A 223,503-nucleotide genomic window follows, 5' to 3' on the forward strand; every position below is an offset into this window, starting at 1 on the left:
TTTATTTGTAGCTTATTCAGTCTATTCAGTGGGTGTGTGTAGCTGCAGTGTGTGTGTGTGTGTGTGTGGCTGCAGTGTGTGTAGGTGTGTGTGGAGACAGAGGGGGTGGCAGTGTGTGGATATAGATAGCTGCAGTGTAAGTGTAAGTGTATATAGGAGATGCTTTAATGTATTTACCATTTTAATTTAATAAAAATCTATAACACTATACAAAAGTGTCTATTAATTATTAAATAAGCCTACATTTAGCCTATAATAGTAATAATCCCCTCAGAACAGGGCATTACTGGCCAATAATGCCCTGGCTGGGTTAAAGTCCCTCGGCTTCGCCTCGGCCTTCAACTCTTCCAGCCAGGGCATTATTGGCCAGCAATGCCCTGTTTTTCAGGGATTATTACTGAAGTGTCCAATCTACTGTATTAGCAATTTGAAACTGCCCAAATCAGGACAGGAGTTGGAAAAGGTATCTTCATAATTCTGATTCATTTCTACTTTACCAAAGTAAACAAGAGACATATAGAGCCATCAATCACTGCTATTTGAAAATCTGCAATTACACATTAAATAAAAGCAGGGGATCGTGGGAAAAGTAAATTGTTTTTGACATATGGACTCATCTTTAATAATGCCAAAATTATCCACCAACTTGAACCATAGGTAAATACTAAAAAAAACTATTTATATTGTTAGCGTAGAATTGGTTGCTATGCATCAACCAAAAATGTATTGAACGGAGCACAGAAGTTCTATTATATAGGTTAACAAAAAGGTAATTTATATTTACTAACACTAGTTATAAATGACAAAAAAAATCTGTTTTAATTAAAATTGCATTAGTCAGCGATTCAACATGATGCAATCTTGCAAACTGTGCGTCATATGTATGAAGTCACGTTACAGCCTAGACACACAGCATGCAGATTTTATGAAAGTTTGTACTACTTTTCAGCACTAAAACTGACAAAAATGTAAAATCTAAATTTTAGAACATAGAACCTATCAGGTTTAAATTAGTAACACAATAATCTCTCTCCAGTTATTTAATCTTTTATGGGAGTAAAGCACTGATACACAGATATGCGAGAGATGTAACACAAGTGAAATTAATTTCAGAACAACATCCAGTGGCATAACTACCCCACGGGATGCCCGGGCACGTCCCAGCTCAGGGGGATCAAAGGGAGTTGGAACCGTCCCTTCGGATTTGAGATGATCCTCCTCAAGTAGTTACAGAGCCCCGCGATCTTCCCCACAGCAATTAAACGGATTACTGGGGGAAGAGAGCTACATCGACGTCATGGTGACACCACGTCACGGGATGCAGCGACGTCACATGGCCATGTTGCAACGACATTGAGGGCCGGCAGGCAAGTTAACTGCCTGGGAGCCCCTTACACTGAAGTTACGCCACTGAGAATGCCCTGCATATTGTAGAATATAACAGAGATTCATTAAGTAAGTATTTATAACACTTGCTGATAAACATCTTTGGATTGAGATTGGAAGCACAAGGGGGGGGGGGATCTGACTTGCGGTTCCTGTTACCTTCTTTAATTCACCCCTCCAAGAGGGTGGGGGACCCATGAGTTGCAGATGCCGTGTATCGCATTGCGATCCCACGTTACCTGCAACTATAGTCAATGGCACTTAAAGCGGGATTTCAGTGCAAAACCCTGCATCAGCATTTACTGAATCCTGGAGTAAAAGGTCTGGAAAGGAGCGAAATGAGGAACAGACGTTATTTGTTAAATAATTGTAACACTTTCTGCAAACGGAAGCAGGCAAATTTATGAATTTAAAAAAATCTGACAAGTTTTTTGATATGCCCACGCAAAGAGCTTTTATAGTAAAGTAGCACATGGCCGGGTATCAAAAATTTTGTAGGAGATAGTGTACTTTTTGAATTTCAACAATATTCCCAGAATATATTTGCGGTGAGCATTCCATTTATGTATTACATGACCGGTAAGCAAAATTGGTGTAAGAGACACAGTGTGATGGACACTAGTGAATAATTTAGAAGGACATCCTCACAATTCTTCCATTTTTTACACTTTCTTCTGGCATCAATGTGGTTTTCATGCACCAAATTTCTTTCTGTCTAACCATTATTTTTTTAATAAAATGTTTTACCAGGAAGTAATACATTGAGAGTTACCTCTCGTTTTCAAGCATGATCTGGGCACAGAGTTATGAAGACAATATATGGTTGCATTTAATAAACAGTGGTAATACATTCAATTTACATTTCATGGACAGTTAGAGATAATATACTGTAGGATTATGGGTCTATGTAACAGTTACAGACAAGGTTACATTGTGTTAGAAGTAGGATAGGCCTGCAATGTGTTAGAAGAGAACCTGTCTCAAGGAGCTTACAATCTATAAGGAATGGCAAATGGAAACATAGGGTACAGGGGATGAGAAGGTGTGTGAGTTTCAGATTGTAATAGAGCAACTGTAACATTAACAAACATTAGCGTATGGCAGCAATCCCTTCATCCTTCTGTACATACATCTATGAATCTCTTTGTTTGTCCATCCATAGCAATGGATATCTTGCACGCAATTATGCTACAATGAAAATTCACAAGTAACAAGGCAGAAAAACTAAAGTGGAAAAGCTACCATTTATTTTTCAATCAAAATACTTACTTTCAGTATGCTGGGCATAATCATTGTTAGGGAGCCAGTTTCCTTTTACTGTAAAAGGACTTTTTCTGTTGCATGTTGACCCAGTTCCCAATTGCCCATTACCACCAAGACCAAAAGAAAACATTCGCCCAGTTGAAGGGACAAAGGCTAATGTGTGCTGCCTGGAACAAAAATAAAACGTTAATTCACACACCATCAGCAAATAGAATGGTCTGGATTCAAATACTACAAGAGTAGTGCAGACACAACGAACTGCCAACTCCTACTTTACTGGAGAGAGAAAGAGCCTTTCAATAGAACTTCCAACAATGTAAGCCAACCTGTCAAATGTCAGTATTAATAATTTGCACGCTCTATCACTTTATTTTTGTAATACTTTTTTCCTTATCCTACAGCAGTAACCTTTCTTATTAAAAACAGTTACACAACTATATCACTTGCGCTTATGTTGATCCAATGTATCTGTTTGTCTCCTGCTACACTGCTTGGATTGTAAGCGCTTTAGGGCACGGACTCGCGTTGTTTCCATTTATGTCAGTAGACTTACCTTTGCATTATATTGCATTATATTGTCAATGTGTATCTCATTTTGCACAGCGCTGAGTACAGGAGTACATGTTCAGTGCTATACTTAGATTGTAAACTCTTCAGGGAAGGGACTCCTTTTCCTAAATGCTACTTTTATGTCTGAAGCACTTCTTCTCATTATGTGTTATTTATAGTATTTATATGATTATGTCACATGTATTAGTGCTGTGAAGCGCTATGTACATTAATAGCGCTATATAAATAAAGACATACATACATACAATAAAGAAAAGACACTAAAAAGAATACAAATCTACTGAATTTCACTGTAGTATGGAGTACAAGAACGTGGGACTACAGAAACAATATAAATCGAAGCTGCACACTGTAAATGTGTACCGCTAAGGGGTAACTAAAATGTAGAAAACAGACACTTCACCAAACTGCTTTTGGTAAAATCGCTGACCATTCAACACTTGTTGATTGGTGCAGTGCCCATTTTTTTATTTCACAGTGAAGCAGGTAAAGAAGGGTGGGTAGTCGTGTTCCTTTCTTCCATGTAGTAATAAAGAAGGGATAGGGAGTAGGTCGATAATAACTACTTGTTGGTCCAACAAAAGGTATGTTGCAAGCTTTCCAACCTCTCAGGGTCCTTCATCGGGTTACCTGAGGGAGGAACCCGAGAGGTTTGAAAGCTTGCAACATATCAACTACTTGTTGGTCCTAAAAGGTATCATACGACCTCTCCCTTCCTTGTTACTACAGTGAAGCAGGTGATCATTAAGAAGGCAAAGGACAGGCAACTAGTAAAAAGAAAAAGGAAACACAAATTTAACGCTGAAACAGGGACTGCTACTTCAATCCAGACTAAAGAGTCATTTGAAGTTGTAATCGGAGGCCACATAGGTCTTTTCTTTTCTGTGATAAGATCTAGATAATAGTTGTAGAAAATGCAATGTACAATATTAACTATGTTTAATTTCCCTGTTGATCCAATAAAACATATTACGAAAACTTAAAGTAATCCATTTTTTCTTGGATAAAAATGGGCACTCATTTACACTATGCTCTAGTACAGGGGTGTACAAATTGGGGGGGCACAGGCGGTTGCAGAGGTCCCGCGCTCTTCCCCAAGCCATTTAAATTAAATGGATTTTTTTTTATATATGTACAATAGAAAACAGACATTATATAATGTTTTTCAAGATATCAAAATAAAGTTTCATTTGCCTATAGGTAAAATTTTTCCAGATGTGTCATTCACCCTACTGTAAATACATCTAATATGATTTTTGATACTTAAAATGGTACTCTCAATAACTTTATTTAATCTATAATGTTTCATCTGAAAAGGTGCAATTCCTCTTGTCTGACACAAAGTATAGAATTGTGTCAGCAATGTAACAATTTAATTTGCTTTCTTAACCAAATGCATCCATTCTTTGTCTGCTTTGGAAATTAGGATAGGTTTTCTTTTCAACGGGACTCTAAATGGGACATGGTTGTCAATCACGTTGATTCTTAGACTGCCCTCCTCTTGTCATTTAACCAATAGAGGGAATGGCAAAGAATGGGCCTTGCCTGTGCAAAGCTATTGTATAACTATGTAACATTAAACAAAATAGAGGCGATAGAGGGAATTAAATCCTGTCCATGTTTCAGCTTTCCATGTTTACAGACTAACTATAATAATTATAAATACTTCTAATGCATTTGTAACCATGTATTTCTCACCATAACTCTGTGCCCAGGACACAATCACACTTAAAAAGCCACTGCTTTAGCTTGATGTTGGTCCTTGGAGGGATTGCACTTTTAACACTTGGGTGCCTTAAGCCTTCTAGGATCGCAAACACATGACCGCTTGTGTAGTAATCACATGGTTGTGACCCAACTCCTGATGAAGTGGTCAGAGAGTAGAATCCACTCCATGCTGTCACCACTCCCCTAGAAACTAGCACACAAAAAAGTGACATTCTCAGATTGTAAGAGGGGTCATTAGGGTTCCAGCCCTTGCAATGTCCTGAGAATGTCATGAGGACACCAAAGTTAGATTAGTATGATACAGAAGCAGTGCAGGTATGGCCAAAGGAAATGTTTTTAAAGTGATGAGAAGAAAAACAGCTGAGCATCAGTTATTTGCTGTGTCCTGGTAAACCTGATATGTAGACATATTGTACAACATGTACTATACTGGTCTTGAAAACAGCTGTCAAGAGAAGTGTAGCGGTGTAAATAGGACCCAAGAATGTACCTGAGGCATACTGGAGAGTCCACAGATGCAATCGACCTCTGCATTTTAATTTTTAACTGTACTGTTTTTGTATTTCATATACTGCATTTGAAACTTGTATTTGGTGTATCTTTATTTTTCTGGTTTTATGTATTAAAGCATTAAATATATAAAATATGTTATGATTCTAATTTCATACCACAAGATCTGCGAGTTAAAGAATAATGTTTTCATATTGTGGCTGCCATCAGCATATCACACAACTCCTCACTATGAGGGCAGGTAACAGTGTAAGCCAGGTGCACACCGTTCTTAGCAGACAGGCTATTTTGTTTTGAATGTCTGGTATTCAAGTACTTACCTCCCACAAGCTATCTGTGCGACAAAACTTCCCATAAGTTCAAAGACTTTCCTTGGGTTGACTTCATTACTGGTCGAGTTGTGACCCAGCTGTCCATACCCTCCAGCTCCAAATGTAAACACACCGCCCTCCTAAACAAACAGCTGCATGGTTACACGGATATTTAATTTGGTAATTTCAAAAAGGTTCTTCTTCATAAAATCATATATATACACACACACACACACGTCTTATGTATGTAGCCAGACTCACCGTCTCCGGAGTCATGGGGAAGTGAGAGCTGTGAGCAGAAATGGGGGGCCATTCTTTCATATGCCCTCACCCCCACAGCATTAATCTTCGCTGCCGGGGAATGCACGGTCAGGTTCCCGCAGCGTTCCCTGGCAGCGTGAGATATAAGTCTGGCTACATCTGTACATACAAGAGGGTCTAAAAATGCCCGACAAACATTATATGCAAATATTATTCATGCTAACTTAGTAAAAGCTATGATATTATTCTAGAAAATGTTTTAGTCGATAAAGGAAGGAACAATGTTCCATTTTATTACCTAAAAGCATTTTTGTGGGGAATCTTAAAAATGGCTGCCATTAAGATGGTCTAGAAACGAAGTCCTGATGATAACCGCTTTGTAGTAGTTTCCGTATACCTTCCCCTTTTAAGCATATGCTGTATGAAACAACTGACAACAATGGTAGAAGAGTGTTTGAGGTACAATTCAGTGTAGCCAGACAGAAAACACAATTTTGTAATTGATTTTCCCAAAAAGATCTAACCATGGTAATACCAAAAACGTAGCGGCTTGTATTTTAGGGGGAAGTTATATTTCTAAGTAGCCTCTGAATGGGGGAGTGTTTGTCAATCAAGTGTTTTCATTACCCTTAACTAAGGGGTTCTCCAACTCCAATCCTCAAGACCCCCTAACAGTTCAGCACAGGTGGCTCAATCAGTGGCTCAGTCAAAGGGCCTGCTTCAACACATGTGGCTCAATCAGGGGCTCAGTCAGAGACAGAGCCCCTGATTGAGCCACCTGTGCATGAAGCAGGGATATCCTGAAAACCTAACCTGTTGGGGGATCTTGAGGACTGGAGTTGAGAACCCAATGCCTTCGCTGATCCTGCCCTTAATCAGAGAGGCAATAACCCTGTTGAACACACAGTGACAGACAAAAAAGTAGCAGCCAGAAGAAATAAAAAATCTCTCCTCCCAAGTCTCAGCTCATCATACTTATACTAACTTTAAAAAGAAATTTTAAAATACTTGTAGGTGTCAGCTTTAAGTAAAATGCATCAATGACCAGAATGCAAGCCCTTAAACGTCAGTGTTCGTTCACTTTGGTCTTAGGAAGATTTTCCCTTTTAAATGGCAACGTACTTTAACTTTGTTGCATCTCCAAGACCTAAATAGGACTGCATCTTTATCATTATATTGTATATTTTAAAGAGTGGTAAATCACCAAGCATAAAAATCCATTTTTATTTTTTTTTACAAAAATAAATACCTTTGTTTGTGCAGCAGTGTGATCTTCTCCACAAGATATATAAATAATTTTCTGAGACCGTAATGACTTCAGAAGGGTAGGTACATATCGGTCTGTAGGAGAGAGAAAGAGAGAGTGTCGTCTATGTGGGAGATTCACAAAGCTCCGATATAGCTTTTTGCGCATTCCAGTTAATGGCAGTTAACGCGGGATTGTGGTGCAATAACCCGTAACGGAGATTAGTGAATCGCAGCATGTGTACGAAGCAGCGGTCCACCCGAAACATAAGTCATAACATAATCTAATAGTTCATGTTGTACTGATCCCTTTCTAACTTTTCCTTATTTCAGAATGTTTTGCGGAGTTTTCAGAGGTATATTATTGTATTGGCATCAGCTGTTTCCATGACAACCTCTGTTGTCTTAATGCAGCGGCCATTTTAACGTCCCAGGGAGGCACATTTTTAGCAACCGATATCTCCAGAATTCCATTACAGAGTTTACAAAAGGGCGGAATTTCTAAAAAACGCAGAAAAAAAAGACTTTGCAGTAATAAATAGGAGACATTCATTTTTATTGGCGACTAGAGGGGATTACAGCTTTAATGTAAGGAAAAATTTGCTTCTGACACCCTGAACGATTTTCTGTTGGCAGCAGCATTTAACATATGTACTGTAAGAAACGTATTAATCACTTTTCTTATATTTGACAATTGCTGTTAGCCAGGGAAGCTATGCCAACTCAGACTTGGCTAAGATTTTATATATATATATATATATATATATATTATTTATTTTTTTTCCCCAGGTCCTATGAAATGTGTTTGCCTATTATTTACATTATCATAATGACTTCACCATCAAGGAGCAAAATAAAAATATATATTTGCGTGCACATTGTAGCATCGACACACTTAACACAAAATATTAGTGCTGGAAGACACCTTGCACTTCAATGGGCCGTATGTACCATGCCGGAAAGTGTCATATGAAGTAGCACTGCTTGGTAAATATAGACCTACATTTGATATTTTTTAATTTTAACTCATTCTTATATTTTCCTTTAACCTATTAATAAAAAAAATGCTGCTGCCATTGTATGTATGTCTGTCTTTATTTATATAGCGCCATTAATGCACATAGCGCTTCACAGCAGTAATACACATGACACTCCTCCTATAAATAGCAAAAACAAATAACAGATCATGGGAATAGGTGCTTCAGACAAAAAAGTAACATTTAGGAAAAGGAGTCCCTGCTCCAAAGAGCTTACAATCGAAATGGTAAGTAGGCAGAACGTACAGAGACAGTAGGAGGGCATTCTGGTAAGTGTGTCTGCAAGGGGACAAGATTTATGTATGAGGTTTATAGTATCAGCCACGGAGCTACCCATATGCTTCGTTAAGCAGGTGTGTTTTAAGGTGGGTCTTAAAAGGTGGATAGAGAGGGTGCTAGTCTGATATTGAGGGGGAAGTACATTCCAGATGTGTGAGGCAGTCAGTGAAAAAGGTTTAAGGTGGGAGATGGCTTTAGATACAAAGGGGGTAGAGAGAAGACATCTTTGAGCGGAACTCAAGAGTCGGGATGGTGCATAGTGAGAAATTAGGGCTGAGATGTAAGGAGGGGCGGAAGAGTGCAAAGCTTCAAAAGTGAGGAGGAGAATTGAGTTTGTGATGCGGGATTTGATAGGAAGCCAGGAGAGTGATTTCAGCAGGGGAGACGCTGAGACAGATTTAGGAAAGAGTAGAGTGATTCTGGCAGCAGCGTTTAGGATTGATTGTAGGGGAGACAGGTGAGAGGCAGGAAGGCCGGACAGCAGGAAGTTACAGTAATCGAGACGGGAGAGAATGAGGGCCAGTGTCAAACTTTTAGCAGTTGAGCAACAGAGGAAAGGGCATTAAATCACAATCAAAATGGAAGTGTAGTTTATGGACCAAGAAGGAAGCCCAGACATGAATTATTATAAACACTAAAAGCTTTCTTACCAGTTTCATCATTTAGGCCAAGCTGACCAAATTTGTTACGCCCCCAACCAAAAACAGCCCCGGAAAGTGTTAGCGCGAAACTATGAGCTCCTCCAGCAGCAATTTGGGAGAAGGGTATCCCTGATAGAGATTTGATTTGTCTTGGTGCGCTCTCTTTCTTAAGTTCGTAGCCCAATCCAAGCTGACCATATCTGTTTTGTCCCCATGCGTAAACGTCACTTGCTTAAAAAAAAAAAAAACAACAAATTAGATTATTTATGTATACAAAAATACCTAAGCATTTTAGCACACAAAACATGCACACAGCACTAGTTAGTTAATATTCAACATATTCATCTTACACAGCACTGGGCCACTAGCCTGAGGCTCTAACGAAGTTTTAAAAGTATGTTAAAAAAGGCACAGCCCCGTCTGCATATCTTTTTTTTTTTTTTTTTAAAGATTTCCCCATTGTGTAGTTTGTCTTCACCTCTACTTTTTTCCTATGCACTTCTTTAGCCAAGGCTTTGCTGTAAAAGCTGTGTAAAACTGCTGGCATGGGCCTAAAGTGATACATTGGATAAGCAAAAAGTGACACGCCAAGTGCTCATTTACAGAAGCTCTGGCTGTAGTGGAAGTGTTGTATGCTGTGATTATGTGGGAAAGCTGGAGGTTTGTGGACCTGTCAGACAAGTGAATGTGTTCATAAGTGCTATTTAACATCACTGAACATCAAAAAGAGTCTTATATTAAAGACTTGGGATAAGACAATTGTTTGGATAAGTCTGAACGAGAAAAAAAAAACAGCTCTGTGAGAATAAACAGAAGAGATTACTGTGTGAATACTCTACTGCAGCCTGTTAGAATGCTTCAATAAAACATGAAATAAATAGTTAGAAAAAAAAAATAGGGCTGGTCACACTGTTTTGTTTTTGTTAAACAAAAATAGGTTTAATGCAGAGCTGTACCGCGTTAATTTCAGCTCTGGTTGTCCCCTGCTTCCCGAGATACTTGCCTCGTTGGTGTTGTCGGAAGGGGCCCTGGCTGGGCGACTAATAGGCCGGTTTAAAAGTCCCGCATTCTGCAAGTCTATAGGAAGCCATAATGTCAGCCTTTGGGACTTCCTATTGGCCCACGGGACATTTAAACTGCGCAGCACCAACGGGAGGTAATTATCTCAGTAAGAAGGGGGTCCCAATAGCTGAAATAAATGCGGTTCAGCTACGGAGACCTCCTGGTTCAAACCTATTAACAAATGTTAAAAGAAAACACACAAAGTGTCACCCCGAGTGCACCTTTAAATGCTTTAACATCATTTGCAAGATAGGTCATATTTCGCCAAACTGCAACATTGGAAGATTTTCTCATGTAGGTCAAAGCAGTTTAACTATACAATTATTTGCACTTAACTAAACACACAATGTTGCAATCATTTCAAAGTTTCAGTCCACCAATCAGTGCTGTAAACATAGGCTTCGAACAAACATCATTTTTTCCATTTTTATGGTGCCGTCAGAAATGGAGTATCATCAATGTTTATAGGTTTTCTTTTTAGTCGCTTTTCTTTTTTCTTCAGATGTAAGTTGCAGCAAACCAATCAGTGATCACTCCTCGTTTCAAATCGATTAAGGAGTGTGCAGTGTTTAATCACTTGTTTCCTATTAGCTAGGATATACAGGCATACCCCGGTTTAAGGACACTCACTTTAAGTACACTCGCGAGTAAGGACATATCTCTCAGTAGGCAAACGGCAGCTCACGCATGCGCCTGTCAGCACGTCCTGAACAGCAATACCGGCTCCCTACCTGTACCGAAGCTGTGCGCAAGCGGGGAGACTATAGAGCCTGCTACAAATGTCTTATTTATATCAGTTATACACGTATATGACGATTGCAGTACAGTACATGCATCAACAAGTGGGAAAAGGGTAGTGCTTCACTTTAAGTACATTTTCGCTTTACATACATGCTCCGGTCCCATTGTGTACGTTAATGCGAGGTATGCCTGTAGTGCATTTCATTGTTGATTAGTTGTGTGTATTCCATGTCCTTTTTCGATTTGTATTCTCCTTGAAGAATGAATTTATGATGTAGAAGTTTTCACATTCTGAAAATTATACCAATCTGTATCCACCTTCATTCTTGGTACCGTAACCAGACCTACCAACTGATGTCTTGTCTTTCTGCTGGGCACCAATGTTTGCATTGAAATCTCCCATAACGATCTTGGTGACAATGTCCTTTGTTGTTAAATTAGTTGATTTCTTGGTAGAAGTCTTCCACTTCATTGTCTGTGTGACTTGATGGGGCATACACTTGGATTATTTGAAGCCTGTATCTCATTGTCAACTTAATGGTGATTCTGGCTGTTCCTCCATCTCTTGTTAATGATTAAGGCTACGGACCCAGTGTTGACTGCAGCACGTGCGCCTGGCGGCGCATGCACAGGTGGAAGCCGCGTTGTTTGGTCTAGGGGGAGCCATGATGTCAGCACAGCACACTCCTATTGGTCCACACGATCTGCCCTGCTATGGCTGCCTGCACACCATGTGATTGCATAGCGGCAAGACAAAATTCTTATCTTCCCTACCAATGGACGCCTCATCGCGCTTTGCGCACCCAGACGCACACACGGCCACTGCGACCTGCCCCGTAGATGGCTATGCTGTGGGGCGCGCACGCCGTGGCGTGTGCCGCAGTGGCCACTGGGGACCTGGCCTGAGCCTACTCCACTGATTCTTCCCTTTTCTGTAGATCTGTAATAGAATAGGTGTCTGCTCTTGTGCTCAATGAGGCCTTAATGTTTCTTCTCATTTCACGAAAGCCAACAATATCCCATTTAATCTTTTCAAATTCATCTTCCAGTTCTTGCATTGCTGCTACACTGGAGAATGTGTATGTTTGTATGTCTCTAAGAATGTCTGCACATTCAGAGACAGCAAGTGAGGCTGTACATCCTCCCCCTTTGTGATATGCTAAGTGGCCTGTAACTCACCCAGGGACAGCACATCCTGTGTGATGAGACTACAATGGCTGTGTCACATCTTAAGGGTCACATATGTGTCCGTGGAGTTCAAATTGGAGTTGAATTGGAGGTGAAGAATACGAGAATTGGACTAAACACTTCAGACAGGGATTTCCTTTCCTATTGTCTAGACTTTTCTGCACTGTATTATTATAATCTTTGTAAAGCACTGATTATACATACATACATCCCCAGCAAGGAGGAGACAGATGAGGAGTATACAAGTGTGTGTGCGCGCACGCATGCACATGCGCACACACACACACACTGTCCACAACACTCCAGAAATAGTAAACAAATAAAAAGTCTTATTTAACCAATCTGCATGCAAAAAGCATAAAAAGGTCTGGGCGACGTTTTGTGACTAGACGACCATTTGTCATCTTTAAAATAGCTTTGTATAGAGAGGAGGAGGACTTACGGCTCCTGTACAACTTGCGACAACAGTTTCAAGCACGTTCTGGTTACGGAGGCCGAGAAGGGAATAAAAATAAAGAACTTTCTCTATATTATTGTAACAATGGCAGAGGATATTAAGAATTTTAATCAATCTGGTACTTCAAGGGTTAACGTTGGTTAGAAATGATGTTAAAAATACAATAATTATTTTTATGACAGGTCAAGACCCTTCCTGTGTCTGTGCTGATTTACAAATAGAGCTTAATTGGGGGGCTATCACTGGTGGCCCACTAAACGTGAAATATGTATAGTTTAGATGCTGTAGACGACAGCCAGATCATGGGCTGCCAGCCTACAAGACAAGCGTAACATTCTTGAAATATCCCTTTTGCATCACAGAGAAGGGTGACAAACAGGTCACCACTTAGTTGGAGGGCTACATTAAATATAAGAAATGATGGGCCTGACATCAAATCATAAGAGTAACAAATAGATATCCGTCACCGTTGCGATTAGACAAATTAAATCATACAACACACTTCATGAGTAAGAGGTGCAAAAGACAGATAACTGTTTGTCCTGCGAAAATAGACTTTACACTGTCAAATAGATGCAGCCGTGTATGTGGAGAACACGGATGCCACCGTGAAGATGGTGTCTAAGTATTCGGGAAATTAAGTTACAGGTGTGTTTCTATATTCAGACTTTTAAACATCGCAAAACAGGAGTTTTTTCTTTCAAGTCATAAAACTGTACACCCAGGGACTGCTTGATGACGGGTGGGCTTATGTGGTTCTCAATGAAGGGGAGTTAGAAAATAATGCCCCATTTTTTATTGATGAGTTAGAATTCAACAGAGGTGTGTTTTGGGATCAGAACACATGAATCCTCTTCTACGCGAGTGACCTCTCTGGGAAAGGACCTATGACATATGGTAACATACTGTATAGGGATTTCGGTTTATGTTTTATCCTTTTATTTTAAGAAACTGGTCTGCATTTATTGGAACTATGATGTTGTAATGATCTTTTTCTGTAACTTAAGCACTGTATTTTTATATATATTAAAACAAAAAAACTATAAAAAGTAATGCTTTGGGCTCTGAATTAACGGTTTGCACGCTTTGTAGAAAGTAAATTTTGAGACATTTTGCTTCAACAGATTGTGTGTGTTAAGTGCATATTTTTTTTTTAATAAACAGGGACCTTGGACTCTGCAAATTTCATATTTCTTCGGTGGTGGCAGCAGCGGATAGATATTATTGCAATCGAGTAATGGGTAAATATTAACTCACTGAAAGTACCTTGCGGAGGAGAAAGGGGAGTTGGCTAGAGTAGCCGTGTGTATTTACCCTGATTGCATATCTACGTAAGTCACGTGCTCACAAGTGTGCTATTCATGGCAGATGGTATATTGGGACGGATTGAGGGAAGATATTGTTCATTTGAGGGACCTTTGCGGAAGGTGAAAACTGGGTCAACTAGATAGCTGTGTATTAGCCCATGTCCCATATGCAGGTCACATGCTCACAGGTTTGCTGTAGGTGACAATTATATTTATAGAAGACAACACTAGAATATATATTTTTTTAGGTCTTCTCTTAAATTAAATAAATCAAAATTTAATTATAGAAAAATTAATCTGGCACAATATATTTTTAATTGAACCGTGGTAACATACTAGAGAACTCCAGTGCACCACAGAATGCAAAACCACTGCTTTAAAATAGTAAAGCAATATATCATTACCTTTAGAGAGTGCAAGTGAATGATGATGACCACAGGCAACTTGCACAATCTGTATTTCAGATAGACTCTTTATGTTCCTAGGGAGACAAATAAATGCAAATTCATTAAAGTTTAGTTCACACAAGTAATCCAAACTTACCAATACTACATGGGACCAATGTGTAATAATTGAAGAATAAATATAAAAAATGGCCTTTAAAAGGCCACTTTATTCACTTTTTGTAAGGAATCTGGTTTCTCAGCGCGACCAGTGCTCACCCCCCGTCGGTACTCAGGCGTCCAAGCGCCAGGAGCGCAATTCCCACATACCTCCGTTGTCTGCCACTGACACTCAGGCTCCTCGCCATCACAGGATTGCACCAACAGAAGAGGTGCCTGTTGAACCGCAGCCTCTACGTGTCTCCGGCTCCGCGCTCTATGCTTACACGTGCGTCAGTCACCGAATCCACGCACACATGCACGCCAGCCCCAGACGTTATGCGCATGCATTCCCAGCTTACAGAGCACACGCCTAACAGAGCACTTTTAACCACTACTCCTGCAGTGAGGCGTCGCCCCCAAGCTTCACACCGTTCCATGCAAATCAATGACTACACTCAGCTGGGCTGTAACACCTCCCTCCTATCAGGGAGGACTCCTTGCAGTCCTCCAGGCCTGCCCCCTCTTCCCATTGGCCTGCCCAGCCTTATTATGCCTGTGCTTCCCATCACTCGTTGCTCAACATAGTTCTGTATGGAAGCATTTGAATACTCTCTCAGTGACTCCTCAGGTATTGACGCGGATTGGACGACTACCCCCTCTGGCTCTCGACTTCGGCTCTACTTGGACTTCGTGATTTCTGGCATCCCTGACACACGGCTTATACCTTCGACATTCCGCAACTCTCCAATCCCTGACCTTGGCAACGGCAATAACTACTCCTCCTCTACTACCGGTACCGGCAAGTATTGTCTTGCTTACTATACCTGGCCTGGCAACACTAACACCACACTCCGGACGCGCTCCCTTTGCTGCGGGTGCGTATATCCCTACGTCCCACCTCAGCACAGGAGACGGGTCTGGTCTGCGGGCAGCATCGGCGTAACATTATGTCGAGCCCACAAAACGCAGACCAGACTGAATTAAGTATGATTTCCACGAATCTGCTTCAGCAGAATCAAGTCATGGCCGATCAAATTGTGGCACTTACACAAAAACTAGCCGCGCTGTCGGTTCAGGTACCCGACGCCTCTGCGCCCACAACCGCCGCTCAGGTTGCCGGGGTAGCTACCACATACTCCTCCGATATGAAGATTCCTAACCCCAAACCTTACGCAGGTGAATCTCAAGATTTTTGGGGTTTCATTAATCAATGTGAGGTACAGTTTGAAATGGCCCCCCACCAGTTTTCTACAGGCCGAAAGAAGGTGGCCTACATTTATAATCTGTTGACGGGTAGCGCACTGGCTTGGGCCTCCCCCATCTGGGAGCTGCGAGATGACCTTACCCAGAATGACTCAGCCTTCAAGACGGAATTCCGTCAGGTGTTTGATTCCCCCGCACGTCGGGAGGTGGCGTCTTCTCTTTTACAGATTACTCAAGGGTGAAGACTGGTGATTGAATACGCCATAGAGTTCCGGACCATTGCAGCAGAGACTAATTCTCTCCCCGAAATTAAGGCTATGGACGAGTACATCCAGGAGAACCTGAAAAAAGGTTATATTCGCCCGTCTACTTCACCAGCTGGAGCAGGATTCTTCGTAAAGAAGAAAGATGGAACTTTAAGACCTTGTATTGATTATAGAGGGCTTAACCGCATCACCGTAAAGAATCAATACCCACTCCCTCTTATCACTGAACTTTTTGATAGGTTGCAAGGTGCCAAAATCTTCTCCAAGATGGACCTCAGGGGAGCTTATAATCTCGTACGCATACGTCAAGGAGACGAATGGAAAACGGCCTTCAACACGCGTAGTGGCCACTACGAATACCTTGTGATGCCCTTCGGACTGTGTAATGCTCCGGCCGTTTTTCAAGATTTCATTAACGATGTCTTCCGCAAAGTACTCAACGACTTCGTCATAGTCTATCTGGATGATATCCTGATTTTTTCGAAGAATTTACAGGACCACATCTTTCATACATCTTACGTGCTCTCTCGCCTTCGTGAACATCGATTATATGCCAAGATGGAGAAATGTACCTTCCATCAGACATCGACCCAGTTTCTAGGCTACATTATTTCCAGCGATGGTTTCATGATGAATCCAGACAAATTAAAAGCCGTTACTAACTGGCCTAGGCCCGACTCTCTCAAATCCGTCCAGCGCTTCCTGGGATTTGCGAACTACTACCGCAAGTTTATCCGTAATTTCTCCAGAATTGTTGCACTTATCACAGCCCTTACGAAGAAGGGGGCCGATCCGTCGGTTTGGTCACCAGAGGCCATTACCGCCTTCAACACTCTTAAGGAGGCTTTTGTGTCCGCACCGGTTCTCCACCATCCCAACACTGATCTCCCTTTCGTGTTGGAGGTGGACGCCTCTGATTCTGGCGCTGGTGCCATTCTATCCCAGAGACCTTCACCCCAAGAACAATTGCATCCCTGCGCATTCTTTTCGAAGAAATTTACCTCAGTGGAGAGGAACTACGACGTGGGGAACAGAGAGTTACTGGCCGTTAAAATGGCACTTCAAAAATGGAGGCATCTCCTGGAAGGGTCGAGGGAACCGTTCACCATCCTTACCGACCATAAGAATTTATTATATATAGAGAACGCTCGCCGCCTGGGTCCACGGCAAGCCCGCTGGTCTTTGTTCTTTTCCAGATTTAATTTCCAACTGTCGTATATTCCTTGGACTAAAAATGTCAAAGCCGATGCTCTCTCAAGACAACATTCTTCCGAAGAGAGACCAGAAGATTCCATGGAGACCATTTTATCTCACGAGAAGATTTTTGCCGCATCTTCCTTCAGAAGCTTTGACAAGATAGTCAAGTCACAAAGGTCCATTCCAAAGAACCTGAAGGTCCCCAGGGTCAAGCTCTTTGTGAGACCTAATTTCATACCCGAGGTTCTGGATTGGGGACATGTCTCGAGAGCAGCTGGTCATCCTGGCTATAAAAAGACTTTGGACCTTATACGTCGCAACTTTTGGTGGCCCAAGATGTCCAAAGACATTTTCGAATATACGCACGCTTGTCCGGTCCGTGCGCAAAACAAGACAATTCATCAAAAGGCCTGACGGTGGTCTTCTTCCTCTGCCAATCCCAGAACGTCCATGGTCACACATATCAATGGATTTTATTGTGGAGTTGCCCAGGTCCAAAGGGATGAATACGATTTTAGTGGTGGTGGATCGTTTTTCAAAGATGGCTCACTTTATCCCGCTCAAAGGACTTCCCACCTCACCCGCCCTTGCTGATATCTTCACTGATCACATCTTTCGCATTCCTGGTATTCCTTCGTCCATCGTGTCTGACAGAGGGTCACAGTTCGTATCCAGATTTTGGAGAACTTTTACCAAAAGACTAGGGATCTCTTCTTCCTTTTCCTCAGCGTACCATCCTCAGTCCAACGGTAAAACAGAAAGGGTCAATCAGTCCCTGGAAAAATACCTGAGGTGTTTCATTTCTAATTCTCAGGATGATTGGGCACAACTTTTGCCATGGGCCGAATATGCTTTTAACTCCGCTACCAACGAGTCCACCCGAGAGTCACCATTTTTCATCAATTACGGTTTTCATCCCCCATGTCTTCCCGTCTCCAACATTCCTTGTGGAGTTCCGGCCGTAGACGACCGCGTCTCATCTCTGCAATTAGCATGGTCCAAGATTCAGTCTGCTCTCCTTACCGCCTCTCAACGGGCCAAACATCAGGCGTATCGCCACCGCCATCCTGCAACCAGGTACAAGCCAGGGGATGTGGTATGGCTGACCTCAAGAAACATCTATTTGAAGGTACCTTCCCCAAAATTGGCGCCGAGGTTCCTGGGCCCTTTTCCTATAATTGAACGGATTAATCCGGTAGCATTCCGGCTTCAACTTCCCGACAGCATGAAAATACCATACGTGTTTCACACATCTCTACTCAAGCCATTCGTATCCAGTCATTTCTTCCCCAACCATAACTGTAGGCCCATTACCCAGAATAGGGAAGAATATGAGGTCCAGTCCCTACTGGATTCTCGCATATCCAGGGGTCAACTGCAGTTCCTCGTGCACTGGAAGGGTTTCGGCCCAGAAGGTCTTGGGTTCCACTTCGTGATATCCACGCTCCGGTTCTTCTGAAGACTTTCAGGAAGAAGTTTCCGAACAAACCATTAAGGACCGTCCTGAGGCTGTTCCTGAAGGGGGGGTACTGTAAGGAATCTGGTGTCTCAGCGCCGTCAGCGCGACCAGTGCTCACCCCCCGTCGGTACTCAGGCGTCCAAGCGCCTGCAGCGCAATTCCCACATACCTCTGTTGTCTGCCACTGACACTCAGGCTCCTCGCCATCACAGGATTGCACCAACCGAAGAGGTGCCTGTTGAACCGCAGCCTCTACGTGTGTCTCCGGCTCCGCGCTCTATGCGTACACGTGCGTCAGTCACCGAATCCACGCACGCCAGCCCCAGACGTTATGCGCATGCATTCCCAGCTTACAGAGCACACGCCTAACAGAGCACTTTTAACCACTGCTCCTGCAGTGAGGCGTCGCCCCCAAGCTTCACACAGTTCCATGCAAATCAATGACTACACACAGCTGGGCTGTAACACCTCCCTCCTATCAGGGAGGACTCCTTGCAGTCCTCCAGGCCTGCCCCCTCTTCCCATTGGCCTGCCCAGCCTTATTATGTCTGTGCTTCCCATCACTCGTCGCTCGACATAGTTCTGTATGGAAGCATTTGAATACTCTCTCAGTGACTCCTCCAGGTATTGACGCGGATTGGACGACTACCCCCTCTGGCTCTCGACTTCGGCTCTACTTGGACTTCGTGATTTCTGGCATCCCTGACACACGGCTTATACCTTCGACCTTCCGCAACTCTCCAATCCCTGACCTTGGCAACGGCAATAACTACTCCTCCTCTACTACCGGTACCGGCAAGTATTGTCTTCCTTAGGCCGAGTCCATAGAAGGACAGGCCGTGCTGAGGCGTGCGGACGCTCAGCCCCTGCATCCTCAATGAGGATGCCTTGAGAGGGGGCTCGCGCGAGCGTCCGCAGGCGTGCTCAGGCTTTGGAGTTTTCAGCCGAGCGCCAAGCTGTTTTTCAGTGCGCTGTCGGCTGAAAACCTCCAATGAGAGCGGGGCTGCGTCAACGTCACGGCGCCGTGACGTTGGCGCCGTGACGTCGACGTCACTGCGTCGCGGCCGATTGGCCCAGCGACGTCACTGCCCCGCCTCCCTCAGTCTCCCCCCACCTCCGATCGCGGACGCTGGCTCGCCAGTATGTGCATGGAATCGCACAGCTTCTGCAGGCGAGCCTCAGCGTCAGCGCGGTGCAGCACGGCTCCCTCCCTCTATGGCCCGGGCCTTACTCCTGGCCTGGCAACACTAACACCACACTCCGGACGCGCTCCCTTTGCTGCGGGTGCGTGTATCCCTATGTCCCACCTCAGCACAGGGGACGGGTCTGGTCTGCGGGCAGCACCGGTGTAACCCTTTTATTACATTTATATAAATTTACTTTTATATAAATCCCAAGTCTACATACTTAAACAACATTTTGTTAAGAACATATCAATGTAACTGGCTTTCATTAAAGGGCAATGCCTTCTAGGACTAACATTTACTAATGGCACATATCTGGGGGATGAATGCCATTCTACCAAAATGTGACACCTATAAGTATTTTATAGACTTGGGAGGGATTTGATTTCCTTTAACTTGAGGGTTCTCAACTCCAGTCCTCAAGACTCTCCAGCAGGTCAGGTTTTCAGGATATCCCTGCTTCAACACAGATGGCTCAATCAGAGGCACCTGAAGCTGGGATATCCTTAAAACCGGACCTGTTGGGGTGACTTGAGCACTGGAGTTGAGAATCCCTGCTTTAGCTACTCCCTTGTGTGTGATATTTCTCATGCAAATGTATGATGAGGACATGCTGGGTCCAAGGGTAAACCAAAACACATGCGACTGACAAACACTTCCCATTCAGAGGCCCATAAATAATGCAATGTGTAATTCATTTAAAGAGAATTCAAAAAAGCTAAATATTTGCCTTTAACATGGTTATATAAGCTGAGGGAAGCCAAATAAATTGTTCAGTGGGTTTCAAAGGTTTTTTTTTTTGGCTGGCTATGTGGGGCTGCAACTTTAACAAATGTAAGTATAAATTCAAGCTTGATGCTTTGGAAGTTTCCCATCAACCAGAACAAGTGTTTAATCTCCCCAAAACCCACCCTGTCAAAGTGCTTATAAAGATAATGGAAGAGGGGAGCTTGTGTAAGCTCCTGTTGAACACAGTGACATACAACAAAAACACACACACGTAGGAGGTATCTGTACCGTGTTAGCCAAGCTTAATAAATCAAAAACGTTTGGTCGATACCGTTCTGTGGCTAATGAAATGCTTTTATTTATGCGAACTTTCAAGATACACTGATCTCTTCTTCGGGTGATGTTACAATGGATTAAGCAAAAAAATAAATAAATAAAAAGCTTACTTTGAAACAGGGCAGCTTGGAATGTTATCTGTGGGTGAAGAATTCCCCTCCCTCCTGTGCTGTATGCGATTTATGACTTTAGACAGGGTTTCGCAAACTGGGTGGCACAAGATTCTTCTGGGGGGGCGCGGGCGGTTGCAGAGGCCCCGCACTCTTCCCCATGGCATTTAAATTCAATTCCGGGGGATCGCATGAGGCCCCTGCAACTTCACTTACCGGGATTCAGAGGCTTGGTGTGACGCGTCGCCATGGCGACACAGTAAGGGGGCGCGAGCAACTCAAATAGTTTGCGCACCCATGACTTAAGGTGTTAGATGGTCCCTGAATGCTTGTGATGTAGAGTATGCATGTATGTATGTGTGTATGCCACGGTGTTCAACAGGAGCTTACACACACACACTTATGTATAGGTGAGACGGGACAGGAGAAAGAACAAGAAAATGAATCTGCATTGCCACAGCATCACACGCGGAACAAGAGACAGTCCTGTCTGTGAACATTTTTCGGACTGGCCATAAGATGAACAAAATATTAGCGACCAAATGTCCGATTCCGTTGTTTAAAATGTGTTTTACATGTGATCTCACTTTTCTAAAGGCCATGTTAAAAAATGCAGCTGAATGTAGCAGACAAACATTTGTTATACAACTTAGCAATGTAACTGGCTTCCCTAGAAAGATTCAATCACCATTGAAATAATTGTTTTGTTCATTTGTATCTTGCGGAACATTTGTGTGTTGCATTTCCAGAAACACTAATTTCAGGCATAATACAGTAACTACAGTATGTTTACTTGGTGACCAATGATGGCACCATAATTACTTTGCAAACAAAGTACAGGGCAATAATAAACTCATCTGGGGGTTTGAAAACAATCTTATCAACAAAAGACATTAGATAACAAGTGTAAAAACTCTGCAAATAACTTGTTTACCATGAAAATGTTGCAAGTTATTTTTTTTTAAATACTTATACTAGTCAAAAAATGTTTTTTCTTCTTAAGACATCAATTAGGTACATTTAACCTATTACACGTCACTTCCCTTAGTGTTGTCAGTATGATAGGAAGAGGTAAAAATTGATGTAGAGGTAGAGAGACGTGTACTAATAATGTCTGAGAGGGCATCTAGATCAGAACTTTGAACTCTTTTCTTTGCAGTGTTGCTTTACAAGAACATTTAAAGGGGCAATCACTCAGAACCAAGCTGTACTAATAGCAGCAAAAAACTTTAAGGTTCCGCGCTTGAGCTGTCTTGAATCTTTCTTTAATATCCCAATCCTTTTGCAGCTCAAGAGTGATGGAGCACCTCCCCAAACGCATCTCCAGAGGGAGATCCCAAAGAAACAAAAACAAAAAACACACCAAGCGCACCAAGGATTAATAACATACTCTTAGATCATCAGATAAATAAAACCATCTAAACTGATAACTGTGTACACAATTTAATAGATCATAAAATAAATATTAAAATTCTACAAGAAACCACACATACAAGTGCAACACCCATGCTGCACTGTGGACACAAAGAATACACATACAACTAACCCATGAGTCACACACCCATGACTGCAGCAGTGTGAATAACAATAATATAGATCCTAGCTGACGAAGTACGGTGTTACGAAACGCGCTGAGGTCACGTGGGGTTACCTGAAGTGCTTGCTGAGTGGCTGGGGTGGCCTGTTCCAGAGGGCCCAGGCAGAAGTTCCATCACCGCAGCTGATGGGTCTGAATGTTTTGCGCCAGTTAGCGGTTCCTGCTTGTGCTCTCTGGGTCAGTTCCACCTCCCCCCCTAAGTGTTAGGTCTCTGTGTTCCGTGGGCACTCGAGCATTGCATAGTTCATGCTGGAGATTATTGTGGTTAGCCCGACGGCACCTGGGATCTATCTTATTGTTATTGTTATTCACATTGCTGCAGTCATGGGTGTGTGACTCATTGGTTGGTTATATGTGTATTCTTTGTGTCCACAGTGCAGCGTGGGTGTTGCACTTGTATGTATGTGTGGTTTCTTGTAGAATTTTAATATTTATTTTATTATCTATTAAATTGTGTACACAGTTATCAGTTTAGATGCTTTTATTTATCTGATCATCTAAGAGTGTGTTATTAATCCTTGGTGTGCTTGGTGTGTTTTTTGTTTTTGTACTAATAGCAGTTACAGGTTTAAACCCATTGAGTGCTGGACAGCAGGCGGTACCAAAAGGCCATGTCCCCTCCGACAAGTCACAATCATGTGACCACTCCTGAGCCATCACAATGTCAGTACAGTGATGATGGATCTGGAGGGTTCTCCTCTTCTGCTCAGCATGATCGCGATCGCCAAAGAAAACCAGCAAAAAAGGCCTCCAGGGCACCTGAGAGGTACATCGTACGTCAACAGGGCAAGTAACGTAATGCTAAGTTACAATAATGTTGGAAAGCTTCAGAGAAGTGTGCAAAAGTGAATATACATTGCAGCAAATCTCATTACCGTGGTACTCTGGTATATTCGTCTACTCCAGGAAGACCGAGTTGTCCATCTGTAGCAAGACCCCAAGAAAACACTTGACCTTTGTCATTTAGTGCCAATGTGTGGGCTTCTCCACAAGAAACAGAAATGATGTTCTGAGCATCCAGAGCTCCGACTTGTTCTATAGAAATACAAGCAAAATCATAACACTGGATTGCTAGTTATGTATTACATAGCCAAATTAATACATATTGCATAAAGACAAGTCTGAAAAATAATAAGAGAACAAGAGTTGTTCTTAAAGTATATACCGCCAATCAATTAGTGCAAAGTGAACAATGTGAGAGAAGCAAAGCACTGGCTCCAGGGGGCAGTCTGTTCTCTGGAGTCCCCTGGCAGCGCAAACCATTACTGCTAGCTACATTTGTATTCGGCCAGGTTTTTTTGGCACTTTCAACTACAAACTTCATCAGTTTATTACTATTGTTTGGAAAAGTATCTCCATGCATCTCGAGCCAGCTGAAGTGATTTTTCAGCTCTAATTGAAATTCTCTGTTACTTTTGAGTTCCTTGATGTTAATTATTTTTGATCATACATACATAAATTGTTAATATTTTAAAGTCACAACTTCTATCCATGTTTAATAATCATAAATGTTCACCTATTTTGTTTTCCGCATAAGTTTATTATTGTTTTCTTCACGCCTAAAGTGCTGCAATTAGAGGTAGAAACACCATTAGATTGTAAGCCCTTTGAAGCAGGGCTAACTTTTACCTGTGTGTTTACAATCATATCTAAAGCTCTTATCCCTGGTTGTATACAGATGTAATAATGTAGCAGACTTTATTGCTCCTACTGATAACGCAACCTATCCAGAGTTTGCATAGGAGTACCCGGTATCACACAAATCATGCCAGAATGCACCAGAGGGAGCACTTACGACTGTTACATCTGTATCTAGCTCCCTTCATTTTTCAATCATCCGTATGCTCCCATTGTAAATTACTCCATACACAGGTGGTACTATATAAACACAAATAATATTACTCTCATAACAATGCTGTCACTTCATTCTTACCCGTCACCAATGCAGTGAGTTTCAGATTAGCAGAAGAAAGAAAGAAAGAAAGAAAGAAAGAAAGGCAAGAAAGAAAAAGAAAGAAAGGCAAGAAAAGGAAAAGAAAAAAAGAAAGAAGCCAAAAAAAAGGTGGTGACCCGGCTATCAAAATAACCAATAAGGAACTCTGAGATTCAGGAGTAACAGAATGAACTCAAGGGAAATAAAGTCATAAAAAGCTCTTTTCGAACTGCAAAAAAAAAAAAAAAAACACTTGTGTATTGTTTTATAAAAAGTGTACAGTAAAAATAAATAAATAATAATAAAAAAAAAATAAAAACACATCTTACCTGGCTTTTTTCTGCCTTTATCATGTCCAAGTTGCCCTAGATCATTACATCCACAGGTATAAACAGTCCCATCATCCAAGACAAAAACAGTATGTCTACATCCACAGCCTACATCACGGAAATTTTTATATTGGAAAAAGTCACATCTTCTGGGCTCTATTACAATTTCTTCATCAATCCCTCCTAATCCCAGCTGTCCAAAAGATGCGTTTCCCCAGCACAACATGATTGCAGGGTTCCAGATTTTATAGATGTTCCAGGTTTATGGATTAATGAGGTCCTTTCAATGAGCCAAACTTTTTACTGTTAAAGAAAAACATAATAGCTAAACATCAAACAAGGGTTATTAATACAATTGTATACAATATCATCAAATTTGGAATTATACAGGTTTTAATAGATATAATTAGTTATAGTGGCACTCCACTGAGACTGGAATACTGCCCAGCAGAATTAACTGAAAAGGGTGAGGAATAACGCAAAATAGCTGCGGGACTTGTTGAAAAAGTGAAAAATATTTCTTACAAAGGGTCACATTTCGGCTCTCTTCTTTCGGAAGAAACCGTGGTGAAATATACGTCGGGGTGACCGACTAGACCCCCTCCTCCTCTCCTCAGGATGGACTTTACCTCCGGGTCTGAAGGGCCTGCCAACATGGGATCAGTTGAATGACTGTCCGGGATTTTCGTTGAGTATACTATATCTGCTTTACTCTGTTATTTATTGGAAAATGGACGTATTTGTTTCTGCCTGATGTGTCTTAATACCTATGTGGCTATCGGTGCAGTGCTATTACTTACTAGCACTTCTGGGCTTTGCTTTTTGCTCTGTTGTATTCTGCCTTGCAGTCTTTGTTCTACCCACATGTACTGACAGTCTCGCACGAGCCTGTTTGTGACCGGCCAGTCTACACTAGACGGATATATATGACTTTTATCCCTTTTGGTTTTTCAATTCCTGACAACCAATGTACACCCTTTTACATAGAGCTTGCACACACTTCTAGGGATATATTTCTGGGCGTTTATATTTTTGATTGCATTTAGGAGTTATAGGATTTTGTGAGGGGTCCTGTGTTTTTTAATATTATAATAAATGTATTTATACTGTACTTTGTGGTAACCAGATTGCTTGTTTGGCAATATATATTATTTATATATGTGAAGGGATATAAGGGCACACACTCAGGGTACCTATAAATTACTGACACAAATATGATAAAGGCTGCAGAGGGTAGTCAAAATGTTTGGCCGATAAAATATATATATTTTTTGCATATTTTGTGTCCATCTATATCTATATATACACACATATACATATATATATATACACAAACACACACACACACACACACACACACACACACAATAGGATGTCTGTTAACATCTCAAGTTTTTCCCTGCTCACTGAGTTTTTAAACTATGCCATATTATTCCTGAACAAATTAGCCCAACACCTAAATTAATATGTTGCTAAGCCCCTCTCACTTAGTGTCATTAGTAGACCTCAAAGACCACCACATATTGCTCTTCCCACGGGCCAATAGGAAGCCACAACATCGTTTGCATTTTTCTGTTGGCCAGCCACTTAAAATCGGTAATTATCTCGGTAACCGGGGGGGAGGAGGGACATATTTGAACTGAAGTGTGGCCCGGGCATTTCACTTACCTACCGGCCCTCCTCCCGTGACATCATGGACATTGCTACATCACGCGACAGCACGTTGTCATAGCAACACATCACCGTGTGACGTCACCACCGCAGTGTCGTCGATGGTGGATGATCACTCCGGAAAAGGTAAGTCTTACAGAGGACCCACTCTACCCAGGCAATCGGGTTCCATTGTTGTGGGAAAGAGCGCAGGGTCTCTGTAACCGCAATGCTAGAGCAGCAACGACCCACAGCACGTCCACGGGTGTGCACTGGCCCACCAGGACAAGCCCAAACACCTGATAAACTTACGGTAAGTAATGCTTAATAGCCAAGGCACTGTATACAACAAAAACACAAAAAGCCCCAATACCACATCCAAATGACAAAGTATATACTGTAGTTAAATACTTATCTGTTGTCTTCTCAGAACTATGCAGGCTTATAATGCTTTGGCCAGAGTTTAACTAAATGACCCATACTTATGAGAAGACAAACAGATAGGTATTCAACTATATACTTTGTCATTTGGATGTGACATTGGAGATTCCAGTTTTTTTGTTGTATACAGTACATTTGGTCAAACCCAATAACGCTCCTTCTGACACAAATATATATGATGTGGTGGGTGTTGGGTTCAGAGCTTCTAGTGATTGTGTGTGTTGGTTAATAGCCAAGGTAGCACCAGCCCATGAACCCATCGGCCATTTACCCTGCATCCCGGCAACCCAATCCACCCCTGCCGTGGTGTCCCAGAGTTAAAAAAAAAAAACGGGGTTCAACTCCAAAGAACCCATTTGTTTGAATGGTGTAATAAAAAAAAATTCATTTTAGGCAGGATCGCTGCCTTAATGTGGGTTCCCTGTGTGATAACCTGTATCGTTAAGTTAGTGAATTCCAGCTAATTATGCATAAAGGCGCAAGATGAAAATGACGCTATTTGTGTTTGCTTGTTCCCATGTTCTCTTTCAAAACAAGCGATCAAAGATCATGTTTTAGAACCATCCTTACTCTATCTCCAATATCTCACGGAAACCTGCCTTGGTCAAGCCTTTAAGACATTTGTCAGATTTACTTACAGTTCATATACGGTTTTGAATAAGTTATACACACCCAGGGTAAGACAGGTCTAGACACACATTTCAAGTTTTAAAAAAAAGGTATATTGTGGCACTCCAGTAGGAGTTTATTTACATAAATGCTGATATTTTAGCCCCTTACAAAGAGCTTAATTCTAGATAAATGGCAACATTTTTGGCCCCTTATTTGGACCTTGATTTTAATAATGGTAAGGGCCGGAACTAAACAAGCAGCATTATACACACATTGGGGTGTCTGCGTGCACTTCATTTTTGACTGACAAGTCTTATCATGTCACAGCAGCACACCCGCAGCCAGTACTACGATTATCCCAGTGCCACTCACACAATTCAAGAAGCTGTCATCAGTAAGAGTGGGCACTTCCACTGGTGTTTTTGTTTTAAAAAAACGTTTTGGATTAGGTTCTAAAAAAAATTAAAAAATGTTGTCATTTACCTGTTGCACCCCATTGTCTGTAATGTCTTTACCATGCATTGTAATGTTATAAAGCGCTACGTACACTGTTGGCGCTGTGTAAATAAAATGATACATACCTGGTTACGAAGTGACAGATTCAGGTCATGCCATTAGGCAGAATGGATGGTATAGGTGTGGGCTGCTTCTGGCGCTGTGCACTGACTCCGCTGTGGGGTGTACACTGACAGCCCAGGACGTGTTGCTACTAGTACTGCCAGCGTCGGTACAACCGGGAGGGAAGTTAACCCCTACAGTGCCAGGCAGGGCTGCAACACACTGCCAGGCCCCTCTCGCACAACAGGGGGGTTAATAGGGAGCTGTCCCTGGCACCGGGTCACCAGCTGACAATAAACAAGCACACCGCTGACTTACAGTATGGCTTCCGGTCACCGAGCGGGGCCCCCAGTCCGAGGCTTTTCTGACAGACTCCGGGGCACACAACGGCACCACGTCGGCGCGCTGACGTCTGCTTGCCTCGCGGTAACGGTGTGAGGGGGGCACGTGACGCGGGTAGTGTCAGAGCGAGGAGGAGGAATCTTCCAGGGGTTTCTGGGTTACCGGCTAGGGGAGGATCGGGAAGGGGAGCGCAGTCCCGCCGTGTCCGCCTATAGCGTGAGCTGTACTCATTTTGCTAACTGGGGGCTGAAGTAACGTATATACTATGTGGATATTAAATGTGATTATAAACATGTTATAGGTATGAATATATCTATCATATCTAATATATCTAGCGTGTTATATATTTATTCTTAAACATGTATATATGGGTGTGATATATATATATATATATATATATACACACACACACACACACACACACACACACACACACACCTATATATCACACACACACACACACACACCTATGGCATTATCTAATCTGTTTATAATATATAAATATACGTGTATATTACATATAGATATGTATATGTACGTGTTTCTAAATAATATATAAATATACTTATACATATACATCCATTGCATTATGTATATGTACTGTATGTAAATGTATACATATGGATTTTGTATGTATGTGTGTATATATATATATATATATATATATATATATATTATATATACACACACACACACACACACTATTACGTATACCTCTATGGCATTATGTATATGGTTTTTATATGTACTGTCGCGGCCCCTTTTATTCTCCAACATCTCCGAATTTTTTCGTGGATATTTTCCGAATACCATGCACTTCACCGCGTTCATGCCGCATTCATACCGCATTCACGTTCATGCATTCAATATTACGATCGCGTCACAATACGGAGCATATTCCAGAAAAAAAAAATACTGCATCTGCCCGCGGTATTCAGAGTTGCGCAGATACGGCCGCATTAGGCTTAAGACGGCCTCCACTGTAGCAGGGTTCCCCCTGGGCCCTCTTACCTCCGCTGAGCGGGGGGACCCCGTGGCGTGTCGGGGAGCTGCAGAGGCAGGCGCATCGCCGCAGGCTCCCGGCGGCATCTGCAGCAAGGCATAGCCATCTTCTATGCGGTCGCGCATGCGCAGTATAGCTCCAAAATTCTGGCGGCCATGTTGGGGTTGGCGCGAGAGTTCGCGCAGGTGTAAGCGCGCGAACCAGCAGCCAATGACAAAGGACTGTTTACAGGGACTACAGCCCCCACAATGCCTAGGGGCGATCACATGTTGTGCGAGAGCCAATAGGGCTTTAGTATTTTCCATGCTCACAGGATATAGTTAGGAGACAGGGACCACGCTAGCAGTCGGATCCGGCTGGGACAGAGCAAGGGTAGGTTGTACATGTGCAGGGAGCCAGTAACCCCTGCACTAGGCCAGAGATTCCCCCCCCCCCCTTAGGCCCCAACTCCACTCAGCTTGTGGTTGCTGCAGGGACCTGCCCATAGGATAGGGACACGGTCCTGTAGAACCAGCATAAGTGAGGGTCACAGCCAGGAAGCGTTTACATCCTGGACCTTGGTGGTCAGACTGGATCACCCTCTGCAGTATCCGAAGTCAGAGTCATTCTAAAGGTGGACACTGCACACGGGAGCCATCCACCGTAGAGGCGGAGGCGTTGTGGATCACCCTTCTGGATTAGCGTATCCCAAGTACAGCCTCTGCGTGCCCGGGTGTGAACACACCCGGCATGTACCTCATCACAACACATGCACCAACCATCTACTCAAATTAGTGGACAGCACTGTCTCACACTTGGGCGGGCTTGGGACACAGTGTTGGGGAATAAGGTGTGGGGTCACGGCCCTGCGAGGCCTAGTGTTATAGAGTGACACTGTTGTTATCTTTGTTCTACATATAGTAAACAGTTTTACCCATAACCTTGTGTATTGGTTACTGTATGTGGGTCCTGTGTCAGGGGTTATTCTACACTCTAGAATCCTGCACAGGTGGAGGCGCTACGAGTATCGTTCTTTGATACACCACAGGTTCCTATCAGCGGAGGCTCAGGCCTCCTGTGAGCCTAACAGGTATTGCACCAGACACGGTAATACATGTAGATTCCCACACATGGTCCCTATCTGCGATTGGGGGGGAGGAATATGTGTTACATATATAATATATAAATGTACTTGTATATTACATATGCATCTATGACATGTAAATATGTACATATATGTATTTTATATATGCATTGTGTGTGTGTGTGGACAGATTAAGATCAACCCGGGACCACAAGAAAAGCCTAACAAATTATCAAAAAACACCTACTAAGACTGAAATAAACTGCTCTAAGTACAGACAATTCTAACTCAAATATGGTATTAAATACACAAAAGCTGCAGAAAAAAAACTGACTGACTGCTTAGAAAAGCGATCTACCACAACTAACATGGTGTTCATCCCTTTAGATACTGGCAGTTCGACTATGAAGTCCATGGACAAGTGTGTCCATGGACGGTCCGGGATGGGGAGAGGCCAAAGGAGTCCTGGTGGTTTATTCCGGTGAGTCTTATTCTGAGCACATGTCGGGCACGCAGCAATTAATTGCTTGATGTCCTTTTGCATACCGGGCCACCAAAAGGTCCGCTCCACGAGATCCGTAGTCCTTCTAGTACCTGGATGTCCAGAAAGTTTAGAAGAGTGACCCCATTCAAGAACCTTCCTCCGATGAGGTGGTGGGGTAAACAGTCGTCCATCAGGAACTACGAGATCTTCCGGCATGCGAGATTGCTTTTGTACGATGTCTTTCAAAGCATCATGTGTTGGCAGAAAGAATATATTTGGAGGGAAGAATAGGTTTCTGCTGATCCTCGGTTTTGTCTACCAGGAACTGGCGGGAGAGAGAGTCAGCTTTGGTATTTTTAGAACCCGGAAGAAAAGATGAAAAAATTGAATCGTGAAAAGAAAAGTGACCACCTGGCTTGACGGGCCCCTAAGAGTTGAACACCCTCGATATAGAGCAAATTCTTGTGGTCAGTGAGAATAGTGATGGGGTTCTCCGTACCTTCCAACAGATTTTATTTATTTATTTATTTATAAAATATTTTACCAGGAAGTAATACATTGAGAGTTACCTCTCGTTTTCATGTATGTCCTGGGCACAGAGTAAAACAAATAATACATGGTTACAAGTACAGATACATAAATGAACAGGGTATACATTATATACAAGACATTGCGTGCACAGTTAAGGAAAATATATATTATGAGCGTATGAAACAGTTACAGACCAGATTAAAATGTGAGACAGCCTTAGATTTGAAAGAGCTTAAACTGGTGGTGGATGTGTGAGTCTCTGGTAGGTTGTTCCAGTTTTGGGGTGCACGGTAGGAGAAGGAGGAACGTCCGGATACTTTGTTGAGCCTTGGGACCATGAACAGTCTTTTGGATTCTCCATTCCTCCAGAGTTAATTTGATTGCATGGAGTTCCCGGTTACCAACGTCATAATCTTGTTCAGCTGAGGAAATTTTTTTCGGAAAAAAAAAAAAAAAGCACAGGGATGGAGTCTGGCTTGAGGGTATTTCCTCTGAGAGAGAATAGCACCAGCTCTGACGTATCTACCTCCAAGGTGAATGGTAGCTTGGGGTCCGGATGGATAAGGATGGGTGCAGAAACAAAGGCGGTCTTCAGGAGATCAAAAGCTTGAATAGCCTCCGGTGACCATGAGGTGGGATCCGCACCTTTCTTAGTTAAAGCTGTGATGGGGGCTACTGCTGAGGAGAAATTTTGAATAAACCTTCGGTAATAATTCGCAAACCCCAGGAAGCTCTGTACAGCCTTGAGGGTAGTGGAACGAGGCAAATCCAGGACCGCCTTTACCTTAGCTGGATCCATGGTGAGACCCGTGTTAGAAATGATCCCAGGAAGGCTGTGGAAGTTTGATAGAAGTGAAATTTTTCCAGCTTGGCAAACATGATTTTCCCATAGGCGTAGAAGTACCTGTTTCACATGGATGACATTTTGACATGGATGACTGTGAGGATTTAGAAAAGATTATGCCGTTCAGATAAATGACCACAAATTGAGCAGATCTCTGAAAATCTTGTTAACAAAGTCTTGGAAGACGGCAGGGGTGTTACAGAGACCGAAGGGCATGACGAGATATTCATAGTGGCCGTCACAGGTATTGAAAGCCATTTTCCATTCGTCGCCTTGGCGAATCCTTACCAAATTGTAGGCCCCACGAAGATCCAATTTAATAAAGATGTTGGCTCCTTGGAAGCGATCGAAGAGTTCTGGAATCAATGGTAAGGGATATTGGTTTTTAATAGTGATCTTCTTAAGGCCTCTGTAGTCAATACAGGGTCGTAGTGATCCGTCCTTTTTCTTCACAAAGAAGAAACCTGCACCGGCTGGAGAAGATTTACGGATAAAACCCCTATGTAAATTTTCATGGATATACTCCCTCATGGCTTTAGTCTCGGGGAGAGAAAGTGGCTATGAAGTTCCCCTGGGAGGTACCGAGCCAGGAAGTAAATCAATAGGACAATCGAATGGACGATGTTGGGGTAAGACATCAGATCTGGCTTTATCAAATACGTCGCATAATTCGGCGTAGACCTCAGGCAGTTTTACCTTTACTTCTGTGGGAGTATTGACCCCACAGATACTTTTGGATGACACCGTACAGTTCTTGGAGCAGAGGGGACTCCACAGGACAGGTTCTTTGCCAAACCAATCGATGCATGGATTGTGAAGTTGCAGCCTTGGGAGACCAAGAATCACATCTACCGAAGGGGTGTGGATGGCATCCAACTGGATCTCATCTGTATGATCCTCGCCAGTGAGAAGGTGAAGGAGGATGGTCGGTAGGGAGATAAATGCTGGTTGCAGAGGTCGGCCATCAATAGCTTCCAATCCCACCGGGCAACTCTTGCGAACGAGGGGGGATCTTAGTCCTTTCGGCGAAACCTTGATCGACAAAATTACCTCGCGACCCGGAATCCACAAAGTCCAATGCAGAAACGTGGAAGCCCTCGCCGGTGAGCATAACAGGAAGCAGAATCCTGGTAGGTGGTCTCGCTGTGATAGGGGATAATGAAAGTATTCCCAATGTTATTCCCCTGGACCTCATTGGGAGCTGGCGTTTCCCAACTTGTGAGGGCAATAAAGCACCAGATGACCGGGATTGCCATAGTACAGACAAATGTAAACATACAAAACAATGTTTACAAGCTTTTCGCCTTCGTTCAAAATATCTCTACAAATTGTGTGCAAACATGCAAATTAAAGTAGAAAACCTTTTGTATACCTCTAAACATACACATGGGGCCAAATCTCTTTTGGGGCCGACCCCTCAGCCATTGTGTCCACAAGGCAATGTGCCAAAAAGTCTGGTTGCTCAGGAACTTAGGGGTCCCAAAACGGGGCCACAGATCAGCTCTAATTGACTCCCCCCCCCCCTCCAGGTTAATAAAAAAATGTGCATCCTATAAAAAATGAATGTTTCCCTTTTTGGGTGTCAAGTGAATTGAAGCATATCAACTGTTTATCTGTTTTGAGTAATGATGGCTTCATATGTACTATACAACAAATGGACGAAACAAGAACAACTACATTTGAGGACCGACAAGTAGTCCTCTCACCACAAAAAATTGGATAAAGATTGCATAAATATATTAAATATTTAAAAAACAGATTAATACACTATGCTTGAAAAGCAGAAAGGGAGAGACCAGGTCCTACATTTTTGTTGGGTACCCGGCTACCCGTTTTTTCACTTACCTGGGGGTGGTGGAAACTTACCTGGTGTGGAGGAAGCCCGCGGCGACATCTGAACAGGTAAACAGAGGTGTGGGGTCGGTGGGGCAGCATCATCGTCAGTGTGGAGCCCACACGGGAGCTGCAAGACTCCATACTGCACTGTGAGCTGGGACCATGTGACCGGAGCAGGAGAAGAAGCTTTCCTATTGGACAGCCTGCTTGAGTACAGGTGGCTCAATCTGTGACTCAGTCGTTAATTGAGCCACCTGTGCTGAAGTAGGGATATCCTTAAAACTTGGCTTGTTTGTGGCCCTTGAGGACAGGAGTTGGCCACCCCTGCTCTAAACTGTAAGGCCGTGATTATGCCAAAAACCGCCAGCGGCATCGCGTGGTGCAACGCCATGCAGCTCAAACAAAATGCAGAAATCTTATTAAGGTAAATTTATGTCGAGCGATGTGTGCGCCGCCCGGAACTGCAGGGCAGCAGACTGGAGAGCAGGCATCAGACTTTGTTCTTGGCAGGCAACGGCCGCATCACATGAGCGGTTCAGCCAATGAGGGTGAACCGCTCACGGCCACGCCTCCCAGCAGCTCCTGGTTTAATCACAGCCTTGGCTCTCATGAGCATGGCCCTCATTGCCTTCATTATTTGTTTGCGCTTGTTTGTCTTTATTTGTATAGTATGTCATTCTGGTTTATTTGTATAGTATGTCATTCTGGTTATGTAATATACATAACTCTGTACCCCCACTCTACCACGCTGCAGAATATGTTGGCACTTTACAAATAAACGATAATAATGATGTTAAAAAAATCCCGAAACTTCTTTAATCAACTGTCTCTGTAACGACATTTTTCTTGACGTTCTTAATAAGAGTTTCGTAAACAAACACACATTGTTATATAAGACATTAAACAACAACTCCTCGTATCTCTGGATCAGCTAGCTACCTTGCATTTACTTAATTTTACAAGTGCTACAAGGATTATTTTATTTGATACAACATTTTGTCTATGACGTTTAGAGCTTTTGAAATGTAAACTTATTCAGATAAGAAGCCTCTTATTGGTGTGCTAAACAAATGTTGCCACTGTTTTCATGAAAGAGTTGCAATAATGCGTGTACCTCTTAGACTATGACACACATTTGTTCCTTTTATGTTTGACTTGAATGAAACGGCATTGAAAACGGGAGCGTGAATAAAATTCACTTTTGTCTCCCTCTTTGAGACAGCATTGCTTATCTTACCTGGCCATGCACAATTATTCCTATGTGGGTTGACAATGAGAAGCAGAAAATAAATATAACTTTGACGTGTTCATTTTTGGACACTGTCAGACAACCAATTTAATTTGTGTTCAGACTCCTCAGTGAAAACACTTGCAGGGCTTATGGTCAACCATGTGAGTCGTCTAGATCTTCTACGTGTATACATTGTGAGTAGGATTCAAAGTAAGGTAAATTCTCATTACAGACGCTATGAGGTGTGTTTTGTTATAGTGGTAAGCACACAGCCTTTAAAGTGGATTTACCCAGTTTTAATTTCCGTGTCAGCTCTTCTTATGACTTTGGGCACGTTTCTTTAGCTCTCTGTTCCTTAGGCCAGGGGTGCTCAACTCCAGTCCTCAAGACTCCTCAACAGGTCAGGTTTTAAGGATATCCCAGCTTCAGCACAGTCTTCAACTAAGCCACTGATTGAGCACCTGGTCTAAGGACTAATGTAAAAACCGCTGGTCATCCAGGATGGAAAAATTGGAGCCCTACTTACAAACAGCAGGACATAAACACGCGATGTTATATAGAGTCCTCTTGGCGCAGATGGTTCTTTGCAGAGTTGTTATCCTGCTCCGCCGGGACTCACATACAAAACCTCCCTTCAGGAATTGCCAGGAACAGTGCCGGTGACGGAGGCCCGCTCGTGGGGCTCACAGCTCTACACCATGTGTGGCCGTTCTCCTCACTCCCTCCTCCGGTTTCACAGACTGTCTCTGCGCGCCCGCGCGCGAGTGTGCCCGTGCCCTTAAAGGGACAGTTCGTGCGTGCTGAATGCCAAAAGCTGATAAATGTAAAAAGGCTCCAAACCAAATGTCACATATAAGTCCAGTACCAAACACAAAGTGACTATGTCACCTGCCCTACGCGTTTCGTGGACGTTACTCCACTTCCTCAGGGGCTACAGAAACTGATATTAGGTGACACAATAATATACCCTAACCAATTGAAATTAATTGGCCATTTAAAGCTACATAGCCAGCATGCCATTAATATCAAATCACTACAGTATGTCTCTCACTACTTAACACACATAAAATACAGGCAGTCCTCGGTTATCCGACACAATGCGTTACTCAAAATGGCGTTGTAAAGCGAAACGTTGTAAAGCGAAACACGTTTTCCCATAGGAACACTGTTTAAATGAAAGGTTCCGTTCTTGAAGTCATTTTTAACACTAAAATACACCAAATATTTTATGCAGGCAATAAGATATGCAGCACACACATAAATTATAGTGTATATACTGTATTATATATATAATATAACATAATAAATAATATATTATATAGTATAATATAATATTATATAGTATAATATTATATATATACGCCCTTACGACGCTTTGCAACGTTGTTTATGTGAATGTGTATATATATACACACATACACAACGTTGCAAAGCGTCGTAAGAGCGTTGGATAAGCCATTCTGGCGTTGTAAAAATGAATATAGGTATGCATTGCATAGCGTTGGATAAGCCATTCGTTGTAAAGCGAAGCGTTGTAAAACGAGGACTGCCTGTACATAAAAATAACAATAACAACACATGACCATACATCATAATACTATCTCATTAGGATATCCTAACTTCATATATGTATACCAAAAATACCTGAATATGGCAAAAGGATATTCAAACCTTCTCCAAACTACTAATTGTACAGACTACCAATACCTATAATTGAACAGAACCAGACAGGTGAAGTGCTGCCCAATAAATTACACTTAGTCCTAATTCGTATCACTCTTAGACCACAATGTTTATAAATTGTTTTAACCACTTCACTTACCCAAAAAGGAACCCAGCTCAAAATCAATATTAAGCCCGTTTGGGGAAAGAGTCTTAAGTTCATAAATCCAAACGCCAGAGTAAGGTTCGCATTTTATGAGATATATTCTCCAGCTCCGTCACTGCAGGCAGGAATGATTCAGACCTCTCGCCGCACGCCAGGACATCCGCTGTTGATCTGGGACCTAGAGTGGATTGCACCACCTCAGGGAAAAGTCCTCCGGCAACACCGTGTGTTCATGCTGAGTTTCCCCGGCTGGTCCAAGTGATGACGTATGAGTGCTTAGAATCAACGTCCCTACACGTTTTGTCGTCCCTCACGGCTTCGTCAGGGGTTGATGCTGTATAGGGAACTGATAACCTTAAATAGTCTCTAGTTGCCAAGGTGATTATAGATATCAGTCCCAAACAATGTTTAGAGACATTCACGGCAATATGTGTATATTATATATTATACATCACCAAAACCACTGGTTTAGCAGAATCGATAGAGCACAACCTGGGAAAAAACATGTAGACCAAGGAAACCTCGGGGGCCATGATCCAGGTTCCACAAATTGCTAAACAGTCTTGTGTATACTGTACTACATGGGTTGGTTAACCCATGTGTGGGTTAAAAGTAATGTATAAATAAACGGTCATACTAAAGGCAGATATGACATAATATGGATCTTAGGCCCATATCCACAAAAGAGTGCTCAGCTTTAGCACACCTTTACCCTCATTCATTAGAGTGGGAGTAAAGGCGTGCTGTAGCTTAGCATCATTTGGAGGATCTGGTTCTTGGTATTAAAAATTTACAAATATGCCTGTCATGGATACTGCATACTATGTTGCAAAATGTATCACTGCTACTAGACCCTAAGTGGGCAACCCTGTTGCTGATCGCCACAAGTGGCGAATTGGCCATGAAAGTGTGGCGAATTTGAGTTTGCCAGCTCCCACAGTAAAATAAATTTTCCTGACACCACACAATGTTTATAACTAAGGTTTACTGTACACACATACTAACACAGATCACATACAATAACTGTACCCACAGTATAAACCCAGTGACCCAACACGTGGTGAATCCCCCAAAGTACTGAGGGTGCTATGGCACCAATACCCCTGGTGTCCTGTCCAAGCAATTCCCACCCAAATGCAAGGTAGCGCTACCCCCTGTAGATATAGATACTTCAGTACCCAAGTGCTGCTTGGCGTAGTGAGTTGGAGCGGGCCCCATGTAGCAGGGCCTCCGACACAAATCCCCTCTCTCCTAAAGGGTCCTGATTCTCCTCGCAGTGTGAGCTCCAGCCAGAGGGTCTCACACAATGTCTCTGAATCCTGTGACCTGATCCTAGACTGCAGGTTACCGCATGGCCATCTGGTCACCGTTGCAGGAATAACAATAAGATGAAAAGCCCCTATCTGGGGCCTTCCCTACAACTGTCCTCTACTACTGTATTACTCAGGGCCTAACTGGGGCCTAGGGGCAAGATCTAGGCCTAGACTGCTCCCTGGACACTACCTTCTTTGCCTCGTCCGTACTGCCTCGCGGGCTTTCCGTACGCAGAGGATATCCTGTTTCTCCCTCCTGCTCCAATCCCATTGGCTGGGCAGTCCCATGTGATACAGTCCCTCCCTCTAGGGATTCTAGGACTTGTAGTCCCACGGCTGCATATACGGAGCCATCCTAAGGTGGCCACCGCCTCCTCCACTGCACATGCGCACCTCGCCGACTTGCAAAATGGCCGCCCCCACACTCCCGATCACGCGGGAGCTCAGGGCAATAGATGGGCAGCTCCCCTGCACCGGAAGCAGGGTAGTGGGACTCGGCTACATCAGCATAAAAAAACCAAATGCGAGTAGACAAATCTATCTTGGTGTGTTCACATGTATGAACATAGTTGCTCTGTTGACGTTACATCAGTAAGCAATTTTGTCCATTAAAGAACTGTGCATTTGATTAATGGTAAGATATCAAATAAATCTGAATAGATCTTTGTTTTATATATATATATATATATAACATTTTACATTTGGTTAAAGACTTGCAACATATTTATGTTCATATGTTCTAACATGACACACTCCATACTAATATGAATAAAACGTGCGCCAAATATAAGAACCTGAATCATGATATACAGTGCCAACAACCCCATCATTGTTAGAGATGCATACATTACATAACAAACCCACCGCTGACAGAATTACTGGTAATATTAATGTGGTCATAGTATTCCCACCGAGTGAAAGTTTGGAGATAATACGTTTTCTATTTATTATTCTCCAGCCATAGGAGAGCAGGGTCAATGAAATAGACTTTCGCTAACTTCAAAGAGAATTCAATGGGGGAGGTCCACAGTATTGGACTTGAGGAAATGCCACAAAATACTAATAAACATTATTTAAATCTTCTTGTTCTTGAGACTAACTTGTTACAACCAGGTTCAGCACGCTCAGATTTGCTGGATTGAAACTGAGATGTGAAACATGAGTGCGTGGAAACGAGCCAGGATATGCAAAGGGAGAATTACTCTGAGTATTTAACTCCCTCTTGGATTCCGCAGATTTTGTCCCATCGTATTAGACTTTGCACTTCAGACATTTCCAGACTGAAAATACGTACCATAATCATTTGCCTGCATTCTGAAGTGGGAATCTCCAGGTTGGACAGTACCATCTTTGTGGGACTTTGGAAAGTTACCTTGTTTTGTTGTTTTATGATAATAGAATCTAAAGTGCTAGTTTTCACATTTGGTCATCTGTTCAACTTCTATTATTTCAATGCGGAAAATCCATAATCAACCATCAAGTCCTTGGAACAGTTGTGTCTTGGAAGTCATGTTCTTTGTGGTCAATATAACTGATGTATTCATGTAACACTACATTTCTTGTTGTTGATATATTTTATGTGTGTTGGTGTAGTTTAAAGTTCTTGAAGAAGAAACCTATGAGGTTTGAAGGTACACTATAATTTTACTTATGAGGAAGCTTAATGTTTCATCTCCTAAGAGGTATCAAAACCTACAACTAATATACATGTTGAAGGAACTTTAGCTTAATCCATATGAGTACAAGTTTATAGTACACTGGGGGGGTCTATCTATTAATCCCTGAAAAGTAGCGCACAGGTTTGATTTTTTCTCTCACATGTACGCTTAAAAGGAGTAATCCAAGCCTTTTTTTTATGCCATCTTAATTTTTCCCCCCATAGGATTGAAGCAGGGGGTCTCTGGAGCTGATCTCCATTAATCTTATATCTCGAGACCCCCTGCTTTTCGAGATACGTACCTCAGAAGGGGGTGCAAGTATCTCCTGCAAGTTTAAAGCGTTCGCGTCACGTGGGCCAATAGGAAACCGCACTGGATGAGATCACGGCTTCCTATTGGCCCGAAGGGCACGGGAGCTTTGAAATGCCGTCATTATATGAACCCTGGTAGCGGGTCAACGGCACCCCCTTCGGAGCGTCTATATTTCCGGAAGCAGGGGGTCTCCTTGCTTCAAACCAATGGGGGAAAAAATGGAAAATAAAAATCGGCCAACTTGGATTGTCTCTTTCAAATTCATTGCAATAGGTAACATGTAATAATCTTGTTTGTGCGAGTTCCATGTATGTCTGCGTTCCTCTGTGACAAGATGAGGGATTTACTGAGCAAGTGGGAGGAGCTTAGGGCAGTTACATTTGCACCTTCCCGCATGTATTAGAAAATGTGCATCTTAAATGTGGCGTAAGTTGGAGTGCAGCAGAATGTATTGTCAGAGAAATGCACACAATTCCAACACTGTATAATTACTGATAAAACATATGGAACTTTTCACATTAAAAAAAAAAGAGTTTTGCACTGCTTATAGTACTCATTGTACCAGAAAAAATGGAATACTGAAACAATGTAGTCTCTGAAGCTGAACCACGTCAATTTCAGCTCTGCGAAACCCCTGCCTCCCCAGATACTTTTCTCAGAAAGGGGTGCCAGTAGTTGCCCCAGGGTGGGTGGTTAGACCTCCAGGGGTGGTGGTGGGATGGTTAACCCCTTCATTACCTTAGCAGTTAGCCACTAAGGTAATGAAGCTCTGCTTTTATTTTATTTTTATGTTTAGTACAGACAGTAGTATTGAAGTAGGGGGTCTCCGCAGCTGAACCACATTACTTTCAGGTCCGGTCACGTGACCGGGACATTTAAACTTGCAGGACATACAGAGTCCTGTACCTCGGGAAGCAGGGGGTCCCCAGACCTGAAAGTAATGTGATTCAGACCCCCTGCTTCAATCCAACTGTAAGTACTTCAAATAAAAATGTAATTTTACATTTTAAAGAGCTGTGCAGGAAGTGACACAGAGAGGGGCCGCTCTCTGTGCACAGCTCTTACAGACTGGTAGCGACCTGGTAGGATTAACGCAGTGGGAGTCACATTCAGAAGAAGGGACCCACCACTGTGTTGATCCTTATGGGAAATGACCCCTGCTCTAGGCCGTGATGCGCTTGGCCACAATCGTGGCCGCACTTGGGCCGCGGTCCACCCGCTACAAGTGACACGCAGGGGGAAATTGGATCGCGCTACATCTGTGTGTCAGACGTTTTTGTATAGAATTCATTTTGATAGCTACGAGTTAACCACAGGGAACATAATGGCCGTTCTTGCTTTAGGCAACGTCCCGTTATGAGCCCTGATTTACCAGAGCTTGGTGGATCTAGCACTAAGTGCATTTTTATGTTTGTTAAAGCACCAATGCCAGTCAGTCTTTTATTACCTTGATTTGATAGGGGGACCCAGCAGCTAAACCCTCAGGGACCCCCAGCTCTTGAAGTATTTAAAACAGAAGCCCCCCCTCCAAAAAAAAACTAAGATGAAGTAATCACATAAACAAGTTTGAAGGGGCTTCCTGATGAGAGGATCACTCTTATAGAGAAACCAGTACACATTTGTCCCTTATACTTCTGGGGGAACAAAACAAATGTACTTTGTTTACTTATTGGCTACATTTTACTTAACAGTACTAAACTTAGGCATAGGGTTGCCAGCAGGATGGCCACCACTCCGGGTTTGACCCGCAGACTACGGGTTTCGGGCAATTATCTCCGGGCTACGGGTTTATCTGGTAAATATCTTGGGTGGCAGCAGCATCTCCCGGCTTCCTCTGGGATCTCCCCCCTGCAAATCCTATTAACATGGCTGCGTGATGGCAAATGGTGCCGTGTTGCCATGACAACGCGATGCTCCGTGACGTCAAGACATTACACGGCATCACGTTGCCATGGCAATGTGGCGTCACAGGATACCTCGGCACCATAAGCTGTCTTGTTGTCACGGCAACTTGATGCCCTGTGACATCACGTAGCATCCTGTTGTCATGGCATTGCGGCACCATTTGACATTACGCAGCCATATTGACAGGTTTGCAGGGGAGGATGCTGGGAGATGCCAGACGCCAAAAGTAAGAGAAATAGATATTTAAAAAAATTATCTTTGGGTTAACCCTGGTTGGCTTCTCCAAAAATACTGAACACAATGGTGAAAGGTGTATGCGTTCATGACACACACACACCTCTCATTTCTCACCTCTCACCTCTCTCCCCGCTCCATGCTGTTTCCTCCACTCTTTGCCCCCCCCCCCCCCCCAGGTTCCAGACACCTCCTTCTGATTGGCTGCATTACCCAGCAGCAGCCAATAAGGATGGAGGAAGCTGCCCAGCCCCCTAGCAACAGCCCTGCTCTCTCCCTGCTCGGGGAAATTCTGCGGCCCCAAGCCGGTCAGGTCACTATGTCCAGAGAAGTACAGTAATACTGGACATATTCATGTCCAGTATACCCTCAATTTTTTTACTGGTGTGGTTGGTTCCCCCTTGCTGGCCTTAACTGGGATGCGGCTGGCAACGGAGGCTAGGGCAGTGGCAGGTGGGGGAAGGTGCAGGAGCCTGCAGGCAGTCCAGAGAGACGACCGATTCGCTAGAGGTCCGCAGCGACTCCTTTTGCAGGACGCCGAAATCCTAATGCAGCCGCGCATGCGCAGAAGGATCCCTACAGCCGGTGACCATTTAGGAGCTTACACATGCGCAGTGCATTACAGAATAAGGCTCCGCAAAGGACTACAATACCCAGCAGCACCAGGGGCTGGGAGTCACGTGGCACAGCAAGCCAATAGGGCTCCTAGGAGTTCCCTGCACTAGAGAGATACATTTGGCAAGCTTCAGTGGCCATGCGAGTCAGAGCTGCGACACAGAAGCGTGAGGGTGTGCTCAGGGTGTCAGTGGCCCCTGAGCTAGGCCAGCGACCCCCTTATAGGCCCCAGCTGTGCCCCGACTCCCACTAGATTGTGGTTACTACAGGGACAGTCCCTCTAGATAGGGACTGTCCCTATATTACTGCTTCTCCGTGTACATATGTGTGGTGCAATAGTATCACTCAGCGTATAAGGTGCCTGATCAGTAAAACTGTTTGCCCTATACTGCATGTGTATTATTGTATTGGGTCCTGTGAAGGGGGTTATACTATCCGGATCCTTCACAGATGGAGACTCTGTCACCGGAATCAACCAGGTACACCCCAGGCTCCCAGCAGCGGAGGTTCAGGCCTCCAGTGAGCCTACAGGTAAACGGCACCACATTACACGCAGTAGCTACAACATCTTCCAGAGGGTGGGGGAAGCAGCACTACACTGGGCAGAGTGTCCACATACTAGACAGACCGGTTCAATATTGGACACCTGGCAACCCTGCTTACATATGTGAATAGGGACCTGATGAAGCGAGACGAACTCTCGAAACGCGTAGTCCTGTGTCGGCATTGTGTTCTGTTTGGGATCACTGAAGGCCACCGTATCTCCCGAGGAAGAACTCATTTGCAGCCCCTGCAACCGAACGCGGCAGCAAGGGAGTCCCCACATGAGCCATTACGACGGATGCCGGAAGTGCTGTGTTGTGCATGTAAGTTTTTCAAACTTACTTGTTTCAATAAATTATCTTTTATTCACCAAGAGTTTTCGCCCCTGTTTGGAGTACACCGGAGGGAGTGAACTGCTTTTACCAGGAACCTACACATCAGTTTCGGGCACTATCCCTTGGAGTGGATCTCTACAAAAAGATACCTTGACAAGACTGGCTCACACTTGCCCGTGTGAGTAAGAATTGGCATAGCCATTTTTTCAATATCCAATACCCATTCCCTGTGTTATGCTTGTTCCACATAGTGGATTATATATACGAGTTATTCATCTTATTTTCTCTTCTTTTATGCGCTCACCATCTCGTTAAGAAATCTGTGTTTGTGGAGATCCAGGAAGGATCTTTTAAAGGTTGAGCTGCAGTTCTAAAGGGCCAGTATACCATTTTGTTTTGTTTGTTTGTTTGTTTTTAGGCTCTAACGCACATCTGTATAAATATTCATTTGCATCAGTGGGATTATAAGTGTGACAGGGGAGCGCCGTAGATCTTTTACACATTTACATATGTGAATAGGCCTTAAAATGTGCTGAGGCTGATGAAGGTTTAGCAAATTTGGGGCAATGTCTGTAGGTTCACTTATGACATTTATCATACTGTAGTTTTTTTTTTCATAACTTCTTTATAGCTGGTCTCCATTTTCCCTGAAGACCTGATATCTGTTGAAGATAGGAGACCTGTAACCACAACTGCTGATTCAACATTTCGTTCTTTGTAAATATACCTAAAAAACAAATAAAATAGAAACAAATAAAATGTGGGATCACACATGACAGACAGAGACACATGTTGTCATGACCTCAACATATTGTAATCCGATCTACAGTTTTGTTAACCTTTTCTATCCAGTTCAGATGTTTTTATGATTAGTCAGATTGATGATGCATCCTTTAGCAGTGTAGCACTGCATATCATGTACTAGCACCTGTTACAAAAAAAAATGCAAGCACAAGTTGGCATAAATTAAGACTGCTGAGACGAAGCCTTCATGCTTTATACAGTATGTTTGGGTAGTGGTGGAGAACATTAATGTAATAGCCATGTCCTCTCTCCATTGTGTGTTGCGGACCTTTCTTTCTAGTTCACGTACTTCCCGACCTATAATCCTCTTTGATAGAAGTCTCTTGGCTGGTAGAAGCCCGACAATATTTTGGCCTCCACCTGCTACTTAAGGACATTAATTAAAAAACACTCTGCCCTGACATTTCCACAGGAAAGGAATTTGGAGACTCGATTTTCAAGGATCTATGTAGAAAGGGGGATATAAAAAAAGGTTTAATAACCACTCAATACTGGGTCTTAACACTACTAGATGAATCCCCAGAGCGCAAATACCAAGAGCAATGGGCAAGAAACCTGCAGTTATCTCCCGCGCTGACTGGGAAGACATATGTGCTACCACAAAAGAAAATAGTTATAACATTCTATATAGGTGGTTCCTCACACCCAAAAGATTGAAACAGATATTTCCAGAAACCTCGGACCAGTGTTGGAGAGGTTGCGGTCTGATTGGAGATATCGTCCATATATGGTGGTCTGCCCAGTGATCTAAAAATTCTAGGTCATGATTACAAACCTAATAGAGGAGGTGGTAGGAGTCAAAGGTCCCCTAGACCAGGGGTCTCCAAACCTGTCCTCAAGAGCCGCACACAGGCCAGCTTTTATGGATATCCCTGTTTCAGCACAGGTGGCTCAATCAGTGGCTCAATCAGTGGCCCAGTCAAGCACTGAGGCACTGATTGAGCCACCTGTGCTGAAACAGGGTTATCCATAAAAGCTTCTTATTCTTCTAAACCTGTTGAAAACATAAACCGGCACATAGGTAAAGTAATAACACACATACTAGTGGTGACCAGCTGCTCTGTCTCAGCAGCCTGGAAGAAACCCATTCCCCCGCCAAAAAGGGAAGTAGTACGGAGAATTCTTCCATAAGCACACATCTAAAAAATTCCATAAAATGTGGGATGCTAGAAAGGAGTAGTTGAGAGATGAGGAATCAAACGAGATCTGGGATTAGAAGCCCACCGTGGTGGTTCTCTCCTTATACGCCTGTAAGTTTCGGAATATGAGTATAAAATGATTAGCCTAAAGATAGAGCATTTATAATTATAAGCACTATGCCACGTTATCAAAATGTTTGTAAACATCTGTAAATGGTGGTGCCCACCTGTCATGGGAGAGGGGGTTTGGCCCAGGATTAAAGGGGTTACACCCCATTTGGCCACCTCCTGCTCTCACTTGGGAAGCAAGGGGTTAACTGGACTGGGGTCCAGTAATATGTTTTTACCTTGCTTCAGAATCCAACTGTTTATTCCCCTGTATAAATGTATTGTCTCATCCTAGTGTTTGCACCAACACATACACTAGGGTTGATGCGGGAGGGAAGGGGTTAATGTTAATTCAGTGATTATAGCCCTTTGTTCCCTTTTCCCGCCTTTTCAGGCTCCATTTTGCAGCCTTCCATAGGTCGCCATTGAGACTCCATGCATTCTAATGGCAGAAGTAGCGGTTTTGGACCTGTTTTCCAGCGACGACCAGCAGGTGGCGCCCGAGAGGAGGAGCGGCGGTTTCCCATTGTAAGTCAATGGGGCCATTGACTTCAATGAGGATTCCTCAACGCCGCTCTTCAGGAACAGGTTGGCAGCCATCCAAACCGCAGACCGCAAAAGCGGATACAATGTCTTTGAAAAGAGCTTTATTACTTGGTTCAAGTTCAATGACAATTGGCGTGGGAATCTTAGGTTCTAGGGCACCTGGGAATAAAATTCTTGTTGCCCCTAGCCCCTAGGAACCCCCACACGACCCACACCGGGTCCGGGAATGAGGGACCCCCGTAAAAAGTCGAGCGGAGAAAGAGGGTCGCGCCATTGACTTTAATGGCGGAGCGGATGCCCCATTGAATCCAATGGCGGCGTGCGCCCATGCATTGTCTATGGCGCCGCCGGCCATTGATTCCAATGGGGAAAAACCGCGTGGCGGTAAAATGGCTAAGTGCGAAATGGTAAAAAATGTAAGTCCATATCTCTGGTTCTGGAAGGATCAGAGGGCTGGGATTTGGGTGGCATGTAGCCAAGGTTCCGGCATTAATGCATGGCCATTCCCAGCCCTCTCCGAACAACCAGACGGAGTATGGACGAATGTAAAGATGTGTGGTTTTTCCCATAGACTTCAATGGCGGCGGTTTCCCCATTGAGAGTCTATGGCGGGGAACCCCATTGACTGCAACGGCAGAATTGCTCCATTAAAGCCTATGGCGGCAGTGCCCGTTGTTTTCAATGGGGACCGAGTGAAAAGCAGAGATTCATTTTTAAAGGGAAGAATCCTGTATTTTAAAAATGTTTTAACCTGCATTTATGTATCTCCGGTTCTGAGGGTCGCAAAGAGCGGAAACTTGGCCACTGTGTAGAGTCACTGTTGACATAAAAAACTGGCAGGTTTCGACCCACTGGGCCAAACAGAACGGAACCTATTAATATGTGAAGATATTAAACTATGAATGGTATTTTGGGTCTGATAGGAAAACGCAGAGCCGATCTGCTATGCAAATAGGTCAGGGGGGCAGCCAGATGGTTTAGCATAAGCCCTCTGATCAAAGGTTAACCGCCCTGATTGTTTACACTAGGGCCAAGAACAAAGGGGCTGAGTGGTTTGTAAGTGTCATAGTTCACACTTGCATGGGAGGAAGAATCTACTTCAAACGACTCCACTAGCCAGCTAGGCGCCTTAAGGTTAAAGGTATAGGGCTGGAAATTGTATTTAAACAGGGCTCAGTCTAGGCCCATTGTTTTTTTGTGATTTCCAAGATTGCTGAATGAACTGCTAGTCAAGATTGCTGATTATTTCATCATTCCAAATTTAAGTAAGTGTCTATATTTTGCCTGTTATTTGTATATCTTGTGTGTTCACCTTTTTCAAGGAATAAATTATATTTTATCATATCTAGTCGTGTTCAGTTCAACCCAGGGATTTTGCTGTATATTATATCTTGTCATAAGTTACCGTGACACCCCCCTCCCCCCCATCGTCACCTTTTCCTTCAGTGCCCCCTTTTCCCATGCCCTTTGAAGATTTGAATGAAAAATAAAGTGGTTAAAAAATAAAAGCACGTTACCATTAGCCGCGTTCTCTGACTCTCTCGCCCTCTCACTGCCTTTTCCTCTCACGTTGCCCTCTATTCTATGTGGCGAGAAGTAGAGTGAGGCCCATAATATAGTGGGCACGCTTGCTCCGCCGTGCACGCTTGCGGCACTTATAGTTGGCTGTGGATAGCCAGCCGTTCTATACTAGGGCCGCGCGTGCGCACGGCAGTGAGCATGGAGCCGGCTGATCGGGGGAAGACAGTGAAAAGTATCTATTTGCGCCACTACCGCTGAGACTGTAATGTTTGTATGTGTATGTATGTATGTGTATGTGTATGTGTGTGTATATATATTTATCAAAGTTGCACAATGTTAATAAATATGTCATATTCTCTAGTCTGCTGTTACCATGCTTGGCCACCGGGACTGCTGCCACTCTCAATGTCTTGTTCTAGCCTGCAGTACCTATACTTGTCCACCGGGATTGCTGCTGCTAAACTAAGGAACATTCCAGAACCACCTGATACCTGACACCTCTGCACCTGTGCTCCGCTTCTCAGCCTGCCTATATAAACCTCCCTTTCCTGTTCCTCCTTGCCTGTTTATACTGGTTCCTTAGCTTCTGCAAGGTTCCTGTGTTTACTGCTGTGCTAGCTATTGCTATCCTCCTGTTCCAGTTTCCTCGTTGCCGACCTCTGCTTGTTTCCTGACTTCGCTACCTGCCGCCTGCCTCGGACCCCTGCTTGTTTCCTGACTTCGCTACCTGCCGCCTGCCTCGGACCCCTGCTTGTTTCCTGACTTCGCTCCCTGCTGTTCCTGCCACTGGGATCCACTTCAGCCGAAGTCCAATCCTTGACAAAATAATTTATTCTCACATGTCTTTTTTTAATTTTTAAAATATTATTTAATATACACACACACACACAGCTTCCCCAGTGACACACAAACACACAGACCACTTCAAAGTGACACACACAGTTACCCAGTGACACACACACACAGACACACACTGACAGCTTCCAAGTGACACACACACACAGTGACTGCTTCCCAGTGACAAACACACACAGAGAGACAGCTACCCAGCGACACACACACACAGTACCCTTCCAAGCCTGTCGCTCACAGCAGCACGGACCGTACACACAAAAAGTGTGCATCACGTGCACGAACATTCGCACAGGCGCACGCGCGCCCACTATATTACGAGCCTGAAGCATGCTATGCCATTGCCCCCACTTAACATGTTGATTAGGGGGACAGACTTATTTATCAGGTCTCTGGAGGGGGCTCAGAACTGTTTTTGGAAACACACTGAGGGGTTATTTATCCAAGTCTCCTAGCTGCAAAACTGATACACATGGCCAAACAATTTTTATAATTGAAAACATCATTCCAAAATTATTCTTTAATGATAACTTCACTAAAAAGTTAACCATTAATATTTTACTCAAACAACAATGTTGTTTCCAATGTGTGCAGAACGTTAGCCAATCTTTTTGGATGAAACGGCACTAGATTAAATAAATCAATAAATACACATATTGTTGATTTAGTAATTAGAAAACACACAAAAACACCTTGCTCGCCAAATAGAAAAGATGTTTGTTAATGGTACATAGGGAAGGTAGTAGGCAAAACACAGATAAGTGACCAAAGAGGGTCACTAGAAGTCCCTATAAATTGCACTCATTAAATATAATCTAATATACATAAAGTACCAGTTTAATAACTAGTACCACTATTACCCCTACCCACCAGAAACCCCAATATTTCTTTTTTAGGAAATCCTGGCCCAAACCCAGGGCCAGAAAGACAAGGAGAGGGGCAGGTGGATTATCTAAGGGACCGGGCAGTCTGGGTCTACAAGGAACCCAATGCGAGACCATTCAGGAGGGGTCGGGGTCAGGTCGGGTTCGACGCAGATAATTAACCTCTCAACGAAAATACTTAGTGTGTCCCACCTATCAGTGTTATCTAAAGGTTTAACTTTTTGTCCAACTAATAATATGAATTTATTCGAGACCATCAAGGATCTAAACCTTTTCTCGCGGAAATTATCTCTGCATAAATTTTTCAGGAGGAGGCAGCTCGTCTCGGGGTGGAAAACCTTACGTCTCATGCTAGTATGTATTTGGATTCCTTCCTTCGCCCTTTTGTGGGCACTCTACCATCTTATTTGAAGGATACAAAGGCAGCTCTAGCACGATTGGAGGGAATAACCCTTGAGCCTAATACCCTCTTAGTAGGGATTGATGTGGAGAGCCTCTATACCAGTATTCCTCATGAGTGTGGTACAGGGGCGGTTGCCCATTTTCTTCAAGCAAGGAATATCCATGCAAAGAACCATAAGGACTTTGTTCTGCGGTTACTAAGATTTGTTCTTACAAAAAACTTTTTTTTGTTTGACAAAGTAATATACCATCAGGTCCAGGGCACAGCCATGGGCACCACGTGCGCTCCCACCTACGCCAATTTATATCTAGGCTGGTGGGAGGAAGCCGTGGTGTTCATGGATACTAACGTCAAATACACTGATCATATTGATCTTTGGATTAGATTTATTGATGACGTGCTGATGCTCTGGACAGGCACGAGGAGTTATTACGAAGCTTCATTGATACCCTAAATACCAACTTGTTTAACCTCACACTTACTTTTGAGGTTCAAAAGTCAAAAATCAACTTCCTCGATATTACAATTCATAGGCAAACTGATGGTAAACCTACAGCAGACAGCCACCATCCATCCCACATGATTAACAGCATTGCCACGGGGCAATTCTTGCGTCTGAGACGTAATTGCTCGGAACTCAGTGAGTTTAAAATACAAGCTAAGGATATGATGAATAGATTCATCGAAAGGGGTTACCGAAAGAAAATTTTGAAACGGGCCTTCCATCGAGCCCTGAATACCCCAAGACCATCACTTCTCACTGACAAAATCATAACCGACAAAGCAGACTCAGACACTATACGCTTCATAGGCACATACAGTAGTCAATGGGCTTCATTGAGCCATATTTTTGATAAACATTGGCATTTGTTGCTAGAAGACCATGATTTATCTCAGATATTAAAATCTACACCTACGATGGTATGTCGCCGGGCTAGAAGCATCAAAGACAGGGTGGTCCATAGCCATTACCAGACTCAAACAGCGAGGACATGGCTGGGACCTAAGCCTCGTGGGACCTATACATGTGGTCGCTGTAAAGCATGTGCTTTTATTAAAGTAGAAAAGGAATTTAAGGATTCAGAAGATAAGATCACTTACACAACTAATTCCTTCATAAATTGTCTTACGACTGGGGTGGTGTACCTTATAATATGTAAATGTGGGCTTCAGTACGTAGGCGAGACACATAGAGCCTTTAAAATACTCATACTTGAGCATTTGGGCTCAATTCGTAACCTACAGGATACTCCTGTGGCGAGACACGTTAACAACATGCATAAAGGGGACATAACTACCCTACGGTTTATGGGTATTGCACATGTCCCTTTGGGGCCCACGAAAGGGCAGTTGGGACCGGAAGTTATTGCAATGTGAGGGCAAATGGTTTCATACATTAAATACGTTATCTCCTCATGGACTTAATGAGGGTTTTATGTTTTCATAATTTCTTTGAATTTATTTTTCTGATGATATTTGGGACTAGTGGGATTCTGGTATACAGCTTGACTTTAAAATCTAGAAGAGTTCGTTTTGACTTATTATAGGTGGATCCGAGAGTGTTGTACATTCCTACACCATTATACCCATCCTACTGACCCTTTTGGAATAGCTCATTTATTCATTTTCTATTATTATTTTACTATATTTATATATATATGCTTTTTGTTTTATTCTTTGTATTTTATTTATTATATATTTATATATGTGTGAATCCAAGTGCTACTCACATTAGCTATTCATTGCTATACTCAGGGTTTATTATGCACTTTTTGGCTTGTCTCCATACACTGAGCATTTCTGGCCAGCTTTACCTCATCCATGTTGGTTAGTGTTTTGGTGCTGTTCACTATTGCTACATAATAGCAACATGTTACGCTTTGTATATTCATGTATTGGAGAGTATACTCCTCCCCTTTACAAATTACAGCGCAACCAATGGTCGCTGCGGGACCAATGGGCTTAGCCCTTAGGGTATTTAATCACCACACTCCCACTAGGCATTACACCCCATCTTGCCATTTTACAAACATACCATTAACATTTTTGTATTAAACTATACATTTCAATATACAGCAAGTGGTCATTAACCCCTTGATTGCTAGCGAAGCTATCTAGGGCCTCTTAAGGAGAGTTTAGCTAGACTCTTGGGCACTGAAGAGATTAATGGAGGGTGTGGGGGGTAAACCAATTACCTTATCAATGTTGAGGTCATCCAAAGTCTTCATAGTGAATGCCCCCTGTAACTAATCCAATTTGGTAATCCAATGGGCTCATACCCCTCTTCTTCCACTTCTCTTTCACATGGACATGATGTTGGCTGGCTGGGCAGGGGGGGTGGAATTGAGGATAGGAGGCAGTATTTATTATTATATATTTATACAATATTTTACCAGGAAGTAATACATTGAGAGTTACCTCGTTTTCGAGTATGTCCTGGGCACAGAGTTAAGACAAATAATACATGTTTACAAATACAGTTACAAAAATTAGCAGGGTATATATTATATACAAGACATTGCATGCACAGTTAAAGATAATATATATTATGGGCGTATGAAACAGTTACAGACCAGATTAAAATGTGTGATAGGATAGTGGCCCAGCATAAAAAATTGTTCTCATATATTGAAGAGAAAAAAAAAAGGTTGGCCACCCCTGTGTTAGTCTATCAAGGTTTTCGCTCTATGGGGGTTATGTACTAAGCAGTGATACGTGGGTTTTCTGGGTGCTATGCACAAAGCAGTGATAAGTGCTTTTAAGTGAGATAACTGCCTTTATAGCGTGATACTGTCTGCTGTGAGATTCACAAAGCAGTGATAACAGTGCAGTATCGTGCTATAATGGCTACTTAAAAGCACTTATCACTGCTTTGTGAATCTCATAGCAGACAGTATCGCGCTATAAAGGCATTTATCTCACTTAAAAGACTTATCACTGCTTTGTGAATCTCACAGCAGGCAGTATCACGCTATAATAGCTTTTTATCTCACTTAAAAGCACTTATCACTGCTTAGTGCATGACCCCCTATGTTTTGCCTTTTATGTGTCAGCACGCGATTTGGTGAGTGTCAATTGGAGGAGTTACATGAGGCATAGACTATAATGAGATCTCTCAAACTCTGTGTCTCTATGCTTTACTTTTTTATCATGTACTTCAGTAAAAAAAATCTGGAAATTTTGAAGTGGCGTAAACTTTTCAAGCGAATAATTAGTGTCACATGTAGGAAACACTTTCTTATATTTGATGCAAGCGCAAGAAAATTTGTTTATTTATGAAAATGTTTTACCAGGAAGTAATACATTGAGTCACCTCTCGTTTTCAAGAATATCCTGGGCACAGAGTTATAACAATACATGGTTATATTAAAAGAACAGAGGTTATACAGTCAATTCCCAGACATCTCATGGACAGATAGAACTGCTAAATTGAGTACAGGGGATAAAAGGGTGGTGAGTTTCAGATTGAAATAGAGAAGCTTTAACATCAGCAAACGGCTCACACCCTTTAGCTGCCCTTCGCCTGTGCCAAAGGTAGATGTACACTAAAGGGGTTCAGATTGAATGCAGCTGTGAATGAAGCAATGCATCAAAACAAACTCTTATTTACACCATCTTTACGTTGATGCATTTAGGGTTGCCAGGTGGTTTCTCCAAAAATACTGGAAACAATGGTTAAAGTGTGAAGCACTCAACACTCACACCTCTCCGCTCCATGCGATATGCTCCTCTCCTTGGCCCCACCCCCAGGTCTCCTGACACCTCCTCCTGATTAATTAACCAGCAGCAGCAAATCAGCATGGAGGAAGCTGCCCAGCCCCCTAGCAGCAGCCTTGCTCTCTCCCTGCCCAGGGAAATCCCGTGGCCCCCCCAAGCCGGTCAGCTCACTGTGCATAGAGGTAATACCGAACACATACATGTCCAGTATTACCTCTCATTTTTTACTGGGCAGGGTGTCCAAATACAGGACAGTCCGGTTCAATACTGGACACCTGACAACCCTAGATGCATCACCTCCCATATCTGTTGCAAAGTGGAACTGGAGCTTTCAACCCACATTTTTAAATGCTTACAACTTTTGAATGTTTAATGTCCTCCCAAAGAATAAAAACGGTTAAACATGTTTACTATAAATTTCCAAATACTGTAATTAGATCTTGATCTCACTCACTTGTGCCCCACTCTCCCATCATTCACTCTCCCACTCCCCCTCTCTCTTCCCATATAATGTACTGGTCTTTTTTTAACCTTGGTATAATGGAGTAAGAGCTGAAGGAAGACTGGATAAGATCATTATCACACAAGTAAATGTGCAATCACTTGTGGCCAGCCAAAAAAACAAAATTTTGTATACAAATTTGGACTCTAATTGACTTCATTAAACTAATTTAACCACGCCAAAAACAATTATTTGACTTCTTTTGTTTCTCTGATAATTCCCAATTGCATTTCTTAGGGACCTTTACCCTCACCCACAGACGGCCCTTATCGAGGAACTAATAAATATAATGAGGGTGGGAAGAGAGGGACTCTGTCTTTACAAACCCTTTGTGGATACACAGTGATATCAGACAAAAGGGAGCAACCAGAGGAAATCAAACGGCTCCCAAGGCTAACTTTAAATAATAATTTAGAAATACTTATAGGTGTCAGATTTTAATTAATAAAGAATAAAAAAATGACCCAGATGAGACACCTTTAAACATGTCACTGGGATTCACTTTGGTCCTAGGAGGGATTGCGCCATTAAACATGTCCCTGCCGTTGGTAAGCTGTGGTCCTACAAGGGATTGCCTATCCTTGGCAGGTACATGAATTCTAGCATATGGGGAGGTACAGCCAGCTTTCCAATCTTGGATGCCTTTTTGAACCTTGCACCCTTTTAGTGCCTAGAAGAGAGGTCCATTTTTAAGAAGACATGAGAAATACTGATTGATGTATTTATTTCCAATTTGTATCCCAATTGACACACAACATATACTGTATATATAATGGGAACAGTACAGCATGGGCACCTGTCTCCATTTACATATAGAGCCATATTCACTAAGCAGTCTTCCATCCCGAGGTGCCTTGTGGTTCTGAAAGACATCTTAAAGCCCATCTAAGCCAGGTCTTCCAGCACCGAATGGTGTCTTATAGAAGAAGACTGCTTAATAAATATGGGTGAGAATTTCTCCTCTATCCTTTACATTGCTGGCTTGCATATTTCCTTTGTCTTGATCCACAGCATCCAAAACAGAAATCGAAATCATTAGAGCATACAGTATGTATCAATGCAAAAATAGTGCAATTTTGAGGCTAAATCAATCCTATTGATTTCAATAGGATTATTTTCTGACACATCTGGGGCCGTTTTTTTACCCAGAATTGCACCACTTTTGCCTTAATACTAAAGCCGGTCCCTGCAGTAAGGCAGGGAACTCATAGTATGCGGGTGCCCCTCCCCCTTTCCTTCCTTCATAGGGCTGTGCACAGCCTTCGATCGCTCCCCTCCCAGGCAGCTTAGCAAATAAGCCCTGGGGAGGGGAGGGGACGGGACTTAATAGAAGGCTCAAGAGTAGGGGATTTGAATTGTGCATTGCACGCGTCGGGGGCCATTTTAAACGTCCTTTCAGAAGTTGAAGATGTCCACCCTCCCTGTTTGTTTACAGGAAATGTTTAAGTAACAACTTGGTGCCTGCCAGGCCTGGAGAGCCCAGGAGGTATATGGATACCAGGTATAATGGCGACCTCATTGGGCTGGTGGAACAATTACACTAGTCCTTTTAAGGACAGCAGCAGGAGTCACGAGCTACGGCGATATCGTTGGACTCTGTACTACGATCGGGCTGCCTGGCAGGGGTAAGGAAGAGTTTTGGTATACAAACTCTGGTTTAAAATTAAATAAAACTGCGGCCTTGTTTGTCCTCAAATACTGTGTTTGTCGTTCTTTGGTGTGGGGGAAGTGGGCACAGCTCGCCATGCCCATTTCTATCAAGGCAAACGTTCCGCAATGTTGGGGCATAAATAGCTGAAAAAGAGAACCAGATTTATCAAAGCTTGTAATAGGACGTTTTCAACATAGACCGAGTAGTATTTTCTATTCCGTTTTGCAGTGGTGAGATTTTGATACATTGGGACAGATGCATAAAGGGCCAGTCCAGGATATCGCACCCGCTCTGGCGTTAACTCCCATTCAAGTCAACAAGAGTTAAAGCCGGAATAGGTGCGATAACCCGTGCTGGCATTTGATGCATTTGCCTCATAGCCTCTATGATCCACAACGACTTTTGGAATGGACCACGTGATGATATTCGGGAGATCATCCGCTCAGGGGGATGGGAGCTCCAATGGTTTCCTTCTCCGGCTGCCTGTCTGCCCCCCACAAGCCAGGAGATTTACCTCTCGCCGCTTTCTTCCGTATCCAAAGCCCAGGCAGCCATCTCTCTCATCAGCTGCAGGGCCCACACATGTCATCCCCCAGCTGGGGCACCCAGCCGGCGCTGCAAGTTGGGCCCAACTTCTGTATCTGCCCACAGGGCCCTAGCTTCCCTCTGTTGCGGGACCGGATGCCTCTCCCTACCCCCCACTGTAAAATTCTTAGGGGGGAGGAAATTGAGTGAGAGGAAGAGGGGAATTGAGTGAGAGGGTGTGGGGGGAGTTCAGTGAGAGAGGAGGTGAATTGATTGAGAGAGGAGGAGGAGGGGAATTGAGTGAGAGGGGATGTGGGGGAATTGAGTGAGAGAGGAGGAGGGGAATTGAGTGAGAGAGGGACTGAGGGGAATTGAGTGAGAGAGGTGTTGGCGGGAACTAAGTGAGGGAGAATATGGGGGGGCAGTAGGACAGTGGCCTGCCAACAAATGTGCTCCCATTTATTGGCACGCCTAAGAAAAGGTTATCCACCCATGCACTACGGGATCTATTGATCAAAGTCCCTCTCCTGCAAAATTAGGGCAAACGTGGTGCAACGTTACGTCACCGCGACTCCGTGCAGACGCTGGTTGATGACATCACACCCGATAGCACGAAGGACGACTCGGGTATGTATAAAGAGGCAGTATATGTAGTATCTTGTCACCTTGATAAAGTGCTGTTGCACGAAACACGTAGGTGCGTTCATGTGGTCCTTTTATTGTCTTTTTAGCCTGCAATAAACCGGCTGTGCTCTTCATCATCTGCTGCTATCCACTGGAATCTATTACTGGATGTACTGCACGCCCCTGATGTCTGGAGTGTTCTTAGAAGTACACAGGTAAAGGGCCGCAGTGCCCTGTCATATATATGTGTATATTCCTGTGCAACTTTATTATTTGATTCACTTATATTGGCTGGGTGTTCATTAATGTGTCATATCTGTGGTTGTCAAGTGGACACCACTAGACACATATCCCTCCCTATTGTGAGTTCATTTATTTCTCCTGGACACTCCATTGTCATCTGGATTATTATGCTTAATATATGTGTAGCCCCGGTCTCTTTTCAGCCTCAGAGACCCCCTTGTGCTCATGCCGAGCGGTCGCGGGTGCCGCCGGAGGCAGCGACGGACCCGCCGGCACGCAGAAAAGGTGGGGGCCGGAGCAGAGAGCGCTCCGAGTCCTGGGAGTCTCGGCGGCACACCCAGCTAGCGGGGGCCGCCATTACGGATGCACTGCGCATGCGCAGTGATCGCGCTTGCGCAGATAAGGCTAGGGAGTTGCGGCGGCCATTAGGGAGTCGCGCATGCGCAGTACAAGCGCGCACGCGGCCCCAATGCAACAACAGCCTCCACGGGACTACAGTTCCCATGAGGCATAGGGAGGGATACCCCAGGTGCCCCAGAGTGGCCAATGAGAGGCCAGGATTCCCTAGAGCAGGGAAAGAGATACTTTTCGCGGGCTTGCGAATGGCAGTTGGAGCTGGGAGCAGGAAGGGTGTAGGGAGCAAGTGGCTCCTACACCAGGTCAGGTTATCCCCAGGTCCCAGGTAGGCCCCACTCCCCACTAGGTTAGTGGGTAGATTCTGAGGGAAGGCCCCTACGGTAGGGACCCTGCCCTTAGGTGTGTGTGTAGTCTTGTCAGTGACACAGCTGCAGTGCTGTGTGCGCTGACAAGAAGACACAGTGTTGAGTGCAGTGCAGCTGCAGCAGTTATTAGGTTGAGCTAGTGAGAGGGGATCCGGGAGGTGAAGGAAGAGGTAGTGTGGGTGCAGGGGGTCAGTGACCTGCCTGCATAGGACAGCTTTTCCCCGCAGGCTCCTATGAGAATCCCTGAGTCACAGTAGGTTGCTGTGCTGCAGGGAAGCCCTATAGTGATAGGAACGTCATTCCCTTACTGAGTACCGGTTAGGGAGACAAAGCACAGAGTTGCGGCGGTTACAGTCATCTGGGACCAGAGGGCTGGACACCGTGACATCTGGAAGCCATGTGTTGGATCAACTGATCCTTTTTGATGCTGTTGCCGGTCACCGCCGTGACCGGAAGGTATTATTTACATCAAGTGCACCAACACCGGTCAACAGGCGCTGATCCCGCCTTAGGTATAACTCTTTGGGGGACACTGGTGAAGTGGCCAAAGGACTGAGCCATTACAAATATAGTACCATACATGGACACGGTGTGTGTGGGGCACACGGTGAGGGGACGGAGACGTTATTCCTCATGAGAGTGGCCGAGCCACTAGTGTTATGAGCGTTATAGTATATGTGATATGTGTTATTGCCACGGTTCATTATAAAGAGGTTATTATTGCGTTACAGTAAAAACCAGTTACAATCATATGTGTGTTGTTATGTTTCTTGCCCAGGGGAATCTCACATAACGGGGATCCTGGTTAAGTGGAGGCGCTGCGCTAATAAGTGGTACCCCAGGCTCCCAGCTAGCGGAGGCTCAGATCTCCTGGAGCCACAGGTTGTGTGCAGTACCCGTAGTCTCTTTGGGAGCATCAGAAAAAGGGCTACATATGCTACAGATGGAACTCTTTCTAATTTTGGAGCATCACATTTTACCTCACTTCGCAAACGTGGTGCAAAAATACCGCATTCTATTTTCTATCAAAGAAAAATATTGATAAGGATTAAAGGGATTATTTCTTTAATAAATCAGGTGCATTTTCAGCTGGGAAGCGTTGATAAATGATCCTCTGTAGGTTTGTTTAAACCTTATTAGAAGATCCTCACAGACTAAGTAAACAGCAGCTACAAGTGCTGCACACACTTCAGTTCTTGGCCAGGCATTATGTTTTCTTTTTCCATTGCAGGATGATGAAGGTGCCTATAATTAGCATGGTAAAAAGTAAAAAAGAAACCAGCCCTTACTTTCCAGACAGAGGAACGCACGAGACCAAACGCCATGTAACAGGAGCAAGTGCAGATGCTGAATGTGCACCCAAACACTGCATGGTAAGATACCTTCTTTGTCTTCCTATTCACAGTGGTTTACATTAGAAAAAGGGTATTTTTTATTAAAGTTTACCGGCTGCAAAGCGGAGGGGAAAAAAGCTGCATCAGATTTAATAAGAAACGTCATGTTGCTTTCAATAGGCTTTTGTTTTCTTTAACTACGGCACGGTTTTGGCCCCATTTTTGGTCCAATCTTGCAGACACTTTCTGAAACAGACCCCAAAGTCTCTGGCCGGCAAAACGTGACACGAGTTTGCCATCTGCAACCTTTGGGGCGAAATTCCCTAAACTTAACAGTTTCTTCATCCTTTAAGAATGATTCTTTTTTTAATTGGCAGATTACTGCGGCTGTTTGAATAAGTGATTATTCACATTAAAAAAAAACACTTTGATACATAACTCCCAAAGTGTCCAGGTTGTAAAAACAAGGCAAATCTTAAGCAACAAATACCTTTAAAAGCAATTTTATGTCTGGTGCGATGTTTTATTTGTTATAGTTTCTCCCTGATTTTGCAGTTGAGCAGTTTGCTGTAATCTATCCAGTTCTCCTGGCCACCAAACTCAGGCACAAAGTGGTGCATATACAGTACCAGATTAAAATATGTATGTATTCTGTGATAAAACAGGTCCTTTTTTCTGCAGTTTTGTTTGTAGGAGACTTTGATACTTTGGTAAATAACCCCCAACGACACATAGTGAAGGGGAGATGTACAGTATCAACGTACAGAATGTGCATATAGAATGCGTTGACGTATTACTCAATTTACTACTTGCAATGGTGTCAAATGTAGGAATGTGTTTCCTTTCCTACATTTGACACACATTTGTGGACAGAAAAGTTTACATCTCCCTTATACCTGGCAGATTATTGGTACGCAAATATAATATATATATATATATTTTAAAAAAAGGATGTGTGGCGACAGAGTTTGATATATCTCTCACTCCCCAAACTCATACACGGCTCATAACATGGAGGAAAGACCTTGATACATTGATGCAAGAAAGACACAAGATTGAAATGTTGCAATTTGCACCAATTCTTGCTGCAAATTTGCCTGATACATCACCCCATGCACCCACAGTTCAATATTTCCTGGTTTTTGCCTATTAGTTTTTCAATAAAATTTCTTTGAATAATAGCTAGCAGTATTTCTTTTCACAGTCTGGGAAAGGGTGAATTTCCTGGTAAATGTACTTCATATGACCAACATGTATCAAGTTTAAAGGCTAAAGGCCCTTTTGTGTGAGTTAAATCTTCTTTTTGACATTAGCCTGCAAATGGCTCCATGATCTTAAATGGTTTATTTCCATAAATGGAGTAACACTAAAGCAAAGCACAGTTTCCATTTTTAAATCTATGGTTAAATATTGCTTCCTGCAAAATACAGAAGGGTCTGTGGCAGTGTGTTTCAACAGGAGTTCCTAGAATACCTGGGGTTCCCTGGGCTTCCCTAGAGGGTTCCCTGCAATTTTCAGGTCATTTGAATACTGTACCAAATACAGAAGAATTTACAATGCATTTGATCTCAGAGGCGCTATTAGAGAGGGTTGGGGTTCCTTACAATACATCTGATATCAGACGCGCTACTAGAGAGGGTTGGAGTTCCTTACAATGCATCTGATCTCAGGCGCGCTATTAGAGGGTTGGGGTTCCTTAAAATACATCTTATATCAGACACTATTAGAGAGGTTTGGAGTTCCTAACAATGCATCTGATCCTGGACACACGACTAGAGAGCATTGGGGTTCCACAGAATTTAAGAGAATTGTGGGTTCCTTAACCAAAAAAAGGTCGGAAACCACTGGTCTATGGGCACTCGTGTATATATATTAAAACTGGTGCAAAATCTAAAACTCCAGTAAATTGTTTGTCATTTTTCTATTTCTCAAATTTTTTATACCAAACATTGTGCCCCTTGGCACTAGAAGTTTTTAAACTACATGTATCTCCCCCCCCCCCCCCCCCCCATCCCAACAATATAAATATGGGGCACGTATTTTTGCAGCAGTTTAGTTTGCTTTTCCTTACCAGATATATTTGGTGGTGAACTTCTGGTAAACTTCTCCAATTGTTTATCTCACAGTCAGGATGGCATAGCAAGTCTTTCTAAAATCAGGGAAACCAGGAAAAAATGGGGCAGCACCTTTACAGTATCTCTACTGTTTGTACATGTCCCCTATGTATCAAGGTAAACATAGTGCAATTTACAAGCAAAACATACACTATGCCATGAAAGCAATCAGATATTATACTTTGATTCAGAATTGCTCCACTTTGCCTTGATACACAGACCCCAAGATAACCAGTACTCCAGTTTATATTATTATGTGAAAGGAATTATTCTAGTCTCATGTAAGCTTCTTAGACACAAATTTGTGACATGGTCAGAACACATCCTTTTGATATAGTCAAGAAATGACGGTAACTTGTTAAGTTTAGACACCAATTGTCTTTTTGGTGCTTTCTTTATAAAATATTTGATTTTTAAAAGGGATTATTGTCTTTGTTAATTTATAGTCATTTTTTTTTTAATTACGAGGCTCCTGATTTATTCCATGAATGTTTTTATCCAACGCACAGACATCTTGATAAAGTTCAGTGCTTAAGACCAAAAACTTTTATTTATGGAACTATTTTTTCCCTGCAACGTTTCGATAATAATAATATGTTCTTGTGTAGCGCTGCTAGTTTTTATGTTGCACTTTACAGAGACATTTTGCAGGCACAGGTCCCTGCCCCGTGGAGCTTACAATCTATTTTTTTGGTGCCTGAGGCACAGGGAGATAAAGTGACTTGCCCAAGGTCACAAGAGCCAACACCGGGAATTGAACCAGGTTGTATCTGTTTCAAACTCAGTGCCAGTCAGTGTCTTTACTCACTGAGCCGCTCCTTCTCCACAACGACCCAAAGCGAGACCTCCATCAAACTCATGTTTAACTTCAGAAGTTTAGACTGAAACATGGATGAGAAGAATTAATTTATTCCATCAAAGTGTTGACCCTAAGGCCCGGGCCATAGAGGGGTGGGGAGAGCGGAGGCACGCTAACACGCCTGCTTCAGTCAGCGTGATTGCACGGACTTGCAGGCGAGCCAGCGGGCGCGAAGGGAGCCGGGGGGAGGTGGTTGGAGGCGGGGCAGTGACGTCGTTGGGCCAATCGCCCGTGACGCACTGACATCAATGTCACGGCGCCGACATCACGGCGCGTTGACGCTGCTGTGCTGTGATTGGAGGTTTTCAGCCGACAGCGCGCTGAAAAACAGCTTGGCGCTCAGCTGAAACCTCCAACTCGTCAGCACGCCTGCGGACGCTCGCGTGAGCCCCCTCTCAAGGCATCCTCATTGAGGATGCAGGGGCTCAGCGCGGAGCGTCCGCATGCCTCAGCACGGCCTGTCCGTCTATGGACTCGGCCTAAGGGCAAAGCTTTTATTAAGACTTTAAAGTAGCTGTCTGATTTTTTTTTTTTAAATCCCATCCCTTTTACCAGGATAGGAAGCACTGTGTCTCACAAGTAGAGATTGGTAAACTTTTCGCCAAAATTTTTTATCCGCTGCAAAAATGGCAAATGCAACTTTTCGTGAATTTGTCTGAGTTCGAAAAAAAAGTCACCTCTATCTATTATTGTTTTTCTAAAATAAAAGTTAAATGAACTTTAATTTTTTTTTTATAAAATAACCTGGCAGCAAAAAAAAAAAAAACGACGAAATACAGTAGACTTAAGTGTAATTGCTGCTTTCACATGGTTTTGAATAACAAAAGGTTTCATGAGTTTGCGCAGAAATAGAAACATTTGCAGGCCGAACGTTGACACATTCGCCCATCACTGTCCAGGAGCTGAAACGCGCAATATTCACCTCCAGGGACCCCCTGGAATAAGGGATACTTACCGGTAAAATAATTGTATTGCAGTTTAATCTACCACATTACGTGGGCCAATAGGAAACCGTAATGTTATTCATTGCAGCTTCCTATGGACTCGCCTGGTGCTGGGGATATACACCGCTATTTTGTACCGCTGCTAATTCTTCCGATGGATATCTCAGGAACCAGATATCTCCAGAGCTGAAATGTATGTGGTTCAGCTCTGAGGACCTCTTGCTCCCTATCCCGGTACAAAAAAGGGCATGAGGTAATGCTGTTTTAAAAATGATCTGTACTTTAGAAGGAAACACCAATTACATGTGTAACGGTGTTTCCCCCACCCGGTGGGACATTTCTCCATTACTACAGTGTATGGTACATATACCTGCTGGCAACAGGAGGGCTGAGTCGTCCGCCGATGCTCAAACACTGAGCCAACTGTGCTGAAGCTAATATATCCTGAGAACCTGACCGGTTCAGGGGTCTTGAGGACTAGAGTTGAGCTCCCGTGATTTAGACATAATAGAACAAATCAAGCCATGCAATTATATAACGGGGAGTGCCTGCTGTCTCCCTACCTCCATCTTTTACACTTGTTGCTATTTCTGTCTGACCATTGATATTAATGGGCTGTTTCTCAAAGTCTCCTGACTGTAAAATAGTTGCAGAAAACAACACCAGATTTACTAAAGCAAATTAATGACCTGGCAAACAAATTAATATTGTGTGTTTAAAGCTGCAGTTCAAGCAATATCCTGCAGATGTGTGGTTTTTTTTTTTTTTGGTTTTTAATAAATCAGTTCTGTACTATGAGAAAATACTTGTAGCATTTAAAAAAAAATTAAGACATTTTTCATGTATTCTAATTTAATAGGCCCATTTACAAACTCCCACCCCCTACCCCTTCTGACAGGCTCTGGCTCTTGAGCCCTGCCCTCTCTCTAGCAGTGCACCAATTGTATCTAGTAACTTCCTGGTCACATGATCTTCCACACAGAACCTTGCATTTTGGGTAATGTAGTTCAGCAATAACTGAATTAAATAACCCTGAGCAAAGCGATCGAGTACAGGAGAACGGATCGATCGGCAATTTAGCTAATCACTTGTCAGCGATTGTATTTATACACATATTAAATGAAAAAAATATCAATATATTTTAAAACGGACAGCTTGAACTGCAGCATAGAAAATACGTTTTATTTCTTATTATGGTTTTCCTGAATATTGCCACTGTTTTGCAACTTTAATAACTAACCCCAATTATGTTAAAAACAAATTTTGTGAGTAGTTATTTGAGGTTAATATAATGGCTCCGTCACTATTTTGATATGTAGAATTTGAATGGCTGCCAACTGCCGGTGTGACTTATTATACACTGAAATATTGTATGTATGTATATCTTTATTTATATACAGTAGCGCCATCTATGTACAATGCGGGTCACAGCAGTAATGCACGTGACATCATAATACTGTATAACACATATTGGGAATATGTGCTTGAGACATAAAAGTAACATTAGGAAAGCAATCACTGCCCCGAAGAGCTTACAATCTAAGTCAAACAAAACCTGTGTAGCTATATATCAACTTTATCATTATTTTGTTAACCGGCATTCACAAAATGCACGATTAAGTCTCACTAAGTATGTGAAAACATGTTTACATAAGCAAAGTAGCATATTCCTTAAAATTCAATGCCAAATAATTTCTGTTACTTTTTTAGGGTCAGAATATTTCTTATCGCCCAGAAGCAGAAACGGGGTGAGTTTTTCTTCCATGTGTTAAACACAAGTCCCCCTATCGGACCGCAAGTGTTATTTTCCCAATATCCTAAAACATTGAATATATGATGTATTTATCTCTATTTTGGATGAATTACCTAAAAAGTGAATGCAATATTAGTTCATTATTTATTGGGCAAATTAACATGAACTCCCTTGGAAGCACCAATGCATTCCCGGTGTAGCAAAAGTGTCATGTTACGTTTCCCTTGATACATTAAAACAAGTTAATAAAGGAGCAGTTTTGCTTTAAAAAAAAAAAAAACATCCTTGGTAGCAGCCCAATCTTGATTTCCCTTGCTTTTTCGGTTAAAATACAGACTGTTAATTAAGTAGCAGAATTCACTGGGAACAGAATCCGATAATAACGGCTGTGTCAACATCTTCATGGCATTGCTGTGAAAACATTGTAATAAAACAGTATTCTGATTGGTTGTTTAACCTATATTGAGGTATATTATTAACCCCTTCAGTACCAGAGGATCACATGACCGCTTTTCTGAGCGATAACATGACCGCTTCTGGGTTCTAGCAGTGAAGAGGAAGGGGCGGGGTCTGCCACTGGAATGTACTCTGCAATGACAGAGAACAGCCCCTATACGATAAGCTGTGCGTCATTAGGGCACTCGTGGGGTTAAATTGTGGACAAAATGGGATCAAAAAGAGAATTAGATTTATTAGAGAAAATGAATCCCTTAGAAAACTATTTGGGAATGAGAAATGAGAGGCAGAGATGGGGAAAGGGACATAGGAAGCAAGCAGAACAAAATAAGGTGAGATGCTGTGAGACGCATTGGGAATAGCCTGTTCGCTCAGTAATAAAGTCCGCTGGTGCTGAGAAATGGAAATAGGAGCTACATGGAGTATAGAAATAGTACAAAGGGAAGCCTTTAAAATAGGCAAAAGGGGGGCGGGAGTTGATCTATGCACCAGAGATTTGACAATGACAGACTGTACAAAAACAATACAGGCATACCCCGCTTTAAGGACACTCACTTTAAGTACACTCGCGAGTAAGTACATATCGCCCAATAGGCAAACGGCAGCTCACGCATGCGCCTGTCATCACGTCCTGAACAGCAATACCGGCTCCCTACCTGTACTGAAGCTGTGCGCAAGCAGGGAGACTATAAAGCCTGTTACAAATGCGTTATTTACATCAGTTATGCACGTATATGACGATTGCAGTACAGTACATGCATCGATAAGTGGGAAAAGGTAGTGCTTCACTTTAAGTACATTTTCACTTTACATACATGCTCCGGTCCCATTGCGTATGTTAAAGCGGGGTATGCCTGTATAAGGGAAATGGTACCTAAAAATCGTCAATAAAATAGACAAGAAATCAGTAGGGGTATCTATAAAAAGCCCACTGTGTAGAGCAGGAGTGGCCAACTTCAGTCCTCAAGGCCCACCAACAGGTCGAGTTTTAAGGATATCCCTGCCTCAGCGCAGGTGGCTCTATGACTATATGACTGTTTCCGCTCATTGGATGCACTTTCCTCCATCTTCCCAAAGGGGACAGGAGGTCATGATGGCAGTACTGGAGGCTACTGTTCTGGTCAGCTGTGACATTGCTGATACTGTAAGCCCACCTGTCAGGGATGGGGAGTGAGAGATCCTGGCTGAGATCAGATGATGACCAGTGCCACCCGTACTCGTCCCAACCACCACCAACACCAGTGTCTGGGCCCTACACGCCACCACCTCAATCGGTGAGAGGTGACATGTCTGTATAGCCCCTTCTATGGCAAGCAACTGACAATGTATGATGAAGCTGTTAACCCTATTGGGTGCCACAAATGCAGGGGGTCTGGCACTCATAACGTAATGGCTATGTCCTGCCCACATAGTGCTCATTTTGCGCTCCATGGCTGTTATGAAGGAAAATGGAAGAGGAGGCTTCCTTTTCTTCCATTTCCGAGGGATACTGTGGTCACGTGAGAGCCGTTTGCCAGCGAGGCTGTGGCATTCTGGTGCCACTGCCCCTCCAGCACTCAAGGAGTTAAAATGTAAGCACTGGTGGCAACTATTCCAAGTGTTCTACAATTTACTATCAGCACAAAAAGACAGTGGGTACAAATGGGATGATTCTGGGGGCTATGGAGAAGCACTATTTTTGTATTTACAAAGCCAGGGTGCCTCCACTTTTTTAGTTACTGTGCACATATTTATACACCACTTTTAAAAAAAAAAAGAAAATGGGACATATTTCAGAAAGACTCTCCCTTTGATGTGCCAACTTTAATAAAGGTTTTCATAAAGGTTTTCATGGCACTTATGCACTTTCAATAAAGTGTTGGTTGCATGGAAATCCTTATTGAAGTTGGCACTATCGCAATATTATTGATTAAGCCCCTTTCTCCTCTTTTTAAAACAAGGGCCAAATAGGATTGTCCTGCTGTTAAACAAGTTTAGATTTGTTTTGTTGTTTTAAAACAAAGCACAATACCACTTTGACAGCAGCTGAAAAAATCCTCATGCAGGAAGCAAATTAAATATATCTTTATGGTTCTTTAAAAGGGAAAACAATCCAGGGATAGAAAGCGGTGCACAGCTGAAATAACGGGGCCAGCAACCAATGCTCATGAGTTAAAAATATTTAATAAATGACATAGTAACGGGGAAAACACACTCTAACGCGTTTCAGGCAAACGCCCTTTCTCAAAGAATACAGATGTAGCAAGATTTACTGGTTTTGGTACCGTGACAAAGTGTGAGCTTACAGACGCGTGAACATTTTGTTCGCCGCGGCTCATCTGCAGCTACGATCAGCAGGCGGAATTATTTGTGGGGTTATCTATTTAATTGCAATTCAGTATGTATCCAACAGATGGCACACTGAATGTCTTTGCCTATACCCGCGCCTGACACGCCCACTCCAAGGCTTCCAACAGCCAAGAAGAAGGTCGTTAAATAAATAAAGTTTTTATTTAGTATAGATTACAACTTTTCTTGTTTTTGAAAAAGATGAATGAAAGTGTGCAATGGTTCCTAGATTGTGGGACTTGTACTAGGGACTTATTGTAGGGAAAATTTATAATAGGCTGAAGTACTGTACAATTGTCACCTCTATGCTGACGACACAGAAAATTACTTTTCAAACCCGGACCTTACACCTGAGGTACAGACCAAAGTTTCTGAATGTCTCTCTGCTATATCATCCTGGATGGCCCTCCGCCGACTTAAACTTAACATGGCAAAAACGAAGCTCCTCATACTTCCTCCCAAACCTGGCCCTACTACCGCCTTCCACATTACTGTTGGAAGCAGTATCATAAACCCAGCAGCACACGCACGCTGCCTAGGGGTCACACTCGACTCCTCTCTCACATTCAAAACGTAGCTAAAACCTGTCGTTTTTTCCTCCGCAATATTACAAAGATACGCCATTTCCTTTGTTGCTTGACTGCTAATCCTCTGACACAGGCCCTCATTCTGTCCCGTCTCGACTACTGTAACCTCCTGCTGTCCGACCTTCCTGCCTCTCACCTGTCCCCCCTACAATCTATCCTAAATGCTTCTATCAGAATCACTTTATTCTTTCCTAAATCTGTCTTAGTGTCTCTCCTGCTGAAATCCCTCTCCTGGCTTCCAATCAAATCCTGTATCACACACTCAATTCTCCTCCTCACTTTTAAAGATTTACACTCTTCTGCCCCTCCTTACTGTACATCTCACCTAATTTCTCGCTATGCACCATCCCAACTCTTGCGTTCTGGTCAAGGATGTCTTCTCTCTACCCGTTTTGTGTCTAAAGCCCTCTCCCGCCTTAAACCTCTCTCACCGACTGCCCCACACCTCTGGAATGCCCTTCCCCTCAATATCTGACAAAGCACCATCTCTATCCACCTTTAGGACCCATCTTAAAACACACCTGGTTAACGAAGCATATGAGTAGCTCTGTGGTTGATACTATACACCTCATACATAAACCTTGGCCCCTTGCAGATGCACTTACCAGAACACCTTCCTACTGTCTCTGTACGTTCCTCCTACTTACCAATTAGATTGTAAGCTCTTCAGGCCAGGGACTCCCTTTCCTAAATGCTACTTTTATGTCTGAAAGCACTTCACTTTATGTGTTATTTGTATTGTTTGTTATTTATATGATTACCACGTGTATTACTGCTGTTATGCGCTATGTACATTAATGGCACTATATAAATAAAGATATTCATACAGTACATAAAGTATGATTCTGATATTCAGCAGTGTTTAACCTTGGTTTTCCATGGCACCGAACACAGTGAGTCTTACTACAACTGAATCAACAATTCTTTATACCTGTACAAGTACATGGAGGGATGCTAGTAGTCGGATTCTGATTAACAGACCTCTGCAGTCTCCAAACCTTATGTGCAAGAAAACCTTGTACAATTCATATGTTGGTCCATTAAAAGGTATTACTGCCTACGGAATATCTACCTGTACACAACAGTGTAAAAAACTGTAATTTCATTTCACGTTTTCTCAGTCTGGCAGTTCAGCAGTGATACTGTAACACTTAAAGTTAATTTTGATTGTCAAATCCTTGCTATATTTCACTTTTCAACAAAAAAACCCAGCCATGAATGCCTAAGGGGCTAATTCAAAATGGCCTAAAGTTGCGAACAGCTCGAAACCCCAATTGGCCTCTTTGGCTATATTGAATTACACACCACCCTCTGCCTTATTCATTTAAATGAACATGTAACTTTTGTAATGTTATAACGTTAGACGTACTGTACGTTTGTTTCTTTTTTTGCTATTCGGTTTCTAAACAGTACCATGTAGACCAGGGCTCTTTAACTGGCGGCCGTGGGCCAAATGCGGTCTGTGACGGTTAGGACCACTGACTGCTTTCCAAGGGTCCAGAGTTTTTGAGGGGGGAGGGGGCATGTCCGCTCCCCCCTATCTGTGGACCTGCAAATCCCCCCCTCTCTCTCACACATACTCCCCTCTCTCTCACTCCTATCTCTCTCACTCCTCTTTCATTCTCCTCCTCTGTGTCCCTCTCCCTTCTTTCTCTCACTCTCCCCCCTTTCTCACTTCTTCCATCTGTCTCCTCCCACCAGCCCTACTTCTTGGACCCGACTTCCAGCGGCTCCTGACTTCCAGGGATCGGACAGCGGGGCTGCCCCCCTCTGGTGCACTTATATCCCAGCTTCCCCTGTGCCTCCTCCCCCCTCTCTTGCACTCTGTCCCCTCTCTCGCTCTCTCTTTCTCCCTCTCCTTGTCCGCCCCCTCTCTCTCTCTCCTCTTTCTCTCACTCTCCCCTCTCACATTCCCTCTCTCTCCCTCACCCCCTCTCACTGACTCTCTGCTTTGTTTCTCACTCTCCTCCCCCCTCACTTACCCTCCCCTCTCACTCACCCTCCCCTCTCACTTACCCTCCCCTCTCTCACTCCCCCTCTCTCTCTCACTCTCCCTCCTCTCTATCACTCTCCCCCTTTCACTCTGTCCCTCTTTCTCACTGCCCTGCCCCCTCTGCTCCCCCCCCAGCCCTACCGGAAATGGGGCCTGACTTCCAGCGGGACCTGGCTTCTGGGATCAGACTGCAGGGACTGGCCCCCTCCACTGCAGGGCCCGGGACTGATGTCCCCGCTTTCCTCCCCTGTCAGCGGGCTTGGTTAATGGTCTTCTTGTGGCCTTTAGATTCTCTGGTCCTGCTAATTTCATACTAGTTGCTTATCCCACTGAAACTCACTTATTAGGTGATATAAATATGTATGGTACAGATATTATATAAATGCATGCAACATATTGAAAGATAATAATTTCCAAGTCTTCAAATGTACTGTATCTAACATTTCATTAAGCTTGTGGTATCTCCAACTTCTACATGTTATCTGCCATGTCCCCTTTGGAGAACTAGTTGAAGAGCCCTGGTGTAGTCCTCAAGCCCTCCCAACAGGTCAGGTTTTCCGAATATCCCTGCTTCAGCTCAGGTGGCTCAAGCAGTCCTTGCATCAGCTCAGGTGGCTTAATCACTCCCTATTTCAGCACAGGTGGCTCAATCTTTGACCGAGCCTCTGATTGAGCCACCTGTGCTGAAACTGGGATATCATGAAAACCTGACCTGTCTTGAGGACTGGAGTTGTCCACCCCATGTGTAGATCATACAATCAGTGGTCAAAATGTGATGGTCCTTGATGGGAACGGAGTGCCACTCGTACACACCAGAAAAACTGCTACTTTTTTCTTGACATGCTTACAGGTCCATTTTATTTTTTGAAAGAAAAAGAGATGTATTTTAACAACGCCCTCTTCTTCTCCAGTTGTATGGCATGAATATTATAGAATATATATCTTGACCAAGGTCTGATGTTGGGACCGAAACATGGATATATGTTGCTATATTATACATTTGCTGGTTTACTAAGTCCGGTGGAGGCCGTTTGAGCTTTTTCATCTTTGGCATGAATATTATATAAACATTGATAAAATGAGAGCTTTGTCCGAATGTTTAACTAGTTTAGAACATTTTAAAATCCAGCCCAGTACTATTAGTTCTTGCGATCCCTGTCTAAAAAGATTGGCGATTTGCTGAGCAATTAAAAGCCTTATTTTCATTTTATTTTTTAATTAAGGGGTAATTATTGTAAGAAAATGTCACTTTGTGCGTCCAACTTTTATTGCGGATATTAATAATGCCTCTGATGCCAGCGTTGCATCTATAAAAACAGTAGCCTGGTTTTCTCATGCTCCCAGCATGTCTTAACTGCCTAATTATAGCTGTAGCACTGGATCACCTAATGCCCAGCTTATTGGGAGTAAAGCTAAAAGGAACAGTGTGTAATGCTAAGAACAGAGTAGAAAGGCTGATGTTATTATTATACACACATAAGTACTGGCAAAAGGGGAGAGTAAGTGCGATTAATAGCAATGCTATTATTTTCTTTTTTTTAGTACTCATTCTAAGATTATCTCACGTTATTTAAATGTCTTCCTACTACAACTAAAATGAACATTTAGAGTGGTACAGTATTTAGTGTGAAACGCAGCCATAGCACATACCTGGGATAAGGCCTCATTCTGGGGGTGTTGTCCTTATTTACAATTCTTTAGGCAACTTCACGAGTCTCTGTTCACAATTTTTAATTGCTTTATGCATATTTATGCATCTACTCAGCTTTTGGTCTATAATATTTTAACTTTATTATTTTTTTTAATATCTTTATTTGGTAAAAATATTTTCACTTTTTTAAGCAGCTTTGCAGTTTTTTTTAAAATAATAATAATAGTTTGTTCTTTTATAGTGCTGCTAGTCTTACCAGGTTCCCCTGCTTCAAACTCAGTGCCAGTCAATGTTTTTACTCACTGCGCCGCTCCTTCTCCTTCCTTTTTAACCTATTCACCTCTCCGAGTTGAATCTCGGGCATGTTCAACTACATGAAAAGTTTTTTTTGCGGTTAAGTGAACCTGCCAAAAAACAAATGTAGTGATAATAGCACCGTTCACTTGGCGAGAAAACTCGCCAGAGCATATTGAATATAGAATGAATACTTAATTTTGCGAATACTGGTTATTTACATGATAATGTGCATGATAATTTGCATTTCGGATGAACATGTCAGAATGACTGAACCACCTGTGCTGAAGCAGGGATATCCTTAAAACCTGACCTGTTGATGGCCCTTGAGGACTGGAGTTGCCTACCCCTGAGCTAAACTGTGCTTTATTAACCACAGGGACCACTTGGTCCCCCAGATACTCACCAGTGAATTTACTGGTGTTTCTGCTAGGCATTTAAATGGGCGTCGAATAAGAAGCCACAAACAATGATGATTTGGCATCCATTTTGTTTCCCCTGGAGGGAAATTTAAAACTTGTAACTTCATCTGTGCGTATTTTGGGATCTGAGGGGTACCCGAGCTGAAAATAGCATGGTTCAGCTACCTCAGACAACCTATGGTGTAAACACAACCATAGTGCTCAAAACATACCCCTGATGAAGCGGAAAGTTGTCTGAAAATGCGTAGGGTCAATTGTGCATGTGCAGGTGTGAACCGGATTTGAAAAGCAGGCCGATCACATTGTACTCTGAACCGGCAAGAAGAGAGGAGCCCTGTCCGGGCTACAGTGTATAGGAGATGCGTTGAGTGACGCGGGCCCTCGAAGGAACGTGACCACGCGCTGACATCAGAGCAGATGAATGCGGAAGTGGACACGGGTATCAACACACAGGGGACGCTCTAAAAATCTCCAAGCAGGACTGGCGTTTCGGAGCGTCAAATTGGCAGTTCCTGCCTTCTAAGCAATCTTCTAAACTGGAATGGGCTGGTGACGGCCTAAAGGTTCACACCGCATATTTGTATGTGGGAATCCGTGAGTGAATTTCCAATTGTCTTTTTTATGTCATTTTTGGTAAAGTTCTTTATACGTTATTGTCCTATGGCTATTTTTAATTTCTTTTTCATGTGATGTATGAGGCATTCATGATCATCTAATACCACAGTTCATGTCTAAGAGTGTATAAGTTAAGTTAATAGATATTCTCCTTTATCTCATAACACTCATTCACAGGTATTAGTTATTCGTTGATAAGGTTACATGCAATATCATCCACTGATTACGTTTGGTTATATAATTAAGGCTAAAGAAGGCACTATACTATGGTCTTTGAAGAGCACGTGGAGTAATACTCTCATAGATTGATTGATTCTCTGGAAAAGGTGTTGAAAGAGCACATTTCTATTGAAGCAAGAATTCACATATTTTCTCTATAAAGTAATTTCCTACCTGAATGGGGGCACATCACGGTGTTTTAAAGGACACAGATTGTACACATACTTTATTGAAGCAATATTGTATTGTTTTCTCGTTATGTCCATTGGAGAATAACAGCACCATCAACCAGAGTTCAAGTGGCAAGGAGGACTGACTTTCTTCATACCTCAGACAACCTGCAATCCTGTAACAAAAAAACAGGTTAAAAAAAGAGCGACCGGATTTGTTGCTTTAAATGATTTTTGGCTCAATCGGAGAATATAATTTGCCCGTTTTCTACTTCTTTATTGTGTTTCTAGTGGGTAACGGTAAAACTGCTGCAATACTGGGAAAATTGCAGCAAAAACTGTTTCCTCCCCCCCCCCCCCAAAAAACATGACTGTCACTGAATACAATGCATGTTTTCCTTTGTTAAATTTAGAACAGCTTTTTACACTAGTTTTGCCTTAGTTTTGCATTAGGGAGACTTTGAAAAATGAACCATTAAATGTGTTTATAAAGTGGTTATGACGACACCAGTGAGTTTATTTGAGATGTGCAAATATGTTGCATGTAAAGATAAACCAATGCATTTTTAGTTGTAAAATACATAAAAATACAATTTGCGGGCACTTTTGCTTGTCTCAGACAGGTCTGTAATCCTAGACAAAAAACAAAAGAACAAGGCGCACAACGCACATAGTGTAGTAGAGTTAAAAATGTGACTTTATGGTTAAAAGTAAATATATCTGTGTACATCAAGTAAGAATAAACAAGCAGTTGGTATATTGGTTTACCACACCAGGAGATGACACTGTGCGACGCCCTTGGATGGATCTCGGCATGCAATGGGTCAGGAGACGTCTCATCTGTCCCTTACAGCGTCCTCCGTTTAGGGGTAGTGTGGATATGTCCCTTGTAGAGAAAGCCCCACAGCACACAGCTCACAGGATGGTAAAAGAGCCGCAGGAATCAGCATCTGTGGATCACTGCACCGTTTGCCGCCACTCCTCGTTGTGCGCTCGGCGATGACGTCACGAGTCGCTCCGCAACTTCCGCGATGCTTCTCATGGAACGCACAGCGTGCGTGTCAGTCCAATGGTACTTGGCAGCGGGGAGGGATACTAGGCAGGCGGCTTATGAACAGTGTCCAGAATCACACAAGATGGGGGGAGAAGAGCATAGACACCTCTCTTCCAAAGGAAGTGCTGTGTGCTGTGGGGCTTTCTCTACAAGGGACATATCCACACTACCCCTAAACAGAGGACGCTGTAAGGGACAGATGAGACGTCTCCTGACCCATTGCATGCCGAGATCCATCCAAGGGCGTCGCACAGTGTCATATCCTGGTGTGGTAAACCAATATACCAACTGCTTGTTTATTCTTACTTGATGTACGCAGATATATTTACTTTTAACCATAAAGTCACATTTTTAACTCTACTACACTATGTGCGTTGTGCGCCTTGTTCTTTTGTTTTTTGTCTAGTTCCTGGGGTGTCGAGCCACCCCCAATAAAGGCTGCAGACCCACGATTAGTGCAAGATCCACATTTAAGGTCCACAATATTGTTTGTTTAATCACGGTGCACTGTTCACTTGATATTTGTTGTCCACTAGTTATTAGCTGCGCACTACCACTTTTTTCTTCTGAGGTCTGTAATCCTGCCTTCCCCCATTATCTCTTAGGCCGCGCTCACATTGCCCGCAATGGCCGAGCGCTTCCATGCGCGCCTCCGCCGTGCGCTCCTGCAGCCCAGCGATCTGTGCTCAAGCTGCAGGAGTTGGGTCGCTGCAACGGACGTCAACTGTCTCTGTGTGGGGGGGGGGGGTACAGCGCATCCAGATAACCGGCGGGAGAGAGAAGCACACCGCACGGGATCCGCCTGCTGCCATAACGCACAGCTCGGTACACATTCTGCTGGCGGGGATTAAGAAAGTTATAGGGCAGGAGTGACATGTCCTCCCGCATCCCCTCCTTCCCTCACACTGAGGTGTTCGCCTTGGTGCATGGGGGGGAGGGGGGAGAAGGATTGACAGCTGCCTGACAACAGCCGCAGCGGGGACCGGGGGGGGGGTGGTGCAGCGGGGACCGGGGGGGTGTGCAGCGGGGACGGGGGGGGGGGGTGCAGCGGGACCGGGGGGTTGGGGGAGATTCTGCCCCAGTTCCTATTGTGCACAGACAGTCCCCCGTCTCAATTTCAGCAGCCAATCAATGTAAACGTCTGGACATTGATTGGCTGCTGAAACTGACGTCACGCTGCTGCAGCCAGGAATCACACTTTCAAAAGACTCCCGCGACTGCAGCAGCGTGGACGCCGAGCTTTGCAGCCAATGGTAGTTTTAAGACTGAACACTACCATTGGCCGCCAGTGGTCGGTGACGAACATGTGCACGTGAGCGCGCGCACGTTGTGAAGTGCGCAGTGTGAACGGGGCCTTAGCATACAATGCTTCCACTGCAGCCAGGGATTCTGGGTAATGACATAAAAATGAGCACTCACAGTGAGTCACTGTGTATAAATATTTTAGTACTGCTGAAATAATTTTTTTTAACTTTAAACCGACTAGACAGCTCACAGATTATGCCACTAACCTAGTAGTAAAGAAAATAAATCTGTTTGGAGAATAAACAGGTTCATTTCATTGGGGCATAGTGCTTATGGGGGAATTTCCGAAGCTGCAATAACGATGTGAAAGGTTTGTGCGGCTTAGTGAAAAAGAGCTCTCTCCGGAGCATGTTGAATAAAGCATGAATACCTAATTTTCTGAATACTGTCTATTTGCATGATAATCAGCATTTCGGACGAGCATTCCCGCAAAATGTATGGGTCTGTTTCGGCTGCCTCTTCACCCACTTTTTGTGGCAATGAAATGGCCGAAACACTTTCTTCAGAGTTTATTGAGTAGGGCCCAAATACTCTATGACATGTTTTCTTCTTTATATGCACATTCTGTAGCTAATTCTGCATTAGTTATCACACCCGTTATTAGTTCTGTCGGTTTGGAATGTTATCCTCCTGCAATTGTAGAATAAATGTAAAGCTTTAAACTAATGCGTTTTTACTTCTAAAACTGATGTATATGTAACGGGTATTCCCTGTGAATACAGACGCTACTACTGCTGTGTATACCTGTGTGGCTCTCAGGAGCCTAAGCCTCCGCTCGGGGAGCCTGGGGTACATACATATAACACAATCTCGTGGTGCAACGCCTCCACCTGGGAGGGATCCCAACGGAGTGGGAGGAGGCCCTCACAGGAAACAATTACGGTAAACACACAGTTGTAAAACAGGACAGGCTTTACTGCATATATGCGCATAACTTATACTCTACTGTACATATCATTCAATGTTGCATTTGGGTAAGGTATAACGTATACCCCGCTCCCACCACCATGTATCCCCACACCGTGTCCAATCGCACTATACAAGGCCCTTGGCCACTCTCCACGTAAGTGTCCCCAAGTGATACCCCCACCCTTTAGGCGATTTAGGCGTGCTTCTTGCGTTGCTGTACAGTGTTGGTGCACTTGAAGATATGATACCTGCCCGGGGCTCCCACTCCGGTTTCCGCAGACTACGACAGGGATTCCGCCCGATCCGACGTCGTCCTCCGCACTGCATTAGGTGAATTCCGGCGTGGATAATATCACCTTAGTCTCAGTGTCTTTGGTGGCGTTCTGAGCCCAGAACCCACCTCGCAGGGCTGCACAGCTTCAGCGCTGTGTCCCTGACTATCCAAATAGCTAATGGGGCAGTGTCCCTATCCATGGTCTGTCCCTATAGCACCACAAACTACACAGTGGCTCAGGACCTAACTGGGACCTAGGGGGCTTCTGGCCTAATGCAGTGGGTCACTGACCCCTGCACTCACCTCCTTCCCCTAGCTTGTCCTGGTCCTGACTAAACGTGCTGCTCAAAACTCCGCGAAATGTATCTATTCTCCTCTGCAGGGAGATGCTGTAGCCCTATTGGCTCCCTGGGGTCACGTGGGGCGCTCCTGAAGCTCATGGGAGATGTAGTCCCTGCTGATTGGCTATGCCATTCGCGCGATCACTGCGCATGCGCGAGCACTCTAGGGGCCGCCGCCGCTACCTGCCGCACTGCGCATGCGCGAAGATCGATATGGCAGCGCCCTGCCTTGTCGGGCCGCCGCGGAGTCTCCGGCGCACCGGAGCGCTCCCTGCTCGGCCCCCACCCTCCAGAACCTCCGGCGGGTCTGCCGCTTGGCGCCGGCAGCACTCGCCGTTGCTCCCGGCACGGAGGTAACGAGGGGAGTTCGCCGAGCAGAGGGGGACCCGGCTACATATAGATATTTTAGTAACGATATCGGAGATCGTTCAAAGTTAACTGAGATTGATTTAAATGCCAAGGAACACTGCCCACATTGTAATACCTGTTATCTGAGCTGTGTGAATACCTTAACTTCAAGAAAAAGGGCAGAACCTCCAATGTAAGAAGCCATTCTGCCCGCCTGTCTTTCTTTACTGCCTACCTGGACACTGACCTCTGTACGACTCATGACCTCTTTCTCATAGAAAAGGATACCCCCAAGCTCCGACCTAACAGGACTGCCCCCTGCTGGTGTAGCCGCACTTCCTGACTTCATGGCAAAGTCACACCCCTTTTCAATGAGATGATGTCCCCAGGTGGGTGCCACTGTAACTCACTGATACGGTAGCAGGAAAACCCATGAGGAGTTTATTAAACTCGGATTTGGCAGATTTTTTGCCTAAATTCCCAAACTTGGCAAAACTTGTAGTTTTGTCATACGTTGAAAAATCTATTTTTTTTTACAAAAGCGAGTCGCTGCCACTGACAAAGGGATCGTCCCAGAAACATTGCGCTTCCTTTACTCTGTATAATAAAAAAGAGAAATATGTCCATGAGGCTCCATACATTGTTAAGCCGTGCTTATACCGGCGGTGGCCGGGCGTGCAGTGCGCACGCCGCGGGAACAAATGAATGTAATATAATGCAGCTGCTTATACTCTGTGTGGCGAGAGCGCTGCAGGTCAACCGCGCAAGCTTCTCCCAAACAGATTTTCATGTTTGATTTTGGCTCGCAGCGGCTGCATCACGTGAGCGGTTCAACCAATGAGGGCGAACCGCTCACGGCCACGCCTCCGCCACACCTCCCTGTCTCCTCAATTTGCCGCCTGCCTGCAGTGCAGGTTTCGGGCGTGCGCATCGCCCTAGTGACGTCATGAGGGTGCGTGCACGGTCCGGGTAAAATCGAGGCCTCACACTGAGTCTGTCGCACTATCTTCTATTTTCTATGAAAAAGTATCAACTAAGACACGCATCTACTTTGTTAGCACCAGAACAGGACGCCAAAATCACCAAGACAGCCGAGATCCTCACGTTTACTCCATTTGTTTAACAAAAAGGCATAGGATATACAAATTTTAGATTTTTTTTTTTTAATAAATATTTATAATTGATAATGCTGATTAACTCAAAACTAATAATAAGCACCAAAATAACCCATAGATTGGAAGCTCTACTATGCAGGAACTGTGTCGGTAATAATTCCTAGGTGCTGCGTGCCGTGCACTATACTGTAATTGTGACGCGCTTTGCGTCTCATTGGAAGAAAAGCGCTATATGAAATAAAGTTATTATTATTAATAATAATAATTTCTTCTAGAAAGAACTGAAAGGGAATATGTTACTGTGGACATATGAAATGACTACGGACAATACTATTCATTTATCACCACAAAATGGCAAAGTAATCTAAGAATAAAAAAAAGATGTCTTTGTTACGCTTGTATAGTGAAAACTGAAAGTAACTAAGAAGTGTTTGTATTTGTAGAGGAAATTGTGCAATTAAAGAGACAGAGGTGCAGTGTATATTCCCCATCCAAGAAGTGCTATTACAGGAATGGAATCCATTTGCCTAAAGCTTTCCTGTCCAATGAGGTGAAATGCTTGGTAGGCACATGGCTTAGAGAAGTGCCCAAAATAACACAGGACCTGCTACTGTCAAATGCTGCTGCTTCAGTGCTGACAGGTTGACTCAGCTTCAAACAATCATTTTCCCTAAATGTAAGGATAACTCGTCTCGTCCTCCGAATTGCATCTTGTTTAAAGGATTGTTTAAGTTCATCTTCTGTACTCCTGGACACTTTTCCACACCAGAAGACAGCCACGGCTGGACACTGACTGCAATATCTAGGTAACTATACGAGCTGACCTTAAATACTACTGACTTTTCTTAAAATGACGCGTGCAAAAGGAAATAGAAAGGATTTTGCCATAATGCTCATTTATACGGCTACGGGTACAATTATAGGCTTGTCCTCAGGATTTAACTCCCGCAGAAAAAAATGCTCTTTTTCTGAAGTCAAACCAACACGTTTTGAATGTCTCCCAGGTAGGGTGTTTTGTGAACCGACCCTGATATGCAGCAATGATCTGAGATGACCGTAGGATACTTTACCTGCTGTTTAGAAAAACAATTTAATGTAATTATAAAAAGGAAATAGCCCTTAGGTTTTTATAAAGACTTACTTTGAATTCAGCTTTGTAAAATGACACTGCAAATTATATTTAGCACTATGTGATTAGCACTGTAGATTAGCGTACACAACAGCTGCAGAACTGGTGGCATAGGAAAGGGCAGTGCTGTCTCCCTGACTCTACTCCTTTCCAACTCCACCAGAAAGACACTTGATTAGCAGTAACAGATGTTTGGCCTGAATACTGCAGCACTAAGTAAAACGCAGAGTATCTAAAGGCAAATGCGTAGGAAAGTGATTCAAACGGCTTTGGAGATCCACATATTTGAAAAGTAAAGAGGGGCAATATTTAACCAACCAAAAAAATATGATATTGTTTCGTTTTTGCAGATGAATTGTTTCTTCTAAAAAATATTTTAAGAACTGTAGAGATACTGTAGATGTTTAGTGGAGTTTGCAAACGAGGCGAAATTCACCGAAATAATGTCACAGATTTTTGGGTGAAAATGGCACAGTTTGACCAATTTTTTTTTTTTTTTACCAAGCCTTAAAAGCGATGTGCAAGGTGACATGGCCCTTTATATACTGCTATTTGTTACCATTTTCGTGAAATTCTGGCAAAAAGTGGCACAATTCTGGCGTAATTGGTAAAAAAAAACAAAAAGGTGGTAATCTGGTAAAATTGTTGCATCTAAATGTGTTTTTTTTTTGTGTAAATTTACCAGCAATGTAAATGTGAAAAATAATATAAAAAACACAGTGTAAGAATAACCAGTGAAAATGTTTGAAAATGACATAACGTGAGTAAACATTCCTGTTTAAACGTAAGCAATTCTGATCGTTATAAGAAAAAATATATATATTTTATCTATTTCACCTCAACTTTTTAACCCTCATGTCTATTGTACCTCAGTAACTGCACGTCACATCTATTCCCCTGCCCCTCATATCTATTTGACCTCGGTAACTGCCCCTCATATGTATTTGGCCTCCGTAATTGCCCCTCACAACTAGTTTACCTCAGTAATTGCTCTGATTAATATATTACTACAGTAATTGCCCCTTACCTCTAGATTACCTCAGTAATTGCTCTGATTAATATATTACTACAGTAATTGCCCCTTACCTCTAGATTATCTCAGTAATTGCTGATTCATATTTTACCTCAGTAACTGGCCCCTCATATCTCTTTTATCTCAGTAATTGCCCCCTCTTTACTATTTCACCTCATTAATTGCCCACTAATTACTATTTTACTTCATGGCAGCGACGGGGGTTAATCGCGGCCCTGCGGGTCTATCCCTGGAAGGGGTTAATCACTGCCCTGCAAGTCTCTTGCATGGAAGGGGTTAATCACTGCTCTGCAGGTCTCTGACAGGCAAGGGGTTAATCACGTCCCTCAGCTCCTTGTTGATTGACGCAGCCATCAATAATATAAATATACTGTTGGATTTACTGTATATATATTCCCATGTGGGCTACTACAGTAGGTGTGGGGGAGGAGGGGGTGTATGTATGTTACTGATTTTATATGTACAGAACCCCCCTCCCCCCGAGTGTGCGTGTGAGAGCATGTACAGTGCACAATGTATGGTCTGTGTCTGATTTAAGGGGGGGAGGAAGACAGGGAGGGGGGGGAAGTAGTGGTACATTTCCACTTGGACCTCTGAACATTTATAACATATCCAGATAATTTTATTGACTTGAAAGGTACATGTGTTCTTCAATATTACTACATTACAGCTGTTAAAGTCATTTACTGAAACCTACACTTTTTTAAAGTCCTAGTAGCCGTACTGGTCCTGGGGAATTATAGATGTGTTGTAAACTGTCGCCCAACATGAGAGTTATTCCAAGTATAGATTAAATATATGTGTACAGAGCTATTACACAGGTCTCTCTTTCAATGTGAAACGTAAAGAAAGATGCTTTGGGTGTTCGGAAGCCCTGTACCCTATAGTATTGTATGTCTTTATTAATATAGCGCCATTAATGTACATAGCGCTTCACAGTAGTAATACACATGGTAATCAAATAAATAACAGATAATATAAATATTAGATCATGGGAATAAGTGCTTTAGACATAAAAGTAACATTAAGGAAGAGGAGTCCCTGCCCCGAGGAGCTTATAGTCTAATAGTTTCTTTACACCATAAGATCTGTACACTGTAATTGGATTTATAAAGATCTCTTCGGTTGATCCATTATGCATCACTCACAATGTAGACCCAACATACATTTTAAATGTGTAAATCAAAGCAGATTTTGACGTTTCAGAAAAAGTAGTTAATTTTTGACTTCAACAAAATTCAAAGCAACTAATATAGGCTATTTTACAACGAACTAACCGTAGCCTAATTTCTCCCCAAAAATCACAACATCAAATCATCAAAACTATGAGTAAAATGATGAAGTACAGTCAGTCCTCAGTTATCCAACGGAATCCGTTCTGGAAGTAGCGTTGGATAGTGAAACCGTTGTAACGTGAGTCCCATGTTAATCAGCGGCGGTGAGCGTCGGATAATGCATTCTGGCGTTGAAAATCGTCCCAAATGTTTGTGTTGGATATGCCATTCGTTGTAAAGAGAAACGTTGGATAACGAGGACTACTCGTACACATGTTTTTACATCTCTCTACTAAACTGTTCATAGAATAATTATGCTTTTAGGAGTTTGAGGCTATTTTCAAGACTCAGTATTTGACATCAATTACAATCCGTTGCTAAGCATTAACAATCAAAAACCCTGAAGGAAATGTAACAAAACCTCGGTTGTTTGTGATATCTTTTTAATGTTAAGAACATTCAGAAAATGCTCAATATGAGAGATGTGCGAAACTATCCACCACGCGTGTGCAAAATCATAATCATTTTTTGCACTGAAAATGTGTGTCCTTTTTATAGTCTTAGCAGCATTAAATTTGAGAGAAGTAGCATATTAAACTAACTTAAAATGCGCATTGTCCCGTATTCACTCCCATTTGAATGGGTTCTAGGTTGTGCTAGAGCTTAGCACCTTTTAGTGAATATGGGCCCTTGACTTAATGTTTGGCGAAACACTTACGAATTCTGACAATTCTAATAGAAGTGTTGATATATTTGCTTCTGTATAATATATTTGATATTGTTTCTTGACATAAAATGTATGGATAGAAAGATACATCTAACAGGGGAAGCGATCTTTATATTTCAACGTTTTGTGTTTTTTATGGCTGATTTGATATGCATTTGGAATCTAGTAACTGCGTCATTAATGGAAATTTACATTTGTATGTATGTAGGTGTGCTCTTTTGCATGTCATTTCCCAGAATCCCTGGCTGCGGTGGAAGCACTGTATGCTGGGTGATAATGGTGAAAGGCAGGGTTGCAGACCTGTCTAAGACAAGTGATCTTTTTATTTGCTATATGTATGTGTATATATATATATATAAAAGCATTCTCAGCGCTTTATGAAAGAGACGATACAATACAGGGAATTCTAATGCAATACGTGCAACAAACAAAATCAGACGATAGTAAAGGAAATCCCTGCCCCGGAGAGCTTACAATCTAATTATTGTATAGATTTGATCTATTTTTAATTTCATTGGGATCACTGTGTACTTTGGTGGAGATTTATATTGATCCTAATGTACAGTGTGCAGAAATTACCTTAATACAGGGGGTGTCAACTCCAGTTCTCAAGACCCCCCTCCCCCCAACAGGTCAGATTTTCAGGATATTCCTGCCTGAGCACAGGTGGCTCATTTAGAGGGTCAGTCAAAGACTGAGCCACTGATTGAGCCACCCGGGCTGAAGCAGGCTCTTCGTCGGAGCCACTGATTAAGCCACCTGTGCTGAAGCAGGAATATCCTGAAAACCTGACCTGTTGGGGGGTCTTGAGGACTGGAGTTGAGCACCACTGCCTTAACAGATTTTATAAAGTTGATACGCTGTTGATGATGTATATTGTTTGGATTTCTGCAAATGTACATGTATACATTTTTTGTCCCGTATATCACTATGCCTAAGACAGAGGTCATTACACTCTGCTCATATTACTCGACCTCTCTGCAGCATTTGACACCGTGGACCACCCTCTTCTCCTTCACGTTCTCCATACTCTTGGTATTCGTAACAAAGCTCTATCCTTGATCTCCTCTTACCTCTCCCATCGTACTTTCAGTGTCTCTTCTGCTAACACCTCCTCCTCTATCGATCTCTCTGTGGGGGTACCCCAGGACTCTTTCTTTTCTCTTTTCTCTGTACACACTTTCTCTAGGTGACCTAATCACATCTCTTGGGTTTAAATATCACCTCTATGCTGATGACACACAAATTTACTTTTCAACCCCTGACCTTACACCCGCTGTACAGACCAAAGTTTCTGAATGTCTCTCTTCAATATCATCCTGGATGGCCCTCCGCCGCCTTAAACTTAACATGGCAAAAACAGAGCTCCTCATACTTCCTCCCAAACCTGGCCCTACTACCTCCTTCCACATTACTGTTGGAAGTACCATCATTCACCCAGAGCCCAAGCACGCTGCTTGTGGTCACACTCGACTCTTCTCTCACATTCTCCTCTCACATTCAAAACATTTCTAAAACCTGTCTCTTTTCCCTCAGCAATATTACAAAGATACGCCCTTTCCTCTGTTGCTCGACTGCTACAACTCTGACTCAGGCCCTCATTCTTTCCCGTCTCGATTACTGTAACCTCCTGCTGTCCGGCCTTCCTGCCTCTCACCTGTATCCCCTACAATCTATCCTAAATGCTGCTGCCAGAATCACTCTACTCTTTCCTAAATCTGTCTCAGCGTCTCCCCTGCTCAAATCATTCTCCTGGCTTCTTATCAAATCCCACATCTCGCACTCAATTCTCCTCCTCACTTTTAAAGCTTTACACTCTTCTGCTCTTCCTTACATCTCATCCCTAATTTCTCGTTATGCACCATCCCGACTCTTGCGTTCTGCTCAAGGATGTCTACTCTCTACCCCCTTTGTATCTAAAGCCCTCTCCCGCCTTAAACCTTTCTCACTGACTGCCCCACGCCTCTGGAATGCCCTTCCCCTCAATACTCGATTAGCACCCTCTCAATCTACCTTTAAAACCCACCTTAAGACACACTTGCTTAAAGAAGCATATGAGTAGCACCTTGGATAATACTAGACACATGATACATAAAGCTTGGGCCCCTGCAGACGCACTTACCAGAATTCCCTCCTACTGTCTCTGTACATTCTTCCTACCTACCAATTAGATTGTAAGTTCCTTAGAGCAGGGACTCCTCTTCTGAAATGTTACTTTTATGTCTGAAGCACTTATTCCCATGACCTGTTATTTATATTATTTTTTATTTATATGATTGTCACGTGTATTACTACTGTGAAGCGCTATGTACACTAATGGCCCTATATAAATAAAGATATACATACTTAAGTCCAATATACTTACATCTAAGGGTTTGGCATTTATTTTTTTGTATTTAAATAAATGACATTTGTTTATGTTAAATTCTGTAAGGTGTTTTATTTTTTATTTTTTTTAAGCTCTCTGCCTACTATTGTTAGAGAGTTGCAAGGAGCAGGAGATGTTAGGGACAAGTTATATTACAAAGCACATTGTGAAGTATCAATTGCTGACTCTGACCCCCATCATTTCTCTTTGACCCACTGCAAAAAAACAAAAACAAAATCCCCCATCAACTGATCTGGTTGATCAATCAGTGTCAAGTTTAAGAAACTTGATAACAAGTTTCTTACAGTACATTTGTCCCTGTCGAAATGAGTAAGTCACACTGTTGTCCCTGGACCACCAGTGGTCACTCATGATTTGGTCAGCCCTGCTTTAGCATGCTAGTGAATTAGTCACAGTCACTTCCTGCCAATAAATATCCAGAGTATAAAAAAAAAAACATTATGTATAACAAGAAAATGAAAAAAACGAAAAAAATGAAATCAGCATATGCTCATATGGTATTGATAGGAAATGGTGGGGGCATACCTAGAAATGTCTGTTGTCTGTGAGACCTTGTTCAAAAAATATATGAAAAGTAATGTCTCCTGAACTTAAATGGTCAATGAAGGCAAGTTACATCTGTGTAGAATTTTGCAGACCAACATTTTGACTCAGGTTGGTCTTCTGCAAGACTGCATTTATACGTTGAAAAAGAACCAACATGGGTTAGAAACCTTGTTCTGCACCAGTGGAGCTCAACTCCAGTCAGCACTTCAGCACGTCGCTCAATCAACTGAGCCACTCATTGAGTTACCTGTGCTGAAGCTGGGATATCCTTAAAGCCTGACGTGCATGGGGGGGGGGGAGTCTTGAGGACTGGACTTGAGCACACCTGTTGTAGAGCATGGTTTCTACACATGCAAACATACGCTTGACAGTCTACTCATAAAGTTAACAGTGACCCTGACACAACTTGAATTAAATTACCTACACGTGTACAGATACTTACCAAATAATGTGGAAAGTGTGCCTGTTTCTCTGCGGACAGTTTTTAATTTGAGGGGGGATAGTCAGCTTCTGCCTTTTTGATTTGGGGCACTACCATCTTTTAGTATCGATGTATTTGTTACCACCTGACAAAATATCAAAGTCCCCAGCGGAATAGGCACTGCACAACTGCTTGTAATGACAGGAAGGTGGAAAGATAGTAGTTACTATAGAAATGATTGGTGCCTTATAATTAGATACATTGTAAAACACTCCTGTGTACTCCATCAGTTGCCTTATATCAGCCTAAAATGTCTAATTAAAGCTGCAGTTCAATCAATATCCTGCATGTGTATTATTTTTAATAAATCAGTTCTGTAGTAAGAAAAAATACTTTTAGCATTTTCTGTTTTAAAAAACAACAACTTTGAAAGACCAATTTTCTTGTATTCTATTTTAACAAGCATTTGCTAAGGCACTGCCCCTTCATGTCCTGTCACAAGCCCTGGCACACCCCTTTGTCAGCCCTGCCCTCCCTCTAGCACATGTCAGTGCAGGAGTGCTCATGAATATTCATGAGCTTCCACTGAGTGACAGAAACAGAAGAAAAACATATCCCTTCTCTAAATGATGTCACCAAATGTTGCCAATCAATACATGGAGAACGAATTGACCTGCAGCTATACAGTTCTTTAGGTAATTAGAGATTGCCCACATAAAACTATTGAAGTAAAAAAATTAATTAAAAAAAAACTGCAGCTTTAAATCAGTTGCAAAATGTTTACCCCAACTATTTGCACAGTATGCACTGTGTGCTCATTTGCATGTCATTACCCAGAATCCCTGGCTGCAGTGGAAGAATTGTATGCTAAGACAGGGTCCACAGGGCCGGCTTGATGTAGGCGCCATCACACTGAGCCCCGCACTTTCAGAAGCCCAGCTCTCTTCCCAACAACAGTTAAACTGATTGCCGGGGGAGAGCGTGTGGCCCCTGTAAGTGCCTCTTACCTTTTATCCAGCTTCTCCTCTCAGGCATCTCCTCATGTCTGCGATGTCACGTTGACAATGTACTCATGTGACGCTGGGACGACGCTGAGATGAGGAGCAGGAGAAGATGCTGGAGCAGGTAAGAGGCCCCGCTCTCTGTCCTGGCACAGAGCCCTGCTAAGTATCAAGCCGGCTCTGGTACTCATCTCCAGTCCTCAAGCCACCCCAAGAAGTCAGGTTTTCAGGATAAACCTGCATCAGCACAGGTGGCTCAAACAGTGGCTCAGTCTTGGACTGAGCCACTGATTGAGCCACCTGTGTTGAAGCTGGGATATCCTTAAAACCTGACTTGTTGTGGGGGCTTGAGGACTGGAGTTGAGCACCTCTGTGCTAAGAGATAATGGGGAATGCAGGGTTGCAGAGATGTCTGAGACATGTGAATGTGCTCACAAGTGATATTTATTTTACCCCATACTATTTCAATGTGTTAAATAAGAGAATGGTAAGTTGTCATGTTAACCCATGGAGTAACTTAGAGGAAACAACCGGTCAGCATAACATTTCTGGTGAACAGTGTATGGCATGGCCTCTTAGGGAACAACCTAAGGGAACAGGAGGGTGGTGGAGAAAAAGAGAACATGACCAAAAATCCACAGGGGGTGGTGGAGAAAAAGGGTCCCTTATAGATGGTGCGCAGATGGAACCCTGTTCTTCCTTCATACGACTCCCTGATTTGTCCCCCATACCACCCCTGCCAATATACCCATCCACCTTTATGGGTCATTAGTACCCACAGCGGCTACACTACTAGCACTGTAAGTGGCACATACTGTACGGCTCATAGGTTGTGCACATCTATAAGGCACCCTTTTCTCCATCCCCCCTGTGGATTTTTGGTCATGTAACCCATGGAGTAAACAGAAATAACGGCTTTTGTAATAAACAAAGAACAAATGTAGGGTAGTAGTTATGTCTTTCATGGCTAACCACTCGGGACCCTTCTTCAGTTAGGTTACAATAGAATCTGATTCAGTAAGATATATTTATACCGGGCATAATACATCAATAAACTCGGAATGCGTATGTGAAACTGTGTCAGACAAATGGTTCGTGTGACACAGTAACGCAAGGAGGAAATGCAGAGGAGTTATAATGTTAGCGTGGAGGTGTGAAGTGCCTGGGCATGGCGTGGGAAGTCCCCCAGAAGTGCTCAGTGAGTAAGTTCATAAGATAGCATATTAGTCAAATCTGAAAAAATGAAGGGTTAAATACTTTCATAGAGGATAATGTGACATGAATCCCTTATCCTGGTCTAAGCCTGTATGTAGAGTGCCACATTTTTGCATGAGTGTACATGACCTTGGAGCCTGATGGAGCTCACCCCCTCTCCCCCCTCCCCACCTCCCAATAAATAAACACAGACAAAGGCCTCTGAGGGTACAAAGGCTGCAGCTTTTATTAAAATACATCACGTAAACCTGATAAGTGCCAACCCTGCCAGAGTGTTCAACCACTGGGTGAGGGCCAATGGTACTTAAACCATGGTCCACAACACCCACCAAGCCAGGCACCGCACCGGCCCGGCCTTTAAGCGAGAATGGGCCCCAAAGGTCATGCTTAAATGAGCCCTGCCCTGCCCATTTGCTACTCCCAGCCACCACAGGGCTTATCCAACAGGTAAAAGCCAATGATACTCGAACCATGGCCTGCAACTCCTCTCAAACCGGGCACCGCACTGACCTGGCAACTTAGTAAGAATGGCCCCAGGAAGTCACATTTAAATGAGCCCTGCCCACCCGCAGCCACCTCGGGACTTTACTGAACCATAGAGCACCATCTGGCAGGGTTAAAGCACACTTAACCCCAACAGCCGCAACAACAAAGGCCACAAACACCACACCACAAAACGCCCACTACAAAAAGATAAACTGTCATTAAAGTATTTTCTTTCACAAGCATCAAACAGTGTTACAGCGTAACAGTATGACCTCATGACATCATAACAGAGGGATGGGTGAGCGGGGACATTCCTGGCAGGGCGCAGACTGACTTCAAGCCTCTGCACAGGATCTCTATAGCAGCTCCTCCCCCAACCCCCCTGCATCACAGCCAATGCGGTGAGGGTAGAAGGGGCAGGGGATCACATGGTAACACAGAAGGGGCAAGGTAGAGGGAGCCTAGTCCCTGTGGTCATGGTGCCCAGGCTACTTGACCTTGGAGCTTCTAATGGAGCTCCTCCTCCACACCGTGTGTAACTATCCCCATAATAATACTTATAATAAATAAACACAAGCAAAGGTCTGCAGGTACAAAGGCCACCGCTTTTATTAAAATACATTACAAAGGTTCCACCTAACCATCTTTCATGTTACCCCAACACTTTCCTGTAGCCAACAAGATCCTCTGGCACAGCTGGGTCCCTGATGGGTACCAAATCTGCCCCCAATTCACATTTGTTGGGATATGTGAGGTCTCTGCCCCCCATCAACCACGAGGGGGTATACATGTGATCTCTCCCACCCACGAGGAGATCCCCATCCACATACCCCATCTCAGTGGAGGCCCTAGGGGGATTTCCTCTCTTTGGGGGGGAAGCCAAATGGGGTCTCCCCCTCATCAAGTTAGGTCTCCCCTCCCCCACCCCAGTGGGCCAAGGCCTTCCACTTACTCCGCATCGGTACGCGACCCAGCATCAGCGCTTGCAGGACACCAATGCATCCTTGCACCTCCGCCAGCCGAGGTGCAAAACTGTCTCTGTCGCCATGCCGACAGCAGCAGCAAGCTCTGCACACCTGCTGCTCCGGCACCTCCCCCGCGTGAGGACAGCCTGGCCCACCAGCCCCCACGAGTTGCTGAGCTGCAGAACCTGCTGCAGCCAGACAGCCACGTGGAAGGAGGCCTCAGCATGGAGCTGACAAGCAGCTCCCTGCGGTCACGGTTCCCTGTCACCTACAAGATCAAGGCTACTTTCCCGAGTTTTTCTGTTTCTTTATGTTGCGAAATAACCTTTCAAAATAGTGCCGTGCGTGTTGTTACCAGTGCTGCAAAAATGTAGTTTTTTTCATTTAGGTAAGGTGGCCATATATATCCACCCTCAGGGACTGTCCTGTTTCAGCTACACACAGCCCTGTGTTGGGGAATTTCATGCACCTGATACATTAGATAACATGTTGATCCACAGTAAAAGGAGTAAATGGTATTGATATCTGCAGTTTGTATGTGTGGGCAGGTTTCACAACCTTTATGATGCCAGGAATGTCCCACAGTCTGGGAGATGGCACAGGGAACGTTTCACCATACGTTGTTTCAGGTTGGCTGGTTGATTGTTGTGGAGTACAGGAGGTTCTGGGAATATTTCTCTCAGCCTGTCATCTTTATGGATCTTTGGCTATTTTGCATAGAGCTGGCGATTGTCGGAAGCATACAGGTGGCACCCAATTTGCTTTTTGTTTATAGTCCATGAGATTTTTTTATGGGTATGTGATGGATTTCTGGATTTGGTTGTCTGTAATCCTGGAGTTGGACCCTTGGTTAATGAAGTTCCGTCTTAGTTTTTGTTAACTTGGTTACTCCTACCTCTGGTTTCTGAACAGATGCTCTTGTACCTTTTAGCCTGTTTGTAAATAATTGAATGTTTGATGTGTCTAGTACCATAGGTGATCTGATCTGTAAGTTTGTGGTACAGGGATGTTTGTATTCAATTATCTTTTATGAGGATAATAGTGTCCTGAAAATTGATTTGTGTGGGGGAATGGGTATCAAAAGGCCCAAGGCAGCACGCTGGCAGCGAGGCCTCTCCTATGGAAAAAGTTAAGGGGACTCACCTTGAAGAGCGGCCATGCATTGTCATATGACATTGCAGCGTCATTTGAAATCAGTCACCATGGCAACGTGATGCTACAGGAGACGGACAGCTCCAAAAAAGTTGAGACCCCCCTCCCTCAAAGAAAAAAACACACACACACACCTCTCGGTGAGAAGCAGTCCTGCCGGTCCTGGGGCCCCATGCTCCCTCCTTCAGCTCCCCAACCTCCGGTCAGGGGACTGGAGGATGGAGAGGAGGGAGCATGGTGCCTCCGAAGGTGCAGGGCCTAAGACGACCGCCTTGCCCTAAGGTCGGCCCTGGTTCATCATTGTGTGGGGTATCAAAGGTATCAGTTCTACCTTCTCTTCTTTTCTTAAAATTACAAAGCCCTTTTTCTATTATTTCAATGTGTGTTCATATCAAAGGCATGTTCTTGTTAAGTAAGCAATAGTAGAAAAGAAAAAAAAAATGCGTTGCACATCATATTCCCCCCCCCCCCCCACTCTCCCCTCCCCCGAAGGGACCTCCAAGTTGGTAAAACATTTTTGTTGAGTTCAATATTAGATATAGAGGTTTAACTTGTCTCTGTGTGGTCTACAAATATTTGTGTCAATTACTTGTGTTACTTCCATTGGATTATTTTATTTTCATAAATCAGGAACAGCGAGGAGACAGCACATAGGGGCTTATCCATTTAACTTCGATATCGGCCAAAACAGCGTGCAATTTGATGCGATAAAAATCAGGCATTTTTGCCACATTCATTAAGAATTATCTATGCATAAAATTGGCTTGACATGGCAATACCATTTGGAACCTGATAGGCGGATACCTCCCCTCCCTCATGTAGGGGAAATAGAGCATAGTGGGAGGGGAGATGGCTTCTACCTGAGCAAACTCTTGTTGAACACACAGTGACAATCAGACTAAAGGGGAACTCAAACCTATCCCCGGTCTCAGCTCACCCTGTTCACAAACTAACTTTACAAAGCCTTTACAAATACTTAGGTTGTGGGCTTTTCTAACAGGTTCTCCTTTTCCTATTGTTTTATGTCTGAAGCGTTTATTCCCATTGTGTTATATTATGTCACGTGTATCGTACAGCGCTATGTACCTGGATGGCGCTATATAAATAAAGATATACATTCATGTGTCAGATTTGAGTGCAAAAAGGATCAATCAGCCAGATGTGACCCCACAAATATGTCCCTATAATTAGTACACTTTTGTCCTAGGAGGGATTGCCCTTTTAAGTGGTTGGAGAGGGAGCCTGGACACCATTGTCAATGGCATTGTTTAGAAAGCCTTGAAATGAATTGAAGAGGAGAGAGGCCTTGAAATTTGCAAAGAAAGCAGATGTCCTAAAATTGCCTATAATATAATTAGTAGCCCTCAGCAGTTACCTTATATACTACTAGCATACAGTATGTACCCGGCTTCGCCCGGGGAATGTAATATAGAATACATGTCCCCCGCCCCCCACTTCCCCCCCCCCCTGCTGCCAGCACATCTCACCGCTCCCCCAGCCCTCCACTGCTGGATGTAGTGCGGGGTGAGATTTGTCTGCATCTGTGTGTGTCTGTGTGTGTGTGTGTCTGTGTGTGTCTCCCCCCGCTGCCGGAACATGTCTTTTCCCCTCCCCCCCCCCACCCCCCGCTGGCGGCGCATCTCCCCGTGCCGCTGTGGCATGTCCCCTCGCTGCCGGCACATCTCCCCGCCCCCCTCCCCCCATTGGTACATCTCCCCTCGCTGCCGGCAAATGTTCCCGCCCCCCAGTTGGTACATCTCTCACCGCTGCGGACACATGTTTCCCCCCTGCACCGCTTCTCCCCCCCGCTAGCTGGCACATCTCCCCCCACCTCTCCCGCTGTTAGATCTCCCCAGCTAGCTGGCACATCTTCTCCAGCTAGCTGGCACATCTCCCCCTCCCCCCCGCTGGCACATCTCCCCCGCCATCTCACATCACACACACACTGCCCCGATCCAGGCAAGGACACGCTCCCTCCCTTAGTAGCCACGCCCCCGCCCCTGCTCTAACAGTAGCCGAGCCGAGCCCATAATTTGGGAGGTGAGTCACATTGGAACCTCAAAATAGTTGCGTTGACCTACAAATCCGCCGCAGAATGTACAGTCCAAATTTCGTTGTGTACGTGGTGCCTTTTGTGAGATATCGATGCTTCGAACATACAAACAAATGGAAAACGGAATCCAACTTATATTTATAGTATAGAATATACCATACACCATTTACAGTATAAACTGGCATTTTTTGCAAAAAGTGGCCAAAAATCTTGAGTGAAATGACAAGAATTTACGTGAAAATCCACAAATAAAGTAACGAAGCACATTTGAAGACATTTGCTTATCTCCACTAAGTAGTGGTACCACTTTCTATTTAGTTTCTATAGTGGTTAAATAACAAAAATAACTTCTCTAATGCAGGGGAGCACAATCTTTTTTTCCCTGCGCCCCCCTGCCATCTGTCCCCCTCTCCTCACGCCCCCCCCCCCCCCTGCTTACCTGCTTACCTTGCTTCTGACGTCCTGGCGTCATGACGTCACTTTGCCACGGCAACGCGACATCACATGACCTCGCGGCGTGGCCGTTGCCATGGCGACCCGTGACCAGGAGCGTCTGAAACAAGGTAAGTAGAAGTTTATAGAGGCCCTGCAGCTCCCCCGGCATTAATTTAAATGTATTCGGGAAGCGTGCGGGCCCTCTGTAAACCCCGCGCCCCCCTCAGCGACTCTCACGGGGGCGCGCCCCCCACTTTACGCACCGCTGCTCTAAGGCAGGGGTGTACAAAGTGAGTGTGCAACCCGATGTCGCATTTGACGCTTGAGCCAAGCAGGTGTGGTGGGGAGGGGAGAGCGGACAGAGGGCTGCAGGAAGAAAACTTTGTGCACCCTGCTCTAAGGCAATGTAATAAATAGAGATAGTGTGGAGTCGTTTTCTTTGTTTAAACTCTATGTTGTCCATCCTCAGAGGCCCATCAATGACGCAAAAACATGTTAACTTCAGTTAATCTTGTTATGTGCTAACAGGGATATTCAACGCTCGGTAATGATGTTGAAAACAGTACTTAAGGAACCCTTGTGTTACTATAATGGACCCAAGTGCTAACGATGTGCATCCACAGAGCTCCGTTATAGATAACACAGGGATTTAGTGATTGGTTAGTTAGGTCAGAGCTAAACTTGGCGTTACTCGGATCCAGACACTGAAATAGGTTTGTTACAGGGTCTGAATAAGTGTAAGACCACAGTCAGGTAGGATTTAACTATCACATTGTTATTTACAGGGTTCTTTTCCTCTCCTGACTTCTCTTCTTTAACTTTAATTAAACCCCAATGCAGGGGCAGGATGGGAGTAACGCTGCCTTTGAGTAAGACTGGCGTAACACCAGGTTATGTGAAGCCAACGCAAGGCACTGCTAACTTCACAGGGCGTTAAGCCTGCGCTAATGAGAACGAGGAAGGGACGTTGTTTTTGCATTTATTTAGCTTTGTGGATACCTGTTAATCTCAGGTAAGCTAATGGACGAGACGTATTAAGGTGCTTAGTAGACCAGATTTAATGGGATCTGTGTATATACACCTGTATGAGGTAATGTCTAGTATGTCTCTACTTATATGTAGCACAACTTGCTTTTTTTTTTTTTTTTTTTTCAACTTACATTTTTTATTGGTTGCTCACATAGTTTACAAACATAGTGTCCTCTTATACTTGACAAAATAGTCTACATTTCCGAACCAACGCCGATTTTCCGTGATCCATAACCATGACACAACTTGCTTTTTAGCATGTAACACTCCTTAGCATGTAACATGCTACTAATTAAGCCGTGTTAACCTTTGCTGTGATGAGAGGCCCTTGTAACGTACCATGTATTTCATAGCCACTTTTTCGTTTTGCTGGGCGGTGATCGGGCTGAACGCTCTGAGCGACTAGGTCCAATCAAAACGGAAGTGGAGTCCCTTCCACTCCGCATCCAGGTACCAGTCCGGGTTATGTGATCGCGCCTGACGTGATCACATGACTGGAAGTGCCGGACATCTGTGCCACCAGCCTTCCAGCACTGTAAAGGTTAAAGCACAGCATAATAGACACTGGGTGTATACTCTATAATCTAATTATAGATAATCATAGATAGTGCAAGCAGTTAGTATATTCTAATTGCCAGCTTTGCTAGTGGTTTTTATTTATATGTTGACGTTAGTGAATCATGTGCTAATTTGGGCACAAATAGTGTGAGCAAAGGATTAGCTACTGGCCCCTATTAAAATATGCTGTAAAGATGGTTTCCCCATGCTAGAATAAGGGTTCATTCACCTCCATTCAAATGTATGCAACTAAAATCTCTAGCACTGGAAGACCATTTCACAGTATAATGAACAGCGGTACAGAGCCACGTAGGTTCGTTATTGACTTAACAAGGCGCGAACCTAATGCAGTGTTAAATGCTGTTTTTGGATGGAAAGGGCACTGTGTTATCTATAACGTCTGTTAGTGCTAATGATAGGCACAATATGTGTTTCTCGTAACAACGGGTATCCCCAGAGCTCCATTATAGTTAACGTGGGGATTTAGTGAGGTGCTAGTCAAGTCATACCTAAAAGTGTCGCTAATCCCATCCAGACCTTAAAATATAGTCTGGGAGAGTCTCTCAGGTGTGCTCACTTTTGTGTTCTTTAAATGAGTGTTCTGGGGAGATATATAAGTAGCTTTACAAAAAATAGCACTCACATCTCTCTCGTAGTGTATGCATGTGTAGGGCTGAGTGTAAAGCAAGGTATAGATTCTCTGCTGCACACCAGTATTACATTTGTCAATACATATGGTTACCGGTGCTTCTGGCTCAGGGAATACCTGCCAAGACCATCCAGAATCAGTATATCAGGGGATGATTCAGGGCACTGCGGGTTTTGAATCAGAAGATACATTTATTTGTCAGAGTAACCGACAAAAAAATGTATCTTCTGATTCAAAATCCGTAGCGCCCTGAATCATCCTCTGATAGGGCGAGTATAAAGGCATATACTAAGTAGAGCATAGTGTCAGAGAAGGAGCAGTAGAGGGAGGTGTCTAAAATTTGCTAGCATGCGACTGTGGAACACCTGGAATGTTTATAGACAAAAATCAATATGAAACTGATTATCCTGCAGGCCAGACAGAAAGACTGCACTGAAGCAGCACTTCCCCTACACAACAAATACAGGCCTTATCCTTCCAATTTGACAGTTCAGAGTGAGGATGCAGCTCTAAGCCCGAGTTCAGGGTGCATGCTGAGGCTGTGTGCTCCCGTGCACGCCTCCACCGCATGCTCCTGCAGCCCAGCGATCTGTGTTCAGGCTGCAGGAGTCGGGTTGCGGCGTTTGGGGGGGGTGATGGGGGCGTGGCCAATGTGTCACGCAGCTGGTTCGCTGAACCAGCTCATGTGACGCAACTGCCGCCCCAAAAAATCAATATCTGTTGTAGCGGCAAAATGTAGCAGCGACAATGCTGTACTTTGCCGCCACAAGATTCATTGAAAACCATGTCACTGTTTCGATCGTGCGCGCGCATGTCGTGTAGTAAGCAGAGGAAGATAGAATGGCCTAAAAAGGTCAAGTTGTGCGCCTTGCACTACACCAATGGAGATATGGGGAACCAATAAATTGTGAATGTGTGGTGACGGAACAAAAAACTGCAATAAGAGTGCGGAGGTGGTGCTGGCAGGGATGGGGTTAATGATAAGCAATGTGATGAGTCACAGCCAATTAGGGACCCCTACCATTATGTAACCCAATTTGAAGTGTGGGAGGGATTTGTATGCAGAAGCCCTATCACAGTCTGACATTAATCAACCAATGGGGTAAGAATTAAGTGTATAAAGATCTGAGAGAATCACTCTGTAATTGCCCCCGATGAAGCCACAACGGTGAAACATATGTTGGGCAGGCTAAGCGTCACCACCTAGTGCGCTGGCTATATCGGAGAGGTCTGTTGCCTTTTCTCAGTTAGAGTGTTTCGGAGCCTTCTAAAGGAAGCACAACACTGACTACTCTCCTATTTGTTATGGTTCCGAGTACAAGACACATACTTTGTGATCTTGAAATAGCTGTTTTGCTAAACATAACAGACCTCTAGGTTCATTTACCTTTGAACCTGTTGGTCTGGTACAGGCCATTAAGTGTCCTTGTGGATTGCTGTACATCGGGAAGACTGTTAGGATGCTGAAAGAACGTATGGCCATGCACCGTTCAAACATCAGAAAAGCCCTACTGAGTGATGCCGCTGTGTGTATATATCCGTATACTAGCATTAGCTGGCTCAACAAATATACTATATTATTCTGAGCACACACACTATATTAAGCTATACTCTCCATTTAGGTGTAGTCCTCAAACTATATAGAACTGTATTGGTATAACTACCACTGTTAGTATAATCATATAGCAGTGGGACATTCTAAAATAGTTATTCCTAGCATACACTGTTAGTTTGAACTAGGCATAGTTACCTCCTCCGTTTTTTAATTTATTTTAATCACTTTGGTTCACGTTAGTTTTTTGCTGCAATAAATATATTTTAATCATTTATTAATAAATAGTCATTTTTAATATAGGTATAGGTGTTCTCTTGTGCGGCTATTAGGGAGCTTTCTTTCTTTTCTTTGCTTATCGTGTAGTAAGCACCCTGAACGCGGCCTGAGGCAGGCAGCGTAACTGCTAGAATTGTGACTGTGTTGCTGCTGCCACCAGCGGCTGTGCTGCTGCGGCTGCGCATGCCTTTGAGTGACTGACAGCAACACAAGAGGGACGGCACCTGTCACACGCGTACTAATTAAAGATTTAGCACTGGGTGAAGGAAAGGAGATACGAGGGGGGTATTGGTGAAAGTGAATGTGGTGTGGGGTCTGCCTTTGTGTTAGCACTTTGCAATGTAAACACGTACCTTCTCTCTTTCCCATAAATGTTTTCAGTACCGCTGTAACTTGCCACTGGAGATGTGTAATTGCCACTGAAGAGGGCAAATCACGGGAAATGTGCAGGTTCTTTTCACAAGACAATTCTCAAAAACAGCCAGCTTTGGATTTTGTTTTTGGCATCCTTTAAAATTCAGTGTGCAAGGTCACGTGGCTCCTTATATACTGCTATTTACTGGAATTTACACAACATTCTGCCCAAAAGTGGCCACATTGTGGCGAAATTTGTGAAATTTGCTACATTGACAGACAGACTTTAAAACAATGTAAAATGTTTTCAAATATCACACACAAAAAACAATGTACAAAGCAAGTTGGAAGACATCTGCACATTTCTACTTTTCAAATTGGAAATTGCGGCAGCAGGAGGCAGCTGTTGTATACAATTGTTTGTTCTTTTCATTCGCAGCATGAAAATAAGAGGAGACAAAAGGGAAAAGCATAATGATTTGATTGTGTAAAGATGTGAAGCACAAATTCCATGACACGCAGTAGTAGTAGAAACATGGGAAGCCATGAATTAAAGGTGCAATCCTGCACAGGCAGCCATAAAGCATGCTTTTGTAAACAATGTAAACATCTAATTGGCTCTATTAAAGCTGCAATCCCCCCTGGCTCTTCTCACCCCCCACAAAACCATTGCCCTTCAGCCCAAACAATACCATCTCAATACTATCTCAGGAGCTTGTCAAATGCCACCATCCTAAAACCCTACAAAAAAATTCAGCTTCCACTCAATTTCTAACAATCACACTCCCCCATCAGTATGTGTCTGATTTATACGCTGGAGATCATGAGTCCTACTGCTATTATGGCTACGTGGAGCAGTGTATGCAAAGGTGGCTTTCTCTGTGGTTTGAATTGAAGTAAAAAATACCACTGCTCTCATACTTTATCAGTTGCTCTCATAGCAGAAAACACAGTGGAAATATTGATGCTGACAATACATTACCCTTTTGGTAATCCAGCACAGGTATATAGGAAAAACTGCTCACCTATGAAATTGAATGTCCTAATTTAAAATGGTAGGTGCAAGGGAGGTAAATTACATATAGATTACAGAGTAAACTCAAAAGACTGAGTTTAAAAGTACCCCTCTGTTTGCACTCATTACCTATTACTTGTATATGTTTCTATAGCCATAAAAGACGAATCCCTTAGCTAGAAACTAAAAGCGGAAAACGACGAAAAACAAAAAAGTTTTAATACATATTTAGGTCATACACTCAAAAGTTAAAATACGTGAATATATTCCCTGTGTATAGGTTTACCAGTGATGTTGCACCCGTGAGGGATACTATGTGGCAATAGCCAACTGCGGCCACATAGCTTTTGGTTTCATTGTTACTCTGTAAACACTAGATACTTTTTTCCCTATATTAATAGTGATTGGTTTACATTGTAGTAAAGTCTGGCATTAATCGATGTATTAACCACAGACACCTTACTATCTACTAAGCTAAGGCAACAGCAATTTCACTGTGAACTTCGAGTGGGTATCACATGTATATTTTTACCGCAGGGGAAGATAGGGATATCTTTAGTTAAAATATATATTAATATAGCTATATTGATTGATACATCCCATCACTTCCCCACTGCTCCTCTGAGGGGAATCATATTCACGTATTTTAACTTTTGAGTGTATGACCTAAATATGTAGTAAAAATGTTTTGTTTTTCATCGTTTTCAGCTTTTAGTTTCTAGCTAAGGGATTCATCTTTTATGGCTATAAAAACATATACAAGTAATAGGTAATGAGTGCAAATAGAGGGGTACTTTTAAACTCAGTCTTTTGAGTTTACTCTGTAATCCTTTTGGTAATCCAGTCAGTTTGTTAGGGGCTAGCAATGTCTCTCGTAGGGAGGTCCTATGTGCCCCCCTCATCAGACATGCTCACACGTTACAGAACAAATATTTACCACTATGACCTCAGCCACTCGGCTGCAGCCAATTATATGCTCTCAAGTTTCAGTGAGTGAAGAAGTTACTCTCACTCAAACGGGTCTCTGTATAGACGTAGAGAAATGTGTGTTTAGATGCCCTGCTACATTTTTTTTGGAGTAGAGCTGCGGCATATAGAAGAACAGTTTCTTACATCTTATGCCGCTTCACATATGGAAGATTTTGGGGGGCAAAAAAGAATGGCGCACAGAGGTGCAGACTGTGATATATCTCATTATATTATGTGCATCATATAACTCCTCCCCAACTCCTCCTACGAACTCTCCCCAAGGTGCAAGCTGGGGCAGTGACGCAGAATGTGATACATCTTATTATATTATGTGCACTGTGTAACTCCTCCCCCAACTCCTCCTACGAACTCTCCCCAAGGTGCAAGCTGGCGCAGTGGCGCAGAATGTGAGATACATCTCATTATAATATGTGCGCTGTGTAACTCCTCCTACGAACTCTCCCCAAGGTGCAAGCTGGGGCAGTGACGCAGAATGTGATACATCTCATTATAATCTGTGCGCCGTGTAACTCCCGGCAACTCCTCTACGGACGCTCCCCAAGGTGCAACCTGGGTCAGACTGCGCAAAATTAGAGCTAAATGCTTTGATATATAGATGCAGGGTGAACATGCCCTGGTTTAGCTCCAAAAATACTGTGCTACAAAGACCCTAGAGCATTTCATTTTTTTACGTTTATTTAATAATACTTCTTTTGCTATTATACTATCCTTAAAAGGATAGCCTCTAAGAGCCTTGAAGTGTGCTTAGGTTTTCGTGTGCTTTGGTTTTCGCTTATGTTTTCTTGTTTAGGTTTTGGACACAATTTCAGTGCTTGTTTTTTATTTGTATTTTGGTTCTGGCTTTGCCAAAACTCAATTTGTTTGGTCTAGATTTTGAACTTTTATCAAATTTTGGGGAGACAAAACAAAATAAGCAGAAAAATGCTAAGCTAGCATGATTAAGCATGAAAAATGCTTGAATAAAAGTATAAAATCGTAAAAACAATTAGAACTGAAAAACTTAAAATAATTTAAAAAAAGATATGTTAAGAAACACTTAGGGATGAGCATTTGGACTGAGGTTCTGTTTTTTTGGTTCTAAATAATTTGGGGGTTTTGGTTCTAAAAATGTTAAGGGTTTTGGAATGTAAGGTTCTGGTAGGTTCTCATTTAACAGACCCAGTTTTGCCCATCTTTTCTAGCGTCTGCTTTATACTCCAGCTCTCCTTGGTAATCCCTAACTATGTAGATGCAGAAGTAATTATCTATAGCTTCACATTTTACAGATTGTAGTAATCTTACACCACTTTCTACCACATTCCCTGCAATTGATATACATTTGATGCAGAACATTTCCATTAATCTGCTATGCTAAAGCACACTTTAAAATGATTTGGTAGGAGGTAATATAATATTCTGGCTTGTCATTAATGAAAAGGAAGAGAGAAAACATTTGCATGCTTTTCGTATCTGCACTTACGTTATGCTGCCAAACTAATCAGAGAAATGTGGCTATTTTACCCCTGAAGAATCGTGACATTTTGAGGTGGATTTAAAGTTCACTTATAAGGTTGTCATGTAAACAGCTGACTAACCTTAAATGTTAAATGACTGCACCATTGTACGCCCCTTAGCTGTTTTATACTACAACTAGGGCTGCTGACAGGGGGACGAGGGGACAAGGGGAAAACTGTCTTGGGCCTGGCCGCAGAGGGGGACCCAGCGCTCTGAACCCAGAAGTTTGGTCCCGGTGGAAGTAGGGCTCAACGTCTACTATCAGGCGCCTGTGCGGGTTTCTACCTTGCCACCAGGTAGGGCCCAGACTATCCAAGCCCTCTTCAAGTCAACAGTTAGGGCCCTGGACACCCTCAGTCAATAGTTAGGGTCCTAGGACCACCCCAGGTCAACAGTTAGGTCCCCCATATCCCCCTCCCAGTCAACAGTTAGGAACCCTTGACCGCTCACGGTCAACAGTTAGGGTAGCTGGACTCACTCAACAACCTGTGGCCAATCACCAATTCTACAACTTGTAAAGACATCTTAATAATATGTCTATCTTATTGTGCTCTATATAGAGATTATAGATCATATTTACTATGTAGTCTTCTGCCATAAGACACCTTCCAGTGCTAGAACACAAGTTACAGCCAAATGGCTGTGTATTTGTTAATAAAAGGTGCATCGTTATTCCTGCTGTGCTAGTTTTTTTTCCCCCATTATATCTTATGGATTACAGATTGTGATTAGTTGATGGAAGGGGTTTGGGGTATGCATACTGCAGCTCTTATTCTTAGCTGGCCGATTACTTTGGGGCTTTGCTGAATATACGTCTAGTAGTTTTGTTTTTTGGATTAAAACTGTTGAAAAGTTGAAAGTTAATTTTGCTTTGTTTCATTCTTCTGGTATTATTACATCCCAATGCAGCATTCCTTGCATGTACTTCAGCATAGAAAGATATCAAATTATAGCTCTTGGATTTTTAAAGCACTTTGTACCAATAACAGAAATTAAGAGCAAGGCTATTGTGGCAGGGTGGTTTCCCTGTCTGATATCTATGCAGGGAAAGCATGGGTGTAGCTACTGTGTCCAACCATGAGCTGGTTAATCTCAGCCTGCGAGAGACCATACTGGCTTGGGGTCCCCCCATCCCTCATCCCCCTCCCCCCACTACTATATATATGTATACCAACCAGTATATGTATATTTATATATGTGTATATATGATCAAATCACAATTACATAGTGGGTCATTTTTACTAAGCCATCTTCTTCCATAAGACACCTTCTAGTGCTGGAACAGACCTTACATTCTATTGACTTGAATGAGCTGTAAGAGTGCTGGAAGAGACAGTGCCTAATGGCAGAAAACTGCTGAATAAATATGGACAAAAAGAGAGGGGGTAGAAAACATAATTGGGAAGATGTCTCAATCAACACAAAGAAAAGTGTGTGTCAGGGGCAGTGCTCGATTTTGTGATCTTGGTTGCATCAAATGTAAGAAGCTTGTCAGTGAGGTTTCCCACCTCTGGTTCTCGTAGGGAAGCAGAAAGATGTATGCCAAGCTCACACATAGCGGGTTGTTTGAAGAAAATTATATGGAAAAAAATTGGATTAACCGGGCCAAAGATACCAACCACTACCAGGGCCCTAATGGGTATTTGATAGAACAGGCAGGGGGTGAGCAGGCGTTTTGATGTAGGGGAAGGGAGGTAGGTCTCCAGAACATTTTTTAGGGTAAAGAAACATCTGAAATGAGAGGCTTGGATCTTACTCTTTATATCTTTATATTACTATACCACAATTGTAAAAAAAATTTTTTTATATATATATATATATATATATATATATATATATATATGCAAATATAACTGTTACAGTTATAATACAGTTATATTTGCATATTTGCTTTCCTGTGGAGGGTTTTTGTCACTTTTTTTACTCACCATAACTTAACTCAGTATTATGTTTTATATATATATATATATATATATATATATATATATATATATATATATATATATACATATACACTTTTTTTCATGGGTTTTAAGAAAATTAGAAATGTCTAGTAAAATATATATATGATAAAAAATCACTGGCACTCCAATAGAAATTCAATAATGAATAGGTGCATGTCCCATATAAATAATAAAAGTATACATTACCGCATAGCAGCAAAAAGGGAGACAGCACTCAGGTGAATGAAAATAAAAGTATTAAATACAGCACATAACTCCAACGTTTCGATCCCACAGGGACCTGCACCACCCTGAGGAAGATCCCCCTGTGGGATCGAAACGTTGGAGTTATGTGCTGTATTTAATACTTTTATTTTCATTCACCTGAGTGCTGTCTCCCTTTTTGCTGCTATGCGGTAATGTATACTTTATATATATATATATAGATATATATATATATATATATATATATATATCTATATATATATATATATAAATAAATATATATATATATATATATATATAATGTGCGTGTACTATATATATACTGTAGTACTAAATGTACTATATATATATATATATATATATATATATATATATATATATATACACGTGCAGTATATATGTGTACTACGCATTTCTACTTTTGATAAAAACCCACAAAAGAAAAGAAAAATTTTAATTTCATCGCATTGTTTGAATCCTAGTTATCGGTCTGTTTCGTGTTCACAATACTTTCACAGTAGATTCCTTATACAATATATTGTAAACATAGGATAACATGAATAAGCCATGTAGCTGGAAGAATTTCCCACACTCCTTATCTATGCACATGCTTAAGCCTTGTATTCAAAGAATATCACATTTTTGTTGTTAAAATTGATTATTCATGTTGGTTGACAATTTAGTAGGCGGATTGTATTATCAGATCATTATATTTGTCCTCTATACATAATATTTATACAGCAATATATGTAATATTATGGGCCATATGTACTAAGCAGTCTTGGGCCATAATGACCATAATGGCCATTGTTCCATTCACTGTAGGGTGTCTTCCAGCACCGAAAGGTGTCTTATGGCAGAAAACTGCTTAGTAAATATGGGCCTACTGTATATGTGTTGTAGTTAAAAGATGAATCGTCGCAGAAAGAGCCAACACAGACATTATATTTACGAGGTTGGACCTTTTTGTCCTTTTTGTCAACAGCATGCAAGACGACAATATAGAAGCTTCTGCGTCTATATCTCAGCTTCTGAGAGAGAGCTATTTAGCTGAAACTAAGTTACACCACGAGAACAGTGAACAAAGCAGATCTATCTCTTCTTCTCATTCATTTCAACATAGCGTCCACTCTGGCAAGGTTGAGGAGTTAGGGGGAGCAGATGACCATCCGGATCTCTCTGCTTTTCTAAACCAGGAAGAATTAGATCAAAGTGTACATTTGGCAAGGCAATCAATTGACCATGGTGGAAAACAGAAAGAGATACTGACTAATCTTAATTGTCCCGCTAAAGAATTGAATAAACAACCTACACCCGTTGGAAGCCCACCAGTGGGCAGATCAAGCAAATCATTACCTACTGACAAAGGACAACCGACAAACTTTTATCAGGAACATGTTGTTAAAGGTACAAAGAACTACACAGAAGGCAATACAGATCTGAAAAAACAACAGAGAACCAGTCCATATGGAGCTGAAACAGAGTCGAAAAAGGAGTTTCTAAACAAAGCCGCGGATTTTATTGAAGAACTTTCTTCACTCTTTAAAGGTAACAGCTCCAAGAGGATCAGGCCTAAGTCTTTAAAAAATCGCAGGAGCAAACGTGACTTTAAAAGTGGATCAGTGGAAGAAGACATCTCTAATTACACTAGTCAGTCAGACAACAGAGAGAGGCCACACTACACGCCAGAAGAAACAGAGGCAGAGATCAATATTACTGGCGCTCAGGAAATAGAGAGATTGGAAGCCATAGAATCGGTAACTGATCAGGAAGCAGTGCCAGAGAAAACAGATACACCATCTTCATCTATTTATTTGGAGAGGGCTATTGGGCAGCCTCCAAATTTTGTCCAGAAAATAAGAAGTAGAGAGGTTACAGAAGGAGCCAGAGTACAATTGGATTGCATTGTGGTTGGAATTCCAGCACCTGAAGTAAGGTACATATTTTGATGCTTTTACTTCTTCCTGAACAGTTACAATCTATATATTTTTACCTTATTTGAAACATTGGGTTTCCCGGAGCTGAACAGCAGCACTGCAAGCTCAAGGGACCCCCTAGAACAGGAGTGGTCAACTCCAATCCTCAAGAGCCACCAACAAGTCAGGAATTCTGGCTTCAGCACTTGTGGCTCAATCAGTGGCTCAGTCATTGACCGAGTCACATATTGAGCCACCTGTGCTGAAGCAGGGATATCCTTAAAACATGACCTGTTGGTGGCCCTTGCCACTTGCCCTAGTAGCTGAGATAATGATTTTTTAAATTCTCTTACACGAATTCTGGTTCTGGAGAAACAATATGGCCACTGGGGTTATACTCACTCTGGTGGCCAATACTGGAAAAACGACAAAAACATTTTATCTTGGCAATTGGGGGGTTCCTTGAGCAGCTACTCAGCTCCAGATGGTTCATATGAACTGTACTATCAAACTATACGATTTAAAATGATGATTAGTATTTTTAAAGGAAGTGGAACTGTTGGTTTTTAAATGACATAGTAGCAGTACTTCTGGTTTGTACATACAAAAATACCCCGAGTACCATCACACACTGACCACCATAATATGCGCAAACAGATATAGCAGGCATCATTGTTGTCACCTTTGGGGTATGTTAGGGTGCAGTGCAGTATTTGGCAGCAATATTATCACTGAATCCAATTTATACTGGGATAATGGGAGCTATGTTTGGGTATGTTGAGATATCTGGGGGCCCAAAGTCATTTATTTATTAAGGCTTTTGATACCTGGTTTTGTTTTTTAAAATGAAATGTCCCAAACACATGTGGACATTTGTGTACAAGTTCACTCGTTCTCAGACATCTCCATTCCCACAACTGACTAAAAGAGGCCCCCTTAATGAGCCAAGATAATTATAGGAACATGCTAATCAAATGGGTATGAAATAGAAGCAATCATTGGCATTGTTGGAATGTCTCAGAGCTATAATATAAAAGAAGACCTTTATCAAGAAAGAACTGTTACATTTAGTTCACTACCAATTCATTCAGCACGATATTTGCTCAGCAGTTTATTGATTTAAGCATGATTTCATAAAGTTTAATAGATGAGTAAATATTTTATAAACCATGATGCAGGTTCGATTTGATAGTTTGAATAAATATTTTATTGACAGATTTAGGAGACACGAAAATGTTGGCGGTAATCACAGGGGAAGGCATTAAAGTACATTTTAGAGGGGTTTTTTTTAAAGATATTTTGTGGACATCTTGCCTTGCTCTTCATTAGTTTTTAAGTGTTTGGATTTAGTGGATTTGGGGGAATGTTCATCAAAATTGGATACTTTTTTTAATTGTAATTATGCTAAAACGTATACTTAAAATATGCATGCACGTCACGTTGAGACGTTTTCTGTCACATTTTGTTACTTAATAGTCATTCCAACTGTAAATGTTTTAAGTGGTTGTATGTAATAATATGACAAGTTAGTTGTACTGTACAGCTATTTGACTCAGATACTTGTATAATAATGATAAACTGCCATGTCTAAGCAATTTATGTTAAAGAATGTTGTATGAAATGTAGCAAGAAGGTATTTGGTGGGCTACATAAAGGGGATGACTATAAATGGTTTCAAATAGGCATTATGATGCTACGTTTCATGATAAATGTCAATTTATGTTGCATCCCTTTGCATAATATATGAAGGTGTTTTGTATCAACCTTGTTACATTGTAACTGTCACAGTTTTCCTGTCGCATCTATCAAATCCAGCAGAACTGGGGTGTTAAAGGAACAATACAAATGGGCCGTTTGTTCTCATTTATCTTTTACAGGTAGTCCTCGTTATCCAACGTTTCACTTTACAACGAATGGCATATCCAACGCTTTACAATGCAACCCTACGGGTTTCTCGACACCGGAATGCGTTATCCAGCGCTCACCACCACTGATTAACATGGGACTCACTTTACAACGGTTTCACTATCCAACACTACTTCCAGAACGGAATCCGTTGATAACCGAGGACTGCCTGTATTTTAATTTTTTTTACATAGGATTGAAGCAGGGGGTCTCTGGAGCTGAAGCCCGTTCATTTCAGCCCCTGGCACCCCCTGCTTCCAGAGATACTTAACTCCGAAGGGGGTGCTGGTGTCTCCTGCAATTGTATAGCACCCGCGTCAGGTGGGCCAATAGGATGCCGCACCGGATGGCGTCACGACTTCCTATTGGCCCTCAGAATGCGGGAGCTTTGAAAAGCGGCCATTACGTGAATTCCAGCCAGCGAGCTGGAGTGGCTACCGGCACCCCTTACAGAGGTACGTATCTCCGGAAGCACGCAGTTTCCCGAACTGAAATTAATGGGGTGCAGCTCCGGAGACCCCTGCTTCAATCCTATGTAAAAAAAAATATTGTAAAAATGAAAGAAAAACGGCCATCTTGGATTGGCGCTCTCTATGCCCGTAGATTAACCATAGTAGATGCAGGAAACGCAAAACAAGTTTCATACATTTGGCCAAGACGCCGATTGAATATAGAGAAAATTATTGTTTCACATTAAGCTGACAAACATATCGTTTTGAAACACCAGCATGGGCAGGCTTATTATTTTATAGCCAAAATATAGATACTACAATCCTGTTTGTAATGTGGAATTCATTACCCATGGAGACTGTGATGGCAGATACAATATATTTGTTCAAAAAAAGGTTGTTCATATTTTTAGAAAGGAAAGGTATACAGGGAGATACCAAATAAGTAAACATGGGAAGGATGTTGATCCAGGGAGTAATCTGATTGCTAATTCTTGGAGTCAGGAAAGAATTTATTTTTCCCCTTATGAGAAATCATTGGATGATATGTCACTGGGGGTTTTTGTTTGCTTTCCTCTGGATCAAAAAGTATAGATATAGGATAAAGTATCTGTTGTCTAAATTTAGCATAGGTTGAACTTGATGGATGCATGTCTTTTTTCAACTTCATCTACTATGTAACTATATGTTCCTAGTAACACAATATATTCCATTATAGGTCAGAATATCAGAGTTTCCATAGAATGCAATGGCAGTTATAACGCAGAATGCCCCACTGTATCCCACCACGGGGTACAATAAATCTGGATACATCTGTATGTAACGATGATTTGGGCAAAATGAAAGATACTGGTAGTTATTAATTGCAGTGATTTATGCAGTATTGAGAGTCAATAGGTGCTCTGCTATTGTGTAATTGCTTTTGCATACAGTCTTCATTATTCCTTCTGGGGGCTCAAATGATTACATTAAATCCAATGGAAACTCTGGAATATTTGCATTTTAAGGAGATATGTTGTGTTATCTAGGGGAACAATCTCTCACACTACATCTATATATTGGGATATATCGCAATATTAACACAGAAACATAGAATTTGTCGGCAGATAAGAACCGCTTGGCTGTGTCTGCCCATTTCCCTATCGGCTGAAAAAACGCAGCCCCTGTTTGATCTTTGGCTTTCGTATTTAGGAAAGGTTTACTATATAGCTATCCCCTTACTGTATATCTATCCCAAGCATGTATATATTCCCTTACTGTATATCTATCCTAAGCATGTATATATTCCCTTACTGTATATATATATCCCAAGCATGTATATATCCCCTTACTGTATATCTATCCCAAGCATGTATATATTCCCTTACTGTATATCTATCCCAAGCATGTATATATTCCCTTACTGTGTATTTATCCGAAGCATGTATATATTCCCTCACTGTGTATCTATCCCAAGCATGTATATATTCCCTCACTGTGTATCTATCCCAAGCATGTATATATTCCCTTACTGTGTATCTATCCCAAGCATGTATATATTCCCTTACTGTGTATCTATCCCAAGCATGGTTATATTCCCTTACTGTATATCTATCCCAAGCATGTATATATCCCTTACTGTATATCTATCTCAAGCATGTATATATCCCCTTACTGTGTATCTATCCCAAGCAGGTATATATTCCCTTACTGTGTATCTATCCCAAGCATGGTTATATTCCCTTACTGTATATCTATCCCAAGCATGTATATATCCCTTACTGTATATCTATCTCAAGCATGTATATATTCCCTTACTGTGTATCTATCCCTAGCAGGTATATATTCCCTTACTGTGTATCTATCCCAAGCAGGTATATATTCCCTTACTGTGTATCTATCCCAAGCATGGTTATATTCCCTTACTGTATAGCTATCCCAAGCATGTATATATTCCCTTACTGTGTATCTAACCCAAGCATGGATTCCCTTACTGTATATCTATCCCAAGCATGTATATATTCCCTTACTGTGTATCTATCCCAAGCATGTATATATTCCCTTACTGTATATCTATCCCAAGCATGTATATATTCCCTTACTGTGTATCTATCCCAAGCATGATTATATTCCCTTACTGTATATCTATCCCAAGCAGGTATATATTCCCTTACTGTATATCTATCCCAAGCATGTATATATTCCCTTACTGTGTATCTATCCCAAGCATGTATATATTCCCTTACTGTGTATCTATTCCAAGCATGATTATATTCCCTTACTGTATATCTATCCCAAGCAGGTATATATTCCCTTACTGTATATCTATCCCAAGCATGTATATATTCCCTTACTGTGTATCTATCCCAAGCATGTATATATCCCCTTACTGAATATCTATCCCAAGCATGTATATATTCCCTTACTGTATATCTATCCCAAGCATGTATATATTCCCTTACTGTGTATCTATCCCAAGCATGTATATATTCCCTTACTGTGTATCTATTCCAAGCATGATTATATTCCCTTACTGTATATCTATCCCAAGCATGTATATATTCCCTTACTGTATATCTATCCCAAGCATGATTATATTCCCTTACTGTATATCTATCCCAAGCAGGTATATATTCCCTAACTGTATATCTATCCCAAGCATGTATATATTCCCTTACTGTATATCTATCCCAAGCATGTATATATTCCCTTACTGTGTATCTATCCCAAGCAGGTATATATTCCCTTACTGTGTATCTATCCCAAGCATGTATATATTCCCTTACTGTGTATCTATTCCAAGCATGATTATATTCCCTTACTGTATATCTATCCCAAGCAGGTATATATTCCCTTACTGTATATCTATCCCAAGCATGTATATATTCCCTTACTGTGTATCTATCCCAAGCATGTATATATTCCCTTACTGTGTATCTATCCCAAGCAGGTATATATTCCCTCACTGTGTATCTATCCCAAGCATGTATATATTCCCTTACTGTATATCTATCCCAAGCATGTATATATTCCCTTACTGTATAGCTATCCCAAGCATGGTTATATTCCCTTACTGTATATCTATCCCAAGCATGGTTATATTCCCTTACTGTATATCTATCCCAAGCAGGTATATATTCCCTTACTGTGTATCTATCCCAAGCAGGTATATATTCCCTTACTGTATATCTATCCCAAGCATGGTTATATTCCCTTACTGTATATCTATCCCAAGCATGTATATATTCCCTTACTGTGTATCTATCCCAAGCAGGTATATATTCCCTTACTGTATATCTATCCCAAGCAGGTATATATTCCCTCACTGTGTATCTATCCCAAGCATGTATATATTCCCTTACTGTATATCTATCCCAAGCATGGTTATATTCCCTTACTGTGTATCTATCCCAAGCATGGTTATATTCCCTTACTGTGTATCTATCCCAAGCATGGTTATATTCCCTTACTGTGTATCTATCCCAAGCATGTATATATTCCCTTACTGTGTATCTATCCCAAGCATGTATATATTCCCTTACTGTGTATCTATCCCAAGCATGTATATATTCCCTTACTGTGTATCTATCCCAAGCATGTATATATTCCCTTACTGTGTATCTATCCCAAGCATGTATATATTCCCTTACTGTATATCTATCCCAAGCAGGTATATATTCCCTTACTGTATATCTATCCCAAGCATGGTTATATTCCCTTACTGTGTATCTATCCCAAGCATGGTTATATTCCCTTACTGTATATCTATCCCAAGCATGGTTATATTCCCTTACTGTATATCTATCCCAAGCAGGTATATATTCCCTTACTGTATATCTATCCCAAGCATGGTTATATTCCCTTACTGTATATCTATCCCAAGCATGGTTATATTCCCTTACTGTATATCTATCCCAAGCAGGTATATATTCCCTTACTGTATATCTATCCCAAGCATGGTTATATTCCCTTACTGTATATCTATCCCAAGCATGGTTATATTCCCTTACTGTGTATCTATCCCAAGCATGTATATATTCCCTTACTGTATATCTATCCCAAGCATGGTTATATTCCCTTACTGTATATCTATCCCAAGCATGTATATATTCCCTTACTGTATATCTATCCCAAGCATGGTTATATTCCCTTACTGTATATCTATCCCAAGCATGTATATATTCCCTTACTGTGTATCTATCCCAAGCAGGTATATATTCCCTTACTGTGTATCTATCCCAAGCATGTATATATTCCCTTACTGTGTCTATCCCAAGCAGGTATATATTCCCTTACTGTGTATCTATCCCAAGCATGTATATATTCCCTTACTGTGTATCTATCCCAAGCAGGTATATATTCCCTTACTGTGTATCTATCCCAAGCATGTATATATTCCCTTACTGTGTATCTATCCCAAGCAGGTATATATTCCCTTACTGTATATCTATCCCAAGCAGGTATATATTCCCTTACTGTGTATCTATCCCAAGCAGGTATATATTCCCTTACTGTATATCTATCCCAAGCAGGTATATATTCCCTTACTGTGTATCTATCCCAAGCAGGTATATATTCCCTTACTGTATATCTATCCCAAGCATGTATATATTCCCTTACTGTGTATCTATCCCAAGCAGGTATATATTCCCTTACTGTGTATCTATCCCAAGCAAGGTTATATTCCCTTACTGTGTATCTATCCCAAGCAGGTATATATTCCCTTACTGTGTATCTATCCCAAGCATGTATATATTCCCTTACTGTGTATCTATCCCAAGCATGTATATATTCCCTTACTGTGTATCTATCCCAAGCAGGTATATATTCCCTTACTGTATATCTATCCCAAGCAGGTATATATTTCCTTACTGTGTATCTATCCCAAGCATGTATATATTCCCTTACTGTGTATCTATCCCAAGCAGGTATATATTCCCTTACTGTGTATCTATCCCTAGCATGTATATATTCCCTTACTGTGTATCTATCCCAAGCATGTATATATTCCCTTACTGTGTATCTATCCCAAGCAGGTATATATTCCCTTACTGTATATCTATCCCAAGCATGTATATATTCCCTTACTGTGTATCTATCCCAAGCAGGTATATATTCCCTTACTGTATATCTATCCCAAGCATGGTTATATTCCCTTACTGTGTATCTATCCCTAGCATGTATATATTCCCTTACTGTGTATCTATCCCAAGCAGGTATATATTCCCTTACTGTATATCTATCCCAAGCATGGTTATATTCCCTTACTGTGTATCTATCCCAAGCAGGTATATATTCCCTTACTGTGTATCTATCCCAAGCATGTATATATTCCCTTACTGTGTATCTATCCCAAGCAGGTATATATTCCCTTACTGTGTATCTATCCCTAGCATGTATATATTCCCTTACTGTGTATCTATCCCTAGCATGTATATATTCCCTTACTGTGTATCTATCCCAAGCAGGTATATATTCCCTTACTGTGTATCTATCCCAAGCATGGTTATATTCCCTTACTGTGTATCTATCCCAAGCAGGTATATATTCCCTTACTGTGTATCTATCCCAAGCATGGTTATATTCCCTTACTGTGTATCTATCCCAAGCATGTATATATTCCCTTACTGTGTATCTATCCCAAGCAGGTATATATTCCCTCACTGTGTATCTATCCCAAGCATGTATATATTCCCTTACTGTATATCTATCCCAAGCATGTATATATTCCCTTACTGTATATCTATCCCAAGCATGTATATATTCCCTTACTGTATATCTATCCCAAGCAGGTATATATTCCCTTACTGTGTATCTATCCCAAGCATGTATATATTCCCTTACTGTATATCTATCCCAAGCATGGTTATATTCCCTTACTGTATATCTATCCCAAGCATGTATATATTCCCTTACTGTGTATCTATCCCAAGCAGGTATATATTCCCTTACTGTGTATCTATCCCTAGCATGTATATATTACCTTACTGTATATCTATCCCAAGCATGGTTATATTTCCTTACTGTGTATCTATCCCAAGCAGGTATATATTCCCTTACTGTGTATCTATCCCTAGCATGTATATATTCCCTTACTGTGTATCTATCCCAAGCATGGTTATATTCCCTTACTGTGTATTTATCCCAAGCAGGTATATATTCCCTCACTGTGTATTTATCCCAAGCATGTATATATTCCCTCACTGTGTATTTATCCCAAGCATGTATATATTCCCTTACTGTGTATCTATCCCAAGCATGTATATATTCCCTTACTGTATATCTATCCCAAGCATGGTTATATTCCCTTACTGTATATCTATCCCAAGCATGTATATATTCCCTTACTGTGTATCTATCCCAAGCAGGTATATATTCCCTTACTGTGTATCTATCCCTAGCATGTATATATTACCTTACTGTATATCTATCCCAAGCATGGTTATATTTCCTTACTGTGCATCTATCCCAAGCAGGTATATATTCCCTTACTGTGTATCTATCCCTAGCATGTATATATTCCCTTACTGTGTATCTATCCCAAGCATGGTTATATTCCCTTACTGTGTATTTATCCCAAGCAGGTATATATTCCCTCACTGTGTATTTATCCCAAGCATGTATATATTCCCTCACTGTGTATTTATTCCAAGCATGTATATATTCCCTTACTGTGTATCTATCCCAAGCATGTATATATCCCCTTACTGTATATCTATCCCAAGCATGGTTATATTTCCTTACTGTGTATCTATCCCAAGCAGGTATATATTCCCTTACTGTGTATCTATCCCTAGCATGTATATATTCCCTTACTGTGTATCTATCCCAAGCATGGTTATATTCCCTTACTGTGTATTTATCCCAAGCAGGTATATATTCCCTCACTGTGTATTTATCCCAAGCATGTATATATTCCCTCACTGTGTATTTATCCCTAGCATGTATATATCCCCTTACTGTATATCTATCCCAAGCATGGTTATATTTCCTTACTGTGTATCTATCCCAAGCAGGTATATATTCCCTTACTGTGTATCTATCCCAAGCATGGTTATATTCCCTTACTGTGTATCTATCCCAAGCATGTATATATTCCCTTACTGTGTATTTATCCCAAGCAGGTATATATTCCCTCACTGTGTATTTATCCCAAGCATGTATATATTCCCTCACTGTGTATTTATCCCTAGCATGTATATATTCCCTTACTGTGTATCTATCCCAAGCAGGTATATATTCCCTTACTGTGTATCTATCCCTAGCATGTATATATTACCTTACTGTATATCTATCCCAAGCATGGTTATATTTCCTTACTGTGTATCTATCCCAAGCAGGTATATATTCCCTTACTGTGTATCTATCCCTAGCATGTATATATTCCCTTACTGTGTATCTATCCCAAGCATGGTTATATTCCCTTACTGTGTATTTATCCCAAGCAGGTATATATTCCCTTACTGTGTATCTATCCCAAGCATGGTTATATTCCCTTACTGTGTATTTATCCCAAGCAGGTATATATTCCCTCACTGTGTATTTATCCCAAGCATGTATATATTCCCTCACTGTGTATTTATCCCTAGCATGTATATATTACCTTACTGTATATCTATCCCAAGCATGGTTATATTTCCTTACTGTGTATCTATCCCAAGCAGGTATATATTCCCTTACTGTGTATCTATCCCTAGCATGTATATATTCCCTTACTGTATATCTATCCCAAGCATGTCTATATTCCCTTACTGTGTATCTATCCCAAGCAGGTATATATTCCCTTACTGTGTATCTATCCCAAGCATGTATATATTCCCTTACTGTGTATCGATCCCAAGCATGTATATATTCCCTTACTGTATATCTATCCCAAGCATGTCTATATTCCCTTACTGTGTATCTATCCCAAGCAGGTATATATTCCCTTACTGTGTATCTATCCCAAGCATGGTTATATTCCCTTACTGTGTATCTATCCCAAGCAGGTATATATTCCCTTACTGTACTGTATATCTATCCCAAGCATGTATATATTCCCTTACTGTATATCTATCCCAAGCATGTATATATTCCCTTACTGTATATCTATCCCAAGCAGGTATATATTCCCTTACTGTGTATCTATCCCAAGCAGGTATATATTCCCTTACTGTGTATCTATCCCAAGCAGGTATATATTCCCTTACTGTATATCTATCCCAAGCATGTATATATTCCCTTACTGTATATCTATCCCAAGCATGTATATATTCCCTTACTGTGTATCTATCCCAAGCAGGTATATATTCCCTTACTGTGTATCTATCCCAAGCAGGTATATATTCCCTTACTGTATATCTATCCCAAGCATGGTTATATTTCCTTACTGTGTATCTATCCCAAGCAGGTATATATTCCCTTACTGTGTATCTATCCCAAGCAGGTATATATTCCCTTACTGTATATCTATCCCAAGCATGGTTATATTCCCTTACTGTGTATCTATCCCAAGCATGTATATATTCCCTTACTGTGTATCTATCCCAAGCATGTATATATTCCCTTACCGTGTATCTATCCCAAGCAGGTATATATTCCCTTACTGTATATCTATCCCAAGCAGGTATATATTCCCTTACTGTGTATCTATCCCAAGCATGGTTATATTCCCTTACTGTATATCTATCCCAAGCAGGTATATATTCCCTTACTGTATATCTATCCCAAGCAGGTATATATTCCCTTACTGTATATCTATCCCAAGCAGGTATATATTCCCTTACTGTGTATCTATCCCAAGCATGGTTATATTTCCTTACTGTGTATCTATCCCAAGCAGGTATATATTCCCTTACTGTATATCTATCCCAAGCATGGTTATATTCCCTTACTGTATATCTATCCCAAGCATGGTTATATTCCCTTACTGTGTATCTATCCCAAGCATGTATATATTCCCTTACTGTGTATCTATCCCAAGCATGTATATATTCCCTTACTGTGTATCTATCCCAAGCAGGTATATATTCCCTTACTGTATATCTATCCCAAGCATGGTTATATTCCCTTACTGTGTATCTATCCCAAGCATGTATATATTCCCTTACTGTATATCTATCCCAAGCATGTATATATTCCCTTACTGTGTATCTATCCCAAGCATGTATATATTCCCTTACTGTATATCTATCCCAAGCATGTATATATTCCCTTACTGTGTATCTATCCCAAGCATGTATATATTCCCTTACTGTGTATCTATCCCAAGCATGGTTATATTCCCTTACTGTGTATCTATCCCAAGCAGGTATATATTCCCTTACTGTATATCTATCCCAAGCATGGTTATATTCCCTTACTGTGTTAGCCCTTACCACCTCTGCTGGCAGGCTATTCCACAAATATAGCACCCTTTTAAACACTGATATTAAATCATATGAAAACTATGTTATTATCAAATTATACTGGGGTTGAGGGTCAGTGCTGGGTCATCACAGGGGACAAAATCACCGGGGACACCTTGCACTACTTATTTGATATTATGAAGCCTAAAATAGGGCTTTATATTTGGGTGAGCAAACTACTAATACTTATCTTGATAATACCCCCTTAGTATTATATCAAACTGATTGATACAGCAGTTAATCAGCTGGACTGCTTTATGTAAGTGTGGTTTGTTCTGCTTGTTGGGTTTTGTTCTAGGCAATTGCTATATACAGTACATTAAAGAGGCAGTTCAAGCGGCACTTAAAAAAAATATGTATATAATTTTTGTTTTAATAATATATGCAGCCTTTGATTGCCTTTATTAAAAACGAATTACCTAAGCTGCGGATCGATTTGTTCTCCTGTGATCAATCAGCAAAGATCCTGCTTACTAGGGTTCACTTAATGGCCGCCTTTCAGTTTTATTCAATCCTTCAGTCGGTGTAACTCAGCAGCTACAGTTTATTCTTAAGTTACTAAGATAATATTATCTATTGTTACAGTTTGCAGCTCAAACATCTTGGAATATTGGGAACAAATTATCACACATAAGAAAGCGTTGCAAAGATCTTGCATCAAATGATGCTCAATATATTAAAATTCATTAAACATGGCATTAAGAGTTGAATTTCATTTTTTTTAAATAAATGTAGTAAGAATTATCTAATACTATAGAACTGATTTATCTAAAAAAAAACACACACAGGATATTTCATGAATTGCTCCTCTAATCATGATTCCTTATTTTGAGTTGACTTTTAGTGCTTTGAAAATGTTGGTACATTCTTACATTTTATTTCATGTGTTTTTATTAAATGGGTTGCATTCACTACCAATAATTTCTATGGGTATATATAACATGTTTAAGCAATGTTCATTAAAGTTCAAATTTACTCAAAAGTGTTAACCCGTAGGAAACCTTGAATCTAGTTCAACTGAATGGACCTTCATGTGTACTAAGGTTTAAACCTATTTCTTTATCCAGTTTGGTTTGCAAATGTTTGTGTAATTCTTTTTCATAGCACAGACCAAGTGTTCGTGCAAAGTTTTCTCTTTTGAAGTTCACAAGCAAAACATAAAGTATGAAGTTACATATTATAATAATAATAGCATGTTCTTGTATAGCACTGCTTGTTTTTACATAGCGCTTTACAGAGACATTTTGCAGGCACAGATCCCTGCCCCGTAGAGCTTACAATCCATGTTTTTGGTGCCTGAGGCACAGGGAGATAAAGTGACTTGCCCAAGGTCATTTTGTGTTTTTTTTCTTGTTAATTTTTAGCTTTTAAAAAGCAACACTACATGTGTTCATTTTTTTAAATATAGTTTTGAAGCAGGGGTCTCCGGAGCTGAACTTCATTAATTCCAGCTCCGGGGACCCCTTGCTTCCAGAAATACTTACCTCCGTAGTGGGTTCCGGAATCTCTGCTCAGTTTAAATGTCCTGTGTCACGTGGGCCAATAGGAAGCCTTAAGAAATTATGTCATGGCTTCCTATTTGTCCACAGGATGTGGGACATTTAAGCTGCCATTTTGCTAGCCCCAATTAGCCCAGCCGGAGCTGCTACAGACACCCCTTTCCCGTGTATGTATCTTGAGAAGTAGGGAGTCCCCGGAGCTGAAATGACCCTGGGGTGACCCCCTACTTCAAACATATTGAGAGAAAAAAAGTGTCAACATTTGCAGCATTTTGTTATTTTTGCCAAGTATAGTAAAAAAAACAAAGTTCCTGTCAACGAGACACATTGGTTTGCAAACTTGTGCTGATATAGCCTTGTGATCCCTTGGTAGAATATTTGCTTTTGGTCATTTCTGATGAAATCTAAAAATGTAGTCATTTTTCAAATGTCACTAATGAGCAAAATGTAGGCATGTGAACAAAGGTATCTCCCATCCCTTGTTATGACTAATCGCAAGGCCCCCACTTCAGGCTCCGGTTACAGTAGCAGAACACACAGGCCTTTTCAAGCATTGGCATTATCAAGGAGGTACTGTACCGTGTATGAGCAAATTGTAAGAAAGAGTAAGCTATGAAAGAGGAGCATTAAACTCAGTTTTGTCGAATGATACTAGGGAAAGATAATTTTTTTATTTTGAAATCACAAATGGTATCAGAATCAGTTACATTGCATTTAGTATCAAAAATAAAAAGAGAAAAACGCGCAAATTCTCATGTGTATTGAGATATGTTAAAATAAAGTATTACATGTGCAAGAAGAACAGAGACACGTACAGTATGTCTGGTGAGGGAACACCGCGTAACGCCAGGCTCCTTTCAATCTCCTCCGGAGCCATGTGTTTCCCTCACCAAACATACGATAAGCTTTTTAATCTCTGTTCTTCTTGTATCTGCAATACTTACTATTACTTTATTTTAATACGACCCAATATACTACGTCGTGAGCGGCTGCGCGCTTTTCTCTTTTTGTTTTTGATTCTTCAGGTCTAAAGAAGCCATCTTTGTTTGAACAGCTGCAGACCAGGATTTGTTTCTGTACCACCACTGAGATACGTACGTTTATATTATTTACACATTAATAAGTTATGATGGGTAAAAAAAGCTGTGTAATGCAGCAGGTCTATGCTTATAGGGGGGTCCATGTTAAAATAGATTTGAAGCAAAAGGTGACACTGTGTGCTCATTTGCATGTCATTTCCCAGAATCCCTTGCTGCAGTTGAAGCATTTTATGCTAGGAGATAAAGGTGAAAAGCAGGGTTGCCTACCTGTCACGTGATATTTTTATTTGTTATATTATTTAGTACACTCATATTTACATATATTTAACCTAATATTTAATTATAATTTTTTTATCATCGCAATTGGGTTTTGACTTACTACTAGTAGCTTCCCTCACTTTTTCACGTTTTTTCATCTTGCAAGAATATCTCATACATTTATGTAAAAGTATCACATGGTGCGCTACTTATTTTTTTTTTGAGAATTGAATATATTATTTCAAATTGATAGATTTTTTTTAACTTCATTATTATTAAAGGCTTTAATATTGGGATACAGAAAGGAAAAAGGGGGAGGGAAAAGGGAGCGGGGAAAAATCAAAATATACAATCACATAAATATACATAGAAATAAAACACAAATTAAAAGAATTTGTAAATATCTAACTCCGGCTACAGAATACAGGGCACAAATAAAAAATCTAAGTTTTAGTCGATACTCACACATCAGTGGAAGGAAACCTCCTGTGGCGCTGAGGTATGAATGGAAGTGTGATCTTGTGCAAAAGTTCTTGTCTTGAACTAAAAGCCTCAGAGAAGGGAGACAAAAATGCAACAAACACTACAATAGTGCATTACCCAGGGACATAGTACAATATAATAAAGAGCAATTTATTCTATAAAATATATAAAAACAATAAATCAATAAATCAGACAATGCATAAAATCTTCCATCCGCTTGTGCTCTAGGAAGATGAACTGCTCCGCCGTGGTAAAATTGAAATCCTACTCACCGGACGTGAATAGATCATGCGCAATGGTTAAAAGGTCTTTAACTCAGGTAACACCGCTCGCCGTGGGGTGGAACAGCCAGTTGATGCGGGAGAATCGCCTTCAATGCTCGTAGTCTCCTCGCTTTCAGGGACACCGTAGCAGTGCTATCCAAGGCGGTGACGTCAGCAGTTGAGCCGTTTGACCGGACTCTGTCAGCGAGGAGACTACGAGCATTGAAGGCGATTCTCCCACATCAACTGGCTGTTCCACCCCACGGCGAGCGGTGTTACCTGAGTTAAAGACCTTTTAACCATTGCGCATGACCTATTCACGTCCGGTGAGTAGGATTTCAATTTTACCACGGCGAAGCAGTTCATCTTCCTAGAGCACAAGCGGATGGAAGATTTTATGCATTGTCTGATTTATTGATTTATTGTTTTTATATTTTTTTATAGAATAAATTGCTCTTTATTATATTGTACTATGTCCCTGGGTAATGCACTATTGTAGTGTTTGTTGCATTTTTGTCTCCCTTCTCTGAGGCTTTTAGTTCAAGACAAAAACTTTTGCACAAGATCACACTTCCATTCACACCTCAGCGCCACAGTAGGTTTCCTTCCACAGACTTCTCATCTGGTTGGAAGATACCAGAATAACCTTTTTGGGCAGCTCAAGGACTACCTTCATTGAACTTTGTATCACAGGTTTTTTACGTTTTGTATATCACTGTATATTGTTTTCACGAGCGCTATTTGCACTTATCATTTTACCATTCACACATCAGAATAAAAAGATACACTTATAAACCCTATATGCTGCAATTGAATGTGAGTTCCAAGAGAGCCATGGTTCTCATACTAGGGTAACTTGATGAATATTAGCGTTAAGGATACTAGTTAGTTTATCCATGGAAGCATTATGCCATATTTTGTTAGAAACAAACATATATGTCCACCTGTGCAGCAGCAGGGATATCCTTAAAACCTGACCTGTTGGTGGCTCTTGAGGACTGGAGTTGCACGCCTACTGAAAATCTGGTGTCTTTTCCAAACATCAATACATTTTTGTGGTAGACATTCCACTAACGGCACACTCTTGTGTAAGAGGACTGTGGTTGTAATGTGATATGGTCATTCATTATAAGCACAAAACGATATGCTAGGAAATCCAGAACTCTGACTTGCACAATGACCAATAACGTTCCCTTAAATTAAACCTATCCACATATATAAAGTGTAACAAAAAATGACTGCTGATAACCTCATGCATTGTATTCTGACCTACAATGTGATAATCAGTTAATTAACGGCATTATGCCGGGTCTGTTCTGTACAACCTGTCATATACTGTAGGAAAACATGATTCGACGTGTAAGACCACAGTGCCCACATTTCAGTTATGAACTGCACGGAGGAATTTCTCTTCAGGGCCGACGAGAGGGGGGTGGTCGGTACAAATTACCGGGGCCTGGCGGTCCGTACGAGGGCCCGAGGCACGACTATGTTGCATAGTAACATTATATGTCACCCTATGGTGCCGCCCTCCTTCTCCTTCTTCTGAACCGCAGCGTCAAATGACGCCGCGAATGTCACCAACGTGATGTCACACGGCGTCTCGTTGCCATGGCAATGCGACGTTGCAACGTCAAATGACGTCCCGACGTCGCGTTACCATGGCAATGCGACGCCATGCCGTTCAGACGGAGAAGGAGGCCGGCAGCAAGGTGGCGGCCACCACAGCTAAGTGCTGGAGAGAAAAGAGCTGCTGGGGAGCCCCAAAAATATTTTCCCTGGGGCCCGAACCCGATCTCGGCGGCCCTGATGCTATAATGAAAGTAGGAAGTAGGTAGGTCCTGGTTGTAGGTCTGGGATGGGCGTCCTCCCTAAGTTCCTACACGTGCCCTAGTACTGAGCTTCTTCGTGAGTGGTGTGTTAGCAAAAAATTGAAATAAATAAATTACTAGTTAATTGTTACTCAAAAACATACAGAAGGCCCTTATTCAGTAACGTGTGATAGCGCAGATGATGTGTATGAGTAGCCCCATTAACTTTAATGGGGCTTTTCCTGTGATAACACGTCATCTGTGCTTATCACACCTTACAGCAGGGGTGCGCAAACTTCCTGTGCTGCGCCCCCCCCTGTCTGTTCTCCCCCCGTGTCGTGCCCCCCCCCTTACCTTTAATGCGGCGTCAAATGACGCCCGTCGCGATGGAGCCGCGTGGACCGAAGCCTGGTAAGTGAGTTTACAGAGGCCTCGCGCTGAAGAGCGCGGGGCCTCTGTAACCGCCGCGCCCCCCCCCCCCAAAAAGAACTCTCGTGCCCCCCAGTTTGCGCACCCCTGCCACAATAAAGACCATAGCCTACACTCCAATAATTAATCCAATTTCATATGACTTCTAAGTGCTGAAATATAAATAGCGCATAGATTGATGTTTTCTTCACACGGGCAGCATAAAACATTTTACAGCTGTTTTCTCTACTGCTTCTTCTTTCAAAACAGGTCCCTAAATTATTTGATGCCTGCTGACAGCTGTGCCTGGTAATGTATCTTCAGGCTCACAGTGAAGTCAAATGACCAATTCTGCTGATAACAAAATTGACACACATCCAACAAACACTTGTACATCGGATAAAAAAAAAGCCTCCTCCAGCTCGCAGGACGAAGGAAGCTGTAGGTTTCTTCAGACACGTGTTAAAAACATTATTGGGTCTATTTATCAAATGTAGAGGTGGAGCATGCACTCAGGTTGCTCACAACCTGTTGAAAAACATCATGGGGTCTATTCTATTAGGTTTGATGAGTTTGCTGCTACAACGCCAGGTTTGGCATGTTCTCGCCGAACGGTTTGTTATCGGTTGAGTTATCACGGTATTCAGAAAGAATCTGAACCCCTCTCAAACCATGCGGCTAGCCGCTAAGGCAATGAAGGGGTTAAACTTGAATAGCCTGTTTATTGGGGGCAGAGGGGGTGGATGAAGGGGGTGGTTGTCACAGGGTGGGTGGTTAGGCCTGCCGGGAAGTTTGCAGGAGTGGTTAATCCCTTCACTACTATAGCGGCGGGACCTGCTATGGTAATGAAGGGGTAAACCACTCCCGCTACCCACCCGGTAGGCATAAACACCCATCACAGGCCAAATACCACCTTCACCAACCCCCCGCTTCCCCCAATAAACATTAAAACCCAATGCTAGAAAATGCACCCATTGATTGCCAGTTTGGTTACCTATGCCTTCAATGGGAGCAAAGATAACCCCAATGCAATGGATGGGCACCCCCTCTATGCCCAACGAAGCTCCCTCCCCCACACACACATACAGTACAGTAATGGTCAAAATTACTATTACCCAGATCTGGATAATAGCTCATTTGACCATTAAAAAGAAAACATTATCCAGCTAGCATAAAGTAAATTAAAGTTGCACTTACCCCTGCCAGGATGAAGGCTGTCCTCGTCTTCCTCCTCGTCTTCCTTTCCATCCTCCGTGGCAGCAACATAACAATAAAAAACAAAGTAACCCTTTAATCACCTTAGCGGTTAGTAACCTGCTACCAACCCGGGATGCCTAACCACCCACCCCAGGGCAACTACCCCCAACCTCTACCCATTAATTGGCACAGTGGTACACCATGCCCATATAATATGGGCATGATTTGCCACTATGGCAGTCAATGGGCAACCTAAAATAAAAACAAGCACCAAAAATACACAAGTAAAGAAAAAACAAGCACCAAAAACCCACAGGAAAAAAAAATCACGTACCAAAAATAAACAATTAAATAAAACAAGCACCAAAAATAAACAACAATTAAATAAAAACAAGCACCAAAAATACAGTACATAATAATTAAATAAAAACAAGCATTTGCCAAAAATGCATTGCTTGTCACTGTGTTTATCTATAGCCCCAAAGTGTCATAGATAAACACATTGGCAGTCTATAGGCAACCTCAAAAAAGAAATACGCAATGAAAAAAATACAATCAATGTTTTTCTTACTTTTGACGTGTTCACACTCCGATTCCGAGTCCAGCAGGAACCTCTTGACACTCGACACAATGCTCCTCAACAACCAGTAAGTTCTCTTCTTTCTTCTCTTCTTTATTTGTAGTCCATTTTGGCGGATGTTGTCCCGTCGAATTCTTGTTTTCAAATGAGACGGGACAGGCCTTATATAAGCCCTGTGATGTCACACCTGAGTGTCAAATGGTACACCCTCAATCCGACTGGTGTACCATGTGACAGGGTTCTATTTTTTTTTTTAAGGATGTGACTTCATCTTAAAGGGAGGGACGTCACATCCTTTTTAAAAAATGACTGCCATCACATGGTACTACAACCAATCGAATTGTGAGATATGTACCATGTGAGGCATCACATGGTACATCCCCAATCCGGTTGGTTGGAGTACTATGTGAAAGATTCCATTTTTTTAAAGGATGTGACATCATCGCTTTAAGACTTAAGATTATGTCACATCCTTTAAAAAAATGCAAGCTGGGTGCTATGTGATGGCAGCCATTTTTTTTAAAGGATGTGAAGTCCTCCCTTTAAGATGATGTCACATCCATAAAAAAAAGGAACCCTGTCACATGGTACACCAGCCAGTCGGATTGTGGGTGTACAATTTATACAAGGCCTGTCCCATCTCATTTGAAGCCAAGAAGATGACGGGACAACATCTGCCCCTTTGGATTGGATTACAAATGAAGAAGAGAAGGAAGAAGAAGAACTTACCGGATGTTGAGGAGCATTGCGTCAAGAGTCAAGAGGTTCCTGCTGGACTCGGAATCGGAGTGTGAACACGTCAAAAGTAAGAAAAACATTGATTGTATTTTTTTCATTGCTTATTTTTTTTTGAGGTTGTCCATTTACTGCCAATGTGTTTATCTATGCCCCTTTCGGCTATAGAAAAACAACAGTGACAAGCAATGCATTTTTTTGGCAAATGCTTGTTTTTATTTAATTGTTTGGTATTTTTGGTGCTTGGTTTTATTTCATATTTGTGAATTTTTGGTGCTTGTTTTATTTAATTGTTGTAAGGCAGTGAACCGCCATCGCAGCAGCTTTTTCTCTGCCACCCAGACTAGCAGTGTGGAGGGGTTAAGGCCTGGAGTGCTTGAGCTACACAGCTAGGGCTGCTATACCTTCTGGAATTTGGAGCATGAATTGGTAATGAGGCTTGTCAGATTTTCAGTTTGGCAAACAAAACACAGCCCCGTATTAATGGAGGCGAGTGATGGGACCCTTATCTGGCTCCATGCTGTGGCTATTGCGCATATTGTCGATGTAACTATATGGGAAAACATTTATGATTTTGGCACTAGTCCGGTCTGGATGAGCCTGTGTAGGAGGAAGAGGCAGGGGTCTACGGGGAGGTCAGCTGTCCGAATTTGTTGGGACCATTCTATTACATCTTCCCAAAGGAGTGCTATCACTGGGCATGTCCACCACATGTGTATAAATGTGGCTCTTTCCCTACATCCTTTTGCACATAACAGGGAGTATCTTGGGATATATTTAACCATTGTCTGGGGTGTTTTGTACTATCGTAGCATAACCTTGCATGCATGTTCTTTATTGGGTATGCACGTGGAGCTAGTGACTACTGTATATATATATATATATATTTACAGTGGTCGACAAATCACCAAAAAATCTACTCGCCAAACAAAAAAATCTACTCGCCACCTAGTGCCACATGTGTGCTGCTTGGGCCAATAGGAGCTCGCCACGATGTTAAATCCACTCGCCCGGGGCGTGCAAATGTCGAACACTGCTTTGTCGAACACTGTGTATATATATATACAGTGTTCGACAAACCTATACATTTGCACGCCCTGGGCGAGTGGATTTAACATCGTGGCGAGCTCCTATTGGCCCAAGCAGCACACGTGTGGTACTAGGTGGCGAGTAGATTTTTTTGTTCGGCGAGTAGATTTTTGGGTGATTTGTCGACCACTATATATATATATATATATATATATATATATATATATATATATATATATATATAAACAAAGAACGATTCCTGCGCTCCTACCAATTATATATATATATATATATATATATATATATATATATATATATATATATATATATATATATATATAGCTATTAGTGTATTTAAAACATATTAGCTTTACTATTGCAATACTATCTGAATTTTGGAATCCATCTCCTGACTGCCAGGATGAGAAGTATTTCTTCAGTATTTGTCAATACAGTATGTACTTTATCAAGCGAGCCATTATATGAGTCCATTATATTCCCATATCATAATCTACTGTATCAGTAAGGCAAGCTTTTATATATAAGTAAATAGGATGTTTTTTGGTTCCAGCATTCTCCAGCTCTGTACCATACTACATGACTGAAGATTTTAGTGGGTTACTACGGGTCCTATCCTAAATCACACAATCCCCCACATCTTATAATATATTATTGAAAGCACTGTATGCCTGGATGTCCGGTGTCCCTAGCGGCAATCTCATTGGTCCCTTGGCCCGCCCGCCCCCGCACACCTCTCATTGGCCTCACACACTCACACCACCCCCTTGGCCCGCCCCCCACACCTCTCATTGGCCTGAGGCGGAGTGACGGGCCAAAGGTCCAAAAAAAACAAAAAAAACACACACACACCTCTCTGTCCTCTCCCCCCCCCCATCACACTCACCTCCCCCCCTCCCCGGTGCTCCACTCACCTCCGCTCACCTCCCGCTCCGCTCACCTCCCTCCCGCTCTACTCCCTCCCCGGCGGGGGGACACGCGCCCACCTAAGAGGCGCCCGGAAGCCGCTCCACTCACCTCCCTCCCGCTGCACTCACCTCCCGCTCCACTCACCTCCCTCCCACTCCATTCCCTCCCACTCCATTCCCTCCCGCTCCACTCACCTCCCGCTCCACTCACCTCCCACTCCATTCCCTCCCGCTCCACTCCCTCCCCGGCGGGGGCACACGCGGCACCTAAGACGCGCCCGGAAGCCGCTCCACTCACCTCCCTCCCGCTCCACTCACCTCCCGCTCCACTCACCTCCCTCCCACTCCATTCCCTCCCACTCCATTCCCTCCCGCTCCACTCACCTCCCGCTCCACTCACCTCCCACTCCATTCCCTTCCGCTCCACTCCCTCCCCGGCGGGGGCACACGCGGCCACCTAAGAGGCGACCGGAAGCCGCTCCACTCCCTCCCCGGCGGGGGGACACGCGGCACCTAAGACGCGCACGGAAGCCACTCCCGCTCCACTCCCTCCCGCACTCACCTCCCTCCCCGGCGGGGGGACACGCGGCACCTAAGATGGCGGCGCCCCGAAGGAGAGCTGACGTGTGTGTGTGTGTGTGTGTGTGTGTGTCACTGTGTGTGTGTCACTGTGTGTGTGTCACTGTGTGTGTGTGTCTCACTTTGTGTGTGTGTCTCACTGTGTGTGTTACACTGTGTGTGTGTCTCACTGTGTGTGTGTCTCTCACTGTGTGTGTGTCTCTCACTGTGTGTGTCACTGTGTGTGTGTGTCACTGTGTGTCTGTGTCACATGGGGGGGGCAGGAGGGGAGAGAGAGGGGGGGGAGCGGAGAAACATACAGGTGGAGTGGAGAGGAGAGACCCAGAAATTTTAACCAACCCAAACCCCTCCTGTCCACTCTCCCCCCCCCCCCTCCTCCTCCCGTCCGCGCTCCCCCCCCCTCCTCCCGTCCGCGCTCTCCCCCCCCCTCCTCCCGTCCGCTCTCCCCCCCTCCTCCCGTCCGCTCTCCCCCCCCTCCTCCCGTCCGCTCTCCCCCCCCTCCTCCCGTCCGCTCTCCCCCCCCCTCCTCCCGTCCGATCTCCCCCCCCTCCTCCCGTCCGCTCTCCCCCCCCCTCCTCCCGTCCGCTCTCCCCCCCCCTCCTCCCGTCCGCTCTCCCCCCCCCTCCTCCCGTCCGCTCTCTCCCCCCCCTCCTCCCGTCCGCCCTCCCCCCGCCCTCCCGTCCGCTCTCCCCCCGCCCTCCCGTCCGCTCTCCCCCCGCCCTCCCGTCCGCTCTCCCCCCGCCCTCCCGTCCGCTCTCCCCCCGCCCTCCCGTCCGCTCTCCCCCCGCCCTCCCGTCCGCTCTCCCCTCGCCCTCCCGTCCGCTCTCCCCTCGCCCTCCCGTCCGCTCTCCCCTCGCCCTCCCGTCCGCTCTCCCCCCGCCCTCCCGTCCGCTCTCCCCCCGCCCTCCCGTCCGCTCTCCCCCCGCCCTCCCGTCCGCTCTCCCCCCGCCCTCCTGTCCGCTCTCCCCCCGCCCTCCTGTCCGCTCTCCCCCCGCCCTCCCGTCCGCTCTCCCCCCGCCCTCCCGTCCGCTCTCCCCCCGCCCTCCCGTCCGCTCTCCCCTCGCCCTCCCGTCCACTCTCCCCCCGTCCGCTCTCCCCCGTCCGCTCTCCGTCAGCCCTCCCGTCCGCTCTCCGTCCGCCCTCCCGTCCGCTCTCCGTCCGCCCTCCCGTCCGCTCTCCGTCCGCCCTCCCGTCCGCTCTCCGTCCGCCCTCTCCGTCCGCCCTCTCCGTCCGCCCTCCCGTCCGCTCTCCGTCCGCTCTCCGTCCACCCTCCCGTCCGCTTTTCGTCCGCCCTCCCGTCCGCTCTCCGTCCACCCTCCCGTCCGCTCTCCGTCCGCCCTCCCGTCCGCTCTCCGTCCGCCCTCCCGTCCGCCCTCCCGTCCGCCCTCCCGTCCGCCCTCCCGTCCGCCCTCCCATCCGCCCTCTCGTCCGCTCTCCCCCACGCCCTCCCGTCCGCTCTCCGTCCGCCCTCCCGTCCGCTCTCCGTCCGCCCTCCCGTCCGCTCTCCGTCCGCCCTCCCGTCCGCTCTCCGTCCGCTCTCCCCCCGCCCTCACGTCCGCTCTCCCCCCACCCTCCAGTCCGCTCTCCCCCCGCCCTCCCGTCCGCTCTCCCCCTCCTCCTAGCGGGAAATTTAACTCACGGGCAACGCCAGGTCTCTCAGCTAGTGTTACTATATGAAAGCTGCAGTGTTGTGAGCTAGAACTAATTTACTTGCTTTATGCACCGTGCCTGAATGTAGAAGGTATGCCAGCAGTATTTTGATATGTCATTTGAAGATGCTACATACTTTTCATACTTGCAGTAGTATCTGGTTACAGTTTGGCATTGGATTGATTCTTTGGTTAAGGACATAACACAAGTGATATTTAACATGGTATTTGCTGTGTTAACTCACGCTGATGGGGGGTAATAACGTCAGCTACATTTGTATCTCTTTGTGGATACAGTATTCTGTCATGTAGAGCAGGGGTGCTCAATTCCAGTCCTCAAAACCCCCCAACAGGTCAGATTTTCAAAATATCCCTGCTTCAACATAGGTGTCTCAGTCAGTCCCTGCTTCAGCACAGGTGGCTCAATCAGTCCCTGCTTCAGCACAGGTGGCTCAATCTGAGGCTCAGTCAAAGACTGGGCTTTCATATTACAAGTTGTATCCCTCCGATATGACCAGAAGACGTTCTTTTTTTTTTTAATTTCCAGCTCCGCTTGAACGATCTGAGAAAGATCATATACCGTAAGAATCTATACCGGATTGCCAATATCTGGTAAAAAGCTGGGCACACTGGTTACACACATCAGTCTAATGTGATTATAGCAGTGCAAATGTGCTCCTTCATCCACAGCCTATAAATATACCCATCAGCTGCTACAGTTCCTTGAAGTGAAGATGCTTTTTGATTAGTCATTATCCATGACAAATATCCTACCAGCAAGTAAATAACCAGCAAATAACCTGCCAGCAAGTTCTTCTTCATCTGGGCTTCTTTCTTCTCCATCGTTTATCCTTTGGTGATGTTCCATCCCACTAGTGCCATCCCACTGATACCTGGCCATACGTTTTGAAGTCTACATCGAAGTGGAGGACAAGCTAGGCTGCAGTGTGCTACTTATATCCGTCCTTCTCTGTATGTTCACCATACTCTACTCTCCCAGACACTGCATTTACTGTACATACTGTGACTGCACCAATAAACCTGATCAAAACACCCCCCTCCCCTCTACAAATTGCAGTCAAGGGCTTCATTAAAACTTGCATATTTACACAGTACAAATGACCACAGATACCCAATAGTTAATGCGCCATCTCCAGTTGCCCAGGTATGCAGCATTCACTTCAAGCAGGGCCGGACTTTGACCTTCTGAGGCCCTAAGCTATGTCAAGTTTAAGAGGCCCCAAAAATGAGAAATAGATTTATTATTCTGACTGAAGGGACTATTGAAAATATAAACATGAAACTGAAATTAATGAAAGTATTATATACTAGCATTGTTATATACCAAGACTGCACCAAGCTAAAATCAACCGTGTTTGCACATCCCATTAATTGTAATATTAAAACATTTTCTTTCGCGATCTTTGGAGAGCAAAGTCATTGATGTCTTCAAATGATAAGCTATGGAGTTTGTCATTTTCCATGCACATGATGCTTAGGGTCGTATTTGAATGAAAATTTCCATATTTATAGAGAATCTTCTTTTTCCCATATCTTCTTTATTTAGCATCCGATTTTAAAACTTGAAACATTAATCTGTTTCTGTTTTTGAAGCCCCTCATATTGTGTGGCCCTAAGCTGTAGCTAGTTAGTTTATGTGTAAGTCCGGCACTGACTTCAAGGAGATTCGTTTCCTGAGATGTCTTGATCTTTGTCATGTCAGCAGATCCCAGACTTTCCAAGACGTTTACCATATACCAATGAATCTTGGCTTTTAGTCTGCAGTGGAAGAACTGGACTCTTCTACCTGTTTAATTAAATGAATTACTCCGTAAAAATAGCAGCAGCTCCTATATATTTAAATGTAAACCTTGATTAATGTGTGATTGTAGATACTCTAATATACAGTACCTCACAGGTGCAAAGCCAGAGCTAAACAGCACCAAATATGTCAGAGGAAAGTCCCATTACATTCAATCCACAGATTTGCACCAGTTTTGCATCAGAGTCTTTGATAAATTAACCCCTAGTTGTCTTTGAACTATTTCACATCTTCAAAGTTCAGTCTCATTTTCACTCTACAAAATAGCACTTATCCCAAACGTTTCACTTATTGATATATTCTTTATATTTTACATCAATAATTTTCACTGAATACGTTGGTGTGTATTGTAATAATGTTTTATTACACTTGCATGCAGTTCTGAAATGTAATAAATAGCCTTGTAGATCAAGTATTGTAAGACATCAGGGCGATTACAGGAAAGATGATTTGAAACAAGGTTACATTGTCCTCGTCTGCATTATTACATTGTTGGATTACCAGGGGCATCTTTATCATTACCTCTTATTTATTTATTTATAAAATATTTTACCAGGAAGTAATACATTGAGAGTTACCTCTCGTTTTCAAGTATGTCCTGGGCACAGAGTTATGATGACAAATGCATGTTTACAAATACAGTTACATAAATGAGCAGGGTATACATTATATACAAGACATTGCATGCACAGTTAAAGATAATTTATATTATGGGCGTATGAAACAGTTACATACCAGGTTTAAATGTGAGACAGCCTTAGATTTGAAAGAACTTAAACTGGTGGTGGATGTGAGAGTCTCTGGTAGGTTGTTCCAGTTTGGGGTACCTCTTACAACAACTGCTATATTTTCCACTTCAACTGGCACCCGCCTTCATATTGCAACATTTGGAAACGGACAATATAATCCCACCATGTCACACACTACAGAAGAACATTACAGCAGGTGTCTACCAGGGAGATGAAGACATCTGAATCTTGACACTAGTATGCCAATGGTTCGATCTATTACTCCTCCAGCTACAGCATATGCCTCATTAGGTGGGTGCTCTGTTGCAATTCCGAAAGGATGTCCTTACCCAAGTCTTTCAGTGATATTTACTGTCATGTGTAAGCAAGCATTGAATACAAACATGGGCGTACAATTCCAGGAACCTTTCTATGGAAGCACAGTGATAGTGTTGTTCTTGGACACAGTTGAGTTAATATGCTGTAATTCTTGCCCATCGTTGATTACATTTTGGTTTACCCATTTGTCTGATGGGCTATGTAACCTTGAATGTCCGACAACAAAATATTCCTGTGTTGGGAATTGGCATTAAATCATTTTCATTGCAAACTGATACCACTTGGATAGAAGTATATTTTTTTATGAATGCAAATCTCTGCTCTTGTAATGGGGAGATAAGGTATTTGCTACGTGTACAATTGCCCAGTGACCTAAAGAAAATGCAATGCTTACTTAGTCTTTAATATGTTTTTATTATTACAACAAATCAGAAAACAAATATATTTTTTCTGCTTTAATGAAATCTTGATTGTCTACTTTAGTAGCTGGCAAAAAGTTAAAAATCTACTACCAGTAGCTGTTATGCTTTAGTAACACCCAGTAGCCAAGAAATGAAGGGGCGACTAGTAATTTGATTAAGTGGAATAGCAGTTCCAGTATTAGCTTGTGATATACAGTACAATCAAGAAGATCAGACAGGTAGGACATTTACAGTAAGTCTCTACCACACGCTTCAGGTAAACCAAAATAGTGTATCTTTGTCTATATATTTTGGGCTCTTCTGCTTCCTATTTGTTGACTAGGCAATTTTATGTTCATAAAAAGCAAGAGATGGTTGTTGCAAGATTAGCAGATGTTAATAGCAAAAGCCATTGTCATCAGACAGACTATCGGGGGGTTCCCTGTTTCACCTGCTTCGGGGCGTTGCTGTTCCTGTAGGTGTGAGGCACATGCAGAACAAAGGAATATCAATGGCTTTATTTACAGAAACAAGAATGGGCATATGGGTCTTTAAGAAACATAACAACAAGACTTGGAGAGAAGCCTGTATGTGATACCTCAGCTGCCTGAGAGATACCTGCGAGATACCTCGGATACCCGAGAGATGCCTGTGAGATACCTCAGATACCCGAGAGATACCTCAGATACCTGAGAGATGCCTGTGAGATACCTCAGATACCCGAGAGATACCTCGGATACCCGAGATATACCTGAGATACCTCAGATACCTGTGAGATACCTCAGATACCCGAGAGATACCTGTGAGATACCTCAGATACCCGAGAGATACCTTCTGAGATACCTCAGATACCCGAGAGATACCTGTGAGATACCTCAGATACCTGAGAGATACCTCTGAGATACCTCAGATACCCGAGAGATACCTGTGAACAAAACAGAAACACCCAAACTACAGTATATATATATATATATATATATATGTACTTAGCAAATCCCAATTAGAATATTTTCCAGGTATCTCAGGCCATCTTTCCAAAGCCTTGGTAGAAGGTGTCTGCCGGAGTAGCACAGCTTAGTTATTTGTTATGCCCCAGTGTTATCAGTGTCTCTGCGCAGTCTTATTTTACTGAGTGCCCGGTGGCTTATATGCCTTCCCAAACATTCCTTTATACTGCACCTGGGAAATATTCTAATTGGGATATGCAAAGTACACTCCAATGATTAAAATGAGCATATTTTAGATGTATCTTTGTTTTGTTCAGTGGTATCTGCCAACGTATTGTTTAAAAGAGTGTTTGGGGAGCTAAATAAGTCATTGAGTACTCTTGTCATAACCTTTGTGACCTATTTACGTTGATTGAGTCATGAGGTGTCTTATGAAGTAGCACTTCTTAGTAAGTATGGCCGTAATAACAGGTCACTTATGCCTTGTTACAGTTATTTCTGCATGGTAGGACACATCTGTTCCTGTCCTGCAGTTACAGTGATAGAATACCATAAGTTATAGATGGTTAAATGTAATAAGCAACTTTGCTTGTGGTACTGTGCAGCTTACTATCTGATAATGTAGCGTAGGGGTAGCCAACTCCAGCCCTCAAAAGCCACCAACAGGTCAGGTTTTCAAGATATCCCTGCTTCAGCACAGTTGGCTCAGCCTTTGACCGAGCCACTGATTGAGTCACCTGTGCTGAAGCAGGGATATCTTGAAAATCTGACCTGTTGGTAACTCTTGAGAACTGAAGTTGGCCGCCCCTGCTCTAGTTTATCAGGACCTGCTCCTCTCCTATCAACTAGTCGCAACATTCACCCATACCTTGTCTCCGGCGTTTCTGACATCACAACGTCATGTGATGACATTGCGTTGCCATAGGAATGCGACATGTGACCCTACGGCATCGTTTGATGCCGTGTTGCCAGAAGCTGCCGGAGACAAGGTAAAGGAACTTATAAGTCTTATGTGCTCCCCCGGCATTTAAATTTAAATGCTTTGAGGAAGAGCGCAGGGCCTCTGTAAGCGCCGCGTCCCCCAAGAAAATGTCATGCGCACCCCTGTACTGTCCTACTGTATTTAATATCTTAAACTAGTTATTATCTGCCTATGCCTATTTGTTATACACGTTTGTTCATGGCTGATAGATAATGTATTGGAGTTCTAACGCAAACCAATGATCGGTTTTGTCACGTTTAACCACGTGTCAATTATATGTGCAATGTATATTGTGAATAGCTGTGACTGGTCAGCTGTAGCTGTTGTTACACTAGTATATGTGAATAGCTGTGACTGGTCAGCTGTAGCTGTTGTTACACTAGTATCTGTGAATAGCTGTGACTGGTCAGCTGTAGCTGTTGTTACACTAGTATCTGTGAATAGCTGTGACTGGTCAGCTGTAGCTGTTGTTACACTAGTATCTGTGAATAGCTGTGACTGGTCAGCTGTAGCTGTTGTTACACTAGTATCTGTGAATAGTTGTGACTGGTCAGCTGTAGCTGTTGTTACACTAGTATCATAATAAAATTGCGAATTTCATCTACATATTGTAGTTCATAAATGATGATCTTGTGTCATTTTTGCAACTCAAAGGGAAGTAACTTTATTGAAGCAGGAGTGGAGTATAGAACATATTTGCCTTGCCTATTCCTGTGATATGACTAGCTTAAGGGTTACTGCATGGGTTCTCAACTCCAGTCCTCAACGACCCCCCAACAGATCAGGTTTTAAGGATATCTCTGCTTCAGCGCAGGTGGATTAATCAGTGGCTCACTCGAAGAGCCTGCTTCAGCACCGGTGGCTCAGTAAAAGACGGAGCCACTGATTGAGCCACCAGTGCTGAAGCAGCGATATCCTGAAAATCTGACCTGTTGGGGGGTCTTGAGGTATGGAGTTGAGAACCCCTGGGTTAATGTAAAGGTGCAATTCTTCTTGCTTGCTTTCTTTTTAAAGATCCACAACACTTTACAGTAGGATGTCTGTTTTCGCCTCTGTTTTTTTTTCCTGCTGACCGATTTTTTTAAAACTGTTTATTTAATTGCTACAAAATGAGCCCAGCACCCCCATTAATATGGCTGCCGAGCCCCTATCATTTAGTGACATTAGTAGACCTCAAAGATCCTTATCTGAGATTAAGATACAACATCCTTTGGAGCCTGGTGGAGAATGTGAGAATATACAGGAGTTGCCATGTAAACACTCTACTGCAGGCTCTGGGCCTTTTTTAAATACACATGTAAACCAAATGAAAGGTGTTTACTTTAAAAATAGGTCATATTGGGAGGGGGGGGTGGACTATCCCATGGTTAGGTGCTGGAGAAGGAATAGGGAAAGTAAGTACTGTAGTTTGAACAGTCTTGCATGTCTCAGACAGGTCTGCAACCCTGTCTTTCCCCATTATCGTTTAGCAAACAATGCTTCCACTTCAGCCAGGGATTCTGGGTAATGACATAAAAATGAGCACAGTGAGTCACTCTTTACTTCTTATCCACTTTAACATCGGCCCCTATAAGGTTACGCCTGCTGTATTACACAGCTTTTCAGTACAGCTGGGTTAAAGAAGGGCATACTGTAGCCGGTAATCCAAATAATTACAAGCTTTAGCCTACCAACATAATATTCTCAGGAACTGATTATGAAGTGGTACTGTAGTTTGAAATAAATCAATTTGTTTTGCTTCTAGAAGTATTTTATTCAACCTGTCAGTGTGTTGATTTACGTTGCAGGTGGTACTGCGAAGGAAAGGAATTGGAAAACTGCCCAGACATTCAAATCCACAAGTCAGGAGATCTGAACACTTTAGTTATTACAGAAGCTTTTGAAGAAGACACAGGACGCTACTCCTGCTTTGCATCCAATATCTATGGAACAGATTCAACATCTGCAGAGATTTTCATAGAAGGTAATTGTGTTACAAGAATAAGTCCCTCCATACGTCCCACACCAGTTTTGCGTGGATGTGAGAGATGAGCTACAGTTTACTGCCCTCACAGGTGAATATAACCACGGATAATTTGTACCTATGTTCATCAGTATAGTTTGGAAGGCCACTAGTCTACCGCGGGAGCCGGCGCAGGAAAGACAGCGGCTACCGCAGGACGTCTTTGGAAGCAGAACTGTCAAGCACCACTCTGCTTCCCGAAGTCGCACCCCACATTGTCTTACAAAGTGTAACGCAAGGCATTATGGGGCACGACTTTGGGATACAGAGCGGTAATTGACAGACCTGATTCCGAAGAGGTGCTACAGCAGCAGCGGTCTTTTATTTCCAGCTATTGTTAGGTGGTGCGGCGCTGCTCATGCATCTCCTCCTCTCCCTGGCTGCAATGTGCTGTGCTAATAATAAGGTAAGGGAGTGTGTGTGTAAGTAGGTAAGGGAGTGTGTGTAAGTAGGTAATGGAGTGTGTGTGTGTGTGTGTAAGTAGGTAAGGGTGTGTGTAAGTAGGTAAGGGTGTGTGTGTGTGTGTGTGTGTGTGTGTGTGTGTGTGTGTGTGTGTGTGTGTGTGTGTGTGTGTGTGTGTGTGTGTGTGTGTGTGTGTGTGTGTGTGTGTGTGTGTGTGTGTGTGTGTAAGTAGGTAAGGGAGTGTGTGTGTAAGTAGGTAAGGGAGTGTGTGTAAGTAGGTAATGGAGTGTGTGTGTGTGTAAGTAGGTAAGGGTGTGTGTGTGTGTGTGTGTGTGTGTGTGTGTGTGTGTGTGTGTGTGTGTGTGTGTGTGTGTGTGTGTGTGTGTGTGTGTGTGTGTGTGTGTGTGTGTGTGTGTGTGTGTGTAAGTAGGTAAGGGAGTGTGTGTGTAAGTAGGTAATGGAGTGTGTGTGTAAGTAGGTAATGGAGTGTGTGTGTGTGTGTGTGTGTGTGTGTGTGTGTGTGTGTAAGTAGGTAAGGGTGTGTGTAAGTAGGTAAGGGAGTGAGTGTGTAAGTAAGGGAGTGTGTGTGTGTAAGGGAGTGTGTTCAACAAGAGTTTGCACAGACAGAGCTCACCTCTCTCCCTCTCCTCTTATTAGTTCTATGATAAGGACATGGGCTAAGGGTAAAGAATATACTTTAATAACAATTACTTCCCCTTTCAGAGGACCCTAATAAATATGATTTGTAATTAATTCCCAGAGAAACAAAAAAAGCCAAATGTTTGCTTTATGCTGCATGGTTTAATTTTTTTTAAAGTTAGTTTTTTTGGCAATTTTAGTAAGATTGCTGCATAAAAGCTTGGGGGGTTGTGACCTCCTCCTGCTGCTTTTAGCTCCCTTCCTCCGGTACCTACCCAACTTTTCAGATAATACAATGTATACATGCTTTAAATATATGGAAGTCAGAGTTCTCCCTTACAAGAGTGAAAGAGAGAAGCACGGGAAGTTAAGGTTATAAGACGAGATAAACATGTATAGTGCATGTAGTACCTGCCTTTGGGGTGTACGTAGTAGCAGGCTTGCAGGTTTGGGTCAAAATATGTCACTTCTGTTTTGAACTAAGATATGAGAGTTATAAGAGTTACTAATATTGCATTGCAGATGCCATGCCGCATATTGAATACAATTTAGAAATACAACATTGTTCATTATAATTACATGCAGCAATAAATCAGCACACAAAAAGATAGGGAGGTTTAAAAGGGATGTGAACGGGGAAGTGTTGACTTTTGCAGTTGCATCAAGTCACACATTGAAACCACAGGACGAGATATAACACAAGACGAGATATCGCACACAGTCAACAACTCACGGTCGGCTCCTTCCAAGGAACAAACAATTCGATGGAGCAGCAACAACAACGACGTTTCAGGCCAACATGCCTTTCCTCAGGCAGGTGTGCCTTGGTGTGGCTCTACCTGAGGAAAGACCACGTTGGCTTGAAACATTGTCGGGGTTTTCTTTGCAGTCTTTTAGACCAGGCTGCTTTGAGACAAGCACCTAGATACTCTAAATCAGGGGTGCTCAACTCCAGTCCGTAAGCCCCCCAAAGGTCAGGTTTTCAGGATATATGCCAGCCTCAGCATGGCAGCATGGGTGGCTCAATCAGTCCCTGCTTCAGCACAAGGACAGCGCTGAAGCTGGGATATCCTGAAAACCTGTCCTGTTGAGGCGGGCTTAAGTGCTGGAGTTGAGCACCCCGTGCTCTAAATGTTGTACAACTGTTTACCCACTAACAGTATCTTTATTAGTATGTATCATATCAAGTCACACCACAGCATCACTCCTAAAGATAATATGAAGTTAAGAAATGTTAGGTATGTTGGCCGCGTTTACCGAGCAGTGAATTGTGCGTTCACCCAGAGCTAGCGGTCTCTTAGCTCCCAGATTGTAAATCCCCAGCCTTATGTTGTAGCATAATGTACATATCGGTTTGCAATGATATTTATATTTTATTTAACAATTATGACATGTTTTTTTGCTTTCTAATTTAAACACAAAAGGATAATTCCCCAAAACACGAAATACAAAGAATTGAGAGAGTTGGACAGATAAAACTTGAGCTTAAAAATAGTTTGTAGGTTATGAAGCATGACTTCCTCCTAATTTTAATGGCGGCAATTTGACACTGTGACTTTAGGCCATTTTTCATTCTTTAAATAGGAGCTTCTTCCTCTGACTCTGAAGGTGACACAGAGAAGGCAGACATGGATCAGTAAGTATGTGTTGTACATTCCTAGTTATCCAGCAGTACATTTAATCTTCACACAGTCTGCAGATGGGGAAAAGCGCTAGTGCATCTCTCCCTTTAAGATCTATGATATGGAGCAACAACTAACAACATCGATGTTCCAGTCATATATCTGCAGAGTGGGAGAAGCGCTATTATCTTAACAGCCTGGGTGCCCTAATTCTATTTACTGATTGTCACGAGGGCTGGCACCCTGGTGGCCTTTGAGTGGTTCAGTGATCATCACTTTTTTGTTTCTTTTCTAAGGAAGATTGTGTCCAGCCCTCTACAGGAGTGGCCAACGCAATCAAAATAGAAGAGGAGGAACATCCTCTTCCATGCCTGTCACCATGGTGACACCGCGATCACATGACTAGGGTCGTTGTTATATAAGCGAGAATGGACTTTAATTGAAGCTCTATTTCTTCTTTCTCGATAAGGCCAAATGTAACGATCTCACCAACCTAAATGTGTATATCACATGGAATTTCAGAGACCCAACTAATTAGTAATATTCTTTAATGAATACAGTGACTTTTTGCGGGGGATATTGCTATTTACCCATCAAACGCCATTCTCGCACGAATGAACGGGCCCCTCAATATTTGGAGAATATTCCATCCTTACAGAACAAAGCACAGAATAACTAGCAGCCTGTTTTACTTTATTTTGGTGTCAGTGTATAAGGAATAAATAATACTTTATTGCATCAAAAGAAATGAATAAATGTATAACATAGTGTGTTGGGAAACTTTATACAGGGCTTGTCCTTACGTGTGTTGGAGAAAGTGTGGCTAACCACGTCGTCACGCACTTTTATATACCAAGATAACCCCAAATTGTATCAACCCTTAATTGTCAATCATACATTGCAAATATAATTAATTCTATCATATCTACCATATAACTAGTAAAGTGCATATACAACTATAAAGATCAAATGGCCAAAACTTATTCAAATGAAACCATATATTTAGACAAATAAAAATATTACATGCTAAAGAAAAAAAAAGCCCAACTCGTTATTTTTATTGTGGTATCAAAAATGGTTTTAAACCAAATTGATTATTCATTCCCCAAGGCGTTCGAGTTTTCAAGTTAAAAATCCAGTAGGACTTCCTACTCAATAATTTACTAAAGGTGTGTGTGTGTATGTGTATATATACTGTATATATATATATATATATATATATATATATATATATATATATATATATATATATATATATATATATATATATATATATATATAAGACACACAGATGAAAAGAACATAGACAATCCCCTTAGTAGCACTCTAAATTACACCTAAACTAATCTATAAGATAAAGATGGTTAAAAAGAAACAGATGCTCCGCCAATTCAGAAAAAATGTACAAGATGTTATTGATTAAACAACAAGACACACTAACTTAAAAACATAAAAATACTAAAAATACTAAAGACAGCCTATGAAAATATATATGTATCAAAAATATAAAGAGAGGACTACTAATCAAACACTTTCAGTATTACAAAGAGAAAAAAAAAAAAACTAAAATGTGTCTAAATAAAGTTTAAATAATGACAACAAAGTAGTTTAGTCTAACATAATAGGCAATACAAAATATATTCCCAGTGTTTACTTTACTACAGCCTTTATGTAATCTTCTATTCTGAGGGACTTATGATGGATCTGATGCAGCATTTTGGACTTTATTTTTTGTTCCTGTTATAAGCAGACTTTGGAAACACATCCTGTACAATCAATATGGACACAAACTCTACACAATCTAGCTGCAGCTGAGTATTACCCTCCTCTTACTGTTTGGGCATTACCTGTCCTTGCAGTGCTGCACTTTGTGGTGTTTTCAATATGTATGACTCTGTTTGCTAATATGTCTTTATTAGTCATATTTTTCTTTATTTGCTGCATCAGTTCTCATTGATTTCATTTTGGGGAAATGCTGTTCAGGGTATAACTATTATTATTATTATTTTTCCCTGGTTGCTTTATCTCTTTTTTTCCCCTCTGTTTTTGGTATACATACTAATTTTTCCTGGCTATATACTGGGTCATTGACTATATACTTTTTCCAACGCAATGATTTATTATTCTTTCATGCATATGTCAGTGGGAATATATTTTGTATTGCCTATTATGTTAGACTAAACTACTTTGTTGTCATTATTTAAACTTTATTTAGACACATTTTAGTTTTTTTTTTTCTCTTTGTAATACTGAAAGTGTTTGATTAGTAGTCCTCTCTTTATATTTTTGATACATATATATTTTCATAGGCTGTCTTTAGTATTTTTATGTTTTTAAGTTAGTGTGTCTTGTTGTTTAATCAATAAAATCTTGTTCATTTTTTCTGAATTGGCAGAGCATCTGTTTCTTTTTAACCATCTTTATCTTATAGATTAGTTTAGGTGTAATTTAGAGTGCTACTAAGGGGATTGTCTATGTTCTTTTCATCTGTGTGTCTTATATAGTTTTCACTATCCCCTAGCACCATCAGGTCCTATTTAATTTATATACTGACTTTAATTGGGGTATATATTTTATTTTACCCTTATAGTTAGTTTTATTAAAGGGCTTGAGTTAACCTTATATATTATGTGTTGAGCAACTTCTCCTTTTGTGTGTTCTATATATATATATATATATATATATATATATATATATATATATATATATATATATATATATATATATATATATATATATATATACAAATGTAAATACAACTGTATCTCATCTGCATGTCTTAGGCAGGTCTGCCACCCCGCCTTTCACCATTATCACCCAGCACACAGCACTTCCACTGCAACAAGGGATTCTGGGAAATGACATGCAAATGAGCACACAGTGCCACTTTTTGCTTCAAAAACCATTTTGAATGTATATATATATATATATATATATATATATATATATGTGTGTATATGTATACAGGAAAAACAATTGACAGGCAGGTGCACTAAGGGATATAAGCACTTTAATAATAAAATAGGACAGTGGGCATAAGCATCCACTGATACAGTTTAAAACAGGAAAAAAGTCAACAAATAACATGTAAAATGACTGGTACATACACCAGTATGGTCGGTGGATAGCACCGGGTCAACGCTGGATATCGCTAGTACTACAGAAAGGGTCCGGACCAGTCTGAGTACTTACCCTGCTAGATGCGTGAAGACCCGCTCCCACCGGCTGCAAAAATTCCAAAGGAGTCTAAAAATATTTTTAAGATTAATATTATTATTTTATATTTAAAAATACATATTTATTCAAAAAAAAAATTGTAAAACATCAAATAAATCACATTATTTGATGTTTTACAAATGTTTTTTTTAAATAAATATGTATTTTTAAATATAAAATAATATTAATTTTAAAAATATTTTTAGACATTTTAATACATGTGTATAAATATATGTTTTGATTTAATATGGATATGATAGTTTATGGTTAGAAGTGGTGTGATTTATTTCTGAAGTTAATAGGTCAACTCAGAGTTAAACTTGGGACCTATCTATCGTTACTCCAATTCAGAATGTGGTTTTAATTATTTAATTATTCAGATACGCTGTATGAGACTCCATTTTCACTCTGTTGAAATTACATGTGCTTCCACTTTCCTTAATAACGCTAGATCCATTGGCTGCTGCTCTGTATTTAAACTCCAGGGACAGCGCTATCACGTGACCTCCTGACGAAGCACTACGTGCGAAACGTGTAGAGGTCACGTGGCGGCAGTTCCTGTGGAGTTTTTGCAGCCGGTGGGAGCGGGTCTTCACGCATCTAGCAGGGTAAGTACTCAGACTGGTCCGGATCCTTTCTGTAGTACTAGCGAGATCCAGCGTTGACCCGGTGCTATCCACCGACCATACTGGTGTATGTACCAGTCATTTTAAATGTTATTTGTTGACTTTTTTCCTGTTTTAAACTGTATCAGTGGATGCTTATGCCCACTGTCCTATTTTACTATTAAAGTGCTTATATCCCTTAGTGCGCCTGTCTGTCAATTGTTTTTCCTGTCTGTGAGCCCCCCTTGTGGGAGCTCACCTTTATAGGGGATGTGTGTAACCCCCCCAGACTAAAGGCTGCAAGAGGGACCCCCTACAGTGACAACATTAGCGCGGAGCAACACACTTCTTATGTATATATATATGTATGTATGTATATATATATATATATATACTCCACTCTTCTTTTCTATTCCATACATTGTATATTTTTGGGAATACCTTCATGTTTGTCTTAAAAATGTCATACATGTTCAAGTCCAAATAATTCATGATATGGTCAGGTTTCCATTTGATCTTTATAGTTGTACATTTGTTGGGTATAATCATTGTTTGTGGATATATGTATTATTGTGTAATACTTGTATAAGAGCTTTAACATGTATGCACTTTGTTGTTTATATGATAGATTATGAGGGAATTAAATTAGCACTTTATGACTTATGATAAAGGGTAATTCCATTAAGTGCAATGTTGTATCTTGATATGAAAGGGTAAATGAGGTCGTGGTTAGCCACACCCTGCTATATCTACCATATAACTAGTAAAGTGCATATACAACTATAAAGATCAAATGGCCAAAACTTATTCAAACGAAACGATATATTTAGACAAATAAAAACATTACACGCCAAAGAAAAAAAAAAAGCCCAACTCATTATTATACTGTAGTTATTATTGGGGAAGTTTTGTTAGATACAGTGTACTGACAAAATGTCATCCTATGTAACCTAACACAAATAATTCAAACGTATACCTATATCGAAATCATTCCACTCATTTTACTGTGACAATCATTACTTCCGAGACCTTTGTCAATATTTTGCATATATGTTTCCCCATATTTTACACTTTTCTTTTGTGTTCTGTACTGATAAACTGAAAAACATTTGATAAAATATTTGAAACCTCAAAGATATTAAACAAAAACTCAAATATATATATACTGTATATATATATCAACCACAACACCAAGATGCCTATATAATTAACTGTATTTGATAAAACTTAAACAATAAAGCTGCAGTTCAAGCTGACGGGTTTTTATTTTTTTCCCCATTCTATATGTGCATCAATACAATCTGCACACTGACAAGTGATTAGCTAAGTTGCCGATCGATCCGTTCTCCTGTAATCGGTCGCCGAATCGGGGTTTATTTAATTCAGTGTTAGGGCTGCACAAGAGTACCGAGGATGCAAAGTTCTGTGTGGAAGATCATGTGACCAGGCAGGCACTAGATACAATTGGTGCACTGCTAGAGAGAGTGCGGGGCTCAGAACCCAGAGCCTGTCTCAGAAGAGGAAGGGGGTGTGACTTTGGAAATGGTTTCTATAGAAACAAAAATGCTTGCTACATTAGAATACATAAAAATGTCTTTAAAAATTGTTGGTTTTTTTTAAGAAATGCTACAAGTATTTTCTCATAGTACAGAACTGATTTTTTTTTAAAAAGCACACGTAGGATATTGCTTGAACTGCTGCTTTAACATTAACTTTCCTAATTGTCTGTAATTTGTGTATTAAACTCTTATATGAAGACTGATATTTGTCACCATTTCTGTAATTGCAGTGTGAATATATTTACTTTTAAATTTAAGTTTTATTTGACTGGGTTCTACCCTCATTTTTGTGTTATTGCTAGAAAGTTTTGCAGCCAGGTGACTTGGTTTAGGATAAAAACTTCTTTATCATTAAATGTCTGTTCATTTTGTTTAGGTCCCAAAGTAAAATCTCTAAATCAGCTACCGTAGCCTCCGCTAACCCTGAGAGCCTTCAAGAAATGAATCCGCCCCCCAGCGTTATTCAAAATGTGATACCAATAACGATACAGCAGGTGAGTGGGAATCATTGTGAGGACCATGTATTACTTTCACCTATCTTTTGGCGAACTAGAGGAATGGTCAAGAGTGCGCCAATTACTGAACAATTTAATGTCAAGAAGGAAAAAAATGCGCACTTGGGCCTCAATAACCCAGAACAGAGCTTTAATGGTACTCACTCACAGAGGAAAGGGATCTTGGAATCATTATTTCAGATCATTTTAAAGTAGCCAAGCAATGTAATAAAGCAATGGAGAAAGCCAGTTGAATGCTTGGTTATAGGAAAATGTATTAGCAGCAACAATAGAGGTGGCAATGCCGCTTTATGGATCATTGGTAAGACTTCTTCTTGGTCCAGATCCACAAAGCTCAATGAAGTCACTTGATGTGACATTAACATCATGTTCACTAACGGTGTGTCTTCAAAGGACATTAACGTAACGTAATAACTAAAGTCAGTTCAGGGTAATGCGGGGACTTGACGATATGTTAGTCATACTTAAACTTGCCGTAACTCACATCCCGACCCTTTGTGCAGTGTTTAAATGTGTGTAACACCACAGTTAGACATCATTTAACTAAGAGAGCATAATGTTCTTCTCCTTTCTTTCCCAACTGGTGATAAAGACCTACTTTAGATTTGAGTAAAGCTAATTCGTACTTGATGGCAGTTTATTGGCAGATAATGCAATGTTATGCTACAATAACATGATGTTACGCCTATGCTAATGAGATGTAGAATGGCCGCTCAGGGAACATAACGTCCGTTCCTGTGTTAGGTAAAGTCATGTTATGAGCCCTGATTTAGCTGAGACTTGTGTATCCCCTTGAGGATTGCGTCCAGAGATACATAAATGAAATAGATATTATGCAAAATGTAATATCCCAGCTGTCTTCTTTGTCACGGACAGGCAACTCCAGAAGAGAATCAAGTTAGTTACGTTATTAAACTATCCCACCTGCCAGATCAGTCTGTCACGGCTTCTAACGTCCTTTTGCCGCAGGTCAGCCTACCACACACTTCTCTGCACCAGAACATTGTTAAAAGTGACAGAAAAGTAACAATTGCATGCGTCTTTGGGCGCCAATGTCTAAAACAGATTTTGAAAGTTGTGCGGCACAAGCATCAACTTTGTTTTTTGCGAAGGAAAAATGACCCTAAGGCAGGGCTGGGCAACTCCAGTCCTCAAGGGTCACCAACAAGTCAGGATTTCAGGATATCCCTGTTACAGCTCAGGTAACTCAATCAGTGGCTCAGTTGAAGATAAAAGGCATTAGAAACAACAATAGTCGCCGCCCAGGAACCAGGAACCATGCAATAGAATATCCAAGGGGTATCCAGGAAAAGAGCGTCCGCATGGGCCGATAGCCAAACAATAAAAGCCAGCTGTGGCAATCACCAGAAAGTTAGTTCTGGACCGGAGTAGTGAGAAGCCTCATAAAAAATAAGTCAGTGTACATAAATTTCTGATCAAATGCAGAGAATTGGGATCCATTTCTGTGTTCCATCTTTCCCACCGCTGTTGTGTCCATCTGCAAGTTCCATATGGCATGTAAGGCTGGACTAGGTACACACTCTGTTTGTTCACACTACTTTGCAGATTTGAATCTTACCTCTTGTATGCTGTATGAAATTGGCAGATGGACACAACTGCTGTGGGAAAGATGGAACACAGAAATGGATCCTAATTCTCTGCATTTGATGAGAAAGTTATGTAAAATCTGCACAATATGTATCACAGGAAAAATCCCATTGAAAGCAATAGGGTTTTTTTATTTGATACATCAGGAACAACATTTTGCCCCAGAAATGTACCACTTTTGCCTTGATACATGGACACCTACACAGAGTCTTTACACATACTTAAAAGTACATACATCATTAAAGTAACTTTTCTCAGTAGTAATTAGTAAAATCAATCATACTTGCAAATACATCATTAAAGTGTACTTATTTTACAGAGTCAAAGCCCTACTACCTACTTGCAAGGACTGGATGGAAAACCTCTAATTGCTGCTCCTGTTTTTACAAAGGTAAATATTTGTGCAATTCAGCTACGAATGCTAAAGTGAGATTCATATCTGTTGAAAAGTAAAATATCTAGCTGTTCTCTATAAGCCTTGTTAGAAAGGTATTTAATAGCAGCTATTTCTAAGTCTCTGTGCTTAAAAACTGAAATTAAAAAAGCATTCAGTTTCATTTAATTTAATTTATTTTTTAAATTCCTTCCAAAGAAATACACATATTTTTTCTTTGGTAAATCTAGTTTCTTCGTAGCACTATTACTCCAGTTTTGCAAACAGGAGACTTTTAGAAATAAATAAATGTGGTCTATGGACTGACACCTGCACTAAGATACTCGCACTGCTACATACTGTACTATCCCACATAAACTCACCACTACCTCAGACTTACTTCCACACATGAACCATACCAGATAACTAACTCTAGGGGCCAGATTCACTTAGATCTGTTAGTCTATTTATTGTTACGTTAACCAAAGTTTATACCTGTTAGTGATAACAGTCCCTAAAAGCAAATAACATTGTTTCCTAAATGATATTAATCTCCTATTAATTAAGCTCTGTTAAGGTTAATGCCAGGAGCTAATGCTACGTTTAAGTCAGCAGTCCTCAAACCCCCCAACAGATCAGGTTTTCAGGATATCCCAGCTTCAGCACAAGTGGCTCAATCAGAGGCTCAGTTGAAGACTCAGTTGAAAACTGAGCCTCTGAGCCACCTATGCTGAATCAAGGACTGATTAAGCCACCTGTGCTGAAGCTGGGAAATCCTGAAAACCTGACCTGCTGAGAGGGGGGGGGGGGTTGAGTACTGGAGTTGAGCATCCCTGATTTAAGTCACACCTAACTCTGGTATTACTCACATTCAAGCCCTGAAGGAATTTTGTTTGGGAGAGAGATCAGGAGAGAAAGAGAGACTAGGAGAGAGAGAGGGGGGTTGGGAGGGAGAAAGGAGACAGACAGAGAGAGAGAGATTTAACAGAGTTTAGTGAATCTAGTCCTAGGTCACCAGTGTCATTATGACTTGGAGTTAGTTGGCAGGTATGATACACTCACACATAATCACCCTCATTCACATAACAAACCAACTCATAAACACTTACTCAAAGTTTATCAAGTCCTGGTAACTTGACAACAATAGCACTATATTAGTACTATTGACCACTTAAATGTTAATAGAGTTGATTCCCTAATAAAATTTTATATTCCATCCATTTACTCTTTGGACCATGACAATTATGTCGGAAACAAATACGCACACACAAAAATACATTGAAAAGCTAGCACACTGCACAAGAATTTTCATAGAAGCGTATTGTTTAAATAATCTACAGTATAAAGTATATCCCCCTGCAAGCAAAGAAATGATGACATAGTGACCCGGTAGCTGAATTGCCCATGTTTTGTGCTTACTCTGGGTTTTTCATCAGCTCCCAGTATGAAGGTAAAATGAATAGATTTGGCTTGTATACTTATAAATATTGCTTCTTCCACTGGGTGGGGGAATCAATCTGGCACAAACCATATGATCCACTCATGGATCATGAAAAGAAATGCCCTTGGCCTAGTGAGATCCAGTAACTGTGAGTCCTACTGTGTATGAATGTGTTATTTAAGTAATAGTCCATGAAGAACAAGGTAGAAGAATAGTCCATTAACATGAAGAATAGTCCATTAATACCCAGGGTGGCGTTGTTGAAGGTCCAAGGTGAAGCTGCTAAACAAGTCGGACCCCAACCTGCCCCCTCCTCACCAAATCAGATCCACCAAACTGCCCGTCTCTCACGAAGTTGGGTCTGCTATCCCAATCACTCCAGTTTGCTTGCATCTCTCATTAAGACACATTTTAATGATGATGCAGCTTACAAACAATAAATGACAGTGACGTTTGTTATATTCCAACTATTTTTGATAGTTTTCTGTATATGTTTTGGAGTAAATAATATTTGTTGGGTGTGTAAGAAAGTGAGACAACAAAATAAATTTGATACGTTTTATGCAGTTTGATAACTTTGGCCTCTCTCTAATCTGCCATAGTGTTATGTAGGGCTGAATATAGGAAGGTCCATACTAATGGGCGCAGAGTGTGGAAGAAAGAAGGGATATTGGTGTTTTCTGAAATTTGCATATACAAAGCAGAGGAACACCTAGGAGTTTCATGGACGGGGCTCGAGGTGAAGTTGCTTGGTCTAGGTCATTAGGCCCTGGTCATTTTGCCTCTACCAAGTCGCCACCATTTAGCCGCCACACCGCAGAGACATCTCGCCCCCAGCCGCCAAGGTAAACACCTAACCTTACGCATTACCCTAAAAATGCCTAATCTTAACACCTAATACTAATGCTATCTTCTACCCTAAAAACCTTAACCCCGTACCCTAAATCCCAACCATAAAAACCTAAACCCTTACCCTAAAACTACTATTCTAAACCCCCTATGGTAGGCCCTAACCGCTAGAACCCCTTAAGTTAACTTGCCTTATTGGCAAAACGGCTGGCGTCTGTGTGCCAAGCGGCTGCGGTGAAGGGTCCATCGGCCACCAAATGTTGGCGGCCACTTGGTTGCGGTGAGATGGCCGTGACCAAATGTCCCATTCCGAAATTGATCACCTGCGGCAATGGATAGAAAGTTACTATCCTACTCTCCTATGTAACAAATAAAGACGTTACCCCCCCTAGTGCCAGAAGCTATCAACCACGGGGTCCCAGCTGGCTCCCTGATGACACACACAGAAGTGGAGCAACCTCCGCTTCAGTAATAAATGCTTATTAAATCTTGTGATGTCATAAGGGCTCTTTTAGTGCAGACCCTTGTAACATTCAGAGAATGTCATCCTTCAAAACGTCTTCTACCTTTTGCTGACAGAGGGTCTAGTAGTATGGAGCAATGCATTGACGATCTGTCTGGCAGCAAAATGTTCAATGCTGTGACACCACCTTTGTTTGCATTGAATGTTCTTACCCTGCATTTGACGTTAACTATATGTTAATAATATAAAAGTGCTAAATACATGATTAATAATGACAACAAATGTAATAAATCATATTAGATTAGTAAATACTTAGATCTCCCACAAGGTGTCATTATATAGTTAGGAATGCTGGAGACACGTAAATTCTCCGTTTTCTATAGCAGGTGCTGTATGGAATATTTCCCCAAATGCTTCTTATCCGCCGTTATCTTTCTGTGTATGTTTCTGTTTGATCGTTTAGACGCTGCAGGATTTGACGTCTTCGGAGAGCCAGTTGGTTGTATTTGAAAGTAGAATAAAAGGATCGCCTTCTCCAAAGGTTGAATGGTACAGAGAGGGAACGCTGATTGAAGATTCCCCAGATTTTCGGATTTTACAGAAAAGTATGTTTTGGGATTTTAACCCCAGCCCTGTCGGAGTGAATCCTATCTGGCAGGCAAGGGGTTAAGATATCTGATGAAGCAAAACTCTTGATAGCACCTCTTCTTATTACAGCTTTATTCTGCCTCTCCTACCATCATTTTAGTCTTGTCTGTAAATGTTACATACGTCCATAATCATATCTCTAACTGTCCATAAAATGTCTGTAAATTGAATGTATAACCTCTGTTCATTTAATGTAACCATGTATTGTCATAACTCTGTGCCCAGGACATACTTGAAAACGAGAGGTAACTCTCAAAGTATTACTTCCTGCTAACACATTTTATAAATAAATATATATATACAGTATGTACACAGTATGTGTGTGTGCGTATATGTGTATGTATGTGTGTGTGTATATATATATATATATATATATATATACACCTGTCCAAGACATGTGAATGTGCTCACATGTAATATTTGTATATGCTGTATGGTGGAGGGTTTGTAGTCACCTTTTCACCCACCATAACCTAAATAATGTGTGTTGAAGACCTACCCAAAGTCTCAAATTGCAAAGCCAGTACAACCAACCTCACACTGATGAGACCCAAACATTTGAAACAGTCTGTCTGTGAGTGTGTTCACTGGCTTTGCATCTCATCCCAGTCTATGTTTAAAAGCTGTGTTTAAAACAGCGAGCATTGGATTAATAGCTCCATGTAATAATGGACTTGAGACAAAAGGTGTCACTGTGTGCTCATTTGCATGTCATTTCCCAGAATCCCTTGCTGCAGTGGAAGCACTGTATGCTAGGTGATAATGGTGAAAAACAGGGCTGCAGACCTGTCTAAGACATGTGAATGTGCTCACAAGTAATATTTTTATATGCTATATATAATTATATACACACACACACACACACACACACACACACACACACACACACAGTGTATATGTTAAATTCTGAAGCATACTGTACATATTTAAATATACAGATGCAGTGAGTGACATATTTCCCTAGATAACACACCATATACCCTTATAATTTAAAGTGGCACGGGGTCTCCATAGTTTTGAATGGCTATGTTGGCACATTAAATCACAATATATAGTTTGTTATTTTCCAAATAATAGAGTATCTGTGTTTCTCTCCTGTTCATTTTATAATTCCCTGTTTGTCTTCTATTTTAGAACCTCGATCTATGGCTGAACCTGGTAAGTGTTGTAAATGCTTTTTGTCTTGTAATATTTGTATGGGTCCTGCTTCTTGCTGCTTATCCTGTGTTGACATATCTCCAAATATCCTCATTACCTGATGGTTTGAATATCTTAATTACCACTTGTGAAATTCCGAATGACTGATGAGCCTTGTTTTTGACATTAGATGCGCAGGAATATTAAACTCAACATATGCTACAGTATCCACATTTTTTCAGAAACATGAATACGATAGTTTTTGTAATGCTGTATTACTTTGTTCCTAGCTATTGATAGGAACTTATTTTAACAAACGACGGCTAGGGGCCATATGTTAAAGTTGCACAAAAATCTAAATGGTGGCCAAATAATAATTGGACAACTCTTGATGATATGAACACACTCACAGATGAAAGTATAGTGTACAGAACGGAAGAAGAGACCTGTTGGTTTTGTAAGCTCTGCACACTATAATTTCATCAATGGAAACCGCTCACGTTCATCTATAAAATGGTATCACAGCCTGCAATTAATTTACACCTCTCCAGGACCGATAGAGCTTCTAAAATGCTGACCTACTTCACAAATTCACATTACTCATAAGCCAGAAGACCCCTGCTGAAATTAAATCATCAGCTAGTATATATATGTACATACATACATACATACATATTGTGCATACATATATACATACTTCACCATACTCTGATGAAGTAGACAGCGCTGCAAGGTTGAATATCAAAATGTGGTCTTTATCATCCAAAGTACAGAAACCAAAGTTTCGGTCACTCTGGGACCTTCCTCAGGGTGGTTAGGGTAGGAACTCAGGAAGGTCCTGGAGATGCCAAAACGTTGGTTTCTGAACTTTGGACGATAAAGATCACATTTTCATATTCAACCTTGCAGCGCTGTGTCTACTTGATCGGTGTCTGGTGGAGTATTTATCTATCTCTTGATTTGCTGTTTGACGCATGCACTAGCCATATAGTAGCTGGATACATAATTGGAGTGCCTGTTATCAAGTTTTATTTTATATATATATATATATATATATATATATATATATATATATATATATATATATACAGTTGTGTGAAAAAGAAAGTACACCCTCTTTGAATTCTATGGTTTTACATATCAGGACATAATAACAATCATCTGTTCCTTAGCAGGTCTTAAAATTAGGTAAATAAAACCTCAGATGAACAACAACACACGACATATTACACCGTGTCATGATTTATTTAACGAAAATAAAGCCAAAATGGAGAAGTCATGTGTGAAAGTTCTCGGGGCTGCCATTTCCCTTGTAGAGACATATTTCCACTCTCTGTTTGGGTCATTACCATTCATCTTAATTCGCATGATATCACAATAATTTTTATATCACATTAACTTTATAATTTATATTCACTCTTTATTGACAGTTTACTAACCACAAGTGTAGGTAGAGCGCTTAGTGTATGTTTAATTTGTCACTACAGTAACTAACCTATATAACTATTAAATGTGCACTTTGTGGAATCTCTCAGCAACAGATGCTAGTATTGTTTTCCCTTTGCTAGAAGAGATATGCACTTTAGTCATCGCAGAAGTCTTCTCTGAGGATTCCGGCATGTTTACATGTACGGCCAGCAACAAATATGGCACTACGTCCAGCACTGCATATTTAACTGTGAAAGGTAAGAATAAAGGGGAATTATAAGGCTACGGCCCCGCTGCCTGCGCTGCACGCGCGTCTGCAAGGCTGGCGGGGCGTGCAGCCGAGTCCCCCGGTCTGCAATGAGCTACAGGGGGGCGTGACGCGGGAGTGACGGAGGCGCGGTCGTGACATCACCCGGCAGGTTCGCCCTCATCGGCTGAACCGCAGGGGGCGTGGTCTAGCGCGCCGTCATGAGTGCTGATCTCAATTCTCTTGAGAGCAGGAGAAACTGTCGGCGCAGCGCGGCGGCCCCCCCTCGCAGCGGGCTCGGCCCCATTGTGGGGCGGCTCTTGTCCGCCAGCGGGGACCTGGCCTAAGGGAGAGCACTGGGAGTTTTGTTACAATATACTATAGAGATGTGTTGTCAGTATATCAGCATCCCCTTTTTATAAGTTCCCAACAATGCAGCTCACAAAATATCTATTCGATATGTTTTGAAGTCATATTCCTTGTCCTGGAGAGTTGAGATGTGCAGAAACCATGCAAAATTGGCTTTTTTTTAGTGCCCAAAAAAGCCATGACTCGGTCAGGGTTCACAAACTATTTGCCGTGCATTAAATCCACGTGCATCGCGATTTCATTCAATCTGTTGATGTGTGAAAGTCTCTAAAATCGCTAGATTTGCTTAATACCGAGACTATATATATGGCGCCCAAACCATGTTTTGCTCACTGCCTGAGGATATTTAGGTGAAAGTTTACAAATGTTCCAACATTATTAGCCATTTGAGGATAAACGCTTACAATTTTGCTAATTCATTTTGAACAGTTTCGCACGTCTCCACTGCAGAGTTCCCTCATGTTCCCCCAACAGAGCAGGTTTTACGAAAATCCCTTCTTCAGAACAGGTGGCTCAATCAATGATATCAGGGATATCCATAAAACTTGACCTGTTGGGGGAACTTGAGGACTGGAGTTGCGAACCCCTGATCTGCAGGAAAGCAATAACATAAATGTAATAGTTTGGGCATTTCTCCATTCACTTTAGTATCTTCATTAATGCCTGTTATAAAATTCCAACAATGTGATATGGGTCTTTTATATTCTTAGGTTCTACTGAAGATAATAGTCAATCTCCCTTGACTATAAGCACAATCAACATAGATGCCTTCAAATGTGAACCCTTGCCATCCACAGCAACGGATTTGGTCGATCCTTCTCCAAAGCCCAAGTTAGAAGGCGTTCTTGTGAATCACAATGAACCGAGACCAAGTTCTAAAACTGGCCTAAGGGTACATTTCAACCTGCCAGAAGATGACAAAGGAAGCGAAACTTCATCATCAGAAGGAGGAGTCATGATGGGAAAGCATGTTGGGTTGGACATGGAAGACCTGCTCAATGGTCAATCGTTAGCTTTAAAGGAGCCTCCACCAGTATTAACTAAGCCCAAACTGTAAGTGGCTTCATTTTCCATATGTGCTATTACAATTACTTTTAACCAGAACCAAATGTATACAAGTGCTCCACACAGACAGAGGTCCTAACCCACCTGGTTTTGCCAATGGGCAAGATTAGTGATTCACAGATGCCGGAGACATCGTGGCTGCTACATCAGTATGAGCAAAGCACAGGAGGGCTTTAGCGAGAAATGAAAGCTGAGATGTAGGTAGGAGCAGGAGAATGTAGAGCCTTGAAGTGGAGGAAGGTATCTTGTTTGCACTGGAAAACACTGAAATAATGCTACCTGTATTACACCGAGTCTGGTGCCGTTCTTTGAGATTGATAATGCCAGATCAGCCTCTCTAGCAGCATTATTATTAAGCACAGCCGGACGCGTGTACAGGAAAGTTGTAAGGATCTTGCGAAGCCTGCACTAGCAGGGACAACGTTTACTTACCGTATTATGCTGCTTGTATAAACTGTATAGCAGTGTATACAGTAAACAATAGACAGCATGTTTTTAAAAATGTGTAAATATGTATCCTATTAGCCATAACACTAAACATAATTCTGGGGATAGCAGCCTTTACTGGGACCAGCTGTGTGGCTGGACCAACCTCCACCCTATGTAACATACCCCCAAAAAAACCTTAATGGCTTCAGCTGTCAGACGGGCCATATTCTACCCTGAGCCACATCTTATCCTACAATAAGCATCAACCTTACCTTCTTGTTTCAGCATTGTCCCTCATTCCCTCTAGACTGTAAGCTCTCACAAGCAGGTCCCTCCTTACCTCTTTGCATCTATTTGTCCTCACCTGTATGTAACTGTTTATGTACTATATATAACTCTGTACCCCAGTCTGCGCTGCGGAATAAATAAACGCTAATAATAATAATACCCGCTGCTTTGCACGTTTTAAAGATGATTATTACACTAAATGAATGTACAATGTCATGATTTTCCATCTTTGTTTTGCACACAGAGACCCTGTGAAATTACAACAGCTCCATAACCAAGTTATGTTTGAACAGCAATTACTGCCTACGTCACCGGTTTCCTCAACAAAAGATGACTTACCTAACACCGCTACCCAAAACTCATCTACAACTGCTCAACCTTACATCGACATGTATGCTCGCCCTCAACCATTTCTTACCAGCTCAGATGCACCAAACAGTGTCCCAATGGCTAAATATTCTGCTTCCATGCCTAGCACTTTGTCTCAAATAAAACCATGGTCAATAAGCAAAGAAAATCCATCTAATTCCTTTCCTGTATCACCTCCAACCAAAATTGAACAGTATACATACACAGCTAAAGAATGTTTCTTGTCATCACCACACTCAACATTGTCTGGCCAGTACCAATTTCAGGCGCAAACTGTGTCTCCTACTCCTATGTCACCTCCGCGAATTCAGAATTCGGCAGCATTTCTCACTTCTGTACTTCCGTCGCTGCCTCCAGCCCCAACACCAACAAATTCGATGGGTCTACCTAAAAGTACAACTTCGTAAGTAGCATACACTATTACATTATACATCTTACTTTGTTTTATGACTTTGCTTGTAATTCATTCACAGGAAATGTAGTAGACAAAGCAAGTGATTCTCCCTTGTTAAATTGGCAAATATTGTACATTCCCAGAGTTCAACAAAGTCACGACGTTGGCAGAACTTCACTTAAACTCACAAAGTTTGTGAAATTTGACAAAAACCATCTGTAATTCTGCAAATATTCCTCTTGCGCTGAAAAAAAAGAGAGCTGCGATGTTAACCTTTTTGACCTCGAGAAAGTCAAAAAAAATTAGCATAAACTTTTTGCCTTTGCATGAATGTCCAGGAAAGGCAAACTCTCACATCTCCAGATACACTATAGTAATACATGTTAATTTTTCATCCATGGAGAGAGTATTTTTGACAAGACCTAAATCATGTAGAGTATGGCGTCTAAGGAGGGACAGTTGAGAGAGAAGTCTGGTGATTTAATTCCATTCTGTCTTTTTCCTTCTTGACCGCTGTTGTCTGCTAATGGTCTAGTCTCATAGTGAACATTTACCCGTTTTGTGCAGGTATGCAACACACCAGGTCACACTCTGTCTCTTTTATGGGGTTCCACAGTTCAAAATCCAACAAGGATGTAGGAGAATGCTGATGACACAGCCGTCATATACTCGGATGTTGACTGTTATTGCTTGTTATGTCATACTCTCATATTTTTGCATAATATACTCATGACCATTGATGCTTTCCCAATACAAATGTGTAGTTCAGCTTCTAAAAATAGTAACAATTGTATGTATGTATGTACATCTTTATATAGTGCCATTAAATTACATAGCGCTTCACAGCAGTAATACACATGATAATCATATAAATAACAATTGGTGGTGTCTTGCTCTATGATGCTGATTTGAATGAAGTCAGCATCGTCAGCAAATAGCAATGAATCAAAACTGAGGGCCCCCCCCCCTTGCCGCAGGGCGATCACGGCAGACACTTTTGCTTTTTCGCCTGCTGCGCTTGGGACTAGAGTGTTGCTACATCTGTATGTATATCTTTCTTTATATAGCGTGCACAGCTGTATTCAGCGCTTTACAAGAGAAACAATACAGGACAGGGAATTATAATACAATAAGTCCAACAAACAAGATCAGACAATAGGAAAGGAAATCCCTGCCCCGGAGAGCTTACAATCTAAGTCCTCCTCTGCCACAATGGTTGGTAGGAGCAACAGTGGGTGTGGGACGGAAGAGTCTAGGCTATTGAAATGCTTCATTTAAGAGGTGAGTTTTTGGTTTGTTTTAAAGGTGGGGAGAGAAGGTGCTTGGCATATACTGAGTGTGAGGGAGTACCACAGGTAAGGGCGAAAGAGAGCAGTAGAGGTGAAAGGGGTAGAAAGGAGACAGTTGTGGGTAGAACATAGGAGATGAGCAGTTACATAACGAGAGATCAAGGCCGATATGTAGGGAGGAACAGATTAGTGGAGTCTTGAAGGTAAGGAGGAAAACTTTGTATATGATCCGAAACTTGATAGGAAGCCAGAAGGATTTAAGAAGGAAATGAGCAGTGCATGTTTTGGGAGAAATTGAAATGATTCTAGCAGCAGAATTTTGGATAGATTGCAAAGGAGAAAAATTGTGAGGCAAGAAGGCCTGTTAGCAGTATCTTACAATAATCCAAATGGGAGAGAATAAGGGCATGCATCAGAGTTTTAGAAGTAGCGTGACGCAGGAAAGGGCGGATTTTAGCAATATTACAGAGGAGAAAGCACATTTTTGCTATGCCGTGTAAGTGAATAGAGAAGGAAAAGGAGGAGTCAAATGTCACTCTTAGGCAACAGGCTTTGGCGCCAGACAGATGGTAGTACTGTTTACTGTGATGGAAAAGGGGGGTATTAGGCCAGGTTTAGGGGGAAATATGAGAAGCTCGGTTTCAGCTATATTAAGTTTAAGTCTGCAGAGCACCATCCACAAAGATATATAGTAGCAAGGAGGCAAACAAAGACTTGGGACTGGATAGCATGTGGGAACGTAGGGGTGGATAGATATATCTGCGTATCATCTGCATAGAGATGACACCTATGGCCAAATGAGTCGATGAGGACATTAAGTGATAGTTTGTTGAGAGAGAAAAGGAGAGGTCCCAGAACAGAGCCCTGAGGTACACCAACAGGCAGATCAACAGAAGATGTGGACATGTTAGCAACAGAGCCCGAAAATTAGCAATCGGAGAGGCACAGTACAGTATGATGAGAACCAGGATATAGCTTTGTTGTGGAAACCAAGAGAGTTTAGACTATGAAGGAGACGAGTGTTCAACAGTATTGAAGGCACCAGAGAGATTGAGCAGGATTAGTAGTGAAAAATGACCTTGGGATTTTGCTTCATGTAGATCTATATTTATATCTTGCATCTCTTTGCATCAACATATTAAGGCTTTTGCTCCAGTCAGCTTGTGAGTGTAAATAGGAGGAGTTACATGATGCACAGATTATAACGAGATGCATCACATTCTGCGCCTCTGTGTATCCCTTTGTGTGTTGTATTTGCTGCAAAAAGAAATCTTCTGAAGTCTGAAACTTTTCTCATTAACAATTTGGGTTCCATCATATGACACACTTTCTTACATTTGATGCAAACGCAAGCAGAAAATGGAGCAATTCTCAATAACAAACTACTATTCCCACTTTCTTTATGTTCATACATCAACGCCTTTCCCCTCTCAAAAATGTCTTTGCTTTGCTTCTGATCTGTGGTTGCTCACTTGTATGTAATTTTATTTTTTAAAGTACCAATTATTTCTGATTGCTTCCCCATGCCCTCGTGCCACTTGTTTTTCATCATCAAAAGGGTTAATACATAATATATGGTTTTCTATGTAATATTTGATTGTTATCGCTTTTTCTTACAGGTCTTTTCGTGGAATGACAAAGAAAAATTCAAAACCGGTGCATTTTAATGCTCCAGAACAAATTCGCGACAACAAGAATTTGCTTGTACGAGAATTAGACAGGAAGTTCTCTTTCAGGGATAATACGTCTCAACACAGCCAACGGCAGCAGGTAAGGAATGTAATGCAGCATTAGCCATCATCATAAGATTCTAGGACAGTCCTGATTAGTGATGGATGAACATGTTCAAGTTCGGTCCGCAAACATTGCGACACACATTTCCAATTCTTGACTAACAAATTCTTCAAAATGCAGGTCTCCGCTAGAACAGAGGTACCAAGTACATCTCTACTCACAAGTTCATAACGCAATTCTTAATTTATTGTCACAGCCAAAACCAGGGGAGGAACAACGTCTCAGGTCCAATGTGGACCTTTCCTCCTCTGTTCTTGGCTGTCACAAGAAATTTAGAATTGCATTATGAACTTGTGAGTAGAGATGTACTTTGTGCCTCTGTGCTAGAGGAGACCTGCATTTTGAAGAACGTGTTTGTTTATGTTGTGTTGGCTGCACAAGCAGGAGTCTCCTCGCCTGAAACTGTTTCCCCGCACTTTGGAACAATTCTTGGCTAACCCACGAAAATTAGTTTGATCGTTTTTTCATTCACAATCCACGCAAAAGCATGGAATTTCGCAAAAGTGTCCTTTTTTGTTGTTGTTGTTTTTGCTTTGTCAGACTTTGAAAATCTTAATTTTGATTCCTGCGCTCGAGCTTTAAGCGAACTTCTATACAAACTTCCAAGGTTTTTTTTTTTGACGATGAAAGTTTGTGAAATTCAATTTAAAAAAAGGCGACTTTGTTTCCTTTACCTACGGCGAATTTGTGAAAAGTTAAACTTGCGAAGATGCACCGTTTTTACAGAAAATTAGAACTAAAATGTTCCCACATCTCTAGTCCTGAGTCACAAGTTCTAGGCAAAACGAAGGACTGGATCAAAATCTCTAATGACAGTTAGGTTGGCAGTACTGTCACTCGGCTGGAAAACTAGGGCAAAAGTAGAGCAAAAAACGCCACCATATTTATCAAAAATGCCAATTGTATCCTATGGGCATTTTGCCTTAGATAAATATTTTCGCTCCTGTTTTGCAGCTGGGAGATTTAGATATTGAATGTATCTCACCAGGGGTGCTATTTATCAGTCTCCAAGGTGTCACACGGGAACAAAACTGGTGCAAAAAACTGCACCAGTTTTTTCTCAAATTTATCGGGTAAATATATATACAGCTCAACCCCCTTATAACGCGGTGCTTGGGGTCCAAAGAATCACATCGCATTATAAGCGGATCGGGTTAAAAATAATGTATAATTGTATGCATTGTACAATAAAGTATTTAAGACACCAATAATCGTGTTGTAAAGTATTCATAAATAAGGAAATTGGGAGCCACGCTTGCATCGCGTTATAAGCGGATTCACGTTGTAACGGATCGCGTTATAATGGGGTTGAGCCGTATATTTATATATATCCTATAATGTTCAGTGCATTAATCATCGATACACACTGGGCAGTAGTAAAAGCGACTTGGTAATAATGTAAAAGCGCAAACTGATTCAAATATGCAAGTGCAATATAAAACAGACTTAGTGCAGCCTACAGTAACGGTCACTAGTACCGTGCAAACAATTGAAAACACAGTGAAAGCGCAAATAAGTTTAAATGGTGATAATTGTGTAGTGCCCAATAAGTGAAATGAAGCACTCACAGCTGGTCCACTGTAGTCAATGACCACAATGCAGTCAAGATGAAACAATGGCTGCAAGCTGGAGTCCTCCTCAAATAAGATACGAGAAGGACATAGCATAATACAGTTTAATGATACAACAGACTAGGGAAGAAAGAGGGAACACACTCACATTTTCCCAGTCTGCTAAGCGCATTGAGTGTGTTACGGGCACATTCTAGCCTCTCAGGATTATGCCACAACCTCCACCTGTTAGCCCACGATGGTTCGCTCCGCTCCACTCCTCATGTCGGCGATGTTCCTGCCGGTCTCGGAACTTCCATGTCTGCGCGCGCACCACAAGTACGGTGTCCCAGTGGAGTAAGGTGGCTGGCTGATAGGTATGGTGTCCTCCGAGGGCCAAAAAACCCTACGCGTTTCGCCTTTCATCAGAAAGTCGGCTTCCTCAGGGGTTGTAATGTCCTGACTCCCAGAAATGGTTTTATAGACATCTCCCTCTGTTCATCTCCCTCGCATGTATTTCTCTCCCCCCTCTTTCACAGTTCCTCTCTCCTCCCGAGAGAATATAAAAACCAAAACAGCAGAGTACCCGTCCTTCATTTAGACTCTTTTTAACCTCATATTAGGAATATATTAGGAATATAATAAAATTGTCTGCTATTTTGATTTGATTTTTTCTATACTGTATGCACTGGAGTAAAGTTTACCTTGATTCGCAGGAGTACAAAATCTCCAGCTTCGAGCAGAGACTGATGAATGAAATCGAGTTTCGCCTTGAGCGTACGCCTGTGGATGAATCAGACGATGAAGTGGAGCATGATGAAATACCTACAGGAAAGTGCATTGCACCGATTGTTGACAAAAGACTCAAGCATTTCCGTGTTGTGGAAGGAACATCTGTTACATTTACCTGCAAAGTTGTCGGAATACCTGTACCCAAGGTAAGTCTAAGTTGTCAGTAGACCTGAGGCATAATGTAAGCCGGGGGTGGCCAAATCCTCAACTCCACCAACAGGTCAGATTTTCAAGATATCCCTTCTGAGCCACTGATTGAGCTACCTGTGCTGAAGCAGGGATATCCTGAGAAACCTGACTTGTTGGTGGCCCTTGAGGACTGGAGTTGGTCACCCCTGATGTAAGCATTGAAGACGTGCTTTGATTTCAATCTTCAATAAAATCTAGTGGTAGTCTGATTTATAAATTAAAAAACAGTGGTACTCTGCACCTCCTTATGCCGTTGCACTTTGTCAAGTTTGCCATATTGGGTAAATATTGGTGGTTGACACCATTTAAAAAAAAACATCATACAACCTACAAGTAAATAATGAAGACTCGTACATCTGTACATCGTAGCTGTGTCTAATTTACATAAGACCATTTTTTTTAATGTCGGCTTCTAGATTCGGTTTATATGCGGTGAGATGAGGTTTGAACATATTTTTATGTTAATTTCGCTAGGTGTATTGGTTTAAAGATGGCAAGCAGATTTCAAAGAAAAATGGCCATTGCAAAATGAGAAGAGAAGCAGATGGAACGTGTTGTTTACATATTGAAGCTGCTACCAATGATGATGATGGAAACTATACGATCATGGCAGCAAACCCCCAGGTAATCCTTTGCAAGAACTTGACTGTTCCTATTCCATGTATTTTTGTTTGAGCCTTTATCATACATAGTGTAGAGTGGGGAACTCTAGTCCTCAGATATCCCTGCTTCAGCACAAGTGGCTCAATCAGTGGCTCAGTTGTTGACTAGAGTTCCCCCCTCCCCCCCACTCCTGCCCCCAGCTGTAGGGCCTGGGCTTTTCAGATGGAAGCCTGTGAGCCACTGCCAGCCTATGAGAGACTTACAGTTGGCCCACAGACTGCTCATGGCTTTTGCACCACTTTCTATCAGTGAGGAATAAGCGGGGACATGAGCTTTTACTGCTCCATTTTTCTCCTCTGCTCCTCTGCTGCAGACAGTTTTGTATGAATTTGGGGTGGGATGTTTTTTGGTATATATTTTGTGGGGGGAATCGTGTGGGGGGGAGAATGAGTGAGGAGGGGGGGATTGAATGAGAGTGGTGTAATTGACAGAGGGGAGATGAGAAGAGAGAGGGGGTGAGTGAGGAAAAGAGGGAGTAAGTGTGAGACGCAGGGGAGAGAAATGCATGTGAGGCGGGGGGTTGAGTGAGCGTGGGGTAATTGAGGTTGGGAAAGTGAGAGGTGAGACGGAGGAAGGAGAAAGAAATACATGGGAAGAGGGAGGAAAATAGAGGGGGCTCTCCAGGTGCTGCTGATGGGGAGGGGGGGGAGAACTGTAGTCCTGGGACCCGGGAAATCTGTCAGCGGCCCTGAACATATTATTAGCACATTTGCTGTGTACTTACATTTAGGGAGCAATGGAACATCAATAGCACATCCTGAATCCCAATGCTACGCTACTTTAGAAATAGCAGTTCATTAAAAATATTGTCTTTCCTCCTTCTAGAAATGAAAAGCCCACATTACTCCCACACAAACATAAGGCTGGTTTTATAGCAACCGCTGGTGCGCGTGCGGCCGTGCGCACGGCATTATGCGTGCACGTGACGTGCGCGTTTTGTACCTAGAGTATAAACGGTGACGTGCGCGGCGAGGAGGCGTGGCCATGACGTCACATCGTTAGGCCGCACTCTGATTGTCTCTCAGTGTCACATGGCGCGCCAACAGCGCGAAAAGCCCAATTTCATGTCTTTCCTAAGTTCGCGCATCTCAACTATATCAGCGTCAGGCTCACACATGCAATTATCCTTGACGCGCGCTCACTGTATTACAGGCCTAAGGCTAATGCCCCGTTGCACGCGTCCGCACGGCTGTCTTGCTTGCCGGCGTCGCGTGCAACTCACTGCACCGCGATCTGCAGGAAACTTTTTTTGGAGCGGGGGAGGCGTGACCAAACGGGTCGGGTGGGCGGGGCCATGACGAGGGGGGGCGCGACCATGACGTGTGTCCGTGCGCTGGAGTGACATATCTCCAGTTTAATGGGGTGCTGTAAAGTCCCGTCCCGTCCACCGCCCCCCCCTCTTCCCCCTCAGTTTGCCCTGAAGCGGGGCCCCGTCCCCCAGGCCCTGCATGTAAATGAGTGTGAGGACAGTGTAAATACATGTGTCCCGCTCCCCGCAGCCTCCCTGCTCCCCGAAGCCTCCCCTCCTCCTCTCCTCCTCCTCATTGCCAGGGGTTCCCCCGTGCATCTGCGTCAACGCTCCAGAACACCTTCTTCTGGTAGCGCTGGCCGGCTGACGCGTCACAGCACGTAGTGCGCCACGGAGGGAGGAGGCAGCGGGGACCAATGGATTGCAGGTAAGGGGCTGGTGGTGCACGCGGCCGCACGCACCACCGGACGCAGCGGGACCAAGCCTTAAGGCCTCGGTCCCGTTGCGCTCGGTGGCGCGGGCGGCCACACGCGAGTTCCCCACAAGCAGGGGAATCCTGCGGAGCTGGTCCCCCCTGGCTGCACAGCTTACTACACACTGTGGCGCGTCAGCCACTATGGGATACAAGAGAATGGTGTTCCCTAGCGTTGACGCGTCACGTGGTGTGGCTGTGAGCCAATGGGGAGGGGAGGCTTCGGGAGGAGGAGAGGCTTCGGGGAGCGGGGAGGAGTGTGGAGTGACAGCAGCGTGAGTGCCTGTCTGTGTGTGTCTGAGTGCGTGCGTGCGTGCCTGTGTGTGTGTGTGTGTGTGTGTGCCTGACTCTGTGTGTGTGTCTGAGTGCGTGCGTGCCTGTCTGTGTGTGTGTATGTATGTGTGTGCCTGAGTGCGTGAGTGCCTGCCTCTGTCTGTGTGTGTGTGCGTGTATGTATGTATGTGTGTGCCTGAGTGCGTGAGTGCCTGCCTCTGTGTGTGTGTGTGTGTGTGTGTATGAGTGCCTGTCTGTGTGTGTCTGACTGCGTGCGTGCCTGTCTGTGTGTGTGTGTGTGTGTGTATGTGTGTGCGTGAGTGCCTGCCTCTGTCTGTGTGTGTCTGTGTGTGTGTGTCTGTGTGTGTGTGTTGCTTTACTTACCTGAGCCGTGGAGGGAGGGGGGGGAGAGTAGCAGGTCCCTCCGCTCAAGCCACGCCCCCCCTCCAGCTCAAACCTCCCACTCCCGCTCCCTACAGACCGCATATCGCGGTCTTTGTATGTCAGCGCCCCGCCTGTCTGCAGTGCGGGCGCGCTGACTTTGGGAGCGGGGCCGTAGCCTTAGCCTAAGACAGTTTGAGCTAAATTATTGTTAAGCCACTAGGTGGTGCTGCTGCTCTCATTAATATGCCCTTACTGTGAGCCCGTGAAGAACCTACATTGCTGGGACTTTAGAGCTATTTAAAAGGGAAGTTCCCCCAGCCTGTGTATATTTTTACATTTGCAAAAAAAATCACCCATACTGTTTTCATCCTCTCTAGACCCCCCCTCCACCCCCCCGCTCACTGAATTTTTTTAACCTGTCTGTTTTATTCCTAGGAAATATCCCCCAAACCCTAAATATTAACCCTTTGAGTGCTGCAGGGGGTTACCAGGACCAGAGTCCCACCGCCCTACTGGCACTTCTGAATACCTGACCTCTGAAGTGGTCACATGATCGCTCTGTCAAGGATTACGAAAGATATGGGGTCATCCCCCTTCCATCAGTCATCAATTTGGATCGCGTCCTTAGCGATCTCCCCTAAGAAAATTAGCATTTTTGCGGGGGAACGTAGCTACTACGTCATGAGCCACTCAAAGGGTTAATATGGCTCCTAAACCCCTGTCACTTTGGGACATTAGCAAACATTGTCTGAGCAGATTCATTTAGGATGACATTTTTTTCGCTGTGACCGTCCTCTTTCTGTTACATCCACTGAAGCGCAGAACGTCATCTCACCTACAAAAATGAGCAAATAGTTTGACGTATCAACTATATCATGGGGCCCCTGGAATGTCAGACCCCATGATATACTAGCTACGACCTTGGGCCTCACAAAGGGGTGCAGCACAGAAGTGATTTCATTGTATCCATTTGTAATTAATAGGATATTTTAATTGATGGACCTAGTACAACCCCCCCCCCCCCCCCCTTCCAAAATTTTGCACATAACACTGTAGCTCCTCTACTTGTGTTGGGTGGAAGTATTTCCAAGAAATTCCTATGGAAGTCTCCTAGCCTACGCAGCTTACTAAAAACACAAAAATGCTGTATTTAATAGATACAGCTGGTCTTACAGGACCCCCCAACGTTAAGTATACCCTGTAATTAGGTACAGCTGGAGGGTATGCTAGTAGGCTGCATCTGCATGAATCTGACATAAACTATTAGTATATCAACCCAATCTACTGTCATTTGCAGTCTTGTACCAGTAGAGCGGCAATGAGGATGAACCAAAATACTATATTGCTTTAAATAACTGCTGTACTGAACACTCGCAACAGCAAACGTTTAAAGTTGTTGATATACTTACAAGATCATTTTTTAAAACAACCTTTCTCAGCATACAGTTAGTGCAAAAGTGTACTTGATACTGTAAATGCACCATATAAATGATATACTGTACCTAGTACCAGGGAAGGTTTGTGTAATCGTTCTCCTCTGTACTTTGTCTTAAGTTCAGCTAAGGCCGAGGTTCTCAAACTGTGGTCCCTGAATCACCAGTGGTCTCTGCCCAAGTGGAACCACCAAACATCACTACTAGAAGCTGATTTGTATATACAGGTCCAGTGTCTTTGAAAATATAAATATATATATAGTCAAAAAGTAGAAAAAGTTGAAAAAATTCAGGCATTCACAAGACTTGAAAATAGTAATTTATTTAATCAACATTTCGTCTTTAAACCCTGAAACCCTCCTATTATTCATAGTGTCGGCTTTCTTTGGGATCCCTTAAGTTGCAGGAGTTTAGTGGATATCCTTTTAACTTCAAAAGCTTTTAAAATGGTAGCCACATAGATGGGAGGCCACCATGATGGAAACAGATGCACTACTCCTTATGATCCCATGAAAATGTCCTGAAGATAGGGAATATGCCTGATCCTGTGAGAAGCCCATGAAAATGTCCTGAGGATAGGGAATATGCCTGATCCCATGAGAAGCCCATGAAAATGTCCTGTAGATGGGGAATATGCCTGATCCCGTGAGAAGCCCATGAAAATGTCCTGAGGATAGGGAATATGCCTGATCCCATGAGAAGCCCATGAAAATGTCCTGTAGATGGGGAATATGCCTGATCCCATGAGAAGCCCATGAAAATGTCCTGAAGATGGGGAATATGCCTGATCCCATGAGAAGTCCATGACAAAATCCTGAAGAAGGAGAATATGCCTGATCCCATGAGAAGCCCATGAAAATGTCCTGAAGATGGGGAATATGCCTTATCCCATGAGAAGCCCATGAAAAGTCCTGAAGAAGGGGAATATGCCTGATCCCATGAGAAGCCCATGACAATTCTACCTTTCTAAGGTAGAATGATGCTGGAGGAAAGTAATTGGCTTGTCTACACCGTTTCCTTTCCTCAGCTTGGAGACACGCACTGCAAGACTTGTACTCCACATTACAAAGCCATACACTCCAGTTGGCTCAATTTCACACGTAGCGGTTATTTGCTTTGAAGCCTTATTTTCATTATAATTAAGGAACATGTTTTTTTCCTTTTGTAAGCACATATAGGGCCAATGTTACTAAATGGTGCTGTGCCATAATGACTGGGCCATAAGGTGCTTTATGGCTTAGCACTGTTTAGTGAATATGGCCCTTCGACAATAGCTTTTGTAAATATGTCCAACACTATGTCCTTCATGGTCCATTCAATTGAAAAGGCTCTAAGGTGTCATCCGGGGTGGAAGATGTCTTGTAGAGTAACACCTCTTAGTAAATAAGGCCCCTTTTGGCTCATTCACTTGAATGGAGCTGTAAGGAGTCTTCCAGTCTGAATGGTATCTCACGCAGTCGCATTTCTTAGTATATATGGTCCTGAATTCCTAATATTGTAACAGGTAATTGTTCATCTTCTTCTTTTGCAGGGAAGAATCAGTTGCTCCGGTCATTTGCTTGTGCAAACAGCCCCATTGCGAACGCGGTCAATTCCAACTGTCCTGTCTCATAGGTAATGCTGTAGAGTTAATTGAATAAAAGATTGATTCATTCATTGCCCAGTATATGGTAATAACAAATGTGCTGTGCTGAACATATCAGGACAATACAGACCTTGTGCAAATGCCCAAAAGGCGCGGAGTGTGGGAGAAGGAAAGGCCACCGTAGGAGAGGGCAGCTTCCAGAGCAGAGTCAGACTGAGTGAGCCAGGTCTCGGTTATAGCAAAGAGAAGCAGAGAGTGAGAGAGAAAGAAGTCATGTTCAGAGAGGAACTTGTTAGAGAGGGAGCGAGCATTCCAAAGGGCACAGGAGAAAGGGAGAGAGGAGGGACGGTGGCAGGGGATGGGTATGAGGTTTGAGGGGTTGACACCAGAAGGAGTAGAAGTTGAATGTGGGAGGCGAGGACGAGAGCAAGTTGAAATAAGACAGGGACCAGGATTGGGAGAGATATCCCCAGAAGCAAGGAGGAGAAGCATGGATAGAAAGAGGATGTGTGAGGATGATTTGTAGGGGTTTTTTAGTGCAGGGGATATAGCTGTGTGGTGTCAGAGGACGCAGGTAAGAAAGGAGTTCATGTGAACTGAGGAGTGATGAAGGAAGGAGAGATGGAGATATATGAATAGAGTTAGAGACACACTGAGGCTGGTAAAAAGAAGTGCATAATTTGAGAAGAAGTGAAGTAACAGCAAATATAAATGGTAAAGGCAGCATCACAGCAGTAATGATGCAGTCTGGTATTGATGATATCCTCCTTTCCAGCGTAGTTCAAATGCAGGAATCAGGGCCAGTTGGGGTGTCCACTTATTCTTCACTTCTTTTGAACTTCCTTTTAAACTTCAGTTGTTCAGTAGTCTTGCCACTTATAAGGTGCCACTTGGATATGTGCTGCTATATATTGTATATATATATTTGTGTCCAAAGGAGTGCTACTGGGTGTGATCAAATGTCCAAGTGCCATCAAAAAAAGTTCTAAGATCCTCAACAAATTCTAAACCATCTAAATAATGGAGTGACATTTTTTGGATTTCATTTTTTAAAGGTTTCTACAATATTTATGTTAAGGGCATAAAGGGTATTTGCGTGCCCTGAAACATAGACCTTAATGTGTTTCTAATTTATCCGACAGTCAAAGGGATTTCATATAAGACATGAGATGTGGTGGTAGTCAGAATATTAGGATCACAAAGGCCCATGTTTACTAAACTGTGAGGCTCAATGGGTGCTTCTCCATATAAGACCTTCCTTCACCAGTGGGCACATTACAGCCCGTAACGTTGTCTTGTGGCATAGCACCGCTTAGTAAATATGGGTCAATATGGACTACTCGTAAATGGGCCATAAGGTTCCTTACAATATAGCACTGCTTAACATGTGGCTCTAAATATCCTGTGGCATGTATGTTATCTCTTTTCTGCTTTGTACAGTGCTGAGTGCACTCACGGCACTATTGCATATGACAATTTGATACCCGTATGTATGTTTTTTTGGGGGCGGTGTTACAGTACAAATATCGCAGACTGTTTGCTTGGTCAGTATCCTTAAACCTGAGCCTTAAAGCTTCAGAACAGTAGAGATAGGAACCGAGCGTTACCATTTGTAGAAAATTGCATCTGTTGCGTGTCCCTGCATCTGATGAATCATTAATATAAGTGTAATTGGCAGAGTTCGGCCACGGCTGCAGGAAGTAGAGAGTGAAGGGGTACAAGAGCGCTTTTTCCGTCCGTACTTTCTTCAGGCTCCTGGCGATATGGTGGCTCACGAAGGACGCCTGTGCAGACTGGATTGCAAGGTAAGATCTCATTGCACGTGACACAAACAGAACGAATAAAGAGTGTGTCATGAATCCTTCATGTTGCTCTTATTTCATGAACAAACACACACAGCCCCTGTAAGATCAGAACGCAAATCCACCACATCATATATATTGTGCCAAAAAGAGTGTTACTATGATTGTGAACACTGAGATTCCCCAAAAACTTTAACATGGAAGGATGTTAGTTAAAGCAGCAATGCACCACATTTTTGGGAGGAACCGTGCGTGGAGCTGTGGGGACCCCCCCAGTTCCCGATATATTTACCTTTTTTATTTGCTAGTAAAATTAAAGTAAAATAAACGATAGTCACTGGGGTGGTCCAATAGAGAGCTGCCATGTCATGCTCTGATGACATTGTGACTTCCTATTGGCTTATGTGGGAGAGGCATGGATGTCAGCCATATTGATTGTCTAACCGTTAGACTCTAATGTGTACCAGAAACACTGGCACATGAAAAGATAGATATCATAGTAACCTGGGGGTCAACAGAGCTAATAATAGTGCCTTTCAGCTTTGGGGGACCCACTGACAAAAATTCACGTAGAGGAATTGCTGCTTTAAATTAGCTTTTTAATGTGTAGAGTGCATAGATCCAGTGTAGATAAATCCCCAATGTTATCAGAGATTATGACAGTTTTCCTCAGATAACAGAACATATCCATCTATAATTTATATTACCACAAGTTTTTATTCCATAGACTTCAACAGCACTGGCTATGTAATAAATACAGCGAGAGGGAATGCCATTCTCGCAGTTTAATGAAGAGGTTACACTGCACCAATTGTTACTCATACTTCTAATATAAGAAATAGGTTAGTCAGTTGTATTATGTTAGCCAGAGAAGTTGACACAACCTCAGGACTGGCAGTATTTTTTATTCTAATAAAATGATGCATTTGCAGAATATAATGCTGCATATCTTTATTATGATATGTGCGTCATGTCCCTCCTCCCTAACTCCTACTCTCAGCACTTTCAAATCACAAACTGGTGCACATAGGCAAACGAGGAGTAAATGACCTTGGTACAGTGGATGAGATGTATCAACCTGAAGAAAGTGAAATGAGATATCTGTTTTGCTGCACGGCTTCATTTTCTGCTTGTATGTGCATCAAGTATAAGGGTTTCCTACATTTGATGCAAATTGTTAGACAGAGACGTTTACACCACTTCAAGCTTGTCAGATTTCTTTGATGCACATACAAGATAAGTAATGCACAGACACACAGAATTTGATACATCTAATTATAGCCAGTGTGTTATGTAACCACTCACTGTCTCCTCCTGTTGACACTCCACAAAAACTGGTGACATTGACGCAAAGAGAAACAAGATGAAAATTATGCAATTTGGGTCCGTTTTTCCCTCAAGTTGCCTTGATACATCTCGTCCATTGACGCAAAGATACCCAAGATGAGAATGGCTCTTCTGGGCCCGGGTAGACACCCATATGAGTAAAATGCAATGTGTCTATAATATACTATACAACTAATCCAATACATTTTCCTACAATTAATTAGTTATCACTTTGATTTAAAGAATATATTTACCATATGATTTTTTTTTTTGTTTGTTTAATAGGTCAGTGGGTTACCAGCACCAGACATGATATGGCTTCTCAATGGGAAACTAGTTACACCAGATGCCAGCCACAAAATGTTGGTTAGGGAGAATGGAGTTTATTCTCTCCTTATCGATCCTCTCTTGCAAACTGATGCTGGGACCTATACTTGTATCGCAACAAATAAGACGGGACAAAATTCTTTCAGCCTGGAGCTTAGTGTCGTAGGTAAGATTCTGCCAATCATGTGTATGCAGCTTTAGTTAAGTTATTGTAAGTGGTTGTTTTTTTAGGTATTAAATACTGTTGTAGAGTTTGCTTTTGAATTATTGTATTGCTGAACATGGGCTTATAGAAGAGAATAAGATTTTAACTCAACTGTGCTAAGGGGCTTATCCTATAGGATTTGATTTGGCCGAAATGTCCCATTGACTTCAATAGCCTCTTCTGATCATATAGAATAAGCCCTAAGTGTTGGTTGGCTATGTAACGCTAAAGGGGTATGTATCAAAGGTTGCAAATAGGCTTTAAAATGTTGGTTTGATGCCAACGGTCCTATTCAATAAACTCCCATATTGCCAATGTACTATCGCCTTATAACGGAATACAATTTGACACAATAGAATTCTGGAGTTTTTACCATATGCATTTTTCACTTACTTAGTGGGTATTTGATGTCATATCAAAATACACAATCTTAGCGAGCTAAAATCCACAATATTATATCATTAATATTACCTGCTGGAGTGCTACTGGGAATGTGACCTTACATATACAATGGAAAACCAAAAAGCTACAATGCAGAATCAATATGAACAATTATTAAATTCATTTAAATATTTTTTTCATGTAAGTAAGGGTCATTTAGATCAGTCTTTTGGCCAAAACATGTTAATCACGCCACCATGCCAAGAAGACCCTTTCAGAAAGTTCATATAGTTCCAATTTTATGCTGTCCTTTGAATTCCTTACAATGCGTAGAGAAAAGATTAAACCAAACAATGATATAGTCCAGGCCTGCACAACACACGGCCCACTGTGCGGCCTGCGGCGGCTTTCTGCTCTCCCCCTCACTCCCGAGTCCACTCTACCGCGCCCCCCCGCGAGCCCGTTGTCACCATCCCCTGAGAGTCCGCTGTCACCCTCCCCCGCGAGCCCGCTCTCCCCCTCGCAGGTAGCAGCGCGCTCTAGCATTGAGGCACTTCCTACCTGCTGCTTGCTAGAGCGTGCAGTCCTGCCTGCTCTGCCGCCTCCTCCTCCACCGCAAACCAAGGTAAAGTAGGGTAGGTAAGGGGGGGGGGGGCGATTTGAAGTGCAGGGGGGGTGATTTGAAGTGCAGGGGGGGTGATTTGAAGTGCAGGGGGGCGATTTGAAGTGCAGGGGGGGGCGATTTGAAGTGCAGGGGGGGGCGATTTGAAGTGCAGGGGGGGCGATTTGAAGTGCGGGGGGGTTAATGTGAGGTGCTGGGGGGCTTGATGTGTGGTGCAGGGGGGTTTGATGTTAGGTGCTGGGGGTTAATGTGAGGTGCTGGGGGCTTGATGTGAGGTGCTGGGGGTTAATGTTAGGTGCTGGGGGGCTTGATGTGTGGTGCAGGGAGGGTTGATGTGAGGTGCTGGTGGGCTAATGTGAGGTGCAGGGAGGTTGATGTGAGGTGCAGGGGGGGAGAGTGATGGGAGGTGCAGGGGGAGAGTGATGGGAGGTGCAGGGGGAGAGTGATGGGAGGTGCAGGGGGGGAGAATTATGGGAGGTGCAGGGGCGAGAATTATGGGAGGTGCAGGTGGGAGAATGATGTGAGGTACAGGGGTGAGAGGGATGTGAGGTGCAGGGGGGGTGGGATGTGTGTGGTGTGCAGGGAGGTATTGTGTGTTTGATGTGGAGGGGGAGTATTATGTGTGTGGGTGAGGGGGGAGAGATGGGGGTATGAGAGATAGATAGGGAGTATCGCAAAAGTTGATAGTGAGGGGTGCTGGGGGAGATATGATGATGAGGGGTGCTGGGAGAGATATGAGGATGATGATGATGAGGTGCTGGAGAAGAGATGATGATGATGATTTTACCCGTGCGGCCCAATTTTTTTTTCCTTGGAGCAGTTCGGCCCTTCTCACCTTACGAGTTGTGCAGGCCTAATATAGTCAATAGCAATGGAATTTGTGTCATGTATGCAGTGCCTAAGGGGTTAAACGTTGGAAGCACTATATGTGCTACACATATTAAGGGCAAATACAAAACATCACTTGATAACCTATATCGGTCCATTATTGCTGTGTTGCTATAGTACCCCATCAGATACCTTCTGGTGCCGGACATACAGTAATTGGAAAATGTTTCCTTGTGTTTTCTTGTTTTCCTTCCTCTGGATCAATATAACTATAAATATAGGATCTAAACACACACAGCCCCTGCACGCTCAGAACCCAAACCCACCACACCATGTGTATTTGTGTCAAAAGGAGTGTGACTGGGATTGTGACCTCCTGTAATATAACAGAAGACAGAAAGCCTCAGTGCTACATCCAACGTGACAGATTGTATAGTTACACTAGCTGAGAGACCCGGCGTTGCCCGGGATGTAAATGCGTAATAGGTAGTATTATTTATAAATCGTGGAACAATAGGTGACTGTTTGTTGTAAAGGTTGGATAATAATATTGAAAAGAAAGATGGAAGAAAATGTAATACGATGTTGTATAAAAATGGTTTATTGTAAGCACACCACAGTACAATGTATATTTTGGTGACATAAGTGATGTAAAAATCTGAGTCGTGTGTCCTGCTAGGGTGTGAGGCGGCAGGTGGCGCGTGGGTTGTGAGTGCTGTGTGCGAGTGGGGGTCCTGCTAGGGTGTGAGGCGGCGGGTGGTGCGTGGGTTGTGAGTGCTGTCTGTGAGTGTGGGTCCTGCTAGGGTGTGAGGCGGCGGGTGGCGCGTGGGTTGTGAGTGCTGTCTGTGAGTGGGGGTCCTGCAAGGGTGTGAGGCGGCGGCTGGCGCGTGGGTTGTGAGTGCTGTCTGTGAGTGGGGGTCCTGCTAGGGTGTGAGGCGGTGGGTCAGTGATGTTGGTGCGTAGGGGCGGGAGGCAGCAGGTGTGTGTGGCGGCAGGTATGTGTCGAGTGTGGCGGGTGTCTGTTGAGTGCGTGCAGCGGCTGTGAGGCGGTGGGTGAAAGGCAGAGGCGGCCGGAGTAAGGGCGGGTGAAAGGCAGAGGCGGGGGTGGGGAGGCGGTAAGGCGGGCATGAAGGCGAAGGGCGGCGGGAAGGGTTAGAGGAGGGGGGGGAAGGGTTAGAGGAGGGGGGGAAGGGTTAGAGGAGGGGGGGAAGGGTTAGAGGAGGGGGGGAAGGGTTAGAGGAGGGGGGGAAGGGTTAGAGGAGGGGGTGGAAGTGTGGGAGGGGGTGGGAGGGGAAAGGGGAAAAAGGTGGAGGGGGGGGGGAAGAGGAGCAGAGGGGGGGTGAAGGGGAGCGGAGGGGGGGGAAGGGGAGCGGGGGGGGGAAGGGGAGCGGGGGGGGGGAGAAGTGGTGGGAAGGGGGAGGAGGGGGGAGGTGGTTGAAAGGGGGAGAAGGGGGGAGGTGGTGGGAAGGGGGGAGGTGGTGGGAAGGGGGGAGGTGGTGGGAAGGAGGAGGAGGGGGAAGGTGGTGGAAAGGGAGAGGAGGGGGAAGGTGGTGGGAAGGGGGAGGAGGGGGAAGGGGGAGGAGGGGGGAGGTGGTGGGAAGGGGGGGAGGGGGAGGTGGTGGGAAGGGGGGAGGTGGTGGGAAGGGGGGAGGTGGTGGGAAGGGGGGGAGGTGGTGGGAAGGGGGGGAGGTGGTGGAAAGGGGGGGGGGAGGTGGGGGGGAGGGGTGAGGTGGTGGGAAGGTGAAGGGGGAGGGAAGGCGGGGGGTGGGAGGCGGTGGGTGGGAGGAGGTGGGAAGGCGGGGGGTGGGAGGCGGTGGGATGGCGGGGGGTGGGAGGCGGTGGGAAGGGGGGTGGGAGGCGGTGGGAAGGGGGGGGGGAGGCGATGGGAAGGGGGGGGAGGCGGTGGGAAGGGGGGGGGGAGGCGGTGGGAAGGGGGGGGGGAGGCGGTGGGAAGGGGGGGGAGGGGATGGGAAGGGGGGGGAGGCGGTGGGAAGGGGGTTTAGGCGGTGGGAAGGGGGGGGGAGGCGGTGGGAAGGGGAGGGAGGCGGTGGGAAGGGGGGGTGGAGGGGAGGTGAAGGGGGGGTGGAGGGGAGGTGAAGGGGGGGAGTGGAAGGGAGGTGAAGGGGGGGGGGGGTGGAAGGGAGGTGAAGGGGGGGGGGGTGGAAGGGAGGTGAATGGGGGGGGGGTGGAGGGGAGGTGAAGGGGGGGGGGTGGAGGGGAGGTGAAGGGGGGGGTGGAGGGGAGGTGAAGGGGGGGGAGGTAAATGGGGAGGTGAAGGGGGTGGAAGGGAGAAGTGGAGTGAGGGGAGGTGAAAGGCGGTGAGGGGAGGTGATGGGGGGTGAGGGGAGGTGAAGGCCGCTCACTCACCCGTCCGGCAGGTCCCACGTGGATCTGAGGCGGGAGGCAGCGTGTTGTGGCCGCTCTCCCGCTGTGTCCCGGGCGCTCGCTCGCTCCCCCGCTGACTGTAGCGGCGCCGGGGGGGGGGGGGTATCGGGGAGACACGGACACTGGAGGGGAGGGCGGGTGGAGGGGAGGTGAAGGGGGGTGGAGGGGAGGTGAAGGCCGCTCACTCACCCATCCGGCAGGTCCCACGTGGATCTGAGGCGGGAGGCAGCGTGTTGTGGCCGCTCCCCCGCTGTGTCCCGGGCGCCGCCATCTTGGGCACTCGGCGCCGCGAGGCAGCCTGCCTGGCCACTGGCTGTTCCCCCGCCGGGGAAGGGGTGAGTTGTAGCGCCGGGGAGGGGGGGGCATGTATATGTGTGGGGGGGGGGGGAGAGGTGGGAGATATAGAGGGGGGGTCTCGCACGGCCGCTGACACTGGGTGGGGGGGGGGGGCGCTGAAGGGGTAATAATAGTGTGTGTGTCCCGCTGACTGTAGCGGCGCCGGGGGAGGGGGGGTCGGGGTGAAAGCGCGGGAGACACGGGGAGAGGAGGAGGTGCGCGCGGGTGCTGCTAACACTGTGAGCCCCGCTAATGTATGTAACAGTGTGTGTGTGTGTGTGTGTGTGTGTCACTGTGTGTGTGTCTGTCACTGTGTGTGTGTCCCTGTGTCCGTGTGTGTGTGTGTCCCTGTGTCCGTGTCCGTGTGTGTGTCCCTGTGTCCGTGTGTGTGTGTGTGTGTCCCTGTGTGTGTGTCCCTGTGTGTGTGTGTGTGTGTGTCCCTGTGTGTGTGTGTGTCCCTGTGTGTGTGTGTGTCCCTGTGTGTCCTTTGGCCCGTCACTCCGCCTCAGGCCAATGAGAGGTGTGCGGGGGCGGGCGGGCCAAGGGACCAATGAGATTTCCCCTAGGGACACCGGACATCCAGGCAGGCAAACATACAGTGCTTTCACTAATATAGTATAAAAGAAGAAAAGAAGATGCTTGTATCTGTTCTTCTCAAGTGAGGGTCATTCAGTTGAATTCTTTGGCCAAAGCATTATTAGCCTGCACACCACACCACGGTATCCCCTCTTTTGCAAATCCTAACACTACCTGCGACCGTTCTGTTTACCTCTCTGATGGAGAAGAAGCCTTAATAGACTGGTCATTCACAGGCGCATCACAAGACCTGCTTTTTAAAAGTGGTCTGAGCCTGCTCAAAACCAGGGAGGAGCGGTCACTAGTCCCCTAAGGATGAGCATCTCACAGCATGTAATGTGTGATATATATTGTATGCACTCATACACTCTGCTGTACATATCTGTCAGTTAAAGATGAGGTATTGCTGTGTAAAATCTTATATTAATATACCAACAGATCTATATTTTGCAAATGAACGTAACATGTTTAGAGTTTATATTAACATATATTCTCTTATCTCCTTCAGCACAGGAAGTGAAAAAAGCGCCCATATTTTTGGAGAAGCTACAAAATTGTGGCGTCCCCGAGGGTCACCCCGTCCGGTTAGAGAGTCGAGTGGTTGGAATGCCGCCTCCTGTGTTCTATTGGAAGAAAGACAATGAAACCATTCCTGTCCACAAGCAAAGGATGAGGTACTGTATTAACCATACCAGTTTCCACGTAGCTGGTCACAAAACACCCTTCTGTAAACAATTACATAATATCATTGTCTTCCTTAGAGAAATGTAAAAGCAATGTTGGCTGGTTGTGTTTATGCAGAAAATAATTACAAATTGCATTTCTTAGGGGCCTCTGAATGGGAGAGGGTTTGTCAATCAACTATCTTTACCCTTATCCTTCCCAATGTTATTAGAGAGCCAATAAAGAGGGAGGGGGGAGAGGAAAGAGAGAAGGTAGACCAGGGGCGCTCAACTCCAATCGTCAAGCCTCCCCAACAGGTCAGGTTTTCAGGATATCCCAGCCTCAGCAAAAATGGCTCAATCAGAGGCTGTCTTTGATTGAGCCACCTGTGCTGAAGCAGGGTCGGATATTGAACCACCTGTGCTGAAGCAGGGATATCCTGAAAACATGACCTGTTGGGGGGCTTGATGACTGGAGTTGAGCCCCCCTGCGGTAGCATGATCACAATGCATTGCGTTAACGGCAGTAATAACTCTTGCTACAGATGTCTTTGGTGCCGTTGCCCCACACTGTAACGGCATCGCAGGATTAACGCTGGGGTCCCCCCCCAGGGATCAACCCCCACAGCGAGATTGCGACAGACGCTGTCCCTGGTGCTGTTGACTTTTGCTTGATCGTCTGCAGTGCCAGGGACAGCAAGTCTGGCTACATCTGTATGTCTATCCCAAGCTGTTTTTAATTCCCTTATTGTATTTGCCTCTACCACCTCTGCTGGGCGGCTACTCCATGTGTGTTCCTTGATGGAGTCCTTTACCCTCAGCCTGCCACCTTCCAGCTCCACAGCATGACCTCTTGTTCTAGCACTCCTCTTTCTCTAAAAATATGCTTCACTCCTGTAAGTTGCTTATTTTATTTTAACTGCAAAGTGGGACTGCCCCGTTTTGCTAGTTTATACATATTACACCAATATGCACTGAGAACTTTCATCTATTTCCTTACAAAAAAGAATTGCTTCTTATTAATAAATAATAATAATAATAATAATAAAACATAAAAACAATAATAATAATAATGCATAATAATAAAAATGCATAATAACAATAATAATGCATAATAATGATGATAATAATAATAATGCATAAAAACAATAATACATAATAATAACAAATGTGCATAATAATAATAATAATAATAATAATAATAATAATGCGTAATAATAATAACAAATATGCATAATAATAATAATGCATAATGAATAATAATAATAATAATAATAATGCATAATGAATAATAATAATAATAATAATGCATAATGAATAATAATAATAATAATGCATAATGAATAATAATAATAATAATAATAATAACAAGCATAATGAATAATAATAATAATGATAATAATAAGGCATCGTAATAATAATAATACTTTTGTATTACTTTAGACCGCTTGCAGGGGCTTCGCAAGTCCCTGATCCTCTATCTTTCATAATAATAATAATAATAATAATAATACATAATGCATCATAAGAATAATGTATGCTTTTACAATTTGTAACATTATGTAGAAAGAACCTGAGGGAAATGTTTTACCATTCTTGCCTCTGTTTTGCAGCATGCATCAAGATACCACAGGCTATGTTTGCCTTCTCATCCAGCCTGCTCGGAAAGAAGACGCTGGCTGGTACACATTGTCAGCAAAAAATGAAGCGGGGATTGTGTCCTGTACTGCGAGACTTGACATATATGGTAGGTTTTTGACGCCCGGCTAACACAGATAGCGCCTACGCATCAAACAGTGAGATACCTAGGAAAGAAACACCACGAAATATGGCACATATATATCAAAATATATCCTCTCGCCCATCTGCTCATTTGCATACCGCACAAAATTGCATAACCGAAACCAGATCGCATCACAAACGACACATTTTGCACAGTTTGGACAGCATGAATTAGTTGTGATGCAAATTGCCTGAAAATTACTATTTTTGCCTGAAAATGCACTTATTGACGTTTAATGAATAGGCTCCCAAGTGGTGCAATTCTGGAGCAAAAAGATGACTTCAAATGTATCAGAGAAAAGTCTACACTAAAAGCAATAGGATTTTGTTCTTTGATATATCTAGTGCAACTGATTTGCCCCAAATTAGCCTTTTGCCTTGGTACACATACTGTACCACATTGCTTTGTCTTTTGTGTTTATACACCATACACATGTATGAAAGTTCCCAGGGGCTAGACTGGAGCTTAGAAACTGCACTAAAAAGTTTCTTAAAGCAAATAATCCTGTTCTTTCCTTTTGCTCCAGTTTTGCCTTGACACATCGCCCCCTTTATGTTTATATACTGTAAATCGTATGTTGTATTGTACTGTATATTGTATTATATCTTTATTCCTCTAATTCTATCCCATTATGTTGTCTTACATAAAACATAATAGAGCAGGAATGGCCAACTCCAGTCCACAACGGGCACCAACAGGTCAGGTTTTAAGGCTATCCCTGCTTCAGAACAGGTGTCTCTATCGATGACTCAGTCTTTGACTGAGCCACTGATTGAGCCACCTGTGCTGAAGCAGAGAGATCCCTAATACCTGACCTGTTGGTGCCCGTTGTGGACTGGAGTTGGCCACTCATGTAATAGAGGGAAGAATAATACAATTAGGGATACGTGCTCAATACCTCTCTCTCCCTCCCTCTCCCTCTCCCTCCCTCTCTCCCTCCCTATCCCTCTCCCTATCCCTCTCCCTATCCCTCTTTTCCTCCCTCCCTCTTTTCCTCCCTCCCTCTTTCTCTCTCTCATTAACTCTTTCTCTCTCTCCCTCCCTCTTTCTCCCTCTCGCTCCCCATCCCTCTCTCTCCCTCTCTCCTCCTCCCTGGCCAATAGAAGAGCGCAAATTTTACCCTTGTAACAAACTTAGGTGAAAATGTTGCTTATCTCGACGCAGTCTGGATCATTATCATGTCCCATTGCTGTTTGCAATTTTTACAAGTTTGTGTAAATCCATCTACAGGACAACGTAAATGGTGTGTCTGTATTCTGCGGCAAATGTTATTGGCAATCAAAAAAAATAATTCATAAAATAAGTGGTATTCTGGTTCTGTTGACATGGCTGTGTATTTATTTATTACTAAATCCTGAGTTTTGATTTAATGAGATTGTTTACTGCTAAATACTGAGCACCAAACATTTTCTTAGTAGGTAATAATACATGCTTCTCCCGTCGAATTATTCCTATATATATTTTACATTTTTAATCAGCCAAATGTGAGACACAGGTACAGGTGGGCACTTTCATTGGAATTTTTAGCTTTGGTTCTAACATTTTTTTTTTTTACCTGAACTTAATTGGTTATGAATTTGTAAAAATGAAATCAAGTTTTTTTTTTACCGAAATTAAAAAGTAAAACCTTCCCTCTCACTCCCCCCTCCCCTCTGCTCCCTCGCCAAATCCAAGGATAAGCCTTTCCTAGGTTGTTGCTCGGATTAAAGAATTTGTTCCAAAACTCGACTCAGACGTCCAAACAAACATCGACATGTGCAAAGTTCTAATTTTGAGTGTTGTGCTCATTTGCATGTCATTTCCCAGAATCCCTGGCTGCAGTGGAAGCACTCTATGCTACAAGATAATGGGGAAAGGCAGGGTTGCAAACCTGTCTGAGATGTGAATGTGCTCACACGTGGTATTTTTATTCGCTGTGCACTGCACAGTGGAGGACTTTTGACACATTTTTACCCACTATAACTTATATAATGTGTTTGATTAATAACCCGCAAACCTGCCCATCTTCAGCACATATACAAAGTATCTAAGATTATTCTGGTTTTAACTGTATGTATTTTATGACGTGACTATATTTAATATAACTGTATTTTTGCAGCTCAATGGCACCATCAGATTCCTCAGTCGATTAAAAAGATTCGATCTTCTGGCTCCCGCTATTCCATGTTCTCTCTTCAAGCCTTGGACATCCTGAGCCCTTTCCCTCCGGTTGAAACTGCACTGGGTTTCTTATCTTCGCCCAGAAATGTAGTAGAGAGTGAGGAGTTGTGAATTCAGCTGGCTAAAGTAACACTCAAACTGTGAAGAAAATACAGCCGGAAAGTTTACAAATCACCTTTTTTTTTTTTTATTACCTGTATGGTTTCCGTAATTTTTTTTTTTTTTGTGCCATAATTAAATAGCCTAATAACCGACCTGTAGTATATTTAAAATATGTTTGCCATTAACGTAGCTTGGACACACCAATAGTATAATAAACCCATACAATGAGTTGTTTAGCTTTGTCACTGAAGTTACTGGCAGGGTGATGAGTTTGATTGTGTGTACTTAACCTATTTAAATATTTCTGTCCACAAAGCAAAAGGATATAAAGAACCATAGATATTGTATTAATATTAAATGTGTAATATTTGTATTTACCTGATTCAATGTCATGTGGTGATGCTGACACTGGAGATGCTTTGAAGTTAAGGGCACCATCTCCTAATATTTCAATCCTGGAAGTTTGTCCATGTGAAGTGAAAATAAAGATATATTATCAAATAAACTGCTAATATATTGCTTATGCGTAGACTCGTTTTTCATGATTTGTTTTTAGTTTTAAAATAATAATTTTTCTTTTGTGTTTTATTATCATAATAATAATAATTAGTATTATTAGCAATTATATTATCACAATCATTTTTTTGTCTAATTATTTATGGGGGGTTTATTTACTTATTTTTATATTTGGTTAGCATACGGTTTTAGGGACCAGTGTGTTTTACAAAGATTTAAAGCAGCAATCACCCCAGCAATCACTACTAATAATAGTAGTATCTTAAAGAAGCAATCCAAGCAAGCATTTTTTCTCCATCTTTGTTTATTTATTTACACAGGATGGAAGCGGGGGATTGGGGTGGGGTGGAGGGGAGTCTCTAGAGCTGAACCTCATTAATTTTTTCCGGAGATGCAGACCTCCATATGGAGTGTCAGTAGGCGCTCCGCTTGGCTGGCAGGGTTGACGTTATGTCGGAGTGTCGAAGCTCCTGCACACTGCTGGCCAATAGGAAGCCGTGATGTCATCAGGCTTGAGATACCAGGGTGAGAACTTAGACTAAGGGGTTTAGGCATTTACCCTTAGCGACAAAGTGGCCGGCAGGCGGCAGGTTCCGGCGGCGGAGTGAGTCACAGTGAAGCAGCAGCGGCCAATTGGTCGCGGTGACACAGGTACGACCAACTGTCAGAGACCGCCTGCTGCAAACCTATGTAAATAATAACAATATTATTATTATTTTAAGTGCATGAATTGCTCAATTAATGCCTTAGTATGTCCTGCTCTTATCAGGATTTCCGTAATCTTTAGACTGTGAGATTGGAAAGTTTTTAGAAAATAGTTTGCGTCAAAAGTAAGAAACACTTTCTTACATTGTCTGGTGTTGTTGTTTTTTTGTCCCACTTTTGCAGCCGGGAGACCTTGATAGATGACCCTGTTGACCCATAGCCACCCCCCTTCTGGAAAAAAACAACTTTATTGTACACAAATATACTGTACATTTTATTACAGATTTGAAGATATGACAGTACAATATCTTAAATACAGCGCAGAAAAATAATCATACATACACATACAGGATATAATCCGTGATGCGGACAGTTTGCAAAGATTTCTTGTATTTATGTTGAAACAGGGATATCCTGAAAACTTGACCTGTTGTGAGGAGTGGAGCTGGGCACCCCTACAAACCTGGAGCTGAGTACCCCATGTCTATAGGACTTGTGTACTAAGCGTCGCAAAAAGCTTTTTTTCCGCTGAAAATTAGCATGCATAAATCTCAATTTAAATTGTGCTTGTGTGCGCCGATGTACATTTCTCAATTTGCAACATCAGCGTAAAAAATAATAATATATTTTTTTTATGCAGAAATGGACTGGTGTAACTGGTATGTACTAAACAAAAGTCTGTTTCCTGTGCGTCCACAACAAAGGAGAAGTGCATCAAAATCATCCACCACGTTTCACATGGTGTAAACCAGGGGTGTGCAAACTGGGGGGCGCAAGACTTTCTGGAGCGGGGCGCGGCGCTTACAGAGGCCCTGCGCTCTTCCCCAGAGCATTTAAATTAAATGCTAGGGATCGCGCATGAGGCCTCTGTAACTTTGCTTACCTTGTCTCCGGTAACTTCTGGTGACGTGTCACCATGGCAACGAGGCGTCAAATGACGCAGCGGGGGTCACATGATGCCACGTTGTTATGGCAACGTGCCATCAATGACATAGTGTCGTCAGAACACCGTAGACAAGGTAATGAGGGAGGGGGGGGAGCGGGGAAGCAGGCAGAGGGGCTCAGGGGGAAAAGTTTGCGCACCCCTGGTGTAAACCATAAAAAGTTTGGTAATAGTGTTAGCACAGAATTAAATTGCTATGGACCAACCAAAAATGCATTTGACGCAACGCGGATGTTTTATTATATCGGTTCCCAAAATTTATTATTTTCAAAGTATGGTTATTATATATAATATTACACTGATAATTGATATTGACATAAGAATAGTTGTAAATAAAAAAATAATCATAGTTCTGTTTTCATTTCAATTGTATCAATCAGGTATTTAACATGAGGCAATGCGTCAAAATTCATTTACAACAATGAATTATGAATCATATGTACTATAGGAAGCCTTCACACACGACACACATTTTCTGGAAATTTGTACTAGTTTGTTTTTTTTTTTAGCACAAATGCACAAATAAAAAATGCAAACATGATCTGAGTACATATTTATTAGGGCAAAAGTGGTGCAATTGAGGGACAAAAATAATTGCACCAGATTTATTAAAAACATAAATCCTATTACTCCTCATGGGATTATTTATTTGGTGCAGCTAGTTTGCACCAGAATAGCACCACTTTTGCCTTGTTACATATGCCCTAGAACAGGAGTGACTGACTCCAGTCCCTCAAGGGCCATAAACAGGTTAGGTTTTCAGGATATCCCTGCTTCAGTACAGGTGGCTCAGTCAAAGATTGAGCCACTGATTGAGTTACCTGTGCTGAAGCAGGGGTATCCCTAAAACCTGACCTGTAGGTGGCCATTGAGGACTGGAATTGGTTACCCCTACTACACACACACACACACACACACACACACACACACACACACACACACACACACACACACACACACACACACACACACACACACACACACACACACACACACACACACACACACACACACACACACACACACACACACACACACACACACACACACACACACACACACACACACACACACACACACACACACGCATTGTGGATAGGCACACCAAAAATAGGCAACATTTTATTGGCCCAACGTTTTGGCTTCCCTTTGGAAGAGCTCTTGATAAAGGCTCCAGAGGGAAGCTGAAACGTTGGGCAAATAAAATAAATGTTTGCCTATTTATGGTGTGCCTATGTCTTTGTTATTTTTGTACAGTCCTTATAGGTGCTCTGATAGTATAGACCAGACTTCTGGAGAGGGTGCTGCTATCTAAGTGGGTGCCCCAACCCCATCACATTTCAAATATATTAGAAAAATAACTATGCTTATTCTTATGCTGCCAAAAGTGCAAGGGTAGTTGAAATTCTCCCCCCAAAAAGGACCTGTGCGCAAAAGAGAAATGGAAAAGAAAAAACAGCGCTGTGCAGTCTCCGTCTCGGGCTCCCTCCCAGGCGCAGAGGAGGGCTCTCCACGCTCCGTCACGGCGAGCCGACTGCAATTGTAATCGCGGTTACAGACCGTGCTGCGCGGTTCCCAGTAAGCGCCAATGTTTGCAGAAATTGTGTAAGTGTGATTTTAACTGCGCTATATACCTTCTTATACCAGTATTACCTATGATCTGCCCCTTATTGTAGGAGTCACTCCTACCTCATCCTTACCCATGCAGACTGCACTTTGTATATCCTCCACCCTGGTTAACCTCATATAGAGGGATTCACTTATGTGAGTGTGTATTATCAGTGCCCTTGATTTGATTTATTCCAACTCACAGTAAGAACATCTGCACAGTGCTGTATTTTTCTTTTGCATTCAGGTCATTTTTTTTGAGACACACACACACACACACACACACACACACACACACACACACACACACATACATACATACACACACATAATACCTTCTGCATCTTTTTGTGCATGTTTGTTTCTATTTGTATCTAACTGTTTATGTAATTATCAAGTCTCTGTACCTCTATTGTATCACGCTGTGGAATATGCTGGTGCTTTACAAATAAACGATAGTGTGTGTGTGTGTGTGTGTGTGTGTGTGTGTGTGTGTGTGTGTGTGTGTGTGTGTGTGTGTGTGTGTGTGTGTGTTTTTTTACAGTGCAGGGAGAACCACTCACTAGCTTTTGTTTTGATTTACACACTTAGATCATTTATCAGAGTCTCCAGCTGCAAAACCAGCTTAATGCTGGTGCAAGAACTATCAGAAAGAAAATCCCATTGGTTTCAATTAGGATATTTGTACTTGATAAATCTGGTTTCTTTGCACCGGTTCAATCACAGCACCATCACTTTGCAATAAATCTCCCCCTCTCTCCCTCACTCACACACACACACACACACACAGCTACACAACTTATTTCCACTTATTTTGTGTCATTCATGCACACACTGCAACGAATTTTTGTATTTATACTACAGAAAATGACATTAGTTGCATTTAAAGGCTGCAGATTTTTTACAGTATACAGCTTTTCAGTAGCTTCTAAAATACAAGAGAAAGTACAAATGTAAAATCATTTGTTTCTGCTTGTTCTGTAATGTGCTCATAAAACCAAGTCTGCCCTCTAGGCATCTTAATAAAATACATAGAAGTAAATGCATCCATTTCTCAAACGTAATCAATTAAAAAGTTTGACTTGTAAACTTTTACAGAATGAGTGAATAGGCTAGAACTCAAGAAATATGTCTGTTTTCATTGCATATTAGCAATAATGCATATTATTAATAGTTTAGTACAGTACAAATAGACAAAGCAATGCATATTAACAATATTTTGTTACAGTCCAGATAACCATGATGATTGCTTGGCTAATCTTAAACATTTTACCTTTCCAGCAGCTTAATTCCTTCTTATTCACTGATGTACAGAAAATAATCTATTTCCGACCTCTAATTCAACATTGAATCATGATCATGCTAATGGGAAAATGTCTGTGGAGTAAGATGATCGCAATCCGTTGGAGATCTTAGTCCCAGATAATTCTGGCACTGATCTTGGTGGAAATGTTCATAAATGTGTATGTTACTCCAGTCTCCATCATTCCTGCATCTTTCTGCTTCTGAGAGGATCCTGTTCAGAGCCATGATATAGCTTAATGCCATCTGAAGGGTCTCATATTTGGACAGCTGCTTATCTTCACCCCACTGTGGCACCACTTTTCTTAGGCTGTCAAATGCTGTGTTGAGTCCTTGCATTCTCCTTCTCTCTCTGGCATTGGCAGCAAGTCTTCTCTTGGTAGAACCTTCAACTCTGGTTGACATACATCCGAGTGGACATCCATCTGCCACTTTGCTTGGTGGCTGACATCCAACATGGGAATCTCCTTGAGATGATGTATCAGACTTCATATCTTCAACAGTCCAATTATATTTCCAGAACAGCTCAAAGACAGAAGTGGGAATAAATGAATCTTCCGAATATGACAAGTTTTCAAATGGACTTATTATCTTAGTAATTACTTCATTGCTATGAATTATCTTCTTATTCTTTACATGCAACTATGCTGGTATTAATGCATTGTTGCTGCAACTGAGCACACATTTCCATCTATCAGATAGAAAAGAATTTGAATACAGCAGCTTCCTACAATGCTGGGTTGTCAGTGCTGTATATAATGCAGAAGGTTGTGTTGTAGACAAATACAGTAGCTTCACGTTAAGTAAGATTCTTCTTCAACAAGACACTGCCAATAAAAGGTCCTGTATTTATATAAGTAGTGGCTCTAAAGGCTAAACAGATGGTGACAGGTGGGCAGGCGTCCCTATGCCTCTGTACCAGCTCATTCCCACCCTGGGAACTATATGATGGGAATGCAGCAAAATTGTTGTACCATTAAAGCATCTATCTGATGGAAAGGGAAGTTTATCCAAAGCTGTCCAGCCTAAGTACTTTGCCATCTGTAGTGAAGTCTGGCTACACTCGTAACAGCACCGCTAGTGCAATCTCATTAACAAATCAATTAGCATTAAAACATGACATATAACTTGTTTCATTGTATCTTCAGTGCAGTTATTCTTCATTCTTCATTATTAAATGACAGAGATATTTAACAAACATTATCTTAACTTAAATAAACAGTAACACGAACAACAGATCCCTTATTACACTCCTAATATATTCTGGATGCAATATGATTTAGTAAAAAATAATAATATATATATATTAAATATGAGGTTTCTATATGTGTGTATTATTTTAATATGTTATGCAATCGTGAAGGAGCATGCAGTATGTTTTTCAGAATATGTATTATAGGTGATTGAAATTTAAAAAATATATAATTGTATACAATACAATGTAATATATTTTTTTCCGTCTGATTAAGGAAGAGGGAAATTGGAATACAGCTGGATTCATAGTTACTGTACTAGAATTGCTGTAAACTTTTTTGAAAGCGGTACCTGTAAAGTTTCATCAGTTTTAACCTGCTGTTACAATGTCAGAGTAGAGGGAATATTAAAACACCACACATTTGCTACAGAAACACTGTAAAAGTGCAACTGTGTACATATGTATTTATATATTTTTCTGCACAGTATAGTGATATTTCCAATTTAAAAAAAATGTATAGTGTTTTTTTTCATTTACTTTTTCCCCTTTTCATATTTAATGATATAAATGGAATTCATATATTCCTAAATGCTATATTATGATGACTTTTTAAAAACAATAATTTTTTCAATCTTATGTTAATAATATTTCTAATTTTAAATAATAACCTGAAAATGTGTATTATATGTATTTTACATCATTCTATCTGTACTAAACAAATAAATTGCTGCATTTATATACATTTTAAATAAAACGTTATATAGATAGATATAGATATCATATATACATACTGTACAAGCACACAGACACACACATACATACACATATGTGTGTGTGTGTGTGTGTGTGTGTGTGTGTGTGTGTGTGTGTGTGTGTGTGTGTGTGTGTGTGTGTGTGTATATATATATATATATATATATATATATATATATATATATATATATGTGTGTGTGTACATGTATATAAACTTTCAAATGTATGTGGTTATAACCATGCAAATTTGAAGACCATTAAACTGGGATATTATTTTCTTTTGCTTTTTATTTACAGGCTGTATGATTTAATTTAGATGTCAGATCAATTGGATCATTTAGATGTCAGATCAATTGTTCCCAGTGTGACTACCAAACATTGGGCTGTAGTAAAGAGATCATTAACCCCAAAAAGAAGGCATGGCAGTGAAATGAGGCTGAATAATTCCAAAACAATAGGATGCACTTGAGAATTAATTGACTCCAACATGACAGATGCTGAATGGAGGTCATTAACCTTCGCTTCTGGGTCTCCAGATCTCTGCATTTGGTTGTGTTCGGTTTTCTTGTGGAGTGTAGATGACACAATCTTGATCAAAATATACAAAAGTAAAGTCATTTTAGGGTCCTATGGGTAAATGAGAAACTTGTTCTACGGTAAAAAAAAAACTATATGGGCAACATGGAGAAGATTGGCTTGCAACCGCAGTAGCTGGGAGATTATTTGGGAGGCTTTCATCCAGCAGTAGATCAACGGGTGCTGATGATGATGATATGATAGGGATAACATTATGGTGTATATTATCTATAATTTATATAATGTTTTACAGAACAGACAACAATTATGACAATTATATTGCTGTGTGTGTATATATATATATATATATATATATATATATATATATATATATATATATATATATATATATATATATATATATATATATATATATATATATATATATATATATATATATATATATATATATATATATATATATATATATATATATATCCAATGGAAATATTACTGTATGCTTATTTGCATGTCTTAGACAGGTCTGCAACCCTGCCTTTCACCATTGTCACACAGCACACAGTGCTTCCACTGCAGCAAGGGATTCTGGGAAATGACATGCAAATGAGCACACAGTGCCACCTTTTGCTTCAAAACCATATAACATGGTCCCTTGTAAGCTTATGCTTGCTGCATTTCGCAGCTTTGAGCACAGCCTGTGTTGTTTGTTAACTTATTTTCAGCTGTCTCAGCTGCTGGAGGTTAGTGGCTCCTCCTTCCTAGGGTTTTAAGCCCGCCCCTCGCCACTTCCCAAGTCAGCAAGTCTTTTTTATTCTACTGGATATAGATCCAATGTTGGTCTTTCTCCCTCCTAATAGAGGTAAATTATCATTTTAATCCTAATAGAAGTACATTAGTATTTTATCTGGTAGTGTTAGGACCTGTGAACTGGGTCTGCTTTGTCGTGGCTCACAGGCTTACGACGCTTTGGCCAAAGGGTTAAACTAAATGACCCGTTTTCAACAGAATATATAAGTATTTTACTGTGTATTTTTGTCATATTGGATGTAGCATTGGGCTTCTCTGTTGCTCGTTCGATATGAAATAAAGTAATTATTATTATTATCTCTCTCCCTCCCACCACTTTCCTTTAATACCTTACTGTATGACGTCCCAATTCTTTCCGCCTCTCTCTCCTCCAGCATTCTTCCTTTCTCCTCAAGTGTCAAGTGACTTCCTTTCTTTCTTTCTTCGTCTTCTTTCTGTGTAAGCTTTATAGCCACCTGTGCTGACGCAGGGACTGATTGAGCGACCTGTGCTGAAGCTGGGACTGAGCCACCTATGCTGAAGCATGGATATCCTGAAAACCTGACCTGTTGGGGGCGGGGGGAGCACCCCTGTTTTACAAGATGCAAATAGGTACACCTGTTACTTTGAGGGTAATTTAATCTCTCTAAAGAAAGTAAGTTGCACATTTTTTCTATTTATTTATTTTACTTCTAAGTGGTTCCGCTCCTCTATTTTAATCACAATAGTTTGAAGATCCAATATTACATCAATACAGATGTACTGTAGCATCAGAAAAGTCACACCAGGGGGCTTTTTAACCAACTGGTTTATGAACATCTTAGCTCACTGCATCTCCATTGCTCCCCAGCAGAAACAATCTGGCTGATTTCACAATAAAGTATGCGACTTGAAGGAAAAAGATAAGGTAAAAGCATTTTCTGTCTCTGCTGCCTGAACTCCTCCGATTTACTGTCCACCGTTCTTACCGATCTTTTCTGGCCTGCTTCTGACCGTCTTAAACGTGACCATTATGACTGAGGCACTGATTGAGCCCCCTGTGCTGAAGCAGGGATATCCTTGAAACCTGACCTGTTGTTGGCCATTGAGGACTGTTGTTGGCCACCCGGCTAAAAAAAAACACTATAGAAAATAATATTAAACTTGCGATAAGTTCATGAAATAATAATGTCGTAAAAAATCACCCATTACTATTCATATATTGTGAAGTATCCAGATCCATGTTCTTTATTCATTATATTTATACTAATGTCCCTACCTAATGGTTTTCAGGATATCTCAGCTTCAGCACAGGAGGCTCAATCAATCCCTGCTTCAGCACAGGTAGCTCAGAGGCTCAAAGTATGAGCCTCTGATTGAGACACCTGTGCTGAGGCTGGGATATCCTGAAAACCTGACCTGTTGTGGTGGTGGGGGGGGGGGGGGGGGTTGAGGACTGGAGTTGAGCCCCCCAGGACTAACTGATGCAGCTTGTGATGTACCTCATGTCACACATATAACTGCAGGTGTCCTCACTCAGCTACATCTTCATAGATCAATAAAAAAAAACGTCTTGCTTCAAAGAGCTTAAGAAAGACAGATAAATAGTGGTTATTGATTACATTTAGTTCCGTAGCTCTTATCTGTACCAAAAATATTTTTAAAGTATTTAAAACCCATAGATTAGTGAACCGCAAGTGTACCAGCAAGTTCCAGTAGAAGATAAAGTTAATGTTCAAATGATTAATAATTCAATGTTGCAGGCTAGCCAGCTCATCATTAAATATGTTATAATGAATATACTATGATGTTTTCAATTTATTTGGTTCATACAGAAAATAATACAGAGTTTGTAATCGTCATATATAATTATTTGATTATAAATATAATGTATGACAGGTACTATAGTCAAGATTCTACACCTAGGACTAAAGTGTCAGAAACATTTTTAAGGAGTCACATATGGGCAATTGATGCCTTTTTACCAAACTCTTTGAACCTTTAAGTATTTTTAAATACATTTTAAGGTTGGTTTGTAAACACGGTGAGCTGACGCCTGGGAGGGGTTTGATTTCCTCTGGCAGCTCCCTTTTGTCAGATATTAGTGTGTGTGTTAAACAAGAGTTTGCACAGGCAGAGACCCCCTCTCTCCCCTTCCCCGAACCTTTATTGGCTGCCTGATAAGGACAGGGTGGGATAAGGATACAGGAAACTCTTGAAGTCCAAAAACTTCAATCCTATGTAAAAAAATAAATGTAAACCCCCCCCAAATTGCTTGAATTGCCTCTTTACTTCCCATGAAAATGTTTATTGAGAACATACTGGGGGGGCAGCGGGTACAAAATAATACATAATGTCAAACCATCCTTAGCAGATATGGGCGGGGGTTAAAGAGCGAGTACCATAAATACAATCAACATATATATATACATTTACAACTGAACACTATCACTCTTGCTAAATACAATTATTCAAAATTCTTACTGTATTGGATTGCCTCTTTAAGCGAATGTGGGTTTTCATACAGTATTCATAGTATTAGGCGCTATAATAACCAGTAACTTTCTACTTCCATTTATTTTCATATATTATTTGTAATCTTTGTATTGTATTACTTTTTATTTTTGCATTTCTTATTTCATATTTGTATTTTTCCTTTTCCCTTCTTCTTTTTATTGCATTCTCTGTTATATAAGTGTTCTCCGATATAGGTACTGCATATTAAGGGTGGGCACAAGAGTTAACTTTTTTTTTAAATTGATATTTTCCTAATAATTTCAAAACCAAAGTCAAAACCAATCGCATTCCATCAAAAACCACATCGTCCTTTTAGAACCCAAAACCAGTGAAACCCTTGGCATTAATCAGCTTATATGGCTAAGCAAGGACAAGGAACATACATAATTATTGCACTCACATCCTTTGGAATGTATCACTTAGAACATGGTCATGGATGGTGCATTGTGCTTGCGAACAAGATGCAACATGAACCGAAATAAATAAGTTCAATAAAGAATGAATAGTGGTAGAACCTTCCATCAAAAATACTATTACCGTATTTCCTCGATTGTAAGACGCACCATCGATTTGGCCCTTACAATCCAGGAAAATTACTTTTTCACTTACCGTGTTTCAGGAGTGGTCCCATGTCAGCGGAGGATGAAGCAGGCGGTGGCGGCTAGAGAGTTCCCACGCCTGCAGATGGTTGAAGATGGACAGTGTGCGGTGGGAGTGCGGCGGCGGCAGGACAGATCCCAGGTCTGCAGGTGAATGAAGATAAGACAGCTGGCGTGCGGTGGTGGCAGGATATCATAATAGCAGGAGAGCTGAGCAGGAGCACAGCGGCATAGGGGAACGGTTGGGGAGGAGCACACTGTAACCAGAAGTCAGACACCGGTCAACTTCCGGTGTTACAGTGTGCACCTCCCCAGCCGTTCCCATATGCCGCTCTGCTCAGCTCTCCTGTTATTATGATCTCCTACCGCCACTGCCACGCACGTCCGCTGTCTTATCTTCATTCACCTGCAGACTTGACACCTGTCCTGCGGCCGCCGCACAACCGCCAGCTGTCCATCTTCAACCATCTGCAGACGTGGGACCTCTTCTGACGCCACCGCCTGCTTCATCCTCCGCTGACATGGGACCTCTCCTGAAACATGGTAAGTGAAAGAGGGGATTAGTACTGTAGGCACTTTTTTTTTTACATCGATTCTAAGACGCACCCCGATTTCAGACATGTGAAAATCAGAACAAAGGTGCGTCTTAGAATCGAGGAAATAGGGTATTGTGTTTCCTTTTGCCGCACACAACATTACAATTCATTGATGCCTGTCCTTCGTGGTTTTCTCGTTCATGTCACAGCCACATGTACAAGATAGTTTTGTTCACCCGTCTTGGCTCCTCAACACATTGTCGACTCCCGACAACTTTATTCCCGCCTTCTCTATGGAAGTTTTATATGAAGCTTCTGAGAAGTAAAGCTGCAAACTGCTGGTTATCTTGTCTCCCACTTGACAGAAACTGTTTTTCAGAGTAAATTGTGCTCAGTTTTGTGATGTTAAGAAAAGGGAATAAAAATAAGAGAGAGGGAGATCCATTGGCTTCTTGAGAAACATAATAAAAAAAATCCTGTTAGTTTCTCTGGGGTATATAAGATCTTTCTTAGGATTTTTTTGTAGTGATTTTTTTTCTTGCCTCAGTTATATTCTCTGTGCAGTAAATACACCCCCCCCCCCCCCCACACACACACACACTCCCCCACCCTCCTCAACAAATTAAAATCAAACAGAATTGATGAGCAGAGAAGCAGAAAATAACACACATGCTGGTGGCTCATTGATTCACAGTTTGCGCTGCATGCCATATGCTGTCTGGGCTAAACACTGATTTAACCTTGACTGGTGATGCTGGGCCCCCCTTTTGATTTGTAGCTTCATATTTTCCCAGCAGGAAAGGCTGGATCTCTACTTCTTGCTTATCTTGCTTGAGATGTAAAGGTTGTCCATGCATTGCAAGAAATGAGGAATGAATCCATCAATCCATTAGTGGACAGAAGCAGCCACTCTTTATTAATTAAATATATTTAATTACTCCGGTCTACAGAGAAATGGTATTGTTAAAAAAAAAAAATGCACGATTAGAAAGTGCAGCCCTCCCCGGGACCAAAATGAAGGCAGTGACCTGTTTAATGGTTACATTTTAAATGTGTAATGTCCTATACTCTGGAGCAGTTACCCTGCTCAGCGCTGTTGTGGAAGGTAGCACACTGTGGGTCCTTCTGATGTACGCTGTCCGTCACCCCTTCCTAAATCTTCTTAATGGACCTCCAGAACCCTCCAAAGTAACCCACCTCACCGATCCAATGCCTCCACTGACCCGAATTTCAGACCCATCACCATGCCCCTGACAAGACTAAATCCAAAGACAACCCCATCCCCTGCCCACTAACCAAGCTCTCAATGCACCTAACCCATAACCTGAACATAATGTTCGCACCCCTGCCCACCACAAAGACATATTAACATAGATGATATTTCACTGGGGTTTTTTGTTTGTCTTACTCTAGATCAATATACTGTAAATACAAATGTAGGATAAAGCATCTGTCGTCTAAATTTAACACAGGTTGAACTTAATGAACGTATATCTTTTTTCAACCTCATCTACTATGTGTAACGGGTATTCCCTCTAGCTTGACCCACCCAATCTCATATTGGCCCGTGTGGTCTAACCAGCCCCCATTACATGGTCATGTCTGGTGGTGCACCTGTAGGCAACAGGACTCCTGAGTCTCCCACATGATGGTATTAGGGGATTGTCACTCCAGACAGGCAGCTGAGGTAGTGTGTGCGAGTCCTACCTATATCACGTGCACCGCCTCCACCTCATCAGAATCTGAGCGTCCGCAGGGAGATGGTCCTGATGAGGAACTTCTTCTTGGTGGTGACTGCCACTGGAGAGTAACTTCACACTCACACAGTGGGGTTGTCTTTGAACAGGGCAAATTTATTGTTGATGTAGCAAACTGCCCCCTTGCAGCGAACAGCTCAGCCGCACATCTCGCCGTATTGTCCCTTGAAAAGGTACGCCCTCCCAATGGAGTGGGATCCCCTCTCGCCACAGGGAGATCACCCCTGTGCCAGGTCCCTGGACACAGTGTGGCCTTGTCAGGCTTGACGCTACTTTATGTAGAAATGGGCCACTAGTTACTGCACTAGTGGGCCCTCCCTTTCCCAAGTCTCAACACAGACTTATTCCTTCAACACACAATGCCTTCTGGCAGCCCTCACAGCACTGGCAGCCGTGACCTGACAAGACTGCACACCACACGCACCTAAGGGCAGAGTCCCTAACCTAGGGGCCGTCCCATATTACTTACCCACTAACCTGGTGGAGAGTTGGGGCCTCTCTGGGACCTGGGGAACCTTACCTGGTGTAGGAGCCACTTGCTCACCACACCCTTCCTTCCCCTTCTATCTCCCAGCTCTAACTGCCGTTGCTCTAAACCTGCGAAATGTATCTATCTCCTGGGCTGAGAATCCATGGCCCTCATTGGCCACTATGAGGCACCTGGTGTCTGCCTCTCTAAGCCTCATTGGAGTTGTAGTCCCGTGGAGGCTGTTTCTGTATTGGGGCCGCGTGCGCGATCCTACTGCGCATGCGCAACTCCCTAATGGCTGCCACAACCTCCTAGCCTGTACCGCACATGCGCGATCACGCCGCATGCGTGCGCACCAGCAATGGCGGCCCCTGCTAGCCGGGTATGCCGCCGAGCCTCCCAAGGCTCGCAACGCTCCCTGCACTGGCTCCCACCCTCGCGCTGTGCCGGCGGGTCCGTCGCTGTCTCTGGCGGCACCCGCGACCACTCGGCACTTTGTGAGGGGGGTCTCTGGGACATGGAGGGCACCGGGGCTACATATGTAACTATGTAACAATGACTCTATGCCCAGGCACCAAAAACATAGATTGTACGCTCCACGGGCAGGGACCTGTGCCTGCAAAATGTCTCTGTAAAGCGCTACGTAAAACTAGCAGCGCTATACAAGAACATGCTATTATTATTATCACATGAAATGTTGCATATACTGTATAACCTCACCACTGTTTTACTAACTAATGTACAGCGCCCTGGATAAGGGCACTATATAAATGTTATTGAATAAATGGGGTTTTGCTCATTTTCTAGAGGGCGTTAACAATCGACCGCTAAAAAAACCCTCTCCTTCTGTTTACAATAGCAGAATAAGGAAGCGCATGCGTGAGAGCTCATAGAGCAATTATGTAATAGCTAGTGCCGGAGAGTCCGTGGCATGGAAAGGTTAAATGAGACTAAACATTTAAAAAAATATTTTAAAGGGCATCCATCCAAATCCTTCTTAAGCCTCCCCAGACCTTTCTAAAGCCACGTTTTTATAGTGCAGGTGACGCGACCGATGACGTCACCCGTCGCCGTCGCTACTGGCGAAAGTTGCACTTTAGTTTAGAGCGACGTCGCTGGCGACAAGGCCAGTGACATCACGAAGGGGGCGGGCAGAGTGCAGTAGGCGCTCTGTGATTGGTGTAGAAACCGCCACATGTGGCGACTGTCCCAAAATCAAATTGCAATGGCTTCCAAATTTTTTGTAGCTCCGTTGCGCTTACTATAAGCGCATGCGACGGATTCTATGTATTTGTTTTGGCGCGACGTCGCGTCATCGGGCACTATAAGCGCAGCCTAAGTGGGACAAAGTCCCTCTGAAAATCCCTGCTGCCTTGGATAGAACATGGCAAATAGAATCAGAGGAAGCTTTCGTTGCAGACTGGTCACTGCCCCCACTTGGGAGGGAGCCAAAAACAGAGAGCGAAAAAGATAGAGGATTTGGGGAGAAATAACAACTGCGCAGTATTCCTAAAATAGAATTATGTGTAAATCAATGGATGGAGTCGTACTTGAAATTGAGCGCTTTGTCTTATTATATGCATAGCTCAAAGTTGATCTTGCAGCATTACACTGTTGACTTCAAACTTAGTTTATAGACATGTGAACATATCTCGTTGTAATGAGTTATCACATGACAAAACCGTGCAATAACAGCTATTTAAGGTGCAATTTGTTTCTCGCTGTGCAATTCTGGGCAGTATGCAACTGAGGTATTCAAATGCAGTAAACTCACAAAATTATATAGGTCTCATTTATCATACCAGGGCAGGGGTTCTCAACTCCAGTCCTCAAGACCCCCCAACAGGTCAGGTTTTCAGGATATCCCTGCTTCAGCACAGGGGGGATATCAATCAGTGGCTTGGTGGCTCAGTGACTGAATCCCTCAATCACCCTGGGGTATAGTATTATAGAGGGAAGGGTTCCAAACGATAGTGAGCATTGTGGGGTTTAGAGAGGAGTGACAGTCCCCAAAACCAAAATGGGGTGACAACCCCATCTGATCCCCAAAATATCCCAGGTGGTACTGTGGCAAAAAGGCTGCATGCTATAGCTGATGCTATTCTTTTGCCAATGGGCAGGAGCTAGTGTTGGTCTTGGGGAAGGATTAGAGTTTAGAATTAGAATTATGATTTAGAATTATGGTTAGGGTTATACATTTGTTTATAATTAGGGTTAGATATAGGGTTAAGTTTAGAATTGGGATTATGGTTAGAATTGGGTATAGGGTTGGAGTTGATAATGGAGTTAGAGTTAGTGATAGAATTAACAGTGCAGCTAGAATTAGGGTTGCAGTTAGAATTAGGGTTATGGTTTCTTAGAGTTAGGAATCTGTCTTGTGATAGGGTTAGCATTTGTAATACAGTTTTGGTTAAGGATTTGTGGTGAGTTGGGTTTAATTTTAGTGCAGGGATATGGCTTATATTTTATGGCAGAGTTTAAAGAACTGTTTTGGTGTAGGACTAGGGTTAATGTTATGGGACAGGGCAATGGTTAATAATTTGGGGTAGGATTAGGGTTAGAGTGTTGGGTTATGGTTAGGGTTACTGTTTTGAAAAAGGGATAAGGTTAATATTTTTGTCGAGGGTCATGGATTGTGTAAGGTTTTGTGTTGGATTTATAGTTAAGAGTTACTTTTATGTTCACCTTTCTTTAGGGTTTTTGGTTCTGATTACAGTCAAAATTGAGAACATGTTTAGGACTATGGTTTAGTTTGTAGATAGGATTTGGATTCTTTGTAGCATTTTTAGTTTTCAGATAGGATCAAATGGAAGTTAGTGTAACGCCCCTTCTCCTGGTGAGTTACTAAATGTGGAGTTAACCATAGGATAGAAAGTAAGGTCCACCCAGTGATAACACAGCAGACGGTGTCATCAGAGGTATATAGAAAAGGGATTCTGGGGGGAGTTCCAGCGTGGCAGCAGAAGGGAAGATTCTGAGCTTAGAGGTAGGAAGATATTCCACAAAGTATAAATTATGTCAGGCCCCACTTTTATTGTATTCCAGATAGAGACAGTGCCCCATTAATCAGGATCTTTTGTGTTATGGCCAGATTAAGTAATTGTATGTCCCCAGAGGAGTATGTGGACCATGCAAAGTGCCACCAGGATGTTTGGGGATCAGCCCTAGAAGCAGATCCCCATCCACAGTGTTCAGTACCCCTGAGGAAGTGCAGTTCGAAAGCAGGATTGGAGTAGTAACAGAAAGGTTACACGTGCTAGGAACACAGCAGTGGACCCACAGTGAAATGGACTTCAAGTAAATGGATAAGAAGGGGGGCCCTAATACCATTACTAAAGGATAAGAAGAGACACCTCCCATGTATGTTAAGTGAGGGTACTCAGGGAAGATCTGAGTAATCATTGATGGAAGAATGAATGAAGATATGTGAAACATATTACGACTGCCCCCCTCCCCCCGTGTTGGCGATCTTGCGAGCCCCCCCCCCCCCATTTCATACCTTGCGAACACCCCCAGTGTCAGAGGCTCGACGTGGCACAGTGTTCTTGTCAGTGAGGGGTGTTCCTGGCAGCAACGAGAGGACTGGCTGCCAGGCAAAGAAGTTGGGCCCGGCCAGAGGTCGGGCCCAACTTGCAACACCGGCCTGGCCCCTCGCAGCCACCAGGCCCGGGATACTTGTCCCAGCTCTCCCCCCCTTGTCGGTGGCCCTGCCAGTGTAATATGAGTGTTGTGTAACTCCTCTTAGAATCACTCTCCAACATGCAGGCGTACACATGGGCAGAACTGAAGCAAAGTACCTGGACACATTGGTGTCTATGGTACTATGGCACTTTTGGGGCAATTTTACATAAACTGAATGACATACAAATAAGGACAAACAAGCGCAAACAGATACAGATGGTAATGGGGGCGCTGCTCCCGAGAGCTTACACTCTAGAGGGAATAAGGAGCAATGCTGGAACAAAAGGTAAAGTGTGGGATGGAGAATGCCTTAGGATAGAGTATGGTTCAGCCGCACAGCTGGTTCTATTAAGGATTAATAATTAAACTGATTGGCACACTATTTAATGGAAACTCCGATTGGATTTCATGAGTTTGTGTAATAGTGCCCCCAATCGGCACTATTGCAGTTTAATAAATATCACCAGAGCGTCATTTTCATCTCTTATCTCTGCACCAGGGTATCAAGTGGCCCATGTACATCAGCTTGTGATTTGGCGTCTAACGAGGAGCTGTATCAGTCCCGAAGACAATCCCTAACCCTAATATTGCTCACTATTAATTTTAAGCCTCTCCTATTTTGTAACTTTACTGGACTTTAATAAAAAAATCTTATTAGCTTAGCTCAGGATAAGGGATATACTGTAACACATTGAATGAGCCTGCGGGCAGCAGGCAGCTTTGTGTTTCCTGGTTGGGTTGTAGCAAGTACAAATAAGCAGCAGAGTTGTATGTGGACACTCTTCTCCAGGCCTTTAGCCTGTTGAAAGATAAAAGAACTAAAAGCACTAAGATTAGTAATATACCTTAAGGGTTATTTAACTACAGCACACCTGTAGAAGCAACACGTAAAACTTTAAAATCCCGTAGGCTTATTCCCAGTAAATGTTGCCGTTTGCCAAGTATACAAAATGCAATGAATGTAGTAAAAATTATCACTTTGATACAGTTTGAGACTAAAACCGAGAAAAAGCCCATCCATTCTTGCATATGTCAGCATCATTAGTTATTTTGCATCAGGTTGCATGTTTAATTAGTGATTCTTCTGTACATGTCTGCAATTAGCACAGAGGTGATTAATAAAATTACTCATCAACCTATTAGAACTGCAAAATAAGGTATAATTAGTGTGTCATTAATAAATCATGGCTTAATTAACTAATCTGTTGATTACAACCATATTTCTACACAGCTCCCCACCTGAGCACTTGTAATTTGTCTACTCTGGGCATAAATTAATAATAATTGGAAACAAAATTATTAAAATGTATATACAAGAAACATATTAATGTGGTCATGAAATATTTTGCACATCATAAAGGTTTTATAACGTATATATGAAGTAAAGAAAAAAAGAATAGCAACTTTAGACACAAATACAAAGAGAGATATAAGTATAAAACAGTATTTCAATTGATTAAATAAGAATGAATGAAATTAATTAGTTCACACAAATTATCTCAAACTGGTCCTACACATAATCATTTAATAGATCACTCTCAGCATTGTATAGTTTCAGCGTTTGTTTTCTTAAAACTGCTCTGAGTAGCAAAAAAAGGCGGATCAATTTGAATTTAGGCCACAATATGTTCAGCAATTATGATCCAAACTACGGTCCAAACAGAGAAAAGTCAAACAAAACCATACAGGTGTAGTAGACATTACTGCACCAGTTCTCAATCTGACGCGTTAAAGCTACAGCAATCTGTTCAGCAAGAAATGCCATGGCATTACTGAAAACAATAGTAAGACATGCAATATCCCTTTAATGCAAGGGGGCTCAACTCCAGTCCCCAAGTCCTCCGTCCGTCCCTCCAACAGGTCAGGTCTGGCTACTATTCTGTCCTACCCTGACATGTCAGGCCTGGACAAGCAGGCAGTGTTGGGATCAATCTTGGGTTTTCCCCACTCAGGCAGTACCCTTGAGTGACAGGGGGTGGAATCGGGACTGTGTTCTACCCAATCCTGGGTTCAGACCTGGTACTCTCCCCCTACTGGACTCAAGGGGGTTGCATCTCTAAATTGTTAGTTGGTCTCTACCATGAGAGAGACAAGGTATCATACCGGGCTGCTGTGCACTGGCAGGCCCAGGTTCTCTTCCCTTCGGGGGAGAGTGAGTGATTACCTGTTCCCCTGGTTCTGCTAGAGGATCAGGGAAGAGCTAGGGCTGCTGCAGAGGCCCTTGACCCGTAGTGCAGGTCCAGGGACCATCTGAAGTTTGAGACCACAGAGCTGTGACTGCATTGGGCAGAATTGCCACGAGACTGTGCTGAGCAGAAGTATAAACCGGTTCCTGTTATTATACCTCCTGCCTTTCTGGGGGGAGAGGAGTCTGTTCTACTGTGGGAGATTAGCTTCATACATCTGGAATAAAGAAATATAAGGTGCGCAACCTAAAACAAAACTTAACCGTGTTCAATCAATGTTAAACCATACACCATATATTATATCCTTAAGGAACATGTCTAGTAAAAACTAGTACTAAATAAGGCACTACCCTACAGTGGAAGTGATAAAAAATGAAACCATACAAAACCGTTGGTGTCAGCGTATGCAGCTATAATTAGAGTGGCTCAGCACTCCCACGCACTAAGAGAAAAAAGACAAAAAAAGCGCAAGACGCAAATGGTGAAGTATTTCAAAATTCTTAATTCAGTGATAAAGAGGTAAGTATTCTGCGTACATCATATATGAAAATCATAAGCATTCACGTGTGATAATACACGAGGTTACCGCACACTCATCAGCAGAGGTGATGGTTCCAGAGAAGTACCCTCACGGATCAGTTCTTGCTGTTACAGGCTACAGAGACTTCTGCCCTACCACAGAGAATATCTCCTGTTACGTGGTTACAGCACAGAAAGGACGTTACAGTGCTGTTTGCGTCACATACCTTTGAAGTACCTCAGACGCTGGCTGCAGAATAGCATCGTGTGAGAGACGGATGATGTCAGAATAACAGCAGGAAAGGATCCGTTGGGGTACTTCTCTGGAACCATCACCTCTGCTGATGAGTGTGCGGTAACCTCGTGTATTATCACACGTGAATGCTTATGATTTTCATATATGATATACGCAGAATACTTACCTCTTTATCACTGAATTAAGAATTTTGAAATACTTCACCATTTGCGTCTTGCGCTTTTTTTGTCTTTTTTCTCTTACATCTGGAGCCTACAGCAGATGGAGGCGCTGAGTGCCATGGAGAAAATGTCGGGTATGTACCCCAGAACTGTGTTCTGCAGTCCCCACAAACATCGGCGGACACCTCAGCCTCTTGTGAGCCAACAGGTAGCATGCAACATACTCCTGGTAACAGGGGGATCTCCCATAGGGTGGGGGAAACACCATTACACAGGTTTTAAGGATATCCCAGCTTCAGCACAGGTTGCTCAATCAGTGGCTTAGTCGAATACTGATTGAGCCACCAGTGCTAAAGCAGGGACTGAATACAGAAAGGATGGGGGAGCACAGTTGTGGGAAACAGGCAGTGTAATGAGTCTAGTAATTAACACTTAAAATAGAGCGGTTATACCCTGAGCGAGCGTAATAGCTCAGGTGGCTGATGTCCAATTTAAAGGGCGAATATACATAGATGTGTATATGTGGGTGAAAAGGTAAAAATGGTAATATATAACTTACACGGCCTTGTGTAAGCTCAGTCACATCAAGGTTTCTTTGGGGATCCCGTGATCTTGCAATGATCCTTTTCTCTCCGCGATGTGAGTTCTTCTTCTTGATGTATGTCCTGATTGCTTCGTGGTTCAATGTTTCCGCTCCAGGGGGATTTCCTCTCATATAAACAAAAAAGAGGATAGGGTTAAGGCATATGTATATAGAGACGTCAATGGGGGGGAGGATGGGGTATTAATAGACCACTGAAATAAAATGGTATGATCTAACACTCACACGGGCCAATGTGAGTGTGGTCCTATCTTGGTGTCTTGTTCCTGCCCTTTTAGGGATATAACCCAATTAGTAGCAGGTGGTGATGAAGGGGTGGGGACAATGATAAAGAATATAATAACACAATACTCACACGGGCCAGTGTGAGTACACACTCCTAGCGGTTTCTTTGCACTTCTATTCCTGGTGTGACTGACGCTGAAGAGCCTGAGGAAGTCCAGTTCCGGACGAAACGCGTTGCTCTTTCTTTCATCTGGGACACTTCACAGCACACCACAGAGGAGGCAGAGGTGCAGTTGTAGCTCTCCATCCGGATGCGGAAGGCGAGATCCCCTACCACTATACACCCCACTGCCCCCCCTTGCTTTTACTTCCCCACAGAAGCCTTTGGTTTCTGTTTTTATACTTTTATTTTCTTGTTTTTTATTAAAATTAGTTTTTACCCTCCAGACCTTAGTGTCATTTGTTTATGCTAAAACCCATCTTCAGCGTCAGTCACACCAGGAATAGAAGTGCAAAGAAACCGCTAGGAGTGTGTACTCACACTGGCCCGTGTGAGTATTGTGTTATTATATTCTTTATCATTGTCCCCACCCCTTCATCACCACCTGCTACTAATTGGGTTATATCCCTAAAAGGGAAAAGGGAGACCAAAAAGCGCACCAGCACAAACGGAGCAGGAAGAACCCAAGACAAAAAAAATAATTAAAAGGGCACTTTAATGTGGCAAAAGACCCATGGGTCTTTTGCCACATTAAAGTGCCCTTTTAATTATTTATTTTTTTTGTCTTGGGTTCTTCCTGCTCCGTTTGTGCTGGTGCGCTTTTTGGTCTCCCTTTTCCCTGTATTGCATTGAGTAGCTGCACAGCCTGCCTGCCTGCCCTACCAGGATGTGAGTATTTGCATATTTTTCAGGGGAACCTGCCAATGAGACTGATGGTGAGTGGGTTGCACCACACACCACCTGTCTTCAGGAGGATAGTACCCATTATATGACACAATAGGTACTATATCAATTGTTAGTACCCTGGTACAGTGGTCTGGCTTATTATCATTTTGAGATATACCTGCATTTGAGCGCTTCAGCTATTTTCCATATATCCCTAAAAGGGCAGGAACAAGACACCAAGATAGGACCACACTCACATTGGCCCGTGTGAGTGTTAGATCATACCATTTTATTTCAGTGGTCTATTAATACCCCATCCTCCCCCCCATTGACGTCTCTATATACATATGCCTTAACCCTATCCTCTTTTTTGTTTATATGAGAGGAAATCCCCCTGGAGCGGAAACATTGAACCACGAAGCAATCAGGACATACATCAAGAAGAAGAACTCACATCGCGGAGAAAAAAGGATCATTGCAAGATCACGGGATCCCCAAAGAAACCTTGATGTGACTGAGCTTACACAAGGCCGTGTAAGTTATATATTACCATTTTTACCTTTTCACCCACATATACACATCTATGTATATTCGCCCTTTAAATTGGACATCAGCCACCTGAGCTATTACGCTCGCTCAGGGTATAACCGCTCTATTTTAAGTGTTAATTACTAGACTCATTACACTGCCTGTTTCCCACAACTGTGCTCCCCCATCCTTTCTGTATTCATTGCCTACAAGGGTCCTGGATAGATCCTGCTGGGGTTCCGAGTCACAGGAGGACATCACTTGAAAATCACACTCAGGCAGTATCATACTCCGCTTTTTTATATTTCCGCATATCTGACAAGCTCTACAGAGATAGCGCCCGGGTACCCTCTCAAACAAACTTCCCTAAAGCAGGGACTGATTCAGCCACCTTTGCTGAAGAAGGGATATCCTGAAAACCTGACCTGTTGAGGGGTCTTGAGGAATGGAGTTGAGCACCCCTTCATTAATGCAGGTGTAACCCTGCTTCCTATCACTGGCAAGCGGTTACTCTGTGCTGTGTTACCTGCTGGCTCACAGGGCCCGAGCCTCTGCCACGGAGAGCCTGGGGTGCATACAATATATAGGTTCGGTGCAGCGCCTCCACCTGCGACAGGTCCCGCCAAAGGGGGAGTTAGTCTTCGCAGGACGTTTATACAAGAATTACTCTTACACGACCATGTTCTATAACCAATCTCGTTTACTAATAGATCAACCTTACGATACATTACATGCCATGACATTCCGGTATGCTGGTACACATCATTTAACATGCCACGGAGGACATCAAAATTCTTGCGCCTTGGCGGACGCCAACAATAACTTGCGCCTCGGCGGACGCCAACAACACTTTCCCCCAATCCCGCCACCGGGTGATCCCACCCCGTGTCCAAATACGCTAATCAGTTCTCCCGGTCCCACAGGCCGTATGTGTGTGTATGGGTGACTGCGCAGCCACTATGTCTCAGGTGATTGAAAGGTAGAGTTGGTGCACTTGATGAAATACCTGCCGAGCACTCCGGTGCTCAGAACTGCTACGATTCTTTGAAAAGAGTCTCTGAGGATACCACGCTCTTGCCCTCGCTAGGACCCGGGGCGCTTCTTCTCGAACTCTGGCTACTCTACGGCGGTCTGAGCCCGATCTCCTTCTCGACACAATAGTCCCGAACAATACTAATAGTTAGGGGGTAAAACCCTTACTACGGATGTACCTAGCTCAGCTTGTCTCTACGGTGACTCAGGGCTAACTGGGCCGGGGGCACCTGGCCTGCGCCTGGGAGTACAACCTCCCAGCGCAGTATTTCCGTCTCCTCGTCTATCCACGAAGCTCTAACTCCACGTGCACGCAACCCCTGCCTATATGTCTGGCAACTCCTCCTCCCATAGGCTAAAGGCTCCCACCTGACCCTCCCCGTAGGGCTGCTGGGTCAAGGGACTTCTCCTTTCCCGCCAAAGTGTACTCTCCTCCTTCGCGGGCTTTGCAACTACTCTTTGCACGCGCAACCTCCGATTCCTCGGGGTAAATCAGGGGTCACGGCTACACAGGTAATGTTTTTAATGCCATTTCTTGCTTTAACTGGTGTTAATGGGAGTAATAGCGCCTGCTGCATCTTTGCATTTGCAAGACTTATCGTTATCATATTAATCTACACCGACAATCAGTCTCCCAACCAAGGTACTGAAGTCATAAGATAGGTCTACTTGCTGGAATCTGGCGGGTGTAGCGTAACAGAATCAACAGGAACAAACCAGGTGGGCATTGCTGGTATAGTTTAGGACAGGGTCTCTCGCTCTCTCTCTCGCTCTCTCTCTCGCTCTCTCTCTCGCTCTCTCAATGCAAAATAGAGAAATCTGCTGCACACCATAAAAAATAAAAAAAATATACAGTTACCGGTGCTCCTTCAATCAGGGATAGCCTGTGGGTGATCCACGGTAGATGGGCGTAGAAAAGCATCACAGGGCACTGCGGATTTTAAAACTATTTATTAGTCAATTGTTCGTGCGACATTTCGACCTACATAGGTCTTTATCAAGTTAGAAAGTGGCATGAAATAAACATCATATAGTGTCTCTTATATAGTCCTCATAATCCCCTTAATACCCTCTGTTAATCATTAACTCCATCCCTGCAGCTACTCATACATCAGCTGGATCCAATTTGATTTTTCTGCCTTCCAAAATGGCTCGTCTTGTCATGTGACGCACCATCTTCTCCTGATGCCATCACGTGGCTCGGCGTCCCTTTCTCCAGGGCTGGAGGGATACTCCCATTACCACCCTATTCCCCAAAGTCTCAAGAGAAACCTTAAAGCAGGTAGCCCTTCATGTCAGTCTCTGGTAGGTTCCTGGGTCCCCTGTGTCCAGGAATATAGGTCTTTGGGTGTCTTGAACTCAGCAGAGCTTTTCTGCTCAAGACCTCTTTCCTCTTGTCAGCACCCTTGTGTACTGAGGAAAATCTCCTTCCTGTTTTTGGGAACAGGCTTTTTCATAGAGTCGTCATTAGGCAGGTCAAGTGGTTGATTGCAGGTGTGCAATTAACCAGCACACTGCTGGATTAGAGGCAAGCCTGTTAACAGGGATAAGACCCTGTTACAATGGTAATAAAACGTCAAGATGGATTATATGGATGCCTCTGAAGATGGATACAAAAACATCCAACCACACTCAAAAGCAGCCGTGGACACCGGGTTACGCACGCGCAATAATACTACCAATCTGCAGACGAAGAACTGCTCACCAGGACAACAAAGAAAATAAAAAATGGAGATTAAACGATGACGTCAGATGCCGTGATGACTGATGACATCAGACATACATCGTGTGGCAACGGAGGTAAACAGATGGAACCAAGGAAATTGTAACCATGACGGTGGATAAACACCTAACACGAGGACGCCGAGCAGTGTGCTGATGTCACACCACACAATGACACGGACCAATCAGGAAGGCGAAAGAAATAACCATGATGACGGATCAACACCCTATGGAAACAACGCGAGGACGCCGAGCCACGTGATGACGTCAGGAGAACATGGCGTGTCACATGACAAGATGGGCCAATTAGGAAGGCCAAAAAAGGGAGGCAGAAAAATCTAATTGGATCCAGATGATGTATGAGTAGCTGCAGGGATGGAGCTGATGAATGGATGATTAACAGAGGGTATTATGGGGATTATGAGGACTATTTAAGAGACACTATAGGATGTTTATTTCATGCCACTTTCTCACTTGATAAAGACCTATGTAGGTCGAAACGTCGCATGAACAATTGGCTAATAAATAGTTTTAAAGTCTGCAGTGCCCTGTGATGCTTTTCTACTTTCAATCTTTATCTTAGGCTGGCCAATAAATGGTCTTTAGAAATTCTGGAGGGCCACTGTCCTCCCCATTGCGGCTATAGGGGAGGGAGGGGGGCAGTAGAAGTGCAGCGGTGGGGCCGATGGCAGTCTGTGTGGAGGGGGCAGGGCCTCTGATAGCTTTCCCAGGGCCCAGGCTAGGACTAGATTTTGTACCTGGGCCCCTGGGTGTCGGTAGCCCTTTTCGCTCCCCCCCCCCCTCTCTCTCACCTCTTCACTCATTTCTCTCTCACCCTTCCCCTATGTATTTGTCTCCCCGCCCCACTGTCACTTATTCCACTCTCTTTCTTCCCCCTCCTCTCTCTCAATCTCACCTCCACTCACTAATCTCCACCTCCTCTCACTCACAACCCCCCTTTCTCAATTCCCCCCACTCACAATTCCTCCTCCCTTTACAATCCTCCCTCTCACAATTTCTCCCCCCTTACTTACAATTTTACCACCTCCCCCTCACTCACAATTGTACACCCTCCCTCACAATTTTACCCCCTACTCTCCTCACTCACAATGTTACCCCCTCCTCAAAATTTTACCCCTCCCTCACAATTGTATCCCTCCCCCTCACACACGATTTTACCCCCTACCCTCTTCACTCACAATGTTATCCCCTCACTCACAATTTACCTCCTCCTCCCCTCACTTACAATTTTAACCCCTCCCCTCACCATTGTAACCCCTCCCCCCTGTAACTCACAATTCAATCCTCTCCCTCTCTCACAATTTTACCTTGGGGGTGCAGTGGCACAGGATCCTCCGGGGATCAGCCTCTTCTCACGCCAGCCCACGTGCCTGCCCATGCCAGAATTCAGGCCCAACTTTCGCATCTGCTACAGGATCCCAGCTCCCCTCTGGTCTTGCTGCCGAGGGGAGCTGCAGCCTCACAACAGCCGAGCTTAGCTGCCGGGGCAAGAACAGGCTGATCCCTGGAGGATCACGCGGGCCACCTAAAATGTGAGGTTTGAACTCTTGTATACTGTAAACCATTGCTGGACCTATAACCAGAACCTATTTTTTCTTTTGCCTAGTTTTTCACATTAAATAGCCAAGACAGATTCAATTATTTTTGTCCATGTTTCATGTGATAAATGGTTAAAGGAAGTACCCGGGCGCTATCCCTATAAGGCGTGTATAAAGTGTGAAAAAGAAGTGTAATACAGATGAGAGTGATGTTCTTAAGTTGTCCTCCTGTGACTCAGAACCCCAGGAGGATCTATCCAGGACCCTTGTTAGCAATGAGATACAAAAAGAGGATGGGGGAGCACATTTTTAGGAAACAAGGTGGTTAGTGATGTGTCCTATTTGGACTGGTGGTCAATATAGTGGAGGACACCTCTGTTTGGGGTGACCGTCTATGTAGCGAACTCCATATGTTGGAGGTGCACAGACAGTGATAGGTATATGTAGGTGGGGACAAATAATAAATAAATAAATAAAAAACTCACACGGCCTTGTGTAAGTTCCGTCACATAAAGGTTTCTTTGGATCTGCTTTCTTCCTTCCTTTCGCGAAAGAAGAGAGAAGCGACGAACACAGAAGGAAATATCGCGTAAGGAAGGAAGAAAGCAGATCCAAAGAAACCTTTATGTGACGGAACTTACACAAGGCCGTGTGAGTTTTTTATTTATTTATTTATTATTTGTCCCCACCTACATATACCTATCACTGTCTGTGCACCTCCAACATATGGAGTTCGCTACATAGACGGTCACCCCAAACAGAGGTGTCCTCCACTATATTGACCACCAGTCCAAATAGGACACATCACTAACCACCTTGTTTCCTAAAAATGTGCTCCCCCATCCTCTTTTTGTATTTCATGTGATAAATGTAAGGTTATGCATTTGTGATGCAAGAATAAAAAGGCGAATTACAAATTAAATGGGGATAAATTGGGGGAATCCTTGATGGAGAAGGATTTAGGAGTGCTTGTAGACAGCAGGCTTAGCAATAGTGCCCAAAGTCATGCAGTAGCTGCAAAGTCAAACAAGATCTTATCTTACATCAAACGGGCAATGGATGGAAGGGAAGTAAACATAATTATGCCCCTTTACAAAGCATTAGTAAGACCACACCTTGAATATGGAGTACAATTTTGGGCACCAATCCTAAGAAATGACATTATGGAACTAGAGAGAGTGCAGAGAAGAGCCACCAAATTAATATGGGGGATGGACATTCTAACTTATGAGGAGAGACTAACTCAATTAGATTTATTTACATTAGAAAAGAGGCGTCTAAGAGGGGATATGATAACTATATACAAATATATTCGGGGACAATACAAGGAGCTTTCAAAAGAACTATTCATCCCAAGGGTAGAACAAAGGACTCAAGGGCATCCCTTAAGGTTGGAGGAAAGGAGATTTCACCAGCAACAAAGGAAAGGGTTCTTTACAGTAAGGGCAGTTAAAATGTGGAATTCATTACCCATGGAGACTGTGATGGCAGATACAATAGATTTGTTCAAAAAAGGTTGGAAATCGTTTTAGATAGGAAAGGTATACAGGGATATACCAAATAAGTACAGTATACATGGGAAGAATGTTGATCCAGGGATTAATCCGATTGTCAATTCTTGGAGTCAGGGAGGAATTTATTTTTCTCCTTATGAGAAATCATTGGATGATATTACACTGGGGGTTTTTTGTTTGCCTTCCTGTGGATCAACAAGTAAGTATAGATATATGATAAAGAATCTGTTGTCTAATTTAGCATAGGTTGAACTTGATGGACGTACGTCTTTTTTCAACCTCATCTACTATGTAACCAAGTAACTATGTGCATCTTCAACTCCTCAAGAAACATCTTAATTTGAATTTGAACCAACATGATACCTTATTTTGATGCATCGTGCAATGCTTTATTTAAGATAAAGACCATTGTTCACAAAGTACAGTTGATGCTCAATGGAGGCCTGCTGTTACCTAGTGATAACAATTCCACAATGAAAAGCTTTAGATCAAGGCAATGAATTACTTGTTTTGTGTTCAGACATTGCCTTTCAGATGTTGTTTGTAGATACAACTTGTACACACACACAAAGTGTGTGCATGGTCTGTGATAAAGGACGGATGAAAAGGATTACAAGCAGCAAATTGTATAAGGCAAAGGTTTAATGCTGCTGATAAAGAGGTTGCATATGTGTCCCGACTTAATTTAGGATACAAATGAAAACTTAACGGAACTTCAGCACAAAAAAAGGAACATTTTGCACCTACTAAATAATGGTTAATGTGACAGTATCAGGCTGTTTAGTGCGTCACTGAAAAAGATGCATTGCATTTATTTATTGTGGCTGACATCCATCGGAGCCAAGGTCACAATAAATAAATAAATATAAATATATATATATATATATATATATATATATATATATATATCACTTGCTCCTTGTTTTTGTTATATATATAATGGTGATTAGAGAAAAGTAAACTTTTCTACTTCGTATGCAAACATATGCCTTCTCTTTTAATTTTTAAACTTTATTAATGAAAAGCTTTGCACTGTACAATATGTTGAAATATTTGCCTTGGGACAAATGCCTTTAGAGAGTACATATGTTTGCAACTCCAAAAATGTAGTACATAGCTAAATTAGTAGCTGTAACAGCTGTATTAGATTTGGAAAGCTCTAGATGTTCTCTTGCGTGTAGCAACACTGTTGTGGCATAAATGCGCAGACTGTTACTATGGGGGCTATGCACTAAGCTCCGAGCTTTCGCGCCGGGCTGAAAAAAATTAGCACGTCCGATAAAAAATGAAGCCGGCGGCGCGATTCACTAAGGCCCTGAGCCCATTTTCTATCGGACGTGCCCAAAACTGGCTTATCGTGCGTGCAAACTTTTTTCCCTCTGCTATCGCACTTAGGGCCTTATGCAGAGAGCATAGAATTTTAAAATTGGCGAATTTCATAAAAAGTAGCTTTTTTGGAGAGTTTTATTCTCCATATGCAGAAAAGTGCGAATTCTGCTATGTTTAACATGGATGCGTGTGGCGAGTTTAAATTGGCGAGATGCGCGCTTCAGAAACGTGTAAAAACAAATTCGCGCCTTTTTTTCCCCTTTACTATAGGCGGCGAGCGCCATCTTGCCATCTTTTCCTGGCGCGGCAAAAATGCGCGAATCGCGGCATTTTTTGGCGCGAACAGCCGCTTTATGCCGTTCGCACCTCTCTGCATTCGGAGAGTTTTAAAAATGGCGAGATGGAGGTTCTCGCCAGCCGCGAGGCGAGTTTTAGCAATAGAAAAAACAAAATGGCGCGTTTTTCGGAACTCGCCATTTTCTGCCGGTTTCTGCGCGAAATTGTACAAAAAATGGCGAATTTCGAAATAACTTAGGGCCTTATGCAGAGAGGAACGTTATTTAATGTGAAAACGGCAAGAAAATAGCCACAGAATTGGAGCAAGTTATGGTCGTATGTAGAAAGCTGCGTTACCTAATTTTTCTGATGAGATTCAAAATTGCCAAGTTTTTCTGGCTAGATTGAACTCACTATAATATAGGGCAGAATGGCGAGTTGCAGTGCATCTATGCTACCTGCATACCACCTTATTTTAACATGGCGAATTTACCAATCTCTCCACGTGTTTGGCAATTTTTAAAGTAAAGAAACCTGCTGTGGAGAATTTTATGAATCTCTCCATGTTCTCTGCAGGAGAAGCTTCTCTGGGAAGTATTTTCTCAAAAAATATGGTGCTATTTCCCTTCTCTATCCTCTCTGCATAAGCCCCTTAAAGTTCCCGTACGCTACCTGATAGGAATAAAAAAGCCTGTAACATTTGCATGGAGATTTGCCATCTCCATGCAAGACTGTTACAGGCGATCGTACACTAAATAAATACATTTTAATAATAGTGTACATGAGCAGTGGGTCTCTGGACCTGAACCGCATTGGTTTCAGGTCCGAGGACCCCCTACTTCAGGAGTTACAGGCCCCGTTATGAGGTGCCGGTATCCCCTGCACTTTAAAGCTCCCGCGTCACGTGACCGGGACATTTTAATTCTGCAGGGGATACCGGATCCCAATAAAGGGGCCTGTATCTCCTGAAGTAGGGGGTCCCTGAGGCTGAAACCAATGCGGTTCAGCTCAAGAGACCCCCTGCACATCTACACTAGTATTAAAACACACATAACAATAAATGATAATTCATTACCGTAGCGGCTATCCGCTATGTAATGAAGCTGCTTTAATGTATTTTTAATAATAGTGTGCGGGAGCAGGGGGTCCCCTGAGCTGAACCGCATTGATTTCTGCATCAGAGACCCCCTGCTTCTCGAGTTACAGGCCCCGGTATGGGGCATCGGGTGCCAGTGTCGCCGCCATCTTTATAGCGTCCAAGACACGACGTGGGCTCTATAAAGATGGCGTCCACACTGGCATCGATGCCCCAAACCGGAGCCTGTAACTCGAGAAGCAGGGGGTCTCTGAGGCAGAAATCAATGCGGTTCAGCTCAAGGGACCCCCTGCTCCCGCACACTATTATTAAAATTTACATTAATGCAGCTTCATTACCTTAGCGGATAGCCGCTAAGGCAATGAAGAGGTTAAGGCACATTAGCATATTTATTGGGGACAATTGCCCCCAATAAACAACACACATCCCCCCCGCCCCCTAACACATACAGTACTGTAATGGGCAAAATTACTATTATCCACATATGGATAATAATGCATTTGCCCATTTTAAATACATATAAATTACAATAAATACAGGCAATATATATGACACTTAATTTTTACAGGCACCCATGATGAAGGACGTCTTCATCCTCATCTTCATCCTGCCCATGCCCCTCCGGTGGTGCAAAACATGCACAACAATCACAATAGCCAATGTAATGTCCCCTAACCCCTTAATCACCATAGCGGTTATTAACCGCTACAGTCATTAAGGGGTTAACCCACCCTCACCCACCACTCGGGAGGCTTACATACCCTCCCCCACTAACCCCCCACCCCGTGAGGCCTAACCACTCTCACCCACTACCCACAAGGGAGGCCTACCCACATACCCTTGGGGCCAATACCCCCTCCCCCCATACCCAGTACCCACACTAAAAACAATACACTGCCCCACAATAAACATCATTCTATTTATTAAATACATAACCCACCCCCTGTGCCCCCCATAATTACATGATTTATTCTTTTACCTAAAGGGTTCATACCCCAGGCCCACGCGAGTCCCCGGCGGGCCTGACGGGTCACCTGACAGATCTACAGGTTACCAGCAACTTGTTTCATACAGGTTCTGGAGGCCTGTTGGTGGGTCCCGCCAGGCGCCATGGCCCCCAGGTGGTCTCCGCGGGTCACCGTGGGCCACAATTGCGTCCCCACTGTAGGCCCGCGGATGTCTGGGAGCCCCGGGTCAGACCCAGAGGTGTCTGAGGGGCCTCGGGTGGTTCCCACGGGGGTCTAGGAACCCACGGGTGCTCACTACGGGTCTGTGGTGCCCCCACGGATGTGGGGCCACCGGTTCTTCCCCGCACACTACGGGTCCGCGGTGCCCCCACAGATGTGGGGCCACCGGTTCTTCCCCGCAGGTGTCACCCGTGGACCACGCAGCCTGGTACCCGTGAGATACCCGAGGATACCTCAGGTGGTCTCCAGAGGTCTCACGCAGAACCAAGGAACAAACCCTGCATGTAAAATAAATAAACCTGACCTATACATTCAATACATACCACCCCCCCCCCCAACACATACAGTGCAATAATGTGCCAAAAAACTATTATCCAGATATTGATAATATATTATTTGCCCATTATGAAACACATAAAACATGCATAAATCAAAACATGAATTTTTAATCTTAAAATCACCACATAGCATGTTAAAATAAATCCAGCATCGATTGTAAATATAGACCAACAAATCAGCAGCTAAACAAATGTATATGAAATGTCACACAATTGCTTTGAGTGTGTACATGATGCAATTAATCTGTGCATCATGTAACACTATGGAAAATATATGTAACAATAAAATACAGTATGAACAATGTCCCCTAACCACCAATGCCATCATGAAAATCCAATAGAAACTAAGCAACATCAATACAATTAGCATCAATCAATTAATCCATTTCCTCAAACAATTACAATACAATACAAATCAATTATACAATTCCCTATTCAATTCTTAAAGCCAAACCATTGCAAAATAATTCTAATTTAAAGTAACCACCATCATTCTAATGTAAGTACCATAAAGAAGCCATTACAATTAACCTGAAACTAAATACAAATTACATTGTTCACAACAATGACAAAATAAAGTTGATAAATACATTAGCCATACATGAAAAGAACATAAACATTAGCAAAACAATCAATTATTATCCCTGTATGTCTATCCATATAGGTACAAACAAAAGAAAAAAAGAAACCCAATTAGGCACTCAATTCCCAGATGCTGAATGTTGTATGAATTAAGTTAAAATAAATTTTATTGGTCATCAACTTTAAAAGAATGGGGGTTAAAAATCCACTAAAGGACACATGCATAACAATCCTATGTCGAGTATTGGGGTACTCTGGATTGATCAAGAATAGAAACAATTGAGTGGGATTAAATCAATGTTTCTAATGAGGTACTGGTGTTACAGTTAACCTAAATGAAGGTGTTATTTCAACAGTGAGGAACACACAAACACTGAGAGTAGATGTAACAGCCCATATAATTGATTAAACCACTTGGGTATATGAACCCTATAACGACATAGGATAAGTGCAAATGATAACTAGCAGCATATACAGGAGACCAGGCAATTGTATGGCAGAGGCATATATGTGCACGCCTATGTTCTATGCAGAGCAGCTGATAAAAGACATGTATAACTTCTGCAATAGTGCACACCTATGATCTATGTAAAGTGGTAAGGGCTGCCTGTCATTAGGTAAAGGAGCTCAAAGGGCACTGGTTTGCAAGAACACTGGAGATTCGGTTTGGCTTATGAATACCTTGCATCTCAACTCTGATTGGCTCTAGTACCATGTGACAGGCTTTCAATAACGTCACATCCGTTCTCCCCCAAGCCTCTGTCACATGGTCTACTAGAGCCAATCAGAGTTGGGATGGAGTTCCCACGCTCTGATTGGCTACCGTACCATGTGAGGCCGGCCATGTTTCTTTTCATGAAGTCATCTTAAAGGCAATTGAAGCACAGCCATTCTGATTGGCTGTGCTTTCATTGCCTTTAAATGACATCATCATTTATTTATTTTTGGCCAAATCCCATGTTTTTCACGGCCCAATCAGGATCGTGGGAAACATTTGACCAAAATGTGACGTCATAGGCCTATAAAAGCCTATGTCGCCTCATTTTGAAGCTAGTCGCTGAGGAGGGACCATCTCCGCTCCTAAGAAGAGAAGAAGGGCGTGGCGTAAGAAGACGGAAGAAGCCGGAGAAGACCCCAAATAAGAAAAGAAGACCCCAAGACAGGCGGGAAGGATTACAAATAGAAGAACAAGACACCGTTATGGATTGTAATGGTTTTTTATTTTATGGTTTACCTGTGGATTGGTTCCTGTGCTTCCGGGTCGCTTGTATTTCGGTGAGTGGACATCTAATGGTGAGTAAACAAAAGAAAAGTTTATTATTTTTACTTTTACAGGTTTTTTTTGATTTTTGATTCATGTCTTTTATTTTTTCAGTCCCATTTAATGCCCGTGAATGTAGCTATGTACCTATGTACAGTATATACATATGTAGCGGTCATGTAAAATGGCTACAGTCATCTCTCCTGCTGACAGTAAGGCCTGGTAAGTTGTGGGCATGCCAGCAGTAATTATGGAGGTTTGCCCTCACACCCTGGTGGGGTGCCCTGTGTATGGATGGGAGTGGTCACATGCTCTGACTCCATGGTTAGTGATGTCAGAGGTGTGTCAGCTTCCAGAGTGTACATAAGGCACAGCACTGTGTCTAAGAGTTAGTCCAGTTCTAGTAGTCTTGGGAGTTCTATTCAGTCTGGTTTAAGTGCAAGTGCTAGCAGATGGTTATGTTATAGTAACTGAAGAGAAGACTGTGTCCAGGGACCTGGCACAGGGCAGAGATCCCTGCGGGGATAGGGAATCCCTATTTAAGGAGAACTACACCTTTTAAAGGGAAGCACTGACTGAATATGAGTGGCTAGAAAATCTACTGCGAGGGGCAGCTAGCCCACTCAGGCAATAAAGATGTTCTCAATCACAAACCCTCTCGTGTACATGTGTGGAGTGAATGTACAGAGAGGAGCACCACGAAGGAGTTCCTCAACAGGACCATCCCCATGCGGACGCAGGGACCCTGATGAGGTGGAGGCGCTGCACTGGAACTAGGTAGGACTCAGCACACTACCTCAGCTGCCTGTCTGGACGGGTCCTCCCCACACACCATCATGCGGGAGACTCAGGAGTCCTGTTGCCAACAGGTGCACCACCAGACACTACCACACTGTAATGGGGACCGGTTAGACCACAAGGGCCAATGTGAGATTGGGTGGGTCAGGCCGGGTCAGAAATACCGTTACACATACATTCACGGACACTGAATGGGTGTATTCTATGTGATTTTTGTATGGAAATGCATTGTATTTTATGCTGTATTATTGCCCCTGTATGTTATGTATATCTATCTATATGGATAGACATACAGGGATAATAATTGATTGTTTTGCTAATGTTTATGATCTTTTCATGTATGGCTAATGTATTTATCAGCTTTAGTTTGTCATTGTTGTGAATAATGTAATTTGTATTTAGTTACAGGTTAATTGTAATGGCTTCTTTATGGTACTTACATTAGAATGATGGTGGTTACATTAAATTAGAATTGTTTTGGCAATGGTTTGGCTTTAAGAATTGAATAGGGAATTGTATAATTGATTTGTATTGTATTGTAATTGTTTGAGGAAATGGATTAATTGATTGATGCTAATTGTATTGATGTTGCTTAGTTTCTATTTGATTTTCATGATGGCATTGGTGGTTAGGGGACATGTTCATAGTGTATTTTATTGTTACATATATTTTGCATAGTGTTACATGATGCACAGATTAATTGCATCATGTTCACACTCAATGCAATTGTGTGACATTTCATATACATTTGTTTAGCTGCTGATTTGTTGGTTTATATTTACAATTTATGCTGGATTTATTTTAACATGCTATGTGGTGATTTTAAGATTAAAAATTCATGTTTTGATTTATGCATGTTTTATGTGTTTCATAATGGGCAAATTATATATTATCCATATCTGGATAATAGTTATTTTGCACATTATTGTACTGTTCTCCTAGAGACCTCTGGAGACCACCTGAGGTATCCTTGGGTATCTCACGGGTACCAGGCTGCATGGTCCATGGGGGACACCTGCGGGGAAGAACCGGTGGCCCCACATCTGTGGGGGCACCGCGGACCCGTAGTCTGCGGGGAAGAACTGGTGGCCCCACATCTGTGGGGGCACCGCGGACCCGTAGTGTGCGGGGAAGAAACAGTGGCCCCATATCTGTGGGGGCACCACGGACCCGTAGTGCCCACCCGTGGGTCGCCAGACCCCCGTGGGAACCACCCAAGGCCCCTCAGACACCTGTGGGTCTGACCCGGGGCACCCAGACATCCGCGGGCCTACCGTGGGGACCCAGTTGTGGCCCACGGTGGCCTGCGGAGACCACCTGGGGGCCATGGTGCCTGGCGGGACCCACCAACAGGCCTCCAGAACCTGTATGAAACAAGTTGCTGGTAACCTGTAGGTCTGTCAGGTGACCTGTCAGGCCCGCCGTGGACTCGCGTGGGGCTGTGGTATGAATCCTGTATGTAAAATGATAAATCATGTAATTATGGGGGGGGCACAGGGGGTGGGTAATGTATTTAATAAATAGAATGATGTTTATTGTGGGGCTGTGTATTGTTTTTATTGTGGGTACTGGTGGTGGGGGGAGGGGGTATTGGCCCCAAGGGTATGTGGGTAGGCCTCCCTTGTGGCTACTGGGTGAGGGTGGTTAGGCCTCACGGGGTTGGGGGTTAGTGGGAGAGGGTATGTAGGCCTCCTGAGTGGTGGGTGAGGGTGGGTTAACCCCTTAATGCCTGTAGTGGTTAATAACCGCTATGGTGATAAAGGGGTTAGGGGACATTACATTGGATGTTTTTATTCTTGTGTATGTCTTGCAGCATCGGAGGGGGCATGGGCAGGATGAAGATGAGGATGAAGACGGCCTTCATCGTGGGTGCCTGTAAAGGTAAGTGTTATATGTTTTTACTGTATTTATTGAAAGTTATATGTATTTACAATGGGCAAATGCATTATTATCCATATGTGAATAATAGTAATTTTGCCCATTACTGTATAGTATGTGTTAGGGGGGTGTATTTAGTTATTAATATTGTTTATTATTTTTGGAGGTGCAACATTGTTACCGCAGGCCCGCGGGTACCCCGGGACTCCTGCGGGGACCCCCGCACTCCCGCGGGGACCTCCACTTGGTGAGCCGGGGACCCCCGGACCACGCGGGGTCAGCCGGGGACACCCGCCGGCCTGTTGTATTGGTGTTGCGCATGCAAAAAGGTAAACAAAGATTTTTTTCTAAGTCCTGCTTTTTTATCACTAGCCTTTAGCTGGTGAGCTTTATTCAGCGCAACTTTCACATACGGGGGGCGTGCCTAGCCGCTCGACGCGAGTTCCTGCTCTCAATTCTATTGAGAGCAGGAGTAGCTCTCGCGCGAGCGCTGCGGCCCCCCCTCGCAGCGGGCCCGGACGCTGTAGCAGGCAGCGGGGGCAAGGCCTTAGAAGAAAAAATGGATGACCTAGAGAATCGTTCCAGGAGAAATAACATCCGAATTATAGGGGTCCCAGAGTCCCTTAAACAAAGTGACTTGCTAAACTTTTGCCAAAAATGGCTACCGGAAAAACTGGGCATAATAAGAAAAGGCGAACTAATCAAAGTTGAGAGAGCCCACAGAATAGGGCAACTCAAAGAACACAATTCTAAGCCAAGACCCATTATAGCCCGCTTCCTGGATTTTTAGGATAAAAACAATATGATCAGGGCTTTCAATGAAACGAACAGCTACAGTATGAAGGGAAGAAAATGTTAATATTCCAAGATTTCTCTGTCATAATATCCCAAAAAAGAAGAGAATTCGGCCAAGTATGTACAACGCTGCATAACCAAAAAAGAAAATTTGCCCTAAAATGAATCCCAATATATATACTGTATATATATATTGTTTATGATATGTATATTTGTGCGTGTTGAGAAAAGAGACCGCGCTCGTAGGTGAGTGGGGTCCTTCAACTTGTTTCTCCTTGGTTCTCCTTGTTTCTCCTTGTTTCTCCTTGTTTCTCCTTGGTTCTCCTTGGTTCTCCTTGGTTCTCCTTGTTTCTCCTTGTTTCTCCTTGTTTCTCCTTGTTTCTCCTTGTTTCTCCTTGCTGCTGCTGCTGCTGCTGCTGCTCTCCAAGCTCCTCAAGATATCGCCAAAAGGATACTACCTATGTACTCCTCCTCCCACCTTTCCTGCATGGAAGAATCAATACGGATACCCGCCCCTCTTATTTTCATTGACATGCAGCATCTCTGTCATGTTTCCTGTTAAAAAATAACAACTTCTTAACTTCCAAAGACACCACACAATGAAAAGCTTAGATTTAGAGGGTGATTACGGTTATTTATGGGATTGGCCCTATAAATCTGCAGTTCCCCCATAACATGTCTTATCTTGAAAGTTAACTTATTGTAATGACCTTGAGAGCACATTACAAACACTACTTCTCTTTCTTTCTAGTTGTTTGCCTTAGGTACTACGGGGTGGATCCTCAGAAGTGCACTAAATAAGGATAAATAACGTTACCTTACCTAATTAGGTAACAGATCATATTTTCCTCCTTATTAACTGGTATCCTCAAGGTTAATCCTATGCAAAAGTAAGGTCCATTGACAAAACGACCAAGGTAATATTACCTGGATAAAGGGAGATTACCGTAGTCTAATACAGGTGCGCGTAAACTTCTTAAACTGCGCCCCCCTGCCTGGGAGCCGTAGCGTTTACGCCCCCTTCTCCCAATGATTCGGCGTCAAATTACGTTGAGGGTCATGTGATGTCACGTCGCCCCGCCGCATCATTTGACGCATGTTGCCATGGTGACGTGTGACATCACATGACCCCGCGGCGTCATTTGACGATGCTTTGCCATGGCGATGCATCGCCGTAGACACGCAGAGAGCAGGTAAGTGAGTTACAGAGGCCTCGCGCCTCCCCCGGCATCTAATTTAAATGCCATGGGGAAGAGCGCGGGGCCTCTGTAACCGCCAGTGCCCCCCCTACAAATTCTCCCGCCCCCCAATCTAATAGGATACAGCTGTTCAATGTAGGAATAAAGTAACCACGCTGTGCCTAATTCCCCATTCTGTCACTCTCCCGCATTCTGTGCCTGTCGCTCTTCCCCATTCTGTGCCTTTCGCTCTCCCCCTTTCTGTGCCTGTCGCCCCCATTCTCTGTGTGTCTCTCTCCCCCCATTCTCTGTATCTCTCTCCCCCACATTCTCTGTGTGTCTCTCTCCCCCCCATTCTCTGTGTGTCTCTCTCCCCCCATTCTCTGTATCTCTCTCCCCCCCATTCTCTGTGTGTCTCTCTCCCCCCATTCTCTGTGTGTCTCTGTAGCCAACCATTCTCTGTGTGTCTCTCTGTCCCCCCATTCTCTGTCTCTCTTTCCCCATTCTCTGTGTGTGTGTGTGTGTCTCTCCCCCCATTCTGTGTGTGTCTCTCTCTCCCATTTCTCTGTGTGTGTCTCTCTCCCCCAATCTCTGTGTCTCTCTCCCCCATTCTCTGTGTGTCTCTCTCTCCCCCCATTCTCTGTGTGTCTCTATCTCCCACCATTCTCTTTGTGTCTCCCCCTACCCACCATGCTCTGTTTGTTTCTCTATCCCCCCATTCTCTGTGTGTCTCTCTCTTCCCCCATTCTCTGTGTCTCCCCCACCCCATTCTCTGTGTGTCTCTCTTCCCCCATTCTATGTGTCTCTCTCTCCCCCCCATTCTCTGTCTCTCTCTCTCCCCATTCTCTGTGTGTGTGTGTGTGTCTCTCTCTCTCCTCCCATTCTCTGTGTCTCTCTCTATCCCCCCATTCTCTGTGTGTGTCTCTCTCCCCCCCATTCTGTGTCTCTCCCCCCCCCCCAATTCTCTGTGTGTCTCTCTCTCCCCCCCATTCTCTGTGTCTCTCTCTCTCCCCCCATTCTCTGTGTGTCTCTCTCCCCATTCTCTATGTCTCTTTCTCTCCCCATTCTCTGTGTCTCTCTCCCCCCCATTCTCTGTGTGTCTCCCCCCTCCATT

At 42.8% G+C, this 223,503-nt stretch overlaps 3 protein-coding genes across 10 annotated transcripts in view; 1 reads left to right on the forward strand and 2 right to left on the reverse strand.

Annotated features, from left to right (window-relative positions):
- Positions 1-28,626, reverse strand: part of HERC4 (HECT and RLD domain containing E3 ubiquitin protein ligase 4) — a 64,711-nt gene extending 36,085 nt beyond the window's left edge. Inside the window, exons 1-8 of one of the 4 annotated variants that reach the window (XR_012803450.1) lie at positions 28,159-28,626; positions 24,875-25,177; positions 23,488-23,647; positions 14,391-14,467; positions 9,241-9,462; positions 7,279-7,370; positions 5,778-5,908; positions 2,656-2,816 (exon numbers count right to left, since the gene is read on the reverse strand). Coding sequence is in view for 3 of the 4 variants with exons in the window: in XM_075610886.1 (XP_075467001.1) it covers positions 2,656-2,816; positions 5,778-5,908; positions 7,279-7,370; positions 9,241-9,462; positions 14,391-14,467; positions 23,488-23,647; positions 24,875-25,100 (1,069 nt within the window). In the remaining variant the exon portion in view is untranslated. The remainder of the gene's footprint in view (positions 1-2,655; positions 2,817-5,777; positions 5,909-7,278; positions 7,371-9,240; positions 9,463-14,390; positions 14,468-23,487; positions 23,648-24,874; positions 25,178-28,158) is intronic. The other 3 variants (XM_075610886.1, XM_075610885.1, XM_075610887.1) reach the window with 3 other exon arrangements.
- Positions 28,627-59,709: 31,083 nt separating this feature from the next.
- Positions 59,710-183,118, forward strand: MYPN (myopalladin). Of its 5 annotated transcripts, XM_075610879.1 has the most exons (21): positions 59,710-59,826; positions 65,415-65,452; positions 105,438-106,388; positions 137,551-137,726; positions 140,391-140,442; positions 146,185-146,302; positions 148,251-148,322; positions 151,521-151,662; positions 152,840-152,863; positions 154,411-154,527; positions 155,597-155,939; positions 156,913-157,440; positions 160,340-160,490; positions 162,781-163,002; positions 163,520-163,669; positions 169,051-169,133; positions 170,783-170,909; positions 172,518-172,725; positions 178,401-178,566; positions 180,168-180,301; positions 182,436-183,118. In XM_075610879.1, exons 1-21 carry the CDS (start codon positions 59,710-59,712, stop codon positions 182,606-182,608), a joined length of 4,092 nt encoding a protein of 1,363 aa, XP_075466994.1. In that variant the 3' UTR covers positions 182,609-183,118. The 5 variants fall into 5 exon arrangements, with proteins under 5 accessions (XP_075466994.1, XP_075466995.1, XP_075466997.1 ...); XM_075610880.1 differs by lacking the exon at positions 65,415-65,452 and having other exon boundaries at positions 59,723-59,826; XM_075610881.1 differs by lacking the exons at positions 59,710-59,826; positions 65,415-65,452 and adding an exon at positions 80,187-80,344.
- Positions 183,119-187,008: 3,890 nt separating this feature from the next.
- On the reverse strand, positions 187,009-188,467 carry ATOH7 (atonal bHLH transcription factor 7). Its single transcript, XM_075610179.1, has one exon. It carries the CDS (start codon positions 188,163-188,165, stop codon positions 187,734-187,736), a length of 432 nt encoding a protein of 143 aa, XP_075466294.1. The 5' UTR covers positions 188,166-188,467; the 3' UTR covers positions 187,009-187,733.
- Positions 188,468-223,503: the final 35,036 nt, after the last annotated feature.

The sequence above is a fragment of the Ascaphus truei genome, chromosome 8 (genome assembly GCF_040206685.1).
Source record: "Ascaphus truei isolate aAscTru1 chromosome 8, aAscTru1.hap1, whole genome shotgun sequence".
Taxonomy (NCBI): domain Eukaryota; kingdom Metazoa; phylum Chordata; class Amphibia; order Anura; family Ascaphidae; genus Ascaphus; species Ascaphus truei.

Excerpts from the sequence above, each read along its gene's own strand:
- MYPN (XM_075610879.1), top strand. The coding sequence starts at position 59,710 with ATGGTAAAAAGTAAAAAAGAAACCAGCCCTTACTTTCCAGACAGAGGA. Across the intron at positions 65,453-105,437 it reads CGCCCAGAAGCAGAAACGGG|CATGCAAGACGACAATATAG; the intron begins GTGAGTTTTTCT and ends TTTTGTCAACAG. Across the intron at positions 152,864-154,410 it reads TCGATCTATGGCTGAACCTG|AAGAGATATGCACTTTAGTC; the intron begins GTAAGTGTTGTA and ends TCCCTTTGCTAG.
- ATOH7 (XM_075610179.1), bottom strand. The coding sequence starts at position 188,165 with ATGAAGTCTGATACATCATCTCAAGGAGATTCCCATGTTGGATGTCAG.